Source organism: Rhinatrema bivittatum, chromosome 3 (genome assembly GCF_901001135.1).
Source record: "Rhinatrema bivittatum chromosome 3, aRhiBiv1.1, whole genome shotgun sequence".
NCBI lineage: Eukaryota > Metazoa > Chordata > Amphibia > Gymnophiona > Rhinatrematidae > Rhinatrema > Rhinatrema bivittatum.
In genome coordinates, this window is record NC_042617.1 from 584,859,828 (window position 1) to 585,133,804 (window position 273,977).

Here is a 273,977-nt window from a genome sequence, read left to right on the forward strand (position 1 = left end):
ATTGTGTTGCAATGATGGGGAGAAGCAAATTTGATGGAGGTGGGGGTGGCACTTTGTGTCCGGGATGGCATGGAGCCCAACAGGATGAGAATCCTGCAGGAGACTAGATGCACATGTTACGTGTGCCGCCCGCGGCAGACCCGCAGCAAGACCCCTTCACCTTTTTACAGTGAACCAGCTTCTGGCTCCTCCTCACTGGCAGCAGTGGGCCGTCAACTCCGTCCTCGGGCCTCCCCTGGTGCCTCTGGCTCTGCTACAGTCCCCGGCATTCCCGATCCTGCTGCCACTTCTCACGTGGCCCGCAGAGAGGCACTGCGCCAGTCCCTAGGCATGCGCGCGCACCATTAATGTTTAAGTAGGGACAGCGGCGGGAACCTAGACACAGCTCTTGATGATGTCAACTCAGCTACAGTATTTAAGCTCAGGCTCTGCTCCCTAGCGTTGCCTTTGCAACAGGTCTCCTTGCTGGTCGAGTACTCATTGCCTCCTAGAGATTCGTCTCATCTCTGCGTTCCTGTTCCTCGTTGTTCCTGTCTCCTTCTTCCTACCTTGCTTCATATCTAGGATTGACAACACGGACTTTGACTTTGCTTCACCTGACCTCGCCATTGACTCTCTCCAAGCCTGGACCTCTGCTTCGCCTGACCACACCATTGACTCTCTCCAAGCCCGGACCTCTGCTTCGCCTGACCATGCTATTGACTATCTCCGTGATCAGACCTCAGCTTGTTTGCCACTGCCTTCAGATTGCCACCAGCCCTGATTCAAGCCTGCTCTTTGACGCCTCTTCAGCTTATTCCCTTACCGTGGTTTATTCAGGCTTCGGCCTGCTCGAGCACCCCCTGTCTGCCTCCGTTCCATTGGTGCCCAAGTTTCCAGTACATTACCCAGTCCAGAGTAAGACTGTATCACCTCTCACCTGCTGTCTCTGGGCTGAACCAGCTCTTACTTCGACTACACACAGAGGACCATCTAAGTCATGCCAGCCCCGGGACCCAAAGGCTCAACCCGCAGGGAACGAGGGCTGGTATAGGTGAAGATCCAGCGGCCTCTATCAGCCCACTCCGCCTGCCAACGGTGGGGACCCGAAGGTCCTTACCTACGGGTTGCGTCAACCCCACCTCCAACGCAAGAGCACAATGGAAATTTTGTGGGTGGAAGTCCCATGTGTGGCAGAGAAGAATGTAGTGATTGTGTACTGCCGTCCACCTGGCTAGGATGGTGAGACAGACGATAAAGTGCTGGGAGAGGATAGGGAAGCTAAGCAAACTGGTAGTGCAGTAATGGTGGGAGATTTCAACTGCCCCAGTGTTGACTGGGTAGATGTAACATCAGGACATGCTAGAGATAAAGTTCCTGGATGGAATAAATCACAGCTTTATGGAGCAGTTAGTTTGGGAACAGACAAGAGAGGGAGCTATTTTGGATCTAGTTCTTGGTAGAGTGCAGGATTTGGTGAGAGGTGACGGTGGTAAAACTGCTTAGCAATGGTGATCACAACATGACAGAATTTGAATTGATGACTGGAAGGGGGACAATGGGTCCACAGCTCTACCACTAAACTTTCAAGGGGGGAAACTGACAGAATGAGAGGAATAGGAATAGTTGGAAAGAAACAGAGGTGCAGCTACAGGGGTTGGGAGCGTACAAGCAGCGTGGAAATTGTTGGAAGAACAGTCCAGGTGTGTTCCCACGCATTGAGAGAAGTGGAGGGAGGGCCAAACAATTGCCGTATGGTTAAAGAGTAAGGTGAGGGAGGCAATTTTGGCCTGGGGATCATCCTTCAAGGATTGGTGAAGGGATCCATCTGATGAAAATAGGAAAAAGCATAAGCATTGGCAAGTTAAATGTAAAATATTGATAAGCAGGCTAAAACAGAATTTGAAAAGTTGGTTATAGAGGCAAAACATAAGAGCATAAAAACATGCCATACTGGGTCAGACCAAAGGTCCATCAAGCCCAGCATCCTGTTTCCAACAGTGGCCAATCCAGGCCATAAGAACCTGCCAAGTATCCAAAAACTAAGTCTATCCCATACTACTGATGCTAGTAATAGCAGTGGCTATTTTCTGTGGGAAATATGCGCTTGCCAGCAAGCCATTTCATCAGGGTTAAACACTATCTTCCCTTCTCCCTGACATTTGCCTGAATAAAAGCATCACTTGTGCTTAAGTCTCTGCCTAGGAAAGGATACCTGACTTCATGTATTTCTCTGGCTTATAATTAATCCTGATAGCCTGAAAGTAGGGCTGGGTGTTCCCTAGTCAGAGGCAGGACAAAGTCAGGAGGTATAGATTTCAGCAGCCAATGAAATGATCCGTGCACACCCCCTGAGCCAAAGCCAATAGTGTAGGGACTCGTCTGTTGCTATGGGAAAGTAGCCAATCATGTAATGACACATCATCTGCCTTTGTATGAATGTACAATAAAAGGAAGAGCCTCGTGAGGGCTCACCCCTTCCCCTTCTCTTCCTGCCTGCGATGAAAGCTGCCTCAAATGTGTTCCTTGCCTCCATATTCTACATTTTCTAAGTCAACTTAATAACAGGTAATGGACTACTCCAATCCTTTTTTAAACACCGCTATACTAACTGCACTAACCACAACTCCTGGCAACAAATTCCAGAGTTTAATTGTGCATTGAGTAAAAAAGAACTTTCTCCGATTAGTTTTAAATGTGCCACATGCTAACTTCATGGAGTGCCCCTTAGTCTCTCTTTTATCCGAAAGAGTAAATAACCAATTCACACTTACCCGTTCTAGACCTCTCATTATTTTAAACACCTCTATCATATCCCCCCTCAGCAGTCTCCTCTCCAAGCTGAAATGTCTTAACCTCTTTAGTCTTTCTTCATAGGGGAGCTGTTCCATTCCCCTTATCATTTTGGTAGCTCTTCTCTGTACCTTCTCCATCGCAATTATATCTTTTTTGAGATGCGGCAATCAGAATTGTACACAGTATTCAAGGTGCAGTCTCACCACGGAGCGATACAGAGGCATTATGACATTTTCCGTTTTATTCACCATTCCTTTTCTAATAATTCTGCTTGCTTTTTTGACTGCCGCAGCACACTGAACAGACGATTTCAATGTGTTATCCACTATGATGCCTAGATCTCTATCCTGGGTGGTAGTTCCAAATATGAAACCTAACATTGTGTAACTATAGCATGGGTTATTTTTCCCTATCTGCATCATCTTGCACTTATCCACATTAAATTTCATCTGCCATTTGGATGCCCAATTTTCCAGTCTCACAAGGTCTTCCTGCAATTTATCACAATCTGCTTGTGATTTAACTACTCTGAATAATTCTGTATCATCTGCAAATCTGATTACCCGACTCGTCGTATTTCTTTCCAGATCATTTATAAATATATTGAAAAGTACAGGTCCCAATACAGATCCCTGAGGCACTCTACTGCCCACTCCCTTCCACTGAGAAAATTGCCCATTTAATCCTACTCTCTGTTTCCTGTCTTTTAACCAGTTTGTAATCCACGAAAGGACATCGCCACCTATCCCATGACTTTTTACTTTTCTTAGAATCCTCTTATAGGGAACTTTGTCAAACGCCTTCTGAAAATCCAAATACACTACATCTACTTGTTCACCTTTATCTACATGCTTATTAACACCTTCAAAAAAGTGAAGCAGATTTGTGAGGCAAGACTTGCCCTGGGTAAAGCCATGCTGACTTTGTTCCATTAAACCATGTCTTTCTATATGTTCTGTGATTTTGATATTTAGAGCACTTTCCACTATGTTTCCTGGCACTGAAGTCAGGCTAATTGGTCTGTAGTTTCCAACTCAAAGAAATTGTTTAAGAACTATTTAAATGCCCCTGAAGAAGCACTGCTGTTGCGAAACACTGGCCATGTTGGGCACTATTTAATGATTTTCAGAGCTTGTTTTTGGAATATAATTTCTGGACTGTGGTTAACATCTAAATTTTAAAGGAAAAATAATTTTGAAAAATCCTAAAAAATTTCTTTAAAAGTATAGTGCATTAAAGTGTGAAGGTGAATGATAGAGAAGACCGGTTGGTTTCGGTTGAAACAACATCAGGCTTGCTGACATCTTCATTTAGACTATGAAAATTGGTTTGTTCCCATTTGGTTTGATTTGGGTAATTGAAATCTCCCATTATTACCACACTACCAATTTGGTTAGCTTCCCTAATTTCACTGTCTGTCTGTCTCACCATCTTGCCCAGGTGGACAGTAGTATACCCCTATCACTATACTCTTCCCCAACACACAAGGGATTTCTACCCATAAAGATTTGATTGTGCATTTAATCTCATCCAGGACCTTTATCCTGTTGGACTCTATGTCATCCTGAACATAAATTGCCACCCTGCCTCCCAGATGCTCCTCTCTCTCATTGCAATATAAAAGTACGTGCGGCAACAAGATCGGACCTCTCCCAGTTCCCGCCCAGTACGCTCCAATTAAGGAGCAGACCTCCCTCTTCTCTCTTCCCCCCTATCCTATCTAACCCCAAATTTTTTATTTTACCTTTTGCTCCTCTTGTACCAGCCGCCTCCAGCCCCGCCCCTTTCTCTGGGCTCGGCACTTCTGCGCGTAATGGGGGTTATGTGCTTGATTGGACCCCTTTGAAAACACATGCGGCATGCACAAGGCCCAGCCATGCGCGTAATCCCCGGTTTTTACGCGTGTGGCCATTTTAAAATTCAGCCATATATTCTTACATATAATTTGACAAAATATTCCATTTCTTCACTTACAAATGGTACTCTGTCAGCTTCTTTGGTACACCATGAATAGAAAATACGACCCAGTTTTTCTATGATAGTGGCTGCTGTCTTATCAAGCATTTTAGGATATTTTGAAAAATAGTCTGCTGCTACTAAATCTGAACGTCCTTTCAAACAAGTGGAAAAACCTGACATGATTGCACTGACAACTATCATTTTTTCCCCCAATACCTTCCACAGAAATGGGGAGCCATTGGTGGCCAGGACACAAAGAAGGGAACCCACCATTGTGGTGTGCGGAGGTTGACAGGCCTACTTCAGTGCAGGGGGTTTGGAAAGAGAAGAAAAAAAGCTGGAGACAACAGGGAGCAAGAGTTAAAGATGGAGCATGAAAGAAGGATAGAAAGAGGCTGGAAGAGAAAACCACTAACACAAAAAGAAAGCAAGCAGAAAGAATACAGCAAGATAATAAAAAGAGAAAAAAAAATTACAATTTTCCCACCCACACCCCCAACCCAAAATTTTGGCTGACATCTCATTTTTCTAAATATTTTTATATCCTTATCTTTCAAACTGCAGTAAGTTGTAATCACGGCATATCAAGTATGAAATATGAATACAGGGGTTCCTTAAAAATTTTTTGACAATAGTTCTTGGCACAATTCACAAGATTCTGCCATATAGGGAAAAATAACCCTTGCTGTAGTTACACAATGTTAGGTTCCATATTAGGAACTACCACCCAGGAAAAAGATCTAGGCATCATAGTGGATAATACTTTAAAATCGTTGGCTCAGTTTGCTGCAGCAGTCAAAAAAGCAAACAGAATGTTAGGAATTATTAGGAAGGGAATGGTTAATAGAACGGAAAATGTCATAATGCCTCTGTATCGCTCCATGGTGAGACCGCACCTTGAATACTGTGTACAATTCTGGTCACCACATCTCAAAAAAGATATAGTTGTGATGGAGAAGGTACAGAGAAGGGCAACCAAAATGATAAAGGGGATGGAACAGCTCCCCTATGAGGAAAGGCTGAAGAGGTTAGGGCTGTTCAGCTTGGGGAAGAGACGGTTGAGGGGGGATATAATAGAGGTCTTTAAGATCATGAGAGGTCTTGAACGAGTAGATGTGACTCGGTTATTTACACTTTCGAATAATAGAAGGAATAGGGGGCATTCCATGAAGTTAGCAAGTAGCACATTTAAGACTAATCAGAGAAAATTCTTTTTCACACAACGCACAATAAAGCTCTGGAATTTGTTGCCAGAGGATGTGGTTAGTGCAGTTAGTGTAGCTGGGTTCAAAAAAGGTTTGGATAAGTTCTTGGAGAAGTCCATTAACTGCTATTAATCAAGTTTACTTAGGGAATAGCCACTGCTATTAATTGCATCAGTAGCATGGGATCTTCTTAGTGTTTGGATAATTGCCAGGTTCTTGTGGCCTGGTTTGGCCTCTGTTGGAAACAGGATGCTGACCTTGATGGACGCCTTGGTCTGACCCAGCATGGCAATTTCTTATGTTCTTATGAGATGTATTTGCAGGCAATTGCATCTCATGAATATTTAGTGTGGAAAAGCTCTCATTACCCCACAAATATTACTCCTGGGGGAATTCTGTGCAAAAAATGTAAAATTCTGCAAACTTTATATGGGTCAAAATAACTTACATGAAAGTCTAAGTAATTACATTTTAAATTAATATAGAAAAAAGTTATTACTTAAAGATGCAGAATTTCCCTGCCACTCGCTCTCCCTACTCCCCTGGCCACTTTGCCCTCTCAGACCCCAACTCCTCCACCTGCCAGTATCTGTGTCCCCTCTACCTCTAGGCTCAACCCCTTCCCCTCTATCACCAGTCCCAGAGTTTGACCTCATTCTCAGTACTGCCCCTCACACAGGCTCCCTCTGTCCCTCCCTCTCTCTCACACATGATCCCTCTCTCTAATAACCATACCCACACCCTAATAAAGGCTCTCTCACTTTCACACACACATACATCCCCTCAATCAGGATCCCTCTCTCTTGCATACACACACACAAGCTCCCTCTCTCACTCATACATCCTCACACAGGCTACCTATGTCTCTCTCTCTCATGCACCCCTTTCCCACTGCCTCTGTCTCACACATATACAATCCCTTCACATAGGCTAGCACCCTCACATACACACAAGCTCCCAATCTCTCACACATATAGACATACTCTCACAATCTCCTCATATTGGCTCCCACACTCAAGCATCCCCCCCCCCCTGCTCTCTCATACCCCTCTTTCACACATACACTCTCTCACCGGGGCCTTTATCTTCACTGCGAGTGGAGCACACTCCGTTTGCAGCATATAGGGGGCTTCTATCTTCGCCACAAATGGCGCACCAGGGCCTTCATCTTCACCGCAAGCGGAGCACGTCCTGGGGCATACATGGGCCTTAGTCTTCGCACGCTCTGTTCACGGCTATTTTCTGTGCAGGGGAGAATTCTGCGCTCCACAGTAGCTCAGAATTCCCCCAGGACTAAAATATGGACATTGACACAAGGATCCATGGACTCTCACGTGATCCGGGCTGACTCACTACTGCAGGTAACACTGAATTCAGAGTCTACAGACACCTAATTCCAGAAGCCCGTATTCCTCCTCTGAAGTCCCAAAACCCTGCAGGGAGCTCAGGAAAAGAGCACTCCAGTAATGGGAAAATTCTGTTCATTTGCTACAACAAGAGCATCTCCGGCAGTCAAGTTGCTTCCATTCATGTGTTAATTTAGAAGCTCCTTGGTGGGTACTACCCCTATCTTTGAAACATCTCGGTGAATGAAGATCGGAGTTCTAATTCTGTTTCCTTATCTAATTCTCCTCTAGCTGTAAGGACTGAACTGATGTCAGAGCCTGGCGATGTTTCATTAAAAAAAACATTTGGAGGATTGTGTCAAGAATTGAAAATAATCTAACTGGCACAGTTTCTCAGCTGTGTGACTACTCAAAGAGGGGCAGAGATTGATGGTAAGACTTGGTAATATTGAAATAAGTGTGTCCATACATTCAGGACTAGTGAATAATCTAGAGTCTACTAGTGTTTCTGGTATTAAGGACAACTTTTTTTTTTTTTTTAATATACCGACATTTGATCTGAGATATCACATCGGTTTACATTCAGGTACTGTAGGTATTTCCCTATCCCCAGAGGGCTCACAATCTAAGTTTTGTACCTGAGGCAATGGAAGGTAAAGAGACTTGCCCAAGGTCACAAGGAGCGACAGCAGGACTCGAACCCTGGTCTCCTGGTTCATAGCCCACTGCTCTAACCACTAGGCTATTCCTCCTCCCTTGTCCTTACATTTGAAATTTGAGAATTTGGAAAATAGTATAAGAACTAAAAACTTATGCCTGTTAAATTTTCCTAAAACTCATTCCATGAGTTAGAACTATTAAAAAAGTTTAAGGATGGGCTGCAGTTTCTCCTGAGAAATCATTTTTGTGGTCGAATCACTATTACATTCCTGACAAGAAATGAAATCCAAATGATGAAGATGGGGCTTCAGATATGTTGGTCCAATTTTCTAGTTCTGATTTATCTTTTCTCCAAATCTTATGAAAATATAGCAACCAGGGCTATATTTGTCATATCATTTGCTTTGGATAACGATAAAGATTGATTTAGTCAGCAATATTTTAAACTTAAAAATGGTTTATTTGTGGCCAGAAGGTATTAGTCTTTCCAGATGTCTCAAAAGAAACTGGCTGAGAGGAAGAATCTCTTAGGTTTAAAAGCATGAGAGTTTGGCATTTGGGGGATTTTTTTTCTGAAATTTCTATGTGTCTAGTTTCATACCAGAGAAATTGATTTATTCTTATGGATCCTTTAAATTTGCCGCGCACATATTATAAAATTGGTGCTTACATGTGCGCACGCCGGGCACCGCACATACGGCTTTTAAAATGTACCCTTAAGGAAATACCCTACCGAGGTTTTGAAGCTCTCTGCTGAGCAAATTCCTACTATCAACAGTTTCTTTCATCCATATAAACTGTGAACTAGTCAAGTGGAATACTTTTGTAGACAACAAATCTTTCTGCATATTCTCTTGTTGAAGTAAATGAAAGGACTACTCTTCTTTCTTTTTTACATAAGTGTGATTTGAGCTTTGTGATGAAATGCTATTTCAAAAATTGGAATGTTAAATTTTTGGGGCAGCTTAGTCAGGATTTATTCTAGGAACAGCGTAAAGGTTTCCTTGTTAAATGCCAGAAGATTCTTGCTCTTGGCGCTATGTTTCTTCTTCGTTATCCATGCAAATGTTTACTTAAATTGAATGCCAAAGTTGAGGGAGTTCTTAAAACGCTAGGGTTGGTAATCTTCCCCTTAATTCCAAGTCTTCGTAAATCTTTATCCAAGAATAATTTGGGGGTAGCTAGTTCTTATGCTAATAACCTTGTTTATATATATATTTTTTTCTTAGTATTCTCCTCTTAAATTTCTACCCTCCCTCCATTTTGTTGGACTGCTAGATAATTTTATATTATTGCTGGATGCACTATTTAATGAAAAATTCCCATTTATACCTCTTATGGTTACTGTGCAAAGTTTTGTTTTTGTAATTATTTGAGAATTTCAATAAAAAGATAATTTAAAAAAAAAAAAAAAGGAATCGGAGCTATAAAGAAAACCCCAATTATTGCTAACAGGACAAGCTGCTAAGATTGACTCTAACATCAGAAAAATGGACATTGGCCTGTTTGGCTATCTGCAGCCAAATGCAAATGAGAGATGAGACTTTGCAGGTGCTGTGTATGTGACCAGCTTAACAAATTTACAGGCCCTGAAAACATACAGACAATTGGTACCGAGTGAACTGGTGCAGCCAGAAGAAAAGGGGCCTCTTTTTATGACTATGGGGCCAAATGTAGAGCAGGTCTTATCAGTTCCCTGGCAGATGTGAACAACAGGCAGTTGTCAATCTGGCCCCCCTCTCTGAACAGAGAAAAAGAAAACTTGGAAAGAGCACAAAAAAAAGCCTATCAATACCTTGTGTATTCACTTGACTATGCCTGAAGCTACTGAATTATGCATAGGTGAGCCCTTAAAAGCAGCACAGAGCAAACACTCAGGGTTGTCTGTTGATTGTTACCCATCCAGAAGATGATCCATCTGAGTGCTACTGCCTCCCTGCCCCCTAGGCAGGAGCAACTTACAAAAGCAAAGGGCACAATGGAGCCAGTCCCGCACACTACAGGTATCCGAGACTGGAGACCCTGTTGCTTCAGTGACACATTGTTCTCTCTAGCGCTGTGCCAATGACCGAGAAGGGTCAGACCACCAGATCAAGGATCCAGAGACAGTCTCACTGCAAGTCCTGTATTGGTGAGAAACTGTGGGCTCTAATCCCGGTTTAGTAGAATATGAAGTTAAGGCTCTTTAGCCCTTTCCATATGCAAGTTCAGGCTAGAGGAATGTGATACTAGCATTAATTCTGTAACCTGATAAGCACCGGAAGTCAAGCATTATTTATTTATTTAAAATCTTTGCTATACCATCGTCCAGTTAAATACTATCACAACGGTTTACAGATAGGCATATATAGTAATGTTAAGAATTGTATTGGATAATACGTTCTATAAAAGTGCCACTAAGGTTCCGGTTACATAATTTCATAATAAATACTATTTGATTAATGTACTAAAGTCTTGTCCTCTTATACATGTATCAGATTTATTTACATGTATAACTTTTAAACTGTAGATTTTCTCTAATGTTAGCGGTGAATAATAAAATACAAAATACACAGAAACTGAGCTAAATGCTGTGTGCTGATGTTCACCTGCCTACTTTATTTACTTTCTATTCTCTGTTCTCTTTGTAAAATGCTTGTATAAAAAGCCAGGTTTTTAAACTTTTTTTAAAAAATTTTGAAATTTCTCTGTAGTCTGATCTCTAGGGGCACTTTTGTAACTATTGTTTTCTTATTTCTTCTCTAATGATAAGTGCTGACCCTGTATTAGAGTCATTACAGTAGCTTCTCAATAAGATTTTTCTCAAACGGTCCACATGTGTATCTCATACTAACTGGAGGGATCGCTGGAAAAAGGAAGCAATGTGCAGGGGGGTAAGACCCAGAAATCCTTTTACAGCCACTAATATATATATATATATTTTGCTATTTACTTATTTCCTTATAGTGTGGACTTCATCTGTTATTTCCTCAATATTTGTAAATTGTTTGATAATTTACTTTTTCCCAGTTTTTTCCTGTAAGATTGAATTTGATAAAGAATTTAAAAAAATAAAAAGGAAAATGCACATTTCTACTGCTTCTCCCCCAATTGTGTGAAATAAAATTGCAGTCTTTTCATTCTGACTTGTCATTTATTCCTGTTGCTATAGATTATGTTTATAATTTGAGTCAGTCTTCTCTAGTTTTCTGCAAGGTTTCCAGTTAGCAAACAGTGATGGAGACAGACAGCAGGTTTGTTTACACATTCGTAAAAGTCACGATTCAGCAGCTCCTTGGAGCTCATTCTAATTCTGCACATACTAAAAACTACTAAACTATATCATTGTTGTTACAGAGACTGAAAGAAGGAAGACATGAGCTCTATACCACTAGAGATAGTCCAAGAATGCATCTGTGAGGTTTCACAGTCTGTTTCCCCACTGGTCACCTTGCAATGCAACCTTCTGACTTCAAGCCGTGGACTCTACTACTGAGTTGCAATAGTGGCTCCCTTAGCTAGGCTCAAGGACTTTCACTTTCTTTAATCATGTTCTTCCAATCATCCCTGCCACAAAGTAAATGTCAAAACAGAAAGTAAAGAATCCACAAAGAACAGGAAGTTAATGATATCAACTTAAAATGAACAAATCCTGAAACACATAGGGAGTGGGTAAGCTCAGAGAGACCTCATAATCGGGTGCCCAAAGGCTAAGCTGATATAAGCTTTTAATGGCTCAAGCTTTTCTTTAGTAGCTTTTAATCATTGGTCTCAATGGGCTGTTTGTGGAAGGCGCTTTCCAATATACAGCTGCCCCAATGTACTTAAAGTCTCTATATGTACTTCAAAATCGGGTAATGCCACCATTAAGAGCTATACCCGAAAATATTACTTAACTTGCAACTTTATGTCCGTCGACAAGCCTTGAAGTAATGATGGTGAAATGGTGTAATCCGACGTTATTCCTCCGACACGGCGTGTTTCGGAGGAAACCTCCTTCTTCAGGGGGTCGGGTACCACTATTGCCGGCTTTATCGCAGTCAAAAGGTACTTCACATTGCTGCGGATAAGATGAGTACAAGAGAATAAGTGCATAAATGATCCCACTAAAATTAAGATGATGGCATAGAGATATGGAGGAACACTTACTAGTGCGAAAGTAGTTATCTTATCCGCAGCAATGTGAAGTACCTAAAGCCAAACTCCGGTCGTCGGCAGACTGCTGGAGAGGTTGCGGGGAGGCAGGAACGTTTCTCCACATGTGGTGGGAATGCCCTAAGCTTCAGCACTTCTGGGAGGTGGTGTCCAATCTGTTTATACAACCTTTTGGGCAGCCTTACACTTTATCGCCTGCACAGGCGTTACTCAGTGTTCCGGTTACAGATAGCCAGTATACTTGGTTGTTGATTCATCAAATTCTGATTGCGGCCCGATGTGTAATAGCGGCACAGTGGAAACAGAGTGATGCTCCAACTTTACCGGTGCTCCTTAAAAAGCTGGACACTATGCAAGTCCTGTATCAATTAACAGCACAAAAACACCGTAGCCAATCTAAATTTTTGAATATATGGCAACCTTATTTGAATTGGCGAAATAGCGGTTGTCCACTTTCCAATGAGAAGGTTTAGTTACCATGATCTTGCTCTCCCTGAATGTACAGTTTGATCTCTTTCTAGGTTGCTCCGTTGTTGGATAAAGCTCATGGCCATTGTATTTTATTTGAAGATGATTCCTTGTATGTCTAGCAGTGTACTTCTCGACATGTAATATACCAAACCATGTGTGTAACTTATGTTAACGGTTGCGCCTTAATGGTGTTGTATTCTATGTTCCATGGTTAATAAATTATAATTGACAAAAAAAAAAAAAGGCAACACTACTGACATTAAACCAGGCACTAAACACCAATACATCTCCAATTAGGAAAACAGAAAAAGCCAAGCTACTATAGATCCCCATACAAAATTAACTGTAAAACTATATGAAAGTTTCAAAACAGCAGATGAACAGAACATCTTAAATATTTCAAAACATACATCACAATACCCCACAATTAAAATGGCAGTCAATCAAGAAAAATTAACTTAAAAAGTCACATTTATCCTCTCCAGCAGTTCTCCTACTCCTTTTCCTTGAGGCCACACCAGAAGCAGCAATAGCTGCTGAAGCTCTCCTCACTGTCCTCTTCCTTAGGGACCACCAGTCTCTCTCTCTCTCACACACACCCACCCATCACACCCTCAGGACCAGTTTCTGTCTCTCAATCACACATGCTCCCTCCCCCTCTCTCACCCACAAACAGAAGCACCCTCCCAATCTCAGACACACACACACACACACACATATCCACACCGGCCACCAGCTGATTGGCTCCAGTCTCCTGCCCCAGCTAGCAGCTCCAGTAGCGGCCAGCGGCTTCAGTCTTTGACCCAACCAGCTGAGGGTAGCACGTAACACGCCTGCCGGTGCTTGGCGACCCACTGTTGAGAATCGCTGATCCATACCACAGTCAAGTGGTGGTGTAGATTACAAACTGGTTGACTGATAGGAGACAGCGTATAATAATAAATGGAAACTATTCTGAAGAGAGAACCGTGTTGAGTGCCACAGGGATAAGTTTTGTCCAATATCTGTGAGTGAAACTGCAGAAGGTATAGAAGATAAAGTTTGTCTATTTGCAAATGATACTAAGATCTGCAACAAAGTGGACACACCTGAATGAGTAGAAAGAATGAAAAGCGATCTAAGAAAGCTTGAAGAGCGGTCAAATATTTGGCAGCTGGGATTCAATGCCAAGAGGTGCAGAGTCATGCAACTGGGGTGTGGTAATCCAAAAGAGTGTTATACAATGGGGAGTGAAACTGTGATGTGCACAGACCAAGAGAGAGACCTTGGGGTAATAGTACCTGGCGATCTGAAGATGGCGAAGCAATGTGACAAGGTGATAGCTAAAGACAGAAGAATGCTGGGCTGGAGAGAGAGGGAGAGAGAAATAACCAGCAGGGAAAAGGAGGTGATAATGACCTTGTATAGGCCCTTAGTGTGTTCAGTTCTGGAGACCACATCTCAGAAAGGATAGAGATTGGATGGAGGCCGTCCAGAGGACGACAACCAAAATGGTGTAGGGTATGAGAGACTGAAGGATCTGAATATGTATACCCTGGTTGACAGAAGATGCAGGGGAGATATGATTCAGATCTTCAGAATCCTGAAAGGTTTTAATGATGCACAAACTTTGAACTTTTTCCGTCTGAAAGGAAACAGTAGAACTAGGGGGAAGTCACAAAATTAAACTCCAGGGGGTATGACTCAGAACATCAGGAAATACTTCATGGAAAGGGTGGTGGATACTTGGAATGGCCTTCCGGAAGAAGTGGTGAAGAAGAAAAAACAGTCAAATTCATAGGGACATGAGATAAACAATGTGGATCCCTAAAGGCTAGAGGATGGAAATGAAGAGTGCATGGGTGGGGGGGGGGTAACCTGTACAGGCAGTTACTATTCTTAACAGAAGGGCTGGGTATTACTACCCTCAATCAATAGCCTTGATGCTTTTGACACATCTGCAACATGGCTCCTCCGAGTTTATGGTAGTGCCGGGGGTGGGGGGCGGGAGGGGGCTGGATACAAACAACCAACATGGTCCCTGACATAAGTGAAAAAGCACAGGATGGCTTCTACAGCAAAGAACATTAAGTGGCATTGTCTGAATTATCAAGAAGGCTCCTCACCCAGTAAAATTGTTGCTAAGCAGTAATTTATGGGTTTGACAGTTGCTTGGTTTTGATTGATTGTAAACATTACTACTCTTATCAATAGACTTGGGAGTAACTGCACGGAGCGACAGATACTACCATAAGAAGCTTGCTGGGCAGACTGGATGGGCCATCTGGTCCTTTTCAGCCATCATTACTATGTTACTATGTATCTTAGTCCCTCAGAAGACTCCAAGCTCTGGATTGTTTGTTTGCGTAAGTTCCATGTTTGTCACTATGTCTGTAAGATTGCCATACGATACTCACCATTTAGTAGCAGATGCACATATTACAGAGACACAAGATGGAAGGAATAAGCTTTTATTTATTTAGTGTTTTTCTATACCGGCATTTGAGATAAAAATCCCATCATGCTGGTTTACATTAAACAGGGGGTGTACAAAAGAGAAAACACTGGAAATCTATAACAAGTGAACAGAGAATCTGAAGTTACAATAAAACAAGGCTGTTCCAAACTTGGGAGAGGAAAGATAGTCTAAAGGAGATAACAGAAAGAGCAATTATTTACAGTGTTCTAAGAATAACTGACTATGGTTGTCGTTGTATAGAAGAGTCATTTGGGTGCTGGGAAGGCTTGTTTAAACAACCACGTCTTAAGTCTTTTTCTGAAAGTTGGAAGGCACAGTTCTTGACGAAGATCCGGTGGAATGGAATTCCATAACGCTGGTCCTGCTATAGAGAAGTGTCTTGGTTCCTGGGAAGCTAATTAGGCCATGTAGTTGCCATTTGTCTGATCATTCCAACTCTCAACTGAACTCTCAGTTATAAACCTCTTAATACATTCTCTTCACCGTGAACTGCATACCCTCCTCTTCCAACCTAATAATGCTCTCTGGACTTGATATGCTTATTTCTGATATTGTTCAAATTGTTTTTTTATTGTTGCACAACTGCTAAGAAAAATGTATATTTTTGTAAACCGTTATGATGGCTCTACCAAATGACGGTATAGAAAACTCAACTAAAATAAATAAATAAATTTTGGCAGACCAGACAAGATGGCAGGAGGACTAAAGTACAACCATCCAGCAGCCAAAGGTGGGCAGGTGGGTCCACCTGTCCTTATTAAAGAAAAGGAAATTATCAGGTAAGTAGTAATTTCTCCTCTTAGCACACGAACAGGTGGATCTAGATCCCAGTGGGATCTAGAACCAGTACCAAAGCTACTCCCGAACAGGGCAGGAGGCTGCACATGGTCTGATCAACACCACACGTGCAAAGGTTGTGTCCTTCTGGGCCTGCACATCCATCCAGGAGAGAGGCAACCCCTTATCTCCTGTTCCCAGGAGTAGGTCAGCGCACTATCATTGAGAGGCTCAGGGAGCTACACTACCCGAGCCCCGTCTGGACTGCCTGGGACAAAAGGACTGAGACCTATCCAAAGGTCAATCCCTCTGAGAGGTCCTCTGTAGGGTCAGTTTACGGTTAAGCAAACTTGCTTCCCCCCCCCCCCCTGTCAATAAGCAGACTGAATTAACATTGCTGACTGGGAGTCCCCAGCTTAGAGTTCATTTATGCACACTGACGCTATGTTGAGGCAGGGGGGATGCAGACACCTTTGGAGAATTAAGTGTTCATTGTGTGCTCAACCTGCAAAATCCGTGGACAGTCTCGAGCTCTAGACACACAGTGCAACACCGCCGATCCAAATACAGTGTCTGAAGTTATTTGCTGGTCAAGACAGTAGTCTGACGTGAAAGTATGTAGAAATGACCATGTGGCTGCTTTCCAAATATCCAGTACCGGCACTTTGTGGCGATGTGCAATTAAAGCCACCATGTCTCTCACTTGATGTACTTTGACAGAGGTGGTCAGTTCGGTTGAGCGTTTTGAGTAACAGAATTGAATGCACCAAGTTATCCAAATAGCCAAAGTACTCTTTGCTACCGGCAGACCTGGCGCATTCAGACTGAAGGGCACAAAGAGTTGTGAAGCTCGGTTAGCTGCATGAGTTCTTCTCTTGTAATGGGCCTAAGCCCTCTTACAGTCTAAAGTGTGAAGGAGTCACTCCCTCTCATTTTTATGTGGTTTCAGAAAAAGGTTGGTAATATGATTGTTTAATTCAAATGGAAAGGTGAAGCAACCTTTGGTAGGAAAGACAGATGTGTTCGTAAAGTGACTGTCATGGAAAAACTGTAAGAATGGGGGATAGTGAACCAAAGCCTGAAACTCACTAATCTGCCTTGCTGAAGTCACTGCCACTAGAAAGACCACCTTCCAAGTTATATATTTCATATGGACATTATCCATTGGCTCAAAGGATGGAAGCCTAAGAGCTTCTAAGTACTGTGTTTATGTCCCAGGAAACAAGCGATTTGGCCATTGGTGGTTTTAATTGTAAAATCCCCTTCATGAATCGTGAAACCAGAGGAGGATTTGAAATAGGAAGACCATTGGTTGGAAGGTGATAAGCAGCTACTGCACTCAAATGAACTCTGATGCATGATGCTGCCAATCCTGTCTGACAGAGGGTATGCAATTAGTCCAGCAAAGTATCTAGTGAACAGGAGAAAGGGTCTACGTTGCTCGTGTTACACCAGATCAAATAACGCTGCCATTTCAACACACAGTTCCTTCTTGTGGATGGTTTCCTAGCCGATACTAGGATGTCAGGGATCCCTGTTGACAAATACAGGTAATTCAATATCTTCTTTCAATCTCCATGCTGTCAACTATAGGTAAGAGTGCATGTGGATCCCTGAAGGCTAGAGGTTGGAAATAAAAAAAAGAATGCATGGGGGTAACTGGGGGTAACTTGCTGGTGTGGCAGTTGCTACCCTCAACAAATAAGCCTTGATACTGTTAATGCAACTCCATCATTGCTCTCTGAAGAAAGATACAACCCTATGCAAGGCCTATCTTTCTTCTATGAATTGGATAACCTGAGTGGGCTGAAGGTTGGGCTTCGCGTAAATTATAAAGCCCAGGCCCTCCAAACAACTTACCTTGTCTAATTAGTACTTGTGAAGAGTTGCCGCTTGGGGGATACTAGAAGTTAGTTGTCCAGATAAGGAAATATTTGAATTCCCTTTCTTCTCAAGAGGGCCACAGCTACTGCTAGACACTCTGTGAAAACTCTCGGGGTTCAAAAGGGAGAACCTTGTATTGTTAGCGCTGCACATTGACCTGGAAACACAGGTAGCACCATGAAGCGTGGTACATTGGGATATGGGAGCAAGCATCCTTGAGATCCAGTGAGCACATCCAATCGGTGGGTTGAAGGAATGGCAGAATGGATTTGAGAGATGTCATTTTGAACTTCTATTTCTGGATTCCTTTGTTGAAGGAACATCAATCCAGAATTGGGCGGCGATCTCCAGCTCTCTTCGGAATGAGGAAATCTTGGGAGTAAAATCCCTTGTTGCATTGGCACAGAGGTAGTATTTGGATTGCTTGTTGGTAAAGCAACAAGTATACCTACTGTTGCAAAAGTTGAATCTGTACCTTACCTCACGCTGGGGGAACTGTGTGGAAGGTTGGGCTCTTTTTTTATTTTAGCCTGTAACCCTCGCGAATTACACTTAAAACCCAACAATCTGATGTCATCGCTTCCCAAGAATGGCAGAAAAGGGATAATCCACCCCCCCACCACCACCACCACTGTCAATGGTAGCTATGGCTGAGCCCTGCTCAAAAGCTCTATTGTGGTTTTTGATTGGTGCCTTGCTGTTTTGTTGATGGTGACCTCTGGAAAGACTCCTGGACTGTGTTTGCTATTGCTGGGACTGTTGCCTGGGAAGTTGATATGCAGGTGGCCGATAGGATGTATACAGCCTATAGGAATGCCACTAATGTAGTAAGGTCTCTTATAGCCAGAGCAATATCTCCTTGATGAAGACTGCTGTTCTGATGGAGAAGCAAGGGACAAAACCACTACATTTTGCTCCTTAAGTTGAGACAGTCTCGCCAAATTTGTCTCCAAACAATTGTCTCCTTTACATAGCAGATCTTAACGTATCACACTGGCCCGTAGCTAGACTATTCTTCGGGCCGCCATGGAAATAGCTGATGTCCGGGATGAGGTTTCAAAGGCCTCCTAAATCATCCAAAGAAGGAGTGGCATAAGCCTTCCTCTAAATCTGTAAATGACTGAGGTAGAGTGTGGTCTCTTGTGCAGTTTGAGGGATTGCAAACACTTGTACAAATACTATGTGATGTAAAACTGGTGGTGTTGAATTTTTGCATTAAGTATTGCCGCATGGAAGGTTTTGCATCCGAATTTGTCCAGGTATCTGTTATCTTTACCTGGAGGAGTATTAGAATGTAGCTGTGATTTTCTTTTTACTTTTTCATCACTGATTCAACGACTACCAACACGTAGGGAAGCTGCACTGCATAAAGTGACAACTTCCTCATGCGGGATTTGAGGTCAATTTTTCGAGATGTTGATGGCCCCGAGAAGGGGTACTCCCAGGTTTTATCCATTACAGCATGGAGAACTGAGTGATAGGGCAAGGCTGTGGGCTCGGAGGGAACATTAAAGACCTTTCAATATTCCTAACACCTCTAAACTAGGATCTGGCACTTTCTTGGTGTCAATCTTGAGAATGGCTATTTCCCCACAATGCAAACTCTTCGTTTTGCTGCCTACCCCACCCTACTCTCCCCTTCCTGTTAACACCCCTCTCTGAAACCCACTTCTCCACCCTTTTGTTTTCCCTCATACTTCCCATCACTTCCTATTGTCTTTCCAGCTCTATACTCTGTTTATTGTTTATATGCCACCGTACCTGGGAAACTGTAAATTGCTGCTGTAAATTACCATCGTACCTGTAAATAGTTACCCCATTTCTATATTAGTTGCAAGTTCTTGTATACATAGTTATTGTTCCCTGTAAAGGCATTGCCGGAAAGTTGAGTTACTTGTAAACCGATACGATGTGCAAACGGTTGTCAGTATATAAAAAGTTCTAAATAAAATAAATAAATCTTTTCAATAAACTTTAAATAGATTAGCTCTTCTGGGGACACAGAAGGTTCAAGTGGGTCTTCCAGGAGGTCTGACTGGATTCCGTTGAAGATCTCAAAGAAGTTGGTGGAGAGTCACATGGTTCCATATCTGGCTGTGGAGAGAATTGTGGGGCTGGTTCTTCCACTTCATCTTGCAGACTGTCATCACCCTGGATTGGGGACGGGGGGAGTTTGCCGTGGGAAGATATCCCATATGGAAGGACTAGGCGGTGGATGGGCATGTCTGTTACTGTCCAAAGATTTTAAAAATGTTTGCAGAACGGCCACTATCTGTGATACTGCATGAGAGGGTAACTGCATACCCTGAGGAATATAAGTCATAGCCTTTTTCCTCTTTGGTGGTACGGCTACCAGAAGAATGGCAGAATTAGGACCCCTAAGATGCTCAGATGGGTTCTGGTCCCTGTGTGTCCCCTTGTGTTTCTTTTTGAGGGGTTCCTGCAAATGAGGGGAGCACATCTTCCTTCTTGACACTGAGGACATACAGTAAACTTTCTGAGATGATTTTGAGGAACCCACAGAATGTTGGTCATCCAGGAATGACGACATCTATTCTACGTCTGAAGTCTCAGAATTCAGAAGTTCTTCGGGCAGGAAAACTACTTGACGGTCACGCCCTTGTGCCCCTGATCCCCATGAACTTTTTTGGGAAGACCTGTACTTATGAACAGCCTGCAATTGCACTGGGGCTGGTATGTGTTTAGGATGCATCGTGCATGGATGTTGTAAAGCATGTGAAGCGTGCCCTTGCATCATGGACATCTCACTCCTTTTATGAGGCACCTGCATCACAGTGCGTGGTGTTGATGTCGATTGACCAGATGTGTTGTGCACATCGTGCAGTTTCTGCGTGGTTTGCGTCTGATGCAACCCATCTTCCTTGCATTGTGCTTCGACTTGGCTGGCTTCGACAAACGCGATCGCTGATGATTGATGTCTAACAGCGGATGACGCATCTTTTCACATTTAATGACTTACCCCTGATGCCTGCTGTTTCTTAAGAGACGTGGGCAGCTCGATCACTCTGGGAACATGTCCCACCTTGCTCTGCTTCTTCTGACCACTGGATGACTGCAGGCCCAAAGAGGACACTTGCTTTTCCTGCGCAGCACGGTGAGTTTTAGGCTCCGGAGATGAATGCAACGAGAGATGCTCTGATGTTGGGGCACACAAACCCATGGATGTGCCATCCTCGTCTCTTAATCTGGCAACTTTTTTGAGCCCACTACCTGCTCTGGGTGACATCCTGCCATAGTCCTTACAGGTTGACTGATTATGATCAGGGCCCAAGCATATATAGCAATAGTTATGTCCATCTGTTATGGAAATAACTTTCCCACATTGGCAGTACTTGAAGCTCGGTAACCTGGGAGCCATGGTAGCAATTAAAAGTGCTGTTGGGGTTTCACTCTAGGTGAAGGAATGAGAAAAAAAATTGAGACGAGAGAAGTGGTTCCGCGTGTCTGACGAACTGCACAGAAAAAAAAAAAGAGGATAAACAAGCGCGTGGGAACAGGTGCACAGTGTCACAGCTCTTATTCTCTGAGAGAAGCTCTGCCCAGAGTCCCCGGAAGACGTCCAGACAACATGGCTAATTCAACCTGCTCATCGACGGGAAAAAAATCTGTGCAACTGCACAATGCTGAATTCCCCCAGGACTACTCCTTGCATCAATTACAAAATCTTACTGTTATGTCTTTACTTGTGAAATTCGTTATGCTTCCCACTCCCCCCACATACAATTTACTTGCGCCCCTGGAACAGCCAGCTTAGCAATAAAGTCACAAATGACATCACGTTCACTAAACTAGCCTGAGCCATACTGACTACATCATCACAAAAATGATACTATACATGCATATACTGCATCAGATACCATGTCATGCGAGGCGGCAATGTGTAATAGAGGGGCTTGCTCCAAACCATGCCAAGAAGCAGTTTAAAGAATTTCAAAATTAACTGATTTACAACTAAATGTTTTAATTGATACAGGTTTCAATCATTATTGGACCAACAAAACAAATACTATACATTGGTTTGTGGGGCCTCATAGGTGCCCTTCCTGCTATCTCACAAATCTGCTGTTCCACATTAGACAGCCCTAAAACAGGGCTTCCCAAACCTGTCCTGGGGACCCCACAGCCAGTCAGGTTTTCAGGATATCCACAATGAACATACACGAGATAACTTGGCATATACTGATCCAAGGACAGATTAAGAACATTAGAAATTGCCATTGGATATTAAGGGATAAGAGAGTATATAAAATATGGCTTAGACACTTTTTCTTGAAGCGTATTTAGTGTATTGAATGTCTGCTCTTTGTTTCTTTTCAGCCAGTATCTGTAATTTCTGGTGATTTATTTTCTTTCTTAAGTATACAGATGCTAATATAGTAATCTTGTTGGTTTATTTGGAATATATTGAATTAAGCTCTGTAAATCTTATTGAAAAGTAAAAATTTAATAAAGTATAAATTAGAAATTGCCATGCTGGGTCAGACCAAGGGTCCATCAAGCCCAGCATCCTGTTTCCAACAGTGGCCAATCCAGGCCACAAGAACTTGGCAATTACTCAAACACTAAGAAGAACCCATGCTACTGATGCAATTAATAGCAGTGGCTATTCCCTAAGTAAAATTGATTAATAGCCACCACTAAAGTAAAGGTTTATTTTTTAATACATGGAGTATTTTGACTGTAGGATACACAACCTACTCTGAAATACAAAAACAAGATACTGAAAAATCAATATTCAAAGCCATTTAGCCAGATAGCACACAAGTTATCCAACTAAATGGTACTTTCCTGACTAAAACCTAACTGAATTAATAAAAGGCATTCTAGGGCATTCCAGGACAGGCTTAAGTTATCTGGTTAACATCCTTCCCCAGTAATTTTCTTTTTAATCTGGCTGTCTCCTGCCCCCTTCTTCCCACTGCAACCTTTCTGAAGCCAGGCACTCCCTCCCCCTCCAGATCTGTAAAATCCGTGTCAGGAATGAGGAATTTTCTTACCAGTTTCCAGTGTTATTCTGACAGCAACACCGGAAGCACCAAGAAAGGGGTAGGAAAATGCCTCCCAGCATGGTAGTCACAGCTCGGGAGAGTAAGGGCCAGAATTTATACACAACCCACAACTAACTTTGGGTGGATTTTTTTTTGTTTTTTTTTTTTAAATAAACAGTACTACTTGACCGGTTATCTTTTTAAAGAAATCCACTGACGTGGCAATTTATCCAGCTACATATAGCCGGACGTTTATCCCACTGAACATACAGGACATGCTATCCGCTAAATTTAGCCGGATAATTTGTCCACTCACAGGCTTGCTGCATATGGACCTCTGAAGGTGCTTCGCTGGGCAGACTCAGCATGGAGAGAGAGACCATGATGGCTCAGCTGCTCGGTATCCGATGTGACTAATTTTCCGACAATCAGTATAAAAACGAGACCATCAAAGCCTCGGACGAACTAGGACTCGTTCCCAGACATGAATCTGAATGCGGTAACGCGGGTAACCGGCCGGACACCGGCCCCTCGGATCTTCCGAGCTGGCAGGGAGCCACGGAAGCACAACATGCAAAGGAGCAGGTGCAATAAGGGGGGCCGCAGCCCGTCGCATCCTCCCAGCGCCCCCTGCCGCCCGCTCCTTCCCGGCTCCCGCGCTACAAGTGCACGCACGGACGGACGGACGAGCAGACAGAAGCCCGAGCCCCTTCCACAACCCGGCGTCTGCCCCCCCCCCCGGCTGCAGCTCTGGCCGAGCCCCGACCCTGCAAGGTTTGGAGCATCGTACACCGAACACACAAACCGTTCCTGCACAATAAAGACAACGCGCGCGCGCGCCGCGCTTTCATCCCACGAGCCCGGGCTTGCACCGCGGCCCCCACCCCAAAGAAAGAAGGGGGGGGGGGGAGAAAAAAAATCATCTTCCCCCTCACCGAACCGTACGCACGGCTCCGTCTGCAGATCGTCGGGGGCTCCACACAAAGCGGACGCCTCCCTTCCCCCACCCTAGCTTTTACCTGGCTGCGGTTCTACGTGAAGTGCCGGCGGATCCCCCCCGCCGCCGCCGCCTCTCACAGGGCTCGCGGTGCGTGCGTGCGCCTACCTCCGTCACCGCCGAGAGCCGGCGCCTGACTTCTGGCCACGCCCCCCTTCCAGTCACCTGACCCGGCGCTTCCGTCTCCTCCGATACAGCGAGCCTTGGGCCACAGACAACAGAGAGCGCCTGCTCCCGGCACGCATGCGCGAGGACGCCAACCTCCTCCGAGCGTCGGGCGGATGCCATAAAGCGCGCTCGGCTGAGCGCAGCGTTTAGCACGCGGGTGACCGTGCTTTTTGGATGCGCCTCCACAATCTTGTCCCAGAAGTGGTTCAGTGCGTCCTACCCGCCCCCCCCCCCCCCCCCAAACCGATAGGTCTCGGCCCATGTAAATGCATACTTAAATGCTAAGAACAATTTTTGGCTTCTTTTAAGAACCTTTTTTTAATAAATAATCATACTTATCTAATTAATTACATCTTATGTATTCTATATATTTAAATCAACAGTTCTTCCAATCTTTACATTAAATCCCTGGTTTAAATGCATTCCAAGCCGTGATTTTAGTGTATTAATAGAGTCCCAACAAAAGTGTTTGTTTCGCCTAATTTATAGGCTTCATGCGGGGAATGTTTAACATGAAATTAGGGTGATGCTATATAAATCAGCTTGGATTCAATGGGTAGTTCTCTCTTCCAACACAGGGACCGATGCAAAAAAGTTGCGCTAAAAGCGGGCGCTGTGTGTCCTATGCGGGTTATACACAGGTAAGGGGATGCGCGTTTTCCCTTACCCCTTATTCAGTAAGGGTGTAACCGTCTGTTTTTTTATCAGTAAGGAGGTCCAGACAACTGATCCGCAAAGATAGACTTTTATTGCTAGCAAGATGCAGCTAAGACAACGGCTTAGTACAACTGCATGCCACGCCCCCTTAGGAGCAAACTTTTATGCACTTTACAATTCTTATCTTTTGCACATGCGTTCTGGTTTTGCTGAACAATCATTTTACAAACTGCTGAACAAGCAATAGCTAGCGTGGTCTTTAGTAGGTGTAGCTTATGATCAGACTATTGTTTTGTCATTTAATTGACGGGTTAGACATTTGCGACGGCGTTCGTATTAATACAATACAAAATATGAATCCAAAATGGAGTCACGTTCACTAAACGTTAGTGCGTAAGTACGTCATTACGTGTTAGGGTTCGTTTGCGTTGCAAATGTTAGTAAATCAAGATGGCTGTGCGTTTCACTGTAGCATGATTAGACATAGTTCTTCAGATCTTCTCGTACAGCGATAGTCCATAAAATTGAACTCCTTCATTCCCCCCTTTGATACTTCAACTTCGGTAAGAAGGCGTAAGTATCACCTTCATATGTGAAGTAACTGAAATGACAAGAAAATAATTAGTACCATAATACTGAGTAGGGCCCTAAATTGTTAGCCAGGTCGATGGTGTCTTCACCGGTTTGAGACGGATGGGCCCTATTGGCTCCACCCCCCTTTGTAGCCGGACTGCACCTGAGCAAACAAGGTGGCCGTATGTGTTAAATTAAAAATTAGTGTCATAGTAAACTGAAGATTCATCTTCTGAGTCCGAAGAATCACTGAAAGGTAATGAAGAAATTGAAGCGTACTGGTTCAGCATCATAATTTGGGCTGCTGCTCGTCGATCAGCGATCTTCTCCATCATAGACGAAAGGCTCCTGAGGAAAAGAGGGAAACACATAGGGAGGAGTGCACAGGATAGTAAGAAAAATAATAAAGGGAATAAAAGTTCTCTGAACCCAGGAATCGATGTAAGCCAGGAAGGTAATGAAGCTGTCCAATCCAAGGCTCCGGACCAGGATTGTACCGGAACATGAGCCAACCGCACCATACGGTCTGTGATTTCTTCGATGCCTTTACTCTTATCATCGATCTGCAAACAACAATTGGAAAGGTTAAATTTCCCACATACACCACCTTCCTGAGCAAGGAGGTAATCCAGGGCTAATCGATTCTGGTATACGGCAGTAATTAATTTGGTATTCTGTTTGGCAAGAATGTTAAGGGCTAGAGCGGAATCATTAGTGAGGAACTCGAGAACAGCTTGAAGTCTGATGATACGGTTGTTCATGTATACAGGTGTTCTGTATCCAAAAGAACCATCCTCTGCCCATGTTCTGGACCATAATATTCGATAATCCGTTCGGGTGGCCATTCTTGATCGGACCAGTCTCCGATAGAGACCTTATGTCTTCGTCGCCTACTTGGCTTCATTGGACTATAGACAGGCACCCCTAGCGTTTCTCCTGCTGTGACTGGTAGCAAGAAGAAGCTAGGGCGGATAGTAGCTAGGAAGCAGGTACCGTACCATTGAGGAGGTAGTTGTTCATAAGCACGTCGTCCACATACGAAGTAATAGCCGTCTGGGGCTATGAACGACGTGGTTAATTGGCCAGCTTCTTTCCATGTAGCGTTTAAGGTAGGCTCAGTCCAGAATGGTGTGGGTATGGTCTGGTTTTCTGTTTGCCACCATGATTGAGTGTCGCTGGCAACTGTGAGAACTCCTGTGCATGGTGAGTTGCCGACGGGCACTTTGTACGACTTGGAGAAGTGCCGTGACAAACATTGTCTTCCGATGACATCCGTCTGTAGAGCCCATTCATAAGGATTGTGATTTCGATTATACGTGGTGGATGTGTTCATAGTGTTCAAATCAGCTTGAAAAATCTCCCTGGCCTCCCATGGCCATTGTTCTCCAATATTGGTGCCACCACAGACAAAGCAATTTTGTATTTTCAGAGATAAAGCTATGTTCTCAGCTAAATTGATGAACATATTTTTTGCTTGGTTGGAGATAGCATGCTTTTTCAACTCCTCATTGATTTGAGAAATTTCATCGAAGAAGGACTGATAGCCCACCACAGTGGTTTGATGAATGATAGGGAGCGGCTTTTCTCGTCGCTGAGTGATGGTAAGGTATGTCATGGGATCTCCTCCTGTGCCATCAATTCCAAAACCCCAAGTATCTTGCCATGGGGATCCCTCAGACCGAACTGGCCATTCTAGAGTAATGAGGTTTCCCGCTCCCTTACTTAGTCGACCCATTCCAGGGCATCCTGAATATCCTCCTCCAGTATAGTCACAGACCAGCTTCCATCCGGAAAGTTCTTTATCCCCGGCACACGGTAGCCACCGGGAGGGATTACTGGAACGGTCATAAGGGCAGAGATATTTGTGATTGAAAGTGTAGGCTCTCTTCCATGCTGGAGAACCACAATGTACTGCACTTGGATGTTTGTCGATGGCATCACAGGCATTAAAGTCAATGGAGACAATGGGTGGTCCCCCAATTAGGACCTTTGTTGAATTGATGTAGTATAGAATTCCTTTTCCAGCTGGTACGATGTCAGAAGTATAAGCTTTTGGCAATCCGGTGGTGAGTGTTATATTGTAGTACTTGGGTGTGGTAGGCGAATGACAGATGAGCTTGCCGTTAAGGATACATCGATGGAAAGACTGTTGTCCTTGAGTGGTGTTTAAGGCACAAGCAGGCTTTTTTATACATAATGGTGGTGGCTGAGATTGATGAATGATTGTGAATACCAACTGGTACCCGTCTTCAGTTGTAGTGCGGACTTGCTTGATGCATTCTGTACAGTTTTGGCTGAGCGAAGATTGAACTGATGTTGGTACTATAGCTATTAGGATCATTAGTAGCCATAGGATTCTCGGATTATGGCAAAGATGAGCCATAGTTGAGCAGAAATGATGATATAGATGATGCTGATGAACCATTTCCAATCGCTGCTAGAAGGGCATATGATAGTTAGAGCGGTTACCAGGATGGTACTGATAACCCACTTCCAGAGCATTGAGATCATATGCTTTTGATGCCTGCGAGAAAAGAAAGAAACAAACAGATTATTAGTATTTCTGTGACTGCATTAGTTTCTATAGTAGGTTGACCTTTGCTGTATTTCTAGTAAAGCGCAGGGTGCTGTCACCGGTCTTGGAGACCTGCCAAGTTTCGGTGGCTGGTTTGACTCGTGTCCAGTGGATCCAGGTGGGACAACCGGATACTTTGAGAGCGGTGGGTGTGGTTAACAGCACAGTGAATGGTCCCTTCCATCGAGGTTTAAGGAAGTCTGATTCGTCCCATTCCTTGATCCACACAGAGTCGTCCACCTGGAATTTATGGATAGGATTGATTAAGATTAATGGCTCTGTCTCACAGGTATATTTGCGAATTGCTTCCACAGTATTGTAGAGTCCTTTCATTTGGTTGCTGAGTGACATTTCCCCTTGGACTTGTAAGGATTCGGGGAAAGAGGGCAACGGTGGCGGTCTTGCGTACATCATTTCATAAGGGGTTAGTCCTGATTGTCGTGGAGTGCATCTGATGTTAAGCAATGCCAATGGTAGCATTTTGGGCCATTTGGTTCTTGTTTCTTGACATAGCTTAGCTAATTGACTTTTTAAAGTTCTGTTAGCTCGTTCAACAGTCCCGCTACTTTGAGGTCTCCATGTGCAATGGAGATGCCATTTGAGGCCCAATATTTTGGTGAGGTGTTGAGTTGCCTCGCTTGTAAAAGCTGGGCCGTTGTCTGAGTTGATCTGCCTTGGTAATCCATATCGTGGTAAGATTTGGTTCAATAAGAGGGAAACGACTTCCTTTGCAGTTTCTGTTCGCGTAGGCACAGCTTCAATCCATCCGGTGTAGGTGCATACTGCTACCAACATGGCTTTGTAACCTTGTGCAGGGGTCATGTGGGTGAAATCAATTTGACAGACTTGAAATGGTATAGTTCCCCTTAGAACGTGTCCCGGTGCAGGACCAGGTCCATTACGAGGATTATTTCTTGCACACGTAACACATTGATTAATTGCATGTTTAGTCAATTGTGTGATTCGGTTTATATAGTATGTTTTTGCCAGTAGTTTTGCCAATGAATCACGTCCCAGGTGTGTATGACAGTGTGCTTCTCTTACTATTGTCCACGCAATAGTATCAGGTATCCATATCCGTCCGTCTGATATGATCCACCACCCATTCTGTTGATGGAAATTTTCAGCTTTTGCCCAGTCGTTTTCTTCGGCTGAGTAGGTGGGTACTTCAGTTGGAAACTGCAAGAGGGGACATATGGTCATTTTTGTTTGATAAGGATCTTGGGCTCCTGCTTTGGCGGCAGAATCAGCTTTCTGGTTTCCCCTTGCGATAGGATCAGATTTTCCAGTGTGTGCTTTGCAATGCATTACGGCCACTTTGTGTGGTAGCCATACGGACTTTAACAGTTCATGGATTTCTGGCGCATTTGCCAATTGTTTTCCTTCGGCATTGAGAAACCCTCGTTCCTTGTACAATGCTCCGTGTACTTGGATGGTTAAGAAGGCATATTTAGAGTCTGTATAAATATTTACAGTTTTCCCTTCTGCCAACTGAAGAGCTCGAGTAAGGGCAATTAATTCAGCTTTTTGTGCAGACGTTCCTGAAGGCAAGGGTCCAGCTTCAATGATATCATCTTCAGTTACTACTGCATAGCCAGCCACTCGTACTCCATCCTTTACCTGACTACTTCCATCTGTAAATAAGGTCCATGCGCCTTGCCAAGGCTGATCTCTTAAGTCAGGTCGACTGGAGTGTACTGTAGCCATGACTTCTTCACAATCATGGCTTACTGGTTCAGGTGCTGGCATTAGAGTGGCTGGGTTTAAGTTTTTACTGTCTTGTATTTGAATTTCAGGAGTTTCACATAGTAAGGCTTGGTACTTTACAAGACGTGAGTTGGTCATCCACTTTGGTCCATGTGTTTCGAGCAGTCCCTGAATAGTATGAGGAGTTGTTACTTGCAAAGTTTGTCCAAATGTCAACTTGACTGCTTCTGGAATTAGTATGCATGCAGCCGCGATGCTTCGAAGACAACCCGGCCATCCTTTGGCAACATTGTCCATTCCTTTTGACAGATAGGCAACAGGTCTTTCCCATGATCCGAAGATTTGAGTTAGGACCCCAATGGCCATTCCTTTTTTCTCATCTACAAACAGATGAAATGGTTTAGTTACGTCAGGTAGCCCCAGGGCAGGGGGTGAGATCAGGGCTTCTTTTAGTTGCTGTAAGTGTACCAGTTCATGTCCTTCCCACTGGAAGGGTTGAGATTCTGCTTCTTTACCCCGCAGCTTGTCGTATAGGGGCTGGGCAATAACTGCATAGTTAGCAATCCAAAGCCGGCAGTATCCAGTAGCTCCCAGAAATGCTCGCAGTTCTTTTTTGCAGGTTGGTGTAGGCTGATGTCTTATCGAATTTGTACGAGAGATTCCAAGGCATCGAGTGCCTTCACGGATTCGGAAACCCAAGTACTCTACTTCTAATTCACAGATTTGGGCTTTCTTTTTGCTTGCCCGGTACCCTTTTGAATACAATGTCTGTAACAGGTGAAGGGTAGCTTTCGCACAGTCAAGATATGTGTCTCTGAACAACAGTAAGTCATCAACGTATTGTATTACTGGCCCATATTTTTTCTGGTAAATTTTCAAATCTTTTGCCAGCTGTTCCCCGAAAAGCGTGGGAGAATGTTTGAATCCTTGAGGCAACCGAGTCCAGGTGTACTGTTGTTTTATTCCAGTGTGTGCATTTTCCCATGTGAAGGCAAAGATCTTCTGACATTCTTCTGCTACCGGAACGGAGAAGAAAGCATTTTTGAGATCAATTACACTGTACCACGTTGATGTGGGGTTGACTTGAGCTAGAATGGAGTAAGGGTTGGGTACCAGGGCCACCAAGTCCGCCACTTGGCTATTTACCTTTCGTAGGTCTTGTACAGGTCGATAGTCATTAGTACCAGGTTTCTTTACTGGTAGCAAGGGAGTGTTCCAGGCAGACCGGACTTGTCGCAGGATACCCAAGTCAAATAGTCTTTGTAGATGTACTTGTATTCCCTGCCTGGCCACGTAGGGAATAGGATATTGGGCTTGGTTAATGACTTGTGCATTCTCTTTCAGTTCTATCCAGACTGGGTCAGCCTCGGTTGCCAGTCCTCCTGGATTGTTTTCAGACCATACTGAAGGTACGCTATCCATCAGGTACCTTCGTTTTACATTGAGAGGGGTATCTTCCTCATATCGGTGCTCGATGGTTCGTTCGACTATGGGAAGATGTAGTCTCCATTCCTCCTGAAGAGGGCAAATAAGGGAAACAGGGTTGTCTGCAAAGGAAGCTTTGATTTCACCATTTGATTCAAACTGTAGAGTGGCTCTTAATTTGCAAAGGAGATCTCTACCAATTAGTGGGACTGGACATCCAGGGACATAGAGGAATCGGTGGGATACTAATTGTCCTCCCACTCGAACCTGTCGATTCTGAAGAATAGGGGCTGCCAGTGGTTTCCCGGAGGCCCCTACAATGGAGATGCTTTGTGCTGTGGGAATAGCGATTGCAGTAGTCATGACAGATCGTTGTGCTCCAGAATCTAGTAATCCTTTGAAGGTTTTAGACCCAACCTTTATTTCCACCAACGGATCGGAGGGCAGGGCTTCCTTGTTTAGTCATGAGTTTCGCCCGATATCGTCACTAGACTCATCTGACAATTCGTCCAACGCCATTTGCCATTCAGTTTCTTGAGATTTTGAGGGTTTTGAACCGTTCCCTCCTTCGTCCTCCCGTGGTTTCTCAGGGCAATCAGCCTTCCAATGTCCTTCTTGTTTACAATATGCACATTGATTGACCCCTATAGGCGCTCTTCCTCCTCTGAACGATCCGCCCCTTCCTGATCTTCCTCTCTGCCATGCCTTCTGTGGCGGGTTGCCTCTTCCTCTCTGCCCAGGGTATCCTCGATACTTCCTGGCTTGCTCTCCGAAATTAGTTTCTTCCATTGCTGCCGCTAACAAGTTAACACTTTCTCTCATCCTTCTGCTACTTTCTTTTTTCTCCTTTTTCTCATCTTCCAGCTCTCTATTTCCATAGACTTTGTCTGCCATAATTTTGAGCTGGCTGATGTTCATTCCTTCAAATCCCTCTGTTTTCTGGATTTTTCGGCGTATATCGGGGCATGACTGTCCTACGAAACTCATGACTATTATGGGGTGGTTCTTTTGATCTTCTGGATCAAAAGGGCTGTATCTGCGATACGCATCCATTAATCGTTCAAGGAAGTCTCCCGGAGTTTCGTCCTTTTTTTGTACTATATCCTGGATTTTAGTCATGTTCATAATTTTCCTTTTTCCCTTCCTTAAGGCTTCTAGGAAGGCTCTCTGATAAGCCGCGATGCGGTCTCGTCCACTGGAAGTTTGGTAGTCCCAGTGAGGGTCTGTTGTCGGAGCAAGTTCCCTTGCGGCGGCATCAGGATCACCGTCTGACCCGGCTCCACTTCTGGCTGCTTCGTCCATGTTTTGTTGTATTTGTCTCCGCTGCTCAGTGGTGAACAGGAAAGAAGCCAGATGGCGGATGTCAGCCCAGTTGGGATTATGTGAGGAGAAAATTCCGTTTAAAAAATCAATCATTTGATCTGGTTTTTCAGCGTAGGAAGGGCCGAGCTGTTTCCAGTTAAAAAGATCGCTTGATGAAAAAGGGACATAGGTATATAGTCTAATAGTCTGTGCAGTTTGGAAAGCATTTTCCTCACTTGGGACCGCAGGTACGACAGTTGCAGTTTCTCTGATTGGGAGTTGGAGACTGGCAGCCGCTTGTGTTCTCCGACGAGTGTGGGCTGAGACAGGAGGTTCCGGTTCGTCCTCTGCCCTTACCGATTCTAACTCTCTTTTCGTTTCCTGTGAAGTACTAGGCAAGGGCTCAGCTTGTTCATAAGAAGGAATCGGTGGCAGATTAAGTAGCGGTGGGTAAAGTGGGATGTAAGGCGGCGGTGCTAGAACTTCTGGTTCATCAATTAATATGGTCTCCGCTGCCGGCAGTGGTTTAATTTTTTTTTCTGTAGTTTCTTCGTCCTTCTGGACTACCAATATGGCCGCCTCCGGTGACGTCATGCCGTCTGCGTCCAATATGGCCGACTTCTCCTTTCTTTTCCGGTTTGGTGACTTCCGGTGGCCCGCCTTCTGCATCTGCGCCACCATGATGAGGGCAGCTCCCTCTACTAACTTTTGTGCCCAGGACGGGGGATTGAGAATAACTTCGATCCAGGCATTAATATATGGGATATCTTCAGGAAAACCTGGCTGATCTTCTTTTGTGACTACTATTCGGACTCTAGAGGCCGTAACAAAATCGAAAGTTCCTTTCGGGGGCCAGTTGACGCACAAGCTCGGCCACCGATAGGCACAGCGTTGGATCATACCAGGTTTAGTACAGGTATGTTTGTCAAACACTTCGCTAAAGTGCTCAGTCATAACTTTTAACGGGGTAGACCCTCCCCCACCCATTTAGGATAGAGGCACAGACAAAGAGGGGAAGGGATAGCAGATAGGTAAGGGGTCCGTATCTGCCAGACACAAAAGGGTCACACTTGCCCCGACTAGAACGCGGTCGCCCGGTCTAGAACTGCGAGGCCATTCACTCTCTTTCACACAACAAGAAACCTATTCCCAAGATTTCTTTCTGATTCCCAAAATTCAAAAATTTCCGAAATTCCAATTCAGGTTTTCAGTAACGAGGTCTTCGGAGGGGGAGCCCCTACTAACCACGCTGTGGGGTTTGATCAACGCCCCCTCGATCCATTTTTCAGGATCGGCTGGTAATTTAGCTGTATCTGGTTTCTAATTCAGGTTCCCACTGGTTCTTATTCCCGTGCAGATAAAAGTATACTTGCCTGAAACGTTCTCTCGATCGCGAAGAAAGCCTTCTTTTCGAATCACCAGCCCAGAGGTCTCAAGAAGTTCCTTGTGGAACGGTCCCCTCAGAAACCTGATCGCTGAACTCAGCGGTGGCCACTCACCAAGTAAGTCTGGGGGATCGCTCCGCCACCAAACCACCGGACCAGCTGGGGGGCTAAAATAGCGTCCCCGGCACCTCCTGGCTGAAGCTCGCCAAATGTAACCGTCTGTTTTTTTATCAGTAAGGAGGTCCAGACAACTGATCCGCAAAGATAGACTTTTATTGCTAGCAAGATGCAGCTAAGACAACGGCTTAGTACAACTGCATGCCACGCCCCCTTAGGAGCAAACTTTTATGCACTTTACAATTCTTATCTTTTGCACATGCGTTCTGGTTTTGCTGAACAATCATTTTACAAACTGCTGAACAAGCAATAGCTAGCGTGGTCTTTAGTAGGTGTAGCTTATGATCAGACTATTGTTTCGTCATTTAATTGACGGGTTAGACATTTGCGACGGCGTTCGTATTAATACAATACAAAATATGAATCCAAAATGGAGTCACGTTCACTAAACGTTAGTGCGTAAGTACGTCATTACGTGTTAGGGTTCGTTTGCGTTGCAAATGTTAGTAAATCAAGATGGCTGTGCGTTTCACTGTAGCATGATTAGACATAGTTCTTCAGATCTTCTCGTACAGCGATAGTCCATAAAATTGAACTCCTTCAAGGGGAGAAAAACGCGCATCCAACCCGCGGCACCTAATAGCAAATGCATGTTGATGGCCCTATTAGGTATGCGCGCGGGATACAGAAAGTAAAATGTGCAGCCAAGCCGCACATTTTACTTTCAGAAATTAGCGCCGACCCAAAGGTAGGCACTAATTTCTTCCGGCACTGGGAAAGTGCACAGAAAAGCAGTAAAAACTGCTTTTCTGTGCACCCTCCGACTTAATATCATGGCGATATTAAGTTGGAGGTCCTAAAAGTAAAAAAAATTTTGAATTCGGCCCGCAGCTGTTGGGCCGAAAACCGGACGCCCAGAGCCCGCAGACACAGGCGAGCCTGAGGAAAACCTGCACGAACCAGCGGACCCCGAATCGGCACCTTCTGCCTCCCTACTCACAGGGGAGGAGGCCCGACGATGAACTACGAGCCAATTTGAAGCAGTATAAAAGCAGATATAATGGCGTCCGTGGCAGATCTAAAAGATGATTTGGCAGCAATGGGCAATCGCATGGATGATGCAGAAAATCACATCGACAGGCATGGGGACGCGATTAATACCCTGGTGACCCAACAGGAAGCGGCAGCTGCTGACTTAAAAGCGCTACATGAAAAAATCGAGGACCTAGAAAACAGAGGCAGAAGGAACAATTTAAGGATCCGGGGGGTTCCGGAATCCCCTGAATTTGCAGACGCGAAGCAGGTTGCAACTCAAATATGCATTTTTATCCTGAACAAGGGGGGGGGGGGGGGGAACCCTCGGATGGAGTGGAGGCCATTCCAGAAGTGAGTTTTGAATGTGCTCATAGAGCCTTGGGGCCTCGCAGAGATCAAAAGCCTAGCGATATAATACTGTTTCACCAGCTATCCACTAAAGGAACGCATCCTGGCTGAGGCACGGCAACTGAAGACCATCACCTGGAAAAACTTTCATATATCCTTATTCCAGGACTTAGCGCCAATCACGCTCAAAAAGAGATAGAACCTGAGGGAGGTGACTGCTGCTTTGAGAGAACGAGACATTCGGTATCGCTGGACATACCCCTTCGGCCTGTCTTTCCAATATCAGGGAACTACACATCGGATTATCTCCATTGAAGAGGCGAAAGCAGCTTTTCTCAAAGCCCAACTACCGGTCTCCTTCTCACTCTCTAAAATGGCGGACCCCATCCCACCAAGAGACTCGGCTCCACGGTGGCAGAGAGCAGGGAAAGGCGGCAAGAGGCTTCACCGCCAACCAGAGGAGAGCAGATCACAAAATACAGATCACGGCTGAAGGAGAGGCTCCTTTCAACTTTACTCACTGTTAAAGGAGATACTCACTCATAGTTCTTGGACTGATGAATGGTGGTTATAATGGCAGGTTTGGATCTGGGGATGATTGTTCATAGTTGATCTGTTTATTCATGTTCTGAGGCTTATATGGAGCTTTACTGCTGTGTGCACTAGCCAAAGGGGGCTATCACTTATTACTTCGTACCAATGGTTTACCTAATGGGCCCATGGGGGGGGGGGATGCATTACCATGCTTATGACTCTGCATGGGAGGCCACAGGCCCTCAGGAGCCAATTATCCCATAGTGGGACTTGGGATACTGTAGGATATAAAGGGATCACGACCGACCGCATAAGTATGGCTATTCACAGGGTACTTGGGAAGTCAAGGGTCTATATCAAAAGATTGAGGTCCGAAATGCGAGGGCCAGAGGTTTATTGGGTGCCTACCATATGGGGGGGAAGGATGGGCGTGGGGACCACACAGTTGTACACCTATGGCGTCTAAATTGTTTTCCCTCAATGTAAAGGGTCTCAATTCCCCTCGGAAGCGGCTGCTTTTTAAGAGGGAGCTCCACAGGCAGGCAGCCAGGATAGTTTTTGTTCAGGAAACACATGTCAGAAAGCACCATGAGTGATTATTAACCAAACAACTTACGGATTTCTTTATTTTATTTTTATTTATTTAACATTTTTCTATACCGAACTTCATGACAAGCTTCATATCAGGCCGGTTTACATTAAACTTAGGGGTTAACTTAGCAAAAAACCATATAACAAGAAGGCCGAAGCGCAGATACAAATAACAGGGTAAAGAACTTGGAGGCTAGAGTAGCCAGGAAATAAAGGACAGAAAAAACTGGAGAATGAACATGAATGGATATGCAGTTACTGGGTTGGACATTTAGTCTATTGAGCTAAATGAAAGCACTGTTGCGATGTTATGCTTGAGGGAAGGCTTGGACAAAAAGCCAAGTCTTGAGTTTTTTCCGGAAGGTAATCAGGCAGGGTTCCAGACTTAGATCCGTCGGCAGGTTATTCCAGATGATGGGGCCAGCTGTGGAAAGTGCCCGTTCTCTCGTGGAGGTTAGACAAGAGGATTTAGTTGGGGGAACTTGAAGGGTTCCTTTGTGTGCCTCTCTGATGGGTCTTGTAGATGTGTATAATTTGAGTGGTAACTGAAGGTCTAAAGGAAGTTGGTTGTGTATGGATTTGTGGATAATAGTGAGTGCTTTGTGCAAAATTCTGTATTTAATAGGTAACCAGTGTAGGTTTCTAAGTATCGGGGTGATGTGAGTTCTCCTGTTAGTGTTGGTTAATATCCTGGCTGCTGAGTTCTGGAGCATCTGTAGTGGTTTAATCCCACTTGATCATTGTGTATGATCCCCGGTTGTGTATGACCCCCCGTATAGCCGGGCAACCAATACCCTGGCCAAGATCTTCAAGTCAATATTAATTAAGGATATTGGCCTATATGAACTGCATTTAGTGGGGTCCCGTCCTGGCTTAGCGAGCACTGTTACACCTGCAGTATTTGCATCCGAGGTAAAGTCTGAGCCCTCTAATAGGGAGTTAAAAGCTTGGGTCATAGGGCCAACCAAGGTGAGGGCAAATTTACGGTAGTATATTCCCGTGAATCCATCCATCCCTGGTGCCTTTCCGGGTTTTAATTTTTTGATAGCTGCCAACACTTCCTGCTGAGAAATGTGTTTGTCTAGGACCTCTTTTTGTAAAGGGGTAATCTGTGGCAAAGTGGTATCCTCTAAGTAGTCACATATGGTTTCTAGGGGTATGGAGGTGTCTCAGGCATACAGTCAGTAAAGGACTGGCATATTTCCTCTGATGAAGTAACCACCTGTCCTTTGGTATTTAGTATCTTGGCTACTGTTTGTGCCTGGGCTACTCTTAATTGTCTGGCCAGGTACTTGCCTGCCTTATTTCCTCCTTTGAAGTGCTGCTGTTTAAGGAGGGTAAGGTAATGGCTAATAGCCGTATCCTCTAAAGATCTTAATTGGGCCCGCACTACTAAAATTTTCTGGTAAAGCTTCTCTGAGAACTACTATGTCGCTGTGTTAAGTTAGCAAGTTCCAAGAGCAGCTGTGTTCTTTGAGCATCCCTTTCTTTGGTACAATATGCCGCTCGGGCAACGCAAGAACCCCGGATCACTGCCTTGGAACATTCCCAAACTGTTAAGAGTGACATGCCTTCAGTTTGGTTGTCACTAATACCCTGGCCAAGACTTGAAGATCTTGGCCAGGGTATTGGTTGCCCAGCTAAACGGGGGGTCATACACAACCGGGGATCATACACAATGATCAAGTGGGATTTGTTCTGGGGCGACTAGCAGCAGACAATGTCCGCCAGATTGTAGACATTATAGACATGGTGCACCAGGAAGGCCTTCCAGCTATACTCTTTGCCTTGGATACTGAAAAGGCATTCGATCTAGTTCACTGGGAGTTTCTCTTTCAAACGATGCATGCAATGGGTTTTGGGACTTCTTTTATTGCCTGGATTCGCAAAATGTACGCACACCTAGCTGCCAGAGTCAAAGTCAATGGGAGCTACGGACCCCACTTTTCAATTCAGAGGGGTACTAGACAGGGGTGTCCTTTCCCCCCTCCTGTTTGCTATATTTTTGAAGCCCTTTGTAATCCAAATTAGGGGCAACGAGGCCATTCGAGGGGTATCCAAAGGGTCTGCTCAGTTCAAAATATCCCTCTTTGCCGATGATGTTATGTTCACCCTCACTGAGCCTGAGTGCTCACTTCAGGGAGTTATGGACGAGTTGGCCAAATTTGCAGCAAGGTCTGGAATGAAAATTAATTTCAACAAGTCAGAAATATTTATTATTTATTTAGCATTTTTATATACCGACATTCTTGATAAAATATCAAATCAGGTCGGTTTACATAAAACAAAACTATCGCGGTGAGGCGTTACAATAAACGGAGTTTATTGTAACCTTATCCTCTCAAGTAGTCACAGCACTACAGCAACGGTTCCCTTTCAAATGGACTCTCACATCTCTTAAGTATTTGGAGATTAGGTTGGGTCCACACACTAATTCATTGTATGACTTAAATTACCGACCTCTTATTGATAATATCTGGGAAAATTTGGACAAATGGTTAGAACATACCCATTCGAGGTTGGGAAGATTGGCCATTATTAAGATGAACATTCTCCCTCACTTTTTATATTTTTTTTACCACAATTCCTATATACCTTCCTTCTACTCTGCTTAAAAAATGGCAACAATTGTGTCACTTCATCTGGAGGCGTCGTCCCCCTAGGATAGCCAAGGCCATTCTGTTTCAACCTAAACTACGGCAGGGGATTACAGGTGCCAAACCTTTTGTGGTACTATGGCGCAGCACAACCGAGAGCCCTGGTAGCCCTTCACAGCACCAGGGACATCCCATAATGGGTTAAGTTGGAGCAGGCGCATTTAGGCCATTTCCCAATGGATGCGCTCCCTTGGCAGCCCCAAACATCAAGAGGGGGGACCCTATCCATAGCATTTGCCTTGCTAACCACCCTGCGACTATGGCGACTTTGGAAGCCGGTGTTGGTGGGTCCGAAGCAATACTCCATGATGACCCATTTATTTACTAATGTGGTGGTGCCTCTTCGAGACTGCTCCGTGGCCCATCAGCAGTGGATAAAAGCTATCATCTGTAAATTGGGTCATGTATATCTACAGGATGCTATGGTTTCTAAAGAAAACTTATGTAAAGTACCTGCTCTTGACAATATTGATTTTCTTCTGTATGCTAAGGTGTATCATTTTACACTCAAGGGGCTTAGAGAGGGCACCATAAGATCCAAGGGTAACACTTTGCAAAAATGCCTCTTCCATGCGGGGGGGTGATATCAAAGATATATGCTCTTATAAATGGACAAAAACTGGGTCCCTTACGACATCGGACATTTTGGGAAGTAGACCTTCAAGTATCCTTGGAAGATAAAGACTGGGAACAGATTTACTCTGCTGCTCATAAGTGCTCCATATCAGCAGGGCTCCAAGAAAACTGCTATAAATCGATCTACCGCTGGCATTATACGCCGGTCGCCCTTCATAAATTTGCACCAGACATACCTGATAGATGTTGGAGAGGCTGTGAGGCCAAGGGCACTTACTACCATATCTGGTGGCAATGCCCCAAGGTTACTAAATGCTGGCAGGAGGTATTTGAGTGGATGGCCCAGGTTCTTAATGCAACCGTTAAAGTTGAACCTTGGCATGCATTGCTGGGATTACCACTACCAGAAATCACACAAGCCACTCAGAAACTGGTTCTACAAGTCTTTATTGCAAAGAGAGTGGAGATTGCACTCCACTGGAAGAAAGAAAATGCACCAGCCTTAGCAAATATTTTACAATGCTTATACTCTTATTATCAGCTGAATAAGCTTACAGCATTACATCAAGATCGCATCCTTGCCTTTCAGAAAATCTGGGAGCCCTATTGCACTTGGTTTGCAGGTCAGGGTGACTTGACGGCATAACTAATGTGTGGCTGCTGGAGTCATTTGGGGAACACCTCCCACGGAACTGGGAACGTTTGTTGATTGATACTGTTCTCACGGCAGATCAGCCCTATTCCCAGCAGGCCTCTTGAGAAGGACTCCTCATTACAGCAAAGTATGGCTCTACATTTCAAACTCTGCTAGTTCTCTTCATCTTTCCATGTTATTACACCATTTGCTAAACCTCTTACCTCAAGATATCCGTTGGTCTGGTCGTGTTGGGGGGGGGGGGGGGGGGGGGGGGGGGGGGGGGGGGGGGGGGGGGGAAGGGTAGGGATCATCATAGAAGGAACATAAACCGGTACCAGTTGCTAATGCATTATACATCATGTTTGATACTGTTCATCCTATACTGAGTTTTGCCTGTTTGGATTGTTATTTTTGTATTCAGATTGCATTATGTGATGTTCTGTCCTTATTCTGGTTACCAATAAAAATGCACCTGTATGTTGGTGTGGCTATGGTCAAAGGGGCACATATTGGTTCTATCCCTTAGTATTTTTCTTCGGGGGGGCGTGACGGGACATAAAGGAGATTAGGCTTCTCTATAAAAATAACTTTTCTCTAATGCCAAGTTTGAGGTGTTGGGCTACTAGAGAGACACTGCAGTGTTTGGTTTGACTGCAGACAAAGCTTTTATTACTCAATGCATACATGTGGCCAGACCTATTAATTGCACGGTTATGGAAAAGTGCTCACGTGTCGCTCAATGGAAGACACAATTGACACATATAGCACTAATAGAGAAAATTACTTATTCATTGCACGAGATGCTAGATTTTACAATCGCTTCACTTTCTGTACTGAGACTTTTCAGATTCATTATACCAATCATAAGAGGACTATACTTTTTTTTTTGATTAAGGCAACAGCATCTGTGCTGAAAAATGTTTCACTTTGACTGCTTGGAAGCCTGAGGACATTTTTAAAATACTACTTCAAGGTACTCTCAGGTCTTACGGCCCTTGGTGACAAGTTAAGATCATCATAAGGTCCGAGACACTGAACATGGCAACCATGCTGATCTGAGAGAGTCATTTTAGAAGAGCAACTACTAGGAAATCTTTTGAGCCCTGGCTTGTCATCTGCCGACTTGAAGAGAAGCAATGCTAAATCAAACCCAGTCTTGAAGAAAAAGAAATTACATTTTTTTTTTTTGAGTCTCCCAAAAAAAACCCAAACAAAAAACTTTTACCCAGGGAGAAAACAACTCTAAGCGCCTTTAGTTTTAGAGAGCAAAAACCATGCCCTTTCCTGCTAGCAGAAGAAAACAGACTGAGACTTAAGTGGCAACAGTTGGACGGGAACACACAAGCTCCATGCTCTGTCCGTCCGTGCTGTCGGACGACGTCACCCGCTTGTGTGGCTGATATTTGTGCTGCCCGTACACGGAGAAAGTCAAGTGCTCGGGCTGGGATACACACTTAACAACAGAAAGGAGTAACTGGGTAGAGTGAATGGGCCAGATGATATTTTTCTGTCATCTAATCTGTATATTATATTAAAACGGCTTTCAACTGACTGAATGCACCTCTCCTTAAAGAGCAAACGTAGGTGTCGACCAAATCTCTCACTACAACAAGCTAGATCAGTAGTACCATTTTATTTAATGACAAATTCCTGCAGCAAAAGGAGTAACAAATCCAAAGAGTACACGGCCAGAAGAAAAAAAAAACTTGCTTGTTAAAAATAAACAGTTCTGACTACAGATCATAGGAGTAACATGTGGGCACTTACAGACCCACAATACAGGGAAAAACGTCTTGCTTGTCTCAGGTCCATGCCCACTCCTTTGGCATTTCCCATTTTCCGAGGGCAGTCCCAGTAGGACTTTTACTTCTGTGTGATTGGGAAAGAGTTCTGGTCCATTAACTCGCCCACCTTCTCCTGGAGGACATTAACCAGATCAGCCAGCACAAATATATGGGTTTCGTCCAAGTCATGCAGGATGAACTTCTTCCCAAGGGCGTTGGTCTCATCCAAGTACAGCAGGAACTGCTTCATTGCTGGATCGCTGTGACAACGACATACATTAAGTGAGAGCCACCTTCCTTCAAAGCGACGCGAGTCAGTACAGAAATTCCATTACTTCAAGCTGGGGCGACGGCTCTCAGTCTCATTCCCAGCCTATGCTCACTCTGGTTGCCAAAATATTAAATATTTGCATAAATCAGCCTAGTTCTTAGACACAAATATATCTCATGCATATGTCCATTACTGATATCCTGGGGAACCCTGATGACCAAGCTGAGACGCAGTAAGCCAAGAGGACAGATGTGACTTTTACAAAATAAAAAAAAAGTCCAGAATACAGAAATGAGTTTATAAACTTCATACTTTCTTATTCTAATACTACTTACTGTCAGTGAAGAGGAGTATTTTAAACCTCTGATCCATATGGTTTATCAACATAACTAACTTCCCACCCCTCTATTCAACCCTTCCATGTATCCAAACTCTAAAATGTATGATATAGCCACTGCTTTTGTTCAATGGCTATATCATAGGATATCTAGTCTATAGGATATCCAATCACAAACAGCTTTGCAAAATCAGAGAGGCTGAGCCGACAAGCAATTCTATTTTATTAGCTTTGACTTGGATGCGAGTCAAATTTCAAAAGGATTTTGAAGTCATCAAATCTGAATTTAAAAAAAAAAAAGTCTTTTCTCTGGTCTGAAACTGTTATGGTAAATATACAAACCACAGGGCGCTAAAAAAATAAGTGGGTCTGGTGTTTTTAGCTTGTTTTCCTCTGCAGACTTTTTTGCTAGTGTTCCATTTGCTGCACCAGGTTTAATTACAGGACCTAGCTTCTAAATACCCAAGAGAGATTTGTTAGCCAAAAGGACAGAACTGCCAAGCCAAAAATAATAAAAAGTGTGACTTATAAGAATGTGGATGTTTCCTAGGTAACCACAAGGCAGAAGTCATGTAGCTTGTGGTGAATATAGCAATATAAAATTAGGTCACCAGTTTTCTGACAGCTGAATTAACCATAACATTAAAAGAGTGACATCAGAAGGTGCTGAACGGACCCCTTCTATGTTCATAAAGCTTTTGCTCTACTGAGCATGTGTGGGAATTCACACTTGCATTGTGAACGCCCTCAGTCAATATTAGAGCCAAGTCTAGGCAAGTCATTTTGCTGTTTACAGAGAACACTGTTTACGGTACGCAAGCTTGCTTTCTCCGTTGACAAGCAGGGCTGAATTAGCTAAGACAGACGTGTGGGAAGTCCTAGATAAGGGTTACAGAGGAGCGTTTACTGAATAAGTCATCATGGAGAATGGACTGCTGACTAAACAAGTTACACAAAGCTGCTTGTCCAAATTTGCCACTTTTTTGATAAATTGTCCAGACCGTGATAGGAAGCGAGAATGTGCACCGATGACCAAGTTGCCGCTTTGCAGATGTTTTCAATAGGTACTGCACTCTGATGAACCGCTAATGAAGCCATGGTTCCCACTTGATAAGCCTTGATAGCATTTGTGATTTGGTGCCTGCTAGGGCATAACAATGTGTAATACAGTCCTCTAAACAACTGAACAATGTTTGTTTGGCTATCATTTTGCTCAATCCATAGGATTGTAAAAGACAAATAGCTATGAGGCACTGAGGGCTTCTTGGTACTTTATTTTAATATAGCACTGAAAAGTGCTGTTTTGGGGGGGTGGGGGGGGGGGGCTGTCAAGGCAGCAAGGCTACAAAATAATTAAAAAATGGTATTGAAAAATGATTAGCAGGAAACCATTTCCTGGAGAGAAGGGGTACATGTCCACATGGGGATTCTCACAGATGCTCAGTAGAGTCAAAGCTCTATGAGCTTACAGGGAAGTGTCTGCTCGTCACCGCTGGATGACACCACCCACATGTCAAGGCTTTGCTGACAGAAAAAGAAGAGGTTAGGGCATAAGCAGGAAGATCAGAATGAACCTCTAATTGGGCATAAAGGAAATTCATTGTATGTACCAACCATTCCACAAGAACTCCTTTCAGAACATTCACCATCTTCTCTGTGCAGCAGGAAAGAAAGTTTCTCTTGAGGGTCTGTGTGTTACTTTCCTGAAATCCGTCTTAATGAGAACGCTCCCGAAAGGACAGCTGGAAAAGACATGCAAGAAAGCAGCAGTGAAAATACAAAACAGCATTACCAAGCGTCAATGTATAAGTATGGCAAGGCTTCTTTCACCGTGTGCTACCTAGCCACCCGATGCCACACCAGCTCTCGGACAGTTTGAACCACATGAAGATGGCAAGATCCTGTGAGTCTACGGGGCCCGCATGGTTCAAACTTCTGGCGTGGCACCAGGCTGGTCAGTGGTGGTCAGAGGGAATGTAGACTATGGGATAACTCTTCTAAAATTGTATTAACATAAGTTTACACATCTAAGGGGGACTACACAGCAACCACACTACTTTATTAAACTTTTGATCTCAGCAAGTTTCTGGATAGTTTATAAACCAAATTATTAACTCTGTATATGGATTAAACCGGCATGATGTGTTTCACGAATGTCGGTAAATAAAAGTTAATAAATAAATAAATAATAAATAAATAAATAATTCAAGTATAAAAAGTCAAAGCATATAAAATTGTTAATCAGAAGCTTGATCCTTCCTCCTCCTTCCCAGAGACACAAAAGGGCAACTAACAGAATCTGTGGCAGCACAGCAAGGCGGTCCAAACAGTTATCTGCCACATCTTCCATGTTCTTATGTAATGGTTGCATATATTGTAACTGGTATGACAGAAAACACAAATACTAAGGCAGCAACAGTCAATCTGTTGCTTGGGAGCCTCACCTGGATCAATGTGTCAATGGCATGAAGTATGACAATAGGTTTATTCAGGAGCCAAGGCCTGCACATCCATGCTTCAGATACCATTTGTAAAGAACAGTAATGTGTTCTCAGCTAGAATATGCTTGGTTGCCATCCAGCAGCTGAAGCAAATATCCACATGCTGGGATACATTACTTCTCTTTCCCCCGAGTAGATAGCTGGTAGATGGCTGGTGATTACATAAAGTAATCACCAGCCATTATAATCATTATTATCCTCTTCTCAATCTCACTACCCCTCCATGAATCTCTCATACCTGCTCCATGAGATTTAATTTGCCAGCTAATATTGCCTTCAATTTTGGTAGTTCTCTTACATATAACTCTCCTGTATAAGTTAATTTCTACCTTCTATCTTGCTTTCCTCATACATTCTATAGAACTTTCATTTATCTCAAGTTTATTATCTGTAAACACTGCTGCGATTACCTATATTGCATAGCGCTGTTGTGAGTTTTTGTTGAATGTAAACCGATGTGATGTTACTAAACAATTATCGGTATATAAAAGCCTCAAATAAATAAATAAATAAATAATTTAGACATCCAAGTTGAATATAGTAACTGCACCCGTTCTACGCCCGGGTGGCGAGCATTTTTATTGGTACATATTCTCTTGTATGGAAGAGTTAGCTGAAAAGGAAAAACGAAATTGTTTTCACCTAGGGAAGGGACGTGGAGGTACATTAGATAAAGCCATGGCTGGCTATGAAATTTATTTGCTGAAAACCTCTTTGTACACGACATTTTTGGTATAAACTCTATGGTCTTTCTTTAAGTTGCCTTCCTAAGACCTTTACCTTGACTTGCTGAAAGGAGTTTGTTCTTGAAAAAGCAACATTCCTGTGCACAGTTGCGCCACGTTCCTCTCCTACACACAGAGCAGGGATGGAGGAGGCTCCTCTGTCTGACATTACCAAGCGCGATGTATGTGCCTCGAAGGCGGCTGCGCCATCTATCGGCGGGCTGGGACAACTCTATACCGATGACTGAGCAAGCGAGCACTGACGGACACACTACCAAGCCCGATACATTTGAGCACGATGACAGCATTGCAGCCTCAGGTATGTACAATTCAATAGGCAAGCCGAGATGGGCACCACCTAATGCTGGAGTTCTGGGTTCAGTTTTCAATAGATGTTAATGCACCCACTCACTTTGGTACCAGGATTGGTACAGTATGATTGTTTTCCCCGATTCTCAACAATTTATTTATTTAAAAAGTACTTATTTCCCGCTCCCTCCATAGTTTGAGGCGGGGCACAAACGAACATTCATAAAATAATTAAAACATATGCACACAATAAAATAGGATCATCAGAGACAAGAAACATAAATAAAGCCTGCCACATAAGTAAAAGTTCAGGAGACAAATCAAAACTGCCTAAAAAAAAAAGAAAAAGGGTGGAGGTTAAAGCTGGCCAGCCAGTGGAGACAACTGCAATGCACATGGGAGGATGAAGCTCCAAACCACAGGGAGGAGTGATAATTAAATGCTGGGAAAGCTACTATTGCATTTGGCAATCCGTGGAGCTCACCTATGGTCTGTCACATTTACCTCTGGGTTCGAGCCACCACCAGCAGCCCCTGACGCTATCAAGGATCCCCAGTGCAGCCGCATGGCAGGCTGCCGCGTTCCACCAGTTCAGATGTTTCTGACTCGACTTGCGGCATGACGCCGCCAACATGCTCTCTGGCCTCCCCTAGGTGCAGGCCTGACTGACCTCAAGATTCAAAGGGCCCATGGTGAGAAACCCTCTGCGGCATCCACTGATGACCTCACAGGGGCTGGCCCATAAAAGGCCCTTGCTTCTCTATGGTCCTTGCCTTGGCAACAGGCCTCCTTAAGTTCTGTAGCGTGAGTTGCCTCAGCGTTCCTTATCTTCATTTCCTAGCTTCTGTGTTCTTGTTCCAGTGGTCCTTATCTTCGTTTCTCAGTTCCTGTGTTCTTCATCTTCAGTGTCCGTGGTCCTTCTTCAGCTCTTCAGTATGCCTTACCTCCCATGCTGCTCCTTTCCTTCCTGCCTTCCCTATGGAAAATACCTGGTATTGACCTTGGCCTGACTAATGGAGTCAGTCAAATGCTACCTGCCACTGTGCACTGCCTGCCTCCTGAATATCCTCGAATGCCACCTTTCACTGACCCCAACCTACTTCTGGATTCACCTGTACTACCCAGCACTCTCAAAAGATCTTCAAACCATCAGTAGAAGCCTCCACCTAGGACCTGCCGGCTCCAGCTCCCAAAGGCTCAACCTGAGGGGGAACGTGGGCTGATACAGACGAAGCTCCAGCTGGGCCTCTGCCTCGCCTAACTCAGTTTGCCAACGGTGGGGACCTGCAGGTTGCACCAAATCCACCTCGGTCCAAGGGTCCATGTCCACAACAAATTGCAGAGGCCATGGATTTGGCAGCTATCACAGCCTTGCAGGTGATCCCGGGTCTTGCACACAAGTTGCAAGAGCCGCAGAAGTTTCTGGAGATCCTGGCAGTTTCTATGAAATGACTCTCCACACGGCTGGAAGCTGGCATGACCCCAGCAGTCCTGTCGCCACCCTATTCTGCACCTGCCAGTTCCACCCCTGTATGCCAGGGACTCCAAGCAATGCTGTGGGTTGTTGAACCAGTGCAACATGCACTTTGCATTGCAGGCACAGTTGACCAAGACCACCTATATTCTCTCCCTTCTGGATGGCAAGGCATTGGCATGGGCTTCTCCCCTCTGGGAGCGTACGGATCCCATACTGCACAATCTGCAATTCACAAGCATGTTCAAGACGGTCTTTGAGGAATGGCCAGTTGGCCATCATGGGTTCAGAACTACTCCATCTCCATCAAGGCACCAGAACTTTGGAGGAATATGCCACTGAGTTCTGGACCCTGGCAACAGAGCTTAATTGGCAGGAAGACTCCACACCATTTTCCTGGAAGGTGTCCCCACCATGATTAAAGACAAGCTTGTGGCTTGGGACCTACCTACTTCCTTGGAAGGGCTTATCAAGCTGACAGGCAAGACTGACTTATGACTCCAGCAAAGGGCAAGAGAGGTTTGACCACATTGAAGAATGGTGATAATAGCACCCTGGCTCCAATGGCCGCTTTCACTTCCGGCCCCCAACTCCTCCAAACTGTGGGTTCTTTCGAAGAGCTCATGCAGGTGTACAAAACACTATGCACCATACACAAATTAATACACAACGAAAACGCAGACTGGCTCAACACAGCCCTTCGTGTACACATCCCCAATAGATACCTAAGATCAGCCAACAAAGCACTTCTAACTATTCCATCAGTCAAAACAGCAAGACTAACCCAGGTAAGAGAAAGGGCGTTATCCTTAGTGGGACCCATACTATGGAACTCCATGCCCTTGGAACTAAGGCTACAAAGAGAAAACAAAACATTTAGAAAAAAATCTAAAAACTTGGCTCTTTAAACAAGCTTTTCAAAAAGAGAAGGGAGAATAGAAACCAGGGAAGTGCAAGATACAAACAATGAACACCCACACAAACAATAAGGGTGTAGTTTTTAATAGAACTCATCACTAAGGGATAAGTTACAATTATAGAATGAGTCTTGGACTCAAAACTGCTATAGAATTGACCTGGACATGATGTTGAACACATTCATTCAACAACTAACATTAATTAAAAACTATGTTACCGAACCTTATGGCACCTGTGTAAACTGATAGATTTTAATAGCATTACTTTTATGTGCCTTACTGTAAACAGTTGTGACAGTACCCACCTTAATGACGGTCTAGAAAAAGATTTAAATACATAAATAATCATTTAACACCCGAGGAGAGGCTCCACCGAAGACAATTTGGCTTATGTCTGTATGTGCGAGCCGGGGCCTTCTACTCGCTCAATGCCCCCTGAGTCAGAAACCTCCCAGTGCCTAGGGTCTGGTGGGGAGGTGACCCTAAACCTTACTGTCCCAGCAACACAATTACTGACTGTGACCTTAAAATTGGGATCCCCAAGCTTCGCCACCCAGGCATTTGAGGACTCTGGTTCCTACGAGAACTTCATCATGAAAGAACTCGTGGACCAGCTACTTAATCCCACTATGCATCGGGCTGTGCCCTGATAATCTCCATTTACAGAGATCCTCTTCCCACCAGGTCACCCAGACTACCACGTCACTGATGCTACATACTGGCCTCCTCCACCAAGAGGAGATTAGTTTACACATCACCAGGTTCATCCATTCCATTGTCCTGGGATTACCCTGGCTCCAGCAACATCATCCTTAATTTGATTAGACTACCCTTCAGCTCACCCGAGTCACGAGTGTAGGAACACTTGTCTGGAAATTGTGGAACCCCCTCACCTCCTGACTGTGGCTACAACACTCCCCGGTCTCCCTCCTTAGTATGCAGATTTCAAAGATGACTCTGCTTTCCTCTTCAAGAAGACATTACCACCTCACCGCTCATACGATTGCGGAATCAAAACTCCTCCTCAGGGAAGGGTTTACCCCTTATCACTCCCCGAGACTAGAGCCATGTCAGACTATATCCAGGAAAATCTGGAGCAGGGCTTTATCTGACCTTTTTTCCCGGCGGGAGCCGGATTTTTCTTTGTGGCAAAGAAGAAAGACTTGCTCAGGCCATATATTGATTACAATGGATTAAATGCCATCACTAAAAAGGATCACTACCCTTTGCCTACAAGGCACAAGGATCTTCACCAAACTAGACCTTAGGGGAGCATATAACCTCTTCCAAATATTGGCTGGCGTCAAGTGGAAAACAGCTTTTAACACTCGAGACAGACATTATGAATATTTAGTTATGCTCTTTAGGCTTTGCAATGCACCTGCAATCTTCCAAAAGACAGCTAATGAAATTTTTCGTGACTTACTTTACATTTGTGTGGTTGTGTAGACAACATATTGATCTTCTCCAAAGATCTCAGCACCCACCATTGGGATATGTGCGTGGTCCTGCAATGCCTGCAAGAAAACAACTTATTCGCCAAGCTGGAAAATTGCCCTTTCAAAAAAGGTGAACTTCCCTTCCTGGGGTACATTGTTTCACATGACCAATTCCATATGGACCCCAAGAAAGTGAGAGCCATCAGGAACTGGCTTCGTCCAGTGGGGCTTCAAGCACTGCAGAGGCTCCTGGGATTCACCAACTATTATTGTCAGTTTATTCCAAACTGTTCCTCTGTGGCAACCCCTTCTCAGCTCTTACCTGAAAGGGCGCCAACTTCATGGACTGAATCCGTAGAGGCATTCCAAAAACCGAAGAATGCCTTTTTTGGAAATTTCTTGTCTACGTCATCCCCATCCCATGCACCCTTAGTCCTGAAGCAGATGCCTCTACACTGGGCATAGGGGCAGTTTTAAGCCAACATTCATCAAAAGAAGCACTTCACCCCTGTTCTCTCTTTAAAAAAAAATCAATCCCCGCCCCCTGCAGAGCACAACTATGATATTCCTGGATATCCTTGAAAGCTGCCTGCCACTAACCCCAACTTGCTTCCGGATTCACCTGTACTACCCATCATTCTTAACAAATCTTCTGACCATCAGCAGAAGCCTCTACCTAAGATTTGCCAGCCCTGGCACCCAAAGACTCAACCCAAGGAAACATGGGCTGGTATAAGCAAAGCTCCAGTTGGGCCTCTGCCTTGTTTGACACTGCCTACTGAGTGAGGACCTGCAGAGCTCCTCCCTGCAGGTTGCACCAACTCCACCTCATGCCAAGGGTCCATGCCTACAACAGCTATTTTAAAAAGATGGGTTTTTAAGGCTTTTTTAAATTTTTTAAGTTTTTCAATTTTTGTAGACAGCGTATCACCATAGGTAGAGAATTCCACAACACAGGTCCTGCTCTTGAGAAGGCCCTTTCCTGGGTCACTGGTAAGTGAGATTGTCAGGTAGGAGGAACATCTGGAAGTGATTGAGATGAAAACTGCAGGGTTTTGGAAAGAGCGTAAATCTTATTTATTTATTTTATTTTTATTTATTTAGCATTTTTATATACCGACTTTCCAATAACAGAATTACTGATCAACTCGGTTTACATTATAACAGAACAATCACATTTACAAGTAAATGTCTTACAATGAACAGGTTGAAATAACTTGGATAGGTATATATGGGGTTAACCAGTAACAGATATATTGCCTAATGTAGGCATAAGAAAAAAGATACAGTGCCTAATGTAGGTTAAATAAACAGTACTAATAAGACTAGGTTATGATCCTCGACTGCCAAAGTTTATGTGTGTTCTTTAGATGATCTAAATAGCTCTCAGGTGGAATGTCACCGGGAGGATCATTGGCAGGGATGTTCCGCGTGTTGCTGTTATGGGAACGCTTGGTTGAATAACCAAGTCTTGAGTCTTTTTTTAAATGTAGATGAGCATTGCACTGATCTGAGTTCTGGTGGGAGAGTGTTCCAGATTTTGGGGCCCGCTGTGGAGAAGGCTCTTTTGCTTAATGCTGACTTCATCGGTGGTATGTGCAGGTTGTTTTTATAGGCTTGTCTTACTGGTCTGGTGGATGTGTTGAATTGGAGAGGGATTTTGAGCTCGAGTGGTGCCAATTTGTGTAGTGCCTTGTGGGTTATTGAGAGCACTTTAAAAAGTATTCTGAATTTAACGGGAAGCCAGTGTAGGCTTTTCAAAATGGGTGATATGTGGTCTCTTTTGTTGGACTTGGTTAAGATCCTTGCTGCTGCGTTTTGCAGCATCTGTAGAGGTTTTATGGCGTTAGCCGGGAGGCCTAGTAGAAGTGAGTTGCAATAATCTATTTTCGTGAGAATGAGTGCTTGTAGCACTAAACGGAAATCTTGGAAATGGAGGAGAGGTCTCAGCCTTTTCAAAACTTGTAATTTGAAGAATCCATCCTTTACGATATTATTTATGAGAGATCTGTAATTCGATTATCAAGGATAACCCCTAGATTTCTGACTTGTGTGGACATTGTTAATTGAGTAGACAGGATGGTATTGGGATGTGTGTAGGTTCCGTCTTGGGAGATAAGGAGGTATTCTGTTTTGCTTTGATTTAGAATCAGATTAAGGCTAGTGAGCAAGTTGTTGATAGCTTGCTTGCAAGAGTTCCAGAAGTCCAGGGTTTTTTGGAGAGATTCAGTAATAGGAATCATTATCTATACATCGTCTGCGTATAAGTAGTGTATGAGATTTAGTTTAATGAGGAGCTGGCAGAGTGGGAGAAGGTATATATTGAATAAGGTTGGAGAGAGTGAGGATCCTTGTGGGACTCCCAAGGTGCAGGTGACTGGTTGAGATACTTCATTGTTGACCTTGACCTTATACTGTCTGTTCTGTAAGAATGATTTGAACCATTTGAGGGCATCATCTCCGATGCCAATGTCTGACAGACGATCTATTAAAGTGTTATGATTGACCGTGTCAAAAGCTGCCGAGAGATCTAGTAGGATGAGTAGACAAGGGTGTCGGTTTTCCAGATTTAGTAATATGGAATCAGTCAGTGAAATAAGGAGAGTTTCCGTGCTTCGTGATTGGCGGAAGCCGAACTGAGCTGGAGAAAGAATGTTGTAGTCGTTCAGGTATTCAGTTAGTTGTTTGTTTACAACTCGTTCCATGATCTTTGCGATGAAAGGTAGATTTGCAATTGGGCGATAATTAGATGGGTTTTCTGGAGAAAGATTAGGTTTTTTTAGAAGTGGTTTTACTATTGCCATTTTTAGAGGGTCAGGTACTAGTCCTTGGGAGAATGAGCAGTTGATGATTTGTGCAATGGGTTTGGAGATGGTTTTAGCGCAAGCGATGAGTAGATTGGTGGGTATGGAGTCCTGAGGGTGTGAAGAAGGTTTGAGCTTTTTTAGAATATTTTCGATCTCTAAAGAAGAGGTCGGTTCGAATTCCCTAAGGCTGGCCTTTTGTGCTGAGACAGCAGCTCGAGGTGTAACTGGTGAAGCATTGATATTGTTCTTGGACTGAGTTAGGAGTTTTGGGATCTTATTTTTAAAGTAGGTTGCCAATTCTTCCGCTTTGCTTGCTGCTTTATCATCTGGTATGGATGTCAATGCGGGTTTAGTGAGTGATGATACCAAAGAAAAAAGCGCCCTGGGGTCGAAGATGAAGTGGTGAATTTTTTGCGAGTAAAAGTTTCTTTTTGCTTGGAGGATGGATATTCTGTAAAGGTGCATCGTGGACTTGAATGCTGAGATGTTGGTAGATGTGGGGTTTTTCCGCCAGTGTTGTTCTTTTTTTCTGAGATCTTGTTTTAAAGATTTTAGATTTGGTGTGTACCAGGGTTTTCTATTGTCCTTGTTTGCTTGATGCGCTTTGGTGATAGTTGGGCATGTGGTATCTGCCACTTTTTTGGTAATGTTGTTCCACGACGAAATGGCTGCTTCCACGTTTGTTAGGTCTAGTTGGTTGAATTCCTCTGATAGGCAATTGCTGAGTGTTTCTTGGCTGCATATTTTCTTGAATTGGATTGAGGTATTCTGCTTTCCTGGGGTGGTAGGTAGGTTTATCTTTAGTACGGTGTTGATCAGCATATGGTCTGACCATGGAACTGGTGTGCATGTAGGGTGAGAGGAGTGGGTAATTTCCTGGTTAATGAAAATGAGGTCCAACGTATGACCTGCTTTGTGTGTGGGTTCTTTAATTATTTGATTGAAACCCATGAAGTTTAGTGTGTTTAGGAAGGTTTCACAACTAGAAGAGAGGGGGGATACATCTACATGGAGATTGAAATCCCCCAGGATGATCGCTGGGATGGTGGAGTTGATGTGTTTTACTATATTTTCAATCAAAGGTGACGGATCAGTTTCAAGGTATCCTGGGGTGGCGTATATTAGCCCGATTTGAAGGTGAGAGGATCTGAAGACTGCGAATTCTAGAGAATGGGAGGATATTGAGGTTTGCAACGACATTCCCAGTGTTTTTTTTGCTGCAAGAAGACGACCACCTCCTCTTTTTTTGAGTCTTGGGAGAGAGAATATATTGTAAGTTTGGGTGGGGAGTTGGTTGATTGAGAGTTGGTTGATTGAGAGAATAGCTGATCCAGGTTAAGGTAATATCGTTAAGAAGGTTGTGTATGAGTATGGTAAGCTTGTATTGTAGGTGCTGTATGGGTAACCAGTGTAGCTGCTGCAGAAATATTTTTTGTGATAGTTTTTTTATGATGTACCATGGATGTAATAATTCTGCCCTTGGGGGTGCATTATGCAAAGTTTAACATAGCCTGCATTTATTCATGGAGTGTTCAATATCAGCATCTATTCCAAGCCAATAACTTCTAGCTACTGCTTTCATATACAAAATGCCTGATATGTAGTGAGCAGAACTTCCCAAATGCACTGTATGTCTCTTAAGATAACTCATTCTTGTTATGAGGACGTCTCATCAGCATGCAAAGGAAATCTAACTAGTAAATTTAATTTACTAGTAATTTAAATATATTGCAAATAGTAATTTGCAGTATTTTTTATTTGTTAAGTTTCTTATTATATTTGATGTCGAATTGGGAAATGTTTCTACCATGTTACTCTCTGCAGTTATTCACATTGTTAATTGTATACCGGGTTGATGTGATTCATATCATGAAACTCAGTACAATAAAAATAATAAATAAATAATAAAAAAAAAAAAGCTGACACTTATCCACTTTCCTTAGAAATGAATCCTGGTCATTTGCCAGAATGCTCACAGTATATGTGAGCAGGGGTGTATCTGGCATCAGAGCTGCAGGCAGAGTTGAGATATCTACATTTTGGACACTTCTATGGCAAATACCACGGTGTCAGCATTCTTGATCTGTTTCCCCAGAGTGGGAAAGTAGGTTTGATCAAATCTGGTATGGACATTGCTAAAAAAAAAAAAAAAGAAGTTGCCGATTCTCATTTGATATCATTCACCATCTAGTATGGGGGCTGTACAGAGCCACAAAATGCCAGATGGAACAGAGTCACTTGTTGCATGATGCTTAAGGACATTGATATCCACCACGAGAAACTATGCACAAATTGTTAGCAAAGCACCAGATAATATTTTAAGAGTCAATAAATTTCATAATGGCCTACGGTCATAAGATAACAGTTCAAAACAGAACTATAGCCACTGTTAGAATGGTTTGCAAAGGATACAAAATGCAAATCGGCAACTTCTTTTTATAGCAATGTCCATACAAGATTTAGATCAAACCTACCTTACCACTCTGGGGAAACAGATCAAGAATGCCGACACCATGGTATTTGCCACAGAAGTGTCCAAAATGTATTTATATATATCCTCCCTCAACAAAGCCATTCAAGATGGTGTACAATATTGCCAATTAAGGCAAAAAACATAAAACAAAATAAAACTGTGGAAAACATCTTTATGATGGCTCATCAACATTCAAGGTGCTCGCTGGATTGATTTAACAATTGTGGCCGGGCCTTTCAGAAACCATAATAGAAGCTGAGGAATCCTAAGGAAAGCTTGTAACAAAGTAATGAAACTTTGCAGACGGCTTGGCTTTTTTAATCCACCAGTCAAATTCCTCATTCACACAGCTGTGCGCAAAAATGTTTTGCCACCCCTTGTTAAATTGTATGCTTCAATGAATCTCAGTGACCAGAAGCTGACAACCTCTACGTGGTACAAAGTTAAACATGACATCTTAGTCATTTTTTTTTAAATTAAAATTTGCAGTATTTGCTGATTTTAACAGATTGAAATTTAAAAAAATGAATATGGCATGTGCAAAAGGTTTGGACACCCTTTCAGTCAATATCTTGTACCACCTATTTTGGCAGAAAACAGCAGCTTCCAAGTGTTTCTTGTAGGTAGCTGACAGTCCTTCTATTCTTGAATATTTTCCCCAGTCTACCTTGCAGAACTCTTCTAGCTCAAAATATTCTTAGGTCTCCTTGCATGCATTTCATGTTTGAGAGCTCCCCTCAGATATTCAATAATATTCAGGACTGAGCAACTTTTTTCTTCTCTGTATTTCATGGATTGATTTTGAGGTATGTTTCAGACCGTTGTCTTGCAGAAATATCCAGCCTCTTTTCGGCTTCAATTTCTTCACCATGACTTTTGTGATGAGATCGTAGAAAAAGGTTTTCTTCTGACAACTCTTCCTTGCAGTTCACTGCTGTGTAAGCAATGCTATACTGTGGACAGTTACTCCAGTATCAGCAGGTCATTTTCAGAGATCTGTTTTGCAAATCTAACCAGTTTACAGATACTTCTATCAAAGACTTTTCTTGGGAGGACACTAAAGAAATCAACTGTGATAACATTTAATTATCAAAAGGGAGACTATGATAAAAGAAGGAAAATGGTTAGTCAGACATGAAAGGAGCAGCTGCTAAGATTAATTAACAGTTTATAATCAGGCATGGACCTTGTTTAAAAACTACCATCATGGAAGGCCAGAGCAGTTGTATTCCTCTCATTTCAAAAGGCAGAAAGAAGGCTAAAAAACGACAACCAGCATGAATAAAAGGTAAGGTAAGAGAAGCTATCACTGGATCCAAATGAATAAAACAGGAAACAGCATAAGCACTGGCAAGTTAGATGCAAAGCACCGATAAGAAAGGCAAATGAGAAACTACTACTTACCTAATAATTTCCTTTTCTTTAGGACAGTTAGATGACATAACCCCCAGAATCCTCAAAGAAACATACGCTCAAACAACTCAGGACGCTTAAATGTCCCCCCCATCAGAGATGCTCACCTGACAACTACCAGAGAAAGAGCTTTTTCCATTGCCTGCCCTAAAATTTGGAACTCCCTCCCAAAAGATCTGAGAACCCAACCTAACCTCAAAACTTTCACAAAAAAAAAACCAAACCTAAAAACATTGCTGTTTCACAAAGTCTACATTGACAGTCAAACTTCTCATCATCCTATCACCCTAAGGAACTTCCAACCAAATCCACAAAATAACATCTCCAACCAGCACCAAACAAACCCTCCTCACTCAAAAATGATTCTCTTCTGTACTATAAATGATTAATCTTTTGTTTAATATGCATCCTGTTATACCTTTTTTCTCAATTGTTAAGAGAATTTCAATTTGAATCTTGTAAACCGTTATGGTGGCTTCAGCGAATGACATTATATAAAACTCAATAAATAAATGAATCCAGAACAAGTGGGTTATGCACCTCTACCAACAAATGAAGACGGAGCAAACTGACGTCACAGTATATATAGCCCTGCAGTGACATCATCCTGTCAGTATTCTCTTCAAAAGCAACTGTGGGCAGACCAGCAAAACTTGATTAAACAGATAACCATTTCAATACAAAACTGAGCTCAGACAAGAATGTATTAACACTAGTCTAGGGACTGGACTAACATTCACCAGCAATCCTTATAACATATAGCTATGCAGGAGGACCATAGTACAACCATTCAGCAGCCAAGGGAGGGAAGTTGGATTCATCTGACTCTTCTAAAGAAAGGAAATTATCAGGTAAATAGTAATTTCTCATTTCTTAGCATCCAGTCAGATAAATCCAGAACAAGTGGGATGTACCCAAGCTACTTCCAAATAGGACAGAAGGCTGCCCGCGGTCCAGTCAAAACCACACGTGCAAAGGCTGCATCCTCCCAGGCTTGCACATCCATATGATAATACTTGGAAAAAGTGTGTAGCGAGGACCACGCTGCAGCCAGACAAATGTTGACGAGAGACAATTTCATTTCCGCCCGTGACACTGCCTGAGCCCTAGTGGAATGAGTCCTGACCTAAGTAATGGTTTCCCAGCATCAATGTATGTAGCTGTGACTACCTCCTTAATCCAGCAAGTTATGGTAGCCTGTGAGCCTGCTGGCTCTCCCTGCCTATTACCACCCTGAAGGACAAACTGGCGATCCATCTTCCGTAAAGGCTTAATAACCTACAGGTATCTGACAATACGCCTCTTAACATCCAAGGGTCGCAACAGACCATACTCCTCTACATCTCTCTCTCTGTCCAGAGAGAACAGGTAGATGGAATGATTCAAGTGAAAGTCAGTGACCACCTTTGGTAGAAAAGGCAGCACAATACGCAGCTGTACCGCCCCTGGAGTCACCCAGAGGAATGGATCCCGGCAAGACAAAGCCTGCAGTTCGGAAACCCTATGCACAGAACAAATTGCCACAAAAAAAAAAAAACGGTTTCCAAGGTCAGTAACTGCAAAGTCAGGTTATCCATCTAAATGTAGGACCTGCTAAGAAATCCAATACCAAACGAAGATTCCATAAGGGCACCAGAAACCACAAAGGACGAAAATGTTTCACTCTTTTCAGGAAACGGGCCACATCAGGATGAGCAGACAAGGATCCACCATTCACCTGATCCCTGAAACAGGCTCACTATTAATTTGGGAGCAAGTTGGAAAAACTGGCCAGTAAGTGGGGTGAATCACTGCTTCGATGTTTGGTGGAGGATAAGAGGCACTCTTCTTTAACATGAGAGATCATGCTAGAGGATCCAAGTGTTTTCAACCCTATAGAGGAGTGACCTTTTCAGAGGACTCGACCCTTTGGTAGGTCTCAGTCCTTTCGTCCCAGACAACTCAGAAGAGGCGAGGGCTCGGGTAGTGGAACATCTCGAGCCTCCCAATGAAGGTTTGCTAACCTACCCCCAGGAACACGAGATAGGGGGACACCTCTCTCTTTTATTAGAGGTGGGTCAAAATCACATTGGATCAATGGGTCCTGGAGGTGATAACGAGAAAGGTATGCAATGGAGTTTCATAGTGTTCCTCCAGACGTGTTCATGGAGTCTCCCTGCCACTCCCCACAGAAGAAGCAGGCAGTGGAAGATACATTGGCAAGGCTCCTCAGTGTTCACGTCTCTAGAAAATACAGGGCAATATTCCACTTATTTTGTTGTGCCCAAGAAGGAGGGCTCCTTTCTTCCATCCTGAATCTCAAAGGTGTTGAATGTCATCTGCGAAGATCCCCCATAATGTTATCATTACTCAATAAATCTTTATATGATTGCAAAAAAAATATGGAGTGTGATTTGATATACCAAATTCTATCTTCAAATTCTCAAATGTTTTGAAAGTATTTCCAACCCAAATTTGATCTAAAAATTTCAGACCTGTGTCTTTCAATCTCTCATGTCAACTGACATGATAGCCATAGATAATAAAGGGTTACTTATCAAAGAGGAGATAAGTGATGGCCCTCCCAGGTCCAAACCTAACAATTTGTATACAGTGCTCAAAATCTTTAAAGTATGAGAGACCGGTTCTAGTAATTTTATGATATTGTGGCAAGAGAGTGGTCAATAATATATTTGAGTCTACACCTTCTGACTGAAATTGTTCTACAGAGGCCCATTTGGATGTTCCTGTATGTTCATCCCACCAATTAAGCGAGCAGACAAATAATATACATATAAATCAGGGATGTCCAGTCTGCTACAATCCCTGAGTAATTGTAAGATAGCTAATTTAATAAGCAGAGTTTATCTCCACCAAAGAAAGGAGGCTATCACTCCATTAATGCCATGAAAGATGCAGGGAAGATGTTGAAAAAGGTATAGTAACTTGGGAACCACCGCCATTTTGACTAGGTATACTTTATTGAGTAAAGTATAATTCTATCCATCGATCCATACTATATTGGAAAGTAGTTTGTGAATATTAGGATAATTTAGTTTATATAATTCAGTGAGATTAATGTATACAAAAATACCTAGATATTTCAAAGGAGCATCAGCCACTGAAAAATTCCCAACAGCCCTTATTTGATGACCTGCTGGGCCAAGAGGAACATAAAGAGATTTATTAAAATTAAATTTGCATCCGGAAAGGACACTATTCGCCAGAAGAGCCAGCAAATTCGGGACCTATTTGTTCACCTACTGCTTATTCTACCCTTGACTTTCTCTGTCTTTGCCCTCTTGTCATGATGTTCGTCTCTTTTCGCCCCAACCCCTTTCTACCCTCCTCTTGTCTTCCACCTACCTTCAGTGCTACTCTCTTTCTGCCTTTTTCCCTATCTCCAGGAAGCTAATTCTCAATCAGGCAAAATATAAAAAAATAAACAAACCCAACAGGTTCTTGCCTTAATCTCCCGCTCACCTCGGTCTCCCGTTCCCAGACAGCAGCTGGGTCAGGAGGCTTCAGCAGGGTGACGAGGAGGAAAATTGGCAGCTTCGGGTTCAGGCCCGAGATAAATGAAGCGCTCAGCAGCAACAGCAGGGTCAGGGGTGAAAGCAAAACGCTCAAAAGCTGCGAGAAACGCAGGGAGACGGTCGGCTGGACGAGCTCTTCCTCTTGCCTTCCGCATCTGCCCCGACTTCCGGTCGCCTCCGATTGGCTGCTACCGATGAGTCATCACTCTGCGCCTGCTGGCTGGGCTGCCGACAGTGTTGCCAACCTCACTTATTTACCGCGAGATTGGGCTTCTTTTTGTAGTCATTCGCGGATTTTTTTTTCCGATTCGCGGGTTGCTTTTAATTGGGCTATTTTTTTCTGCCAGTCGCGTTTTTTTTGGGCTTGTTGGGCGGGACTTGTGCTCTGAATCATGTTACAGTGATTGGCTGCTGCTGCTGCGATGAAGCCTGTCCATAGCAGGCGCACCCTATCCCTATATTGCAGCAGTAAGCCAATCAGAGCAGGAGCTGCAAGCCTTGTTGATGCACACGTCAGGAGCACATTTTGTGGGCAGACCCAGCCAGCACTGCACAGCATCTCACGTGGGCGGAACGGGAAGGCCGGCAGCGCAGCATTGGAGCGCAACAGCAAAGGAATCCAGAGTGTGCAGCTACAGCCAGGTATCAGGAGGGGAGGAATTAGGATGTAGGGAGGGGGAATAAGTGTGTGGTGACCAGAGATGTGCTGGGAGGGGGATGAGTGTGTGGGGGGCCAGAGATGTGCTGGGAGGGGTTAGGGAGGGGGGCCAGAGATGTGCTGGGAGGGAGGGGGGGGGGAATGAGAGTGTGGGGGGCCAGAGATGTGCTGGGAGGGGAATGAGAGTGTGGGGGGCCAGAGATGTGCTGGGAGGGAGGGAGGGGGGGGGGAAGGAGAGTGTGGGGGGGCCAGAGATTGTGCTGGGAGGGAGGGAGGGAGGGAGGGAGGGAGGGGGGGGGGGGGAGGGAATGAGAGTGTGGGGGGCCAGAGATGTGCTGGGAGGGAGGGAGGGAGGGAGGGGAATGAGAGTGTGGGGGGCCAGAGATGTGCTGGGAGGGAGGGAGGGAGGGAGGGAGGGGGGGGGGGGGAATGAGAGTGTGGGGGGCCAGAGATGTGCTGGGAGGGAGGGAGGGAGGGGAGGGGGGGGGAATGAGAGTGTGGGGGGGCCAGAGATGTGCTGGGAGGGAGGAGGGAGGGAGGGAGGGGGGGGGGGGGAATGAGAGTGTGGGGGCCAGAGATGTGCTGGGAGGGAGGGAGGGAGGGAGGGAGGGGGGGGGGGAATGAGAGTGTGGGGGGCCAGAGATGTGCTGGGAGGGAGGGAGGGAGGAGAGGGGGGGAGGGAAGGAGGGGGGGGGAATGAGAGTTGTGGGGGGCCAGAGATGTGCTGGGAGGGAGGGAGGGGAGGGGGGGGGGGGGGGAATGAGAGTGTGGGGGGCCAGAGATGTGCTGGGAGGGAGGGAGGGTGGGGGGGCCAGAGATGTGCTGGGAGGGAGGAGGGGGGGGGGGGGGAATGAGAGTGTGGGGGGCCAGAGATGTGCTGGGAGGGAGGGGGGGGGGGGGGGAATGAGAGTGTGGGGGGCCAGAGATGTGCTGGGAGGGAGGGAGGGTGGGGGGCCAGAGATGTGCTGGGAGGGAGGGAGGGGGGGGGGGGGAATGAGAGTGTGGGGGGCCAGAGATGTGCTGGGAGGGAGGGGGGGGGGGGGAATGAGAGTGTGGGGGGCCAGAGATGTGCTGGGTGGGAGGGAGGGGGGGGGGGGAATGAGAGTGTGGGGGGCCAGAGATGTGCTGGGAGGGAGGGGGGGGGGGGGAATGAGAGTGTGGGGGGGCCAGAGATGTGCTGGGAGGGGGGGGGGGGGAATGAGAGTGTGGGGGGCCAGAGATGTGCTGGGAGGGAGGGGAGGGGGGGGGGGAATGAGAGTGTGGGGGGCCAGAGAGATGTGCTGGGAGGGAGGGGGGGGGGGGGAATGAGAGTGTGGGGGGCCAGAGATGTGCTGGGAGGGAGGGAGGGTGGGGGGCCAGAGATGTGCTGGGAGGGAGGGAGGGAGGGGGGGGGGGGGAATGAGAGTGGGGGGGGCCAGAGATGTGCTGGGAGGGAGGGGGGGGGGGGAATGAGAGTGTGGGGGGCCAGAGATGTGCTGGGAGGGAGGGGGGGGGGAATGAGAGTGTGGGGGGCCAGAGATGTGCTGGGAGGGAGGGGGGGGGGGGGAATGAGAGTGTGGGGGGCCAGAGATGTGCTGGGAGGGAGGGGGGGGGGGGGGGAATGAGAGGGTGGGGGGCCAGAGATGTGCTGGGAGGGAGGGGGGGGGGGGGGAATGAGAGTGTGGGGGCCAGAGATGTGCTGGGAGGGAGGGGGGGGGGGAATGAGAGTGTGGGGGGCCAGAGATGTGCTGGGGAGGGGGGGGGGAATGAGAGTGTGGGGGGCCAGAGATGTGCTGGGAGGGGGGGGGGGGGGGGAATGAGAGTGTGGGGGGCCAGAGATGTGCTGGGAGGGGAGGGGGGGGGGGGGGGAATGGGGGGGGGGGAATGAGAGTGTGGGGGGCCAGAGATGTGCTGGGAGGGAGGGGGGGGGGGAATGAGAGTGTGGGGGGCCAGAGATGCTGGTGGAGGGGGGGGGGGGGGAATGAGAGTGACGGTGGGGGCCAGAGATGTGGGAGGGAGAGGTGGGGGGGGTGAGTGGGGGGGGGAAGGGGAGGGGGGAGACGAGTGCTGGGAGGGAGGGGGGGGGGAATGAGAGTGTGGGGGGCCAGAGATGTGCTGGGAGGGAGGGGGGGGGGGGAATGAGAGTGTGGGGGGCCAGAGATGTGCTGGGAGGGAGGGGGGGGGGGGAATGAGAGTGTGGGGGGCCAGAGATGTGCTGGGAGGGAGGGGGGGGGGGAATGAGAGTGTGGGGGGCCAGAGATGTGCGGGGGGGGGAGGGGGGGGGGGGGGAATGAGAGTGTGGGGGCCAGAGATGTGCTGGGAGGGAGGGGGGGGGGGGAAATGAGAGTGTGGGGGGCCAGAGATGTGCTGGGAGGGAGGGGGGGGGGGGAATGAGAGTGTGGGGGGCCAGAGATGTGCTGGGAGGGAGGGGGGGGGGGGGAATGAGAGTGTGGGGGGCCAGAGATGTGCTGGGAGGGAGGGGGGGGGGGGAATGAGAGTGTGGGGGGCCAGAGATGGCTGGGAGGGAGGGGGGGGGGGGAATGAGAGTGTGGGGGGCCAGAGATGTGCTGGGAGGGAGGGGGGGGGGGGAATGAGAGTGTGGGGGGCCAGAGATGTGCTGGGAGGGAGGGGGGGGGGGAATGAGAGTGTGGGGGGCCAGAGATGTGCTGGGGGAGGGGGGGGGGGGGGACATGAGAGTGTGGGGGGCCAGAGATGTGCTGGGAGGGAGGGGGGGGGCAATGAGAGTGTGGGGGGCCAGAGGAGTGTGCGGGGAGGGGGGGGGGGGAATGAGAGTGTGGGGGGCAGAGATGTGCTGGGAGGGGGGGGGGGGGCATGAGAGTGTGGGGGGCCAGAGATGTGCTGGGAGGGAGGGAGGGGGGGGGAGGGAATGAGAGTGTGGGGGGCCAGAGTATGTGCTGGGAGGGAGGGAGGGGGGGGGGAGGGGAATGAGAGTGTGGGGGGCAGCAGATGTGCTGGGAGGGAGGAGGGGGTGGGGTAATGAGAGTGTGGGGGGCCAGAGATGTGCTGGGAGGGAGGGAGGGGGGGGGGGAATGAGAGTGTGGGGGGCACAGAGATGTGCTGGGAGGGAGGGAGGGGGGGGGAGGGAATTGAGAGTGTGGGGGGCCAGAGATGTGCTGGGAGGGAGGGGGGGGGGGGGGAATGAGAGTGTGGGGGGCCAGAGATGTGCTCGGAGAAGGTTAGGGAGGTGGGAATGAGTGTGGGGGCCAGAGATTTGCTTGGAGGGGGCTGGGGAGAGGGGTAGAGTATGTGAGGGCATTAACTGCAAAAAAAAAATAAAATGTTTCAATCTCATGTGTTTTGGGCTTTTTTTGGGCTTGTTTTTTTTGGAAAAAAGTGCTTGTTCTTTCATGAAAACCTGGCAACACTGCTGCCGAGGTGCAATCCCGAGCGCTGCCCGCACCCGGGGGCGGAAATCGCCGAATGTAGCAATGGCAGTACCGGGAGACCCGCACGCTCCTGAGGGTTGTTTCACTTAGTTCAGTCTTTCCTGGCTGCAGGGAGTTTTGAAAACGGTTTGAGTTTTGAAACGTGGTTGGGGGTCAGAAGGATTTAATAATCTTCATTGTAGACAGTATTATTATTATTTTTTATTTCACGATGATTATGCTGTCCCATAGCTTGAATGTGCGCACCTGGGCCCTATCAGTGTAGCTGGTGTTGCTTGCTAAACCATGCTTGAATTTTATAATATTTTAGATTTTTTTTTTGTAATTAAAAAAGGCCCGTGGGCCCAAGTTTGGAGATATGCCTATGTATTTGGAACGCAGAACAATAACGGTGCTGGGATTTGGAAGGAACAAAAGTTTTTGTAAGGTAGTTATAACTTGGCTATTGGACGTATGGAGAAATTGCTTTGTGGATGGGATAACATCTGCTAAAAAGGGTATTAATCACTGATTCTAAGTGAACTGCTTGATCGTGTAGAGTGGTTTATGATAGAAAAGCTAGGATCAGGACTTAAACACATGATAGTTTAAATCATACTTATCATTCATGTCTTTAGTTCAGCTCACAGTTTCCTGAGTTTTTAAATTCATAGGTATAAAATATATGATGTATTAAGAGCAGCAGCTGTGTGTTGGTCTAGCTACTCCCTGAACCTGTTTTTTGCCTTGATTTTTATAACGTCACCATTTGCTAGCTATACGACATACTAAAATGTCAAATGAACCTGTTAAAAGATCCATTACAAAATTGTTGGCCGATTAAAACAGCCAAATTACGAAATCTACAGGAAAACTGAATGACGAGGGCTGTGTCCCTGACCCACCTGAATATTCACTCTCTGAGGTTGAGGATTGGTGGTCTTCCACCTCTCTGGCTGAATTAGTTAATCTTTTGAAAATGTTTTTGGACCGTTTCCTGAATGGATTATAAAAAAATATTACCTCCCACAGAGATTGTAGTAGAAAAAGCTGCACAACTTGTTTTGTTAGTACAAGATCAAGATGAAAAACTGGATACTCTTGACATAAGAACCATTGATCTTGAAAGTGTGATGACTTCACTTACAAATGCATGAATAAGCAAGCAGCTGAGTAGTTCTTCCAACTTCTCTCCTACACAACCACAAGAGATTTCTGTTCCTTCCAAATGATTCTTACATAAGAACATGCCATACTGGGTCAGACCAAGGGTCCATCAAGCCCAGCATCCTGTTTCCAACAGTGGCCAATCCACTAAGTCTATTCCATGTTACTGTTGCTAGTAATAGCAGTGGCTATTTTCTAAGTCAACTTAATTAATAGCAGGTAATGGATTTCTCCTCCAAGAACTTATCCAATCCTTTTTTAAACACAGCTACACTAACTGCACTAACCACATCCTCTGGTAACAAATTCAAGAGTTTAATTGTGCGTTGAGTAAAAAAGAACTTTCTCCGATTAGTTTTAAATGTGCCCCATGCTAACTTCATGGAGTGCCCCCTAGTCTTACTATTATCCGAAAGAGTAAATAGCCGATTCACATCTACCCGTTCTAGACCTCTCATGATTTTAAACACCTCTATCATATCCCCCCTCGGCCGTCTCTTCTCCAAGCTGAAAAGTCCTAACCTCTTTAGTCTTTCCTCATAGGGGAGTTGTTCCATTCCCCTTATCATTTTGGTAGCCCTTCTCTTTTGTCTCCTCCTCTGACCACTGCCAGATTGCACTGCACTAGACTTCGTGTTAAGCATCAAAAATCTGAAACAAGGTTCCACTGCCCCTAAGAATTGAATCTTGATACCTTACTTTTAGGAAAAAGGCTAAGACATAGCTTTTCAGCCAGGTCTTTCCTGCAGAGACTCCATTACCCCGATCTAACTCCCTCCTGCTTCTGATCAAGGACTTATATACCATACTGTGAATTTGACAGCCACTGTAAGTTTATTGTAATTGCTGATTTAAATTGATTGTAATCAGCCTTGAGGCCATTTTTAGTAAAAGGTGGAATAGCAAATGACAATAAAGACATAAAATCTGTCTTAGCACAAAATTTGTATGACATTATACTAATAACAAGACTTCTCATAGCAGTTCAAATCATCCTCACCATCATTTATGGCAAACTTTTGTAGATGATGTAACAAGACTGAAAATGAAATGAATTTTTCTCCTCTAATAATTCAGGTAGCATTTTAACCATGATTTGTTTGCTTTAAGTGTTTAAATTTCTCTAACCAGTTGTTCTACAATTTTCTGGAGTATTGGGGAACAGCCATGTTCAGAGTATAGCTGTGCTAAGAAGGCTGCAGAATTGGAGGAGTTGGAAGGATTTAATAATTATTGAAGCAGTACAGCATACTTATGAGTGTGTACCATATGTAGTAGACAGGACACATTGGATATAGTTTTCTTTTGGTTGCACAAGTAACAGGTTGTCCAACACTCTGTCCTGTAACTGCTGGGGCTCTTGATGATTCTGCCCATTCTCAAGTTGACCCTACCTTTTCCTTTATATTTTAAGCACATAGCATCAGAGACACTTTTATCCTTGAATGAAGCAGTTTTTAAACAGCTGACTGTGCTTGCAGGCCTGCTAGTGAGAGATAAGAACTCCCCAACAGGGCATCGCACTCTCTAAAAGGATGACTCCAGATGTCCCCCAGGATTGGGGGAATGGCAAAGTCCCATTTAGAGATGGGATCAGACTCGGGTTCAGACATAGCTGGCCAAAACTCAGGGACAGCTGTAATTAAAATCTCTAGGACAACTGGAATCTACTCTCTGCTGCAAGCTCTGGAGTCGCTAAGACAGCTGGATCCAGGCGTGGAGTCGCTGGAATGACTCAACGCAGATTCTCTGGTACAGAAACTGGCTTCACTAGGATGGTCAGAGCCTAATTTGTCAGGAATGGAATTACTGAAGCAATCAAGCTGGTGTGGAGGCATAGTACAGGATTTTGTCTTGGAATCCTGGTGGCTTGGCAAGTTCCTTCAGGATAGATAAATATAAGTCCTAGAGGATTCTGCTAGGGCTTCCACAGGATCCACTTTGTCTGGAATAGCTAGAACAGTTCTGCAGGATTCACCAGGACAGGAATAGGAGTTGGAGCAGTACAGATGGCCAGATCCACATTTGCCAGCACAAGAGCTGAAGAACATAAGATATGCCATACTGGGTCAGACCAAGGGTCCATCAAGCCCACTATCCTGTTTCCAACAGTGGCCAAACCAGGACATAAGAACCTGGCAAGTACCCAAACATAAGATAGATCACAAGCTACTATTGCTTATTAATTATCGTAATAGCAGTTTATGGATTTTTCCTCTAAGAACTTAACCAAACCTTTTTAAACCCAGTTACACTAACTGCTGAAACCACATCCTCTGGCAATGAATTCCAGAGTTTAATTATGTGCTGAGTAAAAAAGAATTTTCTTTGTTTGTTTTAAATGAGCTACTTTCTAATTTCATGGAGTGCTCCTGGTCCTTCTGTTATTGGAGAGAGTAAATAACCGATTCACATTAACTTGTTCATGACCTTTCATTATTTTGTAGGCCTTTATCATATCCCCCCTCAGTAGTCTCTTCTCCAAACTGAACAGCCCTAACTTCTTTAGCCTTTCCTCATAGGGCACCCGTTCCATGCCCCTTATCATTTTGGTCACCCTTCTCTGCACTTTCTCCACTGCAGCTATATCTTTTTTGAGATGCAGTGACCAGAATTGCACACAGTATTCAAGGTGCGGTCTCACCATGGAGCAATATAGAGGCATTATATCTTAAATTTTATTTCCCATTCCTTTCCTAAAAGTTTCTAACATTCTGTTTGCTTTTTTGACTGCTGCAGCACACTGAGCCGATGATTTCAATGTATTATCCACTATGACGCCTAGATCTTTCCTAGGTGGTAGCTCCTAATATGGAACCTAACATCGTGTAACTACAGCAAGGGTTATTTTTCCCTATATGCATCACTTTGCACTTGTCCATGTTAAATTTCATCTGCCATTTCGATGCCCAATCTTCCAATCTCGCAAGGTCCTCCTGCAATTCATCACAATCCGCTTGAGATTTAACTACTCTGCATAATTGTGTCATCCACAAATTTGATCACCTCACTCATCATACCCCTTTCCAGATCATTTATAAATACATTAAAATGCACCAGTCCAAGTACAGATCCCTGAGGCACTCCCACTGTTTACCTTTTTCCACTGTGAAAACTGACCATTTAATCCTACTCTCTGTTTCCTGAGTTTTAACCAGTTTGAAATCCACAAAAGAACATCGCCTCCTATCCCATGATTTTTTAGTTTTCTTAGAAGCCTCTCATGAGGGACTTTGTCAGACGACTTCTGAAAATCCAAATACACCACATCTACCGGTTCAAGTTTATTAACCCCTTCAAAAATGAAGCAGAATTGTGAGGCAAGACTTCCTATGAGTAAATCCATGTTGACTGCGTTCCATTAAACCATGTCTTTCTATATGCTCTACGATTTTGATCTTGAGAATAGTTTCCACTATTTTTCCTGGCACTGAAGTCAGGCTCACCTGTATATAGTTTCCCAGATCACACCTGGATCCCTTTTTAAATATAGGGGTTACATTGGCCATCTTCCAATCTTCAGTACGTCGGATGATTTTAATGATAGGTTACAAATTAATTGAAATAGTTCTGAAATTTCATTTTTGAGTTCCTTCAGTACCCTAGGATGCATATCATCCGGTCCAGGTGATTTACTACTCTTCAGTTTTTAAATCAGGCCTAACACATCTTCCAGGTTCACCATGATTTAGTTCATTTGATCTGAATCATCACCCTCTCCAAAAAGGGTATCTCTCCAACATCCTCTACAGTGAACACCAAAGCAAAGAAATTGTTTAATCTTTCCACGATGGCCTTATCTTCTCTAAGTGCCCCTTTAAACACCTTGATCATCAAATGGTCTAGCTGACTCCCTAGCAGCCACATCTCAAAGTGACTGTGGTGTGAATAATGCCCTCATTCTGTCTTTGCCACAGGACAGGGGTCAGGAACCTATGGCTCGGGAGCCAGATATGGCTCTTTTGATGGCTGCATCTGGCTCGCAGACAAATCTTTAATAAAAAAGTAAAAATCTAACAAAATCCCCCACCCTCCTGACGCCCCCCAAGACCTCCAAAATTAATTTACATAGTGAGGGCAAAGGGCCGTCGGCGCCATTTTGACTACTGGCAGCCGACAGCCCAAGTCCAGGAGAGCGCTCCCGGACCCCCGCTGGACCACCAGGACTTTTGGCAGGTCTTGGGGGGGTCAAGAGGGTGGGGGTTGTAGTAAATTAATTTTGGAGGTCTTGGAGGGTGTCAGGAGGGTGGGGGGTTGTAGTAAATTAATTTTGGAGGTCTTGGGGGGCGCCGGAGGGTGGGGGGTTTTGTTAGATTTTTACTTTTTTATTAAAGATTTGTCTGCGAGCCCTGGACCCCCGCTGGATCACCAGGGATTTTTGGCAGGTCTTGGGGGGGGGGGGGGTTAGGAGGATGGGGGGTTGTAGTAAATTAATTTGGCAGGTCTTGGGGGCGACAGGAGAGTAGGGGGTTGTAGTTAGTATGGCTCTCACGGAATTACATTTTAAAATATGTGGCGTTCATGGCTCTCTCAGTCAAAAATGTTCCCGACCCCTGCCACAGGAGATTCGGCATAAGGTTGCAGGATCTGGTTTCTCACCCCCGTTGCTGGCGGAGATGAGGTACAACAGTCTTATGTTCTACACACTGTGTCGTAGAATGCACCTTCAGAGTTCTCAAAAGTAGATTTTGCAGTTTGGACAAAACAGGTGGAGCTTTAATGTATGCCCCTTCCATGGAAAAGAGGCCAGTAGAGTGTTTGCAGCTGCTCTCCTCTCTGTCATCTTTTTTTCACTCACTGCTCCTGTGTTTGGATCAGTGTGTAACAGAAACCATGTATACTCACAGGGGCAGATTTTATGTTGAAACTGTTTTATTGAATTGACGCACATCATTAAACAGGCATCGGCGACATATTTCTTTCTTATATATCCCCAATACTTCCAGTAATAGCTGCCAACAAAGTTTACTGTCAATGAACACTGAAATCCCCCCACCCTAACATTTCGCCAGAATAAAACCGAAAGTCCAAAGAACGTCCACAAGCAAAGGGTATATGAAGTCTGAAGCCCCTATTAGTCATTCAAAATCAGACTGCGTGCCCGATGTGGTAAAGCCTGCAAGTATTCATTCCAAACCTGTATGAAGCGACGTCGTTGTGATGGGCCGGCCTTGGAGGCCAAATTGTCCATTTGCATCATGCGATGGGGATGAATGCGCCACATCCAAAAGGATGGGCCGGCTGAGTCCCGCCAGGTGATAAGGATGACCTTCCTCCCCACCGTAAAGGCCTTTCTCAGAAACCCACGAAGGCTTTGACCTCGGACAAGCGGGCGAGGGATACAGTCAAATAAAATCATATATGGGGATAGAGGAAGATTAATCCCTAACAACCGCCTGAGGTAACCCACAATACTCCCCCAGAACTTATTGATGCCGGGGCAGGCCCAAAAGGCATGAGAAAGGGTCCCTGTGTGAGATGGGCAACATGCGGTAGGTGCCAACTGGGCGTGAAAAGCCAGTTGTGGGGTTATGTATGCCCAGCAAAGCAGCTTGTATTGCATCTCCCTATAGTACATGGCACTGGTGAATTTAGTCAAGTTTGTCATACTTGCCTTAAATACTGCCAGCGGCACCTGAAACACTCCATCCCTATTCCATCGTGCCACCGAGATTTGGTATGAATCAGTCGCTAGCCCTTTGAGAGTTTCTGGTAATACAAAAATAGGGACGGCACCTTAGGGCTGTCAAGCACAAAAAAAATTACAGTATTCTGAAATTGTGAAGGCAATTTTTGAGGGGCCGGGATGGAGGTTACATAGTGTCGGAGCTGCATATAACTAAATATGTGAATCCCAGAGAGCCCATATAAATTCTGAAGCTCTGTAAAAGAGAACATCATTCCTGAAGTATCAAACATATGGCCTAACCTAGTGAGACCTTTAGCCCGCCAATCTCTAAACACCCGAGATTGGGAGCCCGGTGAGAATTCCGGATTACCCATAATGGGTGCCAAAAAAGCACAAAAGGTAGGTACTCCCAATTGCCTGGTGAAAAAGCGCCAAGCATGGCGGATGGGTGCAATGAGCGGGTCCTGTCGTAACTCACTAGAAAGCGCCTTCCCAGGGTACATAAGTACATAAAGTAAGTCTAGAGGGGCTACTAACGTATGTTCCGCCACTAGTGTCACATAATGGGAGTCCTCTAAGATCCAGTCACGAACAATGCGCAGGTTGGCCGCAATGTTATACCGGAGCAGATCTGGGACCCCCATACCACCCCCTCCCCACTTCAATTTAAGCCAGCTCAACGGGATTCGAGCTTTCCTACCCCTCCAAAACGCATGGAGTAATTTGTCAACAGTCCCCAGGTCAGAATTGGTGAGAAGAAATGGGAAGTTCTGCAGCACATAGAGCCATTTAGGCAGGAGAGTTATTTTGAATAAGTTTATGCGGCCCCCTAAAGAAAGGGGGAAATCGCGCCACTGGTGTAACTTATCTTTCGTCAAATTTATTAGTCGCGGAATATTTAGGGAATAAATGCTTTTCACATCAGTAGAAATAAAAACCCCCAAATACTTAAGCGAGTCTGTTGCCCATTTTAAGACCATCGCTCCCTGAGAGTGGATGGGTAGGCCAGAGCTTCCGATTTGTCCCAGTTGATTCGCAGACCTGAGAACGAACCGAAGCTGTGAAACAGTTGTAAAAGGGCCAACAAGGATTTCTCCGAGGAGGTAAGAAAAACCAGTACATCATCAGCAAAAGCAGAATATTTAAAAATCTTCTTTTCCATCCGGGAGTAAAACTACGCCCCCCCCTAACACTCGGGGACGTCTGCAATGCCAAGAGCAAGGGCTCCATGGTCAGCAAAAATAAGAGGGGACAGTGGGCATCCCTGTCGTGTGCCCCGCCTCACTGGAAAAGGGGGAGATAGCGCCCCATTCACCGAAATAGACGCCATAGGGGCATGGTAAAGTAATTGAAGTACTTGAAAAAAAAACCTTGAAACCCCATAGAGTCTAGCAACCGAAACATAAAACTCCATTCAACCCGGTCAAATGCTTTTTCGGCGTCTAGGCTCACCACCAAGAATGGAATATCTGAGCGCCTGCATAGAGCCATCGCCGCGGCCACTCGCCTAATATTAGTCAATGCATAACGTTTTTTGACAAAGCCCACCTGATCGGCTTGTATCAGAGTCGGCAGAATACTCCCCAAGCGATCTGCCATTATTTTGGCCATGAGTTTATGGTCCACATTCAGCAGCGAGATGGGACGATAAGCAGAAGGCCTCGGGGTCCTGACCGGGCTTTGGAATCAATATTACATGGGCTATATTACCATGAGGGAGAAATGAGCCTTGGTCTATCATGTTGTGAAATACTAAAGGAAGAAGATTACTAAGAGGGTCCACCAAACATTTATAGAACTCAGAGCTGAAGCCATCAGGCCCAGGCGACTTTAGCTTTTTGGCTTGGTGAATGGCTTTCCGCACCTCATCCATCGTGATAGGTTCATTTAACCAACGCTGTTGTGCTACCGTATTTGAAGGAAGATTAAATTTGGTGCAAAATTCGCTCCAATGATCCGGATTCCATCCCTCAGACTGATACAGGGATGAATAATATGCTCGGAAAGTTTCTAGGCTGTCAGGCGTGGTATTTACAACTTGACCCCTGGAAGTCCGGATTGCTGGAGTAGATTGTGAACCCTTAGCAGATTTGACCAAGTTGGCTAGCATTTTCCCCGTCTTATTCCCAAACTGATGTAGTTTGAATTGGTAATATAGAACACTTTTTTCCCCTCTCTGATGAAGGAGAGAGTTCATCGCAGTTTGCAGTGAGATAAAGGCTGCATGATGTTGGGGGGATGGCCGAGCCGCGAGGGCCTGTTTGGCTTTTTGTAGCTGGGCACTGAGAAGTAAGAGTCTCTTATCTATGGACTTTCTCCAATGAGCAACGTAGGAAATTATGTCGCCCCGTAGTACCGTCTTAGCGGTCTGCCAAAATAAGACAGGGTCATCACTGTGCTGCGCGTTAAGTGCTGCATAATCTTCCCACCTCTCTCTGATATAGACCTGAAAAGCATTATCCTCCGCTAAAAAAGAGGGGTAACGCCAAATGGCGCATTTTGGGGTCAGCCGGGTTAGCCGTCAACTCCAGCCAAATGGGTGCGTGGTCCGAGACAACAATATCTCCTATGCCGGCAGTAAAAACTTTGGAAAAATAGTGTGTACTTACAAAAAAATAATCCAGACGCGACTGAGTCGCGTGCGCTCTAGACGTGAGAAAAATCTTTTTCAAATGGGTGAAGGGTCCTCCAGGAGTCCACTAAATGCAGGGTATGCTCTAAATCGTGTATTTCCTTACTGGGATGACCTGCATGTGTCACTGCCGAAGTTTTATCCCACTCAGGGTCCCTTAAAGCATTAAAATCCCCTACCACCACCAGTGCCTTGTCTATATACGGGAGGAATAATTTAAGAAATTCCTGATAATAGGGAGCTTGGTGTGTATTTGGGGCATAAACACAACAAAGTACGATAGGGACGTGATTTAACTCTGCTTCAAGGATCAAGTACCTGCCATTAGGGTCTTTAATTTCATTAAACACTTGAAACATGAGATTCTTTTGAATAAAATGGCCCACTCCTGCAGATTTGGAACTGGCAGATGCAAAGTGAACTGCTCCCACCCAACTTTGGCGTAATTTGATATGTTCCCCATCAGTTAAATGGGTTTCTTGGAGAAAAGCAATGTCCGTGGAGGTCCTCTTTAAAACTTGTAAAATTTTAGACCTTTTAATTGGTAAATGGATACCACATACGTTCCAAGATACTAACTTAGGGCCGTGATTAACCATTTTCGTAGGCAAGAAGGATTATTAGAGCATAGGATTTCAATTTTGAAGGAGGTGATGGCCGTCCCAGCAAGGACCATCCCCTCGGCAGTCGAACCTCATTTACTCGTGGACCGTGACTAGCGTGGAGCTCACTCCATGAACCCCCATATCCAGATGGCGGCTTGCGAGAGTTCTGAAAATCCCACCCCCCTACTCCCCCCTCCATCCCCATCCTAATCCAAAAATTACAATTAACCCTTCTAGTGGAGATCACTCGAGACGCTAAGGCTCCCCTCTACTCCCATCAACCCCACCCCCTATATATATGTGAAGTCAATGCCTCCCCTCCCCTTCTGTTTTTTTTTTTTTTTGAGAGGCATAGAATCCCAAATTACAAACTCCAAAGAAGACTTAATATGGGTGCCAACCCCCAATGACAGGCTTACCACAGGTCAGCTAAGTACTAGAAGCTAGGAGCGGTCCGTCATTGCAAGCAACCCTTAAAAGCTGTTGGCTACAACCCGAAAACTGTACTATATCAACAGGTGGTCTTCAAACATGCGAAAGGAGGAAGGAAGGGAAGAAACTAGAAAAGCCTTTCCCCATTCTGCGGTCATATTTAACTCTGTCTGTCTGTATTATATTTTTTTTTTCTTTTTCGCCCCCCCCCCCCCCCTTTGTTTCCTGTTTTGTTTTTTTTTTCCCTCCCGAATCAAGGGAGTTAGCAGAAATTATTCACTATCCCTAACGATAAGGGAAGAAACCCTGGGAACCCAAACCTAGCACAAAACACATGGAAGTATTTCAAACAAGATAACCCACTGACCATCCATACAACAACCCACAAAGAGAAAGCACTCGCTGCCATTTTGTCAACCAGGCTCAGCCCGGTTGACAAAAAGTCTCAGGGTGTCTCTCCTTCCCCAGTTGTTGCCGCATCGAGAGAAGCGATGTAGTCGCGGATTGTTGCTGCCTCAGTGAACCATTGCGGACCGCCAGGAGTAGAAACCCTCACCTTGGCCGGATACACCAGGACCGCTCGCTGGCCTAGATTATGGAGTTGAGCGCAGAAGGGGGAGAGAGCCCTGCGCTGCGCTGAGAGAGCCGCTGAGAGAGTCGGTTAGTGTGTTGGTCGAGCAGCGCTCTAATGTTCGTGACGTCAGAGCGCATGGCATGGAGGCCATCTTCCGTCTCCGAGACCCTGTGCTCCATTTCTTAAAACCGGCTTTCATATCCAGAAAGTGAGTAGTTAAACTCTGCAGTTTGGTGAGAGAGCTTTTTAATTTCGGGCTCCAAAGCCGCTACCACCGCCACCCTTATGTCTGCCCAGTTCGATGGCACGGGGGAGTCGGGGAGGCAGGTCTCATCGTCTGAGAGCGTTTCCGTAGGCCTCAGCTTCTCTCGGTCCCGATCTCTGTCTTTCTCTTTTTTGGCAGTGCGCGTGGTCATCTTGAATTTTTAAAGCAGGCCCCTGAAGAGTATCTATCTACGCGAAGTAATCAGGTCTGGCACAAACAGCACGCTGTGATGGGCTAGGATGGGGTTAGTCGGTGCAGCAGGGAGCCAGCAGAGGAAAGCTACAGCGTCACGTGATCTCATCCAGGGGCAGATTTTAAAACCTACACGTGCGGCCTACATTTGCGCGCACAAATGTATGCTTGATTTTATAACATGAGCGCGCGCCGCCGCGCTCATGTTATAAAATCTGGGGTCAGTGTACGCAAGGGGGTACACACTCGTGCACCTTGCGCGCACCAAGCCCTAGGAGAGCCCCGATGGCTTTTCCCGTTCCCTCCGGCCCCAGCCCGAAAAAAAAAAATACCCCGTACCTTTATCCCAGTAGTTAAGCCTGCCAGCTGAAGAGAGGCCTCTGGCCTCGCCCTGCCCCCGGACCGGCCATTTTTTCAAGCCCCGGGACTTGCGCGCGTCCCGGGGCTTTACGCGTGCTGCTGGGCCTTTTGAAAATAGGCCCAGCAGCACGCGTACACCCCCCCCCCCCCCTCCCGCTCGTAAATCCATTTGGATTTACGCGTGTAGGCTTTTAAAATCTGCCCCTTAGGCTTCATCTTGACAATGCAGCAGTAGACTGTACTTGAAATATTGTAGTTAAAGTAAAGATAACACCAAATATATGTGGCTGGCCTAATGTTTTCTGACTGATAGTGAGTCAAAAAGAGGCATGTGTTGCAAGAGATTTTGTGTATGACTGCCAACATTTTGCTTGATGGGCCTACTGCTAGGACTCTGGCCTAGCCCTCACATGTGGGTCAGATAGTGCCATAGGTGTGATGGAACTCCAACTGGGCCTTCAACATGGAGAGCAGCAGCTCTAGAAATCCTGTAAATCACAAGCTTAAAGGCACTGCCTAAAGCTACAGGTAGACAATTTTAAGGCATCAATCACAGCCTCATCCCATAGCTCACAACCTTGCGCATGTGAAGTTAAGTATCTGTATTTGGGATGTTTTGTGTCATATAGGCCTGCAAAGTCACTGCTGCCAGCAGTGCCTCAGCTGTTTCAGAGCCAGTGCTGACATCAGAGTGAAACATAGAAATGACGGCAGAAAAGGACCAACAGTCCACATCCAGTCTGCCCAGCAAGCTCATGGAAGGATCCGCTGCTCCACACAAGTCACCCCCATACCCACCAGCCTCCCAGACCATCAAATCCAGAACCCTTGTTGATCGCTGCCTGAATCTAAAATCCCTGCCACCTCTTGCCATGAAGCAAAGAGCAATGCTGGACTTGCATCAAGAGTTACAGGCTTCAGCATGTTACCCCCATGCTTATCTGCCCTCCCATCTGCAAAACTCAATGGCCCCACCGGTCGCTGTCTGAATCCAATTCCCCTTCCCTCTCCCTCCCCTGAAGCTGGTACTGGAGTCACAGATGCCAGGACTGGATTTGCCAGAACTGCACTAGCTAGGAAATGAGTTATTTATTTATGTTTTTATTTATTTTTTAAAAAATGTCTAGCCTGCACCTTTCAAATGTTTGGAGCAGGGTACAAAGTTACATACATAAATCAAGATGCAACAAAAAATAACAGAACAATGATGAAAAGAACACATTTCTTAGCATCCAGTCAGATGAATTCAGAACAAGTGGGTTATGAACCTTTACAAGCAGATGGAGATGGAGCAAATTGATGTATTCTCCGTCTCCAGCAGATGGTGGACGTACATCTCCCTACTGATGATTGTATCAATTTGAAAAAAGGAGAAATAAATTTGCACCGCTCTCCTGCGGTGATACCAAAAGGTCCGTCCCCCAGTTGAGAATGCCTGAGAGAATTTCCAGGGTCCCCTTAGCCATTAAGCAGCTGAAAAGCAGCAGGTGTAGGAAGCCGAGCGTGGCGTGACAGCATATGCCCTCTCCCCCCGCTGAGCTCAGGTAAGTTTGAAAATGAAAAATACAGAGACCGAGAAGGAGGGTGTTTAGTGTAGGGTTTCTTCCTTCCCCCAGTCGCCATGCAGACATCCCACTCAGTGAGAGGTCGAGAGACGTGGGCAGCCTGACAGGTTGACTAGCCTCTGTAGGCTAGACTCCACTCTCTTTCACTGCGCGCCGCATGGTGGGCCTCAACCGCATTTTGCGCACTTTAGGATGCCCTCTAGAGGACTGTCAGTTCAGTGTGTGCGTCTAGCTATGCGTCCAAGTTGGCTGTCCAGTTTTTGGATGCTTAGGCAGGCCTAGTAGTCTGTGCGTCCAAGTTAAGCAGCGCCTTAAGTGGCCGTCTACTTACCTGTGCACACAAGTTTAATGTTGCTGTGTGCTTAAGTTTTTTTTTATGGTTCCTATCCTGGGGACGCCTAGAATTTTTTGGATGTCCTAAAAAAAAAAAAAAAGCTAGATGCATGCCTCCAGCTGCTGATTAGCACGCTGCTGGGCTAATGGAGCCTAATTCTAAGAAACCTAAGCACCTTTCTCTTTGCACTGCCTGTCATATTCGGGCATCTCATTTAGGAGTGCCCGTTGACTTGTGCCAGCGCTGTTTGGAGGCTCAGGGAGAATATCTTTCTTCAATTTCACTAAGCCTGGTCCTTCCCAGCCGGATATAGGTCTGGGTAAAGACGTTTCAGGTGGAGCGCCTGTTTTTGGAATTCCTCCAACTGGTTCTTTAGCAGGGGGCGGCAGCTCAGTGAGTATGCCTCAGGTACCTCCTGATCTGGATACTTCTGCATTTTCATGGGTAGACTTGATTGACAAACTGAAGAGTAGTAAAGCACCTGGACCGGATGGTATACACCCCAGAGTTCTGAAGGAACTAAAAAATGAAATTTCAGACCTGTTAGTAAAAATTTGTAACCTGTCATTAAAATCATCCATTGTACCTGAAGACTGGAGGATAGCTAATGTAATCCCCATATATAAAAAGGGACGATCCGGGAAACTACAGACTGGTTAGCCTGATTTCGGTGCCAGGAAAAATAGTGGAAAGTATTCTAAACATCAAAATCACAGAACATATAGAAAGACATAGTTTAATGGAACGTCGTCAGCATGGCTTTACCCAAGGCAAGTCTTGCCTCACAAATCTGCTTCACTTTTTTGAAGGAGTTAATAAACACGTGAATAAAGGTGAACCTGTAGATGTAGTGTACTTGGATTTTCAGAAAGCGTTTGACAAAGTTCCTCATGAGAGGCTTCTAGGAAAAATAAAAAGTCATGGGATAGGTGGCGATGTCCTTTCGTGGATTACAAACTGGCTAAAAGACAGGAATGAGAGAGTAGGATTAAATGGACAATTTTCTCAGTGGAAGGGTGTGGGCAGTGGAGTGCCTCAGGGATCTGTACTGGGACCCTTACTTTTCAATATATTTATAAACGATCTGGAAAGAAATACGACAAGTGATGTAATCAAATTTGCAGATGATACAAAATTGTTCAGAGTAGTTAAATCACAAGCAGATTGTGATAAATTGCAGGAAGACCTTGTGAGGCTGGAAAATTGGGCATCAAAATGGCAGATGAAATTTAATGTGGACAAGTGCAAGGTGATGCATATAGGGAAAAATAACCCATGCTATAGTTGCACAATGTTAGGTTCCATATTAGGTGCTACTAACCAAGAAAGAGATCTAGGCGTCATAGTGGATAACACATTGAAATCGTCAGTTCAGTGTGCTGCGGCAGTCAAAAAAGCAAACAGAATGTTGGGAATTATTAGGAAGGGAATGGTGAATAAAACGGAAAATGTCATAATGCCTCTGTATCACTCCATGGTGAGACCGCACCTTGAATACTGTGTACGATTCTGGTTGCCGCATCTCAAAACGATATAGTTGCGATGGAGAAGATGTAGAGAAGGGAAACCAAAATGATAAAGGGGTTGGAGCAGCTCCCCTATAGGGAAAGATTAGAGAGGTTGGAACTTTTTAGCTTGGATAGGATACGGCTAAGGGGGGATATGATAGAGGTGTTTAAAATCATGAGAGGTCTAGAACGGGTAGATGTGAATCGGTTATTTACTCTTTTGGATAATAGGAGGACTAGGGGGCACTCTATGAAGTTAGCATGAGGCACATTTAAAACTAATCGGAGAAAGTTCTTTTTCACTCAACGCACAATTAACTCTGGAATTTGTTGCCAGAGGATGTGGTTAGTATAGCTGTGTTTAAAAAAGGATTGGATAAGTTCTTGGAGAAGTCCATTACCTACTATTAATTAAGTTGACTTAGAAAATAGCCACTGTTATTACTAGCAACAGTAACATGGGATAGACTTTCGACTGGATTTTAATATCTACACACTGGCATAGATTTGTGCACGCAACCCAGCCGTGCACATATTATAAAATCTGGGGTCGGCGCCGAGCCCTATGGGAGCCCCGATGGCAATCCCCCCCCCCCCCCCCCCCCCCGACCTTTGTTTTGTTATTTATGCCTGCCTCTGCCGGCCGAGTGCCAGCGCGCGATCCCTGGGCCCAGCGGCAGTGGAGAGGCCTCTGGCCACACCCACGCCCCACCTATTCTTTCAAGCCCTAGGACTTAAGCCCCAGGACGTGTGTATGCGCATAGGCATAGGTTCTTGTAGCCTGGATTGGCCACTGTTGGAAACAGGATGCTGGGCTTGATGGACCCTTGGTCTGCCCAGTATGGCATGTTCTTATGTTCTAATCCCCCCACAGAGGCGGTGGTGAATGTCAGAGGCTCGGAGACCAGAATAGAAGAAAAAGTGAGAGGAATCCCTAACATTATTTTTTATTTATTTTATTTATTTATTTATTTAAGGTTTTTATATACCGGCAATCATGATCTTTCTCTCATTTCCTTCTTCCTCTTGTTTTTACACCTTAGCTGCTCAGCCCATCCCCGCCATGTACAATGTCCATCTCCGGCTGTGGGGGAAGAAGGCTAATGCCTTCACCGCCAACCTTGGCTTCTTGCACCCACTAGTCTTTTAGCTGTTCTCTCTTGGCAGCTAAGTCCAGGCTGGAAAACCAGCTACTGGACCAAGGCACTCAACTGAGGGAGGAATTATGATATCACCTCAGGAGAATTCGACTGAGGGAGGGACCATAAGTTATACACTGAGGAGAAGCAGAACATAAATCTCCTTCTTCTTTCTCCTTTTTAACAAGCAATCCCCTGTAGGGAAATGCATGTCCACATCTCCGGCGAGGTCAAATACTAGGCTGATGTCAGTGCAGGGGTATATATATACACCGTGATATCAGCTTTGCTTTGTCTCCATCTGCTGGTAGAGGTGCATAACCCATGAGTGTTATGCGCGTATCTGTTAAAATCCGGGGTCGGCGCGCACAAGGCTGCTCAAAATCGGCAGCCTACGCGTGCCGAGCTGTGCAGCCTGCCTCTGTTCCCTCCGAGGCCGCTCCGAAATCAGAGAGGCCTCGGAGGGAACTTTCCTTCCACCCCCCTGCACCTTCCCCTCCCTTCCCCTACCTAACCTTTCCACCCCCCTGCACCTTTAATCCAAACGTTACGCCTACCTGAGGTAGGCGTAACTTGCGCGCGCCGGGCCGGCTGCCGGCGTGCCATGTTCCGGTCTGGGGGTTGGTCTGGAGGCCGTGGCCCCGCCCCCGGGCCAGAACCATGCCCACGGCCCCGCCCCAGAACGCCCCTGATGACGTGCCGGCCGTGACATGCCGACACCCCCCCCCCCGATGATATGCCGGCCACGACACGCCCCCAACATGCCCCCCCCCCAGGAAAGCCCTGGGACTTACGCGCGTCCCGAGGCTTTGCGCGCATCGACAGGTTTTCAGGGGTTACGCGCGTAACCCTTCGAAAATCTACCCCAATGTGTATGCACAGAACTGCAGCTGTGGTGCTCATGATTCATATCAGAAAAAGAAACATTGCCAGTGGGGAGATCTAACAAATAGACAAAAGGGGCGCATGACAAAAGAGACTCATGATGCCGAAACCACAGCCATCTGGTGGGGCTGAAACTCAGAAGAGAGATGACAGCCAGTGTGAACAGGAAAGATACTAATGTTGGGACAATAGTGGGCTAAGATGAAAAGAAACAGATCCAATAATTTGTAATCTATACCAATTATAGCTTTTTCTTATTGTGCCTTTCTGTAAACTGTTGTGATGGTGAATTAACTTAAAGATGGTATAGAAGAGTTTTTAAATAAATAAAATAAAAATAAACAATTGTATTAATGTGCTGGGATAGGAGGAAACTGGTAAACAAAGAAAGGAATTCTCTATAAAATTAGCTAATATCCAGGCTGAAGGAATTCCGACAGTGCCTATCAGGTCTGTTATTTGGCCCTACTTCCCAATACTGTCTTATTTTGCATACCAATAAATGCTTCTAACCTGACTGAGTACTGTGTTTATCTGTAAACACAGAGATAAGCACTGTAAGAAGCCTTCAGAACTGACATCCTGCTGTCCTCAGAGAACACCTGTTACAGGTAAACAATTCTACTTTTTATTTATTTATTATTTTTATATACCGACATTCGTTCTGAGATATCACATCGGTTTACATTCAGGTACTGTAGGTATTTCCCTATCCCCAGAGGGCTTACAATCTAAGTTTTGTACCTGAGGCAATGGAGGGTAAAGTGACTTGTCCAAGGTCACAAGGAGCGACAGTGGAACTCGAACCGTGGTCTCCTGCTTCATAGCCACTGCTCTAACCACTAGGCTATTCCTGCTCCCTTTCTCTGACGACAAGCAGGATAGCAATCCTCACACATAGGTGAATCTTTAGCTACAGGCTGCCTGCCAACATAAAAGGGGACCAACAAAAAAACAAGTGCCCATAGGCACAACAGTTACCTGTTTTGTTGGTAACGGGGCCTGAACAAAAACAGGCCCTAAGCGGGAAAAAAGTTGGGTTCTACATGTCAAACAATTTATGAAGGATAAATTGGCCAAACCTACTGTCGCGTTGGCCATCTCTATACAAACAATAATGCAAAGTGAATGTGTGAAGAGAACTCTGCGTTGCAGCTCTGCAGATCTCTTCGATGGGAACTGCTCACAAGTGGGCCACTGATGCTGACATGGCTCAAAAAGAGTGAGCTTTGATATGACCCCCAAGATGCAGTCCCACCTGGGCATAACAGAAGGAAATGCAGACTGCTAACCAATTAATGGCAATATCCAACTTATTCCTATCAAAAGAAGCAAAAAGTTGTGTGAATTGTCTATGAGCTTCCATCTGCTCCAGACAGAAGGCTAAGGCTCTTTTGCAGTCCAAACTGTGTAGGGCTCGTTCACCTTGGTGCAAATAGATCCTGGGAAAGAATGTTGGCAGGACAATGGACTGGTTAAGATGGAAGTCTGACACCACCTTAGGCAGGAATGTAGGATATGTACATAAGACCACTGTGTCATGAAAAAACTTAGTGTAAAGTGGATAAGTCACTAAAGGCCTGGTGCTCACTGACCCTGCCTGCTGAAGTGAATGCCACCAGAAATATGACCTTCCAGGTCAGGTACTTCAGGTCACAGGAGCGCAGCAGCTGAAAGGGAGCTTTCATCAGCTGAGCTAACACCATATTGAGATGTAAAAATACAGCGGGAGTCCTTAGTGGAGGCTTCAATTGAAGAATATGTTGCATGAAACATACACATATAAACTGTACAGAGATACGTGTACCATCTAAACCATTGTAATATGCGTGAATCACACTTAGATGAACTCCAAAGGAGTTGGTCTTCAAACCAGCTTCCAACAGGTGTAGAAGGTAGCCAAGTAGTTTTTGTGGGAAGTAAGAGCAAGGATTTAGGGCCTTCTGCTCATTCCATACAGAAAACCACCTTCATTTCAGTCCATAGGCCTTTTTAGTGGAAGGCTTTCTGGAAGCCACCAGGACCTGAGACATATCTTCCGAGAGATTGAGTGTTTGCAATATTAACTTCTCAATATCCAGGCTGTGAGTGACAGAGCCTGGAGGTTGGGATGGCGCAACCTGCCTCAATCCTGGGTGATGAGATCTGCTTGATTGGTTTCCAGATGGACATCTCCCAGAGTAGTGGAAATCAGACCTGCCTCGGCTAATGAGGGGCTATGAGGATCACAGTCCCTTTGTCCTTGCAAAGCTTCAAGTGAGTCTTTGCTACTAGTGGAGCTGGAGGATACACAAACAAGAGACCCTCGCCCCAATGGCAGACAAAGGCATCTGAGGCTGGTTTGCTGCATGTCATGTATAGGGAGCAGAACTGAGGAACCTTCCTGTTCCAAGGCACTGCAAAGAAATCTACATCCAGGCTTCCCCAGAAGCAAAAGATCCAATTTGTGACTTCGTGGTTCAGATACTTCTTGTGAAGTCTGAAGTCTCTCTGCTAATGATGAGCAGAGAGGGGATGAGCACCATCCCATGGGAAATGGCCCATAACCATATCCAGACCACTTCCTGACATAGGAGGTACGATCCCATACCACCCTGCATGTTGACATACCACATTGCCACTTGGTTGTCAGTCTGTATCAGAACAATTTTGTTGGACAGCTAATCTCTGAAAGCCCCCAGCACATCCTGATCATCTGGAGCTCCAGGAAATTGATTTGATAGACACATTCCTGGGCGGACCATAGACTCTGGGTGCTGAGTCCATCTACATGAGCTCCCCAGCCCAAGGTGGCTGAATCTGTGGTTAGGACAATTTGGTTGGGAGGGCTTTGGAAGAACACACCCTTTTCCAGATTCAAAATTTCCCGCCATCAGGATAAAGAGTCCTGGAGAGAGGGCATGACTCTGATGCAATCCTGGAGGTCTTGAGTGGCTTGTTGCCACTGCTACCTCAAATTCCATTGGATTTTTTGCATGTGTAAATGTGCCAAGGGAGTGACGTGTTCTGTCAAGGCCATATGGCCCAACAGCATCAACATGTGGCATGCTGATTGATGCCTGTTAGTTCTGTTGAATCCCCACCGTGATGGTCAACAGGTTGATGGGCCATGTCTAGCAGGGCTCCAGAGAAGTTCAATTGTGGTGACAAGCTGAGATGGGACTTGTGGTAGTTGACAGTGAACCCTAGTGTCTCCAGCACCCGGATGATTGAGAGCATAGACTCATTGGCCCCCACCTGAGAGGTGCTCTTGACCAGCCAATCATCCAGATATAAGAAAATGTAAACTCCCAGTCTGCAAAGATATGCTGCCACTATGGCTAGGCATTTCGTAAAGACAGGTGGGGCTGATGCGATCCCAAACAGCAGAATGCAATTCTGGTAATTCTTCTTTCCCACCATAAATCTGACGTGATAAACCGTACCATAAACCGACGTGATATGTACCAGTACATGAACATCAGTATATAAAAGCCTTTAAATAAATAAATAAATAAAATAAAATAAATCTGAGATACAACTGGTGACTTGGGAAGATCTTGAGGTGAGTGTAAATGTCTTTTAGATCCAGAGAGCATAGCCATTCCCCTTTTTTTGCAAGAAGGAGATCAGGGTGCCCAGGGAAACCATCTTGAACTTTTCTCTTTTAATAAATTTGTTTAAGGCATTTAGGTCTAGGATGGGACAGTCTTCCTGTTTTCTTTGGTATCAGGAAGTACTGGGAGTACAATCTCTGCCCTTTTACTCCTGTTGGAACTGAATGTTAAGAGAGAGCACCGCTACTAGTACTTCCTGATGCGCTACTGGGCCCCAGAATGGGCTTTGGGGAAATTTGGTGGAGTACACAATAGGATCAGTTTGTACCTCTTGCAAATGATGGAACTCACTGGTTTGAGGTTACACTGGGTCACAAAGAACTGAAGCCTTCCCCCGATTGGCAAGTCCATTACTCTGGGTACAGATGGTTTGGCTTTGTTCCCTTCAATCGAGTCAAAACCACATCCCTGGAGTTAACTGAGGTGATAGCTGGGGCTTTGGGGCCCTCTGTTGCCTGGGAAAGCCATACAAGCCCTGGTGTTGCTGACGGGAGCAAGGTAGCAGAAGGTAGTACCTCTTTCAATGGAAGGAGGACTTTCTGGGCCCAAACGTCACTGGCCTCCTGGCTGAGGAGGACAGGTCCTGAGTGCCAATGGAGAGCTGCTGAAGTGTTGCATGGTTGTCCTGGATCTGGGCCATCGCATCCTTCATTTTACCCCGAAAAGATTCTTTCCTGTACAAGGAAAATCAGTCAGTTGCTCCTGCACCTCTGGTCTGAGATCAGAGCCTGCAGCCATGCGAGTCTGCAGGCACAGAGACTCTAGATGCCATTTCAAAAACATTGTAGGATGAACGGAGCCTGTGTTTTCCACACTCCATACCCTTATGCTTGGCAATCTCATGCACCTGCTTCAAGATGTTGTGCATGTACTGGCTCATGTAGACTGATAGGCTGCTTGTGGGCAATAAACATGTATGTTCTTGGAAGGAAGGGGTTCCAGGGCACTATCATTCTCTGATCCTTCCCTGGGGGCATTGAAGAATAGATCCAAGACTGCTTGGCCTTCATAAGAGCAGATTGGACAACCACTGATTGGTGGGGAAGCTGATACTTGTCGAATCTGAGAGCCTTTTGGACAAGATAAATTGTGCCCACCTTTCTGTTCACGGAAGGTACTGTGAAGGGATGTTACCACATCCTCATCAGTAACTTCACATGGATGTTGTGCAGTGGGACTGCCACGATCTCCTTGGGAGTCTCCATGTACTGGAGGATATCTAACATTTTGTGCCTGTCATCAACTGAAATGGGATGACCTTCGCCATCACCCAAACAAAACCTGCGAAGGAAAGGTCCTCCAGTGGAGACTTCCTTCGATCGTTCGGAGGAGATGATTCTGAGGGGAGATCATCTGAAGCATCATCAGAAGCAACACAGAAGTTATCCCACCAGGAGTCATGGATGCCCTCATCTCCGCTGTTATCAACTGGTGACGGGGCCCTAGGTGCTCGGTCCCTGGCCAGTGATATAGGCACTGGTCATGCTCATTGACCCTTGTCCTGCCTTCGGTATGGGGGGGGGGGCCATCTCCTTCAAGGAACCGGGGCAACAACTGGATTGATTGGTGGCAGGCCCTGTGCCCCGCAGGTCATCAGTACTGCCCTGGGAAAGGCACTGAGTCGGTAAAATGCTGATAAGCGCATGCAGGGATTGCTTGAGTAGCACACATTGCTCCTCAAGCAATGGCTTGAGGAGCAATGGGTGCTGGTGCCATCAGTGCTCAGAAGCCGAGGTCTTACATCACCCTCTCCACAACCAGCTGCATGAGCCTCTTCAATTCCTCCTTGAAAACTGACAATGCCAGGACAGGCTGGGACCCAGGAGGGTGTAACCAGATCTTCTTTGGAACTGATAGGAGGATCGGTGGTGGGCATCAGGACTGATGGAGACCGTGGCATACCCCTTGCATCAATGGAGACCTGGCTTTTCTCACCATGGGGTCATTTTGGGGGCATCACAGCAGAAGCTGGTGCATCCCTGTGCCCAGTACCGTACATTGATGGGGACCAATGCAGATGCTTCTTCGGCTTCCATCAATGCTCGGATTGGTCATTCCTCAGAGGTTGACAAAACAGACATTCTCACCTGGAGGAGCCCAACGATGGTCAGTCTCCAGCATTCCTTTCCACTAATGATCTTAATGGAACTGGCAGCCCCACCATGTCTCTGACTCAGTCCATCTGTGCTGCTTCGAGTCCCTTGATGCCAAAGGATTGGTCTTCTCCAACCCAAAGAGGCACTCCATCTTATCGAGCTGGATTTTACATCTGTATAAAACCTTGGACTAGAAAGATCCATGGAGACCAGCTCTAGAAGTCAAACAGTGAAGTTTATTATGAAGAAATGCGTGGGTTTCTTCAGGAGTAGCAAGCGTTACAAAGCAAATGTTGCAAGCTCAAGCCCGCTTAGTGCTATACTGCTAGTGCACAGCATTATAAAGATTTACCTTCAGTCAATCAACAGGTGTCTGCGTTTACCCGCCCCTTATCCCTTGTCCAATTAGTAAATTTGTGCATGTATACGTACCTTGTTACTAGGGTGCTTTTTCTGCCATTTACACTTGCTGTTAGTTTCCAGGAAATCAGTCGTCTTAAGTTTCGTTTTCTCAGCTCTGACGTCTCTTGTACTGGCCATATTCATACATTCCCCCCTTTGAAGGGTTTCTCCTAGGAACCCTTCAGACATATCTGCGTCGCACATCGCCTGTCTTAGGTTGTTCTGCCTGACCAAGGCTATTCCTTAGTGGCTAGAGACTTACCCGTCCTTGTACCAATGTGCTCATTTTTCACAGATAGCTATTAGTGGTGGGGAATGAGGCATTAGTATCATTAGAATCTAAAAGCATCAGATTCAAAGTCTCTGCTTGGTTCAGCATGATCCGTGCGCTGGTCTGGCTTACCAACATTTCAGACACTCGATCTTGACATCTTCGTAGACAGATACAGAGGCATGACAGACATAAGCAGACACCAAGTTATAGCAAAGCAATTGTACATACAGAGCCAATTAGAATTTTTCAAACCTGAGCCTAATCTAGAGAACCATGATCCAAGGGATCCAACTGACTTCAAATCCTTTTCATGTCTGTACTGGTACGTGAGCAATGAACATCATGTTTCGAGTAATTTCTTCAATTACTTCGCCTTTGTCATCTATTTGTAGGCAGCAGTTATTAAGGTTAAACTTTCCACATAATCCTTCTTCAGAAGCTAGTATGTAATCTAATGCTAGACAGTTCTGATAAATAGCATTCCTTTTGCTGTGTAGCTAGTATTCTCAGTGCTTATTCAGTTTCATCAGTAATTATATCAACAACAGCTTGCAGTCTTATAATACGATTCAACATATATATTGGAGTTCTGTAACCCTAAGAGCCATCCTGAGCCCAGGAGGCAGGGTCATAATAGGCCACGATACGTTCTGGAGGCCATTCATCATCCTTTCAATTACCTATCTTAAGATCACGTTTCTTTCTGAGGCTAGAATAGGTGCTATACAGGGGCATCCCTAGTTGTTGACCCATATTTAGGGGGATTTAAGAAAAACGAGGGACGAATGGTTCCCAAGGTACAGGTTCCAAACCATCCCTTTGGTAAGGAAGAATAGAAAAAGAAGAACGACCTGGCAGCCCGAAATGTAAGGAGGGAGGGTCTCTGCAGCCCTCCCTCTCTCTCCTTCTCTACTGTACACAAAGAAATTCCTACGGATGGGGCCAACCTACTCCAAGGGAAGACTCCAGCCCCCAGAGAACACCGCACGTGCACATACTGTGCTCGACACAAAAGAATTCCGACGGGGGGGGGGGGGGGGGGAGCAACGTACTCCAAGCTAAAACTCCAGCTCCCAGCAGCCTGACATGAAACCGCTGGAGATCACTGAGGCAGACAGCCGAGGGGCGAAAGCTATAGTAAAAGAGAAGCATGGAAACAAACGGCGATTCACAAGTACCCACCTCCAAAAAGGTGGGGGCCTTATGCAAGCGAAATCTAGGAAACAGAACAGAAAAGGCACAAATGAAGGTACGGAAAAACTAATCTGATAGAAAAATCTACACTTAAACATACACATATAAGAACAACAACAATAGGGACCCCGAGCCTTAACTTGTTCCGACGTCTTGGAGGAGGCCAATAAAAGAAAGCGGGCTCCAGAACATGTCACGGACCCGCAGACGGGCGCCAGAAAGTGTCATGGCCCCGTTTGCAGCACTCTCGGGTGCTGTTAACAGACTCCAACCACGCACGAAGCGCTGGGACTGACGGTAGCGGTGGGCAGCTGCCACACACCCGATACCGGAAATGGATGTCCCATGGAGGCTTGATCAGGGCTTCCAGGGATCCGAGTCACGGGACCATATGTATAAAACCTCGGACTAGAAAGAGCAATGGAGACCAGCTCTAGAAGTCAAACAGTGAAGAAATGTGTGGGTTTCTTCAGGAGTAGCAAGCGTTAGAAAGCAAATGTTGCAAGCTCAAGTCTACTCAGTGCTATACTGCTAGTGCACACTGTTATAAGGATTTACCTTCAGCCAATCAACAGGTGTCTGCGTTTACCCGCCCCTTATCCCTTGTCCAATTAGTAAATTTGTGCAAGTATACGTGCCTTGTTACTAGGGTGCTTTTTATGCCATTTACACTTGCTGTTAGTTTCCAGGAAATCAATCTTCTTAAGTTTTGTTTTCTCAGCTCTGATGTCTCTTGTACTGGCCATATTCATACACATCTCTTCAGGGTCATCTTGGTGCATTAACTGCAGTCCTGGATGTCATGCGATACCCAAGGCAGAGGACATTTGGGGCATCGCTTGAAACCAGAAGTGGACATATGAAACAAAAGGGACGTGAGATCGAAATTGATGGCAGTGGTTGTTGATGGGCAGCGGGCACACCACCATTCCGAGGGATCGAAAACAAAAATAAGCTTACTCCACAACATTGAGAAACCTATTTAGGATGCTAACGGGAGAACCGGGGGACCCTGCATCGACCATATAGGAATGCAAAAAAGAATTGCTAAGAAAAAAGCACTTTAATACTGTGCCAAACTTTTGAAAAATGCTGAGGCTCACCCAATCTCATGATGCGAGGTTCCATGGAAAAGAGATGAGGGTTCCTCCAAAATCAGTCACATTGTGAAATACTATGAAATCCCAGAAAAAACCCCCTAAAACTCAGTTCATTCTGTATGTAGCAAATCTGCCATACTACAGCAGCACTAACTCACAAGCCTCCAAAAGCAACTCCCCTACCTATGATTATGTAGCACTAGAACACCAATACACTTCCTGTTGGGAAAACACAATGAACAAAACTCATACGCAGAAACTTCATGCTAACAGAATACCTCACCTTAGTCACACAGGCAAAATGACAATACAAATAAAAAATAAGTGAAATTAAAAACAGAAATATGCAGACAAAAAACTAGAATGGTACCCAAGATGCCAGACATTGCATGGAATGCACCATTGGAGCACTAGAAACAGACATGCATTTCCTTGAAGACTAAACAGTGCCTGTCATTGTTCTTGTGAGGACTGTTAAACAACATAACACCTCCCACAAGAAAAATGACAAAAGTCTCGGCGGTGCCCACATAATATGGTATGTAGGAGCTGCTGAGCCTTTTTTTTTTTTTAATGCAAAGTGAGTAGGGATGGGGACAGGAGGAAGCGAGAGCAACAGGAAGAGTGAGAGCAGGAAGAAGAGAGGAGGGAGGCTGAAGGGAGAGGGATTTTTATGAGCAGTCTATAAATGATTAAATAAGAGGCGAAAGTAAGAGGGATTGTAGATGAGGGAGCGATGTGGGATACTGACAGGAGAAGGGAGGATGGGGAGATATATAGGTACTGAAAAAATGAGAAGAGGGAGATAGAGCAAGGAGGAAATGGGATGGGATATAGGTGGGGTGCTGAAGAGAAAAAAAGGGGGGGGGGGGGCGCCAAAGGGAAGGAAGGACAGAAAGAAGAGGTATGGGAGCCAGGAAGAGAGGTCTGCCCCCAAGAAAACAATGAAGGCTCTGCAGCCCCAAGACACTAAGTTGGGCTTACTTAACCTATGTTTCCTGTACATACCCAGATCAGTCCAGACTGCTGGGTTTTGCTTCCCTTCCACATGGGGAAATTTACAGGGCTAGCCTCCCTTTTCAGCAGACTTTATCTTGTTAATGCATAAGGCTTATCTAGCTAGCCTTATGCCACCAGGGGATCTGGATCCTAATCTGGGTTGGCTGGCGGCTGGGACCCCCCCCCTGCGAAGTTTGCTAGGGTGGATCCTCCTGAGGTGTCTCGCATTCGGGTGGTCGAGGTGACCATTTGGCTGTAGGAAATCCCGCTCTGGCAGATCCACTTCAGGCTGATGCGGACGAGGATTCAGAGTGCGTGGCGCCTGTGGAAGGGAATGATCCTCGGGTCATTCAGTTGTTTAGTAGGGATGAATTAGTGCCGATGATCCCGCATGTTCTCGCAGAGCTGGGGATTCAGGTCCTACAGGTGCCCCAGGGACAGGACACAGTGGATCCTGGCCTTTCTGGTCTATGCCTCTTGGCTAGAACTTTTCCTTTTCATCCCATGTTACTCCAGAAGCTAGCCTTCGTGTGGGTCGGGCTATGGATAAGTTGTATCCACTGCCGGAGGATTCTCTGGACCTCCTCAAGGTTCCTAAGGTGGATGCAGCCATGTCGGCGATCACAAAGCGTACGACTATTCTGGTTTTTGGGGCCTTTAAGTATCCCGAGGCTTACCATATCACTTCTCTGCTCCAAGTTGTACTTATCCCTGTTTTATTGTAACTGTAATTGTTTTTTTGGTTCAACACATGTTATTTACTTTGTTCTCTATACCTCTCATCACTCCCCTGTTTACTGTAAACCGGCATGATGTGGACACTCTCACGAATGCCGGTATAGAAAAAACTAAAATAAATAAATAAATAAATCAATCCCCAGGATCGTAAACTTGAAGTTCTTCTCAAAAGAATCTTTGAGGTGTCAGCCCTTAGGGTTCGGGCAACTGTTTGCAGTAGTTTGATGCAATGCGTGAGCCTCAGGTGGGTACAACAGCTCCTGAGTGCCAGGGAACTTTCTCCGGAAGAGGCGGAGCAGGTGGATCGTTTGGAGGTGGCAGTGGTGTATGGAGCCAATGCTTTGTATGATCTCCTTTGTACGTCTTCCCGCTCAATGGCTTCCACGGTGACAGCCCGCAGGCTTTTATGGCTTCGTAATTGGTTGGTCGATGTTTCGTCCAAGTCTCAGTTGGGAGCGCTTCCTTTTAGGGGAAAATTCCATTTGGAGACTATTTGGAGCAACTCATTAAATCCTTTTGGGATAATAAGATGTACAAGCTCCATAAGGACAGGCCTAAAGCCTCCAGGGGCTTCAGTCCTTCCCATTCTCGTTTTAGAGGTCAGCGCCAGTTTTGTCAGTCTAGACCACCCACCTTTGGCTAGAGGCAACCTTCAGGAGGGCCCCAGTCTTGGACTCATTCCTTTCGAGGTCGTAGACCTGCCCGAGATGGGATCACTTTGGGTACAGCAGGAGCTAAGTCCTCCCAATGAAATAGCGCCAACCCATTCCTCCATTCCGATCATCGGGGGCGGCTGTCCCTATTTTATGAGGAGTGGGTCAAAATTACATCAGACCATTGGGTTCTAAACATCATAGAACATGGTTACACGTTAGATTTTGCTCGTCCGTTGCACGACCTGTTTCTGATGTCTCCCTGCGGGTCCTTGGAGAAATGATGCCATGTGACTCAAATGCTTTGTTGGTTGGTAGACCTAGGAGCTGTGATCCTAGTTCCTCCGGACGAGCAAAGGACCGGCAGATATTTGATTTGTTTTGTGGTCCCCAAGAAGGAGGGGTCCTTCCGCTCGATTTTGGACCTGAAGAAGGTCAACAGAGCCCTTCGAGTGCCCCGTTTTCGCATGGAGACTCTACGGTCCATCATCGCCTCCATCAGAGGAGGAGAGGTTTTGGCTTCCCTCGATTTGACGGAAGCAAACCTACACATAGCGATTCGCAAGGACCATCAAAGGTATCTACATTTCATGGTCCTCGGCAGGCATTACCAGTTTCAGGCCCTACCATTCGGGTTGGCCACCACACCCCGTACCTTGATGGTGGTGGTGGCGGCTCTCCGGCAGGAAGGGATTCTGGTTCATCCTTACTTGGACGATTGGCTCATTCGAGCAAAGTCAGAGGACCTATGCAGGATGGTGGTTGGCAAAGTGGTGCAGACCCTTCGCTCTTTTGGGTGGATCATCAATCCCACCCACAATCAGTTGTGTCCTACACAAATCCTGGACTTTTTGGGAGCACGGTTCGATACTCTGATTGGGACGGACTTCCTTATGCAGGAGTAGATCAACAAGCTGACGTCTCAGGTTTGTCGTCTCTTGTCCCTGCCAATTCCCAGGGTCTGGGATTACTTGCAGGTACTTGGTTCTATGGCGTCTATGCTGGAGTTGGTTCCTTGGGCTTTCGCTCATATGAGACCATTGCAGAGGGCTTTGCTCTCACGTTGGGATCCCAAAACAGAGGAGTTCCAGATTCCCTTGCTGCTCCAGCATTCCACCAGGTCCAGTCTTGATTGGTGGCTGATCCCCGAACACTTGACTCGAGGGGTGGATCTGGAAGTCCCTCAGTGGATCATTGTGACGACGGATGCCAGCCTTTCCGGTTGGGGGGCAGTTTGCCAATCTCAAGCGGCGCAAGGCCAATGGACACAGCAGGAGGTGTAGTGGTCCATCAATCGTCTGGAAACAAGAGCGGTGCGACTGGCCTTGAGGAAATTCCTTCCTCTCATATGTCATCAGTCGGTGAGGGTGCTGTCCGACAATGTGACGATGGTAGCATACATCAACCGGCAAGGGGGAATGAAGAGTCATCCAGTAGCCTCGGAGGCGGACAAGCTCATTGCTTGGGCGGAGCAAAATCTGGCCAGGTTAGCATCTTCTCACATTGCCAGGGTAGACAATGTTCAGGCAGATTTTCTGAGCCGTCAACAGCTGGATCCCGGAGAGTGGGAACTGTCTGAAGAGGCGTTCAAGCTCTTAATTCATCAGTGGGGGTGTTCCCTGCTTGGATTTAATGGCGATGTGGATGAATGCCAAGGTGCCTTGCTTCTTCAGTCGCAGAAGAGAACACGGAGTGGAAGGAGTGGATGCTCTTGTCCTTCCGTGGCCCCGCAACATTCTGCTCTACGTCTTTCGTCCTTGGCCCCTGGTGGGCAAGGTCTTGAGAAGAATAGAGGTCCATCTGGGGACGGTGATCCTGGTAGCTCCAGAGTGGCCACAGAGGCCGTGGTTCACGGATCTAGTCATCCTATCAGTGGACGGCCCACTCCGTCTGGGTCATCTTCCAAATCTACTGAGGCAAGGTCCAGTATTTTTCGACCAGGCAGATCGCTTTTGTCTAGCGGTCTGGCTTTTGAGAGGAGGCAGTTAAGAAAGAAGGGTTATACAGATACAGTCATTTCCACTCTTTTGTGGGCACGTAAAGCATCGACCTCTCTTACGTATGTCCAGGTCTGGAAGGTTTTCGACTCTTGGTGTAGTAGATTGAAGGTTTCCCCTAGGCACACCTCAATAGTCCACATCCTCGCCTTCTTACAAGAGGGTTTGACGAAGGGGTTAGCTTACAGTTCTCTGAGTGTTCAGGTGGCGGCCTTAGGCTGCTTATGAAGAAAGGTGGAAGGAGCGTCCCTAGCAGCTCATCCTGATGTAGTGCGTTTTCTTAGAGGTGCAAAGCACTTGAACCCTCCCTCTCAGAGCATTTGTCCCTCTTGGAGTTTGATTTGGTCCTTTGAACGTTGTGCGAACCTCCTTTTGAACCACTTAAGCGCATTATTTTAAAGGACCTAATGCTAAAAATGTTTTTTTTGGTGGCTATCTGCTCGGCTAGGAGGGTGTCTGAGATTCAAGCACTATCTTGTCGTGAACCTTTTCTTCGGTTTTCGGAATCGGGTGTCTCTCTTTGAACTGTGCCATCTTTTTCTTCCTAAGGTTGTATCGGCCTTTCACGTGAACCAGTCAGTAGAGTTACTGGTGTTTCCGGACTTGGATCAAGAATCTCCTCATGCTCATGAATTGAGGAGGTTGATGTTAAGCAGGTACTTCTGCATTACTTGGAGGTCACTAACGAATTTCGTCTGTCAGATCATCTCTTTGTCTTGTGGAGCGGTCCGAAGAAGGGACGTAAGGCTTCCAAGGCCACTATTGCCTGTTGGTTAAAGGAAGCTATTGCTTTAGCGTACATATGTCACAGGCACGCAGTCCCGGACTGTCTTAAGGCTCATTCGCTTCGGTCTCAGGCTGCGCCCTGGGCAGAAAGCCAGTTGGTCTCCCCCCAGGAAATCTGTAGAGCGGCGACTTGGAAGTCTCTGCATACTTTTGCTCGGCATTATCATTTGGACGTTCGGGCTCCAGACTCCGAATGTTTTGGGAATAGTGTGCTTCGAGTGGGGCTTTCTAGGACCCACCCCATGTAAGGCAGCTTGGGTACATCCCAGCAGTCTGGACTGATTCAGGCACGTACAGGGAAAGAAATTGGTTCTTACCTGCTAATTTTCTTTCCTGTAGTACCACGGATCAGTCCAGACGCCCAGCCAGAGTAGACATTGTTCAATTTGCTGGTCCGCTCGACTCTTTTTTTTTCTTTCAAGTTTACTGGAAGTGCGTATTAGAACAAAGATTTCACAGTGCTCTTAACCTGTATATAGTTTTTTATATTCCATTTCCTTAGATTTAATCTAGCTATTGGATTTGGATTGCTGTCAAAAGTTAAAATTCAATTTCTTCTGCTTTGATACTGTTTATACTGAAGGGGGCTGCAGGTGGTGCACCGTACTTACAGGGGGTGCCCTTCAAGTTTTTCTCTGTCTCCATCTGCTGGAAGGGAGGCAAAACCCAGCAATCTGGACTGATCTGTGGTACTACAGGAATTTCCTTTGTTTTCTTGTGGGAGTAGGGGTAGGGGTGGGGATGCAACCATGGGCAGAATATTGAAAACCAGAAGTACACATCCAGATGGATGGGGATCAACTTCCTCCATCTTTTGAGGTCATAGTGTATGCAGATATCAATGCCATTTCAAGAAGAAAATGATACTGACGAGTATTGATGAAAATGAATAGTCAGATAAATTTATTTTAATTACATTGTTTTATTGGCACATCAAATTGTCACATTTAAAGAAGCCTGAAAAGAATGTACACAATGTATCAAATTATAGGCAATTTCTTACTCTAAAGTAATTTATTTGGATGAGGTTTAGAGTTAGTGCATGAATAAGCACATAACGGTCATTCTGCTTTAACATCTTTCTGATATTAAAAAAAAAAAAAAGGGTAATATGGTCCAATAACTATCCTGAATACATGACTCAGACTGATGCCATTTAATAGAAACCACCTTCCAATATCATAAGTTACCTGATCATCTAGTTCATCTATGTCAAACCCCAAATCTGACCACAACCCTGTGGAAATAAATTCAGTGTTTTGGAATCCTATACCCTATTCTGCAACAGATAGTACTTGTTTCATCCATGTACCTATGGGGTAATTATGGGGCCCTGGAAATGAGCGTTCCGGGGCCACCCCCCACTAAATGCAGTGGTAGTTACACATTCAACTGGCAGTTTTTTGGTATACCCTATCATGTTTAAGATGTCTACGTAGTCAAACCTTTTGTACCCTACATTAATTATGTCAGCATAGGCTCTTGGACTATTCTTCTTGGCTTACCCTGGCTACTAAAATTGATGTAGTCAAGCTTGCTGGGAAATCCAACATAGCCACTGTTGGCTCCTAGACCGACTTTTTGTAGTTCCCAGGTAGCAGTCAGCAACGGACAGTCTTAACACCAACCACCTGCCTTATCCAGCAAATCACCAATGGAGGCAAATTCCTGTTGCCTATAGCTCCTGCAGTGGCTAGCCAGTTTTACCACCCACAGCTCTGTAAGCTGCTGCTTTCTTAGGGGCCCAAACTCTGCTTGCTTCTCCTGTAGCCACCATCACTGACTAAATAGTAGCCTGAATTCTGGCCATCCCATTGACTTCTGTAGCTGCTGCTGTCAACTATACCAGAGGCTGGAACTCTGGCTGCCAATGTCTCCTGTAGTCACAATCAGGTCTAGCATGGACTGCCCTGCCACTTGGTGCCTATGAGCTGCAAAGAATACTTTAGAGGGCTGTAGATTTGACATCCCCATGCTAATGTGTTTCAAATCAAGTCCTTCCTTTTTGTCAAAGAGAATAAAAGTTGTACTTCTTTTTATTGATTTACCTTTAAAACCTAAACCAGCTTCTTATGCACTACTTCTACCTCTGAGATATTTGAATGTCTATTATATCCCATCTGACTCTCCTCTCTCATAGGGTATATAAAGAGCTTCCATTATGAGAACTAAGTAGTCACCTAGATCAGTGGTTCTCAACCTTTTTTCCCATCATGATACACCTGACACATGATGCTCATGTGCATGACACGCTGCACACTACATTTAACAGCTATACTAAAAAAACAAATCCTATTTTATTGTTCAAAATGATGCAGGAGAAAGATAACATTCTTTAATTTCAATAACTGCTTATAAAATATCATTATTAAAGGTTATTTTTTCACAAAAATGTTAATCTTTGCTTACTCCATCAGTAAGAAATCTGGGACTGATATGCAGATGCAGCTCACAGTTTTTCTACACAAACTCTCTCTCATGGATTTCACTGTCAACCTCAAAGTTCTGACCTCTTCTGGAGTTTATACAAAGCAGAGTTAGGAAACTTCTCCTTTCAACTCACCATACAAAAATATATTAAAATTGTGGTATCCCCTCAGTAACAGTGCTTCAAAATCCCTTCCCTGCCAGCCACTTTGTGAAATATCTTGAAAACCTGCTAAAACGGCATTTAGAAATTATACAGCATACCAGCCATACCATAAGAGCACTAACACCCAGGACTTGAACAGCAACAACCTTACCTATGGGAAAAGCAAGACTGAAAATATAGAACACAGTAAACATAGTCGGGCGGATTTTAAATGCCCTGCCCGCGTAAATCTGGCCGGATTTACACGAGCAGGGCGCCGGCGTGCCTATTTTGCATAGGCCGCCAGCGCGCACAGAGCCCTGGGACGCGTGTAAGTCCCGGGGCTTTTAAAAAGGGGCGTGTCGGGGGATTCGCCAAATGACGCGGTGTTTCGGGGGCGTGACGTGGCATTTGGGGGGAATTCCGGGGGCGTGGCTGCGCCCTCCGGAACAGCCCCCGGGTCAGGTCTTGGCGCGCCAGCAGCCCGCTGGCGCGCGTGGATTTACATCTGCCTCCGGTAGGCGTAAATCCATGGATAAAGGTAGGGGGGGGTTAGGTAGGGGAAGGTGAGGGGAGGGCAAAAGAAAGTTCCCTCCGAGGCCGCTCCGATTTCGGAGCGGCCTCGGAGGGAACAGAGGCAGGCTGCGCGGCTCGGCGCGCGCAGGCTGCCCAAAATCGGCAGCCTTGCGCGCGCCGATCCCGGATTTTATAAGATACGCGCGGCTACGGACGTATCTTATAAAATCCAGCGTACTTTTGTTTGCGCCTGGTGCGCAAACAAAAGTACGCGATCGCGCTATTTTTTAAAATCTACCCCATTATGGGAAAACAAAGAAAGCCAGACTGCTCTAGATTCCTACACAGAATCTACATCCTAGTTAGCAGAATCCCTCACCGCTGTCAGACATGCAGGATGCAGACCGACTTATCTAAATCAGAATAAAAGATATAAACAAGCATACAGAGAAGGGGGGAGGAAGGGGGATGGTGGGGCAGGATACAGCAAAAGCCTGCAACATTTCTGGCTTGAGCTGGTGGTGGCAGTGATTGCCAGGGTTAAGGGAAACACAGCAACGGGGAGCAGTGATGAAGAGTTTTAAGTACCAGCTCCTTCCTCTGCGCTCTCCTCAAGCTGCGAGCACATGTGGCTGTTATAGAAAACATAGACTTGCTACGTCCAATTTTTGATGACACACCTTCCACCCCTTGGAGACACTGGTTGAGAGTCACTGACCTAGATCAACAAAATTTTGGGGGTAGGAAAATCCCAACAGTGCAAGGTCTATGGCCGCTGGCAGAACCCAATCCACAAGCATTGGAAGAGGCCTAGGTGCAGGGGCCATTGGCAGAGCATAACTTGCTAGCAGCCAAAGAAGAGGAAGAGGTCTGGAGGCAGGGCTGCTGGCAGATCCCATCCCATCAGCAACTGAAGAATGCAGAAGGCAGATTAGAGCTGCCATATTAGGAAGGGAGAGATAAAAATGAATGCTAAGTGTAGAGGGATGAAGATAGAGGATACTGGATGAGAGGGGAGTAGAGCGAGAAGGTGCTAAGTGGGTGTAAGGTGGAGAATGTATGCCGAGTGGATTGGAGGTGGAGAGAGAGAAGGTACTGGGTGGGTGTGGTGGAGAGAGTGCTGGGGGGGAGGATGGGATGAGGATACAGGCAGTGCAGCAAAAGGATAAATGCTACTCATTGAGGGGAGAAGAGATGCTGGGCCTCCATTTATCACAAGTTTTGCTACCTTGAGATGATCAGACATTATCCCCCCACTTCTCTCTCCTAGCTGGTCACATATCTCTCCCCTCCCCCATTCATATTGGTCATTTGGATTTCTACATTTTTATTTTACAGTGACTCTTATCAGACAAGCACTTGACCACACTTCATGCCAGGATCCCTATCCTCCATCTACAGACATTTCTAAACTAATCCGTTTAGGTTGTAAGATCATCCAGTTTAATTAAAAATATATTTCCAGACCCTCAATCAAGAGAGCACCTGCAGCCGAGCAGGGAACCCATCTCCTTGGCTCTAGAAAGGAGGCGGTGTCCATTACATCTGAGTCACAGCCTGCTCTTGATTAGTCTTTACTAATTGCTTCTTTTCTTTTTGAGATGCACTAATCCAGCCCCAGCTTTGCCCAGTGCATGCATAGACTTGAAGTCCTACTTTTCTTAGAAATGAGGGGTGTGGATCAGTGCAAGGATTGGGGTGAATTTAGGACTGGAAGAATAGACCATATCATCATTCACAAGCCTGAGGAGCTGGCAAAGAGTAACCTTTCTTTAAATTTACGGTATGCATTGCTTTATGTAATGAGATATGTATAAGTTATGTAACTCACCACTATTATTACTTTTTACATGTAGAAGGGAGATTTACAATGCTGGAGACTGAACCTGCAAAAGGATATGAACCAGATGGAGTCAGTCCAGAGGTGGCTACTAAAATCTCAGTAGTCTTAGTTATAAAACAGATGGGGAGAGACTTAAAGATCTGAACATGTACAGCCTAGAGGAAAGGCAGAATAGGGGAGATATGATAGACACATATCTCCCCTACTCCAATACCGCCAAGGGATCAATAAACAGAAAGGATGCTCTGGAATGAGGGTGAAAGTGGATAGACTCAGGAGTAATCTTGGGAAATATTTCTTACACGAAAGGGTGGTGAAAGCATGGAACAGCCTCGTGGTGGAGAAAAGGACAGTATATGAATTCAAGAAAGCATGGGACAAGCAAAAAGGGTCTCTGAGGGAGTGAAGAGGGGGCTGAAGAGCTGAGCAGGAGGTGTGGCTGCAGGGTCTCTCTCTGCCGTCACGTTTCAGCCTGCTCAGTTCCTACGCGGCAGCAGTGCCACAGCAGCTGTAGTACCCAGGCTCTGGCTTCAGATAAGACAGACCAACCTTTTGTCACTTTACATACAGAATACTGGTTACCTCCTAAGGCTTTCCCCCGCTCTCTTTAAGCACACAGCATGGGGCTTGTTGCTTCTGATCTGTCTGCTCTGGGTTTCTTGCTTAGATTCTAAGCTCCGTGGTGCAGGGATTCTCTCTTTTATCTGCTTGTCCAGCGCTGCACTTCAGCAGTGCTGGAGTCTATTTCGGTAAGGCGAGGAGCTGCAAATGTATCCAGGTAAAGTTATGGGCTAACTTTATCCAACTCTGCAGCTGGATTTATGCGCACAAGTCTGCCGATGAATATTCTTGGATAAAGTTACATGCATAACTTTACTTGGAGGAGCTCAGTACAAGCAGACATTTACTTGCATGGCGGCTTTAGCTGGTGCACACTCAATATCTGTGCTCACCGGTTACACTTTAGCCCCGCTCTGGCTCACCCCCAGCACCACCTTCTTTATCTGGGGAAATTGTGTGCACTTGATTGGTGGAAATAATAAAATCCAGTGTTTGGTCTGGATAACTGCAAAAGTTACACTGACAAACCCCTTGAATACTGACCTCTGTAAGTAACAGAATGATGACAAGTTGTTTTAATAAAACCTTTCCAACCTCGTTTCTTCACTTTTTAGGTTCCCTCCCTTCTGCAACTGTTTGTTCTGGGAGTCCTGAGCTCTCCTGCCGACTAAGGGCTGGAATGGGGGCCTCTTCTCAGGCTGAACTCACCTGCACTGCTTCTTCTCTCTCCTCTACGTCACCAGCACATGAGGTATCCAAATGCCACTGGAGAGAAAAACATAGCTCCTGGTTCCTATTTTGATGGCTCTTTTCTGCGACCTTTTAACTAACATAAAACCAATTATTCTTTTTCTCATTCATGGAAGTGTGCCAAGCCTGGTATTCTTTAGAGAACCATAATTAGAAAACCAGAGAAAGGCAGACTGATGCTCTTAAAATTCTCATTTTCATACTTTTGTGTAGAAAGATAGGTAGTTTGGGTGCCTGCAGTTTCAGTGGTTTGGCTTCTGCTGACCTGAGGAACCCCTGAGCACACAGAACTCACAATGGCCCACTCCTTCCGTCTGGTTTGCAGGGTAATAAATTCTATTCATTTGCATCGGTTCTGACCAGACTTCCTAGGAATACAGCCTGGAGTGATTCTAGCATTTTTTATTTGTATCAGAGTACAATATGTTTTTCATGATCCACAGATCTGGCAGCTGAACATCAAGCTGAAAGGAAAGCAGCACAGGCTCTTTAGCTTCAAAGGTCTGCTGCTAAAGCATCACGTATAAACTGTAAAGTGCGTCTGTAGATGAAGGAATCCTTCTTCTTTGGCTTACAGCTATTCAGATGATTAACCTCCACAGGAATCAGGTCTCCTATGCCCAAATCTGAAAGAGAAGCAAAGGGTTAATGAAGCGATGTCATAATCTAGGAAACAATAGCTCGGCCAGCCTTAAATTAGCCCTGGGTGCCATGTTGCATTGGTCAACACAATGCCTGGCAAATGTGTCCGTTAGACATCGTCCATACACAGCCAGATTCACATTCTCTGACAGCCATTGGCATCTCAAGGCTTTATGACGTCAAGGCTTGTGCTGCTGTCTGCTCACCACAGAGTGACAGGCAGAGGCACCTCAAGCAGCAAAGCAGACTGATAAGGGAACGCAAAGTGCGGGACAGAGGCATATCCCAAAGAAAAAGCAACAAATTATGGCCTTAAAGGTCATTAAGGCTCTACATAATGAGGGAAATATTCAAAAACATGGGTGCTGGTAAAACAGCATTTTACCCGTGGAAATGGGCTTTTTGAAAATTGCCAGCACCTCACATAATTTTACTTGCATTGTTTAGAGGTGTTCCCACAAGCAGGATAAGGTCAGGGGGAGGCAATAACATGCACAGTTTTGGCCAGAAAATGTACCCGCAGAAAAAAGCTGGCCCAGATCTCAGTGAGTCCTTTTACCTTTTGCAATATTATCTTTATAGTTTTGCTTTGATTATTGGTGCAAACCCTACCCATTCCGTTTGCAGCAGTGAAAGCTGCTTTATTATTGTTCGTATAATATGTATCAATAATGGAACAAGGGATGCTTTAGGTACCTGCTGAGTCCATGGGTACAACATGCAGTTTCACCATGCTGCCTATTCGTGTTGGTAATGTTTCTGCAAAACTCAGCACTTTCAAGTTCTTGTCCTTGGTTAATGTCAGAAACTCATCATTCAATTTTTTCAGTGCTGGAGAATCTTGAAAAGCAAGAAGAGACAATGCGATGCCTGTTATGATGACTTAAGCCATTAGAAGGCTTTCTACGACTATTAATCCAAACTACCTTTGCTCTTCTTGATGCAAAGTACTGAGTGTAAAAAGTGAGTGCGACTACATTAAAGGCTTTGAATACAGTCATATGATTATAAAAAGCTTAAGTATTGAATTTCACTAGCCTTATTGGTGGAGTCCGGGTCTGTGCCAACAGCTGGTATTCTATAAAATGTAAAAATAAATGTTTCCTACAACTACTCAGATTTACTATTTATATTGTGCTGGGGTTCTCAACATGGTTTTGGCAGCCTGCCAACATACCATTAAGACTATCCACTATGAATCTGCATGAGATATTTGCATACATTGGGGCTGAAGCTAAGTCACTTGCTCATACAATGAATGGTAGACAGAGGACTCACACCAGGGCTTCCCACGACACAGCTCTTGGACGTGTCCACTACCTTATGCCGTTAGCCTCTCCACCGTCTGTCCCTCTTTCCCATGGATAAAAGGTAATATTCAAAATATTCAATGGCTAGTTACCTGAATAAGATAGCTTTCTAAAAACTGCACTCCCTCCCCATGGATAAAAGTACGCGACTTGTTCCACAATGCATATACTTTTATCCGCATTGAGTGGAGGCATTTCCAGGGGTGGGGAGGGCAACATGCACAGTTTTGCATTTTCAAAATCCCAAAGAGCACTGAATTTCAAGGGAAAAAGAATCTGCAGAAAAAGCAGAACTGATGCAAAGTCTATGGGGAAAATCAAAGAGGACATTTGAAAATTGCCCTCATGATGTTCTCCTTGGATTGACAACATGAACCATGGAGAAGACTCCTACTGGGGTATGGGAGTGGTTTGCTCAGGCTGCAAGGCAAGGGAAAACAATGGCTAGGAACTATAGGGGCGAAGCTTTTGCCAAAGAAAGCACTGAAATGATCTGCCATGGGGTGACTAAAGAACTGGATCAGGGAAGAGCACTCGATGTAATTTACTTGGATTTTAGTAAAACTTTTGATTCAGTCCCACACAGAAGACTCATCAACAAAATGAGAAGCTTGGGAGTCAGCTCCAAGGTGTTGATGTGGATTACAGACTGGTTAACGGATAGAAGACAACAGGTGAAGGAAAATTAGTTTCTTACCTGATAATTTTCGTTCCTGTAGTACCAAGGATCAGTCCAGGACACCTGGGTTGTGACTCCGCACCAGTAGATGGAGACAGATTAAAACTTGTGGGCGGAGCCATATATAAGCCCCTGTGCCAGTCACAGCCCCTCAGTCATACGTAATGTCAAAGTAGAAAATCCAAAAGCCAACATAGCTAACTATAGAAATTCACTAAGAAAACCAAAAAACAACTACAACACCCCTACAGGAAAACAGACTCCCCAACCGGGAGAGCGAACAAAACAAGGGGTCAGCGTATTAAAAAACAACAATGAGCGGACTCTCCGTTACTATAGCGCAATACTGCGGGCGGGATCCTGGACTGATCCTTGGTACTACAGGAACGAAAATTATCAGGTAAGAAACTAATTTTCCTTTCCCTGTACGTACCAGGATCAGTCCAGGACACCTGGGATGTACCAGAGCTAAGTTACCGAGGGTGGGAAGCAGAGAGTCCCGCTCGGAGTACCCTCTCTCCAAATCCCCCAGCATGAGCAGCCTGAACATCCAACCGGTAATGTTTAATGAATGTATGCAACGATTTCCAGGTAGCCGCCCTACAAATCTCTTGAGGCGATACCTGAGAAAATTCCGCCCAAGACGCAGCATGAGACCTCGTTGAATGAGCACGAAGATCCACCGGCGGTGATTTACCGCGCAAAATGTACGCGGAACCAATGGCCTCCTTGAGCCAACGGGCGATCGTCGTGCGGGACGCAGCAGAACCTTTCTTTGGACCCGATGTCAACACAAACAGATGATCCGTCAACCGAAAAGAATTTGTGACCTCTAGATAGCGAAGAAGAGACCTCCGCACATCTAGCTTTCTCAAGTCCCTTGATTTCGGGTCAGAAGACTCCCCTACCGCAAAAGAAGGAAGTTCAACTGATTGATTCAAATGAAAAGCCGATACGACCTTAGGCAGAAAAGATGGAACGGTCCGCAAGGAAACCCCCGAATCGGAAATGCGCAAGAAGGGCTCCCTACAGGACAAAGCCTGCAACTCGGAAACTCGACGAGCGGACGCAATCGCTATCAGGAATACAGTCTTCAACGTGAGATCTTTGATCGTAGACCGCTTAAGAGGCTCAAACGGAGCTGAGCATAAGGCCGAGAGCACCCAGTTGAGGTTCCAAGATGGACAAGGGAACCGCAAAGGAGGACGGAGGTGTTTCGCTCCCCTAAGAAAACGGGAAATATCAGGGTGGAGAGCCAGGGAGACTCCCCTGACTTTACCACGCAAACAACCAAGCGCCGACACTTGGACCCGTAGGGAACTGCATGCTAAACCTTTGGCCAGCCCAGCCTGGAGAAAAGCCAAAATATCAGGAATAGTAGCGGAAGTGGGATCCAGACCCCGCTCTACGCACCACTCTTCAAAAACTACCCAGACTCTAACATAAGCCAGAGATGTAGACTGCTTCCTGGATCTCAGCAATGTGGCAACTACCGCATCTGAGTAACCTTTGCGCTTCAAACGATTCCTCTCAAAAGCCATGCCGCGAGACAGAAGTGATCCGCATCCTCTAAACAGACGGGGCCCTGACGAAGGAGCCCCGGAAACCCCTGTAGACGAAGGGGCGGCGCCACCGACAATTGGATCAGATCCGCAAACCACGGACGGCGCGGCCATTCCGGCGCCACCATGATCACGTTGGACGGGTGCAATTCTATGCGCCGCAGGATTTTGCCGATCATGGGCCACGGTGGGAACACATACAGTAGCACCTCCGCTGGCCAGGGAAGAGCTAACGCGTCGACCCCTTCTGCTCCTCTTTCTCGTCGACGACTGAAAAATCTCGGAGCTTTTGAGTTGTGCCACGTGGCCATCAGGTCCATGTGGGGCGTTCCCCAAGTCCTGCAAATGAGAAGAAACGCTTCTTCCGCCAGCTCCCACTCTCCCGGATCCAGGTGGTGCCGGCTGAGGAAGTCCGCCTGGACATTGTCGACTCCTGCTATGTGAGACGCAGCGAGATCGCTGAGATGCCGCTCTGCCCAGGCCATCAAGGAACGCGCTTCCTCCGCTACTTGAGGGCTTTTCGTCCCGCCCTGGCGATTGATGTAAGCCACGGTGGTAGCGTTGTCCGACAATACTCGGATCGCCTTTCCTCGTACGAGGGGTAGAAAAGCTTGCAATGCCAGACGGACCGCCCTGGACTCTAGGCGGTTGATAGACCACCGGGTCTGATCTTCTGACCACAGACCTTGAACCGATTTCCCTTGGCAGACTGCACCCCAACCGGAAAGACTGGCATCTGTGGTCACCACTGTCCAGTTGGGAAGGAGAAGAGATACTCCACAGGAGAGATGTTTGGAGTCCAGCCACCAGCTCAGGCTGGAGCGCGCCTGACTGTCGAGATGCAGTGGAAGATAAAATTCCTCTGAAATCGGTTTCCAGCGGGAAAGCAATGAAAACTGCAGCGGCCGTAGGTGAGCGAATGCCCAAGGGACTAACGCCAGCGTGGAGGCCATAGATCCGAGAACTGTCAGGTAATCGCAGACTCGCGGACGGTGCTGAGACAAAAGCCGTCGCACCTGAGACTGTAATTTGCATATCCGTTCCTGAGAGAGAATCACTCTGCCTCGTTTTGTGTCGAAGACGGCTCCTAGATACTCCAAGGACTGAGTGGGTTCCAGATGACTCTTGTTGTAGTTGACCACCCAGCCCAGGGACTGCAAGAATTGAAGCACCTTGGCTACCGCCTGCCGACACAAGCTCTCTGACTTCGCCCGAATCAGCCAATCGTTGAGGTAAGGGTGAACCAGGAGGCCTTCCCGACGTAAGTGCGCCGCCACCACCACCATCACTTTCGTGAATGTCCGAGGCGCTGTCGCCAGGCCGAACGGAAGAGCCCGGAACTGGAAGTGTCTTCCCAGAATGCAAAACCGTAGGAACCGCTGGAACGCTGGTTGGATGCCCACATGAAGGTATGCTTCTGTGAGATCTAGTGACGCAAGGAATTCTCCTGGCCGCACTGACGCAATCACCGAACGAATGGTCTCCATCTTGAAGTGAGGGACCCGAAGGCATCTGTTGACTCCTTTGAGATCCAGAATGGGTCGGAAAGTGCCATCTTTCTTGGGAACTATGAAGTAAATGGAATAACGGCCCTTGCCGTACTGATCGGCCGGAACCGGAGAGATGGCCCCCAAGCTTTCTAGTCTTCGAATGGTATCTAGCACCGCCGCTTTCTTCTTGGGATCTTTGCAGGGCGAGACCAGGAATTTGTCCACTGGGATGCGAGCAAAATCTAACTCGTAACCGTGTCTTATCACATTGAGGACCCACTGATCCGACGTAATGCTGGCCCATTCCTCGAGGAACAAGGATAGACGCGCCCCCACGTTTGGGACAACGTGCTGAGGACGCAAGGAGGGATGGGCCGGCCGAACTTCATTGCGAAGGCTTGGACCCCGCACCCGACGGGGCTCCTCCTTGCCTGCCAAAACGTTTGCCTCGAAAGGACTGCTGCCAGTGAGTGTTCCGAGAAGAGGACGGTCTATAAGAGGACCCGGTGGATCTTTGTGGCCTGGATTTTCGGGATCCTCGGAAACGAGCTCTGCTGGAAAAAGAAGAGCGCGCCCGGGCCCTATCCTCTGGCAGCTTAAACGCTCGGTTCTCACCTAGAGAAACCATTAAGTCATCTAACTCCTTTCCGAACAGCAATTTCCCTTTAAAGGGTAACGCCCCGAGGTGAGCCTTGGACGAACCATCCGCCGCCCAGTTGCGTAGCCAAAGAAGACGGCGTGCCGACACCGCTGCTACCATGGACCTAGCTGAAGTGCGTAAAAGATCATGGAGCGCATCAGCCCCATATGCAATAGCCGCTTCCAACCTATCTGCTTGGGAAGCCTCCTCCGGAGAGAGATCCGCATTAGCGTGCAATACTTGGGCCCAGCGCAGACTAGCACGCATAGCAAAGTTCGTGCAAATGGCAGCTCGTACTCCTAGGGCGGAAACCTCAAAAATCTTTTTGAGTTGAACCTCCAACTTTCGGTCCTGAATATCCCGGAGGGCTGTTGCTCCCATGACCGGGATGGTAGACCTCTTCGTGACAGCGGAGACCGCCGCATCCACCTTCGGGAGTCTGAGGAGTTCCAACGCCTCCTCCGGTAAAGGGTAGAGCTTATCCATGGCTTTGCTGACTTTCAAACCCAGCTCCGGAGTATCCCATTCCTTGAAGAGGATATCCGTGGATGAGAAATGAAAAGGGAAGGCGACCGCCGGCCCTGTGAGGCCGAGCAAAACGGGATCCATGTTCGCCTCCTGGCGGACCACCACTGGGGGAGCCTCAATCCCCAGCTCCTGGAGAATGGCTGGGATGAGAGGTGACAGTTCCTCTCTGCGGAATAGCCGCACCACCTTGGGGTCATCCCCGTCTAAGGCCTGTGCACCTTTCCCTGCACTAGGCTGTGCCGTTGCATCCGGTGCTGCCGTCCCGGCCCCCATCAGGGGCTCTTCGGAGGCCTCCGTATCCGTCCCGGGGGAATCCTCGGAATCCGATTCCTGCGGCAGCCCCCGGGGAAGCCGCTTCCCTCGGGACGAACTCTGGGCGATCTCCGCACCCTTCCTGGCCTTCTTTTTCCGAGGCGGGGACTTGCGGATAGCAGTACGCGAGACATCCCCCCGTATGCGCTTGCTGCGCTTATATCTGAGGACTTTGCGCAGTAACAGCGCAAAGGCCTCAGAAAATTCTCCGGAACCCGCTGAATCGCTACTCGAGTCCCCCGGGGACCGAATCCCCTCCGAGGGGACCTCCCTCGCTTTGTCACGCTGCGGGGAAAGCGCTGGAGGTAGAGACGAAGCCCCCACTGTCTCTCTGGAAATTTCCCGGCCCGTGGCCAAAATGGCTGCCACTCCCGCGCTAAGCGGGAACAGCTCCTGAGGAGTGACAGAGGGGCCCCCACCTCGCGGCGGCGGCGATCGCGCGACCCGGGACTGAGCTCTCCGAGGTGCTGCTGAGGTGCCCTCATCACCCGGGACACAAGCCGAACAAAGGCTGTCCCGGGAGAGACGCGCGCGCGCCGAGCCGCAGGCCCTGCACTGCGAACCGCGAGGCATGCCGGCGAACGCGGGAAAACAGAGACGCGAACAGAAAATTCACCTCAGAGGAAAAAAATTCAAACTAATCAAAACGGCGCAATTCGGCGACCTCCCCCCTTCAGGCGACGCCCCCCACCGACCGAAACGGAACGGCAACGCCAAGGAACAGAGAGCCGCAAAAAAATAAAAGTAAAACTTTTTTTTTTTTACAGAAAAAAGCGCTGTCCCTGGTTCTGAAAGCCCTATTTCCTGCAGGGGTGAGTGAACCAGGCTCCCTGGTGTCACCCCTGACGCTGCCACTAGCTCAGCCGGGTCCTCAACCCTGGCAGCGGCCTCGACCGGGGGAGGGTAGTCCCCTCAGGACCTCTCAACTCCCCTGGGAGGCAGGGCAACCGGGAAAGAATTAAAAGGAAACCCAATTTAGCCCAGAACAAATAGACCTAACAAAAAACTAATTCAAAAAACCAAACCTGACAAACACCAGAATCAGGTCAGGAAGGGCTGTGACTGGACCTGCACCATCTACTGGAGACAGAGTAAGACTGAGGGGCTGTGACTGGCACAGAGGCTTATATATGGCTCCGCCCACAAGTTTTAATCTGTCTCCATCTACTGGTGCGGAGTCACAACCCAGGTGTCCTGGACTGATCCTGGTACGTACAGGGAATGGTAAATAGAGCCTACTCTGAAGAGAGAATGGTGTTAAGTGGAGTGCCACAGGGATTGGTGTTGGGACCAGTTCTGTTCAACATCTTTGTGAGTGAATTGCAAAAGGGATAGAAGGTAAAGCTTGTCTATTTGCGGATGATACTAAGATCTGCAACAGAGTGGACATGCCGGAAGGAGTACAGAGAATGAGACAGGATTTAAGGAAGCTGGAAGAGTGGTCGAACATATGGCAGCTGGGATTCAATGCCAAGAAATGCAGAGTCATGCATCTGGGGCGTGGTAATCCAAAAGAACTATATGCGTTGGGGGGTGAAGGGCTCGGAGCAGGAGAGAGACCTTGGGGTGATAGTGTCTAACAACCTGAAGTCCACAAAGCAGTGTGACACGGTGATAGCCAAAGCCAGAAGAATGCTGGGCTGCACAGAGAGAGGAATATCGAGTAAGAAAAGGGAAGTGATTATCCCCTTGTACAGGTCCTTGGTGAGGCCTCACCTGGAGTACTATTTTCAGTTCTGGAGACCGTATCTCAAAGGAGACAGAGACAGGATGGAGGCGGTTCAGAGAAGGGCGACCAAAATGGTGGGTGGTCTCCATCGAATGACTTATGAGGAGAGATTGAAGAACCTGAATATGTATACACTGGAGGAAAGGAGGAGCAGGGGTGATATAATTCAAACTTTCAGATACTTGAAAGGTTTTAATGATCCATGGTCGGCAACAAACCTTTTCCATTCAAAACAGTTTAGTAGAACTAGGGGTCATGATTTGAAACTCCAGGGAGGAAGTGGTGAAGACTAAAACTGTGAAGGATTTCAAAGGGGCATGGGATAAATCACTGTGGATCCCTAAAAGGCTAGAGGATGGGACTAAATAAAAAAGCTAAATCTAAGAGAAACATGGGGGTAACCTGCACGGAGCAGCAGTTACTACCCTTAAGAGAAATATGGGGGTTACCTGCAAGAAGCGGCAGCTACTACCTTGGGAAGCTTGTTGGGCAGACTAGATGGACCATTTTGGTCTTTTACTGCCGTCATTACTATGTTACTATGATTCCTTTCCAGCCCTCAAGTGGCTAGAAATCTCAGTGTGCCTAGTGCGGCCATCACAAGAGAAGAATGCCTTTTTGCTTTATAAAAAAGAAATAAAATAAAGTTAAAAAAGAGGAGAAAAACAGCACAAAACAGTTTTAACAGCCATTTTTTAAACCTTACAATATAAGCAAATAGAATAACTAAAGTACTACTTTAAAATAAAACATCAAATGTGTCATTTTCTTTTAATTCTGTATTTTGACAAACATATGAAGCGTGGTTAAGAATTTCCATGCAGAACCTACCCTTACTGAGCTCCTTCACTTCCACGGAGGGAAAAAGGAGATACCGTGCACTAACGGAATATTCTGCTAGCTGGGAGCCATGGTGGGGTACACTATAGAAAGTTATTCCTCGTGTGTTCTCCACAATTGCTTGCAGCTCTGGGCTCCTGGAAGCATCCAATAGCATCTTTTTGACTAACAGACCTGCATCACAAAAATTCATTTATACAGTGATGTGAAACATAGTGAGGTTAGTATCCTGGTTATATTGCTTGCAGAAAGAGAAGAGATGGCAAGAGATAGAATGAGAATGCGTATTTGTGCGTGTGCGTGGTGAAGAGAGATTTGGTGAAAAGTGGAAGGAGACAGGAACACATTGTCATGTTAACAGAACCTCAGGTGCTTTATATTTGGTTCATGAATCACACAGGACCTTTCACTCCTGAAGGTAGAGGAGGTCTATCAGGTAACTAGGATGGCACTTTAACAACTTTTTCTTTAAGGGAAACTTCCTTGTATCTGGTTTTAAAAAAAGAACCCACATACTATTTTCCCATTCCCTCTTTCTCACATGTTCTCTTATCTAATGATTCTAAATGGGAAATTCAAACCCTGCTTCCTTTTTTGCTGTGACTAAACCGCATGAGGTCACATGAGCATAAATATTTTTCACTCTTGGCTCAGCAGCAGGTAGAAGACAGTTCTGCAGTTGGACACCTGAACGATCTATTGACTGCTGCCATGACAGGCTCTTCCACCAATTCTGCCACCTTATTCTCTAAGTAATTATGTGTTTTAAAAAAGCAGAGTTGCTTACCTATAACAGGTTTTTTCCTAGGACAGCAGGATGTTAGTCCTCACACGAGTGACATCATCGGATGGAGCCTGGCATAGAAAACTTATGTCAAAGTTTCTGTAACTGACTAGGCACACTGAACATACCCAGCATGCCCAATACCACACGGGGTCCCTCTTCAGTCTTATAATATAGAAATATACAAATTTGAAATAATGAGAAACCCAACTCTGCGGGGTGGCAGGCAGGTTTAATGAGGACTAACATCCTGTTGTCCTAGGAGAACACCTGTTACAGGTAAATCAACTCTGCTTATTCATAGAAACATAGAAATGACGGCAGAAGACGACCAAATGGCCCATCCAGTCTGCCCAGCAAGCTTCACACTTTTTTTTTCTTCTCATACTTATCTGTTTCTCTTGGCTCTTATTAACCTTTTGGTTCTATTTCCCTTCCACCCCCACCCTTAATGTAGAGAGCAGTATTGGAACTGCATCTAAGTGAAATATCTAGCTGAATTAGTTAGGGGTAGTAACCGCCGCAATAAGCAAGCTACACCCATGCTTATTTGTTTACCCAGACTATGTAATTCAGTCCTTGTTGTTGTTGTCTGTATATAGATCCACTTTTCTTCATTCCCCCTGCCATTGAAGCAGAGAGCTATGCTGGATATGCATCAAGTATCGGTCTTCCTCTCCTGCCATTGAAGCAGAGAGCTATGCGTGAAGTATCAGTCTTCCTCCCCTGCAGTTGAAGCAGAGAGCTATGCTGGATATGCGTGAAGTATCAGTTTTTCTTCTCCCCTGCTGTTGAAGCAGAGAGCTTTGCTGGATATGCGTGAAGTATCAGACTTATTTGGTTTAGGGTAGTAACCGCCGTAAAAAGCAAGCTACTCCCTGCTTTTTTGTGAATGCAAATCCTTTTTTCCACATTTCCTCTTGCCTTTGAAGTTTAGAGCAATGTTGGAGTCGTATTAACCATGTGTATGTTTATTGAATAAGGTTCTTATCTCCCGGTAGTAGCCGTCATTCCCGCGAGCCACCCACTCTTCATTCACGTCCTCTAGACGTAATGGATCCACAGTGTTTATCCTACGCCCCTTTGAAGTCCTTCACAGTTCTGGTCTTCACCACTTCCGCCGGAAGGGCATTCCAGGCATCCACCACCTTCTCCGTGAAGAAATACTTCCTGACATTGGTACTGAGTCTTCTTTCCTGGAGCTTCAAATCGTGACCTCTGGTTCTGTTGATTTTTTTCCGACGGAAAAGGTTTGTCGTTGTCTTTGGATCATTAAAACCTTTCAAGTATCTGAAAGTCTGTATCATATCACCTCTGCTTCTCCTTTCCTCCAGGGTGTACATATTTAGATTCTTCAATCTTTCCTCAAAAGTCATTCGATGAAGACCCTCCACCTTTTTGGTCGCCCTTCTCTGGACCGCCTCCATCTTGTCTCTGTTCATTTGGAGATTCTGTCTCCAGAACTGAGCACAGTACTCCAGGTGAGGCCTCATCAAGGACCTGTACAAGGGGATAATCACTTCCCTTTTCTTACTCGATATTCCTCTCTCTATGCAGCCCAGCATTCTTCTGGCTTTAGCTATCGCCTTGTCACAATGTTTCCCCGACTTCAGATCATTAGACACCATCACCCCAAGGTCTCTCTCCTGCTCCGTGCACATCAGCCTTTCTCCCCCCATCGAATACAGTTCATTCGGATTTCCACTCCCCATATGCATGACTCTGCACTTCTTGGCATTGAATCTCAGCTGCCATATCTTCAACCACTCTTCCAGCTTCCTTAAATCCAGTCTCATTGTCTCCACGCCTTCCGGCGTGTCTACTCTGTTGCAGATCTTAGTGTCATCCGCGAAGAGGCAAACCTTACCTTCTATCCCTTCTGCAATGTTGCTCACAAAGATATTGAACAGGACCGGTCCCAACATCGATCCTTGCGCTACACCGCTTAAAACCACTCTCTCTTCAGAGAGAGTGCCATTTACCATCACACATTGTCTTCTGTCCGTCAACCAGTTTGCAATCCAGGCCACCACCTCGGCACTCACTCCTAAGCTTCTCATTTTATTGATCAGTCTCCTATGCGGGACCGTATCAAAAGCTTTGCTGAAATCCAAGTAGATGACATCGAGTGCTCTTCCTCGATCCAATTCCTTGGTTACCCAGTCAAAAAAGTAAATCAGATTTGTCTGACAGGATCTTCCCCTGGTGAATCCATGCTGCCTCTGGTCCAGCAATCCTCCTTGGAGTAGTTTTGCGTATTTTTCCTCTAATAATTATCTAAAATTTGATTGTATTATGACCACTACTGCCTAGTGGCTCCATTACTGTTATGTCTTGCAGCAGATCCTGCATTCCAGTGAAATCTAGATCTAATGTAGCCCCCCCCTTTCATTGATTCTTAGACCAGTTGTTCCAAGAAGCAGTCATTTATGGTGTCTAGAAACTTAACCTCCATATCATACCCCAAAGAGGCATTCACCCAATGAACATTAGGGTAATTGAAATCCTTCATTATTACAGTGTTTTCATGTTTAGTAGTCTATCTAATCTGTTAGTCTCTGATTCTAATCCTACCTATACTGGACACCTTTTGAGGTCATTAAGAGGTGTCCACTGCAGGTAAGATCAGAATCTGACAATTCACCTGGTAGGCTTGATGGACCCTTAGTCTGACCCAGTATGGCATACCTTAAGAACATTTTCTAGTTCACCCTAATCTCATTGCATTCAATCACTAGTTCTCCTCTTTTCTGTACAGTTCATGCCCATGGACCCATTAACATCAGATTTAATTGACTATAAATGTAACATGCAAGTGCAAATTGAGCATCTTTCTGCAACCAAAAGTCCTAAATCCCTCTCACGGTGAATCAAGAACATGAAATATTTGTAATGGGCACTTCCATTTCAATAAAAAGTACAGCAGTTGAATAGAAATTAAATTACAGTAAACTGTATTGCTTTGAGTAGAAATAGTAACATTTTATCCAATGTATTTAAATTCAATAGCATGTCTGAACTGAACAGGCTGTTAAAGCTGGCATTCGCAGTTCTCTCATAAGTGTGATCTGTGGCAAATTGTTCTAGGCTGAAGAGCAAGGGCTTACCTCCCATGCTGTGTGACACCCATATTATTGGCCTGTCCCCGACGCCTGCATCTTTCAGCTTTCTCAGCAGCTCATTGCTCCTGTATGCGATGGATTTCCTGCCAATGAAGACAGACATGGAAAGCGAAGAGTGCTCACACACATAAAACGTCCTCAGAAACATGCAAAGCATGGTGCGACCCAAGCTGAAGAAGCTGACGTACAGTCAGGGGGATCTCACAGCTTCCTTTTCTGCACTCATCTCACACACATTACAACAGTGATGTCATCAGCTCTGAACCAGGGGATTCATTTTGACCGGTGCTTAGAGTTTGGAAGCATAGTCTTATTCTTATTTTCAAAATTACAGTATGATCATACATGGCAAGAAGTCAAATGTAAATAGAAAAGTAGGCACAAGAGTGACTGTCTTGCTGACAGTAATCATGGGTGCTGTGGAGGTTAGTAGCAACAGAAATACACATTGCAGCTCCCTAAACAAGAGTTCACAGTTTTACATTTGAGTTACGTGAGCAGGCACTAGTACAGGGCAGAGAGTGCAGAGATTCCCCACATCCTCTGCCACTACTCAGTTTACCTGTAGCTCTCTTCAGGACACTTTGCTCTCCAGTCGCTGAGGTGGGTATCGTACTCCACGGATATAATTCTGAGAGCAGGGCAATCTGCTGCTAGCCACGTCTATATCAAAAGCAAATTGACGCAAAATCATACACAGGGCCTCATTTCAATGGGTCACATTTAGGCATAGGCAACACAGGCACGTGCCTGTGGCGTCCAAAAACTATTTCTGCTAAGCCACAGGACAGAAAATGAACAATTTGGCTTTTGGTGTTGCAGCATGAAACAGGACACAGAATTTCTGATGGGACTGGGGGATTTGCAACTCAAGCCTGGGAATCTCATGGTCAGAAAATTGCTCTTGGGTCTGATCCTGTCAAGTCTGAAGGGCACTTTCACCTTACTGGACAATATCTTGCAGCCTTGCAGGCTGAATTTTTCATAAAGGAAATGTGAAACTACAAAGGACAGCACCTGTGCACCTTTACGTGAACGCATAGCATCAGGACATCCAGGCCCCAGCTGTTCTTCACAATGTGAGAGAGAAAGTCAGTCACTCTTTTTAGGCTTGCCAGTTTCTTTTCCTTTCTTTCAGATACGTCAGAGTAAAACCTTGGACTGGTTCTGTCCCAGAGGAACAAAGCCAGTGACCAGTGGTTGCTCAATTATTAATCATTTAGGCAACATAAGTGGGTCCTGTTTTGCATTGCACAGTTGTATATTTCCCACCTGCGGCTGCTCTTACCTTGGGCCAGCATGCCGTATAATCTTCTTCCTCCTGGGAAGCTCCTGCCTCCAGGGCTGCATCACTGTCCTGCTGCCGCCATGTTTTAAATGCTGCTCCCAAAAGACCATGAACAAACAGGACATCTGCTTTCACGGGCTGACTAGCAGTAGGAAGAAAAATTAAAAACATGCGAAACACATTACTGTGAGGTTGGATTAAAATGGGAACAAAATCAAGGTACTAGACCTATATCCAGAGGCGCAGCCAAGGATGGGCCTTCGAGGCCCATGACCTTTAATTTTTGGTTCAGGCCCCCACCCCTAGCAGCAGGATCATGTGCATCATGTGTGCATCATCATGTGCATCATGAAAATTCTTTTTCACTCAACGCACAATTAAACTCTGGAATTTGTTGCCAGAGGATGTGGTTAGTGCAGTTAGTGTAGCTGGGTTCAAAAAAGGATTGGATAAGTTCTTGGAGGAACATAAGAAAATGCCATACTGGGTCAGACCAAGGGTCCATCAAGCCCAGCATCCTGTTTCCAACAGTGGCCAATCCAGGCCATAAGAACCTGGCAAGTACCCAAAACCTAAGTCTATTCCATGTTACCATTGCTAATGGCAGTGGCTATTCTCTAAGTGAACTTAATAGCAGGTAATGGACTTCTCCTCCAAGAACTTATCCAATCCTTTTTTAAACACAGCTATACTAACTGCACTAACCACATTCTCTGGCAACAAATTCCAGAGTTTAATAGGAAAATTAGGTTCTTACCTTTGCTAATTTTCATTCCAGTAGTACCATGGATCAGTCCAGACAGCTGGGTTATGCCTCCCCTCCAGCAGATGGAGTCAGAGAGAAAACTGAAAGCACCCCCTAGATATACTGGTGTGCCTCCTGCGGTCCTTCAGTATATGTGATATCAAAGCAGAAGCACTACACACAAAGTCCTTCCACAAAAAATTTTTTTTTTTTTTTTTTTTTTAAAACAGTGACCAGATCAAGTAGCCACGTCCTTGAAACAGGTAAAAAAAACCAGAAACAACAAACAGGACACCACAAGTGTACAACAAGAACGCTATAAAATAGCAACCGGCCCCATGACACTGAGGCGACCGACACAAGACAGAAAACTGCAATGAAAACGACAGACTACGAGCGGACTCCCAGAAGCACCAAGGGCGGGCGTCTGGACTGATCCATGGTACTACTGGAATGAAAATTAGCAAAGGTAAGAACCTAATTTTCCTTTCCCAGTACGTACCAGGATCAGTCCAGACAGCTGGGATGTACCCGAGCCGCCTTAACTGGGGTGGGACCCTGAGAGTCCCGCTCGAATCACACTGCTCCCAAAGGACTCTGCAGGAGGTCCCCGGACATCCAGGCGATAATGCCTGGAAAAAGTATGCCAGGATTTCCATGTGGCCGCCCTGCATATCTCTTGGCACGAAACCAAGTGATTCTCTGCCCATGAAGTCGCTTGAGAACGCAGAGAATGAGCCTTAAGTCCAGCGGGAACAGGCTTACCACAGCCAACATACGTGGACGCAATAGCACTTTTCAACCAGCGTGCAATCGTAGCTTTGGACGCTTGAAGACCCTTCCTGGGTCCACTCCACAACACGAAAAGGTGATCTGACTTTCTAAAGTCATTCGTAACCTCCAAATAGCGTAAGAGAATCCGACGGACATCCAAACGCCTCAAGTCCCGACCCTGAGCAGACTGTAGGTCCTCGTCCGAAAAGGAAGGTAATTCCACCGTTTGGTTGACATGAAACGTGGAAACCACCTTAGGTAGGAAGGAAGGAACAGTTCGTAGGGAAACCCCGGACGCCGAAATGCGCAAAAACGGTTCCCTGCAAGAGAGAGCCTGAAGCTCCGACACCCGACGAGCCGAGGAAATGGCGACAAGGAAAACAGTCTTAAGGGTGAGATCCTTCAAAGAAGCCGCCTTAAGAGGTTCAAACGGAGCCACACACAAACCGCGGAGTACCAAGTTCAAGTTCCAAGACGGACAGGGAAGCCTGACGGGAGGACGCAAGTTTCTAACCCCTCGCAAAAAACGAGCCACATCTGGATGACTCGCAAGGGAAGAACCTTCGACCTTGCCCCTCAAGCAGCCCAAAGCCGCCACCTGAACTCGAAGCGAATTATACGCCAACCCCTTCTTCAATCCATCCTGTAAGAACATAAGGATATCCGCCACTGACGAACGTCTGGCCGACGTACCTGCCGTGTCACACCAATCATGGAAAACCTTCCAAACCCTCGCGTAGGCGAGAGTAGTGGAAGATCGACGCGCCCGAAGGAGAGTAGACACCACCGCGTCCGAATAACCTCTCTTCTTCAACCGCTTCCTCTCAAAAGCCAAGCCGCCAGACAAAAACGATCCGCCAGATCGAAAAATACTGGACCCTGCCGAAGGAGATTGGGAAGATGACCGAGACGCAGTGGGCCGTCGACTGCCAAGTTGACCAGATCCGCGAACCACGGGCGCCGCGGCCATTCCGGAGCCACGAGAATCACCGGACCGTGATGGGACTCTATGCGCCTTAGCACTTTCCCCACCAGCGGCCACGGAGGGAACACATAAAGAAGAATGTGACGAGGCCACGGAAGGGCTAGCGCGTCCACCCCTTCTGACGCGTGCTCCCTTCTCCGACTGAAGAAGCGTGCCGCCTTTGCATTTTGACGAGTCGCCATGAGGTCCAAGCGCGGAGTCCCCCAACGCCGCGCGATGAGAGCCATCGCTTCCAACGAGATCTCCCATTCTCCTGGATCTAGGTGCTGCCGGCTGAGGTAATCCGCCTGAACGTTGTCCACGCCGGCGATGTGGGTGGCCGCGAGACGCTCTATGTGCCTTTCCGCCCAGGACATCAACAGCGCCGCCTCGGACGCTACTGCTTGGCTTTTCGTGCCTCCTTGTCGATTTATGTACGCCACTGTGGTCGCATTGTCCGACAGAACTCTTACTGCTCGTCCGCGTACCAGCGGAAGGAGACAACGCAAGGCCAGGCGGACCGCTCTGGTCTCCAAGTGGTTTATGGACCAAGTCGCCTGGAGTGCTGACCAGGTGCCCTGGACTGCACGGGACTGGCAGACCGCACCCCAGCCCGACAGGCTGGCATCCGTCGTCACCACCAACCAAGACGGGGGTTCGAGGTCCACCCCCTGTAGGAGATTGGCCGGAATCAACCACCAAGAGAGACTGGAGCGAGCCGGCTCCAGCAAAGGCAATTCCATCCCGTACTCCTCCGAGCGGGGATCCCAGCGAGATAGAAGCGCTCTTTGTAACGGACGCATATGCGCAAAAGCCCATTGTACCATTTCCATAGTAGACACCATATGACCAATGACTTGTAAATAATCCCAGACCGTGGGAATCTCGAGCTCTAACAGACGTCGTACCTGAGTCATGAGATTGAGCATGCGTTGCTGCGGAAGAAAAACCTTGCCCATCAAGGTGTCGAACCGAGCTCCCAGGAACTCCAGCTGTTGGGTTGGTTCGAGTCTGCTCTTCGCGAAGTTGACTACCCAACCCAACCTCTGCAGCTGGCGCACCACTAAGGAGACCGCCCGGGTGCATGCCTCGTGCGACTTCGCTCGAATGAGCCAATCGTCGAGATAGGGATGTACCAGGACGCCTTGCCGGCGGAGGGAAGCCGCTACCACCACGAGAACTTTGGTGAACACCCTCGGCGCGGTGGCCAACCCGAAGGGGAGGGCGCAAAACTGGTAGTGGTCCCCCATTACCATGAACCTCAAGTACCTTTGATGCCGTTCTCTTATTCCGATGTGCAGATAGGCCTCTGTCAGATCCAAAGAAGCCAAGAATTCTCCCTTGTGGACGGCCGCAATAACAGACCGGAGGGTCTCCATCCGGAAGCGGGGCACACGCAACGCCTTGTTTACTCCCTTGAGATCCAGAATGGGTCGGAAGGTGCCCTCCTTCTTGGGCACCAGGAAGTATATGGAATACCGACCCGTCCTGAGCTGGTCCCAGGGAACCGGAACCACCGCCCCCAGAGCCTGTAGATGGGCGACCGTTTGGGCTATAGCTACCTGTTTTTCTACGGGCCCGCACGGCGATACCAGGAAGAGATCCCGGAGGGGACGTACAAAATCCAACTCGTAGCCGTACCGAACCACGTCGAGGACCCATTGATCCGAAGTAATTGCGGCCCACTCCTCCCAGAACCGGGACAACCGACCTCCGATAACGGGCACGGAGGAGTGGGCCCGCGCACCTTCATTGTGCGGGCTTGATGGCAGGAAAGCCTTGGGAAGAGCCTCCACGTAGAGGCCTCCTGCCACGAAAGGAAGAAGAAGACCAGGCCTGGGATCTCGTCGTCTGCTGCCGCTGGGAGAAGGAACCTCCTCTTCCCCCACGGAAACGCCTTTGTCCACGAAAGCGAGCCCTGGCGTTACCAAACGACCGAGGTTGCCGAGGCTTATCCTCCGGCAGCTTGTAAACCTTGTTGTCACCCAGATCCTTAATGAGCTGGTCCAGCTCGTCGCCGAACAGCAACTTGCCCTTAAAGGGAAAGGAACCTAACCTCGCCTTGGAGGTGGCATCCGCCGACCAACGACGGAGCCACAGCAACCTCCTGGCTGAGACCGCCGAGGACATAATACGAGCCGATGTGCGCAACAAGTCATACAAGGCATCCGCTGTATAAGCGACCGCCGCTTCAACACAATTCGCCTGCTCAGCCTCACCCGGAGGTAGCTCCTGCATGGTCAGCAGCTGTTGAACCCAGCGGAGGTTGGCCCTCTGTACAAGGCTGCTGCAAGCCGCCGCTCGGACCCCCAGTGCCGCCACATCAAAAATACGCTTTAATAAGACCTCAAGCTTGCGGTCTTGGAGGTCCTTCAGCGCTATACCCCCCCGTCACGGGGATAGTCGTATGCTTGACCACAGCCGTGACAGCCGAATCTACCGCGGGTGTCTTCAACAGTTCCAAAGAATCCTTAGGTAAGGGATATAACTTTTCCATGGCTCGATTCACGCGCAGGGAAGCCTCTGGCAGTTCCCATTCCTTCGAGACAATCTGCAGCACCTTGTGATGGAAAGGAAAAGTCTGAGGAGGGGCCCGAAGCCCTGCCATCGCGATATCCCCCGTGGACGAGTCCGCCTCTTGAGGCGGCGTCGTTAACTCTAGCTCCTGCAGCACGTGGAGAATAAGGGCACTTAACTCCTCCTTAGCAAATAGACGGAGCACCTGAGGGTCATCCCCCTCTACGGACCCCTGCTCGTCCGTCGTTAGCAAATCCGGAGCCCCCGGGGACTCTGGAGCGGCCCCTGTATCGCTCAGGTCCTCAGCTCCCCCCCCCCGCGGGCGGGGAGCCGTAGCCCCGGCAGACCCCACCCCCGGAGGACTCCCCTGGGGTAGGGGAGACTTTTTGGGCACCTTCGGGGGAGGGGGCACCTCCAGCTCCCAGCCGGACTCTGCCTGTAAAAACGCCTTGTGCATTAAAAGCACAAACTCCGACGAAAAAGGCACTGACCTTTTAAAACCTTTCTTCGGGGCATCCGCTGAGGGGGGGCCTCGAGGCGACCCCACATCGGGCTGAGAGCGCGGGCTGCGTGCGTCCGGCGAGGGGGGAGGGGAGTTCTCCTCCTCCGAAGCTGAAAAATCCTCCTGCCGCGTGGCCAAGATGGCCGCCGCACTCCTCCCCGAGGGAGGAGGGGCCGAAGACCGGCTTCCTGAGGCGCTGCTTTGCCGCGACGCAGAGGGGCGAGGAGAGCGGCTGCGGGCAGCGCTCGGCCCCCCCGAGGGTCCCTCGCCCCCGGGAAGACATCGGGGGCAGAGACCCTCGCGGGAGAGTCGCGCCCCCGCCTCCCCACATGTCTGGCAAGCCGAGGATCGCGGCATCCTAGGAGTGAGCCCTGAAGCCCTGAAGTGACGGCGAAAATGGCGCCAAAAAAAAACAAACTCTGGTGAGCAGAAATTCGGAAGCTAACACGCGCCGGGTGGACTAGCCACCCCCTCCGGGGTCCGAAAGGGCACGGGCAGGCTTTTTGTTCGGGGTTAAGCAGGGGAGCTCACTGCCTGTCCCCAACAGGTCTTAAATGACTCTTCAGATTGACTTTTTTTTTTTTTTTTTTTTTAAACCCCCTTCAGGGCCAAATCCCTGGTATGGGGGGGGAGGGTGACCGGCCCACCGGTAAACTCTCCCCCAGCCCCACGGACACTCTATCCCGGGAAGAAGAGGAGGGTATGACCCTCCGAGCCTGCCCCACACTTAACCACTAAACTCGCAGCGCAAGACAATTAACAAAGACAAACAGGCAGACAGAGGACAGAAAAGACGAACCAATTGATCTAGTCCCTTGTCTCCCCCTTTTCTTTTTTTTTTTTTTTTTTTTCCAGTACCAAGAAACTGACCAGACCAGAACCGCAGGTTATGCCTCTCAATCTGCTGGAGTCAGAGAATATACTGAAGGACCGCAGGAGGCACACCAGTATATCTAGGGGGTGCTTTCAGTTTTCTCTCTGACTCCATCTGCTGGAGGGGAGGCATAACCCAGCTGTCTGGACTGATCCTGGTACGTACTGGGAATGTGCGTTGAGTAAATAAGAACTTTCTCCGATTAGTTTTAAATGTGCCCCATGCTAACTTCATGGAGTGCCCCCTAGTCTTTCTCCTATCCGAAAGAGTAAATAACCGATTCATATCTACCCGTTCTAGACCTCTCATGATTTTAAACACCTCTATCATATCCCCCCTCAGTCGTCTCTTCTCCAAGCTGAAAAGTCCTAACCTTTTTAGTCTTTCCTCATAGGGGAGTTGTTCCATTCCCTTTATCATTTTGGTAGCCCTTCTCTGTACCTTCTCCATCGCAATTATATCTTTTTTGAGATGCGGCGACCAGAATTGTACACAGTATTCAAGGTGCGGTCTCACCATGGAGCGATACAGAGGCATTATGACATTTTCCGTTTTATTCATCATTCCTTTTCTAATAATTCCCAACATTCTGTTTGCTTTTTTGACTGCCGCAGCACACTGCACCGACGATTTCAATGTGTTATCCACTATGACACCTAGATCTCTTTCTTGGGTTGTAGCACCTAATATGGAACCCAACATTGTGTAATTATAGCATGGGTTATTTTTCCCTATATGCATCACCTTGCACTTATCCACATTAAATTTCATCTGCCATTTGGATGCCCAATTTTCCAGTCTCACAAGGTCTTCCTGCAATTTATCACAATCTGCTTGTGATTTAACTACTCTGAACAATTTTGTGTCATCTGCAAATTTGATTATCTCACTCGTCGTATTTCTTTCCAGATCATTTATAAATATATTGAACAGTAAGGGTCCCAATACAGATCCCTGAGGCACTCCACTGTCCTCTCCCTTCCACTGAGAAAATTATCCATTTAATCCTACTCTCTGTTTCCTGTCTTTTAGCCAGTTTGCAATCCACGAAAGGACATCGCCACCTATCCCATGACTTTTTACTTTTCCTAGAAGCCTCTCATGAGGAACTTTGTCAAACGCCTTCTGAAAATCCAAGTATACTATATCTACCGGTTCACCTTTATCCACATGTTTATTAACTCCTTCAAAAAAGTGAAGCAGATTTGTGAGGCAAGACTTGCCCTGGGTAAAGCCATGCTGACTTTGTTCCATTAAACCATGTCTTTCTATATGTTATGTGATTTTGATGTTTAGAACACTTTCCATTATTTTTCCTGGCACTGAAGTCAGGCTAACCGGTCTGTAGTTTCCCGGATCGCCCCTGGAGCCCTTTTTAAATATTGGGGTTACATTTGCTATCCTCCAGTCTTCAGGTACAATGGATGATTTTAATGATAAGTTACAAATTTTTACTAATAGGTCTGAAATTTCATTTTTTAGTTCCTTCAGAACTCTGGGGTGTATACCATCCGGTCCAGGTGATTTACTACTCTTCAGTTTGTCAATCAGGCCTACCACATCTTCTAGGTTCACCGTGATTTGATTCAGTCCATCTGAATCATTACCCATGAAAACCTTCTCCATTAATGGCTATTAATCAATTAATGGCTTCTCCATTAATGGCTATTAATCAATTTTACTTAGGGAATAGCCACTGCTATTAATTGCATCAGTAGCATGGGATCTTCTTAGTGTTTGGGTAATTGTCAGGTTCTTGTGGCCTGGTTTTGGTCTCTGTTGGAAACAGGATGCTGGGCTTGATGGACCCTTGATCTGACCCAGCATGGCAATTTCTTATGTTCTTATGTAGGAGTTAGAAGGCCTAGAGGCACTGAAATCATAGCCAGTCCATGATCCCCTGTGAATTAAGAACATAAGATTCTAAAGAAAATGAAACCAGCTTTCCACCCCACCGACATATTACCTACTAAGACTCTTCTCACAATACGTTCTACAATAGCAAAACCTATTGCAAAGATTCTTAACAAATCCATCACCACAGGCATAGTTCCTTCTATACTTAAACATGCTATCATTACTCCAATGATAAAAAAATCTAACCTAGATTCATCTGATCCAGCAAACTTTCGTCCAGTATCAAACCTTCCCTTCCTCTCAAAGATTATGGAAAGAGTCATCAACAAACAATTATCTGATTATTTAGATGATCATCAAATACTCTTTCCATCTCAATATGGGTTCAGAAAGTACCACAGCACGGAAACACTTTTGATATCTCTTTCTGAGGTGCTACTAAAAGCTTTAGATGCTGGCAAATCATACCTCATCGCCCTTCTTGATATATCAGCGGCTTTCGACACGGTAAACCACAACACTCTTATTACCCGTCTTTCTGAAATAGGTATCTTGGGATCAGCTTTACTATGGTTTCAGTCATTCCTGAGCAATAGAACATACAGCGTTAGATGTGGACGAAGTGAATCCAAGCCAAGAAACCTCTCTCAAGGAGTCCCCCAAGGATCTTCTCTCTCCTCCACATTGTTCAATGTTTACCTTACACCGCTATGCCGGCTACTCTCTAAATTGGGTCTTCAACACTTCATCTACGCAGATGATGTTCAAATACTCATACCTATAACCAGCACAATCACAAATGCACTGAATACCTGGAAGGTAGCTTTATTAGAAATTAAAACTATCCTCACAGACAACCAATTGGCTATAAATACCAATAAAACTGAACTTATCATAATTTCACCTCCAAAAAATACAATACTGATCAACTCTGATATTGCTCAAAACAACTCCACTATTTCACAACAAGTACGCAGCCTTGGTATCATCATTGACAGCAATCTCACATTTAAAAAATTCATCGCGGATACGGTAAAAAATGGTTTCTTTAAGCTATTTACGCTTAAACGGATTAAATCTCTATTATACCAATATGATTTCCGCACAGTTTTACAAGCAACTATTTTATCAAAGATTGATTACTGCAATGCTCTGTTACTGGGTCTACCCAAAGCCACCATTCAACCTTTGCAAATGCTACAAAATGCAGCTGCCCGCATTATCACCGACACAAGCCGCCATGATCACATCACTCCAGCTCTTCAGTCTTTGCACTGGCTACCTGTGGCTTACAGGATAATTTATAAATCTATGTCGCTGATACACAAAGCCATTCAAAACAGAGAAATGCTCTGGTTTACAGATGAACTACAATTCAAAACGTCTTCCCGCCCAACGAGACTCCAGAATTTAGCCAAACTAAATATCCCAGCACCCAATCTGACTAAACTCTCTAGCACAAAAGATCGATCTTTCATCATTGCTGGATCAACAATATGGAACACCATGCCCTCTGAATTACGCCAGGAACTCTGTCACAAAAAATTTAAACAAAACCTTAAAACCTGGCTATTTAAAAAAGCCTACTATCAATGATCTGAATCCTCAACTACTCTTCCTAACTGCCACAATCTCTCATATATTGCTGATATTCTATTAATATAAAGTTATATACTGTATTGTTTTTCGTTTAGTTTCCTTGTTATATTGTAAAGCGCAATGCTGAATTACTGTTTGAATGTAAACCGAGGTGATGTTATTTACGTACCCCGGTATAGAAAAATCTATAAATAAATAATAAATAAATAAATATAAGAACATGCCATACTGGGTCAGACCAAAGGTCCATCAAGCCCAGCATCCTGTTTCCAACAGTGGCCAATCTAGGTCACAAGTACCTGGCAGGATCCAAGGAGGTAAATAGATTCCAAGCTGCTTATCCCAGGGATAAGCAGTGAATTTCTGCAACTCCACCTTATTAATGGTTTATGGACTTTTCCTCCAGGAACCTGTCCAAACCTTTTTTGTAAATGCAGCTACACTAATAGTTTTTACCACATCCTCTGGCAATGAATTCCAGTGCTTATTTTCTCTTAATAGGTAATACATTTAAAACTAATAACTTTTGTACTTTTCATAAAGGTAAACAACTGATTAACTTTTACTCATTCCATTCCACTCATTTTATAGACCTCTACCATATCTCCCTCTCAGCCGTTTCTTCTCCAAGCTGAAGAGCCCTAACCTCTTTAGCCTTTCCTCACAGATGAATCATTTCATCCCCTTTATCATTTTAATCACCCTTCTCTGTACCTTTCCTAATTCTGTTTTATCTTTCTTGAGATGTGGTGACCAGAAATGTACACAAAACTCAAGATGAGGTCGCACCATGGAGAGATACAGAGGCATTATTTATTTATTTATTTATTTATTTATTTATTTAAAGTGCTTATTTCTCACGCCCTCCAAAGTTTGGGGTGGGCTCCAACCAAACATACATAATAATATAACATAAAAACATCAGCATAACAAAACAGACATAACTAAAAAATAAAATGATCAAATGAGGATAAAAGCAAAAACTGGTCTGGTATAAAAAGAAAATTCTGGAGAGGGGATAGAGAATTAATTAAGTTGCACATAAGTCAGTAAAGGCCTGCAGAAAAAGGTGGTGTCTTGTTGGGGATTAATCTTATTTCAGGAGGTAGTGTGTTCCAGAGGACGGGGCCTGCGATAGAAAAAGCTACTTCTCTTGTGTGGTTAGACGTGGTGTTTTGGGTGATGGAATTTGGAGCAGAAGCTTGTTTTTGGACCTAAGATTCCTACACGGAGTGTAAATGTGTAGTGTTGCGGGTAACTAAGTGGTGTTATTATTGTAAATCAAGTTATGAATAATTGTGAGGGTTTTGTAATAAATCTACCATTTTACCGGAAGCCAGTGCAGTTGATAAAGAACTGGGGAAATACGATCATGGGGCCTGCTGTTGGTGAGAAGACGAGCAGCGGAATTTTGTAATAATTGGAGGTAATTATGGTATTCTCTGTTTCATTCTCCATTCCTTTCCTAATAATCCCTAGCATTCTATCTGCTTTCTTGGCTGTTGCTGCACAGTGAGCAAATTTCAACGTATTATCAACGATGACATCTAGATCCATTTCCTGAATGACTCCTCCTAATGTGGAACCTTGCATTGTGTAGCCATAATTTGGATTACTCCTCCCTAAGTGCATCACTTTGCGCTTGTCCATATAAAATTTCATTTGTATACCCAGTCTCCCAGTTTTGCAAGGTCCTCTTGTGATTTAACAACTTTGAATAATTTTGTGGCATCAGCAAATTTGATCATCTCACTTGACGTTCCCATTTTTGGGTTGTTTATAAATATATTAAAAAGCAATGGTGAGGAGAAGAGGCAAGATGGCGGCATAGGAAGGTCGCTGAACGCAGGTTGCCCGTGAATTTTCCTTTGGAGTATTACCAAGTGGAGTTATGCCGTTGAAAAGAAAAGGGAAAATAAGGATTTTTCCGCCAGAATCCTTACCTCCCTTGGGGCAACTGGATATCCTGCGGTTTGTGCGCCAGCTGGAGCAAGAAGGAGGAACCGGTGAATCTGATGTGAGGCCTAGCGGGGGAGAGCTGGGAGCTCCGATGGATGAGGCATCCCTCAGCCCTGACATCAGACCACCTCCGGCACAGCGTGACCCCGACGGAGTCAATACCCAGTCGCAGGTCGATGACGCGGCCGAAGCGACCGGGGGGTGGAAGTTGACTTCTGTTTTGCGCCGAGTACTGAGGAACTTGCCCGTGCAGGAGCTGAGATTGCTGCCGGCGTGGGAGCCTCGGGAACCTCTGGATCGGAAGTTTGCCTCGGGAGGAGGAATGAGGAGGCTTCGGTGGACGGAGGTCAAACTTTAATATCTCTCGGTGCACATGGTGAGTCCCTAGAATTACCATCTAGGCCAGACGCAGTGACTCTCGAGTCACTTTGGGACTTAGTGGCCGGCCAAGGACTTTCTATGAAAAGACTAGAAACTAAAATGGATTCCCTAAATTATAATTTCTAGCAAAAAATACTTGGAATTCAGGAGCAAACCACAAACTAATAAAGTTTTAGAGACTGAAAGTAAAATTCAGTCTCTTCAAGCTGTAAATGTGGCGGTAATTAGAGAGCAAATGGCGTGCGCCAAACGTTTGGAAATCCTAGAAAACAACATTAGGCATTTAAACCTTTGAATTATGAATTTTCCCAAAATTGCTGGAGAGATTCCCTTTATTACATTGAAAAGGCTCCTAAGAGAAGGTCTTGGATTTTCTGATGATGACATGCCGTCTATTAACTTTTGTAGATTCCTGAACAGCAGACCTTCTGCTGTAGGAACAGCCGCTATTTCTGCTATTCCAATAAATTTAACCAGCTTCTTAGAGAACTCCGACACGGATGTATTAGAAAGAAATACTTTGCTAGTTGCGTTTATTTCTGCCCCAGACCTAAATAGCGTGATGCGTAATTTCTTTAGAAAGTTTCCTTTAACGTTTTATGGTCAAGCAATAAGAATATACCCCGACTTAGCACAGATAACACAGATTAGGAGGAGAGAATCCCTTTCTTTAAGGTTTCTTTAGGATATATGTTTACACTTCGAGATCCTTGTAAGTGTATCCTAAAAAAAGGGGATGACTGTTTTATATTTTTTCAGACAGAACAGCTTTGTCAATTCATGAATGCCCGTAGGCCTACCACTTCTTCCCCGGTTGATTAAATATATGGGAAGTTTAAAAATGTAATAGCTCCGGTGTGTATTCTATGTTAATGCCAGAATGCACATTTAGATTCCTAATAATTCTCTCACTTTGTTTTCTCTTGCCTCTTTATTCATTCTATTTTTTCCTTATTATCAATAATAAAGTGTAATATTTGATTTGTTAAAGGTAGATGATAAATATTTTTCTTTTTCCTCAATATTTTCCCCTGTTCAGGTGATATAGTTTGGATATAGTAAGTTTTTTTTCAGGATTATATTGCTCTTGTAATTTGATGTATTTGTTTATATCCAGCTGTAATAATTCTACCTTTATTTTTATTTTTTGTTTAAACTTTGAAAATGTTAAATAAAGAATTAAAAAAAAAAAGCAGTGGTGCTAGAACGGATGGATCCCTGGGGTTCTCCACTATTCACCTTTCTCCACTGGGAAAATAGACCATTTAGCCCTAACTCCTGATTTTCTGTCTTTTAAGCAGTTCCCAATCCACAATAGGACACTGCCCCCATCCCATGACTTTTTAATTTCCTAAGAAGTTACACTGTACCAACTGGCTCTCCTTTATCCACATTTATTTATACCTTCCAAAAAGGAAGCAAATTGTAATGTGAAACCCCACTGCCCTTAGGCTAGACATGCTTGAGGCCATCAGTGTTGGGGTTTTTTTTTTTATTTTTGGCAGGTAATTATTTTTTCCACCCTTCCTTTAAGCCCCTTCAAATTTTCAGGAACACTTGGCCTGGGTGGAAGCCTATTTCACATAATTGCTCTTCAGCAGCCTGAGAGATTAATACTTCTGTAAAGTAGTTACTGTAACCACAGAAGGGGAGAGAGAGAAACAGAAGAAACAAGCCAGGAAGACCAGAGATAGCATGTACTGCCAGAAATTACAAGGGTTTGGTAGCTCCTGCTTTGAAGGCCCACACAGGCAGGCTGATGCAGAAAGGTGTGGTCAGCTGAATGCACCTTTCTGCGTGTACTTCAATGCACAGCTTCCAAATGGGAGTTCTGCTTAACGTCTTCGCATGAAAATCCCATGCAAATAAGGGTTAAGCATTACTCACTGTTGCAGAGAAACTGCATCTGGCCAATATGCTTTTTTTAGCGCTGGAAATAAGTTTCCGGCGCTATGAAAAAAGAGTAAAATATTTTTTAAAAAGTTTAAAAAATAGTCAAAAACTCTCCGGGGAAGTGCCAGCAGCCGCCGCCGGTGGGAAGAAACTTTGAAAATCCTCTTAAGGCGACCCTCCAAGCTTGTGATACTGAAGATCCTTCAACACTGCCGCTCCAGCCACCGGAATGGTCGTCTTCTTTGTGACTGCAGACATGGATGCATCCACTTTTGGAATTCTTAACAGCTCCAAGATTTCCTCCGGCAAGGGGTATAGCTTGTCCATGGCTCTTCCAAACTCAGAAGTATCCCACTCCCGGACCATCAACTGCTGCACCATAGCATGGAGGGGGAAAGTTTGAGCGGGGCCCCGCAGTCCTGCCAGGACTGGATCAACTTTTTCCGGACTCGGAGCAACCGGTGCCACCGCGATACCCAACTCTTCCAGGACGTGCGGAATCAAGGGAGCCAGCTCCTCACGGCAGAACAAACGGACCACCTTAGGGTTATCCCTCTCCACGGGAGGCACCAAGGCCGGCTCGACCCCGTGGTCTGGGCCATTGGAGGGCAGAAGAGGATCTCCTTGACCTGATTGGACTCGTCTGAAATAACATCCCAGGACACCCCCCCCCCCCCCACACCACAGTGGTATGAAGTGTCCGATTCTGCTTCGCCGCCAGCAGATCTTCCTTTCTGGCCACCTTCCCGGGCAGTCCATCCGGAACCTGACTGGGACAAAGTCCTCTCTTCTGAACACCACTGGCAAGAAAGTCCTGGTGCATTAAAAGAACAAACTCCGGAGAAAAGGAAATCTGACCCCCAAAAAACTCCACCAGGGAACTGGGGTCCCCATTAGAATGGCCCCCTGTGGTGCCCCAGGTCTCATTGGGGTGAAATTCGGTGGGGAAAAGCGCTGGAGGGAGATCCCCTACAGGCCTTGCCTCTGCTGCACGAAAAGTATCCAAAATGGCCGCCGTTCCCGTGCTGAGAGGGAACTGGTCGGCCATGGCATCGGGGGCAGCACTTGCTCTACCAGAGCTGTGCTGCTTCGCCAAAACTAATGCGGATGTGCTCAGGAGGCTCTCCCCCTCCGGGGAGGCACCGGTCACAAGAGTCAGCTGAATCGCGGCTGGAGAAGCGATCCCCGCAGCGCGAGCACCGGCTCGTTCGCAGCATGCTACTACGTCTGGGCCCCGTGGCAGATCCTGCACAAGCCCGGGGAAGATGGGGAAAAACTCAGTGCATTCACCAGGACTGGAGGACCTGCCCGGCCGAGACTCCCGATCCCCTCTGACTGAGGAAACAGCCGCCATCTGCTCGAGCTGCTCAGAAAAGTCCTGAAGAGGCTTTTTTTTTAAAACAAGGGATCGGGAGCCCTGTCTGAAGGAAGGCAGAGGCTAAGACCAGACGGAAAAGGAAAGGGAAGCGGGGGGGGGATGAACTGGACCACCAGTTATCACCCCCAGCTCCTCAAGGAGTGATGAAAGAGGGATTCCCAACCCCTGCTCATCCCCTGCCTACGACCAGGGAGGATGGTCCCCACCAGGACCTCTCCGGTTAATCTCAGTCTTTTTATTTTATTTTTAAGTAACGCTTGGGTCAGAACTGCAGGTTTTTGCACCACCTCATTCTGCTGGAGACAGAGAAACACTGAGGAGTAGCAGGTGGCACTCCAGGTTAAGAAAGGGTGCTCTCGAAGTTTTTCTCTGTCTCCATCTGCTGGAAGGGAGGCAAAACCCAGCAGTCTGGACTGATCCGGTTACGTACAGTGAACAACACACATTTTATTAGCGCCAAGACTATTGCATTGGCCAGAGGATGGGGGTCAGGGGAGGGCTGGCAACAGTGGCCACCCATATTAAAAACTTGAGTCCTCTAAAAGAAAATTCAGTTCTGGCTACACTCCTGCCTATATCCAAGGAAATAGCAATGAGAAGGGCTGGATTTCACCAACTTCTTTTATTTTCAAATTTATTTTAACGGGGGGTCCATACTGATGGAGTCCTCCTAACAGGACTGAAATGATCCCACTATCCACTCAATACTACCACCTTTTAACTTATTTATCCTTCACAGCTCTACAGTTCTGGATATAAGGAAAAATGGAAGGCTTCTTTCACTGTTTAATATCATCATCACAAGCAACTGGACGGAGATGTTAGATGTGCACACAGCCATCACCTTTTTACCTGTAAAATGTGTGCATTTCACCCCTTCCTCTTTACCATCCTACCTGTCTACCCTCAACTCCATTTTCTTCTCAAAATTTGGTTTCCCACTAAGTCAGCACCATTTGCACATTTTCTTCTATCAGTCTACAAACTAGCCTACAGCCCATAAGTCCAGAAATCTTTAATTTTTAAGTAGCTCTTCCCTAGGAGTCCTTTTTCACTTAAAATAAAACTGAAAAGGGATCTGTAAATACGTTTACCCTAAGGGATAAATTTAAGTTCCACAGTATATTTTGAACGAGCATTTTCTTGCTTCCAGAAGTTAAAAGAAATGTAATTCTTGGCTAAAAGATGGGCTTTTTTAGATTTTTACAGGAAATAATGCGCAGACCTTCTGTTCTATTTCCTTTAATACTGTTTACAGCAAAAGCTAGTTATGAGAAAGTGCGGTGGGGTGAATGTAGAAAATGTGGGAAGCAGAGTTCATGAAATTACAAACTCTTTTCTGCTCACCTGCTGCGGCACTGCGGGTGGAGCACATAGACCCCATCGGGATATTTTTCTTGTACTGTGTCCCTGTCCAGATTAGCCAGGGCCCTGGCGGCATGAGAAGACTGGATAATATGAGGAGACTTCATTGCTTCTGCTAGGATGGAAATCCAACCTATCAAACAAAATGAGAGGCTGCTGAAGTGTTACAAACTGAGTCAGTTTCCTCAGGCTGTATCCAAGGACTAGATCTCTTATAACTTTTATTGAGGCTTTACTTATTTATTTAGAATTATATTCCGTCTTTCAGCTACTTCAAAGCGGATTACATGCAGGTACTGTAGGTATTTCCCTGTCCTTAGAAGGCTCCCAATCTGTTTTGTACACTTGAGGCAATGGAAGGTGAAATGAGGAGAAATGGTACAAAAAAACCCAAACCATACTAATTCACTTTGTTGAGGAACATATGGTAAAACTTTGTAAGTAAGAATATCATTGGCTTTTATAGATATTTCCAAACCACACGTTCAAAAATGTGTCTAGCAAAGTGTAGTGTATTCTAGAAGGGCGTGTGCTTTCTGCAAGTTCCATTCCGCTCAAGAGAATGCCTAATTGTGCTTAGATGCTGTAACTTTCAGTCCTGCTTTCATGTTTGCTCTCTCTGGCTATTGCATTAGATAAAATCCTGGAAAAGGAACCACTGGTTATTTCAGTAGTATACTGCATCAATAGAGGAATTTACCATGAGCCTCCAGTCTGAGGGTGGCTGCTTCTGGGAAACAACTCAAACTATATGGGATGACTCTGAGGCAACCACATTGACTGTTTCGTGTAAGTAGTACCAAAGATTTGTGCGAGTTGTTGATCTCCAACATGCTTATCAGCCTTAGGCATAATAGTTCTCCTTGTTTACTCTGAGATTTTGCTGCACTTTTTTTTACATTTTTATTTATTTGCATTTTATATTTAACACAAGAATGACTTGTGTCAGAAAAACAACCAGAAAAAAATTGCATAAGAAAAAGGAAATGACAATAAATCAACTCACATGATATTATCAGACCGAAAAGAAAGGGGGGATCCAAGAAAAGCTCCAAGCATGGAATAAGGAAAAAAAAATCTAACAAGAAGAACCACTTGAGTATTATTATTTGCTGCACTTTGATTAACATAGAGGACATACAAAGTCCATGGCTTCCACAGCTCTCTAGTCTCTGTACTTGGCATCAGAGTCCTGCCTCTGGGTGTCTACTATGCCACTTTTTTGTCCTTTGCTTAAAATGTCAGTTCTCCAACCTCCTCTACCTGCCCGTTTTCTCAATGATACTGTGCAAATTTGTGCTGTGATTTATCTCTACCTCTCCTTCTATGGGGTCTGTGTACTGACAGCTCCTTCTAAATAACAATCATAACAATAATAAGAAACCTTTCCTAGAAAGTATTTAGAATAAAACTGTGTTCTTTTCTTGCAGGTTCTACTGCGCTGGCTAGTAAGAGGGATGAACTATTGTTGAAGCTTTATGGCATCTAAACACTCCTTTGTTGAAGCATTGGGGAAGCATATTTGCAGTTAAGTCGGTATCACTTATGCCATCTAAGGGTGGTAGGGAAAATCTGACGACATTGTAGAAAAAGAGGAAAACTGGTTATTACCTGCTAACTTTTGTTCCTGAAATACCACAGATAAGTCCAGACTCTCGGATTTTGCCTCCCAACCAGCATATGGAGAGAGAGAAAAAAATTACACTGCCACTTCCATATATCCTAGTCTGCCACCTACAGGCCCTCAGTACTGATCTGTACCCAAGCCAAGACGAGAACAAATAAACACTACCAACTAGATTCCACAAATTCCCCCGCAACTAGAGAATGAAAGTGAAGTGGTGTCCAACAACCACAAAACAGAACCTCATTGAATCCCACAACAATTCTGTATTATATATATATCACCAGTAAACATCCTGCAAGATACTAAATGAACAATTGAATCTCTATGGGTAGAAATCCCTTGTGTGTCAGGGAAGACTATAGTGATAGGGGTATACTACCGTCCACCTGGCCACGATGGTCAGACGACAGTGAAATGTCCACCTGGCCACGATGGTCAGACGACAGTGAAATGCTAAGAGAAATAAGGGAAGCTAACCAAACTGGTAGTGCAGTAATAATGGGAGATTTCAATTACCCCAATATTGACTGGGTACATGCTAGAGATATAAAGTTCCTGGATGGAATAAATGACATTTTTATGGAGCAATTGGTTCAGGAACCGACAAGAGAGGGAGCAATTTCAGATCTAATTCTCAGTGGAGCACAGGATTTGGTGAGAGAGATAATGGTGGTATACACCCTAGAGTTCTGAAGGAACTAAAAAATGAAATTTCAGACCTATTAGTAAAAATTTGTAATCTATCATTAAAATCATCCATTGTACCTGAAGACTGGAGGATAGCTAATGTAACCCCAATATTTAAAAAAGGCTCCAGGGGCGATCTGGGAAACTACAGACCGGGTAGCCTGATTTCAGTGCCAGGAAAAATAGTGGAAATTGTTCTAAACATAAAGAAAGACATGGTTTAATGGAACAAAGTCAGCATGGCTTTACCCAAGGCTTGCCTCACAAATCTGCTTCACTTTTTTGAAGGAGTTAATAAACATGTGGATAAAGGTGAACCGGTAGATGTAGTGTACTTGGATTTTCAGAAGGCGTTTGACAAAGTTCCTCATGAGAGGCTTCTAGGAAAAGTAAAAAGTCATGGGATAGGTGGCGATGTCCTTTCGTGGATTACAAACTGGCTAGAAGACAGGAAACAGAGAGTAGGATTAAATGGACAATTTTCTCAGTGGAAGGAAGTGGGCAGTGTAGTGCCTCAGGGATCTGTATTGGGACACTTACTTTTCAATATATTTATAAATGATCTGGAAAGAAATATGACGAATGAGGTAATCAAATTTGCATATGATAGAAAATTGTTCAGAGTAGTTAAATCAGAAGCAGATTGTGAAAAATTGCAGGAAGACCTTGTGAGACTGGAAAATTGGGCATCGAAATGGCAGATAAAATTTAATGTGGATAAGTGCAAAGTGATGCATATAGGGAAAAATAACCCATGCTACATTTACACAATTTAGGTTTCATATTAGGTGCTACCACACAAGAAAGAGATCAAAGCGTCATAGTGGATAACACATTGAAATTGTCAGTTCAGTGTGCTGCGGCAGTCAAAAAAGCAAACAATGTTGGGAATTATTAGAAAGGGAATGGTGAATAAAACGGAAAATGTCATAATGCCTCTGTATCACTCCATGGTGAGACCGCACCTTGAATACTGTGCACAATTCTGATCACAGCATCTCAAAAAAGATATAATTGCAATGGGGAAGGTACAGAGAAGGGCGACCAAAATGATAAGGGGAATGGAACAGCTCCCCTATGAGGAAAGACTAAAGAGGTTAGGACTTTTCAGCTTGGAGAAGAGACGGCTGAGGGGGGACATGATAGAGGTGTTTAAAATCATGAGAGGTCTAGAACGGGTGGATGTGAATCGGTTATTTACTCTTTCGGATAAAGAAAAACTAGGGGGCACTCCATGAAGTTAGCATGTGGCACATTTAAAACTAATCAGAGAAAGTTCTTTTTCACTCAACGCACAATTAAACTCTGGAATTTGTTGCCAGAGGATGTGGTTAGTGCATTAGTATAGCTGTGTTTAAAAAAGGATTGGATAAGTTCTTGGAGAAGTCCATTTCCTGCTATTAATTAAGTTGACTTAGAAAATAGCCACCGCTATTACTAACAACTGTAAGTATAGACTTAGTTTTTGAGCACTTGCCAGGTTCTTATGGCCTGGATTGGCCACTGTTGGAAACAGGATGCTGGGCTTGATGGACCCTTGGTATGACCCAGTATGGCATGTTCTTATGAGTGGACTTTACTGAATGATGGGGTTCTGGACTCAACTGTGGTATTACAGGAATGAAAATTAGCAGGTAAGAAAAATTTTCCTTTCCTGTTCATACCCAGATTAGTCCAGACTCCTCAGATGAACCCAAGCTTCCCTAAACAGGGTGGAATCGTGACAGCCCTGCTCGTAGAATACTCTCACCAAAACCCATGTAATCCTGAACTCACTCAACTGATAATGCCTGGTGAAAACTTGCAAAGGCTTCCAAGTAGCCTCCTGCTAAATTTCTTATGTCAACAGTTGCTGACATTCAGCCCCAAGCCACTTGAGAGCAAGAGAAATGAGTTCTCAAAATCTCCTGTATAGGCTGACCTTTACAGATGAAAGCCGAACCAATAGCCTACTTCAGCCAACATACCACTGTAGCTTTATATGCCTTGTAGCCTTTCCTCCGACCACGCCAAAGAGATGATCAGAAAATGAGAAACTATCAGTAACCTGAAGATATTTCAACAATGCCCAATGAATACCTAAGACCCTGACATATATCTAAGACCCGAAGTTCCTTTGCTTGAAATTCAGAGGAATCCAAAATTTGGAAAAGCAGAAAGTTCCATGATTTGAATATGATGGAATGCAGAGACAACCTTTGGAAGAAAGGAGGGTACTGCACACCATGAAACCCGTGTCCCAAATCTGTAGAAAAAGATCTGTACACACCACCACCTGACGTTCAGAAATTCTTCTGGCCAAACAGATTGCTACCCAAAAAAATTACCTTCAGGGACAACTTTTTCCTAGTCACTCTCTTGAGCGGTTCAAATGGAGCCTCTTACATGCCTCTCAACACCAACTTTAGATTCCAAGATGGACCTAACTTGCACACTGGTGGATGGACCTGCTTGGCTCCCCAGCGCAAGCATGCCTCTTTGCATAAAACTACTGCAAACTGCAGTTCGCATGCCTAACACTATCACCTCAAAGATCTTCTTGAGATGCACTTCCTGCTTCTGCCCCTGAACATCTTTTAGCTCAGTTTACCCAGCCCCTGGAACGGTGGTCTTCTTGGTTACTGCCGCACTGCAGCATCCATCTTAAGAAAGCAGCAAAAGGTCGAGCTTCTCCTTGGGTATCGGGCACAACTTAGCCTATGCTTTAATAACCTTCAGGTCGGTCTCAGGGGAAACTCACTCCCTGACCACCAACTTCCTTACCAATTTATGGAAAGGAAGAGCCTTTGCTGGACCCCTCTAACCATCTGTGAGAGGGTCCACTTCTTGCTGGTCAAACTCTTCCTGCAGAACCTTAAATATTTAGTTCTCACAGAATATGCGGTATCAGAGACCATAGCTCTGCCCTGCAGAAGAGACCCAATACCCTACAGACGTCTCTTTCTGCTACTGGAACCTTATCTGAATCATCCTCCAGCTCAGACAAGTCCCGATAAGAACCTGCTCCAGATCATTTTTATTTTTTAAATCTTGGATCTCTTCACCAGACACAGCCGACAAGGACCAAAGTCCCTCATCACCTGCTGCCTTCATGGCTAGAAATGGCCTGTGCAGCAGTAGCACCAACTCTGAGGAAGAAAAGGTTAAGGAATCTCCAGAATCCTCCCCTAACTGGTCCTCTGCTGCCTCAAAATTTTCCTGCTCGTCCATGGGGTCCTGTACGGCCAAAGAGAATGGAGGTATGGAATCCCCTGTCTCCCTAGAGGTCCTCTGCTGCTCCTGCTATGGAATCACGCTGACAAGAAAAGCCGTAGCGGCAGACCCCATGCTCCTGTTGCCTCATCTGAGTGAAGCAGCAGGGCTCTTCCACCCCTGTACTGTCTTCCCGTCAGAGAAAAATGAAGGAAATAACCCGGGCCGAGAAACATGCACTCGAAAGTCCCCATAGGAGCAACTATTGAACCTTGCGCCATTCGCAGCCCAATGAGGCTGAAACTGCGTGCCAGCAGGAGCCGTGAGATGAGCACCTCCACACCAAGAAAGCTGGACCACAGCACTTTCCCGACTCAGAGAGAAGAATCTCCACTCAGCGAAATGCTTCTGCACGAGTCAGTGCCCATCCTGCCAGCCAATGCTGAATGTTTTATTTTTTTTTTAAGTAAAACTTAATGGTTGGCCCAGCAGCAACAGAAGGGAAGAAAAAAAAAAGAAAAAAATCAAATACTTCCCTGAAGCTGGTATATGGACATGCAGTGCTGAAGCAGAACTCCAAGCAAGACTCCAATGAGCTCTCCTGAGAGAAGAGGGAACTGGACCACCAGTTATCAATTCCCATGGAGAAAGGACTGAGGGAAGTACTAATTATTAATCCCCAGGGACAGAGACAATGTCAAAGGTCACCAACCCCCTGCTTCTCTACCTCAGACTAGAAGAATTGGCCCCACCAGGACCTAACAACCTCTGAGAAGAAAGCTTGTGAGATCTTTTAAGAAACTTTTTTCTCTTATTTTATTTATATATACTCCAGACTGCAGGTTTCACCCATCTACCATCTGCTGGAGACAGAGAAATACTGAGGGACCGCATGTGGCAGTGGCAGTAAAATTTTTTTGTCTCCATCTGCTGGCATGGAGGCATGACCTAGGAGTCTGGACATCTGGCTATGAAAAGGAATTAATATTGGCTTTGGCCTGCATTTGCTACAGAAGCTTAGGATGCCTTCTCTTTGGTATAAAGTCTGCTTTGATGTTGCTGTTACTGGAAAGGAGGGCAAGATAAAATTACTGTTTGTACCTTCTTCTTGGATAGAAATATTGCCTTCTAGAAACTTGAGGATGACCCTTTCTGGAGGAGGAAGGTTGTTCAGCCATAGATGTTGAAAGGGTAAAAAGGGCAGCACAGTGTTCCTTAATAAAATCTACTGTTTCCTCTACTTCCCAAAGTGATTATCTCCTGAGCATGGAGCATCTATGAGCTTCTCTTGTATCAGGGACCAGATGCACTCAAACAGCCAAGCCTTCTGGCTCCAACAACGATCAATGAAGTTCTAAAAGAGGTGTCAGAGGTAGTGTCTCTTTTGTGTTAAAGTTTTTTTTTCTTCAATTGTATCCTGTTTCAGAATAAATAGATTCAACCCTATTTTAAGACCACACCCATCTCTTTTTATAAAGAATCTTCTACTCTCTAGCTATTTGGGCTACATTCACAAGGCATATGATAGCTGCAGGAGGATGTGAAGCAGGTCAGCCCAGCAGGGCCCTGATTTACTTGGATTCAAAATGGTGGGGGTGGCTTAATTAGGAAGAGATTTTGCGCCGGACCCACCTGCAAGCTGGGACCTGATCCAGCCGGCAGGCCCCTACCCTGCCTCCAGCCCAGCGTCACCGACCACGTGGCTCTTCCCTCCCTGAGATCCTGCCCTGACCAACCCGGTAAGAGCCGCGCTGACGCTGACATCAGCGCCTGGGAGGGGGTACAAGAAACCAGAAAAAAAAAAAAGCTAAGGAAGCCCTTTAAAGCAGGGCTACTCCCCGCGGCACCGCGCACCAGGCGTCGCGCGCCAAAGGGGCCTGGTCCCTTGGTGCGCCCCTTAGTGTGCTCTCGTCGCCCGTCTCCAACCCACAGACTAATTCCTCAATCTGACCAGACGCCAACCCGACTCAACATAACGCACTCTGAGCTCCATGCTCAGTCCTGGAGGGTGAAGCTTGCTTATACGCCTACATAAGAACCTGAAGACCAGGAGGCCCACTCAACCTGCTCACTCAGCATACGGACTCTCACCCAACTCTCAACCTCCTCACTCAGCAGATGGACGCTCACTCAGCAGATGGACGCTCAACCTCCTAACTCAGCATACAGACTCTCACCTAACTCTCAACCTCCTCACTCAGCAGACGGACGCTCACTCAACTCTCAACCTCCTCACTCAGCAGACGGACGCTCACCCAACTCTCAATCTCCTCACTCAGCAGACGGACGCTCACTCAACTCTCAACCTCCTCACTCAGCAGTCGGATGCTCACTCAGCCTCCTCACTCAGCAGACGGACGCTCACTCAACTCTCAACCTCCTCACTCAACAGACGGACGCTCACTCGAACTCCAGCCACGCCCCAACTCTTCAACAAAGGAACGCTCACTCAAAGCTCACCCAGCCCCTCACCACAAGAGAAACATGACACAAGGCTACCCAATCCCTGTCCTACAACACAGCGCGCTTACCAAAGAAAAATCAGCCAAGCTTCTCAGGTCCCGTGCTACCAGATCTCTCATCCCAATCATGATCTCCCCCTTTACTCAACTTCTGGGTCTTACATTATTTTCATTGACCCTATTCAATACTCAATCGCTCACTAAGAAATCACATATCCTAAACGACTATCTCCTCGACTCAAACCCAGACATCTGCACTATAATGGAAACCTGGCTTAAATCCACAGACATAGCCCTGATAAACCAACTACCTACACATCTTTACGACTTTTTCTCTCTTCCTAGACAAAAAAAGAGGTGACGGCCTGCTCCTAGCGGCCAAGAAAGAACTTAGGCTAACTCTACAACCAGCCAAGTCTACATCTAAATTAGAATTAGGCCTGTTCAAATCTGACCAGCTTCAAATCCTTCTCATTTATGCTCCGCCAGGTCTCCTAGACACCGACGCCTCCCCCATTGTAGAAACAATAGCCAGATGTATCAATCTAGATGCTCCCGCTATGATCTTAGCAGACTTCAACTTCCACGTTGATTCAATCCCTCTCTCTACCAACTGCGAAGCATTCCTCACTTCCCTCAAGGCTATGGGTTTCAATCAAATTATCAACAAACCAACCCATAAAGCAGGTCATACTTTAGACCTCATTTTCATAAACTCTGGCTTATCACATTCTACCCCCCCTGAATGCACCCCAGTCCCCTGGTCGGAACATTTATTGATTTCCACCACCCTCACGAGAAAAGAAAATCCCAACTCTCACCTCACGCAATCTACTTTTCACTACAGGAGATCTTGCTCCCCTGAGATCCTTAGTGAGCACCTAACAAAGGAACTACTCAACCTAGATGTCTCAACACCCAACTCAGCGCTGTTCTCATGGCACAGCATCACAGAATCAGTAGCAAACAAAATATTCCTTCTTACAACCAAAAAAATCAATCAGACATCTAAACAGGAAACAACCATGGTTCTCCGATGAACTCAGAAAACTTAAACAAAACCTCAGACAGAAAGAGAACAAATGGCGTAAGACCCATTGCCCGAGCACACTAGCCGCCTACAAATCAGCCCTCCACTCCTACAGGACCTCCACTCTTCGAACAAAAAAAGATTTTTAGCCCACAGAATCCACGACCTCATTTTCGACGCCAAAGCCCTAGTCTCATATGTATCGGATCTCACGAAAACTATCACCCCACCCATCCCGGATGATCAAGCACAATCAAAGGCAAATGAACTCGCAACTTTCTTCCAGAGCAAAATATCCAACCTACTAACACTCCTGTCCATCACCCTACCTATATTCTCATCTCCATCTCTCTCTTGTCAAACACCAGAACCACATTGGATTCATTTGAACCTACATCCGCCCTAGAGATAGAATCCTTAATAAAGAAAATGAAACCCTCATACCATCCCCTCGATCAAATCCCAACTAAACTACTCCTATTGGTGCCAGACGCCATTTCCAAACATCTAGCAGATATCATAAACTGCTCACTATCCCAAAGAATTTTCCCTGATGTACTGAAATTCGCCACCCTCAAACCCCTGCTCAAGGAACCAAACATACACCCTAAGGAACCCAACAATTTCCGCCCCATCTCCAATTTGCCGTTCGTTGCTAAGATTTTGGAAAAACTAGTCAATAACCAACTATCAGACTACCTGGAAGACCACAACATTCTCCACCCAACGCAATATGGATTCCGCAAATCTTTAAGCACAGAGACCCTCATCTCCCTCACAGATCACCTCCTCATGGGGCTGGACACTGGGCACTCCTTCCTTCTTGTACTTCTTGACATCTCGGCTGCATATGACACGGTGAATCACTCCATTCTCCTCAAACGACTTACAGACATCGGGATAACAGGAACAGCATTCAAATGGTTCGACTCTTTCCTCAGTAACAGAGGATACAAAGTAAAAAATCATTAACAAAGAGTCTCCTCGCATCAACTCCACAAGAGGCGTACCTCAGGGCTCTTCCCTGTCACCCACACTCTTCAATATATACCTTCTCCCCCTCTGTCAGCTGCTTACGAATCTAAAACTTAAACACTATCTCTACGCAGATGACGTTCAAATCCTGATCCCGATAACCGAATCCCTCTCAAAAACACTTAACTTCTGGGACAACTGTCTTCAAGACATCAACCACCTCCTAACGAACCTAAACCTAGTTCTGAACACATCTAAGGCGGAACTGCTCCTTATTTCTCCCAACCACAGTGATAACCTTCACCTGACCCACACCAACACCCTGGTCAGCCAAGCAAGAGATCTCGGCGTTATAACTGATAACCAACTAAATCTAAAGAGGTTCATCAACAACACAATCAAGAACTGCTTCTTCAAACTTCAGGTGCTAAAGAGACTCAAACCGCTTCTGTACTTCCAGGACTTCAGATCAGTACTCCAGGCCATCATTTTTTCCAAATTAGACTTTTGCAATTCAATTTACTAGGTTTTCCCACCTCTTTCACCAAACCGCTTCAAATGCTGCAAAACACGGCCGCCAGAATCTTATCAAACGCCAACAGAAGAGACCACATCACACCTATCCTAAAAAATCTGCACTGGCTTCCTATAAGCTTCAGAATCTTACACAAATGTCTCACCATCATTCACAAATCCGATTACAATCAAACCCCTATCGATATCCAATACCCACTCACTCTCCACACGTCTCCAAGACCCATCAGAGAAGCCTACAGGGGATTGCTTCACCTCCCCCCAGCCAAATCTACACTCCACTCAGCCACCAAAGAGAGAGCCTTCTCGACAGCGGTGCCAACCATTTGGAATGTTATGCCCCCTGACCTCAGACAAGAACCCTGTCTATTGACATTCAGAAAAAAAGTGAAGACTTGGCTATTCCAACAAGCCTTCCCTTAATCTGGGACCTCCCCAGCTACAGGCACACTCCAATGCCCTCTAGTCATCGCACCCCCTTTACCGCTACTGTAAATATTGCTGTATTGATATTGTTTAGTTCAGAGTTTCCTCCGCCATTGGCTCCTCTTTTTCCCAGTTTGAGTACCCCTGTTTTATTGTAACTTTCGCTTCTTCTTGGTTATGTTAATGTTATTTCCCTATGTTCCATGTAAACCGATATGATATGATCTGATCATGAATGTCGGTATATAAAAGCACTAAATAAATAAATTTTAAAACACAACATAGGAATAACCTCCTCAGCATGCCAGTAAACCCTCAGACATCTGTTTGAACTCTCAGGAGGATGCCACATTACCTGCATGCACTATGGCTGGGTGAAGCTGCTCATGCACAGCCAGGTTTCCTATGAGGCGCACTATATTCCTCTGGATTTTCTGGGAGTCCTTCCGGAGCAGGTATATGCGCTGCAGTAGCTGCAGCCCTCCATTTTCTACGATTTTATCACAGTGAGAGGAAACCTGCCAGTGTCACAAAATCATTAACTCTAGTTGGATATTATACAGAAAACAATACTGACAAGGACAAGACCTTAACAACAATGATTATCACAAATGTTTCTCTTCATTCCAGCCCTGACAGAACATATCCCAACCTCACTTGCTGGTATTTATGATTTGTGGAGGGCCAGGGAGACCAAGAAGCTGAGACGCCATGGGCAGTCATTCACAGTACCTACTAGGGGTTTTCTCCAATTTGTTGTTGTTATTATTTATTTGATTTATATTCCACTTTTCAGGCACTTCAAAGTAGATTACGTTCAGATACTATAGGCATTTCCTATCACCAGAGGGCTTATAATCTTTCTGGTGAATTTTCAAAGGAGTTATGCAGATAAATGTAACATACTATCGTAGCAATTTCCAAAAGCCATTTACCCACATTAAATGCACTTAATGTAGGTAAAACCTATGGACAATTCAATGGCATGAATTGAGGCAATTTTCAAAAGTCATTTAGCATGGGAAAAGTGCATTTACACATCTAAAACTCAGTTTTAAGCATATAAATGCTTTTAAAAATCAGGCCTTAAGATGTACCTGAGGCAATGGAGAGTAAAGTAATCTGTCCAAGGTCACAAGGAGCAGCAGTGGCTTCCCTTGTTCACAGGCTACTCCTCCACTCACACTCCTCCCTGTGAACACTGCTTCCATAGCATCTCCAGCACTGACTGACCTGGGGAGCTAAAATCTGGCCAGGTATTGAATCCACTGAACTGGCCCAACAAAATTATCACAAACATAGAAATGATGGCAAAAAAGGACCAAAAGTCCATCTAGTCTGCCCAGCAAGTTTCCCATGGTAGTATCTGCCACACCATGCAGGTTACCCCCACTTATCAGTCAGTGCTGCTTGATGTGCTTTGCTTATGGACTTGGCCGTAGAAGCAGTCCTGTGTGTTTTACTCAATGTCTGCGCATCAGTACCCCAGACTTTAAAAAAGTCATGGGTACTGAAGGTTGCTGTGCTGGTTGTCTCTGAATCCAAATTCCTCTTCCTTCCACCCCTACCCCCTCTTCCGAAGCAGATAGCAATATTTCAGTTGCATCAAAAGCATCAGGGCTTATTGGTTAAGAGTAGTAATCCCATGCCTTATCTTTACAGCTGTCGTCGTATGTATTAGATTTTTATCCACTTGCATGCAATACCTCAGAATTAAACTTTGTGGGTTTTGTTACACTTTTTAATATGTTTAAGGCTTCTGTATTTAGTTATGTCCTGTGTGGTGCTGAACATTGCCAATGTGGAAGGATCTGGGTTTGATTTCCAGGTCAGCCAGAGATGGGGGATGCTACAGAGACGGCGTTCACAGCCTCTGAGGCAAGGAAGCCCCAGTCATCATGCAACAGCAGCATTTAATGCTGGATTCAGGGCCAATAATTAGAGCGCTGGAGGGTGCCTTGGTGGTGGGAAAAAGCATGGTAATAAACACATCCACTCAAAGGGACCCAGCTTTATTTACGAATGTAACTTTTCACTGTTAATGACTCCAAGGGTAATCTATTCACCTTACTCAATGAAAGACAAAGGGTCTATATTCAATGACATTTAACCAGAAACACTATGGGGTAGATTTTAAAAGTGTTACGCGTATAAGTTATGCGTGTAACCTTTTCAAAGCACCCCTGCACGCGCCGAGCCTATTTTGCATAGGCTCGGCGGCGCTCGCAAGCCCCGGGACGCGCGTAAATCCCGGGGCTTTGCTAGGGGGTGTGTCGGGGGGGAACGAACGACGACATTTGGTGCATTCTGGGGGCGTGTCGGGGCGTGGTGCTGGCCCGGGGGCATTTCGGGGGCGTGGCTGAGGCCTCCGAAATCGCTCCCGGGCCGGGAAATTGCGCGGCGGCGGCCGATCGGCACAGGCGTAACTTTCACGATAAAGGTAGGGGGGGTGTAGATAGGGCTGGGGGGTGGGTTAGGTAGGGGAAGGGAGGGGAATGTGGGAGAGGCGGAGGGAACGGGCAGCGTGCGCAGACCCCGGATTTTATAAGATACGCACGGCTACGCACATATCTTATAAAATCTGGTGTACTTTTGTTTGTGCCTGGTGCGCGAACAAAAGTATGCGCGGGCGTACATTTATAAAATCTACCCCTATGAGTTGTCCAGTTAAATGCCGACTTTTACCGGATTACGTAGAGATGTTCCGGGGCAGGGTAAAGTTATTAGACTACCTTAACCAATTTTCAGCTGTATCCAGCTAAGCTAGTTGGCTAACTTTAGGTCTGCCTCAGAGCAGTCCTATAGTTATCCCGCCTTTGTACATAGCTGGTTAACTTAAGGCTTAACCAGCTATGTACAAAAGAATATAACTAGTTAAGGAGCACCAGTAAAAAAATAAAACATTTTACTGTAGGCCTATGAGCAGATTCCCCCCGCCTTCCCTCCCAATATGTCACAAGTAGAGTCTACGGCATTGCAACAAGAAGAGAAAATGGGCAAATGACAGCCTGTATCTCATCATATTAAGGATTTCATTTTCATTCTACGTCTATGGGAAAGACGCTTGGTGAATGTGGCCCTAAATATTTCTCTGAAACCACTTTTGGGCCCAGTAAAAAATATATGTAGAGGAAGCCCTGTTAGGGGCCACTCATGTAGGAAACTCAAAGGAGAGAGAGAAAAGTGAAGTGGGATAGCAGCCTTGTGGTTAAAGCAGACAGCTGAGAACCAGGGTTCAAATCCTGCTGACACGATATTTGCCCAAACAAAACCACCCCCCTTTAAATGAGCTGTTTTGCATGCATGAAACTGGCAAATGCATGCAGAGCAGCTCATTATTAGCTTATTCTATGGAAATAACACAAGCTGCATTATTTTCCAAAACGTTAGCTATAACTCAGGAGCTGTAGTTAACGTTTCTCAGAGACATTTGGATGCTGATGCTAATGCACGTGCCAATGCCTCCAGGCTGTCTCCTACCTAAAACCCTCCTTTTTCACAAAGGTTTCCCCTCTATCCAAACATCCCATCCTCCCTGAATCCCACCCTCTAGACCCCCGCATACCTTCCAACATGTCCCTGGGAGTCTAGCGAGGCCCAGAGCACCACTCTAGCTTCCAGGCCAGTTGTTTCCATTTTCCAAAATGGCGCCAGCCAGCCTTTGCCACTATCATGGCAGTGACCGACCTGGAGGCTAGGAGAGGTGCTCCAGGCCCTACTAAACCCCCAGGAACATATTGGAAGGTATGTGTGGGGGAGGGTTCCAAGGGTGGGGAGGGGGTCTGGGTGAGGTGGAGGTGCCCTGCCTTTTACTGGGGGTGAAGGATTTGGATGGAGGCGGTGTTATTTGGATGGAGAGGTGAAAAGGGAAGGAATTGAGTAAAGGGGGCAGGGAATCACTGCGTGATTGTACTATTTTATTTTTGTGCCACCTCTAGAGTCCGCAGGGGTGGAGGGGGGGTCAGACACTGAAGTGGATTTGCCAAATTGGGAGGGTGTGTTGGCTTTAGGGCTGAAGTGGCCCTTTAAAGATAGTGTCCCTGAGCAAAAGGGGCCACCGTCGCACGTTTTTTTTTCGGTTTCCCCTGCAATATTTTTCTTGCAGAATTTTTTCCTGAGAAAAAACGCTGTAGGGAAGCTGCCACAGTATTTTACTAAATACTGCGGGAACGCTCCCACCCCACACTGGTGTTTTATCACAGCCTGCAGCCTTTATCCCCTCCTGTGATAAAATATCGCAACATAGTAAGTGACTCCCTTAGACTGTGATCCTTCTGGGGACAGAGAAATATCTACTGTACCTGCATGTAATTCGCTACCAATGAAAAGACCTGCTAAATCTAAATAAAGCAGAGTTGCTTACCTATAGCAAGTGTTCTCCAAGAACAGCAGGGTGACATCATCAGATGGAGCCTGGCATAGAAATTTGATCTCAAAGTTTCTAGAAATGTTTTGTATGCCTTACTGAGCATGTGCGGCATGCTGTACTACCAGGGGCATCTTCAGTCTATAATTTAGCTTAGACTTCGAGAATCCAACTCCAAGGGGAGATGAGCAGCTTTTGTGAGGACTGATATTCTACTGTCCTCAGAAAACACCTGTTACAGGGAAGCGACTCTGCTTTCTCCACGAACAAGCAGGATGGCAGTCTTCATACATGGGGAATCCCTAGCTACAGACTGCCCTGAACGAAAAGGGGAAAAATCTGAAACAGTGCCAACAAGCAAAATTATTTTTTATGGTAAAAAGCCATTTTTGTACTTTCTAACTTTTTATACAGGCAGCCTAGAACCAAAATAATGAGACTTAGGGAGATTGAAGTTGGGTTCTACACTTCAAAGAAACTTTCCAAGACAGACTGGCTAACTTGTCGTGTCAGGAATCCTTGCCCAAACAATAGTGCAATGGAAACGCGTGGAGGGAAGTCCACATTGCAGCCTTAGAGATCTCCTCCATTGAGGCTGATCTTGGATGGGCTACAGGCACTACTCTGAGCCTGACACTATGAGCCTTGATGTGACCCACCAGAATCAGGCTCACCTGTTTATAACAGAAAAAGATGCAACCTGCTAGCCAATTAGAAAGAGTGCGCTTTGGCAACAGCAATCTCAAGTTTCTTGGCCTCAAAAGAAACAAAAAGTTGGGTGGATTTTCTCAGGGCTTCAGTCCACTCTAAATAGAAGCGGAAGTGTTCTTGCAGTCCAAACTGTGTAGCAGCCGTTCACCTTTGTGGACTTGTGGCCTAGAAGTGTATGCTGGAAGGACAGGTGACTGATTAATATGGACGTTCAACACTACCTTAGGATGCATGCACAGAAATACTATTGCAAAAATATTTGGTATAAGGTGGATAAGTCAGTGAGCTTGAAGCTCACTGACTCTGTGAGCTGAAGTGAGTGCCACCAAAAATATGTCCTTCCAGGTCAGGTACTTCAGCTCATGTGAGTCTATAGGCTCAAGGGAGTTTACATCAACTGGGTCAAAACTACATTGAGATTCTAAGACATAGCAGGAAACTTCACATGAAGCAAGCCCTGAAGAAACAGACAACTAAAGGCTATATAGGAAAATTAGGTTCTTACCTTTGCTAATTTTCGTTCCTGTAGTACCATGGATCAGTCCAGACAGCTGGGTTATGCCTCCCCTCCAGCAGATGGAGTCAGAGAGAAAACTGAAAGCACCCCCTAGATATACTGGTGTGCCACCTGCGATCCTTCAGTATATGAGTTATCAAAGCAGAACAAAGAATCCAACCAACACAAACGCCACCCCCAAAATTTCCAAACTCAACTGAGAGTAGCGTATCATAGAGGCCAGATCAAACAGTAACCTTCAGAAAAAACAGACAAACAAACAGAACAACAAATGGTATAGGCAACAAACCACAAAACAAAGGTAGAGCGAAGAAACGCTGCAACTGTGGCGTAGAGACCTGAAAGAAGAGAATAATAGCCGAGCGGACTCCCAGAAAGAAACGGGTGGGCGTCTGGACTGATCCATGGTACTACAGGAACGAAAATTAGCAAAGGTAAGAACCTAATTTTCCTTTCCCTGTACGTACCAGGATCAGTCCAGACAGCTGGGATGTACCCAAGCCGCCTTAACTGGGGTGGGACCCTAAGAGTCCCGCTCGAAGCACGCTGCTACCAAACGACTGTGAGGACGGACCCCTGACATCCAGGCGATAATGCCTGGCAAAGGTATGCCAAGATTTCCAAGTGGCCGCCCTACATATCTCTTGGGAAGAGACCAATCGATTCTCCGCCCACGAAGTCGCCTGAGCACGCAACGAATGAGCCTTAAGCCCTTCCGGAACAGATTTACCGCAGCCAATGTATGTGGACGCGATGGCCCCCTTCAACCACCGTGCAATCGTAGCCTTAGATGCCGGCAGCCCCTTCTTGGGCCCATGCCACAACACGAAGAGATGATCCGACTTTCGAAATTCGTTGGTAACCTCCAAATATCGCAGGAGAACTCGCCGGACGTCCAGACGTCGCAAGTCCTTACCTGGAGGAGACCGCAAGTCCTCCGCCGAGAAGGAGGGTAGCTCAACCGTCTGGTTGACATGAAACGCCGAGACCACCTTAGGTAAAAAGGATGGCACGGTTCGCAAGGAAACACCCGAATCAGAAATACGCAAGAACGGTTCCCTGCAAGAAAGAGCCTGAAGCTCCGACACTCTCCGAGCCGAGGAAATAGCCACCAGAAAAACCGTCTTGAGGGTCAGATCCTTCAACGAAGATGAGTGTAGAGGCTCAAACGGAGCCACATACAAACCACGTAGTACCAAATTCAAGTTCCAGGAAGGACAGGGAAGCCGAAGAGGAGGACGCAAGTTCCTAACCCCTCGCAAGAACCGAGCTACATCTGGATGACACGCAAGGGAAGACCCGACCAACTGACCTCTTAAGCATCCCAGAGCCGCCACCTGGACACGAAGCGAATTATACGCCAACCCTTTTGTCAGGCCCTCCTGCAAGAACATGAGGATCTGAGGAACCGTCGAACGCTTAGGCGTGATACCCAAACCGGCGCACCAAGCATGGAAGACCTTCCAAACCCTAGCGTAAGCAAGAGTAGTAGAAGACCGACGCGCTCGAAGCAGGGTAGACACCACCGCATCCGAGTAACCTCGTTTCCTCAACTGTTTCCGCTCATAAGCCAGGCCGCCAGACAAAATCGATCCGCCAGCTCGAAAACCACTGGACCCTGACTCAGGAGGTTGGGAAGATGACCTAACCGTAGAGGGCCGTCCACCGCCAGGTTGACGAGATCCGCGAACCATGGACGACGTGGCCATTCCGGAGCCACGAGAATCACCGGACCTTGATGGGACTCTATGCGGCGTAACACCTTCCCCACCAGGGGCCACGGTGGAAACACGTACAGAAGGATGTGACGGGGCCACGGCAGTACCAGCGCATCCACTCCTTCCGACGCGTGCTCTCTTCTTCGACTGAAAAACCGCGCCGCCTTCGCATTCGCCCGAGTTGCCATAAGATCGAGGTGTGGAATCCCCCACCGCCGAACGATGAGCATCATCGCCTCCGGCGAAAGCTCCCATTCGCCGGGATCCAGATGTCGTCGACTGAGGTAGTCCGCCTGCACGTTGTCTACGCCGGCAATGTGGGAGGCCGCTAGCCGCGATAGGTGGCGTTCCGCCCAGGCCATCAGCAGCGCGGCCTCCATTGCTACCGCACGACTTTTCGTGCCTCCCTGCCGATTTATGTACGCCACTGTAGTTGCGTTGTCTGACAGAATTCGTACCGCCCGGCCGCTTACCAGGGGAAGGAGGTGACGCAAGGCTAGACGCACCGCCCTGGTTTCCAGGCGGTTGATGGACCACGCGGACTGGCGTGCTGTCCAGGTGCCCTGAACCGCTCGGGATTGGCAGACCGCCCCCCAACCAGAAAGACTGGCATCCGTAGTCACCACCAGCCAAGATGGGGGTTCTAGGGTCACACCTTGGAGCAGGTTGATCGGATTGAGCCACCAGGCGAAACTGGAGTGGGCCTCCTCCAGTAGAGGGAGTTCCAGACTGTAATCCTCTGATCTGGGATCCCATCGAGAAAGCAGAGATCTCTGTAAGGGCCGCATATGCGCGAAGGCCCATTGCACCATCTCCATAGTAGATACCATATGACCAATAAGCTGTAAATGATCCCACACCGTGGGAGATGTGAGATCCAGCAAACGTCGGACCAGGGCCATGAGATTGAACATGCGCTGATGAGGAAGAAAAACCTTGCCCACCGAGGTATCGAAGCGCGCGCCCAAAAACTCCAGTTGTTGAGTCGGTTCGAGTCTGCTTTTCGCGAAGTTGACTACCCAACCCAACGACTGAAGTTGACTCACTACCAGGGAAACTGCTCGTTTGCAAGCCGCGTGCGACTTTGCTCTGATGAGCCAATCGTCGAGGTAAGGGTGCACAAGTACCCCCTGCCGCCGAAGAGAAGCCGCGACCACGACGAGCACCTTGGTGAACACGCGCGGCGCGGTGGCCAGACCGAAAGGGAGGGCACAGAACTGGTAATGGGACCCTAGCACCATGAAGCGTAGAAACCGTTGATGACGCTCTCGGATACCGATATGGAGATAAGCCTCCGTCAAGTCCAAAGAAGCCAAATATTCTCCCTTGTGGACGGCCGCAATAACAGACCGTAGAGTCTCCATCCGAAAGCGAGGCACTCACAGGGCCTTGTTTACCCGTTTGAGATCCAGGATGGGTCGGAAAGTACCCTCCTTTTTGGGAACCAGAAAATAAATGGAATACCGACCTGTTCACAACTGGTCCGGCGGAACCGGAGTCACCGCCCCCAGAGCCTGTAAGTGATCGAGCGTCTGAGCTATAGCCAGCCTCTTTTCCATCGGACCGCACGGCGATACCAGAAAAGATCCCGGAGGGGACGTACAAAATCCAACTCGTAGCCGTACCGGACCACGTCGAGGACCCATTGATCCGAAGTTATTTTGACCCATTCCTCCCAAAACCGGGACAGCCGTCCTCCGATAACGGGAACGGAGGAATGGGCCTGCGCACCTTCATTGCGCGGGCTTAATGGCAGGAAAGCTTTGTGAGGAGCCTCCACGTTGAGGCCTCCTGCCCCGAAAGGAAGGAGACCAAGACTGGGTTCTTGTAGCCTGTTGTCTCTGGGAAAAGGCACCTCCTCGTCCCGCACGAAAACGCCTTTGACCCCGAAAACGAGCCCTAGCATTCCCAAACGTCTGTGATTGACGCGGCTTATCCTCCGGCAACTTATACACCTTGTTGTCGCCCAGGTCCTTAATAAGCTGATCCAACTCCTCCCCAAAAAGCAACTTGCCCTTAAACAGAAAGGAGCCTAATCTCGCCTTTGAGGTGGCATCCGCCGCCCAACGACGGAGCCACAGCAACCTCCGAGTCGAAACAGCCAAGGACATGATGCGGGCCGAAGTACGCAGTAAATCATATAATCACTCTCACCCCCCCCCCCCCCCCCGCAGACCTGGGTCTCCAATCCTAGCTCCTCAATTACTTCTACCCCTTATATTCACACAACCACTCTAACCCCACCCCTACAACTCCTAACCTCTCCCCCTCCCTCTCCCCCCACCTATTTTCCACCTCCTTTTCACCCCCTCCCTCTACTCTAAACTACCTCTTCCCCCTCACCCCCCATAAAGTGAATTTATCAGGACTACATATTGTATATAAAAAACTTATATATAAAAAATTTGTTCCCAATCACATGTATATATACCTCCTTTAATTGTGGATACCCTCCTATATACCCTCCTATATATTTAATTGTGGATACCCTCCTATATATCAGAATCTCCCCCTCCCCACCCCTATATATCAGAATCTCCCCCTCCCCACCCCCCCCCCCCCCTTTTAGATAACCTCTTTCATGTATCACACTTTTATAATTTTACTTATATAATCTAATCTGTTATTTGTATGCTCTGAATGTTCCTTATTTAATTATCTAATTACGCAAAAATTGTAAAGCCTGTTGCTCAGTTCTGTTATATGTAAACCGACGAGATGTTCCCAACGTTCGTCGGTATATAAAAGTTACTAAATAAATAAATATAAGGCATCCGCGGTATAAGCGACCGCAGCCTCCACACAATTGGCCTGCTCAGCCTCCCCCGGAGGAAGCTCCTGCGTGGTCAGCAACTGCTGGACCCATCGCAGGTTCGCCCTCTGCACGAGGCTGCTGCACGCCGCCGCCCGGACACCAAGGGCCGCCACATCAAAAATACGCTTCAGCAAGATCTCCAGCTTACGGTCTTGAAGATCTTTCAAGGCTATCCCCCCCGTAACAGGGATAGTCGTATGTTTAACCACTGCCGTGACCGCCGAATCCACCGCCGGTGTCTTTAGGAGTTCCAAAGAATCCTTAGGTAAGGGATATAGCTTTTCCATAGCCCGAGTGACCCTCAGAGAAGACTCGGGCAGCTCCCACTCCTTGGAAACGATTTGTAAGACCTTATGATGGAACGGGAAGGTTTGAGGAGGGGCCTTAATCCCCGCCATAGCGATATCCCCCGTCGAGGTGTCAGCGTCCTGAGGGGGCGCCGTGAGCTCAAGCTCCTGGAGGACGTGAAGAATAAGGGAGCTTAATTCCTCCTTGCCGAATAGACGCAGGACCTGGGGGTCATCCCCCTCCACGGGCAACTGGTCGTCCGCCGCAAGCAAGTCTGGCGGATCCAGGGGAGTCAAAGCCGGATCCGCGGCCTCTGTGTCCTCAAGCTCTCCCCGTGGGCGGGGTACACTGGTCCCTGCGGACCCCCCGCCCCTCGGCTTCCCCTGGGGCACGGAAGGTTTAGGAACCTTAGGGGGAGGAGGGACCTCTGCCTCCCAACCGGCTTCAGCCTGCAAAAAGGCTTTGTGCATCAGCAGCACAAAATCAGAAGAAAAAGGAACCGACCTTTTTAAATTTTTTTGCAGAGATCCCGAGGGAGTAGGGGCCTGAGGGCTACCCAAATCGGCCGGGGACCAAACCAAAGTGGCAGAAAGGAAAGGCTTTTACAATTTTACAATTCTTTATTTATTTATTTTTTAAATGAGACCCCCTTCAGGGTTGGGACCCCTGGAATCGGAGGGGGAGGGTGACCGGCCCACCGGTACGCTCTCCCCCAGCCTCAAGGACAGCTAACCCGGGAACTGTCACAGGGCAGAGCCCCATGTGCCTGCCCCACACTGAGCTGAAACCGCGCTGCGCTGCAAGAAACAACAGCTACACGAACAGACAGGAGAGAGAACAGAAAGATACCAAATGATCTTGTCCCTCTAACAAAATTTCCCCTGTCTTTACTTTTTTTTTTTTTTTTACAGTACCACAAACTGACCAGACCAGGACCGCAGGTTATGCCTCTCAATCTGCTGGAGTCAGAGAATATACTGAAGGATCGCAGGTGGCACACCAGTATATCTAGGGGGTGCTTTCAGTTTTCTCTCTGACTCCATCTGCTGGAGGGGAGGCATAACCCAGCTGTCTGGACTGATCCTGGTACGTACAGGGAAAGAGATGGGTTTACCTTCTAGATGGTAGTGGAAAGCGCCAATTGTACTAACTGAATTGATCTTAAGACCTGACTCTGAAAAATGTAGAAGAAATTCAAGCAGTTTCTGAGTAGAGAAGGAGAAAGCATCTAAGGCCTTTCTCTCACACCAAAAAACCAAAACTTCTTCACTTCAAACTGGGGGACTTCCATGTGGAATCCTTCCAAGAAGCCAAAAGAATGCAAGACCCATCCTATGGAAGATCTAGGGTTTGCAGAGCTACGCTCTCAATATCCAGGCTATGAAGGCCAGGGACCAGACATTGGGCGGTACAATAGCCCTGATCTTGAGTGATAAAGGTTGAGGAATTCCCCAACCTGATTGAACTCCTGATGGATATCTCCAGGAGGAGTGAAAACCAAATGTGCCTCAACCAATAGGGAGCTATGAGAATGATAGTTCCTTGATCTCTTCTGAGTTTCAGTAAGGTTTTGCCGTTAGAGGAACTGGAGGATATGCATACAGCAGACCCTAATTCCAATTCAGGGCAAAGATATCCAAGGCTAGTTTGCCTGGAGCCCCCTTTCTGGGGAAGAGCGAGACCTTTTTGATCAAAGACATTCAAACAGATCAACCACATGTGTGCACCATTCACACAAGAAATAATTAAACTTATCTGATAATTTTCTCTTTTTTATTTCTGCTGCATCAGTCCAGAATGCTTAGGTTTGTCCTTATTCCAGAGCTTATTACTTCTTTTTAATGACATCACTACTACTACTTATGCTATGTAAGGAACCAGCTAAGCCGGTATTCCAGTATAAGCCACTGACTTATATTGAAAACCTTTGTGCAGGCCATAAACTTCAAAACTTTGCATTAAAAAACTGTTTTGAAAAGAAGACGTTTTCCTTTGAACAAAGACACTATTTTTTTCCTTCAATTTATTTAAGGGTGGAGTTTCTGGACCGGTGTAGTAGAAATAAAGGAAAGAAAATGATCAGATAAATTTATTTTTTTCTTGTCTTTCTGCTATACCAGTCCAGAACGCTTGGCAAGTACCAAAAACCAACTACTCTGGGTGGGAGGATGTTGGTCCTGCTTTTAAGATGCTTGCTCTATACACAGCGTCTGCTTTAGCGAAAACATCCAACCTATAACTTTTTGAAAATGTATTTAATGATGTATTTACATACTGTATATCTGTTAAACTAACTGCACTTAATTCTACCCAGGAAAAATGTGCTCTTATTGAGCACGCTTTTATTACTTCTGGAACATGTTTTCTTTTCAAAGTATATGAAGAAATAGTCTCTTTAATCCATTTTGTTATTGTTTCTTTTGTCCCCAAACACCACAAATAACCTGTTTTTTGAAAGAAATTTGTATCTACTTATTTAAGTAAAACTTGTCTTACATCCCGAAACTTTAAAGATTTTTCCTTTCCTTGACATTCCTTTCTTGTGAAAATGGCAAGGTAATGGACTGGTTTAAATGAAAAGATGAAATTACTTTTGGTAAAATGGAAGGTACGGGGGTATTGTTACTGAATCTTTTTTGAACTGTAGAAATGGATCTCAACATGACAGGGCCTGAATTTCAGAAATTTGTCTAGCTGAAGTAAAGCAGACTAAAATACTGTTTTCAAAGTGACATCTTTGATAGAGACTTCTTTTAAAGGTTCAAAAGGAGGTATTATTAAAGATTTGAGAACCAAATTTAGATTCCATTGTGGTATCTCTTTGTTTGATAGGAAGCTGTATTTTCTATGCCCCTTTTAAATACTGTTCGATATCAGGATGAAATGCCACTGATAGCTCTTTCACTCTCCCTCTAAAACAGTCTATGCTTGCTACTTGGACTTTCAAGGAATTATGTGCTAAACCCTTGTCTAATTCGTTTTGCAAGAGTTTTCTATGGTGAGGCTTCAAAATAATACCAAACACATATATAAATTATGGAAGTTGACTGCTTTCTTGCCTTCAGTAATAAAGATATCATCGTAGGTAAATATCCTTTTTAAATTTTTATTTAGTTTTGACCTCTCAAGAGCCAAAATGGAGCGATGTTTTCCATCAATACTGGGCCTTGTCACAGAAGGTCTGGGACATCTGTCAGCTGTAGAGGGTAATCTGTGTTTACTCTCATCAAATCTGCATACCAATCTTGGCCAATCTGGTGCCACTAGAAACACTTGTAACTTCTCCTTCTCCACCTTTTGTAGTATATGGCTTATCAAGGGCCATGAAGGGAAGATATAAGCTAATTCTGTCTTTGAGCATGTTTGTACTCATGCATCCATTTCCTTGGTTTTGATCTCCTTGTGCCTGCTGTAAAATCGCTGTATTTATTAATTAAATTTCTATACAGTCACTCTGTATTCAATCGTAACATTTACAATTATATAATAACACAAAAATTATATAATCATGTAAAATTACAAAATAAATAAATACAATAAAAATGAAAAGAAAGCTTAAAACACATCTAAAAATCAAAACAATTATAAAACCTACATTTTTTATGTTTTTGACATCGCCATAATCAGTGATCCTTAGTCCCTTTTTATTATACAACTCTCATCTGCAAGCTCGAACAGCCAGGTCTTAAGATTGCAAAAAGACTTCCTGATTTTTAAATAGAATTTAAAGTTAGAGGGGAGCGAATTCCAGAGTTTAGGACCAGCAATCTAGATAGCTCTTTCTCTCACTTCAATCAAATGTGTGGATTGGACAGAGGGAATAGTTAACAAACCTTTATTCGCTGACCTCAGGTTCCTTTGTGGGATATGCAGGTGTAATGAGGCATTTAGCCATTCTTTTTTTTATCACTGTAGATTGATTTATGTAATCAACATAAAATTTTACAGTCAATTCTAAACTTAACCAGGAGCCAGTGTAATGCCATCAGAATAGGCATTATGTGATCAAATTTGCTTCCTCCAGTTAAAATTTTGGCAGTTGCGTTCTACAATAATTGTAATGGTTGTAAAGAACTAGCTGGTAGACCAAGAAAAAGTGTGTTGCAATAGTCAAGATCTGAAAAAATCAAAGTCTGGAGTACCTTACAGAAGTCATCATGACATAAAAAGGGCTTCAATCATTTTAGCATGTGTAATTTACCATAGCCATCTCTAATTTTGTGGTTAATTTCTTTCTTAATAAAATTTTTTATTTTATTAAAACATAATAAAATCTTAATAAGAAATCTTAATAAGAAATCTTAATAAGATTTCCATATCTTATTAAGATATGGAAAAATGCTTCTTGGAGGATCTATGGAAGCAAGGAACTCCTCTCTCCACACTGATAACATAACTAATCAAAGTGACTCCATTTGAAAAATGTGGGATGTGGAGGCTCCTGTTGATGCCTTTTAAATCTAGTATAGGTTGGTATGTTCCATCTTTCTTTGGAAAGATGAAATATATTGAGTACAACCATGTCTTTCTTCTTGGTAAGATACTGGATGGATAGCATGCACTTGAAGTAATTTGTCCAGCGTTGTTTGTAGTGTAATTCTGTTATTGATGTTGAACAAGGTGACACTAAGAATGTCAGAGTCACTGTCTTGCTAGTTCTAAAGAATAACCAATCTGAATAATATCCAAGACCCACTGGTCTGTTATATGGATCCATGCCTTGAAACAGCTCTGTAGACACCTCCCTATTGGCTGATTCAAAGAGTGGATCTGTAACCCATCATTGTTGATTGTTAATGGAGGTTAAGGGACTTGTTTAATCTAGTCTTATCTTTTTGGCTCCATGAAAGGGCTGCATGCTTCCTTTTGCTCCAGAAACTTGTGAAATAAATTGTCTTTCAGGATGGGTTTGTGCTCTGTATGATCTAAAGGCACAGTACTGCCTTGCTGGGAAACCTACACCGGAATCCCCTTTTACCAACGGAGTGAGAAGAGTCCCCTCTGCCGAGGGTCCTGAGACTGCTACATCCAGACTACTTCACTACTGCCACCTCTGGTGGTACACTTCAAGCTGTTTAATAAAAGAACTAAACTCTGTGTTTGTGCATCTGCGTTTAGCCCAGTACTGTGGCACCTCATGGGGCTCCTCCCTGTGGGCGTGGTCATCTGCCACAGTACTCAAGAATCCACCCAAACACCGCTTAACCATAACAGCAAGCCTCGGTGGCGCTTCCTCCTTGGAGGAACTGGCGACAACCACTGATGCTGTCCTGGGAACCTATGCCAGCTGGCTGGGTAATGCACCGATGAGCATGTTGAGCTTCTCCAGAAGCAGTATGATGATGGGCGGCACCAGGTTTGGTGCCATCGGTACCATAGGACTGAAACCCTGCAGCACCCAGTCCACTGCTAGCTGGAATCAATGCACCAGCTCCTCCTCGAACATTGCCAATGCCAAGACAGACGGAGGAAGGAGGGGGTAGCCAGATCTTCTCCAGACCCTTGAGGAGGATTGGTGACTGTCATCAGGGCCAGTGGACACTGTCGTGGACCCCTGGCATTGATGAAGAATTGGCACCCCTCACTGCGGGGTTGCTTTGGGGGTATCGTGGCAAAAGCTGGTGCATCCCCATGCCCGGCACCGTGTATCGACTGGGACTGGTGCTGTTTCTTAGGCTTCCCTTGATGCTTGGCCCGGTCCTTCCTCGGTGCCAAGGCCGATGACGAGGAACCCGACGTCCTCAGCCTGGAGGAGATTGACAACGGTCCTGCCAATGTCGATGGCTCAGTGTCCATTGGTGTGGCTCCTTGGTCCTTCAATGCCGATGCCACCAATGCCAATGCCTCAGTCTTCTTTAACCGGAAAAACTGGGCGCATAAGTGGCAGCCTCGGAAGTCATGCGATGCCTCTAGGCAAAGGATACATGTGTCATGCAAATCCATAATGGACATGGTCCTCTGGCACCGGGGGCATCGCTGAAAACCGGACATAGCCATAATGGATGAAACAAAGGGGCACTAACAGAAGACGATTGTCAACGAGGTGGTAATGGCCAGAGGGCACCCATGCATCGCCGCCACAGGGTAATTGACCATGAAAGGAAACTTACTCAAATCACCAAAAACCCTGATTAGGAAACAATACAGGAGGGCACCGAGAGGGACCCGGCGATAGAACAACCAGAAAATCCTGTGAAAAAATTTAAGAAAAACAGAGTTTTCCAGAAGGCCAAAAACAGCCACAGTGAGCTCGTTTACACCATGAGGCTTACAGATCCGCGGAAAAAGAGAGACTGGAGTGAAACCCCACGTGGATACATGGTATAGGGCATCGGGGCGCCATCTGATGTCACCCATGTGTGGGGACTACCATCCTGCTTTTCCTCGAAAAATTAAAGATCTGCAACTGGTGGGCTCCATGGAAAAGGTGAGACTGAAGGGGCAAGGATGCATGGCAATCAGGCATAGTCTAAGGGGCAGATTTAAAAAAAATACGCGAGCACGTACTTTTGTTCGCTCACCCGGCGCAAACAAGAGTACGCCGGATTTTAATAGATACGGGCGTAGCCGCACGTATCTTTTAAAATATGGGGTTGGCGCGCGCAAGGGGGTGAACATTTGTGCACCTTGCGCGTGCTGAGCCCTGTGCGCGCTGCTCGTTCCCTGCGAGGCAGCTCCGAAATATTGATGACATTTATCCTCAGGTATTTTGCACAGATCATTTCCACTATAATTCACATTGGCCCTTCAGCTGGTGATTTTATGCAATGGTACTGAATGTTGCCAAAATCGGAGCGGCCTCAGGGGGAACTTTCCTTCCGCCTCCCCCCACCTAACCCATCCCCCAGCCCTATCTAAACCCCCCTACCTTTATTATAAAAGTTACGCCTGGTCGAGGCAGGCGTAACTCGCGCGCGATTCCCCGGCCCAGGAGCAGTTTCGGGGGCCTCGGCCACACCCTCGAAACGCCCCCGGGCCGGAACCATGCCCGCGGCCCCGGATGATGCGCTGCCGCTACACGCCCTCCGACATGCCCCCCAGGAAAGCCCCGGGACTTATGTGCTTCCCGAGGTTTGCACGCGCCGCCGAGCCTATTCAACATAGGCTCGACGCTCGCAGGGGGGAGCTTGGGGCATGCCCTTTTGAAAATCTGCCCCTAAGATTCTAGAAACTTTGAAATCAAATTTCCATGTCAGGCCCCGTCTGATGTCATGCATGTATGAGGACTGCCATCCTGGATGTCCTTGGAGATATAAATTTACATCTCTGGAGGCCTCTTACCTTCCTAAAGCCTCATAAGAGGAAAGGAAGTGAGAGAGTTGAAGATGTATCCAAAAAGCACTTTAAAAAAAGTATACCATATATATATATATATATATATATATATATATTATTTTTTTTTTTAAACACACCACACCAATCCCTCCAGCAGTTTGTGTATACAGAGCCAAATGTACCAGCAGAAGTATCTGAATGTGTTGAACAGCTTATCCCATCGCATTCCCTGTAGAATCTATCCAGCGGAGCAGATGGCCATTAAGCTGGAGAGTGAGTTAAAAGTAAAATAAAAAATAAATATAAAAATGTATTTACTTCTTAAAGGCCCTTTCTAGACACACCTACTCTGGCTGCTCTTATGGAGAAGACAAAAACCCTTTAATTCTGTGAAAAAAAAAGCCACTGTTTTGTTTTGGATTTTCAACATAATTATATTTGGGTGAGTTCTGTGATTTTGCTATAGCTGGAAAGTGGTAAATTTGGGACCACTGAGCTAAGCATGTTGTTGTGTTCACCGTTAAGCAGAGTGCCTGCCTTTCCACAGTCTGGAATATTGTTTTTTTAATTTTCTTTCCCATTAACATTCAGCTGTCAGATTCTGAAGCTATAAAGTCATATTGATGACATTTATCCTCAGGTATTTTGCACAGATCATTTCCACTATAATTCCCATTAGCCCTTCAGCTGGTGATTTTATGCAATGGTACTGAATGCTGCTGCCATGGTTCACAGCCCAGAAAAGACGTATGGCTTCCTACAAGAACATTTCACAGCAGGTTCAGGCTCAGTTAGGTTCTGCCAGACACATACAGGTGGAGGCAGTGGGCTTACCTTGGAATGCTTAACCAAGGCCTGCAAGCAGAAGATCTCCACTTTCTCAGAAGGAACAGAGCTCAGGCTTTCTGCATAAGGAAGTCCATTTCCTCCAAAGCACCACAGCCCTCCCTGAAACGAGAGCAAACCAACCAGGAAATAAATGGCAATTCATACTGAAAAACCTCCAGCAACCTGCAAAAATGACCTGCCCCTAAAATATCCAAGCATGAATATTCATTTCTGGAACTCTATAGACCTCACATTAAGGTAAGACCTAAAAGCAGTTAACAGACAAATCAGCAATCAGGAGGCAGCTATTAGGTCAATTAAAAAATTGCAAATCTAGTTTCTTACCTAGCTACAGCTGGGGGCTCTGAGCCATGGGGAAGGGGAAGTTATTTGTCCAAGATCATAAAGAGTGTTGGTTGACTTGGGGTTGAAATCCCAGAAGGTCACAATTTCTGGAACCAAACTGCTGGGCCATACTTCCTGCTTCTAATGCTCACTATAAGGCCCTCACCAACTTGGTAGTGCTGAAAATACCCCCAAACTCAAACATGCTAAGCTCACATGTTAAGGGAACCATACACCAATGCTTAACACATTAGTTCAAGAAAATTGCCCATAGGGAGTTTAATTTTGTAAGGCATTTTTACAGATAAAACAGTGCTTTACCCATCAAAATGACCTTTTACAAAATGTCCTAATGGATTTGCAGATAAGCACATGTATGTGTCATGCATGTGTGCAAGTTTACCCAGACTGAGTGGAGGCATTCCTGGAGCCGGGTTTGGGGAGGGAATTGGATTCAGACAGCAAACAACAAGGGCCCTGAAAGTGTTAAGTATGGGGGTGACCTGTATGGTACAGCAGATATTACCATAAGCTTGCTGGGCAGACTGAGTGGACCATTTGGTCCTTTTCTGCTATCATTTTTATGTTTCTATGTTTTCTAATTTTAAAACTGTGTGTTGGTGAAATTTGTTGTATGAGCTTCTGCAAATGGCTTGCAGAGCATTGGCAGAGTCTTTTAAATGTCGACCACTATTTCTTGCTGTTTGGGGAAATTATATTCAAACTCTGAGAAAGGATGGGATTCCTGTACATCCATATTTATCGACTGGTTGATTCAGGCCAAGGTGATTTCCTTGTTGCAGGAACTTGGTTGAGTGGTGAACTTAGCCAAAAACCATCTTCAACCATCTCAGTCATTGGAGTATCTGGGTGTACGTTTTGACACGAAGCAGGGCAGAGTTTTTCTTCCAGAAACTTGTATTCAAACGTTGATGGCGTAGGAGCATCTCTTGGTGAGCACTATTCGCCCGACATCGTGGTCCTATCTACTGGTGCTCAGGATGATGGCAGCAATCCTGGAAGTAGTACCATGGGCAAGGGTGCATGTGTGTCAACTTCAGCGTTCCCTATTGTCTCGATGGAACCCACAGTCTCTAGACTATTTGATTCGGCTCCACCAGCCGATGGATCTCACCCTCCAGTGGTGTTTGCAAGCGGATCATCTGAAGAAGAGAGTCTCTCTGACGTCACCGGACTGGTTGATTCTCACGACAGATGCAAGCTTCTAAGGTTGGGGAGTTCAATGTCAGGAACTAACAGCGCAAGGGCGTTGGAATACAGAGGAGTGAGTCTCTCTGGAACATCAATCAGCTGGAAGCCTGGGTGGTTTGGCTGGCATGCTTACAGTTCAGCTACAGGCTGCAGGGTTGAGCAGTCTGAATAATATCGCACAACACAAACAATGGTGGCTACATCTATTGGCAGGAAGGAACCAACAAGCATCGCAGGAGATAGACCAACTTATGGAATGGGCGGAAATGCATCTTCAGGAGATCTTGGCCTTGCACATTGCAGGAAAAGAATGTAAGAGCAGGCTTTCTCAGCAGGGAGAGTCTGGACCCAGAAGAATGGATATTGTCAGATGAGGCATCCCAGCTGATAGTGGATCGCTGGGGTCTTCCATTTATAGACCTGCTGGCGACTTCTCGCAATGTAAAGGTTCCTCGATTCTTCAGTCACAGGAGAGATCTCAATTCCTTAGGGATTCATGCTCTCATGCAGGCCTAGTCAGAAGGCAAGCTGCTGTATGCCCTTCCCCCATGGTGCTTCTGGTGGCATCAGATTGGCCCAGAAGACCATGGTATGCAGATCTGTGAAGTCTCCTGGTGGAAACCCCCCTTTGTATTCCAACATACAGGAATCTGTTGCAGCAGGGGCCTGTCCTTCATGAAGATCTGACTCTGTTTTATCTTATGGTATAGCCCTTGAGAGGGCTTGCTTGTTTAAGTGTGGTATATTTTTCTGTGGTGATTGTCACCTTGCTACAAGCATGAAAGTTCTCCACTTCCTTAGCCTATGTGCCGGTTTGGCGACTGTTTGAGGCTTGGTGTGAAGACTGCGGAGTGCTTACTCATTCAGTTGGGATCCTGCTCATTTTGGAATTTTTACAGGATGGGTTGAATAAAGGGTTGGCCCTTAATTCCTTGAAGGTACAGGTAGTGGCTCTTACTTGTTTCAAGGGCCAGGTGAATAGTGGATCCTTATCGTCTCTTCCTGATGTGGCCCTTTTCCTGAGGGGAGTGAAACATCTTCGTCCTCCCTTGCGGTTACCAGTTCCTTTGTAGAGTCTTAACCTAGTGTTGGATTTGTTGTTAGGCCCTATGTTTCGACCGCCGCATGGCTTTTCCTTGCAGTTACTGGCCTTGAAACCTGTGTTTCTGGTGGCGATTTGTTCTGCGCGTTGAATTTCTAAGCTGAGCCTCATCTTGTTGGGAGCCGTTCCTTCAGGTGATTCCAGAGGTGATATAGATGCGTACTGTTCCTTCCTTCTTATCTAAAGTGGTTTCAGATTTTCAAATAAATCAGTCCATTTCCTTACCAACCTTGGATAAGGAAAGAGATATGGAGGAATAGAGTCTGTTGTGTCCTTTGGATGTCAAGAGACATGTTATAAGATATCTGGAGGTTCCTAAACCTTTCCGATTGCCTATTTGTCCTTCATGGTGGAGGTAAACAGGATAAACCAGCTTTGTGGGCTACAACAGCTCACTGGATTAAGGAGGTGATCATGGCCACGTATGTGGTGGCTAACAAGCCGTTGCACACTCAGGTTAGGGCTCATTCCACTAGGGATCAGGCAGTATCAGAGGCGGAGTTTAGATTGTTGTCTTCCATTGACACCTGCTGAGTTGCGACATGATCCTCCTTACACACCTTTTTCAGGTATTATCATCTGGATGTGCAGATCTGGGAAGACCGCGGGCAGATTCCCGCCCTATTTGGAAGTAGCTTGGGTACATCCCACTGGTTCTGGATTCATCTGTCTGGACGCTAAGAAATGAGAAATTACTACTTATCTGATAATTTCCTTTTCTTTAGGACAGACAGTTGAATCCAACTTCCTGCTCCTTGGTTGCCGAATGATTGAGCTATGATCCTAAGAGTTTCCAGGGATTACTGGTAAATATTAATCCAGTCCCTAGACCAGTGTTAATACATGCTTGTCTGAGCTCAGTGTTTCTTGCTGTTTGAGTACAGAATTGGTTGTCTGTTTTTAATCAAGGTTTTTGCTAGTCTGTCCACAATTGCTTTTGAAGAGAATACTGGCAGGCTGATGTCACTGTGGGAGTATATATACTATGACATCAGTTTGCTCTGTCTCCATTTGCTGGTAGAGGTGCATAACCCACTGGTTCTGATTTCATTTGTCGTCCTGAAGAAAAGGAAATTAAGTAAGTAGTAATTTCTCATTATACATAGCTTATAAAATTCCAGTGAATAGGCATTTATCATCCATATGATTTGGAAGACACAGGTCTTCCACAACTTCCTAAGAGGGTCCTGGATTGGTGTAGCATGACTAAAGGAAAAGAAATTAACAGGTAAGAAAGGTCTCCTTCCTCCTCAATCTGCTACACCAGTCCAGACAAGTGGGAAGTACCAAAGTCCAACTAATCTGGGAGGGAGGAAGAAAGGGCCACCTTTAGGGACACCAACTGCAGCTCCAAAAGCTGTGTTCACTTTGACTCTAACATTCAAACAGTAATGCTTGACAAAAGAGTTCAAAGAGGACAAGTAGTTGCTTTATAAATGTCCTCTTTGCTTCATGTTTGCTGAAGAGGATGTTGGGGAGATATACATGCTGGAAACGGTATGTAATGGTGATGATGTTGAAGAACAAACAAATCACAGTGAACCTGGAGGATGCAATAGGGCAGATTGTCAAACTAAAAAGTAGAAAATTGTCTGCCTCAGATGGTGTACACCCCAGAGTTTTGAAAGAACTAAAAAATGAAATTGCAGATCTATTACTAGTAATTTGTAACCTACAATTAAAACTGTCTATTGCACCTTAAGATTGCAGGGCGACTAATGTAAACCCGATTTTAAAAAGGACTCCAGTGATGTTCTGAGAAACTACAGACTGGTGAGACTATCTTCAGTGCCAGGAAAAATCACAGAAACTATTCTGATGAACAAAATCACAGAACATATAGAAAGACATGGTTTAATTTATTTATTTATTGTTTTTGTTATACCGAGTTTCATGATAGGCATCACATCAACCCGGTTTACAAATAACAAGGAGTGTAAAGCATAACGTAACGTAAAAAACAATATTTTCAATAAGAACCTTGAACTTTAAATACAGTGAATCAGAAAAAGGGAGAGGGAAAGTTACAAAAAACAAGGAAAATAAACTTGGGATGGAAGGGGAGAAATTGAACAGCACAATATTTACATTTCAGCCTATTGATACATTAGATTTAATGGTTTATTACATTAGATTTATTGATACATTAGATTTAATGTTTAATGGGAAACAGCCAGCATGGATTTATACAGGAGAAGTCTTGCCTTATCTGTTACATTTATTTCAAAAGGGTTAATAAATATGTGGATAATGGTGAGCCGTTGGATATATAATGATGTGGAAAAGGGACAGACAAGTGAGGGGAACAAATTTGCTGATGAAACAAAATTATTAAATCACAAGCAGATTGTGAGAAACTGCAGGAAGACCTTGTGAGACTGGGCATCCAAATGACAGATGAAATTTTAAGGTGAATTTTAAAAGAGATGCATGTGCATAAAATGACAGCTACGCACGCAAGTAGCGCTTGTTCATGCAGGGGCTATTTTATAAATCTTGCACATACGTGTGCAAGTACCGACGCGCAAATCTCTCTGATGGTGTAAAATGGGGTGGATTTAGGATGGGACAAGGGCATTATGGTGTGGGCCAACATATACATGCATAAGTTTTATATGCAAATGCAGCGTGCATATGGCTTGTACCTGCACATATTTACTTCTGCTATTCATCAGGTGTAAGTCTAAATAAAAATTTGTAGTCAAATAAAGACTGCGTGAGTTTTCTGGGTAAACTGGGGGTGCAGGCTAAAGAACAAGGAGGGTCTTCATGATTTAGACATAGACTGGGCAAACTAGTGGACTAACTGATACAACTGGTCTTTTCCTTCACGTGCACATTATAAAATTAGCTCGCTTGCACATGTATAAGCCGACAATTCCTAAGAATTGCCTCACCGAGCGTCCCAGGGTCAGGAGCCTCCGGGACCCACCTCCGGCCGTGAACCCACCGACTGACGACGCTCCCCATGCTAGTACGAGGCCCGTCCCTCGGTGACTTCACCTCATCGCGCCGATGCCTTTAAAAGTAAGCGCAGGCCGCAGGCGCTACGCGCCTGGTGTCACACACCAAAGGGGCCTGCCTCTTAATGTGCCCCTTTGTGCCTCCCCGTCTAGCTCCCCCAAATCTCTGCTTTAGCAACATCGAACTTCCATGCCAGGAAACCAGCACAAAATTATACCAACCACAATAACATCCTGACCTCACCATCAACTCTCCAGATCTTAAAAGCAGCATCCCCTGTAAATACTCCACGCTTAAATAACTTCCCTCTAACTAACACCCCTTCTCAACATATATACCCTAACAGCGGACAGCCAATCCCAACATTAAAGCAGAACAGAATCTCCAAAAGAATAAAAGCAAACTGCACAAACAACCCACGGTCTCGCACCACAATTCCCATCAATCCTAATGTCCACTTCATAACCCTCACCGTATTAACCCTTCTCTTACTCAACGCACAATCCATAACAAAAATAATACAGATAATTCATGACCTTCTTCTAGACAATCGTCCAGACGTACTCCGTGTGTCCGAATCATGGCACAAAAGCTCCGACGTAGCACTCATCAACCAGCTACCCAAAACAATCTACAAAAGAAAATTATTCCTTACCTGCTAATTTTCGTTCCTGTAGTACCATGGATCAGTCCAGACGGTGGGTTATGTTCCCCGTCCAGCAGATGGAGTCAGAACAGACTTCGAGGGGCGTTACCATATAAACCAGCTCACCCTCTGCAGGAGCTCAGTATCTTTCTGACTCCAGCAGATGAGAGTTGGGGAACCAGCGGCTTCCCCAGGGTGGCAGGATCTTAGATTCTTCCGTTCTTTTCTTCTTTCCTGTCACTCCTTTACATTTTGGATCAAGTTTTAAAAGTTAAAAAAAAAAAAAAAGGGTGTTCAATTTTTGGGGAGGCGTGGCTCAGGTCTGTTCTGCCTCCTTCTCTCTTGCTCTCGCCTCCTTCCCTGGCAGGGGTAAGTGACGGTGTCTTTCTCTTTGCAGATTTTTGGATTTTTCCTTTAGGTTTTGAGCGCTGGTGCCGGCCTCTCCGCGTTGTCTTCTCCGTCCTGCGGCCCCGAGACGAGTCTTCCCCGGGGCCGCCGCTGCAGGGAGGGGCGATTCCCCTGCACTTCGGGACGTCTTGGGCGGGTAGCGCAGGCCGTTCGGGCCTTCTGACTCCATCTGCTGGACCGGGGACATAACCCACCGTCTGGACTGATCCTGGTACGTACAGGGAACATATTCTCTATACCCAACTAAAAAGAAAAGGAGGCGGCCTTCTACTCCTGGCTCTAAAAAAACTCACTCAAAATCCACCCCATCAACCTACCTCCTCTCATCGAATAAGCGTATTCAAAACAAAACATTTACAAATTCTCCTGCTCTATGCCCCACCTGGAGTACTCAAACACAACCTGCCCACACTATTTGAAGCCATCGCAACTAACATTAACATGGACACCCCCGCAATCATCCTGGGTGATTCAATCTTCACATTGATAAAACACCACCCTCACCCACTTACGAACTCCTCCTAGACACCATGATGGCAACTGGATTCAAACAAATAATTAACACCCCCACCCACAAGTCAGGTCATACCCTAGACTTAATATTTATCAATAAAAAAATTTTGCTGAACAACCCACCCACAATTTCCACCATCCCCTGGTCAGACCACAAACTCATCAAAACCAAACTACTGTTGCGTCCGTTGGGATCAGATGGCTTCGCCCCTTATGCCTCACCTTTTTCTCGGCTCCTCCCGCTTACCTTGGGAAGATGGCTACCGCCGGCGTCTACAAGCCACCCTCTCCAGCATTCCCGGAACGGCTATGGCGTTGCCTCCCGTCATGTTCCTCCAAGGGCCCTACTAGGGTGTGCGCGCTACCCACGTCTTTATTCCAGCTATGGCACGAACCTCAGGGGTGTCCTCCTCAAGTGACAGCACGCCATCTGGGTATTTAGCCTGCACTTACTTGCTAGCTAACAGAGTTAGCAAGGACTTGATATTGGATTGGACTCGTCCAGTCTAAGCCACTCTGCCGCTTCCGAGCTGCCGCTGGAAGCTCTCTCTCTGCCCTTCGGGGGTAATCTGTAACTTGGGTACCCGCTCCTCGGGGGCCCTCTGCTTTATTTCAGGTGCCTTACTAGGATCAGGTACTCGCTCCTCGAGGGCTTGCTCTCCCTGCCTCGGTGCCTGTACCATCTACTTCTGCTTGGTGGAATCGCCAACCTACATCTACCATCTAGTGGGTAATCTAACTCTCAGTCTGTCTCATTTACAGCATTGCCTTGCTGGGAAATCTACACCGGAATCCCCCTATACCAACGGGGTGAGACGGGTTCCCTCTGCCGAGGGTCCCAAGACTGCTACCTCTGGATCACCTCACTACTGCCACCTCTGGTGGTATACATCAAGCTATACAATAAAAGATCTAATTCTGGGTTTCTGCGTCCTGAGTCTAGCCCAGTACTGTGGCTCCTCCCCGTGGGTGTGGTCATCTGCCACAGTACCCAAGAATCCACCCAAACACCTCTAAACCATAACAGATTGCTAACTCCATGGATTCGGCTCAGCTCACCGCATTGCAGGCCATTTCAGGCCTGGCCCAGCGAATCTCCGAACAGCAGAATGCGCTGGAGAATTTTACTGCTGCATTCAACCAGCTGCACGCACAGATGAACCTACCCACCACCACAGGTAAAGAAGTTACACCGCCAGAAGTGACGGTCAAGACAATTGTAACTCTATCTGCTCCAACACACTTCTCGGGGGAAGTTTGGAAATGTAGAGGTTTTATTAACCAGTGTTGCGTGCACTTTTCCCTGCAACCTAGCCATTTTCCTACAGCCTATGCCAAGACCACTTACATCTTGTCTTATCTGGACGGAAGAGCGATGGCTTGGGCCTCTTTGTGTGGGAGCGCGATGATCCCATCCTACATGATCTTGCCGGATTTCTTGAACTGTTCAGATCAGTTTTTGATGACCCTGCCTGGCATCCCACTGCAGGATCTTCATTGGTTCACCTGAAGCAACATTACATTGAATTACATTGAGATCTAAATGCCTGAGGACCCTCTTCTTTGAAGGACTGAACTCTTGTTTGAAAGACTAGCTGGCAGCTCGTGAGATGCCTGAGACCTTGGCTGAACTGGTGAAGTTGGCAACAAGGAATGATCGCCGACTTCGTGACAAGATTCAAGAGACCAAGATTCCCAGAAGACCCCTTCAGGGGCAAAGCTCGAGTTAAGTCCACACCCCAGACCTGTTCCCTCGGGTCTGGTAGCTGGCGAGAAAGAACCAATGCAATTAGCCGCACTCACCTGATGTCAAAAAGGGCTCCAGGGGTGATCCGGGAAACTACAGACCGGTTAGCCTCACTTCAGTGCCAGGAAAATAGTGGAAAGTGTTCTAAACATCAAAATCATAGAACATATAGAAAGGACATGGTTTAATGGAACAAGGTCAGCATGGCTTTACCCAAGGCAAGTCTTGCCTCACAAATCTGCTTCACTTTTTTGAAGGAGTTTAATAAACATGTGGATAAAGGTGAAACCGGTAGATATAGTATACTTGGATTTTCAGAAGGCGTTTGACAAGTTCCTCATGAGAGGCTTCTAGGAAAAGTAAAAAGTCATGGGATAGGTAGCGCTGTCCCTTTCGTGGATTGCAAACTGGCTAAAAGACAGGAAACAGAGAGGTAGGATTAAATGGACAATTTTCTCCGTGGAAGGGAGTGGACAGTGGAGTGCCTCAGGGATCTGTATTGGGACCCTTACTTTTCAATATATTTATAAATGATATGGAAAGAAATACGAGTGAGATAATCAAAATTTGCAGATGACACAAAATTGTTCAGAGTAGTTAAAGCACAAGCAGATTGTGATAAATTGCAGGAAGACCTTGTGAGGCTGGAAAATTGGGCATCCAAATGGCAGATGAAATTTAATGTGGATAAGTGCAGGTAATGCATATAGGGAAAATAACCCATGCTATAATTACACAATGTTAGGTTCCATATTAGGTGCTACAACCCAAGAAAGAGATCTAGGTGTCATAGTGGATAACACATTGAAATCGTCGGTTCAGTGTGCTGCAGCAGTCAAAAACAAACAGAATGTTGGGAATTATTAGAAAGGAAGGGTGAATAAAATGAAAATGTCATAATGCCTCTGTATCGCTCCATGGTGAGACCACACCTTGAATACTGTGTACAGTTCTGGTCGCTGCATCTCAAAAAGATATAATTGCGATGGAGAAGGTACAGAGAAGGGCTACCAAAATGATAAGGGGAATGGAACAGCTTCCCTACGAGGAAAGACTAAAGAGGTTAGGACTTTTCAGCTTGGAGAAGAGACGACTGAGGGGGGATATGATAGAGGTGTTTAAAATCATGAGAGGTCTAGAACGGGTAGATGTGAATCGGTTATTTACTCTTTCGGATAGTAGAAAGACTAGGGGGCACTCCATGAAGTTAGCATGGGGCACATTTAAAACTAATCGGAGAAAGTTCTTTTTTACTCAACGCACAATTAAACTCTGGAATTTGTTACCAGGGGATGTGGTCAGTGCAGTTAGTATAGCTGTGTTTAAAAAAGGATTGGATAAGTTCTTGGAGGAGAAGTCCATTACCTGCTATTAAGTTCACTTAGAGAATAGCCACTGCCATTAGCAACAGTAACATGGAATAGACTTAGTTTTTGGGTACTTGCCAGGTTCTTATGACCTGGATTGGCCACTGTTGGAAACAGGATGCTGGGCTTGATGGACCCTTGGTCTGACCCAGTATGGCATTTTCTTATGTTCTTAACACGGAAGAAGCTGGGGCTATGCATGTATTGTGGACAAGCTGGCCATGCTGTTCAAACATGCCCTATATGTCCGGGAAACTGGCAGACCTAAGTCCTGCGGGAGGACTCTTCTTAGGTCTTACTGCACCCTCTCCTCCACTCTCTCTTCCTGTATCCTTGATCCGCGGACCCTTAGAATATCAGATTCTTGCCCTGGTGGACTCAGGGGCAGGAGGTAATTTCATTTTACAACGACTAGTGCAGAGCTTTCCAAACTTTTCATGTTGGTGACACTTTTTAGACAAACATAATTTCGTGACACAGTAATTCTGTTTGCTTTTTCGACCGCTGCTGCATTCTGAGCCGATGATTTCAAATTATCGCTTCATGGTGTAACCACACCTAAAATACTGTGTGCAATTCTGGTCACCGAATCTCAAAAAAGATAGTTGAACTAGAAAGGGTACAGAGAAAGGCGACCAAAATGGTAAAGGAGATGGAACAACTCCCCTATGAGGAAAGGCTAAAGAAATTAGATTCTGGTCGCTGCATCTCAAAAAGGCATAGTGGAACTAGAAAAGGTTCAGAGAAGGATGACCAAAATGATAAAGGACTCCCCTCTTAAGAAAGACTAAAGAGGGTGGGGCTGTTCATCTTGGAGAAGAGACATCTGAGGGAGAATATGATAGAAGTCTATAAAATCATAAGTACGATAGAATGGGTAAATCTAAATCGGTTATTTACTCTTTCAAAAATATACAGAGACTAGGGGACATACCATCAAGTTAGCACATTTAAAACAAATCGGACACAATTAAGCTCTGGAATTCATTGCCAGAGGATGAGGTAAAGGCAGTTAGCATAGCTGGGTTTAAAACAGGTTTGGACAAGCTCCTGGAGGAGAAGTCCACAAACTGTTATTAACCAGGAAGATTTTGGAGAAAGCCATTACTTATCCCTGGGTGTGAGCAGCATGGGAATTTGGGATTGTCAGGTACTTGTTACCTGGTTGGCCACTGTTGGATACAGGATACTGAGCTTGATGAACCCTCAGTCTGAGGCAGTATGGTAATTCTTATGTAAATTTCTTTTTACTCCTATTTTGTCACTATACAAGAGAAACACATTTCAGAAGTTGAAATCAGTGACTAATGACCTTCCTGCTGTCAGTTTCTGAGCTCCACATTCAATAGAAAGTGACTTATCTCACCAGAGGGCCGCTTTAAAGCATTTTAAATCCCTCTGCTTCTGCCTCCAAGTAAGGAGAGAAGGCAGCTTCTGCAACATTTATCAGTAGAGTCCTGCATAGAGTGCACTGTACAGTCTAAGTAGAACTGACACTGGTTCTCCATACAGATATCAGTACTAACCTTATCTTATCTCTGCCCTCATCGCAAGGTGTAGATGCCCTTATAAACCAGGACTAAAGTCCTTGAGTTCTCTGTCACATACAGAGCAATTAAAAAAGTCCCAGTGCCCTATGGGCTGGTATTATTACCACATAGAGGGCCATGCTGTCTCTCTGTCTTTGGTTCCACACACCGCCCCCAGAAGTCTGTTACCTTAGGCACGGGCTTAGTAGGGCCTGGGCGGTCCAGATGGGCCTTAGAATTTTTATCTGCGGTCACATTCCATATTTGTATAACACAAGACCTTTATTTAACTATGCAAGCTACCATTTCTTAATTGACGCACAGTTGTCTCTCCCATTAAAGGTACAACACTGGCATCTGAAGTGGCAAATGACTTCCTCCCCTTACACAAATTAACCATTGCTCAAACTTTCCACATCTGACAGCACAGCAAGGAAGAACAGGAAGTGTAGGGGAGTGGGCAAAGCAGCCATCTCACCTGGATCACAGGATCTCCGTCTCTGAACACCTACTATATATACTAGTTATACTATAACTATGTATTTATTCTCTTCATTATGTAAACCGTTGTGATGGTATAACTGAATGATGGTCTAGAAAAACTTGCTAAATAAAAATAAATAAATAAGAAATCATCCAGGGCACCCCTACCACAACTCTACTCTCACAGGGAGCTCTGCCTTTATGTATACTACTACTGGTAGGATCTTAGAAACTTGCTTTCCACATCCATTATTCACCCTGCAAAACTGAATCATGTGATAGAAAGCACTTCTCATCTTCAGCTTTCCCTCTTCTCTAGAGAGCTACTACAGGTCATAAGATGTATAGAACAACCTAGAAGCATAAAGGAGCCACACAGAGAGCCCGAAGGACTAGATTGAGATTCCAGGACGGACATGTGGAATGGACGGGTGGTCTCAAATGCTTGGCGCCCTTCAAGAACCGAACCACATCCGGGTGAGACGCCAATGTGTGCCCTTCTACTCGATCTAGAAGGGAACCAAGAGCGGACACTTGGTCGCGCAATGAGTTGAAGGAAAGCCACTTAGAGAGACCTCTCTGAAGAAAGGAAAGAACCACGGAGACCGGTGCCGAACGCACCGAGACCTCCGATTCAGAACAGAGATTCTCAAAAACTTTCCAAACACGAATATAAGCCAAAGATGTAGATGGCTTCCGCGCCCACAGGAGAGTGGTAATCACCTCCTCCTTATAGCCTTTACGCCTCAGACGTTGCCGTTCAAAAGCCAGGCCGCTAGTCAAAAGTGATCCGCCTGGTCGGAAAATACGGGGCCCTGCCACAGCAGACGAGGAAGATGGCCGAGACGAAGAGGCCCGTCGGACACCAGGTTGACCAGATCCGTGAACCACGGCCTGCGGGGCCATTTGGGTGCTACTAGAATGACCGGCCCCCTGTGAAGTTCTATTCTTTGTAGAACTTTTCCCACGAGAAACCACGGAGGAAACACGTAGAGGAGGATGTCTGAGGGCCAAGGGAGCGCGAGAGCATCCACTCCCTCTGAACAGTGCTCCCTCCAGCGGCTGAAGAACCTGTTGGCCTTGGAATTGCTCAAGGTCGCCATGAGGTCCAGGTGCGGGGGACCCCACCTGCTGATGATCAATTCCATGGCTTCGTCCAAGAGCTCCCACTCTCACGGGTCGAGACACTGGCGACTGAGGAAATCGGCTTGCACATTCTCCTTGCCTGCTATGTGGGAGGCCGCCAGGCGATCCAGATGCCGCTCTGCCCAGGCAAGTAGACAGCTGGCTTCCAGGGCCACTAGGCGACTCAGAGTGCCTCCCTGCCGGTTGATATAAGCTACCATAGTGGAGATGTTGGAGATAACCCTCACCGCCTTGCCACGGAGCAGGGATAGAAACTCCTGTAGGGTCAGGCGAACCGCCCGGGCTTCCAGCCGATTGATATGCCATCGGGATTGGACTGGGGGACCAGTAGCCCTGCGTGGTCTGAGACTGTTACCCAGCTGGAGAGACTGGCATCCGTAGCGATGATCCACTGTGGAGTCTGAAGAGGCATTCCCCTCAGAAGATGTGGAAGCGAAAAGTGACCACTGTACGTCGGTAATGATAGAAGCCGAAAGTGGAAGAACCATTTGGAACTGCTCAGACACCGGCTGCCAGCGGGATAGCAAAGCTCTCTGTAACGGACGCATATGCGCAAAAGCCCAGGGGACCAGGTCGATGGTGGAAGCCATAGTTCCCAGGACTTGTAGGTAGTGCCGTCGGGAGCAGGAGCGAGATGAAGTCGTGCACCTGGTCGATGAGCTTGAAGGCCCGAGCACGGGGCAGAAACACCTTGCCGAGCATCGAAGTGTGCCCCAAGAAAGTCCACCACCTGGGAAGGCTGTAGATTGCTTTTGGGGAAGTTGACTAACCACCTGAGAAAGGTAAAAAGAGCAAGGACCCAGTCGACCGCCTGCTGGCAGAGAGTCTCCAACTTGGCCTGTACGAGCCAGTCGTCCAGATCAGGATGGACCAAGATTCCGTCCTGGCGGATAGCAGCTGCCACCACCACCATGACCTTGGAGAAGGTGTGTGGCACGGTGGCGAGACCGAAGGGCAGCGCCTGGAACTGAAAGTGCTGGTCCAGAACGTGGAAACAAAGGTACCTTTGGTGTGCGGGGTGAATCGGAATGTGTAGGCACGCCTCCGTTAGGTCGAGAGAGGCCAAGTATTCCCCGGGATGAACAGCTGCTATGACCGCTCTCAGGGTCTCCATATGAAAATGGGGAACCTTGAGGGCCCGGTTGAACCTCTTGAGATCTAAGATCGGGCGAAAGGAACCTTCTTTCTTTGGAACTATGAAGTAGATGGAATACTGGCTGACGCCAAGCTCTTCTGCTGGAACTGGGACAATGGCGCCCAGCTGCAGGAGCCTGGTAAGGGTTTTGGCCACTGCATCCCGCTTCAGACGTCTGCAAGGAGAGAATACATAGAGGTCCGGTAGATCTCGAGAAAATTCTAAAGCGTAACCGTCTTGGATAATCTTGAGAATCCACTGGTCCGACGTGATTTTGACCCATTCCTCGAAAAATAGGGAAAGACGACCCCCAAGATTGGGAACGGAGGAATGAGTCGACCGTATCTCATTGGGCGGCGGGCTTTGGGGTGGTACGCTGAGATGCCCCCTCTCAGAAGGGTCGGCAACCTCGAAAAGACTGAGACTAGGATTGAGACCTGGAAGCATAAGCCCTAGAAGAAGCACCTCGGCCTCGAGCCGTATATCTATGTTGGCCCCGAAAACGGGAACGGGAAGGCACAAACGCTCGGGATTGTTTCAGTCGGTCCTCAGGCAGCTTATGAACCTTGTTCTCACCCAAGGAATTAATGAGCTGCTCAAGGTCCTCGCCAAAAAGCAACTTGCCTTTAAAAGGCAGAGTGCCCAACTGCGCCTTGGACGATGGGTCCGCCGACCAATTGTGTAACCAGAGGAGTCTTCTGGCGGAGACCGCCAAGGCCATCGCTTTCGCCTGGACGCGGAGAAGATCGTAGAGAGCATCCGCCCCATTTGCAATGACGCCTTCCAATCGTTCAGCCTGCTCCGCCTCAGCAGATGGGAGGACCTGGGTGCCAAGTAATTGCTGAACCCACCTAAGGCCTGCCCGCTGCATGAGACTGCTGCAAATAGTCGCCCGGTCTCCCAAGGCCAGCACCTCAAAGATACGCTTAAGGTGGAATTCGAGCTTGCGATCCTGTACATCCTTCAAGGCCGTAGCACCCACCACCGGAATGGTGGTGTGCTTGGTAACTGCTGAGACTGAAGAATCCACCGTGGGAATTTTCAGCATTTCCAGGCAGTCCTCCGGGAGTGGATAAAGTTTGTCCATGGCTCTCCAGACGCGGAGCCCCGCCTCGGGAGCTTCCCATTCCCGGAGGAGCAGCAATTTGTGCATAGGGTGAAAGGGAAAAGCAAAAGCCGGAACCCTGAGTCCCGCCAGGACAGGGTCCATGTGCTCTGGCAGCGTGGCAGTAAGAGTATCTGCCGGGGGTCCCTCAATCCCTAACTTCTGAAGGACAAAAGGAATGATGGGTTCCAACTCCTCTTTCTGAAACAAACGGAGAACCCTGGGATCATCCCCTTCCAGAGGAGGGAGCATCTCCGCCAAGTCCAGATTCTGATTCTGATCAGGGGTCCCCAGAGGCGTCGGGAAAGGAGGGGCCCTCAGGGACCACCCACACCCTGACAGACCCCTGCGCATCCGGAGCCGCAGGAGTGAGTGGAGGGTCCAATCGCGGGAGTTTGGCCGGCAGGGGACCTGATGAGGGGTCCTCTTCCTCCTGTAAGCTGGCCAGATAGGATTTGTGCATGAGGAGCACAAATTCCGAGGAAAAAACGAGGCCTAGACTTGCCGGAGGGAGGGGTCAGGGACCCCGTCCTGGGGCCGCACGGGGCTCAAATCGGGGGGAGACCCCCAAAAATTTGAATCTTCTGCGCCGAGCAGTCTGAATCGGGAGCTGCTGAAACCCCAAGATGGCCACCATTCCTGCAGTTTGCCGACCCGGGAATGGCCTGGCCGTGCGTTGAGCAGAGCGACCCCGGGCTTGCTTTGCTGGCACTACCGGGGAGGGACCTTCTCCACTCAGCAAACATGAGGAACAGAGTCCCTCGCGCAAAAGATGCATCGCGGGCTCCCCACAAGCAAGACAGCAGTTGGATTGCGGCATAGTTGATGAAGAGAAGCTGCGATCTGAAGAGAAAATCAGTCGAGAGAGGAAACTTCGCTGCCGGGAGGAGCGGAGGCAGAGGAACGAACCCTGCACGCTCCTCTGTCAATCAGAGCGTGGCTGCTGGTCGAGAAATGAAAAAAGTGCCCAGAAGTAAAACAGATCGGCTTGGGGCTTTTCTCTCTCTCTTTTTTTTACTTCAGCAAGCTAAAGACAGGGGAATGCACCTCCCTGAGGGCACTGCCGGGGAAGAAGCGTCCCGGATCAAAAGGCAGCCAGGCAAGGGGGGAGTGACTGGACCACCAGTTTCACCCCACAATAGGACCACCAGGAAAAGGGGCCTAGGCTATGGAACATAAGGGGCCAAGCCCCCCTAAGCCCCGCAAGAGTGAGGAGACAGGGCTGTCTCCTGAGAGAAAAAAATCATCAGAGCCAATACCTCCAATCTTTCTTTTTTTTTTATATGGAACACAGAACAAATTTAAAGTACTTGCTTGATCCTGTAAAGGGAAGAAGAAAAGGCTAGCTAGCCCAAATCAGGGAACCGCAGGGTGAGCTGCCTGGCATCTGCTGGAGACAGACAAATACTGAAGGGCTGCAGGGTAGGCTCTGTCCTGATATAGGATACCCTTTCAGTTTTGGTCTGTCTCCATCTGCTGGACTGATCCGGGTACGTACAGGGAACACAGATTGATCAATTCCTATGACAAAACAGTAGGCATGCACAGATGGGTGGAATGGGTGAGCAAAATGGTCCTTATCTATTAATATGTGCTCGGCCGAGTGCACCATTTAGCACGTGATTGGCCGTGCGTTTTGGACGCGCATCTATTACCCCTTATACTGTAAGGGGTTTAGCGCGTCAAAAAAGCCCGGCCAACCCCCCCACCCCCGCAAAACTAATAGCGCTCATCACATGCGAATGCATGTTGATGCAGCTATTAGTTAGTCCCCAGGATACTGAAAGTAAAATTGAGTGTCGGTTGTCAGAATCTGCTGACAGTCACCTCTACGCTAATAAGGAGGCGCTAGGGATGCGCTATTGTCCCTAGCGCCTCCTTATTGGAGCGAACCCTCAACACAGAGCACCCGCTCTCCTGTGATTCTTACAGAATCGGCCTGTTAATGCTGTAAGCAGTAGATTACATCTTCCTTCTGTGTGCCCTCACAAGCTAAAATCGGTTACCCAAGTCTTTGTATATAATGTGATGCGCCAGCCTCACCCGTTGAGCTGCCATAGCCTGGTTGCTTTCTCTCAGTGCCAGGGACGTGAAGTACTGCACACACTGATCTAGGTCAGACTGAGGCAATGAGAACAGGAGTTGCCGCAGCTCATCTTCTATGCAGTAATCCTATGGAAAAAAGAAATTCATTGGTACAATGAGAAGTGGGAGCTGCTCTATAACTTTGCATGCACTCTTTTTTTTTTTGTCAAAATCATTTTCATTAGGGAACATGTGCCGACAGTTTCAACAGCCTCAATAGAGGCAAATCAGGCCAACCAATAACAAAAGTAGAAAAGCAACAGAACGCAATAGACGCTGGCATACAAGTAACCATACAAATGTGACAGCCCCGCATTTCTCCCTTCTTTTCCAATGGTTATCTACCCCCCACTCACGCCTCCTAACACCCAGCACAAACACTCACACCCTTTCACTCAACCATCCTTCCTGTAACTCCATACCCCCCCCCCCCCCCAGGAGATGGTGTTAGAACCAGCAATAGCGGAACTAATTGGCTACAATAGCAACAAATCATTAGCACTGGGAGAACCACATTTATGTCCATACATTTTGGTATCCATTATTTAAAAGTTGGGTTTGTATATCCAGAGGTAGTAAGTCAAAACAAGTAGTCCAGTGAGCCACAGAAGTAGCATCCAGAGTGCGGCCCGTTGAAAGGAGATTGAGGCGTGTCAGCTGCATAGTTATCGCAAGTTTAGAATACCAGGCTCTCAAAGTTGGTTGCGTCGTGGGATCAATCCAAACAGCTAATATCAACTGGCAAGCCAACAAGATAGCAGTACGTCCAAAACGTCCAGCAGTAGCAGTATGAGGGGTAATATTACTGCGCAACCCCGACAGCAAGAGCTTCCCTGATCTCAAGATATGGGAAGTAGTGCAACGAGCCACATGCATGCACTCTTAATATTACTTTGCTTAAACTGACTAATGCCATATAATAAGTTCTGCAGAACTCCAATTAAAGTGCTGGCCTGTTTGGACTTTGAATAAGTGATGACAAATCCTAGTAATTCCAGAACCTGGATTTATTCATTCATACCTGAGTTGTGCTCTTGACTAGCCAATCTTTCGGGTCGATACAGTACAGTGCACTCCAGCGGAGCGCACTGTTAACCCGCATTTGGACACGCGTTTTCGATGCGCTAGCTTTACCCCTTATTCAGTAAGGGATAATAGCGCGCCGAAAATGAGCGTCCAACCCCCCATAAACTAATAGCGCCCACAACATGCAAATGCATGTTGATGGCCCTATTAGTTATGCCCCGCAATTCAGAAAGTAAAATGTGCAGCCAAGCCGCACATTTTACTTTCAGAACTTAGCGCCTACCCAAAGGTAGGCGTTAATTTCTCTCGGCACTGGGAAAGTGCACCCTCCGACTTAATATCATGGCGATATTAAGTCGGAGGTCCCGAAAGTTAAAAAAAAGTTTAAAAAAAAAAATTTCAAATCGGCCCGCGGCTTGAAAACCGGACGCTCAATTTTGCCGGTGTCCGGTTTCCGAACCCGTGGCTGTCAGCAGGTTTGAGAACAGACGCCGGCAAAATTCAGCGTTGGCTGTCAAACTCGCCAACAGCCAACGCTCCTGTCCAAAAAGAGGCGCTAGGGACGCGCTAGTGTCCCTAGCGCCTCTTTTTACCACGGGCCCTAATTTAAATAAATTAATTTACTAAATCGTGCGCACAGGAGAGTGGCCTGTGCGCTCGCCCACTCTCCCGCGATTTTTACTGTATCGGCCTGATTGTTAGAAAGACACATCGATCTGCAGTCCTCATAGAAATGCTGTAATAAATGCCAGACATTTTGTGAAAAGCCATTGTGCCAATGCTAGGCCAAAAGGCAATATGCAGTACCAGATCTATGATTCCTTCTTAGCTATATCTGGGATGAGGGAAGAGTTTTTGGGGAGGCATAGCTACCACAACTAAAAGCATGCACAGTGGCTATAGAGAGATTTTAACACTACAAATCTAGAAGTAAGTGTGCACAATTTCAGCTTTTTACTAGCAGAGTACTGATTTAATGAAAGATATGAGAAGCGCAGAGGATGATAGTGCAGTGGATCACATATTGAATGCATGAAATATGTTCAATATACTATTTCTGATGCTGATTCATATAAACATTTTAAAGGTTGATACATAAAGGGGCGGATTTTAAGAGCCCTGCTCGCCGGTGCGCCTATTTTACATAGGCCTACTGGCGCGCGCAGAGCCCCGGGACTCGCGTAAGTCCCGGGGTTTTCCGAGGGGGGCGTGTCGGGGGGCGGGCCCGATCCGCGCGGCGTTTTCGGGGTGGGACGTAGCGTGGCGGGTCCGGGGGCGTGGTTACGGCCCGGGGCGGGGGGGGGTGGCCGCGCCCTCCGGACCCGCCCCCAGGTTGCGACCCGGCGTGCTAGCGGCCCGCTGGCGCGCGGGGATTTACGTCTCCCTCCGGGAGGCGTAAATCCCCCGACAAGGTAAGGGGGGGGAGGGGTTTAGACAGGGCCGGGGGGGTGGGTTAGGTAGGGGAAGGGAGGGGAAGGTGAGGGGAGGGCAAAAGAAAGTTCCCTCCGAGGCCGCTCCGATTTCGGAGCGGCCTCGGAGGGAACGGAGGTAGGCTGCGCGGCTCGGTGCGCGCCGGCTATACGGAATCGGTAGCCTTGCGCGCGCCGATCCAGGATTTTAGCGGCTACACGCGTATCTACTAAAATCCAGCGTACTTTTGTTGGCGCCTGATGCGCCAACAAAAGTACGCCAAATCGTGCTTTTTGAAAATCTACCCCAAAATTTTTTTTTTGCAAGTTTTTATTTATGCATGAAAGGCATATCAGACAGAAGAACATGATATCCAGAGTATTAACATGTAAAAGTACAAACTGAATTTGTGATCAATAAAACAACCATAAACAACCAATGTCTCGTCTCAGTTTTGAAGCCAGATTACATTATCATACCCAGTCGCAGACAATAGCCTCAATAATTTTTTTCCCCCCCCTAACCCGCTCCCCTCCCTCTAATTCCCATCCCCCTCTCCCCCCTCCCAGATTTCCCTTAAGTAATCTCCATAGACGAGTAGAGCCAACAACCAGCCTTACTGTTGTAGCCATGTCAGGTAAGGTGCCCACACATCCTGAATTTACCCACCCCTATCATGCCGAAGTGCGGTTAAGTAACCCATCTGATAGATCCTTCCCAATCGTGACTGGACCTGCGACAATGTAGGGGCACCATCAGATTTCCATCTGAACGCTATTTCACTTCTAGCAGCGATATATATCTGTATTAGCAGCGTGGCATGCTTGTCGCTGAGATCCCCGTTCACCAGGCTTAGGAGACACCCCTTGGGATCCAGTCGTATCGTAACTCCCAGGACTTGGGTTGCAAACCCCGTAATTATATCCCAAAAAGCTTGTATCTTGGGACACCCCCACCACATGTGATAGAAGGTCCCCTTACCGCCGCATAATCTCCAGCAAGTACCACTGACTCGGGGGTTCATACGATGCAATTTGTCCGGGGACATATACCATCGATACATTAATTTATATCCGTTTTCTTTGATGTTTGCGGATACAGAGCTCCTACCACTAGCATATGACACCGGTCCCACTCGTGGTCCTCTAACTGTTGACCCAAATCGGATTCCCACTGTAATTGATAGGATCCTTTGGTTTTATCCGCACTGTTAAGAAGTAAGTAGATCCTTAGATATCGGTTTCGATAAAGGACTGCGCTGATCACAAAAGGATTCCAAATAGGGATTTACCTCTGGAAAGCTCCCCTGACGCCCCCTCCGATCGTAAAAAGTGAGTGACTTGCATGTATGCGTACCAATCCCTTCGTTGTTCCCCCGTACTTTTCCTGGATCTCCGCCAAACCCAACTCAGCTGACCCCTGGAACATTTGTCCAGCCTTCGTTAGCCCCATGCAGGTCCCATCTATCTGAGAAAGCTTTTTCCAATCCCGGGGGAAACCCAGTGTTGCGCAAAAGGTGGTTAAGTGGTAAATCCTCTTGGGACCCCGCCCACCCTAGGCCTCCACACTGCCCAAAGTCGCAACACGCCTGGGCGTGAACGGCGTCAGAGAAGATACGTTGACTTTCCAGACATCCTTACTCCCACACCCTGGTTGCCAATGGAAAGTCACCAGATGCTTGCCTGCTCGATTGCAATCAGGATTTAAGTGCGCCCGTCGCGTGCACAACTGACGATCACACCAATAGGATTGCAGTATAGTACCAACCAAATTAGGGAATTAAGACCTCCCCTCGTTCGGTCCCTATATAAAATGGTCCTAGAAACCCTAGGCGGTTTATGCTTCCATATAAAGCGGAACAATTTTCTCTGCCAATATCCTGATAGCCCCATCCGGCACCGCCACCGGCAACGTCTGAAAGACATAGCAAAGCCGGGGTAGGATGTTCATCTTAATGGCCGCTATCCTGCCTAGCCAAGATAGATCAGTCCTGTCCCACCTGTCCAAGTCTTGTTGTATCTGAGACCACAAGGAATCATAATTGAGTTGATATAGAGACTCCAGATGGGCCCCAGTTTAACCCCCAGGTATTTTATAGAGTCCTTAGCTTGCGAAAAGGCAGTGCTTTCCCCACGGACGCATACTGAGCCTTCTGTCATGGAAACATTTAGCAGCTCAGACTTGTCAGCATTGATCTTAAAGCCTGACAGTCTCCCAAACTCCCGAATCTCCTCTAATAGACTGGTAAGGAGAGCTCTGGCTTGCTGAGAGTAGTAAATAACAGATCGTCTGCAAAGAGCGAGATCTTGAAATCTAAATCCTGAACCGATATGCCGTGTATGCCCCGCATGCCGTCTTACTTTCTCGGCCAGTGGTTCTAACGAGAGGGCAAACAACAAGGGCGACAGTGGGCAACCCTTGTCGCGTGCCCCTTCTTTAACTGCGAAAGGGTCTGAGTACGCCCCATTGATTTTGATTCGAGCATGCGGACCCACTGTAAGTTTTCTAACCCAATTAATAAAAATTCCCCTATACCCATAACTTCCATAACCCTTAAATAAATACGGCCAATGCACCCGGTCGAACGCTTTTTCAGCATCCACCGTCAACAGCACCGACGGGATTTCCTTAGACTGTGCCCACCACATCAGTTCCACTACCCTGCGAACATTGTCCGAGGCGAGCCGGCCAGGAATAAATCCCGACTGGTCCCCAGCCACCAACCTAGGAGCTACTCTACCAAGGCGAAGTGCCAGCGCCCTCGCCAAAATTTTCAGGTCAATGTTTATCAGGGATATTGGCCTGTATGACCCGCAGAGGGTGTGGTCTCTTCCGGGCTTGGCCAGCACTGTGATTCCTGCGGTATTGGATTCCTTAGATATTATTCCTCCCCCCCGAAGATCATTATACATATCCACTAGCGGAGGTAACAATTCTGCACTAAAAACTTTATAAAACTTTCCAGAGAACCCGTCCAGCCCAGGAGCCTTCCCCAATTTGAGGCCCTTAATGATAAGGGATATCTCCCCTTCCCTCAATTCCTCATTGAGCGCAGAACACTGCTCTGGAGATAGTACCGGTAGATCGATAGCTTGTAACGATTGGTCTATCTCCTCCTCCGAGCAGAGGGGCTCCGAGTCGTATAGTTTTCGGTAAAATTGATTGAAACATTGCCCAATTTCATGCTGAGAATACACATATTGCCCCTGATCTCCCTTAAGCTTAGTAATTTGGGATTGCGCTGTCTTTTCTTTTAATTTACGGGCAAGCTGTCTTCCAGCCCGATTACCCCATTCAAAATGGTGCTGTTTCAGCAGCTGAAGTTGGTACGCTATCCGATCCCCATCTAAAACCTGAAGCGCCTGCCGAGCGGCCAATAGGGGTTGTAATAGACCAGGGTCGAGAGTATGCTTATGCCTCAATTCTAGACTAGCCACTCTCTCCAATAGAGAGAGTCTCTCCCGGTCCCTCTCCTTCTTAACATATGCCGCTCTGGCTATACACAAACCCCTCACATAGGCCTTTAAGCTATCCTAGACAGTCCCTGGTGACACTTCGCCATTCCCATTAATATCCAAATAATCGCTAATGTGCTGCTTAAGCTGTGCCACAAACACCTTATCTTCAAGCAATCTATCGTTCAGTCTCCAAAATTTAGTGCCAGCCCGGGAGTCTTTGGTCTGTAGAGTGAGCCATACTGGGGCATGGTCGGACCATGTTATAGTGCCCACCTCCGCTTCCAGGACCTTCCCCACTAAATCCTTATCCACCAGAAAGTAATCAATCCTGGAATAGGATTGATGGGGGTGGGAGAAAAATGTATAGTTCCTGGATGTGGGATTGCGCAACCTCCAAATATCCAGGAGACCACGATCTCCCACAAGATGTTTAAGGGTTTTCCGTGCAAGTTTTCCCCCCACTCCACCACTGTGGGAGTTATCCAGATAAGGGTATCTCGTGAGATTAAAATCTCCCCCCACAATGAGGCGCCCTTCGGCCCAGTCGCTAATGACAGCCGATAGTTTCGTATAAAACGCAACTTGATCTACGTTGGGGGCATATACATTCAGGAAAGTATACTTTTCTTCATTAATAGTTGCTTTTACTAGTATATAGCGACCCTCCACATCCCGGATCTCAGAAAAAAACATCCGCCCACTACCATATTAGCAAACAATATCCCAACCCCTGTGTATTTATTCTGAACAGTAGCTGCAGCATGGAAAACTTGTGGGTAACCTTTAGAAACCAACAAACGCTCGTAGCGTTTTCTAATGTGGGTTTCCTGGCAGAAAATAATATCCGCCTTGTGATGGGCCATATCACGTGTAAACATTTGCGTTTGTGATACGTGTTCAGACCCTTGACATTAATGGAAAGTATTTTTAAAGGCTTCATGGTGCTGTGTTAAAGGGCAGCCAAAGCCACAATAAAGTCACTGCATAGCCGCCGAGACTTGGCCCTCCAAAGCTTCCCTTCATAACCTGTTCGCCTCTCGCCCCATGGAGTTAGTCTACTCCCACAATTACTCCTCCCCGTGTTCCCCCCCTTCCCCACTTCCAACCACTCTGTACAGAGTGAATCCCCTCCAGTAGAGAACCTAACGTCACCGCAGGACCCTGAACAGGATCCCCTCTCCTCCATATCAATAAACACAAAGCAAGTTTAACATCATAAACAGTTAACCCCCTATGATAATCATGGGTGCTAAATCATGGTCCCTTGTGATTTAAGCAGACCCCCTGTTAATCCACTGCATACCACAGGTCCAGTAATATCGGCAGAACTCAAACTCAGTCTATGTCCTCCATACCCTGGCAGTTACCGCAGCTCACCAGGCCGCCATGTCACAGTCCAGACTAGCTCATCCTGGTTCCTCGAGTCCCGAGGTGCCCGCGGATCTGCGGCGTAATCTTCTTCCCCCATTGTCCACTCTCTTCCAACTTGGGCGATCGTGTTTTCCGCTATTACTCCCTGCAGAAGATGCAGAGGGCCCCTCGGCACCCACGGCTGGTAAGCCGGCGCCCCGCAGTATGTCTTCCGCTTCCATCACTCGCTGTACACGGGACTGTACGCCGTTTATCGAGAAGAGTAGACCAAATGGGAAAAGCCATCTGTACTTAATATTCTGGGCGCGAAGTATGTTGATGACATCCTTAAATTCACGCCTTTTCCGGATAGTGGAAATTGCCAGGTCTTGGAACACCTCAATTTTACAGTCTTTCCAAGTTATAGAACCCTGGGCTCGCGCTGCTCGTGCTACCGCTTCCTTAACAAGAAAGCTATGAAAGCAGGCTATTATGTCCCTCGTCTGCTTGTTCCTCGGGTTACCAAAAGCTCTATGTGCTCTCTCTAACACCACTTCCCGCGGCTTCTCCTGGATACCCTCTGGATCCAACAAATAAGCACAAATGTCCTGCACCACTTGTGTGCAATCTTTAAAGGCGTCCCCTTCTGGCACCCCACGGAATCTGAGATTTACTCGCCTGGTTCTGTTTTCTAGATCTTCAACATGGGAATGGAGCTCCTCGTGAGCGTCCCGAAGCTGTCCCAGCTCCTCCCGGACCGAGTCCAGCTCTGCTTGCGTGTCCTGCAGGCCCTGCTCATTTTCGGCCGCTCTCCTTTCCAGTTCACGGACATCTGTTTTTGTGCTCTCTAGCATATCTCCAAGCTCCTGACGGAAGCGGGCCATGTCCCCCCGCAATTCTTGAAACCAGGCGCGAAATTCTCCCCGGTTAGGGATCTCCGCATCCGCGGGTGCGATCGCCGTCTCCGCCTCCCCCTCCGGCTCCGGAATCATCGCCATCTTGCCTGCTTCCTCGAGTGCTGCCAATGTGCTCGCCGCCGCAAAGGAGAAGCGATTTAAATCGGGCTTTTTCCGTGGAGTGGCCATGAGTGATGTGCAGGGACCCCGATACACCCAAATTCAGAGTTTGCCGATCCAGCTAGGCGCCGATGGGGGTGGATAACCGGTGGAGGAGAGGGGAGCCGAGGTCTTAAGCGGCCATCTTAGCAGGTGACGTCACCGGTCTCCCTACCCCAAAATTTTGAAAATCTTCAGAATCACAATTTCTTTTTGTATTTTTCTAGTATTATCTAGATGTGGGAATACCTTCTCCATTTTTATTAATTAACTAGTTCTACACCTTGACAGTTTCCCAACATAGGAGCAGTGACCCTCTTCTTCCCTGCCTGTTCTGGTACAACATGAACATTTGGTTGTCTGGTTACATTAGGACAATTTTGTAGGCTACCTAATCTTGGCAGGTGTTTAATGTATTCAGCCCGTAGTTCCAGGAAGTTTATGTGATAAAGTCTTTCTTGGATAGTCCAAGGAGGCTGGATGTGGAGCTCTTGTGTATGAAACTCAGGTTGGAAACATGTTCTCAGAACAATTTGGTGAGATGGAATTTGGAAGGATAACTCCAAAGCCAGATTGGCATTAGACAGCCACCACGACTGAGAGTTCCTGAGCATTTCTGTGATACTTATATGCTCCTGAAGTCTTTGAGTGGCTTGATTCTATTGGGCTCAACTCATGGACAAAAATGTACTGTAAGACCTTGTGTATTCTCAAATGTGTCTCAGGTTGATATCTATGGACTCTAAATGACTCTTCACCATCAATATTCTGTGTTCATGGGATAAAAGCTTAGCAAATCAGGCCCCCAAGTCTTGTTATCGGTTGGTAAGGAGGTAGGCTTTTGCTCAAGTTGTGTGTATCAGAGCCCTGATGGATTCCAATTAAGGTGCTTAGCTTAGTTTGGATGCTGAATAACTGATGATGAACCTTAATAACTCCAGCACCCAGACAGTGCTGTGCATGGATTTGTTTCCCAGTGTCTGAGATGTGCTCTTGCCTAGCTAATCATTCAGTCAGAGACACAAGAACCTCTGTCTGCAACAAATGCCAGACATTTTGTGAAAACTCATGGTGTTGATATTAGGCCAATAGGCAATACAGGCACCAGAGGTGAAGATTATCTTCTAAAAATCTGAGATACATCTTAGTCACAGGAAATATCTATGTGGGGATATTCATCCTTGAAATCCTAAGAACATAGCCAGTCTCCTTGTTTATAGGGGGGATAATAGTACCCAGGGAAGTCATCTTGAACTTTCCTTGCAAGTAATATTTGTTTCAAGACCCTTAGGCTGTAATTGTATATTCCAGTTTTGGTATTAGGAAGTGCTTGGAGAAAGATCCCCACCATTTTTCCTGCAGTAGGTCACGTTCAAACTGCCCTGTTCAGTAACAGGGAGGAGAGCTTCAAATTCAGCAATTCCTGTTGAGAAAGAGGATTGCAAAGAACGCCTTTCTTTTGGAGGACTTGTGGGAATTCCTCCCTTTATAATCCAGAGAACCCAGTTATCCAGGGTTAGGAGATGCTAACAACTGTTTACGTAAAACCATAGTTGCCTCCAAGGTTTTTTGCAGCACAGACGGCTGAGGCTGGAGATGTCGTAAAGTTAGTGTTCATAGCATCTGGTGATGCAGGCAGGTAGCCATGATCATTAAGTTTCAACTTTTTATTGAAATGAAGAGATAAGCCAACATCACCTTTATGCGCACTTGTTCCTTGAGCATGAGGCAATAAAGAAAACATTTCACACCTTTTCAATTTTCCCCATTTTACATACCACCACAGTAATGATATATTCTCTTCAGTTATACACATCAACAGCAGACTCTATTACCACTGCTCTCTCTCAACCTTTCCCACCCAACCTCCTTATAAATAAAATGTATCAACCAAAATAAAGGAAAATTAGTTTCTTACCTGATAATTTTCGTTCCTGTAGTACCAAGGATCAGTCCAGGACACCTGGGTTGTGACTCCGCACCAGTAGGTGGAGACAGAGCAAAACTTGTGGGCGGAGCCATATATAAGCCCCTGTGCCAGTCACAGCCCCTCAGTCATACGTAATGTCAAAGTAGCCATGCAACCAAGTAACAAAACTGGCTAGAAAATGCACTTCTAACTTTAAACTAACACCAAACTCCTACTTGAACCCGGATTCCCCAACCGGGAGAGCTAAACAAGCTAACAGCAAAACTAAGAAAACATGATGAGCGGACTCTCCGTTACTGTAGCGAAGCCCTGCGGGCGGGATCCTGGACTGATCCTTGGTACTACAGGAACGAAAATTATCAGGTAAGAAACTAATTTTCCTTTCCCTGTACGTACCAGGATCAGTCCAGGACACCTGGGATGTACCAGAGCCAACTTACCGAGGGTGGGAAGCAGAGAGTCCCGCTCGGAGAACCCTCTCTCCAAATCCCCCGGAATCGTGAGGCCCGGACATCCAACCGGTAATGCCGGATATAAAGGTATGCAACGACTTCCAGGTAGCCGCCCTGCAAATCTCTTGAGGCTACACCTGAGAAGCTTCCGCTCAAGACGCAGCTGGAGAGGCGAGTCGAGGGAGCCCGAAGACCCATGGGAAATGATTTTCCCCCGCCACCAAGTACGCCGAACCAATGGCCTCCTTGAGCCAAGTGGCAAGCGTCGTGCGGGACGCTGCAACTCCTTTCTTTGAACCAGATAACAAACACAAAGAGAAGAGCCGTGACCCGAAATGGATAATGACCTCCAGACAGCGAAGGGGGGATCTCCGCACGTCAAGCTTCCGTAAATCCCTCGCTTCTGGATCAGAGGGCTCCCCGACCGCAAAAGCGGATAGCTCAATTGAAAAACATGGAAAGCCGACACCACTTTCGGCAGGAAGGAAGGAACCGTCCGCAAAAAAAAACAAACTCCGGAATCGGAAATACACAAGAAGGGTTCCCTACAGGACAAAGCCCGTAACTCCGAAACACGCCGTGCCGAAGCAATCGCCACCAAGAACACCGTCTTCAACGTGAGATCCTGAATAGTTAAGCGTTTCAAGAGTTCAAACAGCGCCGCGCATAAGCGGAGAGAACGGAATGGAGGTTCCAAGCCGGACAGGGGAGACGCAATGGAGGACGAAGGTGCTTAGCTCCCCGAAGGAAACGGGAGATATCCGGGTGAAGATCCAGGAAAGTACCACGGACCTTACCTCGCAAACAACCAATCGCCGCCACTTGGACCCGTAGGGAACTACAAGCCAGACCTTACCTTGGCAAAAAACTGCTTGGAGGAACGCCAGAAGCCGCAGTAGGGACCACCCCACGCTGCACGGACCATTCCTCCAATCCACCCAGACACGGACATAAGCCAGGGACGTCGCCTGTGTCCTGGAACGTAGCAACGTGGCTACCACCGCAGCTGAGTAACCTTTTCTCTTCAGCCGATTCCTCTCAAAAACCATGCCACGAGGCAGAAGTGATACGCAGTCTCCAAACAGACGGAGCCCCGATGGAGTAGACCCGCCATCCCCTGGAGCTGAAGGGGTGCCGCCACTGTGAGCTGGATGAGGTCTGCGAACCACTGCCGGCGCGGGCAACTCCGGTGCCACCGGGAGCACGATGGCTGAGTGCAACTCTATGCGCCGCAGAATCTTGCCGTTCATCGGCACGGGAGAAAACACGTTACAGCAGAACATCCGTCGGCCCGGGAAGCGCCAACGCATCGACGCCTTCCGCCCCCTTTTCTCGACTTCGACCGAAACATCGCGGAGCCTTCGCGTTGTGCCACGTTGTCCATCAGATCCATGTGGGGCACTCCCCACTTCTCGCAAATGAGAGGCAACGCTTCGTCCGCCAGTTCCCACTCACCGGGATCCAGGCGATGCCGGCTGAGAAAATCCGCTCGAACGTTGCCGACTCCTGCACTGTGAGAGGCTGCCATGTGGCCGAGATGGAGTCCTGACAGACCATTAAGCGATGAGCCTCCTCCGCCACCTGTGGGCTCCTTGTCCCGCCTTGGCGGTTGATGTAGGTCACGGTGGTCGCGTTGTCCGACAACATTCGGACCGCCTTTCCCCGCACTACCGGTAGGAAGGCTTGCAGAGCCCAACGGACCGCTCTGGTCTCTAGTCTGTTGATAGACCACTGGGCTAGCGACACTGACCATAGGCCTTGGATCGAGCTCCCTAGGCAGACCGCTCCCCGACCGGAGAGGCTGGCATCCGCGGTCACCACCGTCCAATTGGGCACCAGAAGAGACACTCCAGAGGACAGATGACTGGAATCCAGCCACGAGAGCAGGCTGGACCTCGCGAGTCCCCCTAGTGGAAGCGGTAAGTGGAACTCCTCGGAAACCGGCGCCCAGCAAGATAGTAAGGACGATGGTAAAAGGCCGCAGATGAGCGAACGCCCAGGAAACCAGCGCAGGCGTGAATCTTGCCGTTCAGAAGCCATATAACCCCGGACCGCAAGGCAGTCGCAGACAAGAAGCGCCGTACTTGAGCTGGCAGCTCGTATCTCCAATCGTGTGACAGGAACACCTAGCCCTGCAACGTGTCGACAACGGCTCCCAGAAATTTCAAGGTCCGCGAGGGTGCCCGATGACTCTTGTTGAAGTTGACCACCCATCCTAGGGACTGCCAAGGTATAAGACCCTGGCCCACTGACAAACAGACATTGATCCTCGGGCTTCGCCCCGAATCCACCAATCGTCCAGGGACGGATAGACCAGGAGATCATACTGGCGCAGCCGCGCCACCACGCGACCATCCACCTTCGTGAACGTGCGGGGGGCCGTCGCGAGACCAACCAGGAGCGCTTGTAACTGGCAGTGCCATCCTAAAAACGCAGAAACCTGATGAAGAACAGGAACGACGGCTGAATGCCTATGTGATGATACGCCTTCGCGAAATCCAGGGAGGCCAGAAAACTCGCCGGGCCGCCCCCGCAGCAATTACCGACCGAACCGACTCCATTTTGAAGTGAGAAACGCGAAGGCATCGCGAAGGCATCAGTTCACTCCACCAAGATCCAGAATAGATCTGCCGTACCGCCTCTCTTGGAGACGACGAAAGTAAATGGAGAGTAACGGCCCCTGCCGTGCGGTTGACCGGAACGGAGGAGGCAGCCGAGTCTGATCACGCGGAGGACCCACTGGTCTGACGATACACCGGCCCATCTCTCTACAACTGAAATCAACCGCGCTTGCCGGGGCTCCCTTGTTTCCCCGAAAGGACTGCTGCTGCCATGGCGGGGTCCGGGAGGAAGAAGACCTATACGACTTGACCAGGAGACTTTGGAGAACGCGACGTCCTGGGATCACGAAAGCGGGACCTGGTCGAAAATGAAAACCGCACCCTGAATTTATCCTCGAGCCTCGGGAATCAGTCGATCTCCGGCAAGAGAGAGAGCTTACCCATAGCGTTCGTGACCTGGAGGTGCAAAGCCGGAGTATCCTATTCTCGATAGAGCAGGGATGACACAGACAGGTGAAAAGGAATGAAGCCCAGCCGAGACTACCCCCAGCGGGGTGGGATGACCAACCCCTCCAGGATGGTGGGAATCAAGGGCCAGCTCCTTCCTGATGAAGAGGTGGATAAAGCTCGAGTAATCCCCTTCTGAAGGCTGTGCCTGCCCAGCCGGCCACTGCGGCGGCGTGCCATCCCCCTCAGCCCCCCTCGGAGGCGGGGAGGGCGCCTTGGAAATCTCCGGACCAGAAGATTCAAACGTCATCTCCCTCAGCTCCCTTCGGAGGAGGGGAGGACACCTAGGAAATTACCGGATCCGACGAGGCAGAGGTAGGGACCGTGCCCAAACCAGGCGGTATGGCCCGCAACGGGCGTTTGGCTATGAATCGCCCCACCGCGAACTGCGGCCGAGTACGCGTCCCGGTCCTAACTTGATTGGCCTCTCAGGCTCTCCGCCTGGCCAGAAGGTCGCTTGTGGGCACTGCAGCCTTAAAAGGCCTATGCCTGGCCAAAAGAAAAACCAGGGACAAAGAGTCCCTCAGAGATCGTGGCGTGTCTCCCCCGGTCCTCCCCCCCCACCGCCTCCAATGGCAAAACAGACCGCGGAGCCGGCGACTGGGGGGGGGGGGGAACGGAAATGAGGGAACAAACCCCTGGGGCCTGCCGCGCTTGGTGTCGCGCTCGACGCCGCACCAAGATGGCCGACTTTCCCGCCAAATTTCGCGTGAAAAGTCTGTGTAGAATTTTTTTTTTTTTTTAAATCTTTGCCCGCGGCAGGCAGAAAACTGCTTGGGGAAGGCCACCGGAGGGTCCCCGCGACCAAGTATGCCGCAAGAGCGAAATGCCGCCGCCGAACAAGCACCCCCCGAAGCAAGGCCAACGATTACTGCGCCCCTCGTTGCGCAGCCTGAGGAGAGCCGAGCTCGCTTAGAGGCGCCGTGGGCGCGAAAACGTTCCGAAAAATGAGGACCCCGAAACGAGGAGTTCCCATCCACGCTAGCCTCATCCGAGGACTCAGCCCCCCCGGGGGACTCCCCCCGAAGGCCTCCGCTAAGGAGACAATGCGGGAGGCATGCCGGGATTCCCTACCGGTTCGCGCACAAGTTCGCGAGCTGACCCCAAGATGGCCGCCGCTCCCGCGCTGAGCGGGAAGGGGTCAGCCGGCCATGACTGGAGCGGCGAAAACGCGCGACTGCGAACGTGCCGACCGGGATCGGCTCCCCCTGTCTGTCCCGGACGGTCCCTCCCGCCCGGGATGCAAACGGAGCAAATCCCCTCATGTGGGAGCTGCGCGCGCGCCGAGCCGCAAGCACGGCCAACCGTTCCCCTCGGCCTCCATGTGGTCGCGGCGGAACGGACGGCGCACTAACAAGACAGAAACTAAAATAATCAATTCCTACCGCCGAAAACACTCCCCGCGCCTCGCCGAGAAAACTCCCCCACCGGCGAAGAAAAGGAGAGCCGCACAAGAAAAATAAAAGTACAATTTATTTATTTATTTATTTTTTTATACGCAAACCTGACGCTGTCCAGGGTCCTGGGTCTCCTGCTTCTGTTGGGGGTGAGTGAACCGGGCTCCCCGGTGTCACCCCCACGCTGCTGCCAGTGGTAGGCCGGGTCCTCGACCCTCAGCAGCGGCCTCAACCAGGGGGGGATAGTCCCCTCAGAACCTTCCCACCCCCCTGGGAGGCAGGACGGACAGCTTCTTCATGTCTCTTCTCACCTTCAAATCCTTTTCTTTCTTTGTTTGTTTTTTTGTTTTTTTTTTTTAAATAACCAAAACCGATAAACTGAAACCAATAAAACCACCATGACCCTGACTAACCAACTATCAGTCCTCAGGCCACTCAGAGGCTGTGACTAGACCTGCACCACCTACTGGAGACAGAGTAAGACTGAGGGGCTGTGACTGGCACAGGGGCTTATATATGGCTCCGCCCACAAGTTTTGCTCTGTCTCCACCTACTGGTGCGGAGTCACAACCCAGGTGTCCTGGACTGATCCTGGTACGTACAGGGAAAAAGCAATTCATCCAAGAAGTATTATCTAGGAGAGATATCACATTAGCGGTTAAAAATCAAGCTGCGGGCATGAGGAAAGGCTTTGCAGGTGTCCATCTCAAGTAGCCAAGGATGACCTGCTTTGTAAGAAATTAGTTATGGAGGCCAAGTTCCTCATCTGTATCATGTAATAGAGCAAATTATGCCAGTGCCAAAAGGACTGGCATAATAAGCCACCTAACTAACAGCTCATCACACAAATCCTTTTTCTTTGATTTGTGTAAAGTCTTATGAAGTCTAGAGAGTGAGCTCTGTTCGATCTCTTCAATTTGGAAGACATTATCCAATTCATTAGCAAATCAGATAAAAGTTCCCCTCTTCTCGAGATTGTATGTAGTGCCTTTATCATGAATAAGGATAAAAATCTGTTCCCCCTAGAATAAATTGTTCTTTCTGTTGTAGAAACTATAGCTGTGATCATCATGTTAAGGATTAACGGTTTTAGTGGACCCTTGGGCTGGTCTGCAGGAGACTGGGGAGAGGTGGACTATAGTCTCAGTGTACAAGCAGGCCGGGAGGCGGATATCAGGCAGGATGCGAACGATGATCTTCACCCTGGAAGCCGGTGCTCCCCCGGGAGGAGCCCGTAGGAGCCCAGCCGCTGGGACTTAGGTGTTCGGTGGTGAGACTTCACCCTGGAAGCGGGAGCTCCCCCGGGAGGAGCCCGTAGGAGCCTGGCCGCTGGGACTTAGGCGAGTACTGTAGCTGGATCAGGAACAAGCAGGCTTGGGAACTGGAACCAGGCAGGAACTGAAGCAAGACACGGGTACTGGAACCAGGCAGGAACTGAAGCAAAGTCTGAAGCAGGAACCAGGCTGAAACGTAAGCAAAGTCTGAAGCAGGAACCAGGCTGGAATGGAGCAACTACCGGCAAGTAGTAACACACTCCGGGGCACGGAGCAACTGAGAACCGCAAGGTAACCCCATTGCAAGGCAAAGACTGAGGGTCCGCGGCCGGCTTACATAGGCCGCAGCGTCTGATGTCAGGAAGTGGGCGGAGCTTTGAATGGCGGAACAGGCCTACAAAGGCGTCCTTCTTGCACGTGCGCCTAAGGACAGGGCTTCCACTGAAGATCTCCCACCGGCGTCGCCCCTGCAGGGGACGCCACCACACAGGCTGCAAACTCCTCCAGCTGAACCGGGAGCGGGACCAGGAACATGGAGGTAAGGGCCTGGTCGCGGCACACGCGACCGGGACTGTAACACATCAAATAAGAGTAACACTTGGTGACTAGATTTAGAAACCATGACATAGGGTTTCAGGAGGAGTCCTAATGCATGGCTCCCAGCCTCAGGACCACTGCTGTAATTATCAGACTAGGAACAGTAAGGGTGGGGGTGTCTATTAAATAAAATAGGGGGAAAATCCTCGATAACTGTGAATTTATGCTCAGTATCCAAGCCCTGGTTTTGACTGAGATAGAAGAAAAAAAAAAAGAGAAAGTATCAGGCCAAAAAAGAAAATACTCAGTCTCTCCCCAACAGGTAAATTGACTGGCACAGATACTGGAAAACTGTCTGTCTTTTCTAGTTAAAAAGCCATCCTCGGGTTTGATGGGTTTCTGTAGGATATACTGAGCTTCTGCAAAGACCTTCAGCTCTATTGACTGGGATGAGTGGACAGAGCAAAAAGGTCTCTCGAGTTAAAAAAAAATGGTCTCCCCTGAGGTCCATCCTGAAACCCCCTTGTAGCAGAGGGTGGTTTTGGATGGTGGCAAGTGTCTGAAACATTGAACATTGGTCTTTGATGAGATCCATTATTTCTCTGATTTAGTCTCCAAAGAGATTTTCTCCACTGCACAGCATATTCGCAAGTCTGTCCTTTGCATTGAAGCCTGAATCTCTCAAAACATTAGTTCCTGCTGATACCAATGGCCATGACTGAGGCTCTCAATGCCATCTCAAAATTATTGAAGGTCAAATTGACCAGATGCTTTCCCATGCTCCTCACACCAGTGTTTAGTAGGTGAAAACATTTTTCTGGCTTCTTTGGCGGCAGCAATATAGAGAATCTTTGTGCTACTTCCAGAATAGAATGCATGTATTTGATCAAATGAATCTATTAGGATGCTAAGAAGAAGCCAAGCTTAGCATTTTAAAATAAATTCTTCCCATAAATCTTCAATGCCTGGGAATCTGCCCCAAGGTTACTAAGGACTACGATTTTGACATCTTAGTTTTTTTCAAAGTAGATTCAATGACCACAGACAGATGTGGTAGCTGGATTCTGACAAATCACAAAACTGTCTGGACATGATATTTGGTGTCTGCCTTCTTACCTACAGGAAGTATTGGGAGCAGGGTCTCTCACATTTTCTTATGTACATCCTGAAGAAGCTGGTGGATGGGCACTGGCACTAGCTCCTTCAGGACACCAAGGTATCTGAGGAAGCCAAGAAGCAGCGGCTTGGGCTCATCCTCAACTTCCAAATGAAAGGGAATAGACTTAGTCATTGTTTGTACAAAAGCTGGGAAAAAAAGGTCCTCCGATGGGGGTGGGAAGAAAGGGACCTATTTCTTACCTTCGGAGGGGAGAGGGCCTTGGGGATGTTAGGGGAATATTTAAGATAAAATTCTTAAGACCTATAAGCTTGGCCCCAATAATCTTCAGACTCAAGAGATAACTTGAGCTGTAAATTGGCATGACGCAGACCTTGAAGCCATAGCTTCAGTAAGCATGCAAGATGGATCTTTGGGCCTCAGAGCTGAGCACTGCCAAAAGGTAGAAGCTTCCTTCTCTAAAATTGTTTAGATTAGACATGGAACAGATGGTATCAAAATTAAGTCTTGGTGCCAAGACAATGATCTTGGTGCTAAAACTATTCTATGCTAAAGCAAAGGTCTTGAGGACCAGCTGAATCAACAACAAAGATGGTGTTGAGATGTTCAGTTCCAGCATTTGTACCTTGTCCAAGGAGACAGCTGACAGACTCAAAACTTCTCCTGCCCAGCATCCTCTTGAAGATTGTAGAGGGAAGGCCCTCTTCTGTGACCAAGAGGGATATATTAATAGTTTTGGTTCAGACCCATGGAGACCGTTGAGGCTGACTCAGTTTTGAAGACCAAATTTACCTCCTGATGAAATTAGTGGGAAAGAAAATATGCTAAAGCCTTTATCTCCCTGATTTCAGATCTATGCAGCAAAGGAGATTGGTGCTGAAGCTTCGATGCCTTTGCTCAATGTTGACATTCTTTGGGTCTGAACTTAACTGAGAAACTCTTCTCTTGCATTGAATGGAAAGAGAAGGAGGATTCCCTGTTACTGGGCATCCTCTTTAATCTCAACTCTTAGGAAGAACTTTCCTTAATGTCCAGGGATTGCAAGAGGTCACTGCATCTCCTGGGTCCTTCGATATTATTGCCTTTAGTGCTGAAGGGGAAGCATCAGATTTCTGCTTAGTGGAGATATCATAGGGAAATACCTACAGTACCCTGAATGTAAACCGATGTGATATCTCAGATCGAATGTCGGTATATAAAAATAAATAAATAAATAAATAAAATCTAAATATCCTGCTCTGGAATTTGATAGCCCCAGGCAACAACTTTGAGTAGATGCCACAACCAAGTATATTAAGCTCTTGCTCTCAAGACTGCACACAAATCTTGCGATGACCCCTAATGGACATCTTGTAATTACAACGAAGGCAATTGCTTGAAGCTGCTGGACTTATTTTCAATTATTTCTTAAAAAACTGATGAGGCGAAATGAAAAGTCAAAATTCTCATGAAGAAAAGGGAAGACTAAGGCTGCCTAAAGGCCCGCAGAGAAGAAAGTTTAGGGCCAAGCAGATGCCTTGAAAAAAGCCCCAAAACTTTGCAAAATGCCAAAATGCCTACTTAGAATACTAATTGAGAGTGAAAATAAAAGAGTAAGGAAGCTCAAGTCAAGATGAGAAGAAACTGAAAATATCTCATAGATGAACGTATTTGATTGTCTCCATGTACAAAAGTAGATTCAGACGGCTCTGCAAGGTAGCATGTGTGTGTCAATTCCCATGCATGACCAGAAAAGCCTTTTCAAGCTTTTCCAGAAATCTGCAATTGAATGGCATCACCCCCCTGTGTGAGTAGTCATCCTACTTGTTATTCGAAAGGAACCCTGTACCCTAAGCAGACAAGGAGTGCTGACACATCATTACCTGAGAACATGTCAAACCTCTTACAACAAAGGAGGAAATGCAGAGTGTGGTAACACCAATCTCTGTATCTTTCGACTAGACATAATAAATGGAGCTTGGCTTCCATTCTGAACTGTGACACAAAACAAAATCACAGAGCAACTTAAGTCTTCTGTAATTTGATGTTCCTTTGTAAAGCTCTGACTGCAGCTATCTGACTGCATACGATTCAGTGGAAGCAAAGTGTACCCACCTTTACCCAAGGGGTAGTATGGCTAAATATGTCAAAATATGGAAAGAGTGGAGGGATTGCAAATATTAGGTTGAGTTTTCACCGTTGTGAATAGGTTCAATGCTGCATATATTAGTTTCTATGCAATATACATCTTTTGTCACTATATTTAAAATAATAATGACGCAGGCGCCTTTCCTATCTGTAAACCTTAGATTTTATTTTGCTTTTTACATTTTCTAATTTCAAAATGTAATCTGAAAAACAAGGGTAATAACCTCCAGTTAGTGTATGCAGACCTTCATATGTCTCTATACTCACATCACTTCCTCTGGGCAGTGGAGGTGGCTGAAGGAAGAAGCGGAGATCAACATCCTGGCTGCGAGCCAAACCAATAGTGGTCCTGGAGTCACATGCTTGAGCCACTGTTCTGTACTGGTAATCTGTGAAAGCACCATTAGGGAAGCATGCTGATGTTTGAGAAAATACCCCTCACCCTCTTTTTATCTAGATGTCCTCCTTATCTTGAAACATTTATTGTGACTGCATTCAGCCAGCAAGGGTAAAGGACACTTTAGGAAATGCCTTGTTACATTTCTACACCACGCAAATGCAGTGGGAAACATGCAAGCGGCACGCGTGGACCTCTGTCGGGGACAGCCAGCAGCCGCAAGTTCTCTCACCCACACGCCCGAATTCAACGATTCCTAACCTCCAGCCACTCCTGATCTGCAGAGAGTGGGTTGTATGCCTGTGGTTAGTGAAGCTGCTGTGTCGCCTGAGCCTCCTCACCATGCCAGTGATGAATCCCTGCCATCTCCTCCACAGCCTGCAGTCTCACAGTCTTATCTGCTGACTGCGTTTTTTTCAAGAGGATCCACATGGCACACTCATGGTCTTCCAGATCAAAGTGACTGAACTGCTCTTAGGAAAAAAAAAAAAAAAAAAAAAGAGAGAGCTAGAGTAAGGCTTGTGTTCGTTTTCCAGAGGAAAGGCCAGAAGTAGTTGATATAAACATTGGGAATAAACAGGGTAACAAATGCTTTAAGAATATCATGAATCAAAATTGTGCTAGAGAATATTACCAGATTGCACACAGCATAGAAGAAAGAATGTGCATCTTGTATTCATCAAATGACAGTGCCAGTACTGACTGCTGTTGAGGTCAGGCCTGGGCTCACAAGCAATTGCTAGGCCACAGAAGAAGAAAGAGGCATGGAAGAAGGCGAAAGGCTGGAAGGGAGGAGAGGAAAAGAAGTTGGGGAGAACAACAAATACCAAAACAAAAAAAAGGAATATTACATAAAAATAAAAATGCTATAAAAGAATGTTTTTCCCTTGGCTCCTAAAAATGTTTGCTGCACCTTTGGTTTTAAAAAATATTTCCACCTCTGTCAGTAAGAGTTCAGCAATCCATAGAGGTGGGATTCAGGGTGCCTGCAAACTGGGTTCTATGGTCCTCTACTGGCTAGTGGATGTTGGGATTGCTTGATGCCTGCATGTTGTGAAGGTGATGGACTTCAAGTATTACTTAGATAGAATTTTATACGAGCAGGAGGAAAGCTCTGGAAGCCATCCTCTTCAGACACTAGGATAAAATCTCCTTGCACATTCTCCAGACTTTATATAATTTGCACTGGAGGCCAATTAGAAATCAAGAGTACCACAGAACAAATGGGATTTTGTGTATCCATAATGTTGAGATTGCTCTGAAGATTGGCAGAGTAAATTAATCATATTTCTTTCTGCTCCTGACAACCTTCCCCTATGCAAGGGACTCACTAGTAAGTGCAGCCTGTTCTGATGCTTGAAGCATTAATGGCATTAAAGCGTGATACATTGTGTGTTCTAAGGCTTGATACATTGAAGTCTTGTGCACTGATGGTACCGAGGCCCTATGTATTGACGGCACAGAAGTTTTATGTGCTGAAGGCGCTGGGGCTTTGTGTCAGCTGCACTGACGCCAAGACTCAATTTTTTTTTGGTTGCAGGTGTGCCACAGACTCTGAAGAATGTCAATTTTTTTTTTTTCAGTAGCACCCCATTTCTGCTTGTTCAACCCCAAGGACTCAGCTTGTTCTGTCAAAGGGGGAAACTTCTTTGAGGAGCATCTGCTCAACTCTACACCCAGGGAACATGAAGAGGCTCTGCTCTGGAAGAAGGATTGAATGTGGCTCTTCAGAGTCTTACACAGCTTCTCCATTTTCGAGGCCCTGGACTTCTGGAACCACAAAGACATCCGGCCACAGTGGTAGCAATTTGCTTGGTCATGGACCAGTGCAAGGCAGTGGTAAAAGAGGTCATGTCCATTTGTAATGGATACCTTCCTACCGCATATACAATCTGTGAAACCATTTACTGTGGGTTTCTTGAAGTCAGACATTCTGTAAAGAAAGGAGACATTACTACTTGCCGGATAATTTCCTTTGCTCTAAGAAGGGCAGACCAATCCCACAAGTGGGTTATGCACCTCTACCAGCAGATGGAGATGGAGTAAAAGCTGACATCACGGATATGTAGCCCTGCCCCATCAGCCCGCCAGTATTCTCTAAAAAGCCAAACTGTGGAGAAACTGATATTTGAACATGATTATTAACAATTAGCCACCCATCCTTCCAACCAATAAGGAACAATGAGCTCAGCCAAAAAAGTGAACAATCACTAATTTGAGGGCTGGTTAAACCACTTACCAGTCTTCAAACGAAGAGCAGAAATAACTCTCTGCAACGTCCACACCTGAAAGGCGAACTAACGACAAAATCGGCTGCCGAAGGTAGATCAGGGTTTGGTCTGCTCTCCTTAGAGGAAAGGAAATTATCAGGTAAGTGGTAATTTCTCTTTTCTCTGCACTCGTGCAGACCAATCCCCTTCATGGGATGTACCAAAGCTATACCCAAAAAGGGCGGGAGGCTGCCCATGGTCCAATCAATACCACCCGTGCGAATGTGGTGTCCTCCCGAGCTTGAACATCCATGCAGTAATGCTTGGAAAAGGTGTGTAAGGATGAACACGTCACCGATCGGCAAACTTGACAGGAGACACACGAATTTCTGCCCACGATACCACCTGAGCCCTCGAGGAATGCGGTCTAATCTGCTTCAGCAAAGGAATCTCGGCATCCACATAAGCGTCCAAGATAACTTCCTTAACCCAAGTACCACAGCAAATGACGTTTGACATCTAAGGTATGCAAAAGACGATACTCACTCATCTCTGTCCCTGTCCAAGTGGGCAGGGAAACAGATTGATTCAAATGAAACTCCAAAACAGCTTTTGGCAAAATTGAAGGCACAGTCTGAAGTTGTACCGCACCAGGACTTATACATAGAAGAGGCTCGCAGCAAGAAAGAGCTTGCAGTTCGAAAAACCGGATGAACAGAACAGACTGCCAGCAGAAAAATCATCTTCAAGGTAAACAAACGCAATGAAAAGGCCATGCAGCGGCCAAAATGACAGACCCGCCAAGAAATTCAGGACCAGATTAAGGTCCCACAGGGGCACTGGCAATCGCAAGGGAGAACGAAAATGCTTAACTCCCTTCAAAATCCACCACTGAGGGAGGCACTGTTGAGCACACGTTGTGACTGGAGGTATGAGCTTTGAGCTCCCGCTCTGAACACCACTTTTTTGCATTAAAATTCGCTTAAATCTCATTTTATTATTATTAAACGGCTAACAGAACCAGGACGAAGATATCGGAATGGCAACTAAGCGGAAGACTGGTGATTTAAAGTCTTATGGCTTTCAGAAACAGATACAAGAATTACCGCCCGTAGCGGATGCACAGGCCGCTGGCACTAAAGGATCTCAGGAAGAAATGAATATCGGAGACAATTATAATGATTCAGGTACCGCGCATACTATTCAAGACATCCCAACCAGAGATGAATTTCGTGGATGGTTTTCAGAGCTGCATGCGTACCTCCGTCAACACAAAAGCGAACTACTCGCCTCTATGGAAGAACTCAAAGAAGACATGGCGCAGCTGGGAAACAGAGTAGATGAGTTAGAGCAGCGTGCAGTGGGCCAGGCAATCAATATGATGACTTATAACACCCAATACCGGCAACTGTTGACTGAAAATCAAGCTATTCAAGAGAAGCTGGAGGACTTAGAAAACCGCTCTAGGCGGAACAATCTTAGGATACGGGGAGTCCTGAGACTGATATGTATAAAGACCCGTTTGAAGCTGCAAAGAAAATTTGTACCTTCTTCCTTACTAAAGCTGCCCAGAACAATTCGCAGAGACAACTGAAAACCCACCAATAATCCAAATCGAGCACGCTTACTGGGGTACATTCTAAAAAACAGCGCGAACGCGTACTTTTGTTCGTGTACCAGGCGCAAACAAAAGTACGCTGGATTTTATAAGATACACGCGTAGCCGCGCGTATCTTATAAAATCCGGGGTCGGCGCACGCAAGGGGGTGCACATTTGTGCAACTTGCGCGCGCCGAGCCCGGCGTGCGCTGCCCGTTCCCTCCAAGGCCGCTCCGAAATCGCTCCGTTGGCAAACTCCATGTCGCTCCCTCCACGCGATACTCACCCGCGCTGGAAGCACGTAGTAGAAGGCCGTCGGAGATTGCGGCGTCAACCACAGGAGACTACATCCTCGGATCAGGGTTGAGCTGCCCAGTGGAGTACCAGGAGTGGTAAATAATTCTTTAAAGACTGGATCCATTCTTATCCATAAGCTGGGCGGATGCCAGCTTCCTACTACTAGATGTCCCGAGGGAGCGGTTTATCTACTGCCTCAGTTTGCAATATGTTATTTTTTAACCGCTCCTTAGTATCTAGATAAGTATGGATTTGATAGCTCTGGACTACTGTAATTTTCATGAGACCAAGTTGGGGTGTTCATAGTGGGGATTGATATAGTAACATGTTCCTCTCAATGCTTGCCCATGGCCCCATGGGAAAGATTTTCTGCCACGTCAGTGGGGCAGAATTCGGTAAAAATGGGGGGTTCTTTACCAAATGTTTTGCTAGCTTGTTTATTGATCCACTGGGTATAGTGTGGCTTCTTACTTATATATATATATATATATATATATATATATACATATATACTAATCTCCTTCCTCTCCCAGTTCTACAACCTTGTTTTATTGTAACTTTTGCTTCCGTCGCACTTGTTAAAAGAACAGTTTTTGCACCCCCTGTTATATGTAAACCGGCATGATATGATCTTATCATGAATGCCGGTATAGAAAAAACCTTAAATAAATAAATAAATAAATATAATCATGGCTATGTATTTCTGCACTGGGTGTCTGAGGGTAACTCACATTGATGATGGTTAAAGTGTTATCTTTGAATGTCAAGGGACTGCAGACTCACAAAAAAGTCATTTTTTATTTCAGGACCTAAATGCCCTACACGTACACGTGACCCTCCTTCAAGAGACCCACCTAAAGTCTAGGTATGAGAGATTGCTTATTCATAAAAATTACCCGACGCAAATTACCCGACGAAATTCTCAATGTCAACGTGCCCGACCAGGAAGTTCACTTACTAAAACTGTCACTTCTGTTTCGATGGACGACCAAACCTATCAAATATTTGGGTATATATCTCAATGCGGATGTTACCAAGCTGCATCATTTGAACTACTTACCACTGCTTAAGACCATTGATGACAATTTACTTCGCTGGTATCAGGACTCACATTCATGGCTAGGCCGAATAGCCATTATTAAGATGAATATACTCCCACGACTATTATATCTCTTTCTAACGCTACCCATTTTCCTCTCCACCAGTTTCCTGCAGTCAACCCAACGGAAATTATTCGCTTTTATCTGGAGGAAAAGACCACCCACGATCGCACGATCAGTTCTATACCGCTCTAGAAATCACGGAGGGATGAGCGTCCCAAATCTGGAATGGTATTATGCTGCTGCCCAACTGAAGGCGATACTTCACATCCATAATTGCCGAGAACACCCAGCCCCCTGGCAGTCAATTGAACAACACTTCCTAGGGGAGATGCTCAATACAGCACTTTTCTGGCAGCCTAATCATACCTGGCGACCAATCCTTAATCTTCCACCTATGCTCCAAACTACTTTACGGATTTGGTCCCATTGGAAGGTGAAATTGGTGGGACCTACTCTTTATCACCAATCTTCTACATTGTTTCATAATCTCCAATTCCCGGCGGGCCTCCCCAGGCGAGCTTTTCAAACCTGGAAGACTCAGAACCTTATATGTTCAATATATTTTTATTAAGTGGTTCAAAGGCTCCAAATACAACAGACAGAGAACTCATGAATACAACAAAAATACATCAGAACAACAGAGCATGAAGTAGCTATCTTGTTGAGATAATTTGTACCACTATCATTTTCTCCCCAAGCGACATGTCATCACTAACCTCTTTTACCTCTGGAACCCAATTTCCTTCACTGGGCTCCATTAGCATCCTCCACACCTAGACCTTGCCGCCAAATGCCCCCCCCCCCCCCACAACAGCTCTGAAGGTCCATTGCCGTAAGACTAATAGTTCTGAGCCGCAGTCCAGTACAGTTAACATCCACTATTGAGTACCAAACTCCTGGCCCTGTGGGGCAAATGTTGAATATAGGCATCCCACGTCTGAAGAAATATCCGGCGACCTCCCAATGAGGTCCGAGATGCCAGATTGTCAAACTCCATCAGCCGATGAAAATGTATTCTCCATGTCCAAAATGAAGGCCCTTTTTGGTCCCGCCAATGCAAAAGAAGCATTTTTTTCCCCACTAAACCCGCTTTCTTTAACAATGCCCGATATCCATAATTAGGTACCGGGTATCTTGTTACACAATGAAACAGCCACAGATATGGTGAGAAGGGCAACTGCACCCCAACCAGCCCCTCCAGATAGGCAGAAATTTGGTGCCAATACCTTTGCGTTTGGGAGCAAGTCCAGAACACGTGTGCCAAGGTTCCCTTCTCCGTCCCACACCACAAACACTGAGCAGTGGAGCTTAAACCAAATTTGAATGCCATGTGGGATGAGACATATGCCCTACACAAAAACTTGAAATGCATCTCACGAAAATACACATTGCTTGTGACAGGTAATATCCCCCTCACACTGCCTGCCAAAATGCGCGGCGTCAGTTGGAAACTCCCATCTTTATTCCAGCGAGCCACTGATAACGCATACGTATCAAAGCTGACACGCTTGGCATATCCCTTATAATACTTGGAGAGGGAAGGTTCCTTAGGGGCATCAAAGTGCAGGAAGTCATTGAGCGCCTTAAAAACCCCCAAGTGTTGCTCTGATCCCCCCAGGGAGCGGACATAATGACTCAATTGGATATAACCAAAACGATGTTTATCAGGGATCCCGTACAATTCCTGCAATGTCTCAAAGGACATATAACGTCCATCGGAATCAAACACATGGCCCAGATACACCACTCCCCTAGCTTGCCAGTCGACAAAATAGGTAGTCGTAGAACCAGGAGTGAAATCTGGATTACCTCTCAAGGAGGTTAAATATGTGCATTGAGGAATAATCCCTAGAATCTTGGTAAGATGGGCCCATGTCTTTCTTAACGGAAGAACCAGTGGATGCTGCGTCAATAAAGGAGATAATTTATCCCCCTGTCCCATTAGTACGTAACTTAAAGACAGTGGACTAGTGAAAGTATTTTCCGCCATTAGGTTGACGAAGGACGACTTCCCCAATAGCCAGCCCCTTATCAGGCGCAAATTCGACTCAGAACCTTATAAATATCAGTTCATGGCTAACCCAAGGACGGATTTTACCTTTTTCTACTATTGTCAGGGAAACCAAATTTTCCCCATCTTCTTTTATTGAATATGCACAAGTAGCCCACTTCCTCAGACCCTTACTTTCCTCCTCTCAAATAGCCATCACCAAATCTTTATTTGAAACATACTGTATGCAGAGACAGGCTGTTAAAGGTGCAATCTCCAAACTATATAAACTTATTCTGGTCCCCAATCTACCAAGCTCGAATTATCACTTTTCTGGGAAAAGGAACTTAATTTACAATGGGACCTGGCAGACTGGGAAGACCTATTTGTAATAGCGCGGAAAAACTCCATTTCAGCTCACCTCCAGGAACAATGCCTAAAAATTCTTTATCGATGGCACTATGTGCGCACCCATATGCACCAAATGTATGCTCAACTATCGAACACTTGCTGGCGCCTTTGTGGGCAAGAGGGCACATACATTCACATTTGGTGGAACTGTCCAGTAGTTACCCCCTATTGGGCGCGAATAGAGGCCTGGATTGCCAACATCGTAGGGTGGGCGATCACTGCAACCTCAACTAACGTACTCCTAGGAGTACCTATAGAGGGTTTATCGACACCCACCCAGCGTCTATGTCAACAAATCTATACTGTAACTCGAGTGGCGCTGGCCTGCCACTGGCGGACTCCTCATCATCCAAAACAGAAGATCCTTATACAACGTTTACATCGCCTACAAGATCTGGAGCGTCTTACCGCCATACACCACAAACAAATGTCTACATTCCAAGCAGTCTGAGCACCCTTCAACTCTTGGTATCAAAACCATAATCCTTTAGCTGAGTCTGACTAGTCACCTTGACATTCATGTTTACTCATGTTTTGTTTGAATTAATGCACGGCAAATAAATATATGAGCAATAACACTTTAAAAGACAAAAACAACTTTTTATTATTGTGTCGTTTAGTAACACAATAATAAAAAGTTGTTTTTTGTCTGTTAAACTGTTATTGCTTAGTATATTTATTTGCCGTGCATTATTTTTTGGCTAATTATCTAAATGTGTGTGCTTTCTACTCCGCACCTCCTTTGTGTGTTGTTTGAATTAATGCCACGAGTCTTATACCCCTGCGGTTCAGCCATGTCACACTTTCTTACTTTAGTGGAGAATTGTTGTCACATTCGATATTATTGTTATTGCTGTTATTTTGATAGCATATTACGTGTTTGGTAAAGGGGGGGATTGTATCTTGTATTCAATATTCAATCTAAAATGTTTGAAAACTGTATGGCAAAATCACTTGTTTGTATATCGTTCCTTGGATTACACTTTTGCCAATAAAAGCTTTAAATAAAAAAAAAAATCCACCACTGACTCGCCCTCTTATAGCAAGCAAGAACTGTCAGTTGAACCTTCAAAGTGTTAATGGCCAAACTTTATGCAATCCTTCCTGTAAAAATTCTAAAATCAAAAGAATAACCATGTTGAGAGGCTGAGAACCTCGCTCTGCACACAAGGCCTTGAAAATCTGCTAAACTCTCACATAGGCCAAAGATGTAAAACATTTCCTGGCCCTAAGCAAAGTGGAACAACCTAGCCCTCACAAAGGACAAACTGTAAGACAAAATTGACCCAGATTACTGAGAAGAATGGGTCCCTGCCTCAACAGAATCTTCCAAAGAGGAAGCCAAAGGAGTCTGCCCAGTAGCAATCTCTGCAGATCGGTATACCACGGCCCCTGGGGCCAATACAGAGCCACCAAAAGTATGGTGTTGGCCTGACTTGGAAGTTTACGAGCAATCCTGCCTAACCAAGGCCAGGGCAGGAAGGCATATAGTAGGCTGCTCCGTGGCCACATCTGCACGAGATCCTCGATGCCCAGCACTTTGTATCCTGGCTGCAACTGAAAAACCGCAGAAATTTCGTGTTGCCAAAAGTCTCTAGCAAATCTAGGCACAGGTCGCACCAGCAGTCCACTATGAGCTAAAAGCTTGGACCCATTTTCCTGGGTCTAAGCTCTTCCTGCTGAAAAAGTCGGCCCTCACATTGTCCTTTCCAGCAATGTATTACGACTGTCGCTGCCCGACGTCTCCACTCCGCCCCCCTTACCTCTCTGGCGACTCCTCCCATGGTTGACGGACGTTTGGCTGCCACGGCGTCTGCCTGCCGTCCTCTCTGGCGTCCCCGGTCCGGCTTGGGCGCTGCCTCCCACCATGCTGTTCAGCTGCCTTAGGGTGCGTGCGCCGCGTAGCCCTGCTTCAAATACTTTCTTTGGCACGAACCTCAGGGGCGTCCCCCCGTGATGACGTCACGCACCCCAGATACAAAAAGCCTACACTACTGCTAGCTACTCGAGTTAGCAAAGGTATTCGTACTGGTGAACTCCTTACAGATGGGATTCGCTCTCTGTACCTAGCTACTCTGCCTCTCCATTATTGGACTTCCTCTATTTGGGGTACCCGCTCCTCGGGGGCCTCTCTCTTCTCTTTCATGTCGTTGTCTGGAACCGGTACTCGCTTTTCGAGGGCCCATGTTCCTGGACTCGCTGCCTGGACTTCACTTCTGCCTGGAAGATACCGCTGCCTACACCATCAGTGAGTTACCATCTACTTCTCTCAGGGCTGTTGCCTGGAACCAGGTACTCGCTCCTCGAGGGCCTGCCTTTACCTCCGCTCCTGTGATTCCTACTGAGAGAAACCGCTGTGTGAGTACTCAACCAACTAGGCTCTATTCCAGAACCCTGCATATACTTCATTGTACTCACTATCTCAGTTTCTCTTCACTACAGCATAGCCATTGTGGGATTGCTGTTCCAGAGCCTGAGGGACTACAAGCCCAGGCAGGTTTCTTCTCTGCTCACTACTGCCACCTCTGGTGGCTCCTCAATACTGTTATTAAAAGATCTATCTGTTTTGTGTGTCCTAAGCTGAGCCTGACCTGTGGCCCCTCACGGGACTTCCCCCCATGGGCGTGGTCAGCAGCCACAGTGTCCAAGGGTCCACCCAAAACCTTACAAACAATAACACAATGTGGGAAGTGGACATGTCTAGGAGATACTGCTCTGCCCAGACCATGAGCACATCTATTTCCTCCGACACCAGACAACGTCTGACGGCGCCCCAATGATTGGTGTAGGCCAAAGCTGTTGCATTATCTGACATTATCGAGAACACCCAAGCCTCTAGGCAAAACAAAAGCATGCCAGCCAAACCGCCCGTGCTTCCAATCGGTTGAAGCTTTACTGCCGTTCCTCGGCATTCCAGTGATCTTGCACCATCAACACAGGAGGCTCACATCCGTCGTGAGCCCTAATCAATCTGGTGTCTTCAAGGAAACACCCTTCTGGAGATGAAATGCCTGCAACCAGCTTTGCAATTGTATGCTCACTTCCAATGGTAAGAGAAGCCTCACTGCATAAGTCCTGCGATGGAGGACTCCAGCAGGAATGCAACATACATTGAAAAGGCTGCATATGCGCCCACACCCAGGAAACAGTCTCCAATGAGGCTGCCATCAAACCCAGGACTTGAAGATAGGACCACACTATTGGGCGAATTGTCCTTATCAGGGTTTGAATTTGAGAGATCAACTTCTCTGGCAGAAACACACTTCCCTGCTTCGTATCGAAACAAACACTGAGATACTCCAGTGTCTGAGATGGCTGTAAATTGCTCTTGAACAAGTTTACCACCCAGCCTGGATCCTGCAGCAAGGCAACCACCTTGCAAGATGTCCAGTGACTCTCTTCCACGGTCTTGGTTCGAATCAACCAGTCGTCCAGATAAGGGAGAACTAGGATGCCATTCTTGCACCAAACTGTCACTAATACCACCATGACCTTGGAGAAGGTCCTGGGCGCAGTGGCCAGCCCGAAGGCAAGGCCTAAAAATAATAATGACATCCCAGAATGGCAAACTTCAGGAATCTTTGATGTTCCTGCCAAATGGGAATATGCAGATATGCCTCCATCAGAGCCGGAAACACTAGGTATCCCCCTGATTGCACCTCCATTATGATGGACCACAGTGTTTGGAAATGGAGACTCGCAAATGATGACTGGCTCCTTCTTAGGTAGTATAGAATAGATGGAATAGCAACCCATATTTTGTTGCAATTCGGGAACAGGAATTACAGACTTCAGATCTAATAGTCTTCTCAATGTAAATTCCACTGCTATCCTCTTCTGAGGGGAGTTGTACAGCGAGATCATGAAAACATTCGGGGGAATGTAAATGAACTCTAGAGCAAAGCCATCCTGAATCACTTTTAGGACTCAATGGTCCAATGTTATGTGGACCCACTTCTGAGAAAAGGGAGAAAGGTGGCCACCTATCTCCTGCACCAGTAGAAGAGTCTGTAAACTTTCATTGGGAAGACTCAGGGGCTTCACCTCCGGAGCCCACATCGTTCCAAAGCCTTCTGGGACAAAAGAAATAAGAACTACCGAAGGAACGGGATCTCTGAGAGGAAGCTCCCAGATAAAGATGAAATCGCCTGAAATCTCGAGAGCGGCCAGTGGCTTGAAAAGGCTGTGAAGCCAGCTTCTGATCCTCCAGCAAGCGAGTATCCCCCCATTTATTTCCCAACTCACTACCAAACAAAAGAGAACCCATAAAGAACAGTTTAGTGAGATTGGACCTAGAAACAGTGTTTGCTGACCAACTGCGCAACCACAGCTGATGTCTAGCCACTATAACAAAAGCAACTCCTCTAGTGGCAGTCTGAACAAGATCACAGCCCGCATCAGCTAAAAAGGTTGTCCCAGGTTCTATTACCACTTCACAATGTGAAACCAGTCCTCTCAGACTCCTGAGAGAGATGCGGAGTAGCTCAAGCCACCAGCGAACAAGCAGCAGTGATTTGTAAATTTATTGCCATGGCTTCAAAGTCTCGTTTATTTATTTAAAAGCTTTTATATACCGGTATTCGTTGGTACATCATATCGGTTTACAAGGAACTTATCGTATTACATGGGACATGGTGAGAGTAACGTGAAATAAGTGAGATATCAAAGGAACATGATAAGTGAAAGGAAACAATATGGAATTAATGAGGAAATTAACATAATACAACAACAAAATGCAATAACAATGATAAAGTACGCTAATGAGGTTTTCATGGAGCCAGTTGTGGCATTACATGAGTAAATTAGGTAACGTGGGGAGGCTAAAGATTCTTTTCCATAATGGTGTCTTGCATGGTTTAATAACAGAGGATGATTTACACTTGGGGGGGGGGGGAATGCCTAACAATAACTTCGATCCTTCTATCTTGAGCATCCTGAAGAGCTGCACCTCCTGCAACAGATATGGTGGGTCGCTTAGTGACAGGACACACCAAGGCATCCATCTTTGGGAAACGCAAGTGCTCTCTGGGCTGTGGATCCAAGGGATACAAACCTGACAAGGAGCATCCTTTAAAACTCACCTACGGCGCACTCCATTCAAGGTCAATCAACTCTTGAATCACACCCCAGAGGGGAAAGAAACATGAAGCCTTGTAGAGGGAGACCAATATGTGATCCTTCTTCTGCATATCCAAAGAGACACTCCCAGTCTCTCCAAGCACCTTCAGGGTCTGAAAAACCAGACCCAGTAACTTATCTCTATGAAAGAAACGGAGTTCTGTGTGGCTCTAAATCTGGGGAATTTTCTCTATCCTCAAAAGGGGAGCAACTTAAATCATCATCAGTGTCATCCTGATCCACTTTCCCTCCAACATCGTCAGTGATTGTTACACCATGGCATTTGCATGCGGTAGCGGACACAGGAGGGTCTCAACAATGCGAGTCCGATTTAGGAGGCATTACCATCTCTGTAGAATGCCCCTGAAGGCGGCTATGGTCCCTGGAAAAAATTCCACCCAGGAAAAGGAGGATGGTTCCATACCAGGCCCCATAAGTCCAAACCTAATGTCCTGGGAGCGAGAATCTGCAGAGGACGTCTCTGACAGTGGATCAACCGAAGAAGGGTACACCCTGGAGTTGTCACTTTCAGCCCCACTCCCCTCAGATTGAGGGCTTGGACTAGCGTTAGCAAATCAGTAGACGGCAAATTACCTTGAGCATCCAGGTAGTGCTGAGACAGACTTGCAGAAGGCCGTATTGCCCTTATATAGTATACAGCACAGATAGCTAAGCGCTTAGTCTTCATTGCACCGACCCCAAGAAGAGTTGAGAACTCAGAAAGATATGTGCTGAATATACTCCCGCAGCGGACAATTACGCAGCCAGGTATGTGCATAACTACACGCGCAGCTACATGCATAACTAGGTGCATTATATGCACTCAGCCCGCTCGCACAATACGCGCTCAGCTACTTGCTTAGCTGCATGCAAGCATACATACATAATGTACACACAGGTCCCACGCATAATATCCTCACTGCAAAGCACACACACTGATAGGCCGTCCAAGTACATGCACACAGAAGACACGGAACTAGGCGCACGCCAATGTCACACAAAAAAAGGCATGCAAAGGACCACTGCAGCCTACCATGCAACCTGAGAAAGGAAGCCTGGAAGAAGGGCCTAGCCAAAAGGCTGCTCATCCCAAGCCTGCGCTGCCACCACACCTCACTAAACTCCCCAGAAATGTGAGTGAGGGATGCTGAACACCAGTGCCAAGGAGGAGACCCGGCAGGAAGGAGGAGAACCTCATTAAAACTGCTTTCTGAAAAAATAATTTTCTGTTTTACCTGAGCTCAGCCCTCTCTTGGCTGCGAGCTGGAATGGGTCTCCAGCCAAGGAGGAGAGGGTGAAAGCCTTCACCGCAGAGCCTCACTCAGCTGGCAATCACTTTTTTTTTTTTGGAAGTCCATTCCAGAACCAGGCTACCAGACTCAAGGCTCTCAACTGAAGGAGGGACCCATCGGTATCACATCAGGAGGTACTATACAATTACTCCTCTCTTCAAAAATCAGCTGTTGTCTTTTCTTCTTTTTTACAGGCAACCACCAGTATGGAAATGCATGTCCATTATCTGCTGGACACAGAGAATACTGGCGGGCTGATATATCTGTGACATCAGTTTTTACTCTGTCTCTATCTGCTGGTAGAGGAGCATAACCCACTTGCGGGGATTGATCTGCCCGAATGCAGAGGAAGGTTTTTGCTTTGTTTTTTTAAATAGCACTGAAAAGTGCTGTTTGGGGGGGGGGGGGGGGGGGGAAGGGACTGCTGAGGCAACTTAATTGTCATGGTGAATAACACATTGAAATCGTCGGTTCAGTGTGCTGCGGCAGTCAAAAAAGCAAACAATATTGGGAGTTATTAGAAAGGGAATGGTGAATAAAACGGAAAATGTCATAATGCCTCTGTATCGCTCCATGGTGAGACCACACCTTGAATACTGTGTACAATTCTGGTCGCCGCATCTCAAAAAAGATATAATTGCGATGGAGAAGGTACAGAGAAGGGCTACCAAAATGATAAGGGGGATGGAACAACTCCCCTATGAGGAAAGACTAAAGAGGTTAGGACTTTTCAGCTTGGAGAAGAGAAGGCTGAGGGGGGATATGATAGAGGTGTTTAAAATCATGAGAGGTCTAGAACGGGTAGATGTGAATCGGTTATTTACTCTTTCGGATAATAAAAAGACTAGGGGGCACTCCATGAAGTTAGCATGTGGCACATTTAAAACTAATCGGAGAAAGTTCTTTTTTACTCAACGCACAATTAAACTCTGGAATTTGTTGCCAGAGGATATGGTTATAAGAGCATGCCATACTGGGTCATACCAAGGGTCCATCAAGCCCAGCATCCTTTTTCCAACAGTGGCCAATCCAGACCATAAGAACCTGGCAAGTTCCCAAAAACTAAGTCTATTCCATGTAACCATTTCTAGTAATAGCAGTGGCTATTTTCTAAGCCAACTTAATTAATAGCAGGTAATGGACTTCTCCACCAAGAACTTATCCAATCCTTTTTTAAACACAGCTATACTAACTGCACGAACCACATTCTCTGGCAACAAATTCCAGAGTTTAATTGTGCGTTGAGTGAAAAATAACTTTCTCCGATTAGTTTTAAATGTGCCCCATGCTAACTTCATGGAGTGCCCCCTAGTCTTTCTACTATCCGAAAGAGTAAATAACAGATTCACATCTACCCGTTCTAGACCTCTCATGATTTTAAACACCTCTATCATATCCCCCCTCAGTCGTCTCTTCTCCAAGCTGAAAAGTCCTAACCTCTTTAGTCTTTCCTCATAGGGGAGCTGTTCCATTCCCCTTATCATTTTGGTCCCCCTTCTGTTAGTGCAGTTAGTGTAGCTGTGTTTAAAAAAGGATTGGATAATTTCTTGGAGGAGAAGTCCATTACCTGCTATTAATTAAGTTGGCTTAGAAAATAGCCACTGCTATTACTAGAAATGGTTACATGGAATAGACTTAGTTTTTGGGTAATTGCCAGGTACTTGTGACTTGGATTGGCCACTGTTGGAAACAGGATGCTGGGCTTGATGGACCCTTGGTCTGACCCAGTATGGCATTTTCTTATGTTCTTATGAAAGGTTTACAAATAAATTAAGATTGAAGAAAAATGTTACAGAGAGATAGGGTACCAAAGGGCTCATGAGGAAATGCCTACATGGGAATTCTCGCAAAAGCTCTATGAGCTTAGAGAGAATAGTCCGTTTGGCACTGTTGGATGACATCATCAATGTTTCATGGTTAATTCAGCCCTGTTTGTGGACACTGACTGTCCTCCCTATGGTAGTGGTAGAGAAAGAACAGCTTCAGAATTCAAGAAAACATGGGATAAGCACAGGGGATTTCTAAGGGAAGAAGAATGTAGATGGACAGACTGGATGGACCGAATGGTATTTATCTGTTGTCATGTTCTATGATTCTGTCGAACAATACTATTCAAGAGAGGCTTTACACTCATACATACCATTGAATGGCTTGTGGAGAAACCTTGCGGAAGCTTCTATAGCCTTCCTCACGGCTCGGTGCAGATGCTTTCTTGCCTTGTTTGTGATCCCTGTAACAAAACAGCAAATACTTATTCTGGATCCGGTATGTGCTATACAAATCATGATAATACTAATAATTAAAAACACAATGCCAGGTTGCTGCATATTGCCAGGAAGAGAGAGCTGGATTTGATTTCTGGTTCAGGTCTTCCACCCCCTGGATTGGCCATTGCTGAAGGCTCTGAGGAGAGCGCGAGTCATAGTCATTCCACAATGGCTACACCTACTGGATGGATTCAGGGTCTAATCTATCACTGCAATGACTGGCAGGGGATGTAAAATAGTAAATAAATAGTAAATAGTAAATAAAGGAAAATTAGTTTCTTACCTGATAATTTTCGTTCCTGTAGTACCAAGGATCAGTCCAGGACACCTGGGTTGTGACTCCGCACCAGTAGATGGAGACAGACTAAAACTTGTGGGCGGAGCATATATGCCCCTGTGCCAGTCACAGCCCCTCAGTCATACGTAATGTCAAAGTAGACAAAAGCCAAAAAGGCAACCATAACTAACCATACAAACTTGGTAGGGAAACGAAAGAAATCCAACACCCCTACCGAAACCAGACTCCCAAACCGGGAGAGCAACTCAAGAAGGGTCAGCGTAGACTCCCAAACCGGGAGAGCAACTCAAGAAGGGTCAGCGTAGTGAAAGAAACAATAAAGAGCGGACTCTTCATTACTATAGCGCAGCACTGTGGGCGGGATCCTGGACTGATCCTTGGTACTACAGGAACGAAAATTATCAGGTAAGAAACTAATTTTCCTTTCCCTGTACGTACCAGGATCAGTCCAGGACACCTGGGATGTACCAGAGCCAACTTACCGAGGGTGGGAAGCAGAGAGTCCCGCTCGGAGTACCCTCTCTCCAAAACCCCCAGCTTCAGTAGCCTGAACATCCAACCGGTAATGTTTAAAGAAGGTATGCAACGACTTCCAGGTAGCCGCCCTGCAAATCTCTTGAGGCGACACCTGAGAAGATTCCGCCCAAGACGCAGCGTGAGACCGCGTCGAATGAGCCCGAAGACCCACTGGCGGCGATTTTCCACGCAGAAGATACGCAGAACCAATGGCTTCCTTGAGCCAACGGGCAATTGTCGTGCGGGACACCGCAGCACCTTTCTTTGGACCCGAAGTCAACACAAACAGATGATCCGTCACCCGATACGGATTAGTAACCTCTAGATAGCGAAGAAGGGACCTCCGCACATCTAGTTTTCCCAAGTCTTTCGTTTTCGGGTCCGAAGACTCCCCAAACATGAAAGCGGGAAGTTCAATCGACTGATTCAAATGGAACGACGACACGACCTTAGGAAGGAAGGAGGGAACCGTCCGCAAGGAAACCCCCGAATCGGAGATGCGCAAGAAGGGCTCCCTACAGAACAACGCCTGTAATTCTGAAACACGACTGGCTGATGCAATCGCCACCAGGAATACGGTCTTCAACGTGAGATCCTTGAGCGTATAACGTTTCAGGGGCTCAAACGGCGCTGAGCATAAGGCTGAGAGTACCCAGTTGAGGTTCCAAGACGGGCAAGGGGCCGCAACGGAGGACGGAGGTGCTTAGCCCCCCTAAGAAAGCGGGAGATATCTGGGTGGAGAGCCAGAGAGACTCCCCGGACCTCACCTCGCAAGCACCCAAGCGCCGCCACTTGGACCCGAAGGGAATTGCACGCTAAACCTTTGGCGAGCCCCGCCTGGAGAAACGCCAAAATATCAGAAATAGAAGCGGAAGTGGGATTCAGACCCCGCTCCACGCACCATTCTTCAAACACTACCCAGACCCGAACATAAGCCAGGGAAGTAGACTGTTTTCGGGATCTCAGCAACGTAGTAACGACCGCATCCGAGTAGCCTTTTCTTTTCAACCGGTACCTCTCAAAGCCATGCCGCGAGACAGAAGTGATCCGCATCCTCCAAACAGACGGGGCCCTGCCGAAGAAAGCCCCGCGAACCCCTGAAGGCGAAGGGGGGCGGCCACCGACAACTGGACTAAGTCCGCAAACCAGGGACGGCGCGGCCACTCCGGCGCCACCATGATCACGTTGGACGGGTGCAAGTCTATGCGCCGCAGAATCTTGCCGATCATGGGCCACGGTGGGAACACATACAGAAGCACATCCGCCGGCCAGGGAAGCACCAACGCGTCGACTCCCTCTGCGCCCCTTTAGCGACGTCGACTGTAAAATCTCGGAGCCTTTGCGCTGTGCCACGTGGCCATCAGATCCACGTGGGGCGTTCCCCAAGTCTTGCAGATGAAGAGAAACGCCTCTTCCGCCAGCTCCCACTCTCCGGGATCCAGACGGTGACGGCTGAGAAAATCCGCCTGGACGTTGTCGACTCCTGCAATGTGGGACGCAGCGAGATGGCTGAGATGCCGCTCTGCCCAGAGCATTAAGAGCCACGCCTCCTCCGCCACTAGAGGACTTCTTGCCCCGCCCTGGCAATTGATGTAAGCCACGGTGGTAGCGTTGTCCGACAATACCCGGACCGCCTGTCCGCGTACTAGGGGTAGAAAAGCATGCAGCGCCAGACGGACCGTTCTGGTCTCCAGCCGGTTGATAGACCACCGGGTCTGCGACTCTGACCACAGACCCTGAACCGACTTCCCTTGGCACACTGCCCCCCAGCCGGAAAGACTGGCATCCGTGGTCACCACCGTCCAGTCGGGCACCAGAATGGACACTCCACAGGAGAGATGCTTGGAATCCCGCCACCAGCTCAGGCTGGCTCGCGCCTGACCCTCGAGAGGGAGAGGTAGATAAAAATCCTTGGAAACCGGTTTCCAGCGGGAAAGCAATGAGGACTGCAGCGGTCGTAGATGAGCGAACGCCCAAGGGGCTAACGCCAGAGTGGATGCCATAGACCCCAGAACCGTCAGGTAATCGCAGACTCGTGGCCGGTGTAGCGACAGAAGACGCAGCACCTGAGACTGCAGTTTGCATATCCGTTCCTGAGAGAGAATCACCTTGCCTCGCTTCGTGTCGAAAAGGGCTCCAAGATACTCCAAGGACTGAGAAGGTTCGAGATGACTCTGTTGTAGTTGACCACCCAGCCCAGGGACTGCAAGAGCTGTAACCCCCTGGTCACCGCCTGCCGACACAGACTCTGAGACTGCGCTTGGATTAGCCAATCGTCGAGGTAAGGGTGAACCAGCAGGCCTTCCCGCCGCAACTGCGCCGCCACGACCACCATCACTTTCGTGAATGTCCGAGGCGCTGTCGCTAGGCCGAACGGGAGCGCCCGGAACTGGAAGTGCCTGCGCAGAATGCAAAACCGCAGGAACCGCTGAAAAGCTAGATGGATGCCTACATGAAGGTATGCTTCTGTGAGGTCTAGGGACGCCAGGAATTCGCCGGGGCGCACTGACGCGATCACGGAACGAATGGTCTCCATCTTGAAGTGAGGGACCCGAAGGCATCTGATGACTCCCTTCAGATCCAGAATGGGGCGGAAAGAGCCGTCTTTCTTGGTCTAACTCGTAGCCGTGTCTTATCACGTCGAGGACCCACTGATCCGACGTCATGCTGGCCCATTCCTCGAGAAAGAAGGAGAGACGCGCCCCCACGTTTGGGACAACGTGCCGAGGCCACGAGGAGGGATGGGCCGGCCGGACTTCATTGAGAAGGCTTGGCCCCCGCACCCGACGGAGCCCCTCCTTGCCGGCCAAAACGCTTGCCTCGAAAGGACTGCTGCCACTGAGCGTTCCGCGAGCAGGACGACCTATATGAGGATCCAGAGGATCTTTGCGGTCTGGACTTCCTGGGCCCCCGGAACCGGGCTCTGCCTGAGAAGGAAGATCGCGGACGGGCCCTATCCTCCGGCAGCTTAAACGCTCGATTCTCACCCAGGGAAACCAACAAATCATCTAACTCCTTGTCAAATAGCAATTTCCCTTTAAATGGCAATGCCCCGAGGTGAGCCTTGGAAGAGCCATCCGCTGCCCAGTTGCGCAGCCAAAGAAGACGACGCGCCGACACCGCTGCCACCATGGAGTGAGCTGAGGTGCGCAGCAGATCATGGAGCGCATCGGCCCCATAGGCAATGGCTGCCTCCAACCTGTCTGCTTGAGAAGCTTCCTCTGCAGAGAGACCTGCATTCGCCTGAAGGACTGGAGCCCAGCGCAGACTAGCCCGCATAGCAAAATTCGTGCACATGGCGGCCCGCACTCCTAGGACAGAGACCTCGAAAATCTTTTTGAGTTGAACCTCCAACTTCCGGTCTTGAATATCCCGGAGGGCTGTCGCTCCCGTGACCGGGATGTTAGACCTCTTCGTGACAGCGGACACCGCCGAATCCACTTTTGGGAGCCGGAGGAGCTCCAGCGCGTCCTCCGGCAAAGGGTAAGGCTTGTCCATGGCCTTGCTGACCTTCAAATCCAACTCCAGAGTATCCCATTCCTTGAAGAAGATATCCGTGGACGAAAAAATGAAAAGGAAAAGCAACCGCCGGCCCTGTGAGCCCGAGCAGGACAGGATCCATATTTGCCTCCTGGCGGACCACCACCGGAGGGGCATCAATCCGCAGCTCCTGGAGAATGGCCGGGATAAGCGGCGACAGCTCCTCCCTAAGGAACAAACGCACCACCTTGGGGTCATCCCCATCGACGGCCTGTGCTCTTTTCCCCGTAGCGAGCTGCGCGGAGCCATCTGACGCTGCCTTCCCGGCTCCCGGCAGGGGTTCCTCAGAGGCCTCCGTGTCCGCCTCGGCGGATTCTTCGGACTCCGAGCCCTGCGGCACCCCTCGCGGAAGCCGCTTGCTCCGGCCCGCGGCCTGGGCGACCTTCGCCGTCCTCCTGGCCGGCTTTTTCTTCGGCGGGGACCGGTGGACCTGAGCGCGCGAGGCGTCCCCCCGACTGCGCTTGCTTCGCCTATATCGGAGCACCTTGCGCAGCAAAGCGCTAAATCCTCTGAGAGCTCGCCCGAATCCGAAGAATCGATTTCCGAAGTCCCCTGGGACCGGGGCCCCTCCGAGGGGGCCTCCCCCGCCGCACCCCACTGCGGGGAGAGCTCAGGGGGCAAAACCGAGGCCTCCACCGTTTCGCGTGAGACTACCCGGCCGGTGGACAAAATGGCCGCCACTCCCGCGGAAACCGGGAAAGAACCAGGAGGCCTGTCAGGGGCCCCTCCCCCCTGCGACGGCGATCGTGCCACCCGGGAACGGGTCCCCCGAGGTGCCCCCGATGATCCCTCGTCTCCCGGGACGCAGGCCGAGCAAAGGCCGTCCCGGGAGAGACGCGTGCCGAGCCGCAGGCCCTGCACTGCGAGCCGCGCGGCATCGAGAAAATCGCGGGAAAACAAAGGACGCGCCGAAAAACACTGAGGGGCGCTGAAGAAAAAGAAAAAAATCACCGCGGCGAAATCGGCGACCTCCCCCCTGCCGACGACGCCCCCCCCCCGAGCGGGACGGGACGGAGCGCAACGCCAGGCAACGGAGAGCCGACAGAAACAAAAGTCAAACACTTTTTTTTTTTTTTTTTTTTTTTTTTTTTACAGAAAACGCTGTCCCTGGTACTGAAAAGCCCTCTGTCCTGCAGGGGTGAGTGAACCGGGCTCCCCGGTGTCACCCCTGACGCTGCTACTAGTCCAGCCGGGTCCTCAACCCTAGCAGCGGCCTCCACCTGGGGAGGGTAGTCCCCTCAGGACCTCTCAACTCCCCAGGGAGGCAGGGCAACCGGGACTAAAATTAACCAAATTAAACAAAAAACCCAATTTACAGAAAAAAACCAAATAGGCCTAATAGAAAATAAAACCCAAAAAGCGAACCTGACTAACAACCAGAATCAGGCCCGACAGGGCTGTGACCGGACCTGCACCACCTACTGGAGACAGAGTAAGACTGAGGGGCTGTGACTGGCACAGGGGCATATATGCTCCGCCTACAAGTTTTAGTCTGTCTCCATCTACTGGTGCGGAGTCACAACCCAGGTGTCCTGGACTGATCCTGGTACGTACAGGGAAATAGTAAATAGTAAATCTTATTCTCAAAAATTGATTACTGCAATTCTCTTTTACTTGGGCTCCCAGCTATTGCCCTAAAACCTCGACAAATGCTCCAAAATGCCACCGCTAGGATTCTAACTAAAGCCAAAAAAAGGGACCACATTACGCCAATTCTAAAGAATCTCCATTGGCTCCCTATAAAATATAGAATCCTCTACAAAACACTCTCTACCATCCATAAATCTATCTACAAAACATCACACCTTGACCTCAGGATACCTTTGCAACTACACTCATCCTCCCGTCCACTGAGATCTGCACATAAAGGTTCGCTAAAAATACCTCCATTCAAAATATCTTCCAACAAAAGAGCCTTCTCCACAGCAGGTCCTAACCAATGGAACTCTCTCCCCGCAGACCTTAGGCTCGAACAATGCCCCATCACATTCAAAAAAAGACTCAAAACCTGGCTTTTCACACAAGCCTACACCTGAACTGATCTTTTATATCACTTTTCCTGCCTGGTTAATGATCTCTTTATCCCACATTGCTTAATAATCCTTGAATTAATCTGAATTTCCCTCCTGCCAATCTTCAACCACTTGTTACATGATTAACCTAATTTATAGGAATTCTGCTAGTTAAAATTGTATATATTGTATATTGTATAAGTTATTATTTATTCAATTCAATGTTGTCCAAGTTCCATAGTTTCCCTGTTCTCTGTAAGACATTCGTGTTAAGTCATTTCTAAGTTCTATGTAAACCGAAGTGATTGGTAACATTGTTACCAGAACGTCGGTATATAAAAATGTTAAATAAATAAATAAATAAATAAATAGCTGTGAATGAAGGCTAAGGTTCAGATCCTAGACTTGGTTCTCATTGAGCTTGAAGCCCAAAGGGGCAGGTGGAAACCGGAGAATAAAAAAAAAAAAAAGAAGCAGTGACCCATGCAATAGTTACATTGCAGGTGCCAGTTTAGGAAGCAATGAATGAGTAATGATAGATTCGCTGAATATTTCTGGAGAATAATATAGGGACTACACCAAGAATGTTTTATTTCAGTGTTGCCTTCAGCTTTACTCTTCCCAGAAACTGCCTTCAAGTTTGCTCCCCTCCCCCCAGGTACAGATTAGGACAATCTCTTCACTTTGGACATCAGGGATGATGAATCCAGTGCTGCAAAGAGTTCTGCTTTTCAGGATTTCCAGAATGGATATTCAGGGTTTATCCTGAAATACATTTGGTCCAAGAACTGGGTTAATCTGCATAGTTTGGTTATTCTGAAAACCAAAGCTTTGCGCAGCACTCAAGCACTGGAGTTCAATATCTCTGTTCTACATCGGCTGCTGCTGATCCAAAGGCATGGGTGACCCAAGGCTGCTCCTGAGCCTGACCCCCACCTAATGCCACAAAGCACAATGCCAATCTCTGCACCACCCCTCCTTTGCTTTATTTATTTATTTAAAATATTTTTATACCGTCATTCATAGTTACATCACAACGGTGTACAATATGTTTATATCTATAGGATATTCACATACTCAAATATACAATAAAATTAAATAACCTTAAAACATCTAAAATACAAATTAAATAAAATAAAACTTAAATCTTATTAAAATTATTCTAAAAGTTGGCAAGCAAAAAACATTTGTTCAAAACATCTAAAAAATACAATCACATGGCATAGAGCTTAAATCATATTAATAATTACTCTAAGGGTTTGCTGCAAAAGCTCGCTAAAAGAGCCAAGTCTTCAGTCCCTTTTTAAAATTCCTAAAATCTGACTCAAGCCATAGCTCAGTTGGTAAAGTGTTCCATGTGCTTGGGTCTGCTATAGAAATTACTCTTTCCCGTACTGATGTTAAGTGAGCAGTATTTAATGAAGGAACGGTAAGCAAAGCTTTGTTGGCAGATCTTAAAGATCTGTGTGGTGTATGCCTTCTTTTATATATATCAGCTTACCTGGGTGTTCATTCTTCTCTGCAGAAACTGCATGCACATAAATGTAGGACTTCAGTTTCTCCTGTTGCACCGCTCGTGTATCGAGGACCACAGACTTCTTCAGGGTCAAAATCTCATACGTAATAAACACACAGCCCCTAAGGCAAGAACCACATAAGCAAAGCATCACTTGCTCTTGCTTTAAAGTAGTGCAAGACAAAATCTTTTCTATAAATCAGTTATGTAGATGCAGAATAGGTCGCAAATCTGAGTTAGGCCAAGAGCCAGTTTTCTCTGAACTAAACAAAAATGGAAGAACAGCAAGGGCTTTGAATTTTCCACTATATTTTAAAACTTGGGAAACGCAGACATTTCAGAAAAAAAGGTTATAAACTGTTTGACAAGTCCCCAAAACTGTTTACCTCTGGCCTTGCCTGAAACAAAGAATTCAACACAGATTGGATGTTGCTTATCTCTAAGCACTGCTAAGACTTTGTGGTCATCTATGCCAAGATGAATGCTTCACTTCTCCATTAAAAAAAAAAAAAAAGAAGAAAGGAATCCTCCAATCCAAAGCTTTGCTTGGCACTTATCCATGTGCATGCACAATGCCTGTTTACTTCCTATAAAGTAAGTAAAATTCCAGGTTGCAGGCAGCAGCAGAACTATCACCACCTGAGCTGCCAGCAGAACAGTCTGTCACCATCAGAGAAGCTGCAACTGACCACAGTCATTAACACCTGAGGGTAGCAGCAACAGAGGGGAAGATTTCTACACAAAGGCTGCATCTTTGCTCAAGCTCCTAGGGGCAGCCCTACATCCTTGCGTTTGGAGAAAGACATTGAGCAGGTATCCCTGCACAGCTATTAGCATGGAAACACTCCTTGCCTAGAGAGAGAGAGAGAGGTTGCACAGAGCTTCAATCTGACTGTTTATCCATAATTAGGAGCCTGTAACTCCTAATTATGCTGAGAAGCTTAGAGAACTGGTCCTTAGTAATCAGGGGGTTAGCCTGGGATATTTGTGAATCAGACAAATCTGGGCATATTTTTGATCGACTGTGGTGCTGATTTAGAAACTGTGAGAAACTATGTGTCTTGAATCACAAAAGCAATTGCTATATATATACCTTGTTATACCTAGGAAATTATATTTAATTGATTAAACATCCTTAATAAAGAAATAACTGAATGTAGACAAATCTAAGAGGTTCCTTGTTCTGTCTGATCCTAAATAAAAATTATACTCTAAGTAATAAAACATAGATGTTGTAGTTATTCCTACAGTTGGCAGTTAAAACTCATAAAACTATTAAGATGCACCCTTCACATTCTTATTTTTATTTCATTTTGGCAAATTAATATATATTTAATGCTCATCTTATTTATCCTCTTCCACTATTGAATCTTAGTAAATCAGGCCCTGCTGTGCTGAACCTCATTGACACGTGTAAGCTAGGAATACAGTCTGAATAGCTGAAGAGTCATCTCAAGAAAAGCAATTTTTAAAAGGGTATGAACATACTAAGATTTGTGTCATTTTGTTCCAGGAAACAAATGTGAAAGCATCATAAACTAGCGATATTAGGACAAAAACCCCCCAGAGAACTAGGAACAAAACCAGCGGACACAGCGTCCAGAAGTTTTCAGAAATCTATAGCATGCTGCTGCTTCCAATGAATCCTTTTATTTTGAAGGACACGTTTTTATTGGAGCACAGTAGGCTAATATTGATGTACACTAAGGGGTCAATTTTAAAAGGAGCGCGCACGCGTCCATGTGTGCGAGGTTCCCCGCGCATGCTCATGGATGCGCCGATTTTATAACATGCGCGCGCTGCCGTGTGCATGTTATAAAATACGATATCCCAATGAAGGAGCAGACTGGGAGGGAACATCCCTATACCCCTAATCTAACCTTCCTACATTTTCCCCTCTTCTCCCTGACCCCTACCTATTACAATTTATTGTTTACCTTGCTGCTCCTTTGGAGCATCAGTAGACTCTGCACGCAGGCCAGCTGCTGGCACGCGCTTCCCCAGGACAGAGGCTAATGCCATTGACTTGGCCCACCCCTGTCCAGACCACACACCCCAACCCGCCCCTTTCCCCTATCTGACCATCATCTGATGACCATCCTTCCAGTCACCACCAAACCTTTAGAAATATCTAGGCTATTGACCCTTGCATCCTTTCCAATATTGTTACGCTCGCCGCCCCCGCGGCAGCCCCGCGGTGCGGCCCTCTCACCTCTCTACACAAGCTTCGGGCTCCAGCTCCTCGTCGCTGGCGGCGGTGGGCCGCCAGTCCCGACCTTGGACTTCCGCCAGCACCTCTGGGCCTGCTCCGTTTCCCGGGACCTCCAGCCAGGATGCCTCCATCCGTCGGGCCTCTCCGCGGGGTTTTCGGAGAGATGCCGCTGGTCCCGGCGGGAACCTGGCCGCAGACCCGGATGCTGACATCAATTCCCTCATTGCTTAAATGCTCAGGCCTCGCACTGAAGCGTTGCCTTTGCAACAGGTCTCCTTGGTCTCCTGTTCCAGGTTTCCTTGTACTCGTTGCTTCTCTGTGAGCCTTGCTTTGTGTTTCTGTTTCTCCAAGTTCCTGGTTCCTGTTCCTTGTTCGTCTCGTCTGTGTGCTGACTGACTTCCTGGTTCTGACCATTGGTACACGCCTGACCTCACCTGCCTTCTCCAAGCCTGACCACTGCTACGTCTGACCACACCTGCCTTCTCCGTGCATTGACCATTGCTACGTCTGACCATGCCTGCCTTCTCCGTGCCTTGACCATTGCTACAAACGACTTCGCCTCAGAGTTTCTTGAGTCCAGAGTTCCACGTTGCTTGCTACACCTTCCAAGTGCCACCAGCTTCCATTCAAGCTGGACAGTGACGCCTCTGTCCCTATTCTCTGGACATGGATTATTAAGGCTTCGGCCTTCCTTTGCTCAGGCACCTTCAGTTCCTGTTCCATATCCCTTCCAGGATAGGACCACGCCATCTGCTGGCTGCTGTCTCTGGGCTGAGCCATCTACTACCTGTACTTAACTTTGAGGCCCGCCTAAGTCCTGCCAGCCCCGGCACCCGAAGGCTCAACCTGAGGGGAACGTGGGCTGGTACAGGTGAAGCTCCAGTGGCCTCCAGCTTTAGCCCATTCCGCCTGCTGAATGTGGGGATCCATAGGCCCTCGCCTTTGGGTTGCGTCAAACCCACCTCAGCCCAAGGATCCACCTCCTACGCAACAAATATGATTTCATTTCTCCTGTACAACCTTGCCAGAGTCTGCTGATGAGGCAGTTTCTTCTCCATCCTGCAAGGCAGGCCAAATCCCCACCTTGATTCACCTCCCGAGTTTGCTTCCAGTGTTCCTGCACCTACTTTGCAGAATGTTCCTGGACGACAGGATCTTCGCTCCCCTCCCTTTCCTTTGACCCCTTGCCACACTTTCTTCCTTCTCTGAAATCACAGGAAAAACTGCCCATCTTTCTTTCCTCCTCCAGACTTATGACTTGTTCTTCTGACCTCAGATCTATCTCCCCTGCAATAACCATCCTCAGTCTATCACTTGTCACTGCAACTGTTCCCTCTTCCTTCAAACAGGATGGGATCACACCACCCCTCAAAAATCCTTCACTAGGAAAATAAAGTTAATGTGCTAACCTGCTGCCAAAAAACCTCCAATATACCTTGGACAGAATACTTCCTAACTTACACCAGAAGCCTCCCTAGATGTATCCTTAGCAAACGTTTACAAATGGGAGGTGTCAATGAACGTGCATCTATTCCCCTGGAGGGTAATTAAGCATTTACAGGGAAATGTTAAGAAACAAATACCAAGCTTAGATCTCAGTGACCAAAAACAACTCCTGTGTGTGAATTTTAACTTAGAGGCTCCTATATTGTGGATTTGGAAGGTGTACAGTAAATCTTATATATTGCGCTGTATATTTTTTCTTTTGTTATCAATGCCTAGCTTAATAGATTTAAACTATATAGTTAAATGAAATGTTTTGTTTTGCTAAAAACCAATAAAGAATAAACTGAAAAAAAAAATCCTTCGCTGAACCCTACTTGCATTGCTATCATTCTCTCTCGCCTTCCTTTCACATTCATCTCCTCTGTTTTGACTTTCTTTCATGTCAAGCCGTTACAGATCTGTTCAAGTCTAGCTTTTTGTCCTCCATATTCCACAGAAACTGCTTTTGCCAAAATCTTCATTGACTTCTTCATAGCCAAGGGCCTTTACATAATCCTCATATTTCTTTTGACGCCAATGATCAGACTACTCCTTGACATGCTGTACTCGATTTTGGGGCTCCACTCTCTTGCTTTCCTTCTTACCTCTTCCATTGAGCTTTTACTGTATTCTCCGGTGGTTCTTCCTCCATTGCTATTCCACTGTCAGTCAGTAAGTGCCTCAAAGCTCTGTCCTAGGACCTCTTCTCTTTTCTACACTCCAATCTCCTCCCACGGTTTCAGTAACATTTTTAAGCTCACGACATCCAGGCAGTGATGTCAGGTATTCTGGCATCACTGCCTGGATGTTCCACCACCACCACCACCTTAAACTTAGGGAGACTAAGTTTATAATAACCTACATAACTTATGCATTTCTAAAACACATCAGTTATGCCAATTTTCAGAGTGAAAATATGTGCATAAATTTACTTTGAAGATCATCTCCAAGTATGCACACAAACTAATCCATACAAAGTTATATCTGATCTTTGCATGACGTAACTTGTGCATGCATATCTTTTTTTCACAATCAAAAGTATGTGTATAAATCCCAACTCTGCCCCCAGAAAGTCTCTTTTGCATGCATAAAAACATGCATGAAAGCAGATTATGGGCATACTTTTATGCATACAACCCTTGTGTAATTTTATAACAAGCCATTTATACACATACACCTGTGTTTTATGTGTATAAATAGCCTTGAAAATTACTCCCAACATGGAAAGACGGAGCATCTAGCCTTTCCTCCCAAACTCCCTTCCACTCATTTTTCATCTCTGTGGATAGCACTCATCGTCCTAGTTCTCTCAGCTTATACACTTGGGAGTCATCTTTGAGACTATACTCAAATCTGAAACAGTTAAAGCGTGTTGTTTTTGCCTCTGACACTGCTAAAATCCACCCCTTCCTTTCTGATCATGCAGCGTGCCTCGGGGATTTGTACTGGGACCTGTGGTGTTTACATATTTATTAATATTCTGAAAAAGGAGCAGTGAGAGCTAATGCTAGTACTCTATACCCCAATCGGCCTTTCTACTCTAAACTCCACGATTTTTATTCTAGAATTGACTATCTTTTAATTGATAAATCATTATTTCATAATGTCTTGCATGCTGAAGTGGGAATTATTTCTTGGTCAGATCATGCCCCTATATCTCTTGATATACACTCCTTAGTTGCTGATTCAAGGGAGATGTTTCTGGCATCTTAATGATGTCATACTCCAGGATATTTCTTTCACCAAAGTTACAGCATCTGCAATCCAAGATTTTTTTCACATTAACGCTAATTCTGTTTCATCCCCACTCATAGTATGGGATTGCTTTAAAGTCTATATACGTGGTCTATTTATATCTCGCTCTTCCTTCCTTAAAAAGAAAAAGGAGGAGACGTAGCTAACTTAGGAGCACCATATCCCTACTCATGGACAAGCACTCTAATAATTCTCAGATTACACTCAATCAACTTATCAAAGCAAGGGAGGAACTTCACAGGTTGGAATCCAAACGGATTGCATATTCTCTAGAAATAGTACGACAAGAGTACTTTGAAGGAGGAAAAAAAGGCAGGCAAATTAGTTAATTAGCTAATAAGTTGAAAAAGGTTAAGTCTCCAAGTGTCAACTAAGTCTCCAAGCGTCAACTAGCTGTAGATTATCCATAAATGATTTGAATGAGTCTACATGAACTTTAGCTAGGTATAAGTGTCCTTTGGAGTCTGGACTGATCCATGGTACTACAGGAATGAAAATTATCAGGTAAGAAGCTAATTTTCCTTTATAACCTCCATTCCTCTCCAAATAATTTCTAACACTCTGCTTTTCTGACTGCTGCCACACACTGAGCAGAGGATTTCACAAGAACTCTTGGGTCCCAGGTGGTGACTCCTAATTTTATTTATTTTAAAAGCTTGTATTCCATGCTCATGCATAGCATGTTCGAGATAAATAATAAAATGCATCCATAAAATAAATTCACAAACACAGCATATCTATAATATCAACAGAACTGTAAAACGTTAATACATTGGAAACAAAACACACACGCCGCATGATTATATTAAAACAAGGCAGATGGTTGTATCTACCTTTAGCATGACACTAGGGAACTTCAGTGCCAAATGCTTGGATAAACAAGTGGATTCTTGGATATGTTGACTACCCAGCTGAGGGTTTTCAGCAATTGAAGTACCCGGTCTATCGCCTCCTGGAAAAACAACTCAGATTTCGCCCGAATCAGCCAATCATCCAGGTACGGATGTACTAACAATCCTTCCCTGCGGAGTTGCGCTGCTACCACCACGATACCTTTGGTGAATGTCCTGGGTGCGGTAGTCAGACCAAACGGCAGAGCCTGAAACTGGTAGTGACGCCCCAAGAAGGAAAACTGCAGGAACCTCTGATGATCGGTCCGGATCCCGATGTGTAAGTATGCCTCCGTCAGATCCAGAGATGCCAGAAATTCCCCCTGACAGACGCAATGACTGACCGAAGTGTCTCCATGCGGAAACGGGAAATCCGCAGACACTTGTTCACCCACTTGAGATTGAGAATAGGCCGAAAGGTCACTTCTTTCTTCGGCACCACGAAGTAAATGGAGTAACGACCTCTTCGAAGCTCCGGAGGAACCGGAACGATGGCGCCAAGGTCGAGAAGACGTTGCAGCGTCTCCTGTACTGCCTGGCGCTTTGTTGCATGACCGCATGGAGAGACCAGGAACCGTTGTCGGGACAGCATGCAAAATCTAACGTGTAACCATGACTTATCACGGATAGGACCTACTGATCCGAAGTGATTTTGGCCCACTCCTCATGAAACAGAGACAGCCTGCCCCCCACTATGGGAACCGAGGAATGGACCGTCCGTCCATCATTGGGAAGGCTTTCTGGCTGACGTGCCCTGGCCCGTGCCAGGCCGACCAAAACGTCGCCCCCGAAAGGACTGAGAATATGTCTGTTGGCATTGTGTCGAAAGGACGAACCAGACCCCTGAGAGGTCCGAGGCCTCCAACCACCTCTAAATCGCGACCTGGCAGCCAAGCCACCTCTGGACTTCGGCCTATCCTCGGGCAACCTATGCACTTTGTTCTCACACAAGGACTGTATTAGATCCTCCAGTTCTTTTCCGAAAAGCAGCTTGCCCTTAAACGGTAAAAAGCCCAATTGAGATTTAGAGGACACATCCGCTGCCCAGTTGCGTAACCACAACAGCTGCCTCACTGACATGGCCGACACCATGGTTCTGGCGGACGTACGAAGTAGATCATAAAAGGCATGCGCACTATAGGCAATCACTGCCTCAAGTCACCCCGCCTAAATGCTTCCTTTTGAGAGAGTGACTCATTCGCCAGGAGCTGCTGCACCCAACGCAGACCTGCCCTCAAAGAAATATTGCTGCACATTGCCGCATGGATGCTAAGCGCAGAGACCTCAAAGATCTTCTTCAGCTGGATCTCCAGTTTGCAGTCCTGAAGGTCTTTAAGGGCCATACCCCCAGTAACTGGAATGGTGGTCTTTTTCATGACCGCTACCATGGCATCCACCTTAGAAACTCGTAAAAGCTCCAACGCTTCCTCCGACAGAGAATAGAGCTTATCCATCGCTTTTGCCTCCTTAAGTCCCAAATCCGGAGTGACCCACTCCTTGAAGAGCAAATCCGTGGCAGGAAAATGAAATGGGAAGGACGAGGGGGGAACCCTCAGGCCCAACACCACTGGGTTCGTAGCCCCTAAACAAGATTCTTCCTGGGGGAGAGGAATGCCCAATTCCCCCATAATAGCTGGAATGAGTGGACCTAGTTCATTTCATCGAAAGAGGCGGACCACCATCAAATCGTCTCCGTCCGCCCCATGGGAACCCCGCAGACCGGCATCACCCTCAACCCCTCTCGGGGGCTGGGAAGGCAGATCCCCGTCCTCCTGGCATTCTGAATCCGCGGAGGAATCCATATCCGGGCAAGGGGTCCGTAGGTTGAGAGACCGCTGTCCCGAGGACGGACCCACGTCTAGGCCGGGGTTAGCTCGCTTCTGGGACCTGACCTCAGGGTCCATGATGAGAGACCTCTTTTTTCCCGCCTTCTGGGCCTTAAAGGCCTTATGCATGAATAGAACAAAATCTGACGAAAATGAAGACTCAGAAGACGAATCGTCTGTATCCCCTACAGGGACAGGCGCAGGACCCTGTCAGCCCTTATCCGCGGTGTTGTCCCTCTCAGGGACCTTCCGCTGTGGTGATAAACTCGGCGGGAGATCCTCTGCTCCCTGTACTGCTGAGACCGCTGACCTCCGTGGAGGCAAAATGGCGCCCGCTCTGGGAACCTCTGCCCCCAGCAAGCGCAAAATGACGCCCGTTCCCGCATTTCGCGGGAAGATTTATTTAGTTATTTATTTATTGTTTTTTATATACCGAAATTCATCAAAGATATCACATCGGTTTACATTATAACAGTAACTTGCGCAAAAGATGCGTTTGACATAGAACGGGCAAGGTTAAATAAACATCATAAACTGCAACAGGGTGTGAAGAGAACTATATACATAGAACTGTGGCATTTTATACAATAAAGATATCTTATGGGTTGTATCAGGAACTAATAAGAATGCTAATAAGATATCAGGGACAGGGGGCTGCAGCTCCCCGAACATGCCTGTGACCGACTGGACCCGAACTACGACCCTCCCTGGTGTCACGGTGGCCCCCTCTCCCCGAAGAGGCAATTTGTGCAGAGATTGTCACGCGACAGATGCGCTCCCGCGGAGAACCGGGCAGAAAAAGAAAGAAAATAAAATCGATACCCCCTGAAACGCGGCGAAACGGCACAAAAAATATCCCCCTGCGATCGGAAGGGAAGGGAGAGCTTAACCGGCACAGAAAAAATAAAATTCACTTTTTTTTTGGTAACACAGATACTTGCAATTGCCTCCGGGTCCTGGACCTACTGGGGGGAGTGAGCCGGGCTCCCCGGTATCACCCCCAGTAGCTAGTAGAGCTGGCAATCGGGTCCTCAACCCTGTACTTCAGCTACCTCTGAAACCAGGGGGATGGTCCCCTCAGGACCTTACAAACCCCCTGGAAGGCTCAGGACAGAAAACTTTTTTTTTTTTTTTTGTAAATCAAAGTAAAAAAGTTTTACAGTCCTAAACCTATCTAAACACTCATAAAACTCTTAACTCTGACAAACTCCAATAAGCATCTCCACCATCTGCTGGAGACAGAGAAATACTGCCGGACTGTAGGTGGCACCATCCTATATAAGGCAGAGTTTTGTTTTGAAAACTTCTCTGTCTCCATCTGCTAGAGGGGGGGAAAAACCCAGGAGTCTGGACTGATCCGGGTACGTACAGGGAATGATGCCTTTGTATCAATCCATGGGGCAACCAAAACCTGAATACTGTGTGCAGTTCTGGTCACCTCATTTGAAGAGAGACATAGTGGAACTAGAAAAGGTGTAGAGAAAGCCGACAAATATGATAAAGGGCAAGGAAAGCCTTCCCTATAAAGAAAGAATAAACAGATTAGAGCTCATCGGCTTAGAAAAAGAAACAGAGGGGAAACGTTAAAGGTTTATAAAATCATGAAAGGGGTAGAAGGGGTAAACAGGGAATGATTTTTTACCTTTTCAAATAATTCCAAAGCAAGGGTACCTTCCAAGAAACTAACAACCAGCAGATTTAAAACAAAATATTTTTTTTCACTCGCTGGGTAATGAAGCTGTGAAATTTGTTAGCAAAGGACATAGTCAAGACAACTAGAACAGTGGTGTTTTAAACGGTTTGGACAAATTCCTGGTGGAAAAGAAATAGATCCCAAAAAGGAAATCTATCAGGGACTTGTGACACGGATTGGCCGCTGTCTGAAACAGGATGCTGGACTGGAAGGACCTTGGTCTGATTCAACATGACATTTCTTATGTTCTTAAGAGAAGATCGGTCAGCACATCTTACTTCCCCCCCCCAGTCAACACCTGACGTTTTACTCTACCTGACGACTTCACTGGATAATGGCAGAACTTACCCAAGAAAAAGGGATCCAGTAATCTTTGTGATTTTTCCTGCAAATATAAGAACAAAATGAAAACAGGTTCGTTTTCAAAGGGATCTAGTCAGAGAGCTAGATCAAAGTCTTCGAAAGCTTACTGGGCTTAAGTGGCTACATTTATCCCTCTAAATTTCCATCGGTGGTAAACTTTAGCCCTCCAAATTCTGGGCAGGCTTGGTTTCTGAGAATAGGCCAGGGTTGGGGAAGACAGCTTTGATTTTCAGAGCTAGTTTCCTGAATCTGGGCGCAGCAAAAGCAAGCCTAAATCTGACCAGCCAGCTCACCAGTTCTTCCTGGTCATCCCAATTCCCTTACCACCACCACCACCACATTCCCACGACAGAAAAAAGTTCCCATTGGCCTGATCTCCCTGCCCCCACCAAGTTCTCGTGTTAGAAAAAGTACTCTGCTAGCCTAATCTCCTTGCCCCCGTCCTGAAGTCCCGATGTTTTAAGAAGTAACAGCTGAACTGCTCTCCCTCTCACCCTGAAGTCCTAATATCAGAAAAAATGTTCCCTAACCCTGGCCCCCCTTGCTCCTACTCCCTTAACCCCTATGTCCCCCCTGCCCAGGGGCAGAAGGTGGTGTGCATATCTCCTCCTTGTTCCAGCACTACCTTTCTATAGCTGCCAGTAGGGAGAGCTAGCCTACAGCTAATTATTATTCATTTATTCTCTTTACTTTCAAAGAATAGATTTTATTTAAATTTATTTAAATTCTTTTACTATACCGATGGTCAAGACGAGGTCTTATCGTACTGGTTTACAATGAAACTTGGGGAGAACCAATTAACAATATATAGAAGGTAAAAAAGTTACATTGAACAAGGGGAATAAACATGGGCTTTGGAAGAAAGGAAAGATTTCAAAATAATACAACTGGAGAGTACCAAAATGGTAACGAGACAAAAGTAAATGAACAAATGGAAATTAACATAAGGTTGCTGAATTCGGCTGGAGAGGTATCTCAGGCAGGTGTTATCAGAACAGGGGAGGTAACGTGTGGGGGAGTAGGGAGAGGGTGGGTATGTGAGAGAGTTAATAAAGGTTGAGAGAGGCTTCTTCAGCTGGATGCTTGGGCGAACAGCCAGGTTTTCAGTTTCTTTCTGAAGGATAGGTGAATCAAACCTCATTCAGAATTAGGGGACCAATTTGGTGGGGTGAGGGGGCAAAATCTTAGGATGGGGTGCGCAAGATCACCTTGTCATGGTAAAACTTGTATAAAGTGCATAGGTCACTAGAATCCACAGAGGGAGAGTAGTGATGCAGGGCATACAGGGAAGGCAAATCTGTCCAAAGGTCTCACAAATCTATTTCTAATTTCTAATGTCATTTAAAATTGCTCAGGATAACAAAAGTACAATATTTTCATTGCTCTGCGTGCCACCCCTTTTTGATTAACACTCGGGGCGGGTGCCACTTTCACTGCATACAACCCAAACAAGAGGGGGCTCTGTTCCCTGCAGCAAGAGGTTAGGCACGAGAAGAGAAGCTCTCTTGTGCTGACATCCTTCAGCACAGTCTCTGGCTAATTCAGTCTCATGAGATGGCGATACTTACTGAGATTTTTCCACTTGAGGCCATTTTTTGTAGCTGGATCAGCGGTTCCTATTCTTCTGCAGCAGACCAGACAATAAGCTGCCAGCGACATATTGTGTCTGCAGAAGAATGCAATCAAATTAGAACCTTAATGTAAACGTCTCTGGCTGAAGCCCCTCTTAGGGATTAGTGCTCATAAGTGGTCACTACCTCGTAAAATTGGGCCCCATGGGGCGGGGAATTTCATGTAACTGTAGTAGCTACGTATATATCTTCTCTTACATCACATCTCTTCGCCGTATCTCAGGCAATATTCTCTGACCTTGGCTCCTCGCAGAGTCCGCGCAGGCTGTCCTGGGACAGCAGCAGATAGCAGGTCCCTTCCTTCTTGCTAGCTGTGCTATGCTATGCTGAGGATCCGCTGCAGATAAACAGAAGAGTAGCACTTACTTAAGAAAAATAGAAAAAAATCCACAACAGATCCTTCTAACTGCATGCAGGTCTTAAAGCCTTAAGAAAGCAAATCAAATACTGAATAATAGGCTGACCCTGTGGCAGTGCTGCTTTGTAGTGCCATAAGGAGGGACCTGGGATCAATCCCAGATTAGGTCTGCCGCTCCCAGGGCTGGAGATATTATGGAGGCGGTATTCACAACCCCTGCGTGTGGAAGGGAATCGAGTCATCAGGATTCAGGACCTAACATTACAGGGCTCTGGAGGGAGCCTCTGTGTATGGTCCCGGACTGAAAACCGTTGCTGCAATGACTGGACTACTGTGGTTTGGGAGGTGATATAAAACAGAAATGCAAGATCCCAGCCCTGATTCCCAATTGAACTGAAAATCCAAAGGAGCAAGAGAAAACTGCCAGGTCAAAAATAAAATACTGAATAAAAACTCCTCCCGACTCCATAATTACAAGGAGGACTTGGAAGTAGCCAAACACATCCCTTCTACTTCCTCAAAATGTACCAATGCCACAAAACTTTACTTTCCTGATCAAAAACATGCTAAGGACCTTCCTTCACAGTCTATCTTCTGACGGGTACAAGCCCCAACTCAACAGCAGTAAAAGGAGGCAGGGAAGGTTTGTTAGCTGGTACAGAATGGCTATCAGACATTTCATTCATTGCAAGACTTTGTGATAAAATTTCAATCAGATTTAAATAACTTTGACATAATTTTGCATGTTGCCAAAGTAATATATAGAATGATTAAAGCAAACGGGTAAGAAGAAAAGGGGAAAAGGTTACAAAATAAGTCAAATAGGAGTACATGATTCAGCAGGTACAGCATCAGGGACATTTCTCAGGTTTTGATGCTGCTGTGTATTGTCCCTGGTCAGGTTGGTTTTGTTTCTGGCCTGATGGCATATTTTGCTGCTATAGCTGCTTTTTCTCCTCTTTCCCCGGGAATATAAAGAATTTTTCCGGCCTATTCTTATGGGAAGTCTTTGTCAGCTTTGGAAAATGTGCATCTCTGATATCTTTGTATCGTGCACAGCACAGGAAGTAATGCATTTCTATTACTACTTCTCCAATAGCTTCTAGGGGTTTCCATTTCAGGGTTTTGTCTGCATCTTTCGATTTCTAGTCTGTAATCACTTATCCTGCATTTGGTGAGGGTCTGCCTGCTTTTTTGGATTTGTGACTTAGGTGAAGTATTCTGCTAGTGTTCATTTTCTGTGTAGGGATCTTAGCAGTTCTGTTTGGTCTGTTTTCCAATCTGTTCCTTCCAATAGGAGGTATATTGGTGTTCTAGGGCATGTTACAATATTTGCATTGCGGTCTTTTCGTAAGCCAGGTTGTTTTAAGGTCTGGCTGTTGGTGCTGGATTGGTATGGCAGGTTTGCTACATAAGTGCCAAGTGTGTTTTTTTCCCCCCAGGGTTTTATGTTACTTTACAAAGAGCCTGACAGTGGAAGGAGTTTGTGTTGGTGTTATTCAGGTGACACCAGAATTTGAATATTCTTTTTTGTATGGGGAGCAGTAGGGGGAAGCGTCTTAATTCTACTTTGCATTCATTATTAAGGGTGTTTCTGTGCACATGAATTCTGCAGAACTCAGAGTGCAGGATTTTTATTGGCGTTCTGTCCCATTCTGTATTGGGGTTAATGATTGCCCCCCCAGACCTCAGTCCAATAGTGATTTTGTCATTGTCTGAATAATTTTATTTATTTATTTATTTATTTAATTTTATATACCGGCAACCGTTTGCACATCGTGCCGGTTCACAAGTAACTTACAACAGAAAGTATATAGGCATAGCCTTTACAGAGAACGGTGTATAACGTAAAAACGCAGTAACAGAACAAATAACTAAGTAACTGGGGAGGGATGAGGGGGGGGGGGTCGATACAAAGGGGGGGCAGGGGGAGGGTGCAAACAGATGCATGGGGATGAAATGTGAATAGGGATTCGAGGAAGAAATATGTACAATGGTTATATACAGAAGTTGTACACTGGATATATATACAGAAGTTGTACACTGGTTATATACAGGAGATGTAGGAAACTTTAGAGGGGGAGGGTGTTGGGTGTAGGTCCTGAAAGGGGGGTGTTGGAGAGGGATGATGGTTGGGCTAGCGTGTTAGTTGGTGAAGATGATGAAGAGTGGGGGTATGCTTGGAGGAAAAGCCAGGTTTTGAGTTTCTTCTTGAAAGTAGGTGTGGAGGTTTCGGTACGTAGATTAAGAGGCATAGAGTTCCAGAGGGAGGGGCCTGCAAGGGAAAGGGCTCTATTGGTGGTGGAAATGAGTCTAGTGGATTTTATGGAGGGGGGGATAAGGGTTCCACGGAGGGAAGCACGGGTGGGTCTTGTGGAGGTACGAGGGAGGAAGGGTGGGTTTAGCCAGTTGCAGTGTTCATTAGTAATACTTTTGTGGATGAGGGTGAGGGTCTTGTAAATAATTCGTGAGTGAATGGGAAGCCAGTGGAGATCAATGAGGGTGGGAGTTATGTGGTCTTTCTTATTGACATTGGTGAGGATGCGTGCAGTAGCGTTTTGGAGGAGTTGTAGAGGTTTGATGTGGCTAGAAGGGAGTCCAAGTAGGAGGGCGTTACAGTAATCAATTTTTGAGAAAATTATGGATTGGAGTACCATGCGGAAATCGGAGAAGTAGAGAAGGGGTTTGAGTTTTTTGAGGGTTTGAAGTATGAAATAGCAGCTGCTAAGGATAGATTTGATGTATGGTTTGAATGTTAGTTGGTTATCAAGTATAACACCCAAGTTTCTTGTGTCGGAGAGAAAGTTGGGGGAATGGAGAGTGGAGAGAGTGGGTGCGGCAGCATGTCTAGAGGAGACGAGGAGGAGTTCAGTTTTTTGCGGATTGAGGGCTAGGTGCATGTCAGTGAGGAGCTGGTTTATGGAGGTGAGAATGGTGTTCCAGTTTTAATGCAATCAATCCCCCTTTTCTTTTTTTATAATTCCAGTTATAATTCTTTTTTTATAATTCCAGTTATAATGCAATCAATCCCCCTTTTCTTTTTTTATAATTTATCCAGTTATATAATTTATCCAGTTATATAATTTATCCAGTTATAATTCTTTTTTTATAATTCCAGTTATAATGCAATTAATCCCCCTTTTCTTTTTTTTTTGGCTGAAGCGGTCAGCTTCCTGGCATTAATAATCAAACCTATGCTGGCTGAGAATGCCTTGGAGTTAATAATCAAAACCTATGCTGGCTGAGAATGCCTTGGAGTTAACTAACCTTCAGAGCCCAGGTGGGGAAACTGAGCCGTACAATGGTAACGCCATTGTGTCCAGATAGAAGGCCTTTTCTTGTTTCTTAGATGAACCGGATTATAACCATTACAATAGATCATAGAGCCAAATATCAACATAAAAAAGACTAAGATTCATATTCAATAAGAGACAAAAATATTTAGGTGAAGTTATGTAACTATTCCCTAACATACACTCATAAATCTGCTGCTGAATATACCTAGGTGCATAACTTTATCTAGATAAAGCAGGTTTGCTTGCCTGTAAACAGAGTGCTCCCTAGACAGCTGGATGAATTAACTATGAAAAATGGGGCTGTAATGTTCCGGGCCACCCTGGGATTCTCCTGTGGCAGAGACTCCATCTTCTGCCTTGTTGCACTCACTGTGCCTCCCCGTAGGTGTGCATGCGCTTCTGCCACATTTCAAGGCTACGTGGTGGGACAACCCTTTGCAGCACTCCCAGATGGCTCCAGCGCAGCTGGGTATTTTAAACCCCAGCCGCACTCTAGCTCAACAGCTCAGCAATAGGTCCCTCTGCCTTGCAGTGTGTATTGCTGTTGGATCCTGTGCCTTGCCTCCTTGTCTTCCCATTGTTCCTTGTCGCTTCTCTGCCTTGTTCTGACTTGCCTATCCACCCTGCCTGTGTCCTGGCCCCCATGTCTTGTTCTGTCCGATTGTCTCTGTCTGCCACCTGGTACTGACCTCTGCTTCGGACCCAAGCTACTCTCTTGCCTGCCATTTGGTACTGACTTCTGCTACGGCCACTGGTTTCTCTTTGAACTCTGCCTGCCCCGACCTCAGCTCGTACAAGGATGTTTCCTCGCTGCCAACCCTGACCACTGCCCATACCTGGACTCTCTCTGACTGCTCCTTTAGGGACACTCAGCTAAGCCCTGCTGGCTCCTGGAACTGAAAAGCGTATCCTGTGGGGAACAGGGCTGGTATAGGTGAAGCTCCAGCCGCAGTAAGGGGCGTGTCCGCCAGCTGTTGGCATGGGCCTAGAAGGGTTCCCCTACTAGACTGCATCAACCATGCCATAGCCCAAGGGCTCACATCCGTGACAGGGTGATGTCAGTTGATGGCGCTGAACAGATCCATCTCTCAAAGCTCAGTAAAAGTTTACTGAACACATACAGTGTGCTTCCCTATGTCAGCCTCTCAATCTTTTTCAGAGCTTGGCTTTAGCAAGGTAGTCAAATCTCCAGGGCGCAGGTGGGTATTAAGCATGGCTAAGTCATCCCACTGTCTACATAAAACTCTGTTTACTGGTAAGAAAACCTGATTTTTCTGCTGACAAGCAGGGTTGCTTTGGCCATAATATGTGGAGAGTCCCAAGCTACGGGCTCAGCAGAGCAATTTTGAAAAAAGCAACCCGACCCCACTGGTGGAGCGAGGACTACTGGGCGAGCAGGCCCAGCAAAAAAACTGCTCGTCTAAGACTGTCAGGGCCTGGCATGCTAAGCAGATGGTAGGAAGCAAAGGGAAATAAAGATCTTCACAACTGACCAAGCCACAGCTTTGCAGACATCTTCAACCGAGGCGGCCCAAAGGTGAACCACTGAAGCCACCATGCCTCTCACTTTATAAGCCTTGACAGTCTGTTATCTGTTAGCTAGCAAGTGCATAACGGTGTATAGTACAGTCTGCTAGCCTAGCGATTCTCAACCGGCGTGTCGCGGTTTTCCGGGGTCCCGGTGGCGCACGAGACGCACAAATTCTTCCACTAACACTGCTGCCGTTCCCTCCAGGCAAGAATGGCAGCAGTGTTTAAATAAATTAATTAATTAAACCCCCCCCCCAAGACTCACCCAAGGTCCCTGGTGGTCGAGTGGGGTGGGCCCGGGAACGAGCTCCCGCTCCCGGGCCGTCGGCTGCCAGTAATCAAAATGGCGCCGGCAGTCCTTTGCCCTCACCACGTGACAAGGGCTACCCTATCATGTGGTAAGGGCAAAGGACCGCCGGCGCCATTTTGGTTACTGGCAGCCGACGGCCCGGGAGCGGAAGTTCGTACCTCCCCCTCCCCCATACCACGGGAGAGTCTTGAGGGGGGTCGGGGCTTTATATTTAATGAACAAGGAAGAGATGAGACAGGTTTGAGGGTTTGTTTGTTTTTTTTAAACACTGCTGCCGTTTTTGCCTGGACAGAACGGCAGCAGTTAGTGAAAGAATTTGTGCGTCTCGTGCACCGCGAGAGCGAGAGCGCGTGCATGTGTGATTGACAGCATGTATGCACGTGAGTGTGAGTGTGTGTGACTGACTGAGGACAGAGCTTCAGCAGCCCCTAGCGGTCGGCAAGGGACAGGAGTAGGAGAGGCTAAGTAAAGGCGGCTTTTTAAGTTTCGTTTTCTTGCCTGTCATTTTAATTATTGGGTATTATGTGATAGCTGCTGTTTAGAAATATTTTGATACTTGGACAATTTTTAATCATGATTACGAGTTTTTAATTGCTAGGTGGTATTCTGTTCATCAGCCTTTTTATAATATTTATTGGTGTAGCTTTACCATTATTTGTGAGTGGGGATCGATAGCAGCTTGGCTTGCTCTGTTTGTCTAATAGGAAGTGGATCAGTGGTTAGGGCCTGATTGAATAGTTGCAGTGTTGCCTTTTCATAGACAGGGTTTCTTGTGTGTGGGTGTGTGTGTCCATAACATGGGTGTAACATTATACAGATTAGTTTGTGTCCATTATTGCAGATGCTGGGAGTGTGGCAGGTGCTATACTTCGGTTTCCATTTCTCCAGGGGAATTCTGCGCACAAAAACTGAAAACTCTGCAAACTTTATATTGGTCAAAATAATACAGTTTACATGACAGTCTTTAAGTAATTACATTTTAAATTAATACAGAAAAAAGTTATTACTTAAAGATGCAGAATTTTAAATATTTTGAGCAGAATTTCCCTAGAAATTCACTGTAAGAGTGTCCCTTCCACTCGCTCTCCCTACTCCCCTGGCCACTTTGCCCTCTCAGGCCCCAACTCCTCCACCTGCCAGTATCTCTCCCCTCCACCTCTAGGCTCAACCCCTTCCCCTCTATCACCAGTCCCAGAGTTTGACCCCGTTCTCAGTACTGCCCCTCACACAGGCTCCCTCTGTCTCTCCCTCTCTCACACACATGCTCTCTCTCTAATACACATACACACACAATATCCTTTCACACAGGCTCGCACCCTCACCTACACACAATGCCTTTTTCATACACACGAGCTCCCAGTCTCACACATATACACACTCCTTCACAATCTCCTCATATAGGCTCCCTCTCTCTGAAACCCAACCTCAAACATCCCCCCCCCCCCCCCCCCCCCCCGGCTCTCTTACCTCCCATGCTCACTCTTACACCCTCCTCTCATATAAGCTTACGTTCTCTGAAACCCAACTGAAGCATTCTCACCACCCCACCCACTGCCTCCTGCTGTCTCTCTTCTTCCCCCACACCCCTCCCCTCATATAGGCTCCCCCTTCTCTGAAACCCATACTCAAGCATCCCCCCCACCCCACCCCCGCTCTCTTACCTCCCATTCTCTCACCCTCCCCTCTCTCACTTTATCTTCGCCGCAAGCCTTTATCTTCACCTTCGCCTTTATCTTTGCCGCAAGCGGAGCACACTTCGTTCGCAGCATACGGGCCTTCCATATTCGTCATGATGGCATGCTGGGGCCTTCATCTTAAGAACATAAGAAAATGCCATACTGGGTCAGACCAAGGGCCCATCAAGCCCAGCATCCTGTTTCCAACAGAGGCCAATCCAGGCCCTAAGAACCTGGCAAGTACCCAAAAAGTAAGTCTATTTCATGTTACCGTTGCTAGTAATAGCAGTGGCTGATTTCTAAGTCAACTTAATTAATAACAGGTATTGGACTTCTCCCCCAAGAACTTATCCAAGCCTTTTTTAAACACAGCTATACTAACTGCACTAACCACATCCTCTGGCAACAAATTCCAGAGTTTAATTGTGCATTCAGTAAAAAAAGAACTTTCTTCATTTAGTTTTAAATGTGCCCCATGCTAACTTCATGGAGTGCCCCCTAGTCTTTCTACTATCCGAAAGAGTAAATAACCGATTCACATCTACCCATTCTAGACCTCTCATGATTTTAAACACCTCTATCATATCCCCCCTCAGTCGTCTCTTCTCCAAGCTGAAAAGTCCTAACCTCTTTAGTCTTTCCTCATAGGGGAGCTGTTCCATTCCCCTTATCAGTTTGGTTGCCCTTCTCTGTACCTTCTCCATCGCAACTATATCTTTTTTGAGATGCGGCGACCAGAATTGTACACAGTATTCAAGGTGCGGTTTCACCATGGAGCGATACAGAGGCATTATGACATTTTCCGTTTTATTCATCATTCCTTTTCTAATAATTCCCAACATTCTGTTTGCTTTTTTGACTGCCGCAGCACACTGAACCGACGATTTCAATGTGTTATCCACTATGACGCCTAGATCTCTTTCTTGGGTTGTAGTACCTAATGGCTATTATGCCATTATGGAAAGGAAGTTTAGAGAGATTAAATGAATTTTTTGATTGGTTAAATTCACTAGATCTTAATCTTAAATTCACAATGAGTCATAGTGGTTTATCTATTTCATTTTTGGACATCCAGATCACTTTAGTTGAAGGTAAATTTATTACTGATATATTCAGGAAACCAACTGACACTAATAAATTGTTGCATTACATGAGTAGCCACAGTAGATCCTTGCTTAAAAATCTTCTTTACTCACAGTTTTTAAGATTAACACAACTTTGCACAATGGAAGAAATCTTTGAAAAAAGATCCATACAAATGAAACAGAGATTTTTAGAGAAGGATTATCCTATACATCATGTTCATATTGGCTTGAATAAAGCAAAGAAACAAGATAGGCGTACTTTATTAAAAGGGGACAATAAAATTGAAAAAGTTAATGACTGTTTAGTTTGCCCCATTACTTTTACACATTTGTCACATCATATTAGCACTGTTATGAGGACGTTTTGGCCAATAGTGCAAGTAATACCAGCCTTTAAAAACAAGAAACTAATGATAGCCAACAAAAGAGATAAAAATCTAAGGGATATATTGGCTCCATCTGCCTTATCCAGGAATACAATTCGAGATAAAAGATCGCCTGGTCATCATCCGTGTGGGAATTGCATAGTATGCAAAGTTAACATTAAAACAAATTCTTTACAAATACCAGGACGTAATAAAGATTTTAAACTTTATTCCTTTACGAACTGTAAAAGCAAGGGAGTCGTTTACGCAGCCATCTGCCCATGTAACAAATTATACATTGGTAAAACTATCAGAGAGTTCAACAAACGCATTTTAGAACACAAGAGTAGCATTAAAAGAAGTGTCAGTTCAAGACCTTTGGTTGATCATTCTATTGAATATGATCATAAATTTGAAGAATACAAATTTTGTGTGATCCAACAACTGAGTCTAAATTGGAGAGGTGGTGATCTGGATAAATTATTATTGCAAATTGAGCAGAAATATATTTATGAATTCAATACCATGACACCACATGGTCTGAATATGGAGACTGATTTGTCAGTATTTTTGTAAATGTTAATTCCTGTGTCATTTAAAATAACTTTTGCCTGTTTATATATGTTTTTTGGAAACAACCATTATTGACATATGCATCTTAAAAGTTTTTTTTATTAATATGGTATAATCATGTGGTACATATTTGATTTTTACTTTTCAAAAATTTTTTATATTTTAACATATATGCAGGTGGTTTTTATGTTTTGGAATTTTTAGTGGCCCTAGATTTCTATTAGAGTTTTTTAAAAATATTCTTATAATAAATTAATCATACACTAAAATTGTATGTTTTTTGAGTATAGAGCACATACCGCACCCACTGATTGGATACGATATATTTTTGGTTTTATTTAAGTTATATTAGTCAGAGTTATTTATTTATAACAAATTGGCTTCACTTATTAATATTTATTATTTTAGGAGTAGTTGTTTTTTCAGCTTTTATCGATACACTAGACGCCTTAATTGACCATTAAACAATGGCTGATTATACGCTGTTCGAATGAGACGAGAGCGGAGAAAGCGATCTCTTATGTGGATTTGGGATATGAACCCTTGTGCACGAGGTATACAATAGTTTCCAAATGAAGCCCTTCGCTTAGATCATCAATGCCTCCCTATCCCATGGTCTCGTCCCTGACCCTCTCAAACTCGCTATCTTGAAACCGCTTCTAAAAAAAACCCAACCTCTCCACAGATAACCCTGCAAATTTCCGTCCTATTGCAAATCTTTCAATCATCGCTAAGATCCTCGAAAGAATAGTCAAACAAACAGCTCTCCGAATTCTTAGACAACAACATCATCCTCTTCCCGGCACAACTCGGCTTCCACAAATCCCGAAACACAGAATCGCTTCTTCTTTCACTGTCGGACAACATCCTTATGAACCTTGGAAAAAAACAGCCCTGCCTGCTCATCCTTCTGGACTTAACTGCCGCTTTCGATACAGTTAACCACGAATGTCTCAGACAGACTCTCTGAGATTGGCATCAAAAACACAGCATTAAACTGGTTCAAATCCTTCCTCCAAAACAGGTACTACAGAGTTAAGATCAACAGTAAAGAATCTTCTCCTTTCAGTTCCACCCTCGGAGTCCCTCAAGGCTCTTCGCTTTCACCTACATTATTTAACATCTATCTACTCCCACTTTGTAACCTCCTCTCCGACCTTAAATTAACACACTTCGTATATGCAGACGACGTCCAAATCCTTCTACCGGTAAATGACTCACTGGACAACACAATACACCATTGGAATTTCTGCCTACGCTCTAGGATTGCCAAGGAGGTAAAGAGAGGTGACAAAACATTTTTCAGATACATCAGTGAAAAGAGAAAAGTTCAAAGTGGTATAGTGAAATTGAAAGATGGAAAGGATCAATGTGTGGAGAGAGACGAAGAAATGGCAGAAATATTAAATGAATACTTCAGTTCTGTGTTCACTAAAGAGGACCCTGGAGAAGGACCGTCGCTAGTTAACAAGAAACTGGAGGGGAGTGGAGTAGATGTAACTCCATTTGCAGTAGAAAATGTATGGGAAGAGCTGGAGAAACTGAAAGTGGACAAAGCCATGGGGCCGGATGACATTCATCCCAGGATACTGAGGGAGCTCAGAGATGTGCTGGCGGGTCCGCTGTGTGACCTGTTCAATAGATCCCTAGAAACGGGAGTGGTGCCGAGTGATTGGAGAAGAGCGGTGGTGGTCCCACTTCACAAGAGTGGGAACAGAGAAGAGGCCGGAAACTACAGACCGGTTAGCCTAACTTCAGTGGTGGGAAAAGTAATGGAGTCACTGTTGAAAGAGAGAATAGTGAACTATCTACAGTCAGGAGAATTGCTGGACCAGAGGCAGCATGGATTCACCAGGGGAAGATCCTGTCAGACAAATCTGATTGACTTTTTTGATTGGGTAACCAAGGAATTAGATCAAGGAAGAGCGCTCGATGTCATCTACTTAGATTTCAGCAAAGCTTTTGATACGGTTCCGCACAGGAGACTGATGAATAAAACGAGAAGCTTAGGAGTGAGTACTGATTTGGTGACCTGGACTGCAAACTGGTTGACGGACAGAAGACAATGTGTGATGGTAAATGGAACTTTCTCTGAAGAGAGAGCGGTGTTAAGTGGTGTACCGCAAGGATTGGTGTTGGGACCGGTCCTGTTCAATATCTTTGTGAGCAACATTGCGGAAGGGATAGAAGGTAAGATTTGTCTTTTTGTGGACGACACTAAGATCTGCAACAGAGTGGACACGCCGGAAGGAGTGGAGAGAATGAGACAGGATTTAAGGAAGCTGGAAGAGTGGTCGAAGATATGGCAGCTGAGATTCAATGCCAAGAAGTGCAAAGTAATGCATATGGGGAATGGAAATCCAAATGAACTGTATTCGATGGGGGGGGGGAGGCTGATGTGCACGGAGCAGGAGAGAGAGCTAGGGGTTATAGTGTCTAATGATATGAAGTCTGAAAAACAATGCGACAAGGCGATAGCAAAAGCCAGAAGAATGCTAGGCTGCATAGAGAGAGGAATATCGAGTAAGAAAAGGGAAGTGATTATCCCCTTGTACAGGTCCTTGGTGAGGCCTCACCTGGAGTAATGTGTTCAGTTCTGGAGACCGTATCTACAAAGAGACAGAGACAAGATGGAAGCGGTACAGAGAAGGGCGACCAGAAAGGTGGAGGGTCTTCATTGGATGTCATACGAGGAGAGATTGAAGAATCTGAATATGTACACCCTGGAGGAAAGGAGGAGCAGGGGTGATACGATTCAGACCTTCAGATACTTGAAAAACTAACGATCCAAAGACAACGACAAACCTTTTCCGCCAGAAAAAAATCAGCAAAACCAGGGGTCACGAGCTGAGGCTCCAGGGTGGAAGACTAAGAACCAATGTCAGGAAGTATTTCTTCACGGAGAGAGTGGTGGATGCCTGGAATGCCCTTCCGGAAGAAGTGGTGAAGTCCAAAACTGTGAAGGACTTCAAAGGGGCGTGGGATAAACATTGTGGATCCATCAGGTCTAGAGGACGTGTATAAAGAGGAGGCATCAAAACACTGCACGGAGCGGCAGTAGCCACAGAGGCATTCACGGAGCGGGATGCCAGTGGCCAGTGTTCCCACCTTCATGGAGCGGAAGGATGGAGGGCTACCATCTCCAAATTAAATTAAAAAAAAAAAAAAATATGGGTGGGCAAGAGTATATATAATCAACAGAGAGTTCATAGGCTATAGGTATTACCAATAATTAGGCTTATTCAATATTTGTTGATAGTTAATGTGGCTTTCAATGCATACTTCACTTTCAATGTATATCCAGCATAGCTCTCTGCTTCAATGGCAAGGGAGAAGAAATCTAATACTTCACGCATATCCAGCATAGCTCTCTGCTTCAACGGCAGGGGAGAAGAAAAACTAATACTTCACGCATATCCAGCATAGCTCTCTGCTTCAACGGCAGGGGAGAAGAAATCTAATACTTCACTCATATTCAGCATAGCTCTCTGCTTCAACGGCAGGGGAGAAGAAATCTAATACTTCACTCATATCCAGCATAGCTCTCTGCTTCAACGGCAGGGGAGAAGAAATCTAATACTTCACTCATATCCAGCATAGCTCTCTGCTTCAACGGCAGGGGAGAAGAAATCTAATACTTCACTCATATCCAGCATAGCTCTCTGCTTCAACGGCAGGGGAGAAGAAAAACAACCAATAAGGGCTGAATAATATAGTCTGGTTAAACAAATAAGTATGGGTGTAGCTTGCTTGTTGCGGCGGTTACTACCACTAACTAATCAAGATTGATATTTCACTTGGATGCAGCTCCATCACTGCTCTCTGCATTAATGGTGGGGGTGAAAGGGAAATAGAACCAAGGGTTGCTAAGAGCCAAGAGAAACAGATAAGTATGAAAGGAAAGAAGTGTGAAGCTTGCTGGGCAGACTGGATGGGCCGATTGGTCTTCTTCTGCCATCATTTCTGTTTCTATTAACAACCTCCTTTCAAATCTCAACCTGATACTTAATACAGACAAGACAGAGTTCCTACTAATCACTCAAGATGGGACTTTTCCTCTAAACAGCTCGCCCCTTACAGTGCTCCCAACCATCTCTTCTAAAGTCAGAAACCTCGGGGTAGTCATGGACAACCAACTGAACTTCTCTGGATTCATCAATAACACAGTGAAGGAGTGCTACTTCAAACTTCAGGTTTTAAAAAGATTAAGACCCCTCCTTCATTTCCAAGATTTCAGGTCAGTCTTTATTTATTTATTTTTATTATTTTTATATACTGACATTCATCTCAATTGAGATATCACACCGGTTTACATTCAGGTACTGTAGGTATTTCTCTATCCCCAGAGGGCTTACAATCTAAGTTTTTGTACCTGAGGCAATGGAGGGTAAAGTGACTTGCCCAAGGTCATAAGGAGCAACAGTGGGACTTGAACCTTGGTCTCCTGGTTCATAGTCCACTGTTCTAACCACTAGGCTATTCCTCCCCAGTCTTGCAAGCAATTATCTTCTCAAAAATCGATTATTGCAATGCTCTTCTTCACGGCCTGCCAGACAACTCCATTAAGCCCCTCCAGCTAACTGCAAGGATTCTCACGAAGACCAACAAAAGGGACCATATTACACCAATCCTTAAGAAGCTCCATTGGCTCCCAATCAAACACAGAATCCTGTACAAGCTTCTATCAATCCCTCACACAGCTATTCTTAACGTCTCACCGCTAGACCTCTCTAGCCCCCTGTGACTTCATACCTCAGCCCGCCCTATTAGATTAGCGCAGAGAGGCACTCTTCAAGTACCTGCAATCAAAACCTCCATAAGTAAAAGAGCAATCTCCTCGGCAGGTCCCAAACAGTGGAATCAGCTCCCCCCCGACCTCAGGCTGGAACAATGCCCACTCATTTTCAAGAAGAGACTTAAGACTCTACTGTTCAGACAAGCTTTTCCATAACCTCTCTCCTTTCACCTCTTCACCATGGATCTTATCATCCTTAGGTTCCTAATTTTTATCTGCCTTGTCGCCCCAACATGCTATTTTGCTCCTGATCCCCTTTAAAGATTGAAATAAATCCTCTTCCTTCCACACCCCCCTCTTTCAGGCCATTCCTCCCTCTCCATGATTTACCAATTTGTTTAAGTTCCCTTATGTTCCAACTTGTTTAAGCTGCGCCCAAGTTATCTCCTCCCTTGTTCTATGTAAGACAACTTTTGTTACTGTCAATTGTTCTGGTTGTAATGTAAACCGGATTGATAATTAACTCTGTTAATTGAATTTCGGTATAAAAAAGTTATAAATAAATAAATAAATGATTCACTGAAAGTCTTTTAATAATTGTTAGTTGTGTTTTTGATTTAAATATCAACTAAGATCAGTAAGAAGATCAAATAGCGTTTGATTGTTGCAAAGTTATTTAATTGTAAATATAGGTAGAGCTATACAATTTATAATTATAAAACTGCTGGCATTGATATTATAGACTTCAAGTGAACCTTTGAGATTTTATTGCATGTACAATTTAATCAATCGTATGGGAATTGGTCTTTTAAGCATCCCTTAGCGCAACTAAATGTCAGCGTATGATTATCTTGAGATCTCCGATAGTATAGCACATACCACGCCCACTTTTTTGATTGACAGTACCCGATATACCTTTGATTTTATTTAAGATTAGTTTTTTGCAAATACGATTTTAAATTAAATTTCATAATATATTGGGTTCACTAAGAATTATTTTAGTATTAGTTATTTTTTAAGCCTCTGCTGATGTTTTTGGCGCCAAAACTGACCCTTTAAAAATGGCTGATCAGACGCGGTTTGAATCAGATGTAAGCGGAGACTGCTGAGTGTTATGCTGGCTTGCGTTTTGAACCATCGTGCATAAGGTAAAATAAAAATATATTTTTTAAAAGACTCTTTTAAGAAGTATCGAATAGATGTGAGGTGCGATTGTTGAATCAAAAAATAACTAAGTCTAAACAAAAGATTAAATAGTAATGCCATTCTATCTAGTTTGTGCTGTAATGGTACAGCTTGTCAAACTGAAATAAGAGTGCTATATGTATGTGATGAGAACCATCACATACATTTTATCCTGGTCAAGATGTTAGCATTGACATTATGTGCACATTTGATTAATGGTTTGGGTTTTATTTGTTTTAGATAGCTTTTAGTGCAATTGTAAACATTAGAAGTAGGGATTTGAATTAATAATAAGAATTCTTAGGGAATCATATTCTGCCACTCATTATTAAGTTATATCGTTTCATAATTAAAAGATGAGGCATGGTGATTTAATTGCTCTAGATGAAATAGTGAAGTTAATTCCTGGATTTCCAGTAAGCGCACATAGAACTGAAATGCTAATCTATTTATGAGCCATCTAAATGTAGTGCAAAAACCAGATTGTAATTTTTTTAGCCACACATATTTGATAGAATTGTTACAGAATATATGAGAAATAATTATACCACATGCTTATAATGATATTTAACATGATGTACAGATGTTTTAATAATGGTTGGATTTCTTCTAGTTGGTCTTGTGGCATACTAGTACAATTGATTGGATGAAACAGCTCATTGATTGGAATTGTGGAGGTAAACTAGTAATATTTTTAAATGCATTAGAATACATTATATTTTGTTCTTATTGTTTAAGTATGCCTTATACGTGATTGGTTCTGATAATAATCTGCTGTCACCTTTTAGTTAATCTTTTAAAAATTTTTTTTTTTTTGTATCATGATTTTAGATCTTTATAATGTTTATAAAGGATGTTTATTCTTTTATATAAAATTCTTTTTAACTATTTATGAGATCTTAATAACAATGTTTTTAAGATATTTATTGATTTGTGATTGTTCACTATTTGTAGCCCCTGAGGCAGCGGCTGTAAAGCTGCAAAACTCAGCCTGAGTCAGGTGATTTTGACACGTCTCTGCATCAATAAAGTGTTGGAAAAGATCCAGGCATCTATTCTTTTGTGTTTACCTGACGGTATCATAGATCGCCTACCTCTTTGTTTTCTTGGATTATCCACTATGATGCCTAGATCTTTTTCCTGGCTGGTAGCTCCTAATATGGAACCTAACATTGTGTAACTTCTGCATGGGTTATTTTCCCTATATGCAACACCTTGCACTTGTCCACATTAAACTTCATCTGCTATTTGGATGCCCGATCTTCCAGTCTCGAAAGGTCCTCCAATTTATCATAATCTGCTTGTGATTTAACTACTCTGAATAATTTTGTATCCGCAAATTTGATAACCTCACTTGTCATATTCCTTTCCAGATCATTTATAAATATATTGAAAAGCACCGGTCCAAGTACAGATCTGAGGAACTTCACTATTTACCCTTTTCCACTGAGAAAGTTGACCATTTAATCCTAATCTCTGTTTCCTGTTTTTTTTTTTGTATCATGATTTCTTTATTTTAGATCTTTATAATGTTTATAAAGGATGTTTATTCTTTTATATAAAATTATTTTAAAATATTTATGAGATCTTAATAACAATATTTTTAAGATATTTATTGATTTGTGATTGTTCACTCTATTTGTAGCCCCTGAGGCAGCGGCTGTAAAGCTGCGAAACTCGGCCTGAGTCGGGCGATTTTATTTGACACGTCTCTGCATCAATAAAGCATCATAGTGGATAATACTTTGAAATCGTTGGCTCAGTGTGCTGCAGCAGTCAAAAAAGCAAACCGAATGTTAGGAATTATTAGGAAGGGAATGATGATTAAAACGGAAAATGTCATAATGCCTCTGTATCGCTCCATGGTGAGACCGCACCTTGAGTACTGTGAACAGTTCTGGTCACCACATCTCAAAAGATATAGGGGATGGAACAGCTCTCCTATGAGGAAAGGCTAAAGAGGTTAGGGTTGTTCAGCTTGGAGAAGAGACAGCTGAAGGGGGATATGATAGAGGTCTTTAAAATCATGAGAGGTCTAGAACAGGTAGATGTAAATTGGTTATTTACACTTTCAGATAATAGAAGGACTAGGGGGCACTCCATAAAGTTAGCAAGTAGCACATTTAAGACTAATCGGAGAAAGTTCTTTTTCACTCAACGCACAATTAAGCTCTGAAATTTGTTGTCAGAGGATGTGGTTAGTGCAGTTAATATAACTGGGTTTAAAAAAGGTTTGGATAAGTTATTGGAGGAGAAGTCAATTAACTGCTTTTAATCAAGCTGACTTAGGGAATGGCCTCTGCTACTACTGGCATCAGTAGCATGGGATCTTCTTAGAGTTTGGGTACTTGCCAGGTCCTTGTAGCCTGGTTTGGCCACTGTTGGAAACAGGATGCTGGGCTTGATGGACCCTTGGTCTACCCAGTATGGCAATTTCTTATGTTCCTATAGCATTTAACGCCCTGATAGCAGCACATAGGTCCTGGGTTGAGTGTCTAGCCTGCCTTCACATCTTTCTAATTTCTTTGCAGCTGCTGCTTAATTTCATTTTGGATAGCCCTCCATCCTGTCTTCATATTGCCCTGAATCAACTCCTAACCTAGCAATGAGGTCCGCTGCCAGGTTCTCTGCAATGGCATCTATGTATGTGCGTGGAAATGCAAATGTTATCCCCTCCTCATTGCCAGAGTCCTCTTCACCGGCAGGGGACCTGACATGTCTCAATGCAAGCTACATTTAGCTGGATCATTGTCCTCTTGCTAGTAACCAGTGGGCTCACTAAAAAAAAAAATTGATTCCTCCTGCAGCCCATCTGCTGCAATGTGATGAGCACTACTAGCTATGTGCTGGTTTGTACACGCGTGTTGAATGTGCTGATCCTGGTATTGCATCGGGCATAAGTTTAGCGCGTCCAACTGCTCATTTAGCGGTGTGCTGACCTGGGCGCCTGATATTGCATGTGTGTCACACATTGTTATGCTTTCACTAGCCTCCAGATCCTGTTAATGCTCATCAAGCAAGGGCCATGACTGCATCAGTGGTTCATCTATAAGCAATACCTATAGAGGATATCTACAAAGCTGCAACCTGGTTGGTCACTGCACACCTTCATGTCCCATTACTGTCTAGAGAGTCTATCAAGAAGTGGTAGTTAATTTGGACAAGCAGTTTTGGGTAGCCTGTTTACCCAGTAGTCAGCTCTTCACGGTGGAGTCTGGTTGCTTTATTCAGTAAGTGCTCTGCTGCAAGCCGCCGCTTGGGGCTCCCCCTGTGTCATGGCTAATTCAACTCTTCACAGAGAAGGTGAAATTACTATTTACCTGATAATTTATTTTCTTCTAGGACAGGCAGGCCAGTCCACACATGTGGGTTATGCATGCCAACCAGCAGATGGAGAAGATCAACTGGCTCGCTGATGTCACACTCATATAGCACTGCACTGACATTAGCCTGTCAGTATTCCTGGAAAAGCCAACTGTGGCCAACTGAACACCACTCAAACTAAACAACACTATACATTTCTGCCCCCAACCATTGACTTTTTTTTCACTTTCGGTGAGGAAAATCTCTAGACTCACAGAAGGAATGTAATCAACATAACGTAACAGATAAAGGCGGCATATATTTACCAGGTCCCTCAGCAACCCAGAGAACCGCATCAGCCGTTGAGTTCTGTTTCCGATAACATCCCTGAGGACAAACAAAATACCGTAGAGCACATCATAACACAGTACAGTACCGTACAGGCAGCCAAGGATGGAGTGTGGACTGGCCTGCCTGTCCTAGATGAAAGGAAATTATCAGGTAAGTAGTAATTTCACCCTTCTCTTCATTCAGGCAGGCCAGTCCACAGAAGTGGGAAGTACCAAAGCTACCTCATTGTTGGGTGGGAGGCTGCCTTTGCCCCTTGCAACACCGCTCTGGCAAAAGATGCGACTTCTCGAACCTGACTATCCAAATGATAATGCTTGGAGAAGGTATGCAACAAAGACTATGCTGCCACTCTACAGATCTCAAACAGAGATAGCAATTGTAACTCTACCCAAGATACCGCCTGCGCTCTGTTGAATGAGCCCTCATTTGTCTGGGCAGCAGCTGATCCGCATCTACATAGGTCATAATAACCTTAATCCAACGTGCCACCATAGCACGAGAAGCTGCTGCTCCCTTCTTCACTCCCCCGTGAAGCACAAAGAGCCAACTCATCCTTTAAAAGGATTCAGTTACCTTAAGATAACGCAACAGATGTCTCCTCACATCCAAGGAATGCAACTTCTGAAACTCTCCCTCATTCATTGCTTTATCCAATGACGGTACTGACATGGACTTATTCAAATGAAACTCTGACACAACCTTGGACAAAGAAGGACAGTACAGTCCTATTTTGCACCCTGTCTGGGGTAATTACTAAAAAGGGATTCTAACAGAGTTTACAATTCCAAGATCCACTGCATTAAACATATAGCCACTAAAAACACTGTTTTTATGGTTAACAAATGCAAGGAGAGCTGCTGAAGAGGACTGACTGTGGGACCTGCCAAAAAAGTCAGTACCAAATTGTGATCCCAAAGTGATTCAGGAATTCGCCATGGCAGTCGAATATGCTTAACACCCTTCAGAAATCTGGACACATCTGGATGCAAAGAGATAGAACTTAACTGCACTCGACTCCTGTAACAGGCCAAAGCCGCCACATGCACTTTTAGTGCACTAAGCGCCAACCCTATAGAAATCCCTTCCTGTAGAAATCCCATACACAACCTTCCTGTAGAAATCCCAGAATCAAGGGAATTGCCAATGCTCAAAAATCTTCTAGATCTGCATGTATGCCAATGATGTAGAAAATTTCGAACTCGCAACATAGTGCCCACCACTGCCAGGGAATAACCCCGCTTCAACAATCTAGCCTCTCAAGGGCCAAACCATAAGACAAAACTGATCGAGATTCTTGTGAACTGGCCCATCTCAGAAGGTTTATTGAAATGATAGTCTCAACGGCACACTGTTGACAAGGTGTTGAAGGTCTGCAGCATACCATGGCCTCTGCAGCCAGTTCATGGTCACCAAAAAGACCAATCCCAGGTGATGGGCTATTTTCTGCAGCAACTTGCTGATCATAGTCCATGGGGGAACATATATAAGATCTGGTCTCATGACCAACTTTGGACAAGGACAAGTCCGAGCACCTGAGGATCCCATCTGTGGCTTAAAAAAAAAAAAAAAAAAAAAAATAATCGGTGGACCTTTGCATTCTCGCGACTTGTCATCAGATCCAAAAAGAGTCAACCCCAATGTGAGATGAGCTGAAAGGCCTCATTTGTAAGCTTCCATTCCCCTGGGCCTAGGACATGTTGACTGAAATAATCCACCTGAATGTTGACTCCCCCCACAGTGAGAAAGGCAGACAATACCTGGAGTTGCCATTCTGCCCACAGCAAGAAGATATTCATCTCCTGAGAAAACAGCTGATTCTGAGGTCCCCCTTGATGATTTACATAGGCCACCAATGTGGTGCTGTCTGACATCACCCTCACAGCTCTCTCGCTCAATCAGTCCACAAACCTTAATAAAGCTAGCCAAATCGCTCGAGCCTCCAATCAGTTGACTGGCCAACCCATTTCCTCTGGAGACCACTGCCCCTGCATTACCAGTTTCTGGCAATGAGTTCACCATCCCTGGAGACTCACATCCATGGTGACCACTATTCAATCGGGAGTCTCCAGATCCATTCCCTCAGCGAGACGATCCTTTTGCAGCCAACAGAGTAACTCCTGCCTCACCGCAGCTAGGAGAGCTAGCCATATCGTGTATTCCTGCTATTGAGGGCTCCACTATGACAGCAATATCCTCTGAAGCAGTCGCATTTGTGCTTTGGCCCATGGAACTAACACCAAGGTTGCTTCCATGCAATCCAGTGTTTGCAAGTAAGCCAACACTGACGGCTGGTCCATTAATCACAAGACTTGGACTTGCCCCCAAAGCTTCTGGATACACTGCTCCAGGAGAAACATTTTGCCCTGGGCTGGATCATAAGTCAGACCAAAAGTCCATGAAACCCAGTATCCTGTCTCCAGCAGTGGCCAATTCAAGTAGCAAGTACCCAAACATTAAACAGATAATGCTACTACTGCTGGCAACAAGCAGTGGCTATTCCCTAATGATTAATAGCAGTTTATGGACGACTTCAGAAACTTATTGAGGTAGATATTCAAAAGCCATTTAGATGGATAACTCACAAGTTACGGCACACATTGAGCCTCCTATCCAGCTAAATTATAGCTGCATATGTTGTTATCCGGCAATAATTTAGCTGGCTATAAAAGGGGCATTTTGGGAGTGTTATGGGGAGGGGTCCCATTATCTGGCTAACGTAATTGAATATCGGGTATATCCGGCTAAGTAAGCTGCATAAATTTAAACCTGCTCAGAAGCAGGTTAAATTAGGTTCCGTGGGGGGGGGGGGGGGGGGAGTGGCCTGTCCCCTGCCTACCTCCCATTCCAGTTGCAAAGGCCCTATGGGGCCGACCTAGCCACCGCCCAAAACGGCCCATTTATTGTTAAAAAAAAAAATGTATTGTGGCCGGGACTGTCCCCTCCACCACCCCCTGCTCCTACTTCTCCTTAGAATTAAAAAATTACATATCGCGGGCTCCAGATTCCCCCGTCAAAGCCCACCCTTCTACCTCCCCCACTGCCCCGGTACCTTTATTTAAAGTGTGTCTCCGGTACTGCAGTAGCCTCCTACTGTGATCCTGGACCAGCGCGTCTGATGATGCTTCTGCTGTTGCTAGGCTACTCCGATGGAGGCATACGCGCCTATTGCTGCTGCCAGCGCGAGTGCTCCCAGCTGCACATGCCGATGCTCTGCTTTTTTTTTTTTTTTTTAAAGCAAGTACCCATTTCTGTGTGAGGATCTCCAGCCTAAAATAAAATTTATCTAAGTCCCTGGCCTGCCTGATGCCAATGGAGTCCAGCCACTGAGAGGAACCCAGATACCACCCTGAAGGAATGGGGAAAGGTAGGCACAAGAGGGGAGAAGCAGAACTGAGCCCAAGGCCTTCTAATCCTCACTGGAAGCAAAGCCTCTGCTGCCTGAGGGAGAGGGATAACACCTTCACCTCTGGGCTCTCCCGCAAACTCTCCAAATTTTTTTCTCTCGGGTATTCCACTGAGGGAGACCCGCTATCACCTCAGGAGTCTGCCCTCCAGCTTACTCCTGACAGGCCTACGTCCACAAGCAAGTGTGCATATCCACCACCTGCTGGAGACAGAGAATAGTGGCAGGCTGATGTCAGTGCAGTGCTATAAGAGTGTGACATCAGCAAGTCAGTTGATCTCTGTCTCCATCTCCTGGTTGGCATGTGTAACCCACTTGTGTGGACTGGCCTGCCTGAAAGCAGAGGAAAGCAAGTTTAGTTACCGTAAACTGTGTCCTTCCTAGACAGCAGGATGAATTAACCATGCTAAACATTCGCCCGCCTCCCTAGAGAGTCGAATGCCAACCTAGACTTAGCTCTAAAATCAACTCAAGGGCTCCTAAGGCAATGCCTATGCGGGCACTCCCACACATGCTCAGTTGAGCAAAAGCTCTTATGAGCTAAGAGAGCGCTGCCGAATGGTTTCATCCACATGTCATGGCTAATTCATCCTGCAAGTTTGCTTTATACACTGAAGGTATTTCTCAATCAAATTTACATTTGAACTCTCGTAACTAAAGTTTACATAATTTAAGACTACTAAGAAATTAAGGATATATACAGAATACATTAACAATAATGTAAAAGGTATTTGTGGATATTTTCCATTTTATTTAATGCATTTGAGGAGCAATTCAAAGTGATTTGGTGTTTTATCCCCATTAATTGTCTCTATGAAACTGTCCACCCTCGATGCAGCTAAAAAGTCTGTGCTCTTCCACAACTTTCAGTCACATTCAAAGGAGCCGTACCTGGGGACATACTTAGGGTGCTGGAGGAAAAGTACAGGAGTAGACTGAATTTTCAACCGTTCCTGTGTACTTTTCAAGCAAAAATCTAACTGCAGAAAAAACATAAGTCATGTATAGTTTGCACCTAAAGCAGGTTTCAGGTATTGGGGTGGGGGGGGAGGGGGGGGGGTAGGTGGAATCAGGGTGATCGTCGCCCCCCCAGGACACTTCCTGTTTGTCTGTTTCGAGGGAGGGGAGTGTATTAAATCACCAGTGAGTTAGGAGTTGTAGCAGCCCAGGTTGCGGAGAGGTCAATTCAGCCCATCCCCCTCCCACCTTGCTCTTCAGTGTTGGGAAGAGCCCCTCCTTCATTCTTAGAGGGCCCTGCCGGCCGCTAGATACGCACGTATTTTCGCTTTGAAACCTGCTGCATGGCCTGTGGGTAAAAATTACGCATTCTTTGTCCCAAAGCAGACAGCTGGAAAACTGTCCCCCCCCCCCCTCCCCTTTACAGGTATTATTCATTCATTCATTCCTGACACATTGCAATAAAACGCGGTGCTGAAGCAGGACGTAAAACTGTCCCTGCAGTATCGGGCATTGAATGGGAGAGTTTAGAATGTCATTTCCACAGATAAATACAAAATTTAAAAAAAAAAAAAAAAAGGTCAAGTACGATTGTCAACCCGAGTTTGTGTCTGTGAGGCTATTTTTTTCACAGTTATTCCCTGCTGCTTGATGGCTGCCTGTCGACGGCAAGTCCTTGGCGTCCTCGTCATTGAACGTTACCCAGTTGCTGAAGAGCGCCTCGCTGCACATATTCACGGAAGACCGAGGGGAGATCTCTTTGTCCAGGTCCAACAGATCCGTACTGCCAGTCAGCCACCGGCTCCTCCCCACCTCCGGAGGCAGCCAGTCAGGGGAGGGAGCCGGGATACAGGAGCTGTCTGTTGTGAGGAGGCCGGGGCGCCCTGCGGCGGGCGACGCTGCCGCGGGACCGGCGTTGTTGCTGGAAATCAAGCCGGCGATCTTGCTGTTGCGGAGTACCTGCAGGTGGAAAGCAGCGGGGGCGGACTTCTTCCTCCTGGGAGGCACCTTTGGAACACGGCAGCAATCCTCCAGGTCTCCTGCCTCGCTTTTCCCCGGCGAGGGCTGCGATTCATCGCTCAGCTTTCTCTCAGCGGCTCTCCTGGTTGGGGGCTGAAGTATTCTGGGTTTCGGCACGGGAGCTGCTCTTGGGGTTGCAGTGGTTACGCCTCCAGGGCGTGGCTCTGGTACTCGCTCTAAAACTGAGGTGGATGGTTCTTCCGGAGATAAGGCCTAAAATAAAGAAAAGAAAATTAAGCTCTTGAGAACGAACATCTGCTAATTCAATATCATCATGTGTAGCACACTAGTACACACCGTGCTTTACAAAATAATACAGACCGCTGCCCTACAAAAGTTTAAGTGCAGGGAGTTTAAGCAACACTGAAAGGCACACAGTGGGAGTGGATAGGAGAAAGTAAGTGAGATTTCTCAATTCTGTGATTTAATGACCACTCCACACTGCCAGCCCATGGAGAAAGATACGGAGCATCATGAGAAACAAATGAAGGTTGATTACATGTTAAAAATGCCATCAGGAGCCAAATCCAATCCTTGGAACAGCAGGGACCGAAGTGCACCGGGACAGTGATGACAGCGTTCCAAAAGGGACATCAGTTATCGTATGGCTGAAGGGCCCATACAGAGTGGGTATCGGAATACACTGCAATGATCGAGATTCTGCTGTTGCTATTACTGCTACCTGCACAACAATCAGTGAGCTGACATCTAATTGGATACAAGCACAGGGAACTTAGCCAACAATGCTAGCTTAGGTCACCCACCATTTTCAAGCATTAGACATAGTGTCATCCTGTTGCGGTAGGGCTTACAAAAAGAAGCTTTGGCAGCTTGCACAAGTTCACGCAAAGGATCCCTCGAGTGCACCAGATCTTCAGTTTGGCAGGGTATATCAGGGCGAATCGCAGCTGCAGTTTTGCAGGAGCAGAGCAGATCGGCCTGAACTCTTTAAGCATGGCCAAGACCCATGCCAAGAAATTAGTATGTGCCAGCCATCATACATAATCTCTTTGTGCTTGAAAATTTCTGAAGAATGCAAACTTTGTGGGCAAAGTTCAAAATTTTGGCTAGGACTATTCTTGGCCTCGACTTGTCTGCCAACATGGACCCCACGCGATGTACACGCTCAATCCGTATGCGATCCACTAGATCAGGCAGTCTGAGTTCCGACGGCAGCCATTGTTCCAAGATCCCATGCAACTTCCCGTCTGAAATGTTGTCAGCGAATCCCACAAAGTGCAGGTTAGAGCGACAGGAATGGTTTTCAAGTTTGTCGATCTTGGCTTCCTGCGCACCAACCAATTTTTCAAGTTTATCTACCTTTGTAGTAAGCACTAGCATGTCGTCTTCAACAAGACCTACCCAGCCCTCGATGGTTTCAAAATCCGTGTGGAAGTCAGTCAGGGATCCTTTTATTTCCAAAATGATAAGGGGAATGGAACAGCTCCCCTATGAGGAAAGACTAAAGAGGTTAGGACTTTTCAGCTTGGAGAAGAGACGGCTGAGGGGGGATATGATAGAGGTCTTTAAGATCATGAGAGGTCTAGAACAGGTAGATGTGAATTGGTTATTTACTCTTTCAGATAATAGAAGGACTAGGGGGCACTCCATGAAGTTAGCGTTTGGCACATTTAAAACTAATCGGAGAAAGTTCTTTTTCACTCAATGCAAGAATTGGATAAGTTCTTGGAAGAGAAGTCCATTACCTGCTATTAATTGAGTTGACTTAGAGAATAGCCACTGCTATTACTAGCAGCGGTAACATGGAATAGACTTAGTTTTTGGGTACTTGCCAGGTTCTTGTGGCCTGGATTGGCCACTGTTGGAAACAGGATGCTGGGCTTGATGGACCCTTGGTCTGACCCAGTATGGCATGTTCTTATGTTCTTAGAATTTGCACTGAAAGATCATCAAATCTGGTTGCTAGCACTGCCACTACTGCTGCTGTAAGATCAGCCACAGTGGTTTCATTATAGAAACATAGAAACATAGAAATGACGGCAGAAGAAGACCAAACGGCCCATCCAGTCTGCCCAGCAAGCTTCACACATTTTTTCTCTCATACTTATCTGTTTCTCTTAGCTCTTGGTTCTATTTACCTTCCACCCCCACCACTGAAATATCTAGCTTGATTAGTTAGGGGTAGTAGGGGTAGTAACCGCCGCAATAAGCAAGCTACACCCATGCTTATTTGTTTTACCCAGACTATGTTATACAGTCCTTATTGGTTGTTTTTCTTCTCCCCTGCTGTTCAAGCAGGGAGCTATGCTGGAAATGCGTGATGTATCAGTCTTCTCCCATGCCGTTGAAGCAGAGAGCCATGCTGGATATGCATCGAATGTGAAGTATCAGACACATTTGGTTTGGGGTAGTAACCGCCGTAACAAGCCAGCTACTCCCCGCTTTGTGAGTGCGAACCCTTTTTTCTTCTCCCCTGTCGTTGAAGCAGAGAACTATGCTGTATATGCATTGAAGGTGAAGTATCAGGCTTATTTGGTTTGGGGTAGTAACCGCCGTAACAAGCCAGCTACTCCCCTCTTTGTGAGTGTAAATCCATTTTTCCACATTTCCTCTTGCTGAAGTTTAGAGCGATGCTGGAGTCACAGTAAGCATGTGTATGTTTATTGAATAAGGGTATTGTCTCCAGGCAGTAGCTGTCATTCTGGTGAGTCACCCACTCTTCATTGGCGGCCTCTTGACTTTATGGATCCACAGTGTTTATCCCACGCCCCTTTGAAGTCCTTCACAGTTCTGGTCTTCACCACATCCTCCGGAAGGGCATTCCAGGCGTCCACCACCCTTTCCGTGAAGAAATACTTCCTGACATTGGTTCTGAATCTTCCTCCCTGGAGCTTCAAATCGTGACCCCTGGTTCTGCTGATTTTTTTCCTATGGAACAGGTTTGTCGTTGTCTTTGGATCATTAAAACCTTTCAAGTATCTGAAAGTCTGTATCATATCACCTCTGCTCCTCCTTTCCTCCAGGGTGTACATATTTAGATTCTTCAATCTCTCCTCGTACGTCATGCGATGAAGATCCTCCACCTTCCTGGTCGCCCTTCTCTGTACCGCTTCCATCTTGTCTTTGTCTTTTTGTAGATACGGTTTCCAGAACTGAACACAGTACTCCAGGTGAGGCCTCACCAAGGACCTGTACAAGGGAATAATCACTTCCCTTTTCTTACTCGATATTCCTCTCTCTATGCAGCCCAGCATTCTTCTGGCTTTTGCTATCGCCTTGTCGCATTGTTTCGCAGACTTCATATCATTAGACACTATCACCCCAAGGTCCCTCTCCTGCTCCGTGCACATCAGCTTTTCCCCCCCCATCGAATACAGTTCATTCGGGTTTCCACTCCCCATATGCATGACTTTGCACTTCTTGGCATTGAATCTGAGCTGCCATATCTTCGACCACTCTTCCAGTTTCCTTAGATCCCGTCTCATTCTCTCCACTCCTTCCGGCGTTGTCCACTACTGCTGGAGCAGGATCTTTGGCGGCAGCCATTTTCCACTCTGTTGCACTCGACTTCTCCTTTTTTGATAGACGAGTGGACATGCCAAAGTAGGGAATCACCCACAGTGTCTAAAGGGAACCAGCACCACCACCAAAGATTAAACTCAGTAAGGAGGAGATTTGATCCAGAGCCTCAGGAAACACGTCTTCCCCACCACATCTGGCAACATCTCCTTGATTTGCAGTTTTTGCTGTCTGGGAGCACTTTGCTTGTATGTGGATAAGACCTATAAGCTGTGCCAAGAAAAGACCAGTTCCAGTAACAAGACAGAGAACCTTCTTGAACTCAGGTGCCCCAAGATGCCAACCATGCAGAGTGACCAGGTTTTGGGATTCCAACATCAGTAAGACTTAACTCATTTTCCTTTGTGAGCTGCGCTGGTGGAATGGGTCATGTGTTCCAGTTCGGGCTCAATTGTCACAGGCTCCCCAGCATTTATTGGGTTATGAGAGCAGGGATTTAAAATTAGATGAACTCCTGGGAGTTGCGAGTTCAAATTAGTACCATAGAGAGCAGAATGTCCCTCCTCTAGACTCACTTTGAGAACAGTTGTCCTTTTCTCCAGTTTGTGTCATGTGCCATCGCTCCTTGTAAAGCAGCTTATATAAGGATATCATTTAAATACTGACAATAAAGTAGAACAGAAGAGAGCACATTTAGGGTTTGATTTTTAAAGCAACATAATGCTCAAAAAAAGGCTATTTTTCAGGTGCAAGTGGCACCTTGAAAATCAAAGTGGAGGTTATGCATGTATTCCTAATTTGGGGATTTCCCTTTTTCTAACAATGCTTTTCATCCCCATCAATGTGGTTTTCATGCAAACCATAGCACAGAAACTCCTGTTAGCTGTCACTGGGAATCTGATACAGGCAGATGTATTAGAGCTGGATTTCTCAGTATATCTGCAGTTTATGACAATCAAATATTTGATCTTATTAGAACAACTGAAGTAACTTGTGACTTATCTTGGGGGAAGAGAACAAGTAGCTTGGTTCAATCACTCACAGTTCACTTGATTCCCTTTACATTTGGTGTTCCTCAAGGGTCGGTATTTTCGCTGGCCTTATTCAATACATATTTGAGACCTTTTTGTAATCTTTTAGATTCTCTTAATATTGAATTCAGAATATATGCTGACAACATACAGTTATTTTTCCAGTAAAGGAGAATTTGTCTTTTGTATTAGCTCATATTACAGATTGTTTGACTCTGATTGACTTTTGGATGTGTGATAATCACCTGCTGTCTACTTTTCTCATCAATGTAATTCAGCTTCTTTATTTATTTATTTTATTTAACACTTTTCTATACCGACCTTCATGGTTAGATGACCATATCAGATTGGTTTACATCGTTTGAACAGGAAGAGCAAAGTTACATTCAAACAAGGATAGTAAACTTGGAAGCAATGACAGCTGGAAAGAAAGGCCTAAGAAGGCAGTAAACAAAGAGTATAAACAATTGATGAATCAGGTGTAGCTCTTATTAAGTACCGTATTTTTCGCTCCATAAGACGCACTTTTTTCCCCCAAAAGTGGGGGGAAAATGTATGTGCGTCTTATGGAGCGAATATAAAAAAAAACCAAACAAAAATCTAACAACCCCCCCCCCTGCTGACTCCCCCAAGACTTAATTTACTGCAACCCCCCCCCCAAGACCTGCCGACTTAATTTACTGCAACCCCCCCTCCCAAGACCTGCCGACAATTTACTGCAACCCCCACCCTCCTGACCCCCCAAGACCTGCCAAACGTCCCTGGTGGTCCAGCGGGGGTCCGGGAACGATCTCCTGGGCTTCGGCCGTCGGCTGCCAGTAAACAAAATGGCGCCGACGGCCCTTTGCCCTCACTATGTCACTGAGACCGACCAATAGCAGCGGTCGGTCCCAGTGACATAGTGAGGGCAAAGGGCCGTCGGCGCCATTTTGATTACTGGCAGCCGACGGCCCACACCCAGGAGATCGTTCCCGGACCGCTCCTGGACCCCCGCTGGACCACCAGGGACGTTTGGCAGGTCTTGGGGGGGGGGTCAGGAGGGTGGGGGGGTTGCAGTAAATTAAGTCGGCAGGTCTTGGGGGGGGTCAGGAGGGTGGGGGGGTTGCAGTAAATTAAGTCGGCAGGTCTTGGGGGGGGTCAGGAGGGTGGGGGGGGTTGCAGTAAATTAAGTCGGCAGGTCTTGGGGGGGTCAGGAGGGTGGGGGGGTTGCAGTAAATTAAGTCGGCAGGTCTTGGGGGAGTCAGGAGGGTGGGGGGTTGCAGTAAATTAAGTCAGCAGGTCTTGGGGGGGTCAGGAGGGTGGGGGGGTTGTAGTAAATTAAGTCGGCAGGTCTTGGGGGGGTCAGGAGGGTGGGGATTGTTAATTTAAAGGGATGGGGAGGGTTTGGGGGGGAGGGGTTCCCAGAGAAAAAACGTTTTCTGATCTGGGGAGTGGACCGAAATGGCCCTTCCCAGACCCGAAAACAAAATGGGGAGAAAAAAAAAAGCTATGCACTCCCCTAATTTGCTCCATAAGACGCCCAGACGCAGAGCCGGTTTAGCACAAATTTTTTTTTTTTTTTTTTTTAATTTTCCCCCTCTGAATCCTAGGTGCGTCTTATGGTCAGGTGCATCTTATGGAGCGAAAAATACGGTACTTAAAGGTAATACAGAGATCCATTGTTCATGAAGGTTGTTCGGTCGTCTAGTGTGTATCCGGGGGATCTGAGAAGGCTTGGCGGAATAGCCAGGTCTTAAGTTTTTTCCTAAATGTTAAGAGGCAGGGTTCCAGCCTAAGGTCTGAGGGGATGTTGTTCCAAATAGCTGGGTCTGCTGTCGAGAAGGATCGGTCTTTGGTCAAGGTGAGTCATGTGGCTTTGGTTGGCGGGGCTTGTAGAGTTCCTTTGTATACTTCTCTGGTTGGTCTGTTGGAGATATGGAGTCTGAGAGGGAATTTGAGGTCCAGATGGGTGATATGTGTTCTCCACGGTTGGTGTTAGTCAGGATTCTTGCCGCGGCGTTCTGTATCAACTGTAGAGCTTCTTTATTGGGAAATCAATGTTTGTACAAGGGATTCAAATTCCATTTAAAGAAGTTGTTTGGAATTTAGGGGTGCAATTTGACTCCCAGCTACTTTTACATCACAAATCCAATCAGTCTTAAGGACGGGCTATTTTATGACATCCGATATGTTTTGGACAAAAATGATTTTCGTACAGGTTTTGTACTTCCATCCATAGATTACTGTGATGCCCCTTTCTGGTGGTCTCCCACATATTTGGTTAAAAGCTTTTCGGATACTCCATTACTCTGCTGCTAGGCTACTTCTGAGAGGCCACCCGTGGGAGCATGTGAGACCTCTGCTGCAACAGCTGCCTATTACACCACATATCAAATTTAAGATCCTTGTACTGGTTTTTAAAGCTTTAAAGATGGATGAGCCAGTTGATTTAAGTTACTTACTCCGTATATTCCAACATGAGAAAGAGAAAGGGCTATTATTTATTTATTCCATCCGTGAACATTGCCCGTTTGTGTGAATCTAGGAAGCAAACATTTTCTATCTTTGGGCCCTCTTTATGGCATGACTTGCCTGTCTCTCTCTGTGATTTAGATGACCTCCCTGCTGTTTCAGGCTTTCATGACAGTTTAGCTCAGTAATGGATGATGGATAAAGTATCAGTGTAAGAGCATTTCTATTACTGTTTGCTCTTCCTACGTAATTTTACAGTGCTTTGGTTTTATTGTACTCTGCTTAGTTTGGCAGATCCGATGCAGGCAGAAAACAAATGATTTAAGTAAATGAAAGTATGCATGGAAGTCCATTTCATGTGTACTTTCACCTGCAATAGCAAGAGGTATTCCGGGGCAGATTAAGCATTAACATACAAGTGCGTTACATATACACGCAGACAGTTGTACCTACTCAGGAGTAGGCACAGCTTTCTGCTTGTATGTGTATACTTGGACAATCTGCAAATTTTCAAATCGGACTTATGGGCGTAGGTCTGCATTGAAAATTCACGCTTTTTAGCCACAGACTTCAGTCCTACGTGGGCTAGTATAAAATTACCTTAAGATATTTTAGTGCACAGAGTTTTTAAGCAAGAAGCCAAATTCCCTTTCTTTCTACATATGCTATGTTACACTTTGTCATTGTAGTCCTGTAAAGAATGCTATTAAAACCGAACTATCAAGCAAGAAAAGTTAAGAAGAAAATGCAATTAATAGGTTCTTCACTTTCCATCAGTGGAATATGATCATTTGAGAGATCAAACAGCACCTAAGACTATCCAACCAATTAGTCCCGACAAGGCAGCGACTTCTCTTGACTATTCAAGGATGCTGGACCTTAGCACACATTGACACCAGAAACGTCCAACTTGGAACCTCCAAAGCAGATAAACAGACCTGACCCCTGGCATCTCACCTGCACCTCTGTGGTATAACTCTTCTTGGGGTGAAGGTGACTTGATAGGGCTCCTTTCCCTTCTTTCTCCTCTCTCCCTCCCTCAATATACTTTCCTGCTCCCTCCATTCCGTCTCTCTCTCTCTAGACATTCTCTCCCTTCCCTCTAGGAAGATGTGGTAAAAGCTGTTAATGTAGCTGGAGGGAAATAGTCCATAAACCATTATTAATGTGAACTTGGGGAAATCCACTGCTCATCCCCAGGATAAGCAGCATAGAATCTATTGACTTTTTGGAATCCTGTCATGGATTTGAGACTTGGATTGACCAGTGTTGAAAACAGGATACTGGGCTTGATGGACCTTTGGCTTGACCCAGTATGGCAAGTTTTATGAACCTCAGTTTTGTTCCATTCCCCAGTGGAGACCATAAAGTGTGTGTAACCTTCCGATGTTTGGTGCCAAGGCTCTTGATAAGCAATGTTACCTGCAATTATCCATTAGTGCTAAGTTATGCCACTCAAAATCTGAAAAGGATAGGCTACTGCTGTTGGTGAAACACAAAATAACTGATGTGGTCTTACGTGCTCTGTTTTGGCTCCAACCCTCTGCATGGGAACAGGCTTCTTAACAGCAGGAACTTTGGGTGGCGGTCGGTGAGGCGTCAGCATAGAGCCTGGCTGCTCGGTCTTAGACACTGAGGGTTTGCTGCACACAGACAAGGGCTCAGATTTTGATAACGTCTGGCTGTGCAATGAGGCATGCTTCAGCGCTTCATCTTGTTTTTCTGAAACATAACAAAATGGCAATTTCATTAAGATATGGTATTGAAAGACATTTGTCTGGAACATGTTTGATGCTCATTATTTTGCTGGATAAATATTAACAACAAAATATGTGCATTTGGGAGCTTGGGATAAGCAGAGGTTCCTTAGTTGCAGAGAAGTGAGGGCAAAGGTGCAGAACACGTATGGTCTACGATATTGCAATGGGAGACAAGGCAGGTCGCCTAGCATGGGCAGCAGGACAACTTGGACACACTTCTCATTTAATAGTACAAGGGATGAGGAGTGATATGCTGCACGTGGTCAAGCTGGTACAGCTCATAACTGGGAGATCTCAGCACAGACGTTGGTAGTAAGAGCAAGGAAAGGTGATGGCAAGGGCTAGAGTAGTGCAGGTGGTCAAGCTTGTATGAATGACACCTGAGAGATATCCTTAACTAGGGCCATGTAGGCAAAGCAACTGGGCTTATATCTGCCATATTACTCTGAGGCCACAGTATAACTTGTGACATGCAATAGCATCCACAGAGCTCCTGCTAAGGTATCAATACTGTTCATATAGGACACACTTCTTTTGTTTTAAGACAAACTAAGCTTGAGATATACTGAGCTGAGCAATAAGTTTCAGGATACCACCCCAATTTTTATTTGATCTGGTCAGTCAGCTCCCAGGTGTGGTCATTTTAGAGTTTCCCTCTCTGTTTGCGTATTTGGTGCTTGGCATTCTTTTTGGCTCTGTTAAGTGCACGAGAAGAGCAGAAAGCAAGTGAAACACAAGAGTCCATTGCAAGCAAAGTAGCCAGTAAGATGGTAGCATCTAGGAACTGACCAGAAGCATTTCTAGCAGGGCAGTTGTGCTACAAACCTCACTGCTGGAGCTGATAAGTTGGCAAATATATTATATTATGATAGAACCGGGTCAATAAAAGCTACTCCAGCCATAAGAGTTACTAGGCATAGACAAGAAACTTCAGCTGTGTACTGTGTGGTTTATTACAGAATTATACCACAGGCATTGAAAGGGTTATTACCCTTACAAAAGGGAAACACACTTGCAATTTACAGAAATGGTTAGGTTGTGATGATTGGAAAAAGTATTTTGTCATTAGGGACTGTTCCTGGACATCATTTTAACTAGGACTATCTCCCTAGCACAATTTTAAATCAGCTCCTTTGACTTACCGTCTCTGGCTTCCATCAGCCATTTAATGGCTTCTTCTGCTTCCTGAGGGGTCGTAGTTTTTATCTGCTTAACATTATAAGGTTTGCTTATTCCGGTCCTGACCTTAGGCTTTTGAGAAAAAGAAAAATATATTTTAGGTTAAAATAGTCTGCAACTCAGATGTTGTATGAATTAAAAAATCAAGAACTGAATCCTGTACTCTAAATTACATTCACTGTGTGGACATGTTCATAAGTGACGTGTGTGTGTGTGTGTCTTGTGCATATCATGAAAGCACAGGAAAAGTATGAAACCGCCCCTTCCATACAAAATAATTTCACTTCAGGTTTGAGATTACAATCTATTACACCCTGTTGTCTGTTGGGCTATCTTGATTGTGAAGCGTGAAAAGTCCCACTGAGGTTTCATCTCATGACTCAGTTAAAAGTCTTCAATGAGTCGATGCTGAACTCTGTCAAAACTGCAAGACCATAGAAGCAGTGGGGCATAACCAGGGCTGGCTTGGTTTGTCAGTAAAAGAAACCCTGAGCCAGATGCCAACCTTACCTGCATCGGGTTTGTCCTCCCTTCAAAAGAGACCACGGTGCTGAGTGCCATAGGAGCAGGGAAGAATGCTGAGAACAGGATAAAAGGAACAAGCAGGGGAAGAGATAAGGGAAAGAATGATAGAGGGAAGAGAGAGAAAAAGTCATGAAAAATGTACCCCACACAGAAAAGAGAGAAAAAAAAAAGCATACGACAGATCGGAAATAGAAAACAGAGGGCAAACAGGCACCAGACACAGAGAAGGCAATAAAAGGGAGAGAGGCAGAACTACAACCGAGAACAAAAAGACACAGAGATGCAGAGCTAGGAAATAAAACCAGCGATGGCAATGGTGGTAAACTCAATTTATTTTCTGAAAGAGCAAAGTAACTAATCAATGTCGCTGACTGCCGAGCCCCAGTTACACAGTCACACAAGGTCAGGATGGGTCACTGACTGCTGAGCCCCTGTTATGCTGTCACACAAGGTCAGGATGGGTCACTGACTGCCGAGCCCCTGTTACACAGTCACACAAGGTCAGGATGGGTCACTGACTGCTGAGCCCCTGTTACACAGTCACACAAGGTCAGGATGGGTCACTGACTGCCGAGCCCCGGTTACACAGTCACACAAGGTCAGGATGGGTCACTGACTGCCGAGCCCCTGTTACACAGTCACACAAGGTCAGGATGGGTCACTGACTGCCGAGCCCCGGTTACACAGTCACACAAGGTCAGGATGGGTCACTGACTGCCGAGCCCCTGTTACACAGTCACACAAGGTCAGGATGGGTCACTGACTGCCGAGCCCCTGTTACACAGTCACACAAGGTCAGGATGGGTCACTGACTGCCGAGCCCCTGTTACACAGTCACACAAGGTCAGGATGGGTCACTGACTGCCGAGCCCCTGTTACACAGTCACACAAGGTCAGGATGGGTCACTGACTGCCGAGCCCCTGTTACACTGTCACACAAGGTCAGGATGGGTCACTGACTGCCGAGCCCCTGTTACACAGTCACACAAGGTCAGGATGGGTCACTGACTGCCGAGCCCCTGTTACACAGTCACACAAGGTCAGGATGGGTCACTGACTGCCGAGTCCCCTGTTACACAGTCACACAAGGTCAGGATGGGTCACTGACTGCCGAGCCCCTGTTACACAGTCACACAAGGTCAGGATGGGTCACTGACTGCCGAGCCCCTGTTACACAGTCACACAAGGTCAGGATGGGTCACTGACTGCCGAGCCCCTGTTACACAGTCACACAAGGTCAGGATGGGTCACTGACTGCCGAGCCCCTGTTACACAGTCACACAAGGTCAGGATGGGTCACTGACTGCCGAGCCCCTGTTACACAGTCACACAAGGTCAGGATGGGTCACTGACTGCCGAGCCCCTGTTACACAGTCACACAAGGTCAGGATGGGTCACTGACTGCCGAGCCCCTGTTACACAGTCACACAAGGTCAGGATGGGTCACTGACTGCCGAGCCCCTGTTACACAGTCACACAAGGTCAGGATGGGTCACTGACTGCCGAGCCCCTGTTACACAGTCACACAAGGTCAGGATGGGTCACTGACTGCCGAGCCCCTGTTACACAGTCACACAAGGTCAGGATGGGTCACTGACTGCCGAGCCCCTGTTACACAGTCACACAAGGTCAGGATGGGTCACTGACTGCCGAGCCCCGGTTACACAGTCACACAAGGTCAGGATGGGTCACTGACTGCCGAGCCCCGGTTACACAGTCACACAAGGTCAGGATGGGTCACTGACTGCCGAGCCCCTGTTACACAGTCACACAAGGTCAGGATGGGTCACTGACTGCCGAGCCCCTGTTACACAGTCACACAAGGTCAGGATGGGTCACTGACTGCCGAGCCCCTGTTACACAGTCACACAAGGTCAGGATGGGTCACTGACTGCTGAGCCCCTGTTACACAGTCACACAAGGTCAGGATGGGTCACTGACTGCTGAGCCCCTGTTACACAGTCACACAAGGTCAGGATGGGTCACTGACTGCTGAGCCCCCTGTTACACAGTCACACAAGGTCAGGATGGGTCACTGACTGCCGAGCCCCTGTTACACAGTCACACAAGGTCAGGATGGGTCACTGACTGCCGAGCCCCTGTTACACAGTCACACAAGGTCAGGATGGGTCACTGACTGCTGAGCCCCTGTTACACAGTCACACAAGGTCAGGATGGGTCACTGACTGCCGAGCCCCCTGTTACACAGTCACACAAGGTCAGGATGGGTCACTGACTGCTGAGCCCCTGTTACACAGTCACACAAGGTCAGGATGGGTCACTGACTGCTGAGCCCCTGTTACACAGTCACACAAGGTCAGGATGGGTCACTGACTGCCGAGCCCCTGTTACACAGTCACACAAGGTCAGGATGGGTCACTGACTGCTGAGCCCCTGTTACACAGTCACACAAGGTCAGGATGGGTCACTGACTGCTGAGCCCCTGTTACACAGTCACACAAGGTCAGGATGGGTCACTGACTGCCGAGCCCCCTG

The 273,977-nt window shown here is 46.2% G+C and overlaps 5 protein-coding genes across 18 annotated transcripts in view; all 5 read right to left on the reverse strand.

The window, feature by feature from the left end:
• Positions 1 to 26,885: 26,885 nt before the first annotated feature.
• LOC115088413 lies at positions 26,886 to 31,270 on the reverse strand. Its single transcript, XM_029596656.1, has one exon. The coding sequence runs from the start codon at positions 31,141 to 31,143 to the stop codon at positions 27,655 to 27,657; it is 3,489 nt and encodes a 1,162-aa protein (XP_029452516.1). The 5' UTR covers positions 31,144 to 31,270; the 3' UTR covers positions 26,886 to 27,654.
• On the reverse strand, positions 31,227 to 32,693 carry LOC115088414. Its single transcript, XM_029596657.1, has one exon. It carries the CDS (start codon positions 32,674 to 32,676, stop codon positions 31,243 to 31,245), a length of 1,434 nt encoding a protein of 477 aa, XP_029452517.1. The 5' UTR covers positions 32,677 to 32,693; the 3' UTR covers positions 31,227 to 31,242.
• Positions 32,694 to 39,755: 7,062 nt separating this feature from the next.
• Positions 39,756 to 60,197, reverse strand: GTF2H5 (general transcription factor IIH subunit 5). 3 transcript variants are annotated; one of them, XM_029596659.1, is made up of 4 exons: positions 59,875 to 60,197; positions 49,707 to 49,797; positions 43,969 to 44,096; positions 39,756 to 42,006 (listed from the first exon to the last, which is right to left on the reverse strand). In XM_029596659.1, exons 3-4 carry the CDS (start codon positions 44,001 to 44,003, stop codon positions 41,826 to 41,828), a joined length of 216 nt encoding a protein of 71 aa, XP_029452519.1. In that variant the 5' UTR covers positions 44,004 to 44,096; positions 49,707 to 49,797; positions 59,875 to 60,197; the 3' UTR covers positions 39,756 to 41,825. The 3 variants fall into 3 exon arrangements, with proteins under 3 accessions (XP_029452519.1, XP_029452520.1, XP_029452518.1); XM_029596660.1 differs by lacking the exon at positions 49,707 to 49,797 and having other exon boundaries at positions 59,858 to 60,197; XM_029596658.1 differs by lacking the exon at positions 49,707 to 49,797 and having other exon boundaries at positions 59,875 to 60,196.
• Positions 60,198 to 101,701: 41,504 nt separating this feature from the next.
• SERAC1 (serine active site containing 1) lies at positions 101,702 to 242,481 on the reverse strand. 9 transcript variants are annotated; one of them, XM_029596664.1, is made up of 18 exons: positions 242,358 to 242,481; positions 237,147 to 237,245; positions 236,846 to 236,943; positions 235,263 to 235,299; positions 225,039 to 225,175; positions 217,045 to 217,134; positions 201,226 to 201,357; positions 200,755 to 200,876; positions 180,245 to 180,373; positions 162,506 to 162,619; positions 144,337 to 144,499; positions 133,031 to 133,181; positions 116,241 to 116,382; positions 115,515 to 115,615; positions 114,938 to 115,035; positions 111,038 to 111,220; positions 102,653 to 102,796; positions 101,702 to 101,940 (listed from the first exon to the last, which is right to left on the reverse strand). In XM_029596664.1, the coding sequence occupies exons 3-18, from the start codon at positions 236,934 to 236,936 to the stop codon at positions 101,810 to 101,812; spliced, it is 1,965 nt and encodes a 654-aa protein (XP_029452524.1). In that variant the 5' UTR covers positions 236,937 to 236,943; positions 237,147 to 237,245; positions 242,358 to 242,481; the 3' UTR covers positions 101,702 to 101,809. The 9 variants fall into 9 exon arrangements, with proteins under 9 accessions (XP_029452524.1, XP_029452522.1, XP_029452530.1 ...); XM_029596662.1 differs by having other exon boundaries at positions 237,035 to 237,245; XM_029596670.1 differs by having other exon boundaries at positions 237,107 to 237,245; positions 242,358 to 242,421.
• Positions 242,482 to 259,799: 17,318 nt separating this feature from the next.
• The window catches only part of SYNJ2 (synaptojanin 2), a 257,365-nt gene continuing 243,187 nt past the window's right edge, over positions 259,800 to 273,977 (reverse strand). For 3 of the 4 annotated variants that reach the window (XM_029596673.1, XM_029596671.1, XM_029596672.1), the window contains 3 exons: positions 270,920 to 271,028; positions 269,537 to 269,739; positions 259,800 to 261,268 (listed from right to left, as the gene is read on the reverse strand). In XM_029596673.1, the coding sequence (XP_029452533.1) occupies positions 260,630 to 261,268; positions 269,537 to 269,739; positions 270,920 to 271,028 (951 nt within the window). In that variant the 3' untranslated portion in view covers positions 259,800 to 260,629. Of the gene's footprint in view, positions 261,269 to 269,536; positions 269,740 to 270,919; positions 271,029 to 271,466; positions 271,535 to 273,977 lie in introns of those variants that run through there. The other variant, XM_029596674.1, reaches the window with a different exon arrangement.

What these genes read in the sequence shown, in the direction of transcription:
- LOC115088413 (XM_029596656.1), bottom strand. Translation starts at nt 31,143, where the DNA reads ATGACTACTGCAATCGCTATTCCCACAGCACAAAGCATCTCCATTGTA.
- LOC115088414 (XM_029596657.1), bottom strand. Translation starts at nt 32,676, where the DNA reads ATGACGTCACCGGAGGCGGCCATATTGGTAGTCCAGAAGGACGAAGAA.
- GTF2H5 (XM_029596659.1), bottom strand. Translation starts at nt 44,003, where the DNA reads ATGGTGAATGTTCTGAAAGGAGTTCTTGTGGAATG. An exon ending in AAAGGAGTTCTTGTGGAATG is followed by an intron (nt 42,007 to 43,968) that starts GTTGGTACATAC and finishes TCGTTGTCACAG; the next exon opens with CGATCCAGCAATGAAGCAGT.
- SERAC1 (XM_029596661.1), bottom strand. Translation starts at nt 242,077, where the DNA reads ATGTCTGCAAAGCTGTGGCTTG. An exon ending in GTCTGCAAAGCTGTGGCTTG is followed by an intron (nt 237,246 to 242,055) that starts GTCAGTTGTGAA and finishes GTTTATCTGCAG; the next exon opens with CGGATCCTCAGCATAGCATA. An exon ending in TGTCCTGAAGAGAGCTACAG is followed by an intron (nt 115,036 to 115,514) that starts GTAAACTGAGTA and finishes CTTCATTGGCAG; the next exon opens with GAAATCCATCGCATACAGGA.